Genomic DNA, 288,358 nt, shown 5'->3' on the forward strand with positions numbered 1-288,358 from the left:
GCCGCAAATGGCCCGCGGGCCGCGAGTTTGAGACCCCTGGTTTAGATTTTGGTTCATGGCTTAAGCACCTTTACAATAGGCATATACCCAAAGTATGTGCTGTGATCCCCTTTAGGGGTAGAATTGCAATACCAAATAGAAGGAGCTGCTTTTTTTTATTCTCAGTTCCGTAGCAAGTTGCTTCTAGCCCTCGGGCTCTGAATCCTAAAGACAAAAGAAAAAAAAATAATTATAAACAGTGTGGCTATAGCTTAGCGAAAATGGAGCAGCCTACTGCTTACAGACAGCTTATTTAAAGCAATGGAACCCTCAGGAGAAGGAAATCTGTAAGTTAAATTACCCTGGGGACTCCAGCAAGTTTAGAGATAAAACTTACTGACATCATTAAGTTGATGAGATATTTTATCCAAATGCTACAGACCAAGAACACAACTCAATAGTCCGAAGTAATGAAGCAGTCTAAATCCCAGCAAGCAAAAGTAAAACATTCCAACAATGAATCAAGGTGTTCAAACACTGCAAAAGCGTAGCTTAAAAACATTTGTAGAAATTGCTATGAAGCCGGGAGACCACCCCTAAAACAGTGAATAATACGGATGCAGGCTAATGTGAACATACCTGATTACAAACTAACTTTTATTACATTGCTCTAAATGATCATGAGTAAAATCACACATCATACAAACATATTTTCACCCTGCTAACCTGCTTCCATCTTTTATTTTAGGCATATGGGGCACATCCATTTTTTGTCCCATTTTAGTTCTTTAAGATACGCGCTGGAAAACTTGCAGTCACCTACAGCAGGGATTGGCCCAGTCTGGTGGTCAATTACTGGATAAAGGCAGGATTTGTTTATGAATACCCTATCTCTGTTATCTCTGTATGCATGGTTGTGCATGAAGGGCAGATTTATAAAAAAAAAATTAGGTGTTTTGTTTTTGTCAATTTGAGAAAAATGCAGCAACATTTATGGACACAAAAAAAATAAATGTATTATCTGAAACCTTGAATAGTCAGCATTTATTACAGAAAAAAAAACATAAAATGTCACCAGAAAAAATTTGGCATGTAACAGCTGGAAAGGGTATATAGACATTAATGGGGATATTCTCTAACAATTAATTTCTTTATTTTGCCAGGTTGCTAAAGCATTTGAGTATTTCAGTCTCATTGAAAGTGAATGAAACAATGTGATGCTCACAAAGTTTTTCCCATGAAAAAAATGCTAACTTGAGTATTTGGTTGGAATGTTTTCTTAAATAAGATAAAAAGTTCTCAAACTCAAAATATGATAAATCAGCCTCTTGTTATATTTGTACTGTAAGATTACAAGTATTCACAAGTGGTAGCACTAACAAATGGTGGCATATCTACTAAACCTACAGATGAAGCGCTGGGTATCCCAAAACTTAACTAGTTACAAACAGGATAGCCTGCGTTATCTTGTGTTATCTCGTGCCATCTCTCTGCTGTGTCAGGGGAAAAAAGGCCTTCTTAGGCTGTTATTCTGTTTTCAGACAGCAGGTGGTGCCCGTGAACGTGCACAGTAGGGGGTCCACTTTGACACTAGGCTTCTCCTGCCTTATCTTTATGTTCTTTTTTCTGGAATGTGGGAAGTGCTAAGTGATTAAGATGACCCGCTGGTAAAAGCAAATAGAGCACTAGTCTCTGCTGTGGGTAATTACACACTGGGCTGTTTCTGGGCACTGCATCAACCTAGGTGCAGACAATCACAGCTTTCATGTGCCTGTAGCTACACAGAGCGAAGATTAGGCTGAAAACGCAAAAGCAGGCATTTTCGGGCTGATCTCCACTTCCGCTGTGCTCCATGTACCTGACTTCTGCCAGCATTGCCCCTCTGCGTTCTTTGACAAATCCCTCCTCTCTTCACACATTATGCAATTTTGTTTTCCTCAATAGTTTAACTATTAGAGCTCCCAGATCCCTGCAAAGAATGGGCCCAGACAATAAATAAGTTCAAGTAAATCTTAGTACAGTCAGCAATTATATAAATAATAGGAACTAGACTTAACAGCAGATGATAGTTTCCTAACATCCCAGGCACTAATAATTAATCTGTTAGTAATGTCACTCTTGAGACTCTATAGCAGCTATACATGTTCTCTGCTTACCCCTATACATACCTATTGGCCTGTCTGTGTATTGAAAATCAGATATCAGTGCTGCACATGGCAACAAAAGGCCCTCTGCCAAAACCAGCCTACCCACAAAGAAAAACAGTATAAAGTACAGGTACTGTTTTATTATTACAGAGAAAAGGGAATCATTTAACCATCAAATAAAGCCAATAGGGCTGTTCTGCCCCAATAAGGGGTAATTATATCTTAGTTGGGATCAAGTACAGGTACTGTTTTATCATTACAGAGAAAAGGGAATCATTTAACCATCAAATAAAGCCAATAGGGCTGTTCTGCCCCAATAAGGGGTAATTATATCTTAGTTGGGATCAAGTACAGGTACTGTTTTATTATTACAGAGAAAAGGGAAATTATTTAAACATGAAATAAACCCAATAGGATTGTTCTGCCCCCAATAAGGGGTAATTATTTCTTAGTTGGGATCAAGTACAGGTACTGTTTTATTATTACAAAGAAAAGGGTAATTATCTTTACAAATTTGAATTATTTGATTAAAACAGAGTCTATGGGAGATGGTCTCTGGATAACTGATTTCCAGATATGAGATGCCACATATATAGAGAATTAGACACAGATATACATAGATATACAACACACTGGCTAGGTAAATAAGTCCCATAGGTCTGGTAGAACAGACTATGACATGGAGTCAAATTACAGTGCGGGTGTTGGGAAGGAACTGTAGTTTGCTGGTCTTTCTGTTACACCCTTCAATTTTAAATTTGCTTATCACTCCTGTTTCCCAAACTGTTTCACCAAAATGGTGAAAAATTAAGGAAACAATAGCATAAAAATTAAAAACAAAGTTGTTTGGAACATGGGAAACCATTTTACTAGGGCATAAGGCTCAGGGTAAGCAGAATGGCATTGTGGTTGTTGTCTTAAACAGCAGCAACCCCTGTAGAATCCTTGACAATATAGTATACTAAGTAGGGTTGCCACCTTTTCTGGAAAAAATACCAACCTTTGTATAGTTTCTTCCCTATTAATCACATGGGGAGCAAGCATCATTTTTACCAGCCACATGGTATGTATGTATGTATGTATAACTTTATTTATAAAGCGCCACAAGGGTACGCAGCTTTGTGCAATGTTACAATATACATAATTACACAAGTGTTATAATAAATACAATAAATAAACATAAATACACAGGGAGTAAGTGCTATGTGGTATGAGACACAGTAGGAAGGAGGTCCCTGCCCATGGAGCTCAAAATAGCATTTATTAAGGTGCAAGGAGCTGTAGTGTCAGTTTACTCCTGCACAGCAAATAATATATATATATACAGATCTAGCAGTAATAAACAATATTGTGATCTAAGAAATAAAACAATTATAAGGGTTTGAACTTGCAACCTCTCTACTTATTATAACATAACTTATTATAACTATACCCCTGTTTGTGTTCACACCTTGTAAAGCTCTGCATACAATGTTGGTACTATATAAACAACTAAATAAATTCATACACCCCATTGTACCTCTTCACTTACTCACTGAGCTACAAGAGCACATGTATACTGATATTTATATATGCACAACATGAGGAACCAGTGAACAAATATTGGTGTTTCTCCTATAGCTTTTAACTATCACCATACGAATAGATCATTACATGGAGACCTGCAGACTGTGCCATGAATGGAGCACTGCCTGTGTTAGGTAGTGCTCAATTTAAGAAGGGTGGGAGGGAGGTACATACATATGTAGACATCCTCCACTCCCTCCCCTAACTTGCATGTCATTCTGAGGCGCAAGGTAGGAGCAGGACACAGCTCTATGCTCTGAGAGCCAATTTTTTCAGTTGGTTCTTAGAGCCATGGCATTCAAGATGGCTTCAGAAGAGATCACTAAGAGGTGCCCTCTTGTGCCCCTTTGTACTCTTACACTTGTGCCCCCATAGGCCCCTTTCTTTCTTGATATATGTTCCTTAATATTGTTAAGTGGAAACCAAGGTCAAACTGCTGATTCCCTCTGGATTGCCCAGTTTGATCCTTCATAAATCAGTCCCCGAATGCATGAGATATCACATTAATACATTAGTATTACAGCAAAAAGAAGCAACACCTTCCTATTTTGCTTGCATGCATATTTCACATGTAGATGTATAAATTGCATACATGATATACCAACAGGCTTGTTTGAAAAGTTTCTCAGCAAAAGTTTCTCCATTTGAAAAAAAAGGAGATATGCAGAAAAAACCATAACTACGAATATATATTTCATTTTTTATGCTTTAATGCAATGCAAGAACACAAAGGTATGCACAGCAAAGCTGGAATTACAAAATTTAGTATGGTGGATTTGGAGGAAGATATAAAGGATTTTCAGCACAGCAAAAGTAACTTAATAAATAGCATAGCATCACTATTTGGATGGCGTTATGGGCAGGCAGTTTGTTGAAATGCAAAAAGTAAGAATCATTTTTATCTGTTTCACACACACATTAATAGATTGCCATGCAAAATGTTTCCCCAATACTTTTAAACAAGGATTTATTTTTTTATTAAAACATCAATTGACCATCCAACTTTTCTTCTGTCAAGCAGAAAACTAAAATGTCAAATTACTAAACATTTATTTTGGTTTTTGTCAGACGGCATTCTGCTTGTGTCATCAGAAATGTAAAAGGTAGATTGATTATACAGGTACTGGACTTTTACATTTTATATTGCAACTCGGCTTAGAGAAATCTTTTAGAAATGTTAGAATGGTAAAAGCTAGAGAAGTTCCATGACATGGATAGTAACAAGAGGTTACAAGGAAACAATAGGTAGAACATTAAATTGTTCAAAGGAGAAAAATGACAGGCCTTGGTTTTAAAGGAGAAAGCACATTAAAGGACATGTCAACCCCCCTACCAAAAATTTTAGCACTGAAAAGCCTCACAACACTCTTTAAATACCTGCCACTCCAGTCCCTCAAAAGCAACCAGTGAAGCTGCAGCGATCCCTTGGAGTTTCTCCCTCTGCGCGGCTCTGTAACTCCCTCTCCCCCCTCCCTTCAGAATCTGCTTGTCTGCCTGGCGTGGTGCACATGCGCAGTTCCAAGCCATTTTTAATGAGCATGCGCACATGTGTATTTTGCGCGTTTTAATAAAGCTTATCCACAAGCTTCAAGAGGTCAGGCAGCAGGGGCTATGAGTGCTTGCGCTATTGAAACATATACCTGCGCCCGATGACGTCACGCCGGCAAAATGGCCGACGGGAGACATGCGAACCGAAGAAGAGAAGAATGCGGCGGTGCAGGCTATAGTAGAAGATTGAGGGAGCGGAACATGTGCGGTTAAGGTTGGGGTAAGGTGCCCTATTCATTAGTACTAAAACTAAAATTAGTGCTGACATCTCCTTTAATGTTAACAATGTACCTTTAATAGCAAATGTGACCAATAATGTGCAGTAATCATAGGGCTTACCAGATACATTCCAAAAATCAATAGTGATCCAACTGTATATCTATTAGATGCCTTTGATTTATTGCAGGTCCAGATGCTTCTTCATTAGAATGTTCTACTGTAGTCCACAGAGAAAAGTACTGTGTGCATAATTAATATTTAAAACATATGTGCAAATGTAAAAATTTTATATTCCATTGAAATTGGACCTGGCGACCTGCCTACAAAACCTCAGTTATGTTAGCGTTTTAGTAATTGTGCCCCTAAGGACATGGGATCTTCTATCTAGAATGTTTGGCACCTTGGCCTTTTTGGATAAGGACAGCACTGTACTATAAAAGAAGAGCACTGTACCACTATCAAAAATCCTTACATTGCTCAATTTTGCTTTTGGGATATGTATAGGGCATCAGCAAATATAAAAAATTCAGAAACTTTGCAGAATGAGTCACTGGGTGATAAAGATTATACCAACGAGTAATACTGATGGTGTCTCTCCAAAACTTATTCCAAGAGAAACGAGCTCTCAGATGGTATTCAAATTCTTTACATTTACAGTATTTGCCTGTAAAAATCTCAATTCGTTGGTTTGAAATAAAGAGTGTCCTTGTGTTGTGTCCTCCACTAGGCATTAGGGACAGACTGTGTGCCCTGATTGGTGTAGTTCTACTGCACTCCTTCAGTCAGTGCACAAGTATTGTTTGTCAGGGTGGTGGAAGAACTGAAGCTATACCAGACCCTCTTTATAGCAATCTAGTCCCTCTTATTGAGAGAACCAATATTCCTCAAGTCAGTTCTACAAAGTGTGAGAGACGCAATGGGAAAGAGCGTTATTTGGTGTATTTCCACCAGTGTTTAAGGTGGGATACAAATGGCCCAAGGTAAAATACCTGGTTTTACAGCAGGTAATGCTGTTTTGGAGTAAATCTCCCTTTTAAGGTTTGATTTGGCCAGCTGTAGGGAGCTGCCTGATTAGGCTGCAGGTGAGCAGCCAATAAAAGGGCTGTATGATTTACACAGAGGGGGTTGGAGTTGGAATTGAACGCTGACTGAGTGAAGGTCACAGAGCAGGAGGGCTGCCTGTGTTAGGAACTCCCAGAGGAGCTGGGGGTGCCACCTGCCACTGCAGGAAGCAGAGGGAGTGCTGACCAAATGGATGAGTGCTGAGAGGGCTCAGCAAGGCTTAGTGTGAAGCCTGAGTGTTCCAGAGCGTGGAAATAACCCTGGAAGGTGAGAACCCTGAAGAAGGGACATCTCAAAACCCTGAACTGTTTACTGAACTGTCTTTATGTTTCTGTTGGGAAGAATTGGCCCTAAATAAACCTTAGTTTTGCCTGAAGACTTGGTGTCCCTGTCTCTATGCTCCAGATCCTCTGCATGCCTGCCTGCCTACCATTGCTAATTCCCCCAAAATTGCATGTACAGGTATTCAGCATGTCACAACAGTCACATATTACTTGGCTCCACAAGTGTTTAGTTAGCTGACAGACTGAATAAAATGAGTTGCTGAATGGCACCACATTAATTTCACTAGCTTTATAACGCAGTACTTGGACCTGTGCAGTAACCCATGGCAACCAGTTAGCTAGTTAACCATCAGTTAGTTTCCACACCTTCTTAATATACAAAGGCAAAGTGAAGATCTTCAACAGAATCCAGATATGATATAAGTGACATTAGTACACTATGGGGCACATTTACTAATCCACGAACGTCCAAAAAGCGTCCAAATGCGTTTTTTTCGTAATGATCAGTATTTTGCGATTTTTTCGCAAATTGTTGCGACTTTTTCATAGCCATTACGATTTGCGCGAATTGTCGCGACTTTTTCGTAGCCGTCGCGCCGAGTGCGAAAGTTTCAGATTTATTCAAGCTTCAGTATCGTGACTTTCCTTGGGCCAGGTTGGAGCTGCAGAGTGCCATTAAGCCCTATGGGAGGCTTTCCTTGGGCCAGGTTTGAGCTGCAGAGTGCCATTGAGCCCTATGGGAGACTTTCCTTGGGCCGGGTTGGAGCTGCAGAGTGCCATTGAGCCCTATGGGAGACTTTCCTTGGGCCGGGTTGGAGCTGCAGAGTGCCATTGAGCCCTATGGGAGACTTTCCTTGGGCCGGGTTGGAGCTGCAGAGTGCCATTGAGCCCTATGGGAGACTTTCCTTGGGCCAAGTTGGAGCTGCAGAGTGCCATTGAGTCCTATGGAAGACTTTCCTTGGGCCAGGTTGGAGCTGCAGAGTGCCATTGAGCCCTATGGGAGACTTTCCTTGGGCCAGGTTGGAGCTGCAGAGTGCCATTGAGCCCTATGGGAGACTTTCCTTGGGCCGGGTTGGAGCTGCAGAGTGCCATTGAGTCCTATGGGAGACTTTCCTTGGGCCAGGTTGGAGCTGCAGAGTACCATTGAGCCCTATGGGAGACTTTTCTTGGGCCGGGTTGGAGCTGCAGAGTGCCATTGAGCCCTATGGGAGACTTTCCTTGGGCCGGGTTGGAGCTGCAGAGTGCCATTGAGCCCTATGGGAGACTTTCCTTGGGCCAGGTTGGAGCTGCAGAGTGCCATTGAGCCCTATGGGAGACTTTCCTTGGGCCGGGTTGGAGCTGCAGAGTGCCATTGAGCCCTATGGGAGACTTTCCTTGGGCCAGGTTGGAGCTGCAGAGTGCCATTGAGTCCCCCATGGGTAAGTCCAGAGGGTAAGCAGTTGTTGAACAGAAGAATTTAAGAGCAAAAGGTAAAAGGGAAGTCATCTCAATATGTAGGCCACTGAGAAAGCAGTCTCAGACATCCTGGAAAAAAACTGTACACTATGCCTACCTTAAGTGATAATAACTATAGGGCATATTCTCTTTATAGACACCCACTATTGTCCCAACTGAATCAGGCACAACTAAAGGGGGTTTCATTGTATGCCCATGTCCTGCCAACGTGCAACATGGGCCAACTGTATGCAAACATAACTAGTGGAAAACATAGCTTTATAACGCAGTACTTGGACCTGTGCAGTAACCCATGGCAACCAGTTAGCTAGTTAACCATCAGTTCGTTTCCACACCTTCTTAATATACAAAGGCAAAGTGAAGATCTTCAACAGAATCCAGATATGATATAAGTGACATTAGTAAACTATGGGGCACATTTACTAATCCACGAACGTCCGAAAAGCGTCCGAATGCGTTTTTTTCGTAATGATCGGTATTTTGCGATTTTTTCGCAAATTGTTGCGACTTTTTCATAGCCATTACGATTTGCGCGAATTGTCGCCACTTTTTCGTAGCCGTCGCGCCGAGTGCGAAAGTTTCAGATTTATTCAAGCTTCAGTATCGTGACTTTCCTTGGGCCAGGTTTGAGCTGCAGAGTGCCATTGAGCCCTATGGGAGACTTTCCTTGGGCCGGGTTGGAGCTGCAGAGTGCCATTGAGCCCTATGGGAGACTTTCCTTGGGCCGGGTTGGAGCTGCAGAGTGCCATTGAGCCCTATGGGAGGCTTTCCTTGGGCCAGGTTTGAGCTGCAGAGTGCCATTGAGCCCTATGGGAGACTTTCCTTGGGCCAGGTTGGAGCTGCAGAGTGCCATTGAGCCCTATGGGAGACTTTCCTTGGGCCGGGTTGGAGCTGCAGAGTGCCATTGAGCCCTATGGGAGGCTTTCCTTGGGCCAGGTTTGAGCTGCAGAGTGCCATTGAGCCCTATGGGAGACTTTCCTTGGGCCGGGTTGGAGCTGCAGAGTGCCATTGAGACCTATGGGAGACTTTCCTTGGGCCAGGTTGGAGCTGCAGAGTGCCATTGAGTCCCCCATGGGTAAGTCCAGAGGGTAAGCAGTTGTTGAACAGAAGAATTTAAGAGCAAAAGGTAAAAGGGAAGTCATCTCAATATGTAGGCCACTGAGAAAGCAGTCTCAGACATCCTGGAAAAAAACTGTACACTATGCCTACCTTAAGTGATAATAACTATAGGGCATATTCTCTTTATAGACACCCACTATTGTCCCAACTGAATCAGGCACAACTAAAGGGGGTTTCATTGTATGCCCATGTCCTGCCAACGTGCAACATGGGCCAACTGTATGCAAACATAACTAGTGGAAAACATAGCAAACAGTATTATAAGATGGTCTCTTTAGAAGTTATAGGGGTCATTACTTATGTAAGTGAAGTGTGCCAGTGAATTTGTGCAAATCTAACATAATTGCACTAAGTGGGGATAGTGCTACTGCTGGAATTTGGTTTGAAAATTATGTCTGCATCCAATTCTTGGATCTACCACCACCTTCAAGTATTGCACATATAGAGAAGTTGTTTTGCTTTATTATTGATTTATACTGAAAAAATGGTATTGCCTACAAATGTGCATTACTTTCCTTTTTATAACTTAATTCCTACATAAGAAAATATATGTGTCACCCTTTAATTTACTTGTTGAATAGATTTATGTTGCTGAAACTCTTTGATACCAACCTCAAGAGGCAAGGGAACCCAACAATTTTAATTTCAATGATGACTATTATTTTTAAAGCTTTAAGCAGCGTGTAAAATCTTTATAATTATGAATAATTATGTATCTGTAATTAACATATTTAGGAAGAAAAGCAATACCCAGTTTACACAATTGTGATAAAATGAACGTATTAACAAAATAAATATTAGGGTCAATTTTTCCTCTTTGTACACTTAACCGAATATGCAGAAATAGTTGCTTTAATGAAAAAAACGAGAGGCCGCCACTTAATAATCATTTTCTCTTTTAATAAAGGTTTGTACTAATTAGAAAAAGGGTTTTTTTTAACAATTCAGACATCTAACATTGTTGAGTTCTTAGTGAAAAACAACACACTCAACAAGATGTTACAAAAATAGAAAGTCAGGATGTACAGACTGCCATGTAATAGACTAATTGAATACCAGAGGGCTGATTCACTAAAGTGCGTTAAAACGTGTGCTATTTATAGCGTGCGGTAAAAATTTTACCGCGTCTAAATTTTTGCGACTTAGCGCACGATTCACTATCAGCATACTTGCGCTAATTTATGCCCAATATTACATGCGCTATTTATCTCACGAAGACTATAGGGCATATTTATCTGACGAAGGCAGCTGCGTCACTCTAGGGCCAACACATACTTGAATAAATAACACTGCAAAGTCCAAATTGTGTTGCCAAAAGCTCATGAACTGTACTTTTCTATAATTTATTGCCTGCCTCAAGTAGGTGTTAATTTTCGCATAGCCTAATGCGCTATTTAGTGCGCCTAAGTGTTTGTGAATCATGCGTTAGTATTCTTTTCAGCGCGCTAATTAACGCATGCGGTTGCACAAAAATTAACGCATGCGATATGCGACTTAACGCACGCGGTGCGTGTAGTCTATTTTAACACAAAAAAAGTGCGATAAAATTTATCGCACTTTAGTGAATCAACCCTAAGATGTTTCTTTTGCACAAATGAATCCGCGACTGAAGATGCACAAACCAATTTTTGTCACAACTTTAGCAGATTCCTTTCCTTGCTCTAGTACAGCAGAGAGATAATTATAGTCATTTCTAGGTCTGCATTGTTTTTTTGGGTAACGGCTTTTTGTAACAAGATGTATGACACTAATTTTAAGAAACAGCTTAAGCATTGATTTAAAATTTAATAAAGTTATAAGTTTCCTCTTATATACATTCATTCATTTTTAATAAAGTGCAAACAATTTAACAAAGATGGGTTGGGGGGGGGGGGTTGTAAGAACCAGTGAATAAATGGCATGCTATTAGAGGACAATGTTTATCTTATGAGACCCACCAATACAAATATCTAATTGCATATTGTAGCATATATTCCACCAAGCATCAAATAACCCGATTTTTATCATCAACGCTTGTCCTCAAAATTTTTACAGACAAAATTGTACGGGTGTTAATCACTTCCTTATCATAAGATAAATACTCTAATTTGGTATAATTTTCATCAACAACACCTGCAGGAAATTACCTATGGCTTTCAATGAGCACCTTTTACATGCTAATATAGTGCACCTGTTCATGTAATGACAAAATAACAATATACTTTTTAACCACATCCAATGAAGCATATAAAATGCATGTGTGTGTTTGAATAGAATGTAAGAAGCTTAAAGCACAAAGGTATGTTCAGCACTTTGTTTGACTGATGGTGAATGCTGTCGGTACGGTAAATAAGAATAAAATAATAATAACATGGCTTAAAACAACATTTGCTTCCCATTATGTTACAAATTGATTAAAGAGCAAGGAAAGGCTACTACTGTATCCCTTAATATAGTGTAGAGCTCCCTTGCCCAAAGTAAATCGCCAAATTTGTTTTTTATAATAATGCTCACATCTCCCAAAAATTTGCTTGTAACTTAAGTGTATTTGCAGCCTGTCACGTCCGCCATCTTGGATTCCTGGATTCCCCCGCTTGCCTGCTCCTTGCCTGCTTCGCTGTGTCTGTGTGTCACAGAGGGGAGGGGAGCGCAAAAAAGGTGGGAAAAGTATTATTAATATGGGTGCCAATGTAGTATTTACATTATGTCCTACATTATTGTCATTCAAATGCAGGAATTAACATGCAGTTGCATCTGCATCTTGGGGAGTTGAGGGATGATATAAGGGCACAAAAATGTTTTTACTGTTGCAGAAAGCAAGTCACACTTATCACTGGGGCTCATTTATAAACACTGGGCAAATTTGGTCCTGGGCAGTAAAGGTCCCCATACACAGGCCGACTATAGCTGCCGATATCGGTCCCTTGGACTGATTCGGCAGCTAATCGGCCCGTGTATGGGCAGAACAGAGCAGCCTGGCTGACCGATATCTGGCCTGAAATTGGCCAGATCTCGATCGGCCAGGTTAGAAAATCCAGTCGGATCGGGGACCGCATCGGCTCGTTGATGCGGTCCCCGAACCGACTGCCCCATAACCCAGGGCCAAACGATCGGATTATTTTTTTTTTAAGTTACTTGCTACCCGATATCGCCCACCCGTAGGTGGGGATATTGGGTGAAGATCCGCTCGCTTGGCGACATCGCCAAGCGAGCAGATCTTATAGTGTATGGGCACCTTTACCCGTAACAACGGGATTATTTTTTTTTTAAGTTACTTGCTACCCGATATCGCCCACCCGTATGTGGATCTTATAGTGTATGGGCACCTTTACCCGTAACAACCAATCAGTGGATAGATTTTTGCAGCAAGCTGCAGGATAAACACTAAACACATTAATCAGATTGGTTGCCATGAGCTACAGCCCGGTAAAAATTTGCTCAGTGTTTATAAATGACCCCCCACTGGGTTCCAGAACTTACTTTTGTTAAAACATGCTCACTGGGGGAAAAAAGCCCTTGTTTCTTTTAAAATCCTGCTGGCAGCAAGTTGAATTATCAGGAATTATTTTTCCCTCAAGTACTACCTTATTTAAGGTAAAAAAAACAGATTATTAGTGGGAAAAAACTGTACACAAGTGAGAATCACATTGTTCTATTCATGTTCAATGAGGCTAAAAATCTTGAAATTTTTCTTAAATGATCCCCCTCTATGTTTTTTATTTGGTAGATTCATTTTATGCAACATTTTCTCTTACCTTTCACTGCCAGCCAATTTGATCACCACAGAACTTTTATTGCCAGACAGTTTGTGAACTTTTTGCACTCTTTCACTTTAGGGGCCTTTCCTCGGGGGGACTTTTAGTTTCCCCAGGAAAACAAAATATAATTTTTTACAGGACAACCTAAGCTTATCAAAATTTGCAAAATTTTTGAAAAATTGGTTCAAAGCTTACAGTCTAAAGCATCTTATCTCCCACGTATCATTAGGTACCAAGATAAAACACCCTTAATTTAAATGCCAGGGGTCCGCTGAACAGTTTGAAACCCAATATGTATAGGTTTACTTAAGTATGTGGCATTTAGGGGCCCCAAGGTGAACACACTCCATACATCATTTTATGTGGGGTCAAGCTACAAAAAGTATGCTCATCCCAGAAAACTATATATTTTTTAAAAGTACACAGTTCCCCAAATCCAAAATGGGTACCCATGTCTTTCTACTTCGAAGTAGCAAACTGCAAAGCTTTCCTAAACTTGGTGATTTTGATGACATTTACAAAAATCCCCTCAAAGCTTCCACTTTGCAGCATCTTATCTCCCACATAGCATTAGGTACCAAGGTTAAACACCCTAAATATGAAAACCAGGGATCCACTGAATAGTGATGAGAGAATATTTTCAAATATTTCTTTCTACCTTAAACTACCAAACGGCAAAGCGTTCCTAAAGTTAGTTGTTTTGACAGCATCTCTGAAAATCGCCTAAAAATGTTGCAATCCGCCTCCTTTATCTTGCACAGTTTTTTAAACACAAAGGCCCAAATATGAACACCATTTGATGAACAGTTTGATGCCCAATATGCATAGATATTCCAAAGTATGTGATATGTACGGACCCCAAATGAAATGCAGTTCCTACAAAAATAGCCCCATGACAGTGTATTATGTGTCGTAAGATGCCCTAACTGTACAGAAACACCCAGAAAACCTGTACGTGCTTGGCAGTGAAAGGGTTAAAGGGGTTTTTACCTTTGTACAACATTCACAAATCTTAAATTTTTACATTAATAGAATAAACTTTGCCATATACATCAAAAAATACATAAAAAAAACATGCAGCTGAAGAGATATTCACCTCAGAATCATCCCTCTTCTGCACGGACCCTATGCTGGGGGGGGGGGTCAGTGACCCCTATAAACATTGCAGTTGCTTTTTTACTTCCTTATATGATGTCAAGCATATTACTGGCAGCAGATTTAACTACTATTGGCTGTGTCTCCTGTCAGTCAGACATTGCTTCCTGTGCCTGTGCCAGACTGCTGCAAATCTAACATAACAGTATGTTAGATTTGTGATATGCCTTGCCTATGCCATTGCAAGGGAGAAATTAACCAATTCCCCTGCCCAGTTTAGATGAAGATATAACAAAAAAACATAGTAATGGCCTATTGTTTTTATAACAAAAAACATATTTTTTGTTAATAAAACAAAAGTCAAAAAGTATGTTTAACCTAAGCCCTATTCATTAAACTCACATATAACAAGTGGAATAGTATTCCTTTAAATAAGCATGCGTAGATATCCAGTATATGGCAGTACCCACACTAAAACGCCAATTAGTGGTTTAATTTGGCAATTCTAAGGCAGTGTGTGTTTGAATAGAATGCAGTAAATCTGGAATTGTATATTGAAAGAGATTTGTACATATGTATTAATTTGAGTAATGTTTTTTATATGCTTGTTATACATGTTAATTCCTACAAAGCATGTACGTATTAACAACAAACAAAAGTTAAAATAAATATTAACTTCAGACAAATGCAATTCTGATTGAAGCCATAAAAGTTTGTTAGATTTGCAGTTTGTTTGCAAGAATCTCTAACTGATATTTTCACTACAAGAGCTGAGGACCGGTACACTTTTGGGTGATGGGTGAGAATTTGTAGAGGATGCACAGGTAATCAATTTCACCATTCTTTCCTATAATTACCTAACATTCTTTCAAGGAACTGACAGTTGCAAATTAGTCAACCAAGACAGAAAAATCAGAGCCTTGGCTGAAAACTATACTGGGTGAAAAGGAAAAGAAAAGCAAACTTCATGTATAAAATGTAAAGTGATGGATGAATATGTTGATCTGTTGATAAAGCAGGTTTTTAAATTGTTACCATTGTGTGGAAAAAAATAATAATGCCTTTTTTTCTGTTTCAATCCAAAAACTATCTCTGATGCCTTCCAAATATATCATTCTAAAACACTGAATACAAAGAAGATGAAAATAGGCAAAAGGAAGGTGAATTAAACAACAGGACCAGATGCTATACACCCCTAATCGACCTAAAAGTGTACAAACTGGTGTGGTACTGTATGTCAGTGTCAGTATAAGGTAAGCGATTACAGGTATATGACCCATTATCCATAATGCTCGGGACCAAGGGTATTCTGGATAAGTGGTTTTTCCATAACTTGGATCTCCATACCTTAAGTCTACTAAAAAATCAATAAAACATTAACTAAACCCAATAGGACTGATTTGCATCCAATACGGATTAATTATATCTTAGTTGGGATAAAATACAATGTTCTGTTTTATTATTACAAAGAAAAAGGAAATGGATTCTAAAAATCTGAATTATTTGATTAAAATGGAGTCTATGGGAGACAGGCTTTCTGCAATTCGGAGCTTTCAGGATAACGGGTTTCCAGATAACGGATCCCATACCCGTACAATCATTTTGGATTTTCTCGCCTGCCAACAGAGCCCCCTGAAAGCAAAGTGTCATTTATTTCTATGGGAGGTATTATATGCTTTAAGACCCCGTGGGGCCGATTCACTAAAGGTCGATATTTCGAGTGCTATTTTTTGGAACTTAAGGCACGATTCACTATAAGATACTTGCGTTAATTTAGACGCAATGTGGTTTGCGTTATTTAACTCACGATGAGCGGTTTAGTCGCGATAATTTCATATTTGCGATCCAAAAATCACTAAATGTTCGTATTTAACGATCGTAAATGGCTGGATCCTGGATTCTGACTTTGATCCTACTGTACATGATTTTAGATGCCTCCCATAGAAATAAATGACACTTTGCAGCTCCAACCTGGCCAAAGGAAAGTCACGATGCTGAAGCTTGATTGAATCCAAATCTTTCGTAGTCGGCGCAACAATACGATTTTTTTGCGATAATTTTGTCACAAAGTACGAACAAGAGAAGAGAAGGACAAGAGAAGTAAAGCAAAGGAAGAACTGACATTTGATTAGTGTAAGGTGATTATGGTTAGAGAAATTAGATAAAAAAAAAGGGCCGAAGAACATGGGCTATAGATAGTTTAATGAATTGAATATTGGGATTGAACTCCGATTTATGGATTATTTGGATGATTACATCTCACAATCATCTAAATATAAAAAAAAAACAAAAAACTATGCTTATTTACATTATTTTTAACATTTTTATTACCTTTATGAGAGAAAAAAATAATGTATGCAGTGAAGTAAAGAATACTGAGAAATACCACTTTTTTCTTTAAATGGTATTGAAAAAGCATCTGCTAACATAGGAATAAAATTACATTTTGATATTTACATGGGTTTTTACAAGAAAACACATTTTTTCAGCAAATAATTACAGTTTTCCTGTTCCTTGTTATTCACAGAAACAAAGATTTATTAAAAATCACTAGGATCTAAGCCATGGAGGCATAGTTCAAGTTCAGTGAATATTGGTCTCTTACTAGAACTGCTGGCAAAGGTAAATGGCACATTTACCCATCTCTTGTATTCAGTGGAATAAAAATTTTAACCATTGTGTGAAGCAGAGCCCTTATCAGTCAACTTACTATTTCTACTCCAACTCTGATGTGCATAATAATATTCCCATCCACTTCCCAAGAGATTTATCTGGCTGTTGAAGTAGAAAATGAATATTTTACAGTTCACTTGTCTGATCAATTACCGACAAGCTGCTGCAGTATTTTATAGCCAGTAGGAGAGTTGTGTAGGTGATGATAGAGAAATCTGCTGGGAATTTGTTGGACAACTACAAGAAAAGAAACTGTGAATGAGCCATCAGAAACAATCCTTTGTGCAAACATATCCACCTAGGAACCACGCTGCAACCAATTAAGCTGCTTAATGTTAATCAACAGAATCTGAATTCCAGAAGTGACTGGTTGATTTCAGATATAATAAGGTGCAGAAGGTCTATAAAAATATATTAATAGCACTCATTTTTCTTAGTGGTTAATATGATCTCTCATAATGCAAAATCATTTTCCCAAAACTGAATGTTAGCGAACTTCGAACGGTTATACGTCTCTTTTTTATACAGTACATGACATTTAAGAAAGGTGCATATTGGATCGGTTCATCAGAATTAAACATGCTGTGAACTAGGAATGTTAATGACCTCTGAATGAAAATGCATGTTAGAATATTTAAGATTGGCAACTTGCAGTTCCTTTGAGTTGAGAAATAATTTTATAATTACTGCGAAAGCGGCAAATGTGTTAGAACAAAATGAATTCTAAAAAAGGGAAAAAGCTAAAATATGTACTTTGCGTACATATTCATTGCCATTCTTAATTGTGTTACTATTTTTTGCAGCAATAACAGCTTTACACCTTTTAAGGTAAATATGTGCAGATTTTTCACATTGTTAATGGTGTTAGTCAGGCAGATTTGCCCCTGGTCTGTTACCTAATTGAGGCTGACTGTGCACCCCTTTTTGTGCTTTACTGGGCCATTGCAGGCAATTGTCTTTGAGGCCTTCCATTGCTTCTTTGGCCTTGTGTTTGGAACCTTGGTCCTACTGAACTTTAACTGAAACAGGATATTTTTTTCAGAATTTACATTTATTTTCCACAATCAGTTCTTCATTATATTTTAAGAAAATCCCCCAATATGTCTCACAAACGTCTCCCCAAGGACTTATGTGCTGTAAATATATCCCTGTACTACACATGTGCCTTAAATGACCACAGGTTTAATAAATAGTGATGACCACATTTTTTCCCCTGGATTCGCAGCGAATTTATACATTTTGCCATTGGCGAATAGTTTCACAAAACTTTCACAAAAATTTGGCATGCATCGAAAAAAAATTGCTGTTGTGCCAAAATAGGTGCAGTCTCTTCAAAATGGGCACAGCCGCGTAAAAAAGGTTGTGCGACAAATGTATTTCACTGATTTTTAGCTGTTTCGCAAATTTTTCAGCAAAGCAAAACGGTACAGATTCACTCGTCACTATTAATAAACAATGTATCAACTACAAAGATCAGCACACAGTGAGCAGAGTCCTGTAATATCTGCCTCTGTAAAAACAATGAAGTTACAAGAAAATAAAAGGTATTAAAATATATATCTTGTACAAAGTTGATTTAAGGGCCAGTTACCATATTGGAAACACCTTTCTTTCACTCTCTTTGTATCATCATACACACATAGCCCTGCCTTAAAGGAGAAGGAAAGGCAAAGTCACTTGGGGGTACCAAATTGTTAGGCACCCCCAAGTGACTTTAATCCCCTACCTTTTACCCCGGGCTGGTGCCCCTGTTCGGAGAGAACAGCATCAGCCCGGGGTACCTGCAGCGATTCCTCCTTCCTGCTTCGCTCGTGCACGCATGCGCAGTAGAGTGAAAAGCCGAACTTTAACAGAGAAGTCGCCTTTTCACTCTAATGCGCATGCACTTGTCCCGGGAAAACGAAGCAGGAAGGAGGAAGCGCTCACTACAGGTAGTTTTATGCGTTAAAAAGTGTTTGATAATTAAGTACCGATTCATCAAAGGCATTTCGCATGTGTTACTGTGTGATTATCGAATAGAAATAATACTAACGCATAATTCACAAACATATTTAAAGTGTTAAAAGCATAAAATGTGGCGATAATTACTGTGAAAATGAATGCCTCCCAGGAGTAGGCGTTACTGAACAAAACTGAAGCTGGTGATTGTCTGTGGTAACAAGATTTTTTTCGAGTATGTGATCGTCCTAGAGTGATGCAGCCTCCAGTTTTCAGGGAAATGGTCATTTTCAGAATGGAAGTTTTCAGAAAGTAACTGCTACCTGCGTAATAGCGTGTGCTAAGATCGCACACAGTGAAATAACGCATAAATATATTGCATGGTTTAAAATATCGCATAAAAATATGTAATTGCCAGATAAATGACGACAATAACATCGCTTCTTAATTCAGACAAGTGTCCTTTTAGTGAATCGATTGTTAACTCGCAAAATATAAGGGGCCTGATTCACTAAAGGGCGATAAAACGTGTGCTATTTTTATTGTGCGCTAAAATTTTTACCGCGTCTCAATTTTGCCGATTTTTCGCACGATTCACTATAAGCATACTCGCGCTTTTTTACGCGCGATATTGCATGTGTTATTTAACTCGCGAAAAGACTATTTCAATGCGGTATTTGCCGGTACATGCGCTAAATTACGTGAATAATCGTCGCATATGAGTGGTAGCATAGAAATAGTGTATAAAAATTGTTGCCGCATATAAATGATGTATATAAATATTAGCCACATATAAATGGTAGCATATAAATGGTATCATATAAATAGTAGATGCTTATAAATAGTAGCCACTAGTGATGAGCAAATGTGTTCTGGTTTCTTTAGTGAAAAATTAGCAAATCTTTCGAAAGATCCACGAAACGGCAAAAATGTTGTGCGGGCAAAAAAATTGTTGCTGTGACTATTATTTTTTGACACTTGTATCAATTTTTGGATGTGCGGTGAATTTTTTCATGCATTTTGCCATTGGCGGAATGTTTTGAGAAACGCATGAAAAAATCCGACACGAAAAAAATTCAACGCACGTCCAAAAATTCGCTGCGAATCCATGCCTGGCGAAACATTTCATTACTTGTAGCCAAATAGAAATAGTCGCGCAAATGAACGCACGCCATGTTAGCCATACACGCCAATACTTGCAGAAAATTACTGTATTAAAAATGAACATTTCACTGCAAACTGGCGGCTGCGTCACTCTAGGGGAAACACATACTTGAATAAATAACACTGTAATCCATATTTTATTGCAAAAAATCATTTACTGTACTTTTGTATAATTTTTCGCCTGCCTGTAGTAGGTGTTAATTTTCGCATAGCCGAATGCGATATTTAGCGCGCAAAAGTTATAGTGAATCATGCGATCGTATTCTTTTCAGCGCGAAAATTAACGCAAAACGGTAAAACTAGTGCGAGAAATAACCCATGCGAAAATGGCGATTTTTCGCACGCGATAATACTATGGTGAATCGCGCGCGCGTTTTTTAACGCGAAAAAGCGTACGATAATTTTTATTGCCCTTTAGTGAATCAGGCTCAAGAAGTGATAATATTTGTAACGCATGCTATAAATAGCACTCGTTTTTACTGCCCCTTTGACTTTCACTTATGGAATTATAGGCAGAGACATGCAAATGACTCCTAGGGGCCCATTTACTTACTCACGATTTCGTAATGATCGGTATTTGGCGATTTTTTTGAAAATTGTCACGACTTTTTCGTTACCAATACGATTTGCGCGAAAAAATGCGAGTTTTTCGTAGCCGTTACGATGCGCTCGTATTTTGTCGCGACTTTTTCGTAGCCTTCGTGCCGAGTACGAAAGATTCGGATTCATTCAAGCTTCAGTATGGTGACTTTACTTGGGCCAGGTTGGAGCTGCAGGGTGCCATTGAGCCCTATGGGAGACTTTCCTTGGGCCGGGTTGGAGCTGCAGAGTGCCATTGAGCCCTATGGGAGACTTTCCTTGGGCCGGGTTGGAGCTGCAGAGTGCCATTGAGCCCTATGGGAGACTTTCCTTGGGCCAGGTTGGAGCTGCAGAGTGCCATTGAGCCCTATGGGAGACTTTACTTGGGCCAGGTTGGAGCTGCAGGGTGCCATTGAGTCCTATGGGAGGCTTCCAAAATCATCAAAAAGTCTGAAAGTTTCGCCCGCCGCTTACGAGCGCTCAATACGAAAAAGTCGTGACAAGATACGAGCGCATCGTAATGGCTACGAAAAACTTGCGTTTTTTCGTGCAAATCGTATTGGTAACGAAAAAGTCGCGACAATTTCCGAAAAGTCGTAAAGGCGCCGAAAAAATCGCAAAAAATACGAAAAAGTCGCAAAATGTTCGTTTTCCAATCGGATTTTTCCAATTCGGATTCGAATTCGTGTCATAGTAAATGTGCCCCCTAATATCTCTGTTTAATAGCAAAGATACAGCCTAATAGTTCAGAGCCATATATACAAATTTGCAGACAACCTGTTTTGATCTTTTTGGATGGTTCCTTTGCTTTACTCTTTTGAGTGAGGAACTGAAACATGGGGGGCTGACTGTGAGATTGAAGGTAGGAACCTTTACAAAATTGTCATTAAAGTGCTCCTGCATTCTCTTTTTCTTTTTAAATATATTTATATATATATTATACAACTTTCAAAGACATAATGATAAGAATTATAATTAGCATATTTAACAGAAGTGCTTTCATTTTGTATCAAAGTTGGTTTTACCCTGTTGACATGGGGCTGGTAGATATGTGAGATTTTAACAGGGACCCTTTACACAATACCCCTGTGTCCACTTTTATTAATTAATAATATTTTAAAAACAAATAATTTATATCACATTCAAGGACACAAAGATGCCATGTCACTTTCATGTTTAAAATAAATGAGGTTATGTTGTATCAAAGATGGCTTTCCCCATTGACAACGTTTATTCTACTCAAAAGCATTTTCATGCCTTAATGTTTTTGCTTAAATGGAGATATTGCTATACATGCTGTCATATCTCATTCATGAATGGTGAAATCATGGTCTCTGGTGGCCAGCTTTCATGAAAAATGGTTTTATACTACAGTAGTATGCTAGTGAAAACAAATATTCATTGTGAGACCATGCTCTACAGATGTCCATAGCTACCATCCCTGCTTAAAGCGGACCTGTCACCCTAAGAAATAAGTCCAAATTATTTTCTATATTGTTAGTTGAGCAAAATAAACTTTACATACTCTATATAAATAATATAAATCTTGTTTCCTTCCATCTTGGAATTACTCAATCAAAGCAAGCAGGCAGGCACTATTTTGTGGGCACTGTTATTAAGACAAGCTTTGTATCATGCCAAAATCTTATTTATGTGCCACAATGGGGGACCAGATGCCCTTGCCCGTGCACTGGATACACAATTAGATGAGGAGGAGGGGAAAAGTGAGATGTGCAGTGACATCTAGGAAGTGCTGAATGGAAAGCTAAAGTTATTGTCTGCCCCGCCTCTATACCTAAGGAATAGAGGTGGGGCAGGCAATATATGAGTGACAGCTGTGATTTTTAAATGCCTTTATAAAGGGTTTGGATGTGTTAATATAAAAATGAATTCGGGTTTCATGTTTAATTTGAACAGGACTTTTATTATACAGATTTTCATGTCTGGGTGACAGGTCCACTTTAATATGGTTTGTGTTCTGATTTTCTTCCAAGTTTGAAGAGAAAATGTCTGAGTCACATTGTAATTTACAGCCAATTAATGTGATATCTGACTTCTTCAGTGCTGAAATCTGGGCATCACTTAATTGCTGTGTGTACATCTTAGAATGAGTTTTAAGCTTGAACTCTTCTAAGCTTGTGGACTGTTTTTGGATAGAAATGTATCTTATTTTGCCTTGTAGGTTATTATAACTTTTAATTCTTTGTAGAATGCAACTGCTGTACTTACAACTGTTGAGTCATCTTGATAACCACCTGCAAGCTCCATGCACATCTGCCTTCGAACAGATATTGTTCTCCATACACCATAATCCCTAGAGAAAGAGAGAATGCTGTATTCAAGTATTATCAACGTCTTTAAAAGGTTGTTATTTTAAGTATGAAATACATTTGAATAATAACTGGTTGTCCCTATTTAACCTTAAATCTAATACCAGAGGAAAAAAAAACAATAAAGCAATATACTAAGTAAAAAACAAAGAACTTATTAATTTGCAGAGGTTGTTTGCCTTTTGATCTCAGATCACAAATAATCAGCTGATATTTGACATGAACTACAGTTTTCAAATACCTCAAAGCTCCAGAGGGCTGTTAGTGTTGGCTAAATGTCACTATAATAAAATGCTCTCAAACAGTACAGAAAATATTTTAAAATGACTTCTCTAAGGAACAACAAACAGAATTCAGCATAACGTCCTTTATGGACTATAAGCGTTTCTATCAAACATTCGAGCTATGATTAATCTATTTAGTGTAGTCATGGCAGCTTCTTTTAAAGGAAAACTAAATCCTAAAAACGAATATGGTTGGAAATGCCATATTTTATATACTGAACTTATTGCTTCGGTCTCAAGTCTCAGCATCTTCATGCTAAGTCAAATTCTAGTTTGTTTTTTTTACAAGTTATTTCTACAAAAACAGGAACTGTTTGATTTTTGAGGCCATTGAGCTTTTTCTGTGAATAAACATGATCACAATTCAACTTTATTCATAAATCTTTTATTCATAATCTAACTTTTTTAACCTTAATTTAGTAAACCGGCCTAAGTGGATATTGTTTTAAACCAGTGGTTCTCAACCTCCCTAATGCCGCGACCCTTTAATGCAGTTCCTCATGTTGTGGTGACCCCCAACCATAAAATTATTTTTGTTGCTACTTCATAACTTACCTCCAATACTGCTGCTTTCAACACAGTAGCTGCTCTCTACACATGTGTGACTGGTTCGCATAAGTACAGTATGGCACCAACCCTGTCACATACACCTGTATTTGTACGGGGTGTATGTGATGGGTTTTTGGCGCAACGATGTCATCATCATCGTATCGTATGTGGGCATATTTGTATGTGGGCGGACCTGCCTGGAGATGGATAGAGGAGCGGTGTCTTGGTTCCTAAGACCATCAAAAATATGTGTTTTCTGATGGTCTTAGGCAACCCCTGTGAAAGGGTCATTCGACCCCCAAAGGGGTCCCGACCCACAGGTTGAGAACCACTGTTTTAAAGTATAGGTAATTAAGCTATGCAGAAACAATTATGCCATGGTGAATTCTGATTTGGTTTGCCATGTCCTTAATTAATTCAGGCATAACCGATAAATAGTGCCCAACTGAACTAACCTGCAAAATGTTAGTAGCAGGGAAGGTTAAAAAATGACAGATGTCTGTCAAGTTTAGACTTTAGTCCAAGTTAATACTGCCTAGCTTTCTTTCTAAAAGTAAAAAGGTCAATCAAACCAGTCTCTGGATTTACTTAATGTTAATTTCAAAATGTCCCACTATTGTATTCCCAATACACAAGTAAATGTAGTCTCACCTTGATTTTAGGTATTTAACATGATTAGTGATGGGCAAAATAATTTGCCAGGCCTGGATTCACCATTGGCGAAACGGGCAACAAAATTCGATGCACGTCAAAAAATTGTCGCCCGTGGCAAAAAAAAATGCAGATTGGCTCAACACTAAACATGATCCTGTGGCAGTTTTTAGTTATTATTTTTTGGGGGGAGGGAAGGGACAAAATAAATTATAATATAAATAATGACACATTTTATAATAATTCTGTACATTATTTTCTTATTCTAATCCAAGAGCATTAAACTTCTTGTGCTGCACAGACATCCCTTTCTTTAGAAAATATTTTTTTATAAAGTCTTAAAATGTATTTACACCAGAAAAATAGTGTAAAGAGTGGTGCAAAATAAATGGCAAATGTACAAAGCTGCAATTTTCCTTGTATGCCTCCACAACAATGTAAATTAGGTGGTTATTTTACACTGTTATAACTGTATAACACCTGCTGCTTTTTACACCAGAATTTTCCACAGAAAACTTTGAAGCTCAAAAAGTATTTATAGCTATTTTTTATGCAGTTTGATAAATAAGCCCAAAGAGAAAAATACTTTTAATTTTGCAGTGTTTTTATTTTGTCTACATAGCACTAATTATTATTATTTATACAGCACTCAGTATTTATATAGACTTTTTGACCTTCCCACTTCTAGAAGACCCAGATTAGTATAAAGTTCTGAAATGTACTCAAATTGTCTTTTAGCCTTCTGCATAAATCATATTCTAGATATATCCTGCAAATATTATTATATAAATATTATTATTATACAAGTGAATAATTACCACGACACAAGAAAGAGTCATAAAATAGAAGCACCAGCTCAAAGTATTCTTTACTGCTGTCAGTCAGTGTTTTCATGGCGCAAACAAGTACAGTAGAATTCCATCGGCAGTCATTGTCTAGTTATCTCTTAAACCAGAATACGCAAGTCCTTCCTTTTGAATATGAATATCAAAATATATTTTAGTGTGCTTTAAAAAAATGTGTTTATATGAGAATAAAAGGTTAAACCTGGTAAGCAGAGTCTCAGCATTTTCTTTTGTTGATTGAAAATGTATCTGTAGAGCAAGGAAAACTCATCTTTGAATTGAATAGATGCTATCTTCTTGTGCTGAACAATGAGAAACATATAAATCACTTCCCAGAACTGCATGTGAGGGATAATGTCAATATGAGTTATGTCTTCCTATAACTTCAAATGAAGTCTGCTGCTGACTGTCATAAGATGAACAATTTCCATTACTCCATCAGCGTTCCAAAGCTTGTTCACTTAAAAAACTGCTATATGTTTCTTCTTTTCTGTCACTAACACAGATAAGTCACAAAATGTCACAGAAACGCATCAGAAAATCTCATGCCTCCTTGTATAAATAGGAAAAAGAATTAAAAAAGAAATATATATATTTATACTGCAGGAGGTAATCCATAGTATGGTTAAGACCTAATCTATACTTCCAATAGAAAGGTGCATATTAAAGGACAAATAATATTGGATCTGTAAAGTGATATTAAATCCATTAATGAATTCTCAGATTAAATATGGATTTTTTTGTGAACAGTCTAGGCTTAAAAACATCTGCACTTTATTTCTCTGGAACTTTTACTTCTTGACCTCATGGCTGGTGTTGCTGCACTTTTACTGGGAAACTGTCAATCACTAAGGGCGTATTTATTATGCTGTATAAAACAAATTTGCAGAGGGGCGTGGCCAGGACGCTGATGAGACCAGACGTGTAAGAAGAGCTCCGTTCCTTAACCATTAAAAAGAAGCGGCTACAACCCGACTTGAACAGTGGAACTCGTGCGGTCCTCTCCTACTCTGTTCAGAGATGCCAGGAAGAGGAAACAAAAGACAATCGCAGCCCGACTTAACTCCGTTTCTGGCAAAACCGAAACAGTCAGTGGCGAAAATCCAAGATGGCGCCGCACCACTTGAACAAACTACGCCGGATAGTAACTCCGAAACGGAGGAAATGGAGATGGTCAACTCAACCCCGGTAACCGTGAGTGTTATGAAACAGTTACTTGGTGACTTTAAAAACTCCTTGAACGCGGACATAAATGAAGCTATACAGCTTCTACGTTCCGACGTGTTAAATATTGGGCAACGGGTAAATAGCCTAGAACAAACTACTGAGGAGATTCGGGCTACACAAAATCAATACTCTGACTGTTTGGAATCTTTTAATAAGCAACTTCTGACCATAAAAGATAAAATGGCTGATATAGAGGACCGCACTAGGCGAAACAATATTCGTATAAGAGGCATTCCGGAACAAGTTACACAAGAGGAACTGCCTTTATATTTCCGCACCTTACTTGCCACAATCATGCCCCAACTAACAGGCACCGATCTAATGACTGACCGAATTCATAGAATTCCAAAACCGAAAAATCTGCCAGTGGAGACCCCAAGGGACATTATTGCTAGAGTGCATTTTTACACCACTAAAGAGCTCCTTCTCAACCACTTCAGAAATAAGACACAGCTACCTCCTCAATACCAAAATTTACAAGTATATGCTGACTTATCTGCACACACTTTGATTCGCAGGAAGGAATTCATGGTAGCTACTAATATATTAAGGAATCAAGGAATACCTTACAAATGGGGCTTCCCGGTGAGACTAATCATTCTTAGAAACGGCTCCCAACACTCTTTCTTTAGACCTAAAGAAGCTATAGCCACTCTGTCAGAATGGGGCCTATCAGACCTACAGATGGATACTTCCACACCTAAAATTCCAAAAAAACGACCGCTGGACTGGTCTACAGTTTCCCCACGTAAAGACAAGCAGCAACAACGACCAGCTCATGTGTGAAATACTTTATTTATCCTGTATGCCTAAAAGTTAAAGTATTTAACAGTTTTAGTATTTAGGATAACTATAGTACTAAAATGGTTTAAGGAACACTTGTTGATTTACGGTACTACTTTTTCTTATCTGCTTTGTCTCTATACTGTATTAGAGTAACATAAAGATATTACTTGGTCAATCCTCCCACGGCTGGACTGTGCAGCTATATCACCAGCCAGATTTGGTTGTTATTTAGCCCTAGCAAGCCCTTAGTGCTGCAATTGGGCAGTTTTATTGCTTTGTTATAGTTTAGATATACATAGTTCTATTTGTCTTTTTCTCTTTCCCTCTTTTCTTTTTCTTTTTTTTTTCTTACTTGAGAAGTTTCATTTAAGAAACCAGGACTTCTCATTCAATTTTGAAACCTGTCTTATATATTTATTTTCTGTATAAACCATATATTTGCTTTCATTTGATATTTTCATTGTGACTATATACCTTGGAGGTAAATTATGCATCTACACATAGCCTCGGTGAATGTTAAAGGTCTTAATAGCCCTCAGAAAAGGAAAAACGTACTTAATTGGGCAAGAAACGCTAAAGTTGATATTTTGTGCCTTCAAGAGACTCATTTTAAAGTGAACTCATTCACTAAGATTAATTCCCCGTTTTACCCAGAAGTATTTTATGCTAACGCCCCGGTTAAAAAAAATGGGGTCGCTATCTTAATTAAAAAATCCTTACCGATCACTATTAAGGAAATCCAACAGGACCCTCATGGCAGATTCTTACTATAAAATTTTGAAATATGCTCACTTAAATATACTATCCTTAATATTTATGCTCCTAATGCTCACCAAGTCAAATTTATAACCAAAGCATTGAAAATTCTGCCAGAATCTCCTCTAGATCGTAAGCAGCTGATAGTAGTAGGCAACTTTAATGTTGCCCCAGATCCCTATTTAGACAAACTCCCAATCCCTAAAGGCCAAGCGCTGCGTACCCCTATGAATTTGGCTAAAGGTTTGAAATTACAAATTAAGAAATATGGATTATATGATGCTTGGAGAGCCGATCACCCTAATGGTAAAGATTTCACCTACTTTTCACATGTTCACTTATCTCATTCAAGGATAGACTTAATTTTCTTGGATCCCTTTCTGTTGCAATCCATGGAAAAGGCATACATAGGCATAGCCACCTGGACGGACCATGCTCCAGTAGGTATCCACCTCAACTTATCCGCAATCCCAAACCCAAGTGCCTTATGGAAATTAAACAACTCAATTTTGTCCACTCCCGAAAATATAGACCATTTGGTTAAACTTACAGAAGACTTTAAATCCTTTAATCCACAAAATGACTATAGTCCAGACTTGCTGTGGTGCTCCTACAAAGCCTTTATAAGAGGCCACATAATTGCATTGACTTCTAAATTAAAAACAAACAAACAAAAGACTCTAGCTGAACTGCATGAGCAACTGACTAACGAATTAGCTAACCTAAAGAAAAATCCTACTAAAGCTATTTCCCAAAAGGTGGCTATGCTAAAACAAAAAATTAATGACTTAAATGCTGAAAAAATCGCCTACCAGCTACTAATGCTAAAACAAAAGTACTATTCAGAGGACAATAAAATGGGAAAACTGCTGTCCAACAAACTTAAGGAAGCAAGAGCTAAATCTAGAATAGAAAGTATTAAAACTGCGGATGGCAAAATGCTTACAAACCCAAACCAAATTGCCCAAGAGTTTGCAAATTATTATGCTACACTTTATAATTTACGTAATGCTCCTAACACCCCACAACCTACGCAAACTAATATTAAAAACTTTCTAGCCTCCCTAACTCTACCAACTTTATCTCAGCGACAAATAGAAAATTTAAATCAACCAATTTCCCCAGAGGAAATCTTACAGGCGACAAAAATACTAAAGAATAATAAAGCCCCAGGCCCTGATGGTTTTACTAACAACTTTTATAAAAAATTATTACCTGCCATTTCTCCACTTTTATCTCAATTATTTAATAACTTAAGTAGCAATCCCTCCCCTCGATCTGAATTGTTTCAAGCTACTATTACTACTATTCCAAAACCAGGGAAAGACCCAAATTTAGTAACCAATTATAGACCAATTTCTTTATTAAATTCAGACATTAAAATTTATGCGAAAATTCTAGCCACTAGGTTGAATCCACTATTGAAAACCCTTATAGTTAATGACCAAGTGGGATTTGTTCCTACTAGACAGGCCCCAGACAATACCAGGAAATTAATTAATGTTGCTCTCCACGCTAACTCACACAAAACTTCATGTTTGATCCTTTCTTTAGATGCTGAAAAAGCATTTGATAGAGTTGCGTGGCCCTTTATTAAAGCAGTATTAATTAAGTTCGGTTTTTCTGATTTTTTTTTGAATAGTATCTTAGCGCTATACATTAACCCATCAGCTAAAGTATACACAAATGGTTTCAGCTCAGCCCCATTCTTACTGACTAATGGCACTAGACAAGGCTGCCCTCTATCTCCGTTAATATTTGCCCTGATAATGGAACCTTTAGCAGAAACTATCCGGAACTCTGAGAAAATTCAAGGTTATACAATTGGCTCCCACACTTGCAAGATCTCATTATTCGCTGATGATGTGATTATTACTCTTACCGATCCGGTTAACTCATTACCTGCATTATTCCACACTCTTCAGCAGTTCTCTGTAGTTTCATACTATAAAACAAACACATCTAAAACTGAAGCATTGCCTATTTGGATACCAAACCATATATTACAAGATTTAAAAGCTTCCTATAAGTTTGAATGGCAGCGGTCTTCCATCAAATATCTAGGCATTCATTTAAGTTTTTCTGTTAGGAACTTATTTAAAGATAACTTTACTCCCATGTTAACAACATTTACAAAAACAACACAGGACTGGATGTATAAGAATATTTCCTGGTTTGGCCGTCTAGCAGCAATTAAATGTAATTTACTTCCGAAAATTCTATACTTATTCAGAACCATTCCAATATGCATTCCAGCTAAATTTTTCTCTTCCCTGCAAGGATTATTATCCAAATTTATTTGGCAAAAAAAGAGACCCAGAACTGCTTTCACCACAATGACAAAGTTAAAAAACAAAGGAGGCCTTGCTTTGCCTAACTTCAGAAAATACTATCAAGCGTGTCACCTCAATTTTTTGCAGCGATTTTATGATTTAAACAACCCACCTCAATGGACACTACAAGAAAAGTCAATCTCACCATTACTCGAGCTCCCCATTACCTCCACTATATGGATTCCTCCTAGACTCCGACCAGGAAAAGAACTATTTTTACCAACAACTATAGCGACACTTAAAATTTGGGATTCATTAATGCATACGGCTAACCTAAAAGACGGGCTATACCCACTATTTCCACTATCTGGACTTCAAAAATTGATAGACAATTTAACTTTAACCTTGTGGACAGAAGCAAATATACTTACCTTTGCTGATTTATTCCATAACTCGATATTCCAACCGTTTAATTACTTAAGAAAGAAATTTAAGGTCCCAAACACAACTTTTTTAACATACCTGCAAATTAGGAGCTATCTAAAAATGCACTCTCTACAGTCTCTGAAGGAAGCATCACCAGAGCAAAAGCGCCTTACTACGCAAATACAACTGCCATCAAAAATTTCTCATTATTACAGGACTTTATTGGATATAAATTTACCAGAACAAGACTCTTTTATCACAAAATGGGCAACTGATATGAACACAACAATTGACTCTATAGACTGGAATATAGCACTTTCTGTCCTTTTTTCATCCATACGTTCAGTTCGCTTTCTTGAATCCAGCGTGAAACTAATGTACAGATGGTATTTCACCCCGGCAAAACTATACAGAATCTATCCAGCCACAGCCTCAAATAAATGTTGGAGAAATTGCAATCAGGTGGGAACCTTTATGCATATATGGTGGGACTGCCACAAGCTCAAAGAATTTTGGCCCATGGTATTTTCACTCCTAACAGAAATACTTGAAATGACTATCACCTTTTCTCCCAGAATTGCTCTCCTAAATTTAGACATGGATCACATTCCGTGGAACAAAAAATGTCTGATAACACATATTTTAGCAGTTTCTCGACTCCTACTAGCAAGAAATTGGAAATCAACATCAATTCCTGCCCTAGAGGAAATCTCAGCCCTAATCAACAATACCAACATTATGGAATATTATAATGCTAGGAACAACCACCTTTTGCATAAATATCATGCTAAATGGAATCCTTGGAACTCTACTAAATACTCAGATAAACGCAATCCAGCCTGTTTCTATTAATTACCCTCAAGCTTCTTTATCTACAAACCCCCGATCCACTAGAGAAATTCATCCAGACCTAGTAGCGCTTTTTATTTATTTATTTTTTCTCTTGGTTTATTACATATTTGCCTTCTTATCCGTAGCATAACAATGCTTATACTTCTCTTTTCTTTCTATCCTTTTCCCCTTCTATCAGTTCCCACTATTACCATTATTGGTTGGGTTTTCTCTTTTCTTTTTTCTCTTTTCTTTCTCTTTTTTCTTTTGTGTTATTTCTTTTGTGTTACTTCTTATTTTAGGCATAATTATGGTGAAGCCATAACCAAGTTAAGCCTTTTGTCAATGAAGACGTATTCTGTATCTTCACTGTTATATTACTTTATTGAATTCACATTGTCCAAATGTAACAAATGTTATGGATAACATGCTTCATCAAAAAATAAAAAATAATAAAAAAAAAAAAAAACAAATTTGCAGAAAAAACAAAGTAAAAAGCTGTGTAAAATAAATGGAAAAGATCGCCGCCTGAACGCCGGATATTACGCTGGATATTACGCCGTTATCTTCCATAAGTTCTGGTGAAAGAAAAAACGTGTAAAAAAAATTACGCCAATTTTACGCCGTTTTTACATGGCGAAGCCTGGCGATGTGTGGCAAATTTTCTCGCCGTTTTTTACACAGCATAATAAATATGCCCCTTACTGTAAATGGCAGGGAAATAGCCAAGGTTCGTGGTCAATAACTACACATAGGCAAGGAAACTTTGTAAGTGCCTTTTGTCCTATAGAGATTTATACAATTGTTTGATGTATCCAAGTTTTTAAGCTACAGTACCAGATAAAGTTATGTTTCAATCCCGGCAAGTCAGGATACTGAGAAAACAAGACCCTGACTTGCACGCCCTTCCCTACCCACCCAACCCCTCCTTTCCACCCCTTTTTCCCCCCCTCAAAAAATGACACGTAAAATCTAAATATGATCAACAATTGTACAATTTATTGACGCATTCATATACAACTGGAAATACTATTGAATATGTCATGTAATTTGTTATCTTCAATAAAAAAAAAGTCAAAGAATATCTACTTTCCTTGGAACAGCTGTTATAATGAGAGTTGTAACCATGAGTTATTCTGGGTGCAGAGAAACAATTGCATAATCATGTTCCTTAGCACTGAATTTGTTAGGAATGTGCAAAGAAACGCAATAAAAAAGGTGATAAAGTAAAAAAAAAAAAAAAAGTTATGTTTCAATATAGAGACCCTACACCACCCATGTCTCATGATAAGTGCATCAAGTTACTCCTCCACCTGAAAATAGGAAACAGGGCAAAATGACAAATTATCCTCCATCTGAAGAACAAATAGGGCAAGTTTTCCCTGCACCTGAAAAAACAAAAAAAAAATGGGTTATAGATTAGAAAAACAAAAGGGTTCCACAAAAAAGGGCAACTTGGTTAGTGGCAAAAAACAAGGGCATTCAGGCACTCGAGGTGGAGAGGAAACATGTCAAAATATTTCAGCCAGCACAGCACATCAAGACCGGACTGTGTGGAGAGTGCCGACTCTCTAGGCTGTGCACCAAGTAATAATTCTCTGGAGGAGGTAAGGGTGTGCTGGTGTAAATATTTTTCCTATTGGAGAGGAAACATGTCCACTAACCATGTTGAAGAAAATAAAGGAGGGCACTAAAGAACCAAAATGTAAACACTCACTGTGTCAAAGTGGTGATGGAAGTGCACTAACCCGAGACTCTCAGTGTGGGGTGTATCGAACCAAAAGCAGCAAAATATATGGGCATTTTGGCACTCAATGATTTCCACAGGGGCCACAAAGTAAAAAGAGTATTTATTCAAAGCTGCATTAAAGATGCATACAATTATCATCTCCATAAATCCTATGCACATTGTGCCCCAGGGGCACACACTTAAGGTTTATGGAGATCTTAACTGTTTTAATGCAGATTTGAATAAAGACTTTTTTTTTACTTTGTGACCCCTGTGGAGATCAATGAGTGCCTAAATGTCCACATATTTTGCTACATTTTGGTCCTTTACTGCCTTCTTTATTTTCTACAATTTGTTAGTGGGCTTGCTTCCTCTCCACTTGAAAACAGCATCAGGAACTATAGGAAAAACATTGCGTTGCGGGTTAAAAAAACATGGCAATTGCTTCTGAAATTGCATGTTACACAGAGCATTGTGATGCGTAACTTATAATGATGATTGGAAACCTTATATATACCACACTATTATATACATATATATATATTTCCACCAAAAATATTAAAAAGGTATGATCCCCAGTAGACTGAAATGCATAGATGTATTGGTAGTTTAAATAAAATTACTTATTTATATTTTTATCCATAGGTACATTTGGTGGAAATATTTATTATAAATGTGATTTGCACCTGGATTATGCCTTGAGGTGTGATGAAAATATGAGTGATCATCCCAATATTATACAGAAAGCAATAATAATTTGACTATCACTCTCTATTTTATAATGAATATCATTGTATGATAGCAAAATAATATAACTTTATACAGAAGAATTTGTGTTGGGTTAGCTCTTTTAGTTGTTGGGCAAATAACAGTGTTTATATTTTAAACTACTAGTTAAAATTACAAAAAGAAGGAATATTCCACTTAGTTTCAATACTCATTAACCTCCTACATGATTTGGCTATTCAGAAGAAGCTAAAGTCTTGATGTTTTATTATGGCAATTATATCTTCTTGCAGAGTGAAACTGTCAGCTTTTATTGTATCTCAAAATTTGAAAAGCAGAAATGGAGATGATAACTTTCCATGGGCAGATTCAGCCTTGCACCTCAAGTTTAGGTTAAATATATAAGGCCAGCTACTCAGACTTCTGGGTGATGACCATACAGTGCTGCAATCACCCTCAAACTCTACTACAATAAAAATACCACCTGTAAACTTATCCATAAAGTGACTACTGCTTCATTACTAAAAAAAATAAGCTCGAAAATTTTGTGCCCCTGATGAAGTTCTTTTTGGACGAAACGCATTGGGCTAAATACTGTATTGCTTGATGATCACGTGTAATACACTGCAAAAAGTGCAATATTATATCATTGTTAAACTTTTTTTAAAAACTTGCTTCACCAGAGAGAGTGCTCTTCCTTTTTGTGTGTATATTGTATTTCTACTCCTATCTTTCTTTATCTTTATCTCACTCTCCTTTCTATCTCTTTACCCTGGGACTGACAGAAACTACCATACTCTTGTCTCATAAATTCTCACTTATTTTCTATACTTTTGACAATCTCCCATCACTGTACTTATTTTTACTATACAATACTCCAGCTGCCTCAAAACATCTATGCAGTTCTTCAAAAAATATAATGTAAAAATATATTGCTTCATAATTCATAAACTGACCATCATTCACTGTATAAATTCATTGAGTAAGCTTAACCCTAAAATATAATATTATCAGTAAACATATACATAAAACATTTAAAAAAATACATCTTATTTTACACTTTATATTTTACTGTCTTTTCTGATTCTGTCCTTATACTCAGTGCCAGGAAATCCTGTATTTGCTATTCTATTTATTGTATTGTAAATGCTGAGCTCTAATTTCCCATCGGAGATATTTTTATTTGACCTGATTTTATCCCACAACTTGGTGGCCTGGTTAAAAAGTTGATGTTCATTTTCTCTTGATACAAAGGGCCCCCTTTATGTTACTTTGGTCTGCCTAGTAAAGTTCAGACTTTAGATCTGGTAAAGATCTAAACATGGCACTTCATCTCCTGGAAGAAGTACGCTGATATAGATCAAGTGCATTTTCTAGGCTTGTGGGATTCTTGGAGTTATACCGTATAAAGAGTTATTACATAGAAAATGATTGAACAACACAGTAATGCACCTGATTCGGTCAAAAGCGTTAAGATTCCCCAGTTGAACATCCAATATAGAGATTATAAAAGACAAATGATTAGCTGAAACAGTTTGCACATTCTAACCCAATAAATCACAGGTTAATTGGGACTGCAATTTAAGCAGCTTAAATGCATATCTCAGAATCAAATGTTAGAAAAATAATAATATATTAGTACAATTCAGCCAAGAACATAAGAATGTATTTTATATAATATACATGTGCCTCCTAACTAGCTAAAGACAGAAAGAACATACACTTGATGAAAGTGTGTATTATATTAGTAATTCAGTTACTTCTGTATTAAGGTTGCTTGACCTTGCTAGACCTTGAGAAAGCAGCCTTTGTATGGGATCCATGGGTCTTTCTTCTGGGAGGAGTGAGTTGAGTTGAAAGTCACTGCACTGCCTTCAAATTTAATATGGTAACGTATTGCAGAAGAAAGCATTTTTAGTTGTCAATGCCAAACCTTTTTCAAGTGGAATGAATGTGCTATTATCCTGTTCTTTCCTTGCCCTCTTGCCAGTAAGGGAATGGATCAGAGATTGGCACTTCACACCTACAAAGGTTGACACTCCATAGTTCCTACCTCCATACCTATTGGTAAGGTCTTGGACAAGAACTATTTCTTGGTGCCTCATACTGTATGTCCTTGGGGTGTTTGTGTATGTTAGCTTCTCAGACAGATTTTTGTTAATGACAGCTTTATGAGTTGACAGTTAGAAAACAGCTCTTAAAGGTAAGGTCAGTTTCTAAAAAAAAATCCAGTTAAAACTAATACTTTCCTAGTTCTACAATGGAATTTTCTTTACCATGCAACACAACCTGAGTGATCAGGGAAAGGTTTCTTTACTAGCAAGTGCAGAAATAAGAAATATCAGAGACACATGGAAGTCACAGGTGTAATCCCTCCTGCATCTATGATTCATATAGTAATATACACAATTAGCGATTAATCCTTTGTGCTTGAAAAGTGTCAGCAGTGGTACTTGTCAGGGACTTTTCAGCTGTTAATCCAAGATGGAAGAAGACAATTTACGGAGGTATGGTGGCACACTGAAAAATGTTCTTTGGGCTATAGGCTTAATACAACAAAAGTTTATGCAGTATTCAGATACTTCTTTACATGACTTGTATGAGGTATTTATATGTAAGATACTTTGCTTATTACTTTTTGTAACTCAGTAGTTTTCTATCCATTTAAATCTCAGTCCCAAAAAACTAATTGAGCTAAATATATAAAAACATAATTACTGGGAGAGGGATCTGCAGTATATAAATGTAGTCCTCACTCATCACCTTCTCTCACTCTCGCATTCAGGAACGGTCTCTTAAAACTCACCTTTTCACTCAAGCCTATAACCTAAACCCTCAGAAATGTGATTACCCACTGAGCACCCCTAATCTTCCCTCAAACATTCACTAACCACTGGTTGTCACCTCTCACTTCACACTAAGGGGCACATTTACTAATCCACGAATCCGAATCACGAATGGGAAAAAATCGTATTGGAAACAAAAATTTCGGAAGATCGCAAATATCATGAAAATGCTTACGAATAAATCGTATTAGTCACGATAATATCGTATTGGTGATCCGAAAGTCACTTAATTTTCGTACCGAACAATTGTAAACAGCGGTAAAACCTTTCCGATTTTTTCGTGCAAACGTCCGAAAAAGTCGTGCGCCGTCCGAAAAAGTCGCGCGGACGCCCGAAAAAATCGGCAAAAATGCGCTCAAGCGTTCGTGCTTTTGTAAATGTGCCCCTTACTGTCACTTTACACACCTACATGAACTCTGAACGCCATGCTTGTTACCCTGATCTTATGTCTCAGCCCTCCCTTTTAGAATGTAAGCTCTTGCGAGCAGGGCCCTCCACCTAGTGTCTCTGATCCTTATCCAATGTAACTGCAAACCATTTTTGTGAATTGTTTATATGTACATGTTAACTCTTATGTCTTTTGTATCCCTCTATTCTGTAAAGCACTGCGTAAATTGATGGCGCTATACAAATAATAATAAATGTAGAATTTAGTCAAAAGACAACAAAGTGGTGTTTTGTTATTTTTCAACTCCAGTTTTGTCTGCCACAGCATGTCCAAATGTATTTAATTATCAATTGCAATTCTGTTTTTTGCAGTAAAATATACCACGTGTACATTCTATTAATAAAACATGTCATGACAGCTTGGCCACTAAGAAAAAACATTTGTTTTACTTAAAACGAAGGTGTTATACAAAATGCTGAGTTAAAAATGTTATTTACAATGTTTGAAAATGATAAATTTATGTTTTCCCTCAGGCTGGCAAAACGTCCTGAAGCAGTTTTGTTTTCTTGAGCTGAAAGACGCACTATTCTAACTCTGTGCTTCCCTGCACAGAAATGAAATACATTAACATTGCTTAACAGAAGTAATATTATTAAAGTTTATGTTCTCACAGTTATCTCTATATTCTTTACATTTAGTGTTTTTCATGCAAAAAAATAATAAAGTTTGGACTATACTGATTTGTTAACTGATATTGAGTTGTCTTTACCTTGTATACTGATGGCAACAATTGAACGTGCTATAAATATTTTGTGTATTTAAGTGAACTGCATGTATCTATTAATGAAACAGCTAAGAATCAGGTGCTGATTAATTAATCATCAATATATTTGTACGAGAGGCACCAGGGGGTCACCGTGGGTGGTAAGTCCTTAAGGCAAGGACCAGTCAGAAACAGTATGGCAGGAGCAGGAGAGAGTTGGTAGAAAGACATGAATAGACAAGGGTGGGACAGAGTGGGCATATGGACAAGATTAGGCAGATTAGACTAAGAATCAGGACTAGAGCAGCAACAGGTATAAGAGAAAGGGGACCAACAACTAGGGACAAGCTACAGGGTTCAAGCTATCAGAGGCCAATGTTCCGCAAGGAAGGGTTTAAACAGGGCTTGGGTAGCTCTGATTGGCTGACCATTAACACTGCTGAGTTGAGATGGGAGGACAAGGTAAAAACCTGATTAAAAAAAAATCATGACAGTAAATCAAAGATGGGAGAACTCACCAGCTACTCTTCTGGCCTGTTGTTTAAGGAGAGCAGCCAAATACCTGTAGGTTCCTGGCTCGAATCCCAAGCAATCCCAATACGCATAACACAGAATTTCGGATGGGTGTTGCTGAAGCACTGAAGCACTGAGCACTTTCATTTCCCAGAATATGGAAAAGGGCGTTCAGCTACTCAAAGGAGTCCAACACATTTTGGGGCATTGAAATTAGGGTAGAAAAATGTGTAAACTTGTTAAAACTAAAGCTAAATTATAATAATATATAATGTAAGATAACTTCATTTGAAAGTACATAATAACTTGGCAGTGGTTCTAGATGCTTACATCCTACCAGGTTGGGGCTCCATAAAAATATGCTGCTAAGAGGGCTACTAAGAGTATAGAAAACTTTCTTGATTATTTCTGTACTGCACATGCTCCCTGCTTCAATAGGTGAAAGTAATGCCAGGGAACAGAATGGTGGCTGTGATAAGTTTAATAATCCCTGGGTTGTACTTAACAAATTAGCACCCCAGTAATTTTCTCCCAGGCACCCAGAAATGACTCTATTGCAGGGGTGGGCAAACTTTTTGGCTCAGGGGCCACATTGACTTACATTCTCCAGCTCCACTCCCCAGCACCATGCAGCTCCCCACCCCAGCATCCTCCCAAACATCCTCCAGCTCCACTCCCCAGCTTTCTGCAGCTCCCCCCAGCATCCTCCACCCAGCGTCCTTTCCAGCATCCCCCCCCCCCAGCGTCAAAATAATAGCTCCAGGGTTCCTCTGCATCAACAGCCTCAACAGCACCTGGTTTTATAACAGGAGGCAGAAGAAATGGACTGGTACCAAACACAACTTTATGGAAGTGCACTGCTAAGTAAATGACCCTGCATGCTTTTTTCTGTTTTAAATTGTAGCAATGTATTCATGATAAGCTTCAGTAGGTAAAGCTACATCTCCCTCTTCTACTAATGAAGTTAATCAGAGGTTACTAATTTGACAGAGAAGGATTCAATAACTGCCATGGATATGAAACATTTGATTGGACATCTGTGCTTTGTAAACATGCTCCTAATTTACTGCTGGGATATTATTAACTCAGCAGCATTTTAACTAACCACTAAATCTTCCTTATTCTTTTTGCATTTGTCTAATGGAAATATTAAATGGTGAATCTCTAACTATGATGCTTTAATTTTTTTCTTTTTGTTTTTATGAAAATGTGACGGGGGCATTTATTAACATTTGTTTTTTGTGATTTTACAGTTTTTTTGAATATTTGACTAAATTCATTTCCACGAACGTCAGTCATTTATTAAAAGACCAGGGTTGAAAAAGCATGAATGAAAAAAAAAGTCACGTAAAAAACATAAAAACTGTCTTTTTCGTATTGTTGCACAAAAACTGCAACTTTTTAGTACTGTCTTACAAACGTCGGCATGAAAAAGACCCGACAACCTCCCACTGATATCTGCCATTGACCTCTACATGATCTCGGCAGGTTTTAGATGGAATATTTTTGCATTCAGATTTGTTGTGGTTTTGTCACTAATAAATTGCACTGTACAGAGCGCTGGTAAGGTCCCACCTAGAATATGTGTGCAGTGTTGGTCTCCAGTGCTAAACGGGACATTATTGAATTAGAGAGATTCCAAAGAAGAAGCTGGTTAAGGGTATGGAAAGTCTCAATTATGAAGAAAGACTAGTCAAGTTGGAGTTATTTACACTAAGGGGCCCATTTACTTACTCACGAACGGACCGAATGCGTCCGATTGCGTTTTTTTCGTAATGATCGGTATTTTGCGATTTTTTCGGAAAATTATCGCAACTTTTTCGTTACCGATACGATTTTTGCGGAAAAACGCGAGTTTTTCGTAGCCATTCCGAAAGTTGCGATTTTTTCGTAGCGTTAAAACTTGCGCAAAAAGTTGCGATTTTTTCGTAGTGTTAAAACTTGCGCAAAACGTCGCGCCTTTTAAGTTTTAACGCTACGAAAAAAGCGTAACTTTTCGCGCAAGTTTTAACGCTACGAAAAAATCGCAACTTTCGGAATGGCTACGAAAAGCTCGCGTTTTTTCGCGCAAATCGTATTGGTAACGAAAAGTCGCGATAATTTCCGAAAAGTCGTAAAGGCGCCGAAAAAATCGCAAAAAATACGAAAAAGTCGCAAAATGTTCGTTTTACAATCGGAATTCTTCCAATTCGGTCGGAATTCGTGTCTTAGTAAATCAGCCCCTTAGAATAGGTGCTTAAGGGTGGGGGGAATGAGAAGTATGTATGAGGGGACTACAGGTCCAGCAGACACGAGGGAATCTATTACGATTAGAAGAAAGAAGGCTCCATCGAATATTTGAAAAGTGATTTTTACACTGAGAGCTGTAAAGTTGTGGAATTCTCAATGAATCAGTCGTTGTGGCAAATACATTAAATAGCTACAAAAAGAGGTTTAATGGATTTTTTGAAAGTGAGGAGATTTGCTAAAGAGTCAGGATGCATTTTTTCTCTTTTCTGAGGCAAATTAGAGAGACCTCAGAAAGATTCTTTTTGTATTCCTCTGGGTCAGCTAGAAGATAGGCAGATTTTCCTGACAAACTGTTTTAAATGACTTTTGCTTCATATTTTCTGAATATCCAGTAATTTCCCCAGCTTCAGATTTCCTTTCAATATTGCCCTTCATACATGTTTAGAAAACCATCAACTTTTAATAAAATATTTAAGAAAATCCTTTCACTTAAGGGCTATTTAAATCCTCTGTTTCAGCTTGTAAAAAAAAAAATCACTTTTTTATTCCTGTAATCTTTTAGGGGCTGATTTATTCGAATTTCGGAAGAGTGCATTTAAGAAAAATTCGTATCAAACACCAAAAAGTTCGGTATGATCCGAAAGTTCCGAAATTTTCATATCCCAACTATAATAAAAGGCGCAAAAAACTTTCTGACTTTGAACCTTCTGTGCATGTTTTTTGGAAGCCTCCCACAGGACTCAATGGCACTCTGCAGCCCCAACCTGGCCCAAGGAAAGTCTCCCATAGGGCTCAATGGCACTCTGCAGCTCCAACCCGGCCCAAGGAAAGTCTCCCATAGGGCTCAATGGCACTCTGCAGCTCCAACCCGGCCCAGGAAAGTCTCCCATAGGGCTCAATGGCACTCTGCAGCTCCAACCCGGCCCAAGGAAAGTCTCCCATAGGGCTCAATGGCACTCTGCAGCTCCAACCCGGCCCAAGGAAAGTCTCCCATAGGGCTCAATGGCACTCTGCAGCTCCAACCCGGCCCAAGGAAAGTCTCCCATAGGGCTCAATGGCACTCTGCAGCTCCAACCTGGCCCAAGGAAAGTCTCCCATAGGGCTCAATGGCACTCTGCAGTTCCAACCTGGCCCAAGGAAAATCTCCCATAGGGCTCAATGGCACTCTGCAGCTCCAACCTGGCCCAAGGAAAGTCTCCCATAGGGCTCAATGGCACTCTGCAGCTCCAACCTGGCCCAAGGAAAGTCTCCCATAGGGCTCAATGGCACTCTGCAGCTCCAACCCGGCCCAAGGAAAGTCTCCCATAGGGCTCAATGGCACTCTGCAGCTCCAACCTGGCCCAAGGAAAGTCTCCCATAGGGCTCAATGGCACTCTGCAGCTCCAACCCGGCCAAGGAAAGTCTCCCATAGGGGCTCAATGGCACTCTGCAGCTCCAACCCGGCCCAAGGAAAGTCTCCCATAGGGCTCAATGGCACTCTGCAGCTCCAACCCGGCCCAAGGAAAGTCTCCCATAGGGCTCATGGCACTCTGCAGCTCCAACCCGGCCCAAGGAAAGTCTCCCATAGGGCTCAATGGCACTCTGCAGCTCCAACCTGGCCCAAGGAAAGTCTCCCATAGGGCTCAATGGCACTCTGCAGCTCCAACCTGGCCCAAGGAAAGTCTCCCATAGGGCTCAATGGCACTCTGCAGCTCCAACCCGGCCCAAGGAAAGCCTCCCATAGGGCTCAATGGCACTCTGCAGCTCCAACCCGGCCCAAGGGAAAGTCTCCCATAGGGCCATAATGGCACTCTGCAGCTTCCAACCTGGCCCCAAGGAAGTCTCCCCATAGGGCTCAGTGGCACTCTGCAGGTCCAACCTTGGCCCAAGGAAGTCTCCCTAGGGGCTCAATGGCCACTCTGCAGCTCAACCCGGCCCAAGGAAAGTCTCCCATCAGGGCTCCGAATGGCCACTCTGCAGCCTCCAACCCGGCCCAAGGAAAGTCTCCCATAGGGCTCAATGGCACTCTGCAGTTCCAACCTGGCCCAAGGAAAGTCACGATACCGAAGCTGGAATGAATACTCGTTGCGACAAATACGATTTTGTCGCACAAATTGTTGTAAAGTATGAAAAAGTTGAGGAAATTAATGAAAATTTGGTAGAAAATACGCACAGTTCTAAAAGTCAGAAAAAATAATTTTTTTTCCATTCGGACTAAATCCTACTTTAATGAATAGGCCCATTAGTGGGATTCCCATCTAGTTTCATGTAATGGCCATTTTAAGAAAGCTGTTTCATGGCTTCAAACATATTGTTCTTTATCCCATATCACAGTAGCACACATTTGTAAGCTTAATTATTACTAATCTATATGGAACATCCAATACCTTGTTATTCTGATAAGAAGGGTTATTAAACCATAATTTTATCTTTAGTTGTCTCATAAATTTAAACATGCCCAGCTAAAAACTATATATATATATATATATATATATATATATAAAAAGAAAAAACAGACAGGAAATATTAATAGTCCATTAATAATATTAATTAACCAAGCAATTATAATGATGTTATAGACCAAGGTATTAACATTTATGGGCTTATTTATCAATTTTTGAGTTTGTGAATTCGAGTTTGTTATTCTAAATCAAATAAACTCGCATATCGAATGGTCACTTTTTTAGTAATAAGGAAAACTTGTTCAATAAAAGAGTTTACATGGAGTTCTTTGTCAACATTCAGATTTTTCCAATGATTCAAGTTTTTTGTTAACAAATATGATTTTGAAAAAGGCATCTGAAAGCTTGTGAAGTCATGTAGAAGTCAATAGGAGCTGGTCTAGGCAAAATTTTAAAGGTATAGTAACACAAATATCTCACTTGAAATATATCCCTTCTAAATACTTTTTTTAATTATGATATGTATCAGTAATATCATAGGATCCTCCTTTAGGAATTTACTTTGGCTGTTGGCTACTAAGCATGTTAAGTTCTTCTTAACTCAGGTTACCAAACACACCCTCCAGTCTAGAAGCCAATGACGAGATGGCATCACTGGATTCCATATAAACTCTTTACTAGCTGTGCTATCTGCTGGAGGAACATACTTAAGTGTCAGTAGGAAAATGGCTGACGAGTGAAAGCTGCTATATGTTTGAAAAAAATGTGCGAACAAAGGGGATCTATGCAGAACAAATGGTGTGGTTTGGGTGGGGGAGATATGCCCAACCTTTATACATGGTAGGAAAATGTAGGGTTTGCATGAGTGTTTGAGACCTTCTGGTGAACAGTCTTACAATAGTGGAAAGTAAAGGCCTAACAAAACAAAGAAAATTTTGAATAAAATTTCTTTATGTTGTAAATTAATCTGCTAAAATATTGCAAACTGTAGGTACAAGTAATAATAGAAGAATAATTTCCAAAGAAAAAAAATAGATCCTGTGATATGAATTTGGAGCAATCAGACTCACATTGTGCACACATAATAAAACACACTTATGTCTACAAGCTTAAATATAAATACAGTGAATTAATCTACACAAGAGTTTCTGATAAAATGCTAGATACATTTTCTTGTAGCCAAAGCTTTTGATCTATATATGAATATAACCAAGCATGTCTAATAACAGGCAATTATCTGTTTCCATGGGTTTCGGAGTAAAAGTGCTTAAAAAAAATAGGTTGTGGCGTTAGCGCTGAAATATTTAACAAGGATTTTAACGATTTAAGAGGAAATTGTTTCGTACAAAATGTTCAGCAATTTATGATTTTGTGTGAATAACAATTTAAAATCGGCGTTAATTGATGTGTCTATAATATGTGCCTATATAATTCAGGAGAATTACAAATGTGTCCTTCCGTATTCTTTCCGCGCTCTTTTGTTAGCCTGCTGCCAGAATAGGTTTTGCGTAGGTTTAGTGCTTTTTTACAGTAAATGTTATTTCAGTAGCCTTAAATGTTTAGCAAATAAGACATTATTTTGTAAGAGACCCATAACTTTATATTCAACAGTCTGGAAAAGCATTTCTAAGAACGTGACTTGTTATAGAGCATAGTTGACAATCCTATTTATCCAAGATGGTTTCCATTTCTGTTACTGGTAGAGCTCTATTGGGCAGAACTGCAGTTATTTTAGAGACACCAAAGGTCATTTTCTTATGTCCTGGATGCAGGAGAACTAAAGCCCATAGTTCTCATTCACCAAGCACTTGAAACATATTAAAACATTCTATGTAGAATTTTTTTTATCATTAATATGTTTATAAGGAACAATCTGAGGGTGGCACTTTAAAAGGGTTTACACCTACAACACCTGTTGCTAAAATGAACGCATTAAAGAGGTGTAGAATATGTAATCTAACTCTTCTATTAAATCCGTATTTTCCTATTTTTTGTGCAATTATAAATCACTTTCCCCCACTCTCACCTTATAAACAATTTGCTTGGAATTCTTTATTGTTGGAAACCAAACCCCTACCTTTCCAAAGCTGCAGGCTTTAAAGGAGATCTAAAGCCTAAAAATAAATATAACTAGAAAAGTTATATTTTGTATACTGAACAAACCAGCAGAGAGGTTCAGCAACCCTATAGCTGTTATGATTCCGGCTTTCAAAGTTGTCCAAAGGAACTCAAAATCTTGTTAGGAAAATGAAGATGAAGTGTTACGCACTGGATTCTTTGCTCTCATTTAAGGAATCTGAATTAATTCCCAATTAGCCTTATATTGTGACTTTTTTTTATTAGGCAGGAGGCAAAAGACAGGAATTCCAGGGGGAATCTTTAGAAACACAGATCTTTACTGCTAAAGGGATGTGGTTGCCTTGTGCTAGAAAAGAAGGCAAAATTATAATGTGTAGCTTTAGTTATCCTTTTGGCAGCACATTATCAGAGGGCTTGCCATTGGACCAGTAATTAGTTTTATCAGCTTTTCCTCTGCTTGGCAGAAACAGGAAGCTAAAGGAAGTGCTAAATTGAAACTAGTTTGACGTTCACGTTACATAGTCAAAAAGTATGCAAGCAAATGCCTTATTCATCTTGCTTATGTTGATAAAGGGCATTTAGTATACTGCCTCTTTAATATTGCATGAGCAAAATTAGGATTAAACAAGGGCAAAATTAAAGTGGTTTCAGTGCATGTATCAATAAAATCTTTTGGCACCTTAAGGTGAAGCCTCCTTTCCCCCATATAAATCCAATCTCCCTTTTTTGGGCACCTTTTAAAAAAGGTATTCATTTTAATAATTTGACATATTAATACAAAATATTTAGCATTTATATGATAACTATGACTTTCAAGATCAATTAAGAGAAGCAATACATAAATATTTGAATTCTATTTTTCTGTACTGTAAATGAAATACTGCACACCTGTAAAACCTAACAATGGAAAACTGTTCTGTTCAAACAAATACATTTAAAAGGTGCATTTAAACAATGTGTCATGTTTCTTGACACAATATTACATTGAGAAATGTAATTTCCATTCTTATCTGAAAAGCTGTGGAAAGTGCCGGACATGCAATTTACTTCAGAAACCCATGCTGATAATGAAGGAGAGAAAAAAGCATAACCTACTGGAAACTAATTGGTCTAAAAATTTTCCATAATTATACTCCTTTGAAGATTATTAGGGCACAAAGGTATCCAAACAAATAAGGACAAAATATAATTGCACTACCATGTATTAACTAGTTCAATTAAAAAGGGACCTTATTCTGGCAATAAAGATAAATTCATTTTTACATTGATGTTGAAGACATAGATCAGTATTGCTTTGTTAGAAACCTAAAAATATAGATTTTCCATGAAAGTGGCATTCATGTATTTTTTCTATAAAAATGATATAATATACAGGCCTTTTTACATTTTGTATATTACTGATTATGTATATATTCTTATTTATAAATTATCATATATTAAGACACAGGAATGCCTACAACAGGAGAACTCAAGGTAAAAACTAAGTAAGCTTCATCAGAAAGGTCCATGTAAATACAGCCATAAGCACTCACAGAAAAGCTGCAGAGTCCTCTATCAAATCGCATGATTTCTTGTCTCCTTTTTTGTTAACATGTTCTTCGGTATCAGACTTCCTCTGCTTTAGGGCGCCTTCAGGTTTGGGGTACAAGTCTGTGCAGCTTTTCCCTTCTCCTGCTCCTCCCCTCACATAAGAATTCATAAGAACTCACTCCCCCTTCCCTTAGGAATATGTAATCTGAGCTACCAACGGCTAGAACTGCAGCAGGAAGCTACGAAGACCAAGCTAAAATGGCAGCTGATATCTTAAACGAACGGAGGAAGGTTCTAGGGCTCTTTACTCAGGCATTGTTAAGCTTTCTGCAGAATAAATATAGTGTTATAGTTGGCACTAATGTGGCTAATCTATTGGCAGTAAAATGCCAAAATGCCTTTCCTTCTCCTTTAAGTACAGGGCTGTTTTGCCCCTGACAGCACTGAGCACTGGCTTTTTAATCTGGCACAAAGTGTGTTGTACTATTTATTTATAAGCAAGTGGTCTGTACTTGGTATTTGTTTATATTTGAGACAAACATCACCAGCGATGTTGCCCATAGAAACCAATCAGCAATTAGATTTAAACCGTCACCTACAAGTTAGAAAACAATAGCAAAGATAACGTTGGTTGCTATGGGTAACATCACCGATGATGTTTGCACCCATTATTAATAACTACACCCTTATCTGTCTAGCACGGACATGTCACATTCAAATACCAAATCTTTAATAAAAAATTTTAATAATTGAGTAAAAAATGTGAACAAAATGCATTGCAGTCATTTGTTCAAAGCATTAAAGTCATATGACATAAGCATTTTGATTTGGTTTATCTAAAATGATGATAATCCGTTGAATACTATGACAAATCCTTGATTAGGTGCATCCTTAAAGGAGAAGGAAAAGCATTTTGGCATTTTACTGCCAATAGATTAGCCACATTAGTGCCACCTAGAATGCTATATTTATTCTGCAGAAAGCTTTATCATACCTGAGTAAACAGCCCTAGAAGATCCTCTGTTTAAGATAGCAGCTGCCATTTTAGATTGGTTTCAGTAGCTTCCATGCTGCATCTCTAGCTGCTGGTAGCTCAGATCACACATTCTAAAGGGAGAGGGAGTCAATTCTTATGGGAGGGGGGAGCAGGATAAGGGAGAGAGATGCTCAGATTTCGGCCAGGGAATTAAGGCTTTTTCTGAGAGAGGAAGTCTGATACCATCTGATATGTTTACACAATAGACACAGGATTTCCTGTCTTCTTTTGTGTACATGTTCTTTGGATTCAGACTTCCTGCTCTCAGAAAAATCAATCAGGGCAAGGGCACGAACATGCTCAGTTTGCTCCTTTCTCCGTCTCCCTTCTCCTGCTCCCCCTTCCATCAGAATTTGCCCCCCCCCATAAGAATTTGCTCTCCCTCCCAACTGTGCTGTGTAATCTTAGCTACCAGCAACTGCAGCAGGGAATCTACTGAGAACAAGCTTAAGATATCAACTGCTATCTTAAGCAAACAGAGTAAGCTTCTAGGGCTGTTTACTCATATATGGTAAAGCTCTTTGCAGAATAAATATAGTGTTCTAGCTTGCACTATTGTGAATAATCTATTGGCAGTAAAATGGCAAAAATGCCTTTACTTCTCCTTAATGAAGTTTATTTATAATTGCTTTTTGAATAAAATACATTCTCATTGTATAGAACAAAACACAAATTAAATACAACAATAATGTTGTAGCTGATACAACTGTATCCCAATATTATACTAAAAACCATTACTACTCAGAATGTATGGAGTACCTGTAGGGACCCAGAGGGTTAATATGCCACTATGGCTTTAAACCCTACTTCCCTAATACCTTAATTCCTTGTTACTGGTCAAAGACCCATGTATCTATTTTGCTTTAAGGTTGTTCTATATTATTGGTTCACAGGTAGATCACTCCCTTTCACACTCTAATATAGTGTTAGCAAAGGGGTGGATCTTCCTCTTTGGCCTGCATCTATTGACTCAGGTGGATGTTCCATTGAGTCTGGGATCCACAAGGCCCCAGTAAAGCAATATTACCCTAGAGGGATCTTTTCTAGTTATGGGCAAAATTATTAGCCAGGCATGGTTTTGCGGCAAATTTCTGCGCGATTGGTGGAAGGTTTTGAAAATTAAAAAAATATTTACAACTGTCTTTCTACTCTTAAATATCAAACAGCAATACTTTTCTGAACTTAGAAGTTTCCATAAATATTTATGAAAATTCTAAAAAATCTTAAAGCTTCCACTTTCAAGAATCTCATCTCTCATGTAAAATGTACCAAAAAAAATCCTAAATGTGAAAGCCAAGATTCAACTGAACAGTTTGATGCCCATTGTGTATAGGAGTATCAAAGTGTCTGGCATTTAGAGACCCCAAAAGGAAGTTAGTACATACTAATTGCCCCGGGGATCACTTCAGCTACTGAAAATTCTGCCATCAGTTCATGCAGAACTTTACAGAGTAAAGGGTTACACATACAAGACCGAACAGTAAATATATACAGACAAACATTTCCCCAAAAATGATTCACAGTTACATTTGGATATTGTTAGGAAACTATAGGGTGGGGGCTGCTTCCATTCTAAAAGGGAATGCGATTGAGACATAACATGAAGGTAACCAGTGTGGCAGGAGAATTCCTGTTGTTTGTAAAGTGATGGTAAGTGCAGAGTAAGAGGTGAATACCAGTGGTTAGTGAGCGTGTGAGCAAAGAGTAGGGGGGTTTAATGGATAATCAAGTCTTGGCTTGAATGAAAAGGTGAGTTTAATGTGACCAGAGACTCTGAGTATCTAATGGGATGGGGCAGAGCATTCCAGAGAATGGGTGCAGCATGTCAGAAGTCCTGGATACAAGAGTGAAAAGAAGTAATGAGTAATGAGGAGAGAAGGAGGTCATGTGCAGACCAAAGGTTATGTCTGGGGGTGTACTTGGTGATTAGGGTGGTTATATATGGTGGTGTGTCACCAGTGAGTCCTTTGCAGATAAGAATAAGAAGATAAAGAACCTTAAATCCTGTATATGATACTTAGCCAGTGCATAGACTGGTGGAGAGGGGCACCGGGAGGACAGGTGTATGGGTCTGGTGGACTGTTCATAATGGATTGGAGTGGGGACAGTTTAGACAAGGGATGTCCACACAGCAGTGAGTTACAGTAGTAGAGGAGAATTTTGGCAGTCTCATGTGTGAGGAAGGGTCAAATGCAAAAGATGTTTTTGAGGTGAGCGACAGGATTTAGAGTGTTTGAATGTGCAGAATGAATGAGAGGACAGAGTCAAATGTGACTCCTAGACAGCAATCGTGCAGAACTGGGGTTATATTATTATTTTCCACACTAACAGTGATGTCAGGCAGGGAAATAGATTTGGTGGAAGGTGGGAAGATGACCAGTTCAGTTTTGTTGATTTTTAGGCAACGAGAGGACATGAATGCTGAAATTGCTGTGAGATAGTCGGTCACACAAATTAAAACCCATGTGAACTGATTAGCTGACCTAAACCAGTGGTGTAGATTGAAAATAGGAGGGGTCCAAGAACAGAGCCTAGAGGTACCCCAACTGAACTGGGCATGGAGAGGAGGTGGAGGCTGTATGGGAGACACTGAATGATCAATTAGCAACAAAGGAGGAGATCAAAGATAGAGCAGTTCCTTGAATCCCTAGTGAGGATAGAATATGGAGCAAGAGAGAATGATCAATAGTGTCAAAAGCTGCAGAAAGGTCAAGCAGGATTAATAGAGAATAGTGGCCCTTTGATTTAGTAGTAGAAGGCATTTGCTACTTTAGTGAAGGATGTTTCTGTAAAGTGGTGGGGGTAGAAGACAGACTGAAATGGGTCGAGTAGGGAGTTAAATATTATATAGTGTGAGAGTTCATTGTGTACGTGATATTCTAGTAGTTTTCAGGAGAAATGGAGTAGAGAGATTGGCCGATAGATATAGGGGAGTATAAGATCCAAACATAGTTTTTTTAAGTATAGGCTTGATGACTGTGTGAATATGCCAGTTGAGGAAGAGAGTTTAAAGAGAGAAGCGAGAGTTGGAGTAATTGTAGGTGAAAGAGGAGGAATGAGATGAGCATAAAACATCCTAAATATGAATGTCACTGGCCTACTGAACAGTTTGATGCCCAGTATGCATAAATTTAGCAAACAGAGTCACCCAAATGAAAATATTGCACATGAATTTTCATGTCTGACACTCTGGCTGCTGCAATATAAGCACCCGGTATGTGTATTATGTGCCATAAGACCCCCCTAACAGTATGAAGACCCTAGAAAACCTGGGCTGGCTGGAAATCTGGGGGAGGATGCAGAAGGGACATAGGAACCAGAGGAGGCTTTCTTTTCTCTTGATCTGGTGCACTGGGGGGTGCTCCAGGAGGCAGGCAACAGTAGGTATGTAGTTGCCACTTGAATGTTGTTACCTTGGGGCCCGTGGGTGATCACGCAAGGGCCTGCTTGATTCCCTCCTCTGCTTGATGCCTACAGACTGGGACATAATCAGGGAGTGAAGGAGTGGCTTTAAAAGCCGCTGCTCTGCTCCCAGACCCAGAAGTGCAGCAGAAAATAGATTCTACTTTCTGTGGCACTTAAAGGGTTAAACAAGCCAAAGATCTGGGCAGGCAGAAGACTTGCAGAGTCAGGTACACAGGCCAAGGTTAAAAACCGGGAAGACAGATCAGAGGGAACAAGGAACACCACAGGACAGCATTCTCAGGGTCAAGACAGGAACTTGAGGAACAGGAACTCAGGAACACAATGCTTAGACAATGCAAAATGGCCAATGATCCAGCAACAGGGTATTGCAGGAGGCAGGCTTAAATAGCCCCTAAATTGGGCTATTGCCTGCAATTGGTTTAGGGGTGTGGACAAAGGAATACTGACTGGGGAACAGTTCATTATGATACTATGGCAGGAAATAACCAGGGTGCTTCCTGTGGCTCAGCTGGGAGGAGCACCAGCCAGAATGCCTCAGGTCCCTGGTTCTAGATTAGGGAGTTCCTGACAAACATAAACAAAAACAGGGGAGCAAACAGAGAAAAAGAGTGTTGAAAAAGCACAGGCCAAACCCAGGATTGCACAGAAAACTACTAGAAAGCCAGAAAATCAGGCTGACAGACAAACAAAGCTAACTAATAACACATTAGACAGGGCAAGGAGCAAGCAGCTTTATGGCTAAGAACCAAATTCAAAGCAAATCACGACTAGGACAGGAACTTCTCACAACCAGAATTCATGGCAACTGTATAAGTATCCAGAACAAAAGGACAGGTAGAGATGGATAAAAACACACATCTTTAAATACACAACCAGATATTTTTTTATTTCTGTTATCTTGAAGCATGGTGTGCAATCATACATAAGGATATAAGGATAAATAAACAGATTATAAATGCACCATTTATATTAAACTGATTTTTACACAAATTTTCAGACAAACACCATTTTTTACAACTTGAAGTAAAGGTCCCTAATTGTAGTAGCCAACGCATAATCCAGGCAAACTCATCTACCTGTATAACGAGAACAATATTTTCGTTAATATACATAAAAAAGCAGAATAAGCAATATTCTTCCAAAATGTTTGTCAGTCTTAGTGAGCAGTCTATTTGATTTATACCTTGCGCTGTCAGATCCAGCTGTTAGTTGCACAACATTCTTCTTATAGAATCAGACAAGCAAGCAGACAGCAGAATGTCACTGCATTTTGACAGGTTATAGAAAACCTGCAGAAATCAATGTCTTCTTTATAAAGAGAAATGCTTGAGTAGTGAAAGCGTGAAAAAAATGTCCAAAAAAAAAAAAATATTAAATAGACGTATCGATTTCCAAGAAAACTATCCTAATTCTCCATGCATGTAACAGAACACTAAAATGCCAGAAACAACAATTTCTGAATGTATTCTCCATATTAAAATCTGTAAAAGAAAATGAAGCTGCGAGAAAAATAAACCATTTTTGTTTGTGTACTTGGGTATTGTTACAAAAAATAACTCTGTTACCCTGCAAAATGATCCTTTAGGTTTCTGAATTCCTCAAATTTGTAATTCTAGAAATTTTTCATCTTAAACTGTGAGGATTAGTTTTTCACAAAAGTAAAGAAAGAAGTACATTGTCAGCTATCAGATGCAAATCAGCATGTTTCCTCCAATCAATACCACCATAATTGTATGCATATGCTGAATTAAAGGAGAAGGAAAGTCATTTTGGCATTTTACTGCCAATAGATTTGCCACATTAGTGCCACCTAGAACACTATATTTATTCTGCTGAAAGCATTACCATACCTGGAAAAAGAACAATAGGATCTCCCTCGGTTTGTTTAAGATTGCAGCTGCCATTTTAGCTTGGTCTTTGTAGTTTCCTGTTGTAGCTCTAGCAGTTGGTAGCTCAGATTACACATTCCTAAGGGAGGGGGGAGTGAGATTTATAAATTCTTATTGGAGGGGGGTGCAAAGGGAGAGGGGTGAGAACTGTGCAGACTCTGGTCCCAGGAATGAAGGATTTTTTTGAGAGAGGAAGTCAGATACCGAAGAACATGTTTACAAAAAAGTAGACAAGAAATCAGTGCAGCATTTCTGTGAGTGCTTATGGCTGTATTTACATAGACCTTTCTGATAAAGCTTACTTAGTTTACCTTTCCTTCTCCTGTAAGGCCACTGCAGGTTGCATGCAATGCACTGATAGATGCACCTGGTGCAGTGGCAGTTGCTGCAAGTTGCAATGGAGCATGTATAGGCACACGTTTGTCTCAGACATTTGTTTGATTAGTATCAATGTACCCTACATTTTGTGTCCATTGCATCACATTGCACTTGTGATTATACTGTACATGAGCTTTACATTTATAACAAGGAGCATGACGTGGGTTAAAAAATTAAAATTAAGTAACATAAGCTTGGGCATTAAACAAAGCAGAAACTTCTAAATCAAAACAGCTGCTGTGATATTTCAGTGCAACACAATGGACCTTTTACAGAAGTCAGTCTTAATCAGTTAACTCATCCTTTTTTGTGCTGGGCAACACAATAAAATTTGTATTTTTTCTAAGTTTTCAAACTGCGCATATTTTTGTGTGCATACTTTGCGACAATTTGTGTGACAAAATCGTATTTGTCGCAACGAGTACAAATGTTTCAGATTTATTAAAGCTTTATTATTGTGACTTTCCTTGGGCCAGGTTGGAGCTGCAGAGTGCCATTGAGCCCTATGGGAGACTTTCCTTGGGCCAGGTTGGAGCTACAGGGTGCCATTGAGCCCTATGGGAGACTTTCCTTGGGCTGGGTTGGAGCTGCAGAGTGCCATTGAGCCCTATGGGAGACTTTCCTTGGGCCGGGTTGGAGCTGCAGAGTGCCATTGAGCCCTATGGGAGACTTTCCTTGGGCCGGGTTGGAGCTGCAGAGTGCCATTGAGCCCTATGGGAGACTTTCCTTGGGCCAGGTTGGAGCTGCAGAGTGCCATTGAGCCCTATGGGAGGCTTTCCTTGGGCCGGGTTGGAGCTGCAGAGTGCCATTGAGCCCTATGGGAGACTTTCCTTGGGCCAGGTTGGAGCTGCAGAGTGCCATTGAGCCCTATGGGAGACTTTCCTTGGGCCAGGTTGGAGCTGCAGAGTGCCATTGAGTCCTATGGGAGGCTTTTCTTGGGCCAGGTTGGAACTGCAGAGTGCCATTGAGCCCTATGGGAGACTTTCCTTGGGCCAGGTTGGAGCTGCAGAGTGCCATTGAGCCCTATGGGAGACTTTCCTTGGGCCAGGTTGGAGCTGCAGAGTGCCATTGAGCCCTATGGGAGGCTTTCCTTGGGCCAGGTTGGAGCTGCAGAGTGCCATTGAGCCCTATGGGAGACTTTCCTTGGGCCAGGTTGGAGCTGCAGAGTGCCATTGAGCCCTATGGGAGACTTTCCTTGGGCCGGGTTGGAGCTGCAGAGTGCCATTGAGCCCTATGGGAGACTTTCCTTGGGCCGGGTTGGAGCTGCAGAGTGCCATTGAGCCCTATGGGAGACTTTCCTTGGGCCAGGTTGGAGCTGCAGAGTGCCATTGAGTCCTATGGGAGGCTTTTCTTGGGCCAGGTTGGAACTGCAGAGTGCCATTGAGCCCTATGGGAGACTTTCCTTGGGCCAGGTTGGAGCTGCAGAGTGCCATTGAGCCCTATGGGAGACTTTCCTTGGGCCAGGTTGGAGCTGCAGAGTGCCATTGAGCCCTATGGGAGACTTTCCTTGGGCCAGGTTGGAGCTGCAGAGTGCCATTGAGCCCTATGGGAGGCTTTCCTTGGGCCAGGTTGGAGCTGCAGAGTGCCATTGAGCCCTATGGGAGACTTTCCTTGGGCCAGGTTGGAGCTGCAGAGTGCCATTGAGCCCTATGGGAGACTTTCCTTGGGCCGGGTTGGAGCTGCAGAGTGCCATTGAGCCCTATGGGAGACTTTCCTTGGGCCGGGTTGGAGCTGCAGAGTGCCATTGAGCCCTATGGGAGACTTTCCTTGGGCCAGGTTGGAGCTGCAGAGTGCCATTGAGCCCTATGGGAGACTTTCCTTGGGCCAGGTTAGAGCTGCAGAGTGCCATTGAGTCCTATGGGAGACTTTCCTTGGGCCGGGTTGGAGCTGCAGAGTGCCATTGAGCCCTATGGGAGACTTTCCTTGGGCCAGGTTGGAGCTGCAGAGTGCCATTGAGCCCTATGGGAGACTTTCCTTGGGCCGGGTTGGAGCTGCAGAGTGCCATTGAGCCCTATGGGAGACTTTCCTTGGGCCGGGTTGGAGCTGCAGAGTGCCATTGAGCCCTATGGGAGACTTTCCTTGGGCCAGGTTGGAGCTGCAGAGTGCCATTGAGCCCTATGGGAGGCTTCCAAAAATATGCACAAAAGGATCAAAGTCAGAAAGGTTTTCCCGCTGTTTACGATCGTTCGGATATGAAAATTTTGTGACTTTTGGAATGCCATTACAATATTATCGTGACTATTATGATTTTTTGTAAGCATTTTCGTGACATTTACGATCATCAGAAATTATCGTATTTAATCCAAATTTTACCCATTTCGGCATTCAAACTGGTACTTTGATGAATGTGCCCCATAGTGTTGAGAAGAAAGACTAGTGATATGATAGTGTAAGGCAATTGCTTAACTTAATGCATTAGGATACACACTTTTTTATTGTTGCTTCTGCAGAGAGATGGCAGAAAAAAAATATACTATACAACTAAGGGATCTGCTATCCAGAAACATGTTATCCAAAAAGTTCAGAATTACAGAAAGCCCATCTCCCATAAACTCTTTTATAAGCAGATAATTCTATTATATAAATTTTTTAAATTATTTCCTTTTTTTGTACTTGATCCCAACTAAGATATAATAAATCCTTTTGGAAGGCAAGCAATCCTATTGGGTTCAATTAATGTTTAAATTAATTTTTAGTAGACTTAGGGGCCCATTCATCAATGTACGATTGAGTCCGAATACTAAAAATTTGTATTTTTTCTAAGTTTTAGAACTGTGCGTATTTTCTGCAATATATTCATTAATTTCCGTGACTTTTTCGTACTTTGCGTCAAAATCGGATGGTTGCAACGAGTACGAAATTTTTGTGATTCATTCAAGCTTCGGTATCATGACGACCGCGATGCGATCCGAAATTTCGTATGTAATATGATTTTTTCCCACTCGTACTTTTTGAAGTCCAAAATTCGGACTTTGATAAATCAGCCCCTTAAAGTATGAGATCCAAATTACAGAAAGACCTGGATAACAGGTCCCATACCTGTGTATTGCATAATTTTAAAATTTCTGCTTGATATTTCCTAGGTTAATTAATTGTCTAAATTGAGAGGGGAAAATGCACTTGTGTAAAAAACACACAAGACCTTTCTTACCCAACTCCATTTTTTTATTCTTGAGGCCTAGCTTTTTGGACAAAATAGTCATGGTTGTGCTTTTTTTACAGAAGAAAAGTTGCACACAAGTGAAAATTACATTACATTACATTAACATTTATTTATAAAGCGCCAACATATTCCGCAGCGCTGTACAATAAGTGGGTTACATACATTGGACATACAGAGTAACATATAAAGCAATCAGTAACCGATACAAGAGGTGAAGAGGGCCCAGCCCAAAAGAGCTTACAATCTACAAGGAGAAAGGGTTGAGAAACAAGGTGTGGGAATGGGCATGACCAGAGTTGTGAGAGGTGTGGCACAGGGTATTGCTAAGCTAGATTAGGGTAAGCCTCTCTAAATAAATGTGTTTTTAGAGATCTCTTGAAGGCAGAGAGATTGGGAGAAAGTCTGACAGTTTGTGGGAGCGAATTCCAGAGAAGGGGGGCGTCACATTATTTCATTCATATTCAATGGGGCATTTTTTAGTGTGATTTTTTGATAAATTGTGATTACTTGAAAGAATATTCTTGCTCGCTTTTTTTTTTTTTTTTTACAAACCTTTCCATCCTGTATAACAATTATTTAGATACCTGCCCATATCTAAAATAATAATATCTAAGTTATAGAACTTATACATTAATACAGACTGCATATCACTGAAATGGATGCAAAATTGGGTGCACATGACCTACTTCTTACTATACTATTCTAACCTACTCCTTATCATGGGGCAAATGCTCCAAACAACCCTGTTCTGATGAACTGCATGCAATTGCAAGCATAGACCCAAGAAAATCCTGGAATTACTAGCAGCTTAGTCATTACAGCATTCTATCAATGGGTTGCATCTATAGACGCAACTTTTCCCAAGTTAATGAGAAACTGATGCAATCACTGACACTATATTCGGTCATTTGTACACAAATGCAACTAAAAAATACAACTACAACTTGCATGTTAATGGCATTACAACAATTGTGAATTTATGGTAAACACCAGAGAGAATGATATCTGAATGTTGCACTTTGCACATCAAACTGCACTGGTAAATGTGCCCTATGGTTTCATTTTTTTGCCAGTTAAATAAGCTTTCCAAAGTTATAAAGCAAGCGATCCAAAATTACTGGCAATTCATCACAGCAGGTTTTGGAAATGGCAAGTACCCAAGATACGGTCTTCATTGTAGGACAAGAGCTTCCCAATCACTGGACTCAATTAGGGTAGGCTCATTTTAAATAATGCAAATGATGTACAATGTCTTTGTTTGAAACAAACAGCTTTGAATTAAAGTCTTTAATGTGCTTCTGTGGGCAGCCATTGCAGGTCTCTTGTGTTGAATTTCAAAGGCTTTCAGGAGTGATAGATTAATAGTAGAGATAATGTTGAACACATTCTCAGAGTCTCAGCTGAAAAGGAATAATCAGGTCACTTCATTTGTTTTTGACACATTTTGCAAATCAGAGTTAGAAAAAGCAAAACCACGTTTGCTATATGTTTTATGAAATGCTTATATTTATATCATATTTGAATCATACACAAATTTATAATGATAATATAATAATGATTATATCATAAGAGCTACTGAGTCCAGTATTATTTCACAATTAGCCTGTTGATTAAGACCCTCTCCACAATAGTATATTCCAAAAGGTTATACCAGAAATTTAAAAAAAACGCAGATTTTGCAATTATAACAGAGGCACTTGTTCAACACTGACATTCCTCCAGTATCTGCTAATTTTCTTCTCAGTTAGACTTTAAATGAGATTGATACCACCACCCTGAGTTTTAATTGTTCCTGCCCCCCCTCTCCTAGTGGGCCCCCTGCTTCCCATGGCAGCTCTGTAAATGTAGAGTTGTGCTGTAGGATTAGTGGTAGACATCGTAAAGCCACTTTATGTACTGTTTTGCAATTCCTGGCTGGTACTGGTAATCACTGTTCAGGAGCCAAAAGCTGGATTTGATGTGGCGGCAGAAGCCAAGACCAGAATAACTTCCACAACACATGCTCCTAGCTCGTCATCTCTTTCCATCATCCCCACATTGTGTCTTTGTGTGTTGCACCTTATTGCTACTATTATAATTTGGTGGGGTGATGATCCCCCTTCTGCATCAGATTGAAGTTGTTTTGGAGCCTGGGTATGCGATTGCATTTCTGCACTTCATCATTCATGAAATCCAGATCTGATGTGGCCTCCTAAAACTCACTGTGTAGGCACAGGGTAGTGATAAGCTGAAAACTTAAGGGGTTCATACTCTTAGGGGTATATTTATCATGCTGTGTAAAGAGTGAAGTAAAGCATTACCAGTGATGTTGCCCAGGGCAACCAATCAGCAATTAGATGTCAACAGTTAGAAAACCAAAGCAAAGCATCTGATTGGCTGCTATAAGCAACATCACTGGTAATGTTTCACTCCACTTTTTACACAGCATGATAAATATAAGTCTTAATAACGGGGAGATAACCTTAATTTATGCTTTTTTAAATATAATACTGTAAATACATTGGAAACCCAAAGCAGGCTGAAAAACCATACTGGTTAATATGTACTTATTAATATTAAGACGAAAAATAGTTTATAACAGCACCATTTGTATTTCTTATTTAAAATGCCTTTATTGCATACATCTTAGGGCAATCCAGCAACGTTTCAGGCCAGGTGTGGCCTTTTATCAAGCTTGAAAAGTCAGCATTTTTAACCAGCAGTTGATTGACCATTGAATGGTGAATTTCCATTGAGTTGATGGGAAGTGATTCTAGACATTTTGCTACTTTTCAGTGGCCCTAATAAATGCCCAAGCAAAGAAATGTTTGGAGTCGTGTTTTATTGCTACACAAAGACCCCTTATCTAGAAAACACCTTAGGTCTAATTTATTTGCAGCTGTCAACTTGCACTTTCTCCTGCACATAAAACCACTTTCTTTAAAGGTTCTTGTGTTAAATGCACTCCTTGCACTTTACTTTATGCCCACCATGATACTGGAATTCAAAATTGAGCTTGGCTCACTTGCACTTGCAGACATAAATGAGCCCTTAAGTTTTATTCATTGCCAACTCCATACATGTATATATACAACCTAGCCAAAAACTTGTAATATGTGATTATCAATAATAAAGTACCCTAAAGGATGTTATCCTTTTGTAGCTGAATAAATATTTTGAATGAGCCCAGTGAAAATGATGACTTTTTAGGTATGTATATTTTACAGGAATATTGCCATCATAAATGTTATAAAATGAGCCAATTACATTTTGCAACTTTGATAGACAGAATGATTATCTGTCTGTAAAAATGTGTAAATTATAGCACCCATGATGGTAAGTCTGTGTCTATTCTATTATTAAACTTCTCCCTGAGTACTGAATTCTATAAAAGTTATGTCTGCTTTTTTATTAAACATCTATACCTCCTCAATGTCAGCGGTTTTTAATTTCTAAACATATTAATTTTCATTCTGACATTTACTTTATGAGCATTTCATTATCGAGGACGGGAAAACAGCTTAACAATAAGAAGAGAAATGCAAATTTAAAGGTTATTCAGATTATTACTAATGAAGTGGTAGGGTTTCCTAAAAACGTGAAAAATCTCCAAAGATTTTTATGTCCACTTGCTATGCTTTTCTATCAGAATACTTTTAGGTTATGTATTCTACTTAAGATAATTGGAGATTCCACTTGATAGTTAAAAATGCTGAAAGTTTTATTTACAGTTCCTAAAAAATGATGTATAATATGTAGATATTTTAGACCCAATAATGAGAAAAAGGAGCAGATAATGTATGTTGTGAAGATAATGGCCATTTTAACATTCTTAACATTACAGGTCAGAAGGTGGTGGTAGCTCCATAACATTACCTTAACATTACAGGTCAGAAGGTGGCGGTAGCTCCATAACATTACCTTAACATTACAGGTCAGAAGGTGGCGGTAGCTCCATAACATTACCTTAACATTACAGGTCAGAAGGTGGCGGTAGCTCCATAACATTACCTTAACATTACAGGTCAGAAGGTAGTGGTAGCTCCATAACATTACTTTAATATTACAGGTCAGAAGGTGGCGGTAGCTCCATAACATTACCTTAACATTACAGGTCAGAAGGTGGCGGTAGCTCCATAACATTACCTTAACATTACAGGCAAGGTGGCAGTAGCTCCATAACATTACCTTAACATTACAGGCAAGGTGGCGGTAGCTCCATAACATTACTTTAATATTACAGGTCAGAAGGTGGCGGTAGCTCCATAACATTACCTTAACATTACAGGTCAGAAGGTGGCGGTAGCTCCATAACATTACCTTAACATTACAGGCAAGGTGGCAGTAGCTCCATAACATTACCTTAACATTACAGGCAAGGTGGCGGTAGCTCCATAACATTACCTTAACATTACAGGTCAGAAGGTGGCGGTAGCTCCATAAAATTACCTTAACATTACAGGCAAGGTGGCGGTAGCTCCATAATATTACCTTAACATTATAGGTAAGGTGGCGGTATCTCCATAACATTACAGGTCAGAAGGTGGCGGTAGCTCCATAACATTACCTTAACATTACAGGCAAGGTGGCGGTAGCTCCATAACGTTACCTTAACATTACAGGTCAGAAGGTGGCGGTATCTCCATAACATTACTTTAACATTACAGGCAAGGTGGCAGTAGCTCCATAACATTACTTTAACATTACAGGCAAGGTGGCGGTAGCTCCATAACATTACCTTAACATTACAGGTCAGAAGGTGGTGGTAGCTCTATAACATTACTTTACATTACAGGTCAGAAGGTGGCGGTAGCTCCATAACATTACTTTAACATTACAGGCAAGGTGGCAGTAGCTCCATAACATTACCTTAACATTACAGGCCAAAAGGTGGCGGTAGCTCCATAACATTTCCTTAATATTACAGGTCAGAAGGTGGCGGTAGCTCCATAACATTACCTTAATATTACAGGTCAGAAGGTGACGGTAGCTCCATAACATTACCTTAACATTACAAGCCAAAAGGTGGCGGTAGCTCCATAACATTACCTTAATATTACAGGTCAGAAGGTGGCGGTAGCTCCATAACATTACCTTAATATTACAGGTCAGAAGGTGACGGTAGCTCCATAACATTACCTTAATATTACAGGTCAGAAGGTGGCGGTAGCTCCAAACCTAATTACAGGTCAGGTGGGTACCCAATTACCTAACATTACAGGCCAAAAGGTGGCGGTAGCTCCATAACATTACCTTAATATTACAGGTCAGAAGGTGACGGTAGCTCCATAACATTACCTTAATATTACAGGTCAGAAGGTGGCGGTAGCTCCATAACATTCCCTTAATATTACAGGTCAGAAGGTGGTGGTAGCTCCATAACATTACCTTAATATTACAGGTCAGAAGGTGGTGGTAGCTCCATAACATTCCCTTAATATTACAGGTCAGAAGGTGACGGTAGCTCCATAACATTCCCTTAATATTACAGGTCAGAAGGTGACGGTAGCTCCATAACATTACCTTAATATTACAGGTCAGAAGGTGGTGGTAGCTCCATAACATTCCCTTTATATTACAAGTCAGAAGGTGGTGGAAACCCCATAACATTACTTTTAGTGATGAGTAAATCTGCCCAATTTTGATTCACCGTAAAATGTGCGAAATGACAAGAAAACGGAGAAATGGCAAAAAGTAGCTTTTCTAGCGTCTCTCTATGGTACAGGTATGGAATCTTTTATCCAAGTAAAAAAAAATAAAAAATACAATTATTTTATTAAAATGCAGTCTATGGGAGATGGCCTTCCCTTAATTCAGAACTTTCTGGTAAACGAGTTTCCAGAGAACAGATCCCATACCTGTCATGAGGTATGGTTAATTATCACATGTTATTTCACAATGTGCTATATAAAGGTGACCAGCTACTTGCTGAAATAGCCATGCAGCTTATCCTACAAAGGGCACAAAACTAGAACAAGTAAACGTAATCCCAATGAGAAGTGGAGTTCTAGATGGATATTTAATGCCTTCAAATCATAGTCTTGTAAGCTGACATTTTCAAAAGGTACATAATGCTTCTCAGCAAAAATGTCAGGTTGCTAAATGGATATATATATAAAGAAAGGTTTAGGCTTGTGTCAGCTTGGATGATGGGTAAGTAAAAAAAATATAACCACTTTACTGTTACTTCCAGTCTCTGTATGGGACTGTATGGGACATTTCAAAATACATTAAACAGAATCTAAATATTCCTATCAAAATACAGGTATCGGACCCCTTATCCGGAAACCCATTATCCAGAAAGTTCCGAATTATGGAAAGGCCATCTCCCATAGACTCCATTTTAATCAAATAATTCACATTTTTAAAAATGACTTCCTTTTTCTCTGTAATAATAAAACAGTACCTTGTACTTGATCCCAACTAAGATATAATGAATCCTTATTGGAGCCAAAACAACCCTATTTGGTTTAATTACTGTTTAAGTTATTTTTTTGGCAGACTTAAGGTAGGAGATCCGAATTACAGAAAGATCCCTTATCTGGAAAACCCCAGGTCCCAAGCATTCTGGATAATGGGTCCTATACCTGTACTCCATTTTAAAGGGTGCCAAGACCATAGGCCTACAACTAAATTAGGTATAAATCCCAAGTATAAAAGCTACCTGACAATTTATTTAAGCACCTGGCAGAAAATTTTTGAATTGTGTTTAGGGACCATATAAATATCTCTAATGGCGCAATATCTATTGCCACGGTTTCAGTTTACTTCAGCCTTCCACAAAGTTTTGCACTAAGGCAGACAACTAATAGCTCGTCACATTTGGTGTCACTGTCTTACCCTAAAGATTAATGAGGTACATATACTGCATTTTTTTTTGACTATGTAGACAATTATGAGATCATAATTTATGTTTATGTACATTAATATTCTGATTTGTGATTGACGCTTACCTTTAAATAATTGGCTAAGCAGAAGAAAGTGAAAGCAAAATTAGAATGAGAAAATGATGCTTGATATAAATAACCTTTTCAGAAATTTCCATGGCAAACAACTCATCACATTTTGCTAATGGCAGGACAGTCCTAAAGGTCCTAAAAAAGTAGTTCTGCTATAAAATGATCTATGGTGTGTTATAATTGTAAGAATTGATGGGCATCCCTCTAGCAAGTGACAGTCTGCAAATAGATTAAAATATGTAAATGCCTGCTTCTAAGGACATTTTTTTTGCCAACTTATAATTAAAAATGATAAAACTTTCATCTGGAGCTTTTAGAAAATATGATGTATGCTTAAATGTCTTATTTGAGATGCTTGTACTTTGAAAGATACCGTAAATTAAGTTTCAGTCCAATTTGAACAGATTTCCTTTGGCTATACTGTATATGCAAAACGTGTAAATATGTAATAATTGGGCAGATTTGGTTTAGCGAGAAATAGTTATCTCATAGTTTATCACGTGAAAACTCATGGACAAGATTCAATTCGGGGGGAAAAAAAACTTTTCTCCTTATTCAATGCCAGTTTTTTCCCATAGACATTAAAATAGTTTTCACGTGATAAACAGTGAAATAAGTTTTTCTGAATTGAATTGCATCTCAAATTGAATCTATTTAGATGCAACCGGATCAGTAGTGAAGAAAATACAGGATGTGCCACAAAAAATTCTGTACTACGTCATTTGCCTTTTTATAGGGGAACAAAATCCCTATTAACAGTTACACAGAGAAAAAACGCTGTTACTTTTCCGAGATTTACTATGCGTTTAAATGGCTAAAAATCTGAATTCGACAATTCGTAAAATTTAACTTGCTGAGTTCATGTAGAATTCAATGGCAAAGGTCCCTTCCCTTGAAGCTCTTTATTTTGTCTCAAAACTTTAGAGATTTTGCTGGGTTGTGTCTGGAAACTCAACTTTTTTGAATTGTCACAGCAGCAATTCAATAAATTCGGGATTTTTGTGGCAACAATTCAACAAAGTTTTTTTGCGACTTTTCCTTGCAACTTTTTTTAGTAAGTATTAGACATTCCGGAAAACAAGTTCAGTCGAATTTGAAATGATAAAAAAAAATTAGAATTTATAGAGTTTTATTAAATCTGCTCCCAAGTGTTAGGAAATGGTACTGAAGATTTTTATATATGGCAGTCACAGAAGCAAATAAAAAGGTTCTTTTTATAAGAACAAATGTACCCTTTTTGACAATTTCCAATTTTACTCTACTGAGCATGCATAAAGCCCAGACCAGCTGCAAGAGATCCTTGGGAGAAGTGGCACAACATTAACTAAAATAGTAACCTGCCATACATTTATGGTAGCTCCTCTCATCATATAGTATGAAAAACCCAAGGAAGTTATTGTCCCTGATATGTAATTGGCATTAATAGTCCAGTTACTTTGATCACAGCCAAAAAACAGTATGCCACGCCACCTGGTTGTGTGCTTCTGTAGTGCTCAAATGATAGCAACAGCTGGAATGAAGTGAATTATTCATAAATAGAACACCACACCCTACATCATTTGTGGTTGGCTGACATAAATTGTGGAGTTACAAAGGCATTGCAGTGGTCCCTAGTTGGAAGCAGAAGCCTGGTAGGCACACTCATCCAACAATTCTTACAGTATGTTAGAATCTAATGTGGTCTATTTATTTTTGTATAAATGATTACATTGTATATGAATTATAGCGATGACTACTTTGTTCCAAATTACAGATACTAATAACAAATGAACAAAAGTCTAAAACTAAGCCCCATTACATTTCCATCCATATTTACTAAAATGTATTGCATAATAAAGAGTTCTACAGACTATGGTAATATCTCAGCCTCTGGAAGGTAACAGACTAGTCTATAAGACTATTCCTCACCTGTCTAGGACCTTTCTGATATTACCGAAATGAAAGGGGAACTCCAGCTTCTAAACCAAAATTTGTTAAAGTGCCCTGAACAACACAGAAACCCCTAATATTCAGATCACTGTAATCTGTTCCTTCAAAAAGTATGAATAAATACCATTTTATTTGCTGAAATCCAGCTGCAAAACAGTTCTTCTCTTTCTGTATCATTTGAAATCCTGGCATGGGAGAAGGGACTAAAACACTGATGTTATAAATTGCCCAAAACCATATTATTGAAATCATGAAAAGGCTGCATATTTTGTAATTGATGTATATTGCGAAATTGCTTGAAAGTCCTTCTGAGATGCAGTCAATGCTTTTTTCACAAATATGCCAAGCACTAAATTTTGTCAATTAAGATTTATTAACAAAGGAGAAAAAATTTACAACAATCTGAAATAAATTAAGCAAAAAAAGCTCCTAACATATCCCACTGGCACAGAACTAGCAACATGGATTTAATTCTGCACAAGTGTTGTTTCTGAGTAAAATGATATAAAAACCTGACTAAATAAAATCTGATCACAAGTCCATAACAAAGTTCTTTATATGAAAGGCACAGTTTCATGAAAGATGATTTGCTAAGTCATTGTTCTGCCGTCTGTGCAAGCAGACATGGAAAGCACAGAGATAAAACCAGATGAAAGAGGCTGTTTCTGTGGAGTTATTCTGAGGGCTCTTTTAATTCATTTAATTTATGTGTTTTTAACACAGAATGATCTAATTGCTTCAGCAGAAGACTGTCTTTCTTTGAAATAATAAAACAGACTTATGTCAGACTTTTTTTTTTTTAATGTTTGTTCTAAAAGAAACCTACTAGTGTTGAAGGGCTTCTTTTAAACAGGCAAAGCTACCTTTGCATATGGGTTAGAACTTAGATGAAATGAGGAATGGCTGCCACCAAGCAGAAAATTTGCACACTTTATGTGTGCCAGTTAATTACGACACTTCAGAGGCGCTTCTGAAAGGATAAGGCAGCTGCATAAATTTAGCTGTAATCCAGGCAAGCAAAACTAATTTGCAGGGGATGGCCTTATCTAGCCACTGCAGCTTTCTCAGAAAATTAACCTTGGATATTTGGGCCCAATTCAGAAAGTGTTTGATTTTTATTCTGTGCTCATCATAAGAGAATTTCGAAATTCAGTACAATACCTGACTTTTAAGAGGCACCATGAATTCTTAAGGCAGTTTATAGTTATTTCTGACAAGCAAAAATATACACTCATACATATGATTGTCCTTCATGCCCATTATGTATCCTACTTACACATGGATCTGAAGTTTTTATCACTTTATGTATAGGGGATTCTAGGGATTAGGAGAGGATGCAACTCATTTTAATGTTCATGAGGGGAAAATCAAAGTTCATTGCAAAATAAATCATGCATACTGGCTTTGTCCATTTAAGTGGAATGAACAAATCCTCATAAAAAAAGGAAACGTTTAATGACATCCTCAAACAAAGCCTTGGCTCTCGACGCAATTAACACGTATTTCAATGTATCCAAGATATAACTGTATTAATTGGTCCTTGTCAGCACATTTAAATCATCTCTCTCTCCTGAAAGTAGCTGGCAGACAGAAAGTAACAATTATTAGGTATGATACTGTTTCTAAAAAGCATTTTAGAAGAGAAATATTAAAATATACACTACTCCAATGTTTTATCTAATGGTAAGAAATCAGTCTGCGGCAGGGCCATAAATACAGGTAGGCATACTAGGAATGTGTGGTGGTGGGGTGCTGGGCACATACCTTTTCTGCCTTCCTTCCCCTAGTTTCATGCCAGACCTGCTGAAGGATTCTAGACTATTCATTTACTTTCACATACCTTTGCCCCACACAAATATGTAACTATAATCCAATTTCTTTTAAAGGAGAAGAAAAGGTAAAAACTAAGTAAGCTTTATCAGAAAGGTCTATGTAAATACAGCCATAAGCACTCACAGTCTACCAAAAGAAACACAAGATTTCTTGTCTCCTTTTTTCCTGTGCCAGAGTCTGCACATCTCTCTCCTCTCTCCTGTTCCCCCTCCCATAAGAATGCTAAGAACTAACTCCCCCCTTAGGAAGCCTTAGGCTTCCTCATAGTCTTACAAACTGCCAAGTACAGGGGTCTTGGTTTGGTGCAGGAGTGAGACATTATGGGAATTTTTTCCTATGAGGCTTCTGATCATCTGAACAGGAGAAATATGGGGAGACTTAAGGGCACTATTAAGAGAACTGAAGGTATGCCTGTAGTTTGAGATTAACACTTTATTAGCCTTTCCTTCTCCTTTAAAAAGAAATGAACAAGAACTGAGTTTTTGACCGACTATTTACAAAATGTTCCTTTGGGACAATATGCCCTATTTGTTTCACAACAGATAAATTACTGAAATAAGCTTGTGCGCAGCAGCCCTTATTATGTTAAATAGCAATTGCGGTACTAGTGTACACAGAATTGCTTTCACCTCAACGTATTTTATATTGTGTATTTTAAAGTATAAAAGCAATGACCACATTTAAAGGAGAAGTAAGGAAGGTCATTTTGGCATTTTACTGCCAATAGATTTTCCACATTAGTGCCACCTAGAACACAATATTTATTCTGCAGAAAGCATTACCATACCGGAGTAAAGAGCCCCTAGAAGCTTCCTCTGTTTATTTAAGATAGCAGCTGCCATTTTAGCTTGGTCTTCATAGCTTCCTACTTGCAGCTCTAGCCATTATAGCTTAGATCACACATTTTGAGGGGAAAGTGAGTTTTATGAATTCTTATGGGAGGGGGAGCAGAACTTGGATGAGAGGAGAGAACTGCACAGGCTCTGGTCCCGGGAATGAAGGATTTTTTATGAGAGAGGAAGTCAGATACACTAAGAACATGTTTACAAAAAAGGGACAAGAAATCCTGTGTTGCTTTTGATAGAGGACTCAGTGCAGCTTTCTGTTAGTGCTTATGGCTGTATTTACATAGACCTTTCTGATAAAGCTTACTTAGTTTTTACCTTTCCTTCTCCTTTAAAGTACTGTTATGGCATTTGAATTACATTAAAACAATTAGCAATGGGTAGGAACATTTATGGACTTATTTATTAATTTTCAAGTTTGTGAATTTGAGTTTGTTTAAAATAATATGCAGCTGCTTTATATATACATATACCATATATAATATGCAGCTGCTTTCATTTTTCATTGTTTTATGATGGGTTTCTACTTCCTGGCTCACAAGAGCACAAATAAAACAAAACATCAGTACATTGAGAAGTTCTGTGTACAAACACAATGCCCCACTTCCCCCAGCTGCAGCCTGTTAAGTTCAAACTGTGATTCAAGTGCTAAAACTCACAAAACCAATTTAAGGTTTCAGATTAAATATTTATTAAGCAAAAAAACTCGCCTAGAATTACTGACTTGAGTTTTATGTTGATTTTAAAATTCCCGTAAACTGTATAAATTATAATTCATTCAAATCAGAATCAGCATTTCAAAAAAAAAGACCTGAAAAATATACCCCCAAACAATGTAGGTTTCTAGAAAAATATATTGCATAAACCAGCTCATATGTAAAACCCTGCTTCATCTAAATAAACCATTTTCATAAAAATATACTTTTTTAGTAGTCTATGCTATTGGGTACTCTTAAATAGAAAATTGCCATTTTTAAAATTAAGAGCCGCCTCCTGGGATCATATGATTCACAGTGCACACAAACAAGCCAAGGCACACATACATGCTAGGCCTCATCAGCCAATTAATGGGCAGATTTCCGAGGGAGCACACAGTCCATCACTAAATGGCGGCTCAAGGGAAAGGATGTAAAAGGGCAATATTTACTGTTATATATATATTCCAGTTTGGCAAGATTCTTCATAGGTCACTTAACATCATATAAACTATCTGTTGGTTAGGGATTCATTCTGGGGGAATAGTTTTCCTTCAATGCTGGTGATTAAAGAATAAAAAGAAAAAAGCAGAGGAGAAATGTGCAATATGGAACACAAGAGTATATAAATAACAGGTATACTGGGTTTATGGTGCAGCAGATGGAAATAGCCAATACACATGGCCAACATGGGGGAGAAAACTAACAACATAAAAATTGAGGAGAGGTGACAAACAAGATAAAGCATAGCTGAGATAAGCAGAATAAAGAAATGGGTTATGTGAGTCGTATAAAGAACATAGCATATTGAAAACATTTTTTTTTCTTAAATTGTCATTTAGACTTTAGATTTCTATGACTAGTTAAAAATATTCTTTGTAAAAATGCAAGTTTAAATTGTGAGATATCAAAGCATATACAATGTGAAAAAAATGTAGGAAGGAATGCATTTCCTTTTCTTTTTTTTTAAATTCAGTCTGTGTATTTAAGATCATTATCTATAAAATTTATGAAACCTTTTTTTAGGTGTCAACACATAAAAACTCATGCTTTTTTTTTGGAGGTGTATTAATGTAAATTAAATAGAATGACTTTTCCCTGCTATAATTGGCCTGAAATGAGGTGGAAGGAACAGAAAGACAATTAACTTTACCTTTTTTTTTTTAATCTCCTGCAGTTCGGAGTGTGTTTTAGTGCATGTTGGTTGTAGGCTGTCAGTGCTGCCAGGCAAAATTATTCAGAGACATCTAAGGGGCATTTTTATCTCATTTTTCAATTAACCTCTGTGTTTTAACTTCATCATAATGCCAATGCCAGTTCTCACCAAAGAATAAATAAAAAAGACAATGTTTGCTGTCATTATTTCTTTGATTCATAACTCTTTTATGTTAAGAGGATAGGAAGAGGATGTACATTTCAGATTACAAGGCTTGGCATAAAAGCATTCTCTTTGCAGCAGATGAAAGTAGAATAAAAAAATATGCAAAATGTCTGTGAGAGAAAGAGAGTGAGAGAGAGTTTACTAAGGTATCTTTTTATTCAAAACAGCTGTAATGGTGCCACCAGGTTAAATACCCCAGTTTAATAACCCTTCACCTTTCAACACCTGCACCTACAGTATATGCAGTGTTCACAGCTTTTACAAATGCAGACAATTGTAAGATACTGCACCACCTCCATTTTGCTTTAACAAAAACAAACAAACAAAAAAAACAAAAAGAGAAGGGGAGATTTAATAACTGTGTCTAAATATTACACATATCTGTGACAGTAATAACAAAAGCAAGAACTGGACCATAAACTGGGCCTGCACATAAGGCATGCATGCTTTGTGGAGATATTTTATGTTTATAATAGAGTTGCCTTTGTTCTTTAGAGATGGTAAATATACTCTTTTACAACTACATGAGTATGATATAAATAGCTCATTCACGATCACAATGCTTTTTGACACTTTCACGTGCATGGAGGCAGATTTAACAACATTCGGATTTTCGCGGCTTTAGGGGTTTCAGAATCCACTTAATCATTTATTAAAAGATCCAAATTGAAAAATAGGAACGAATTAAAATTCAGAACAAAAATTAAAAGAAACCACAAATTTTTCATTAAAGAATTTTCTTGGACTTTCCAATGAACCCATCTGAAACGAAGAAATAAAGATTGTTACAATTTGCCTACGGCAGCACCTATTGACTTCTACATGACCATTACAGCTTTTAGATCGCACATTTTAAAATAGCTTTTTTTGTGTTTTTGATGCATAATAAATGGAGAAAACTAAACAAGTTTTACCCCCCCAAAAAATATAAATTATGGAAAAAAAATATGAATGTTAGTAAATGGCCCCCTTAGCATGTGTCTTGTGTCTTTGTGCTCCAGAACAGAGAGCAAAATTTGGTCCTGCCTCTCCCCTATCCTACCGTCTGTAATCCAGTGCAAGGGGAAAAGCACAGGAATGATACTGATGCAAGTGCTGTGTAAATTAGCACTAAGGGGGTATAATTTAGCGCTCTTGCTCTTTTATCCAGGGCATTAGTAAATGAGCCCTTAGGGTGACCAAATGGCTATAGTCAAGGTTTTTGTTAAGTCTGGCAGCACTAATCTGGACCTAGAGAGGAAAATTTAGTCACTGGGGCACATTTATCAAAGTACGACAGGTACGAAATACAAAAAAATTGTATTTGGTTGTATTTTCTGCAACTTTTTTGTACATTTGCGCAACTTTTTCGTGCTTTGCATCAAAATTTGTGCGGCAAAATCGTATTGTCGCGCCGAGTACGAAAGTTTCAGATTCATTCATGCCTATGGGAGGCTTCCAAAATCATGCACAGAAGGATCAAAGTCAGAAAGGTTTTCGATACGAAAATTTTGTGACTTTCAGATCGCCATTACAATATTATCATGACTATTCCGATTTTTTCATAAGCATTTTCGTGATATTGGCGATCATCAGAAATTAATGTATCTAGTCCGAATTTTTCCCATTTTGGGATTCGAACTCGTACTTTGATGAATGTGCCCCACTGTGTGGTGTTATTCCAAACCAGCCAATTAATTGGTTCATTTTTGCAATCAAGCCACCATATGGTAAATACAGTCAATCACTGTTAATTAGATGATGTTCTTATCTGTAATAATAAAAATTATACTTTTAAGACAATTATTTTCTTATTATCATTGTAATTATTACTGTATATTTATTATACACAATATTTCTAAAATTAATTTACTGGCTGGAATTGAATATATATATATATAAATAAAATAATTTAAACACAGGAAGCCCCCTCTGTAAAGGAATGAACTGCTCTTAGTTTATCAAAAGCCCCCAAATATCAACCTTTTCATTACGACAGCTGGCATGTATCCATGTGGGCAGTGCAAATGAGGGACACATATTGGCTAAAGAAAACCTTGGATTCAATATTCAACATTAGCTACTTTTGCAGTTATCAAAAAATACATTATAGGGTTATTTATTATGCTGTGTTAAAAACAGCAACAAAATTTGCCACATATCACCAGGCTTCACTGCGAAAAAAACAGCATCATTTTTTTACGTGTTTTTCTTCCGCCAGATCTTATGTAACATAATGCTGGAAAATCCGGCTTTTGGGAGGCTCAATTCACCATTTATTTTACACAGCTTTTTACTCCATTTTTTCACCGAACACAGCATAATAAATAGGCCCCTAGGGTTAAAAGAATACCCATGACCTGCTGTATATATACTGTATATGGGACCTGTTTTCCAGAATGTTCAAGACCTGGGGGTTTCCGGAAAAGGTTTTTTTTTTTCGTAATTATGATCAACAGACTTTAAAGCTTCTAAAAAATAATTTAAGCATCAAATAAACCCAATAGGATTGTTTTGCCTCCTGTAGGGAATAATAAGTTGGGATATGTTTTATTACTAAAGAGAAAATGGTACTGTTTTATTATTGCAGAAGAAATTAAAATAATTTAAATTAATAATTTTTTGCTTAAATTGGATGCTATGGGAGATGGTGCAGATGGCCCTTCTGTAATTCTGAGCTTTCTGTACATATTTCCAGATAGCAGATCCTATACCAGTACTAATAGTTTTACTCCAGTAATATCTAGTACAGGTATAGGACCCATTATAAAAAATGCTCGGGACCAAGGGTATTCTGGATAAGGGGTCTTTCTGTAATTTGGATCTCCATACCTTAAGTCTACTAAAAAAATCAATAAAACATTAATTAAACCCAATAGGATTGTTTTGTATCCAATAAGGGATTATTATATCTTAGTTGGGATCAATTACAAGGTACTGTTTTATTACTACAGAGAGAAAGGAAATCAGTTTTAAAATTCTGAATTATTTGATTAAAATGGAGTCTATGGGAGACGGGCATTCTGTAATTCGGAGCTTTCTGGATAACAGATAAGGGATCCCATACCTGTATATGTGTTACTTTTTCTGCTAATTTTCAACAAGGTGCTGTTCTCTGTTATCATTGTCCTTAAATTACCACTCAGTCTCTACTCTACATTTGGAATACTGAGCCTTTATTCATGCACATAGATATAGATAGCCAGAGCGCATACGTGAAAAACAAAAACATATAATAGTGCAAAACTGTTTCAAAAAGAAAAATCAATTAAAACTTTTACCCAATATATATCATGGTGCTCAGCTAATGTATAATAATCACTACGTGCAGTAATACAAACTGCTTACCAAATGACAGTGTTTAACCAGCCAAAACAGATGAGAGGTATCCAAGTCTAAACTGCAGCCTTCTCCTCAATAAGGCACAAAAAAGAGAATCGGCAGATAGTGCAATATTATTTATTAAGAGAAACTGCTAAAAGCAATAAAACTTACGAAGTAATACAAGTTCTTAGAAAATCCCAACGCGTTTCGTGTACTTTCGGTACACTTCCTCAGGAGCTCGAGTAATGATAAAACAAATGTTCGCATAACCCCAACAGATATCCTTAAATAGCCTTACAACGTAGGATAAGTGCCTTTCCCCACGTGTAAGCGTTTGTCTGACATATCCAACGTCACTTAATATGTGTCTACGGGCGCACTGCTGTTGCTTAGAAAGGGGGGAGTGTCTCATGCACATACTGTATGTAGTTATTCATGAACATACTGCACATTTCTGTCTTCACTTATCCTTATATTAATGGTTTTCGAATATTACTGAACAAAAATCCATACACCTTATATACTATTTCAGATGTACTTGTCCTATTATTATTGCTGTCTGACCCTAGTTGTATGAATGGCCACTAACTATAAAAAAGTTTCACGTTGAGCATCCCCACTAAAGCATGTTGCTCTTTTTGGGCACAATCTATATTACCTTTTCTGTACCTGCATTTTAAATCAAATCCATAATTCTTTATTTCAGAAGTCAACCCGTTTCCACTGAAATCAATGGCAACAAGTATGAGAGAGGAAATACATTAGTAGCCCCATTTGCTACTGGAAAAATACACATCCATAGAACGAAGTGCAAGGTATCTGCAATACCATATTTACTTTCCAGTGCTTAAAGTCATTTTCAGATAATTAATTTAAGTGTCCAAAATGCAACTTGTAGAAAGTAACTCATGAAAGTGATGTTTAAAAGTAATGGCCTTGGATATTTTGCTGCAGCAAAAATAGCAAGGTGAACTTTATTTTAGTGATCAACATTAGAGGTCAGTGTTATTTTACTAGAGCATTTCCTTTTTTTCCCCTATTTGACTTAATGTTACAATACTTCAGTGCACTTTAAATAGCCCTAAATAGATATTGCACTTTAAATACATATTGCAGATAAAAAGAGTGTGTCCTTGGTTTTACGAGCAGATTGGTATTAGGCCTTAATCTTAACCACGCTTTTTAGATGAATGAGTTTTATAACTTTACAGGAGCCACTGTGGTAACCTTGATAGTAAGAACATTGCAGTAATGCGGTATGTGTCAAAGCTCAGATAAATAGCGAAAATGTTTTGTGTCTGATATTTGCAGTTTGCACTTTGAGAAAAAATTCTATATGTTTGTTTATGCATTACAAAGCAAAAAAGTAATAGAGCAGCATCAAACATCATCACATTAAAATGTCATTAGCTCTGTGAAGGATGCCCAATAAAGATCACAGCATGCATGAATTATTGGTATGTAAAATGATGGATGTTTGTAGCTCACCAATTTTTTTTTTTCGTTCACCTAGAAATATTTTTCACTAACTACACTAAAGGCATTTTACAGGAGTCAGTAGATACTATTGGAGGGGAGGGATGGACGTTTATACAGGTATCTGGAAACCCTTTATCTGGAAACCCATTACCCATCTCCATTTGAATAAAATATTTCAATTATTATTTCAATGTACTTAATCCCATCTAAAATAGAATTAATTCTGATAAGAGGCAAAACAATCCTATTGGGTTTATTTAATGGTTAAATGATCTTTTAGTAGACAAAATATGGAGATCCAAATTGCAGAAAGATCCCTTATCTGAAGAAAAAAAAAATCAGATTTCGAGCATTCTGGATAACAGGTACAGTACCTGTAGTACATTTTCAATTGCTAATATAATATGAACTAAACATGATAATATTTTGGAAGTGCCAGGTCTATCATGCCACATAAGCAAGCCTTGGCATGGGAATATGTTCAGTAGCTAAAGGAACATGCAACTGATTTGGTGTTTAGCTGTAGGGATTTATTGACATTTATCAATCTTTAAGTGTGTTGCTGTATATTTAAAACTTAGCTTTCAACAATGGGAAGTGGTTTGTTGTTCCACTGTACAGGCACTGAACCTTGATTACAACTTAGAGGGTATTTAATAAATTGAAACCATTTATGAAGTGGAATTAAATATATATGACTTAAACACCAGGGTTTAACAGACCTATGTTTCCCTCAGAGCATCAGTATCTGCTCTGGAAACTTTGAACAACAAAGAGGCAACTGTACTGTGGTGCTGGGATGATGTTGCTCCTATTCAGCATTTATTTATTATCAGAGTATATATACATGTAGTTCTTGCGGCTATAATGGAGCCAAGCCACAGTTATTGTTATCAAATAACTTCAGAATAGTAATCTCTCAGATTAGTAAATAGTAGTCTCCATTTAAGGTAGTGGATCACTTATGCACATCGCTCATACATTCACCAAACAGTAATGTCCCTGCTGTGCTTAGGAACCCAACTTGGGCACCTCACACTACCTGTTCTGGTAAGAACAGACAGCCAATTGGGAAATACCAGAAATTCAAATATGCTCACATTGTGACATTTTTCTCTGGCCACGGCTAATCCTCTAGCTCTGACCACGATCATGCCTCTCCAATCAATTAACATTATGAGGTTTCCCTCTGGTCATACTTACTCCTCACTATATGGCCTACTACCCTAAATGCGATCACATCAACGTAACAAGTTTTATTCACAAGGAGAATTCACCCTATCATTTAACATCAACCTCTGGCAGTGCTATACAAATGCCTGAATTGGTATAATGAGCTGTATTCATTTAAGGCAGTTTATATAATATTCATTATTCACATTCAAGGTTAAACTTACACAAATATGTTTATCCACCGTTGTAATATAATATCATAAAATGCATCATTCGCCATTTTACTAGTCTTTATAAAGAGGGAAAATATATTACTAAATTCTTTTGACATATTACTGTTTTTGCTTTTAAACGGGTGACCAGAAAATGCTTCCCGCTTATTGGTTGCTATAAGCAACTAAATCTTTTACAAACTTTGCATGTTTTGGTGCATAAACCCCCAGATATCTTATGGAGAACCTAAATATCTTATTTTTCACAAACTTGTTTTTGATAGGAAACACTGTACTGTTATTTGTCATACAAGTAAATTATATTCTAAGTAAAATTGTACACACAAATCCAGGTTATATTCATAGTAGCCTCTATGCCATTTCTCAAGATTTTTACAGGATATAAACTGCTTTCCTTGGAAAGCTATTTTACAAGATTGGCATTGGTAAATACGTAGGGTGTAAGGAAGTGGATCAAAGAAGAAAAACAGTCAAAACCAATGCAGGCACTCACTGTCTCAATTACTGCCTGTGTATAATGGATGGAACAACAATTACAGATTATCCATCCCACTAAGTCTACTAACCTGCATCCACTGTTTCAAAAGTAAAACTATTGTTTTACCTTCTAATAACTTCATCAATATATAAACAAGTCTTTTGTTCAATGTAATATTCAACAATTTTAGCTTGGGCCGTGATGGTTATTAATGTAAAAAAAAAAACCCCAAGTGACTTTAATCGCTGACCTTGTACCCCGGGCTGGTGCCCCTGTTAAGAGAAAACAGCACCAGCCCGGGGTACCTGTAGTGAGTGCTTCCTCCTTCCTGCTTAATTTTGCCAGGACTCTAGAATGGACATCTGGAATGACATGAAGTCCACATTCATAGGTCTTATAATGAAACAGCAAATATTATTAAAGTGAAGACTGAGATGATAGTAACTGATAGATTTTATGGTGCCATTTATGCCAGTTGACACGTTATCTACACCAATAATACTGTTTTTGTCGTGTAACGATGCAGGGCACCCTGATTAATGACTTTGTGACTGTTTACAATAGAAAGCAGTTAGGGGTGATTTATTTTTATGGAAAGGTGAATGTCACATTCAATTCTATCTATCCAGAAACTTGAAAGGAGCCCCAGGTTTAAAAAATACCTAAATCAAATAAGCTGGCCCAATAGAATACCACCCAAGGAAACCTTAGAATGTCATAATATATTCTCTGTACTATAACTGGTTGTCAGTAAAACTAATGGAACCCTTTCAAACAAAAATATCCAAAATGTACATAGTTCTTTACATTGCTGCCTTGCAACCCTGTCATTTGGGTTTAATTCCAGTCAGGACAATCACAAAGGAATTAAAATATTTTCTCTCTACATGTGTGGGTTTCCTTCAAGTATTCTAGGTTCCTTTAACAGTTCAAAGTCATACAGGGGAATTGACTGGCTCTTATAAAACTGTCCATACTGTGCTCTTTTTGCCTTGAGGGGAATAACAAATGATCATATTGTATATGCAAACAAAATGTCTAGAAACATAATCAGTTTCTTTGAAGCTTAGCAAGCTAAACCGAAATGTATTTTACTACTGCTACAAAATCAAATTAAAGCTCAGAATTTAATGTATATACAGTTGATATTTTGCATTGGCAGTGTTTAGAGAAGGTATTTCTATTTTTTGCCTCTATTTCACAGCCTTTGCAAATATTCCGAATTTAAACCCATGTGCATACATATGCAGGGAATTGTTAGTATACTAAGGGGCACATTTACAAATGCACTGCGTGACTTTTTTGTACGCTTGCGTGACTTTTCCGTACGCTTGTGCAAAAAAATCGGAAAGGTTTTCCCGCTGTTTACAATCATTCGGTATGAAAATGTTGTGACTTTCGGATCGCCAATACGATATTATCGTGACTAATACGATTTTTTCATAAGCATTTTCGTGATATTTGCGATCTTCAGAAATTTTCGTATCCAATCCGAATTTTTCCCATTCGTGATTCAAACTCGTGATTTGATAAATTTGATTTTGTAGCAGTAGTAAAATACATTTCGGTTTAGCTTGCTAAGCTTCATAGAAACTGATTATGTTTCTAGACATTTTGTTTGTTTGCATATACAATATGACCATTTGTTATTCCCCTCAAGGCAAAAAGAGCACAGTATGGACTTGGTGCGATGGGCTGCTTAGTAAACATAATAATCAACATCATACAATGGAAAATTAAATTTTCTGCCAAACTGCAGAGAATTATTTCTTATCATGTTATAGTTAATGAACCTTATACAATTCTCAAACCAATGGAGAAACACATTCTTTAAGATTGCTTGATAATATCACTTTTGTTAATTCTGAATTCAATACATTAACATAACTTAATACAGGTATGGAATCCCTTATCCGGAAACCTATTATTCAGAACGCTCCGAATTACGGAAAGCCTGTCTCCCATAGACGCCATTTAAATCAAATAATTCAGAATTTTCAAACTGATTTCCTTTTTTTCTGTAATAATAAAACAGTACCTTGTAATTGATCCCAACTAAGATATAATTAATCCTTATTGGATGCAAAACAATCCTATTGGGTTTAATTAATGGTATTTGATTTTAGTAGACTTAAGGTATGGAGATCCAAATTACAGAAAGACCCCTTATCCGGAATACCCTTGGTCCCGAGCATTCTGGATAACGGGTGTTATACCTGTAATACCACTTTGCTCTTACATATACCAACCCCTGAAAACTTTTTTTTTTAAAATTTTGTACACTGTATCAATATAAGTAACTTATGTCAGCTAAATAGTAGACCAATTAATATAATTTATCTCTTTGTCTTCAGAATTTATAGTTATGCTTATGACAGCCTCACACAGAGAAATAGAGCTGACCCAATGGGAAACCACTGTATATGTTTTCTGCACTCATGTTCTGTATTAATTGTAGATTAATAGCTTAACTGAGTGAACTGGGCATGTTCAGGGTTCATATTCTTTTAGATTATTCTTTCCAGGAACTACATTAGGTAACCTCTATTTCTGTGAAGAGGTCCTCATTAGTATCCAATAAAATATAGAAAGTGGATAATCTGATTTATTGTATGAGCAATTAGTTCTTGTATTTACAGTGGTACACCCCAGAGCACCAGGCTGCCATGATTACTTGTTTAATTGATGCCCTAACGCTCACATCTCCTGCTGTAACTGCTTATAAATAAACCTTCACTTCTGGTCTGCCTCTGAATAAGAGTGCACATCTTCCTCTTGATCCCAACTTCAGCACAAAATTAAAGTTACAAGTAGCCAGCTAGTACAAGGAACCATTGAGTACAGGGAAAGTGTAACAGTCGAGAGCTTGGATAAGTTTTACGCAGAAATGTAGACAAAAAACCTTTCACCAGTTGAGTCTTAACACAGATTCTTTCTTCAGGGCTATCAAACATCTAGGTGAGCATTTACTAATACTCAATTTTTTCGGTTCAGGTTTTTTAACACCAAAGCACAATTTTGATGCCGAAAAAAAATATTTATTTTTTAACAAAAACACAACAAATCTGAATGCAAAAATACACATTCTAAAATCTGTCTCAATGAACTCAATTGCAGATGACCCTTTTACACCTTGACGATTTTTTTTTGCTTTTTGGTTTGAGAGATTTTGGGGTTTTCTTGACACTAGCTTTTGCATGACAATACAAAAAAAAGCTGTTTTTCAGCAACTTTTTCGTTGGTCCTTTTTAATTCAGATCTTTTGATAAATTACTGATAACAAAGAAAATCCTAATTTTAATAAATGCCCCCCATAGTGGATGTTACACTTTTTATCAAAAGGGTATGTTCAACCTCATACTTACTGTCAAAAAAGCAGCAGACAAGCCTACAAGTGTCTCGCATGCTGGAGGCTTACCTGCAGGAACAGCTGGGAAGCTGAAAACAAAATATAAGGGGTAACATTTTACTGCTGAGCTGCAATTTAGATGATATCACCCCCCTCCCAGCAGCCGATCAGCAGAATAATGGGAACGTAGCAAGATAGCAGCTCCCAGTAGATATCAGAATACTACTCAGTGGTATCCAAGTCCGGCTTGCAACTTCTCCAGTTACACGGGAGTAGGAGAAACAATAGGTTACCTGAAAGCAGTTCTATTGTGTAGCACTGGCTCCTTCTAAAAGCTCAGACTCAGGTACAATGCACTGAGATGGTTGCCTACACACCAATAATACAAAAAATACATTTGTTGGTTCAAGAATAAAACTGGAAATGGTAGAGTAAATTATTTGTAAACAGTGTAATTTAGAAATAAAAACTACACCATAAAAATCACGACAGTATCGCTTTAAGCTGAATATAAAAATTATGCCACTCTGGACGCAGAAATTCCTCAGAAAAATATTTAAAAAATGTTTTTTACATTGCAGGCAACACACATAGAAAGTCCCTGCAATATATTGTGTGTTATAGAAAGGGCTGTACTAAAATGAAAGGTTTGAGTGGGACCCTAGTTTCTAGTTTTTTTGTAAAGACATAGACTATGGGGCACTAATATACTAAGCCACGAACGGGCCGAATGTGTCCGATTGCGGTTTTTTCGTAATGATCGGTATTTTGCGATTTTTTCGGAAAAATGTTGCGACTTTTTCGTTACTAATACGATTTGTGCGAAAAAACGCAAGTTTTTCGTAGCCATTCCGAAAGTTGCACAAAATCTGGCGATTTTTCGTAGCGTTAAAACTTGCACAAAAAGTTGTGCTTTTTTCGTAGCGTTAAAACTTGCGCGAAACGTCGCACCTTTTAAGTTTTAACGCTACGAAAAAGGCGCAACTTTTCGCGCAAGTTTTAACGCTACGAAAAAACTCACGTTTTTTCGCGCAAATCGTATTGGTAACGAAAAAGTCGCGACAATTTCCGAAAAGTCGTAAAGACGCCAAAAAATTGCAAAAAATACGAAAAAGTCGCAAAATGTTCGTTTTCAAGTCGGAATTTTTCCAATTCGGTTCAGATTCGTGTCTTAGTAAATGTGCCCCTATGTCTGTTTGGTAAGAGTTACTGAAGCATATCCATTTCTGAATTACATAGATCAAGTACAAATTTATGGAGACAGAATTAATTCCTTCCTCATGCCAACAAGGCAATCTTATTTTATTATAGTCACCAGACAATCTCCAGCTGCTAAAATGCTAGGAAACCATCAGATATATTAAAATTAACATTAGCATTAATGTTAATTATACCCATCAAAATTAACTAAAGATTACAATATTAAGCTAATAAATCTATTAAAATAAAGCTGTATTTACTGTGACCAGACTTAATTCTTTTTTTTTTTTTGCAGAACTTTTAATAATCTTTTGGGTATATAATCAAGGTCCTGATATAACTCCCAACAGTAGTGATGAGTGAATTTTTTTGCCAGGCATAGATTCGCTGCAAAATTCTGCATTTCCCCATAGGAAAATTTTATTTGCGGCAAAAAAGTTGCGCACATCAAAAAAGTAATGTGTTAGCCGTGTTTTGCAATTTTTCACCGTTTCGCTAATTTAAAGCAGTTTCACTAATTTTTTGGCAAAACAAAAATAGTGATGAGCGAATCTGTCCCTTTTCGCTTCGCCATAAAATTAGTGAAACTCCTTTTCTGATGCAACCTCATCCAATTTGACGCTTGACAAAATTTTATTATGACAAATTTTTCTGCGGCGGATTTTCACAGAAGTTTTGCGAAACAATTCGCCAATGGCAAAATGTATAAATATGCTGCAAATCCATGCCTGGTGAAAAAATTTGCTCATCACTGCTACCCAACAGCAATATCATGTTATTTGGAGGTCCTGTCGGCAAGCAAAGGAATTAACTCATCACGCTAATATAATTTGAGATACACATGTTTAGATTTTGTTGTAACTATGGAACACCAAACTGAAAAACATGGAACAGTATATTAAGATACCAGTCTAGACAAATTCAAGTCAGGGGTTCTGGCAATCTAGAACAGCACAATGGAAGGGTATGGCCATACACATTTTCTAGCCATGGGTTTTACTAATAATTGTTTTTTTGCAAGTGCAAACATTTTCAAAATCGAGGTTTTTATTTACAACTTGCTTATAATCATAAAATTTCTGAAGTTGACATACAATGTCAAGGTAAGCCCCATTAACTGGTACTATTTAGCTCTTGATATATTTTTGATAGGTAACTCGGTTCCTAATTTCTTCTCCCATGCATGGCTCCTTCTTCAATAAACTGACATGCTTAAACAAAGGGTGATGCACCATTTTTGGAAAGAGACACAATATTTAAATACTCAATCAATTACAAAATCCAGACGCCACTCAGGTTTATTTACAAAGGCAACCTTACAGCATAAATCATGTTATGGCACCAATTAATACTTGCAGCAAATACTCAAATTATAATCAATATTGAGACCTTTTGGCTCAACAGATTTTAAAACCAAGTTTAAAACTTATACCCCCAATATAAGAAGACTCTGGGATTCATATGATGAGAATCTGAGAATGATTAAGGGGCCAATTTATCAAAATTTCAATCTGAAAAAGAATACTGTGAAAAAAGCAAATGCAACAATACTCAAGAATATTTTTAAGAACCACAACCAGTCTGTATATATTTAAGAAAAAATAGAAAAGTTGCCAGAAAATGAGAAGAATGAGAATTTTCTCAAACAACTTTATTTCCCCAGTTTTGTAAAACAACTGAATTTTTTAGCCTCATTGAAAATGAAGGTAACAATGCAATCCTCACCAAAGTGCAACTTTTTTGGAGACAAAATGTGAGGGGGGGAATAATCTGTTGTGTTTTTTTCTCTTTCTTAAATAAGCTAGCATTAGAGAAGAAAAGTCACACAAGTTTTGTTGTGGTTATTCTTTCACATCCATATTGTTTTTCTCCATGAACTCGACTTTTAATAAATCTGCCCCTAAATGTCTGGAAACACCACAGGACTTATTTACCAACACAGGGCACATTTGCACTTGGGAAGGAACCCATAGCAAGGCATCATTAAATAGCTTTTGGAACTCCTCTGCAGGTAGAAAAACTGAAACAAAAATCTGACTAGTTGCCATAGGTACCGCCTTGATGTAATTTTCAAAGTGTTAAGAAATGAGCCCCATGTGCCCCCAAAACTTTATACAACAGGCTTAATAACACAGTTGGAGGGGTTATTTTTCCCCTTATGTGCTTCCCTTTTTGGAGCAGGAATAACTAAATTAGGGACACATCTAATAAATGTTGAGCTGTAAGCCGATTTCACTTAAATTTCACTTCTAGCTGAATTTCTAGAAGTATCCTGGATGTTTCACATGATCTTGAAACTCTACAATAAACTCCAGATTCTCTCAGGCCTGGAGCTCAGTGTTAATATGGTTGACTTTCTTGTTTGTACAGTGTGTTATCAAAGATTTTCTTTCCCACAGGCTATAAATGCTTAAAGTGTACAGTTTGACAGGCTGAAACAAAATGTTTTATTGTGACCTAAAATAAATCTATAACTTGTTCTGGGAATAAATACAAGAAAGTAGCCCAATAAAGCTTGCAATTACAGTTAATTAGGAAGTGAAATAAAATGGACAGGTCCAAAACGGCTCCTTCTGCTTAAACCTCTATGTACATGGGAATATGAATTAAATGTAATATGTACAAGATTCATTTACATTTATATGAATAAAGATGAATTTATCTAAAGCGGAGAATTGCGTGAACTGCATTTTGCACATCGACTCCTATATTTAAAGGATTGACAAAGGTCTCTGTTAGGGAGAAGAGATACTTGCAGCATGCTAATACCTCTGGTTTTAGAATAAGATATAGAACAGACAGATGTCTGAACACTTTTGACATTATCGTGTAGGATAAACCTAATCATTTATCAAATAGATTAATGGTAGTTTATTACATTTATTATTATAATGATATATAACAATGCAGCATTTTGTATTAGTAAGTTCTGTGGGCATCAATGGGGTGCATTTATAAACACTGGGCAAATTAGCACCTGGGCAGCAACCCTATGTAGTTTATGAAGATACTTCATGTTTTAATGTAGCTTTAAAAAAAGTTTTTTTTACTTTTTTTGTGACCTCTGTGGAAATCCTTGAGTGCCTGTTTGCCCATAGTGGTTGCTGCCTTTGTTTTATGCACTCCATGCTGAGGGTCTGGGGCTGGCGCACCTGGACCACCACCTATAGCACGGTGTCTTTCTTTGTGTTGCTTTCAAGTCTTGGCAATTAATATTTTATTTATCTGTAATATGTTGGAATGCCCCCCCACCCCTTCTATACTGATCATGTAATGTAAACAATGTACAGCTATGTGTCTACACACAGCGCCGTAGAAATAAACTATACATACATGCAATCTTATTTTATGGTGCTAGTAGATAATTCTTGAAGCAACATGCACTGTAATAATAACTGATTAAAGCTGCTTATTCTTAATCCCTATTCTATGCTTTTGGCAGTGCAATATTAATGCAAGTAAATATAGCTAAATATCTAGTGAGATTTAATCTGATTCACAGCATTAAAAGCTGTGAGTAACAAAAAATATTATAGAGAGGACCCACAGCTGTCGTATTGTTCAGTTTTGTCATTCTAAGAGCCTTTAAACTACAAATGGAACATACAGTTATTTGCTAGCTTTCTGCTTTTACAAGGCTATGCAGGCAAAATTACTGCTGGTGCAAATCACCTTTAGTCCCTGTGTAATATATCTGCAACTAATGTTTTCAGCATCTAAGTGCTCATTATGCATTTGTTTTCCAGTGGAAATACTATTATGGTAACATGACCATTAAAGTCTTCTGCAGTTAATCTCAAAGGCTCTTTCTAGGATATATTTTAACTAGTATAGCCGCTGTTTATTGTATGTATAAAAACTAGCAATACTAATTGTGATTTGCAACTAATAGCAAAGAAAAACTTTCAACAATATCTACCGGCTACACCTACTCATTGACTGCATTTCACAAATTTACTACTCACTAGAGTAATCCAAATAGATCCCCTGAGTCAGGTTGTATGGCACAGAATATTGTATACAGCAAACACAAAGAAACAATACGGCTGATTTACAGATACAGATGCTAAATTGTTCAAATGTAGTTCCCAACTGCAATAAATCAAGTCCTTAAACCTTGTAGTAGATGGTCCTAAATGAACATCTGATTGGTTGGTATTGGCCACTGGACTTATGTTTGTTGATTATGCCTTTAAAGGTATTTGTTATTGAAAAACATATAGTTGTGCTCTTTACTGAACAAATTTTAAATTATTAGAAGTATTTCAATGAAGGTGTGAACACGTGATTTTGTGTGTGCAATATAACAGCTAATGTTATTCTATAATGAGTCCAATAAGTTCATATATATTCATATAAAGAGTCCAACTTACTAATGTGCTAATAATTCAGTCAGTTCATTGGGGGTCAGTGGAGTTTGCCCTAAGTTTAAACAAGTTTCACCTACCTGCTCCTGCTCTGTGCAGTCATTGCTTGACATGGAAGTAACGTATGTTTTTGCATAAGTTTAGGGGCCCACTGATCTTGCTGTGGGGCCCAATAACTACTAATAGTAGTTCATAAAATTAGTAAAAATAATTAACGTGCTAATAAGTCAGTATTTTAATTGCGGGGTCAGTGGAGATTATACATAAGTGACTTTCTTTGAAAGTAACGTAAGTTTTGCTTAGGTTGCATAAATTGCGTAAGCGTAGGAGCCCAATGATGTTGTTGTGGGGCCCAATAACCAGTCATTACCCTGTTAGAATTTTTATATAGAAGATATGATTCAATAAATGGTTCCCAATATAAACAGCTGATGTTACTTTATAATAAGCAGTTCATATAAATAGTTAATTAATGTGCTAATAAGTCTGTCAGTTCATTGGAGGCAGTGGAATTTACCTTAAGTTCTTTAATTCATTGGGGGTCAGTGGAGTTTGTCCCTGCAAAGCTTCTCTGCATTGTCCTTTGCTTGATTAAGAAGTTACCGTATATACTCGAGTATAAGCCGAGATTTTCAGCACTAACAATGTGCTGAAAAAGTAAACCTCAGCTTATACTCGCATATATACGGTATATGGATTCGCTCTAGAAATGCGACCGTTGCGCGCGCACATCCCCCCCATGGACGAGCTAACGTGCGTGCGGCCGCGCATGTGTGCATCGTTGAACAATTAAGGTGACGCGCATCGGCAGCATCGGCTTCTCAACAAAGGTACGAGTATAGGCAGGGCGCGCATCGGCGGCATTATACACGGCGCCTCTATATTACCGGTGCTATTGCTCGGGGCAGGGGATAAATGACAATGCTTTTGAGTAAAAGAACATTCTCCTATTACTGGGAACTTGACAAAAATGTTTAAAATAAAGTATCTGTAATTTAGCCAGTGCATTCTCATTTAAAAAACAATATTTTGAATATTGACATATTATAAATATAGACATCAGTGGCAAGCCAAGCTGGCCAGACGCCCCTAAGCAACCTGACAATCTTGTCCCCCATCTGACTACTCCACACATGCGCAAAAGAAACTGCTAACGCACATATTCAGGCGCATATTGATGACAGCAGGGGGGAGAGCTGTGTATAAAGGCGCGATCTTGTGTGTGTCCCGTCCCCCCCTTCTCTATACACACAGCATGAGCCTCTAAATAATGTGCCATTGCAGGTGAGAAACTATTATTATGCTCGTCTGGGGGAAGAAAAAAAAAAAAAAGGACAGAGGTGAGACTATCTTAATTAATTTGAAATGTTGAAGGAAAAGATTAGTGAGGTTTTTATACACAACATATCAAGTAAATTTTAAAGCTTTTTTTGAGCTTTCAGCCAGCGATACACATTAGAACTGCTTTCAGCTAACCTATTGTTTCTCTTACTCCCATGTAACTGGAGGAGTCCCAAGCCGGACTTGGATTTCTTACTATTAAGTGCTATTCTGATACCTACTGGGAGCTGCTATCTTGATGCTTTCACATTGTTCTGCTAATTGGCTGCTGGGAGGGGGGTAATATCACTTCAACTTGCAGTAGCTGCTGCATTTCCCTCGGCTTATACTCGAGTCAATAAGTTTTTCCAGTTTTCTTAGGTAAAATTAGGTATCTCGGCTTATATTCGGATCGACTTATACTCGAGTATATACGGTACTTAAGTTTCTAGGCAAGTTATGTCATTTTCTAGGCAGTTTTTGCAGAAGTTACGTAAATTAACTTTGCATAACTTTCCAACGTGACCAGGCCCTCTTACCGAAGAAGATTTAAGGGGGCCCAGCACAACTGTACCCCACCGATAACAGCCTTGTGGTCAACTATGGTACAGTCATCCCTAGTCTGGCCAATTCTATACTTACTTTCATCTGATTCATTAGGAATTCTAGAATTACTTACAGAGACCAAAGGGGCCATTTACTAACATTCGGATTTTTTCTACAGTTCATAATTTTTTGCGGTAAAACTCGAATTCTTTGAAAAAAAAGCACCTTTTCTGAGATTTATTATGGGATAAAACTGCGACAATTCAGAATGCAAAACTATTCCATATAAAACCTTATAAAACCTTTCTAGATCATATAGAAGTCAATGGCAAATGTCCCTTTTACTGGAAGTGGGACAATACAAAAAAAGATGAGGTTATCATGTGACAAGTCGAAAAGGTTGCAGCTTCCGCGACTTTTTCAAGACTTTTTTTTTTATTCATACTTTGTCAGTTTTCCAAGACTTTTTTCATTTGTACTTTTTCAGTTCAGATCTTATGATAATGACAGCCATTCATGGAAATGAGTTTTTCTTGGTCAAAAACAATAAGGATTAGAAAAGTTTTTATAAATCTGTGCCACAGTGAAGATTTATCGACATTCAGATTTTTGTGGATTTTGAGTTTTTTCAAACCATGATTAAACTAATTTCCATAAAAACCATGAATGTCTAGTCATTTATTGAGAAAGCACGAATGAAAAAAAAACACAAAAACCAAGACTTTTTACTGACATACAAATGACAGCATCAGGAAAACCTAACAATCTCTAAAATTACAAAGCAAGGAAAGATCTTCCAGTTGTAAAAAGGATATATGCCATTGATTTTGACATGATCAACAGCTTTTAGATTATTTATTTATTCTTTAGGATTTGGCACGGTTTTGACACAAAATAAATGGTGAAAAATGTAATCAAGGCTAAAACTCTCAAACAATTGTCCTTTTTTATTGGACATCATAAGGGTCACCTTATAGAAGCTGGAATGATTTGGACTACAAAATGGACCTGGCCAGTACTCCTGCATATACTATAGCAAAAAGAAAGCAAGGGATCTGGCAGTTTGAACCTCCTGCTCAGTTCCCAGTATGGATACTAACAATGTGGTTCAGGCTGCACGGAACCCCCAAAAACTTACAGGCCTAGGCCAAAGCCTTTGTTGCTGGCTCACAAATCTGGACCTGCCTGCCCTGTTGATGCATTGAAAATTTGTTTGTTTTCACAAAACAAGAGCAGTTCTTGTGTTTCAAAAAACATGAGGCAATTTCTTATAAAATCAAGGTTTACAAAGTCTATTTTTCAAAGCTGCATAGCAATGGTACACTTCTGGCCTTTGCCTGGCATAACAGATGTGTAGTGTCACTCAAGCAAGAGGTGATTTGGTTTAGCAACCTACTGAAAGAAACAGAACCTATGTCAGAACCTAATAACAACAATCAAATATTAGAATAGATCTTCCTAGATTGAATTTTTTTTTTAGTTTATAGATTGTCCAGTTTTTCACTCTATTTTATAAGTATTAAAAAGTTTTACAATTCCTGGGTTGCTTGCTCTGTTAGATATGGGATCTCTCATCCGCAACATAATATTGATCAGCCTGGCACACCCTGCTCACCTTCAAATGAAGCCCAGTGCTCAGCTTGGGGTGATGGCACTCCCTGCTAGCAACTTCAAAATATGTAAGTAAGCACAAAAAACAACAACCCGTGTTTATTCAGTCAAATATACAACGTTCTTGGGGCAGACCATATTGTCAGGTATACCCACCGATTTTTTTTCTTCTATTGTCTTTAAATGTATTGATATAAGATGCAATTTACATTGTTGTTTCATTGCATTTTTAGATATTTCTTGCAAAGGGTAGTTGCTATGCACCAGGGATTGGTGTATATTATATATATTGTGTACAAAAAAGGCATTGAGTATTCAGAGGTTTAGCTGACTACATCATAGGCATATATACTGTACATTATTTTTCTTCAGTTTTGGTGATTTGGCAAAAAAGTATCAAGAATAACAGCACATTACCTAAAGGAGGATAAGCTGCACAGCATAAAGCACTATATTTGACAAAATACACCTTGCCCCCCCCCCCCATATTCTCTTTTGTGCCTGTTTTTAGAGACAGAAAGATTGCTCTGGATGTGCTATCAAAGGCACAAAGTACACTAAGGCACAAAGTAGCTATGCATTGGGACCAGGCACAAGTGCTATGTGCATTGCCCTTCAAGGGGTTCAATCAAGAACCAATAAGTGTGCATGGTACTTACTTCCCTGTATTGGTAAATGAGCCTTGTGGTGTTTTATGTTTGAAGCTACATGGCTGGTTATCATTACAGTTACTAACCGATTACTGTCGATACAAGAGGTTGGAGCTGTTGCTCTTGAGATAAAGTAGTCTTTATAATATGAAAGTACAGGTATGAGGCCTTTTATCCAGAAAGCTCAGGACCTGGGGTTTTCCGGATAAGAGGTCTTTCTGTAATTTAGATCTCCATACCTTAAGTCTAATATAAAATCATTTAAACATTATTAAATCCAATAGGATTGTTTTTCCTCGAGTAAGGATTAATTATATTTTAGTTGGGATCAAATACTAGGTATTGTTTTAATATTACAGAGAAAAAAGAAATTTTAAAAATTTTGAATAATTTGCTTATAATGAAGCCTATAGAAGAGATTGCTTTCCCGTAATTTCTGAACTTTTTGGATAACGGTTTCCAGATAAAGGATCCCAAACATGTATTCTTATTAATGGAGTATTCTAGAGCAAGATTATTTAATGTAGGAACAAATTCATATGGTTAGTATTGTAGTTATTATTTACATATGGCTGAAGAAACAAACAACCAAAAATAAGTAATTTGCCCTATGCCCCTCAGTAACTGCACCGTAGACCGCCCTTAACCTATCAATATTAACAGTGAATATTTATTCTAAAGGGCAGTGAGTATGATAGTGCTTCTATTTTTTAAATGTCATAAAATCTGCAGGAACCTGAAGGTCACCTATATATGATTTATTGTATAGATCAATGCTTACCTTGGTTGGCACAAAAACCCACTCCCAGTGTGCAGCAGTTTTCCTGAAATAGTTGAAATATACATGGGGAAATATGCTGTTACGACATACAAGCATTTGAAAGAACAAGGTTGATAATTTTTCATTTCTATTTTTTTCCTTCAGAGTTCATTTGAAGTGACTGCCTTATCATAGGAAAATCACTGCTTCGTTTTCTAGTACAGTAATCAGTGCCAACCCATTTAAAAAGAGCCTCCAAGTCAACATACACAGCTGCAAAAAAAAAAAAAATATTTTTAAATACCTATAATGCTTTGTAAGAATGTTAATATTTATAAATACAATTATCTAATACCTGTACTATATTTATTGTTTTAAATATATTTGATTTTGATTTTTTTTTTTTAGAAAATGTTAACATTGTTCATCACTAATCTGCTGTTACAAATTATAATTATAAATGATAGACTTTGCAGTCCTTTTTAAAGAATATAGTTTGCTTGGCCACATTTTTTCCCATGCAGAGCTTTCTATACTGCATTTGTATGATGTTCAGCTATATTGATTCTAATCCAGTTTATTTCAATTTTAATCTAAAATTGTTACAGGAGAAAACAAATTAATACTGAAGTAAAGTTTAATCTCATTCTGTGTCACAACACACAAATTCATTTAATTTATATTGAACTTATTTTGAAAAGTAACATTTACTTAGCCAAGCACTGTGCTATTTTTATAATGTCATGCATCTCACAATAATTCTTTCTTATTAACTGCTTGGGTACAATTTATTTTCCTCTGAGGCAATGAAGGCAAGTGCAAGTGTGGCAGACTCTGGTAGGAGCTGATAAGCCATCCCATAGAAGCAACACTGCTGGCATGATGAGATTTCTAAAAAAGACAATATCCCATTGGCTCAGAGAAGCCCAGTTGTATGTCAAACCTATCAACAACAGTATCTACAAAACAAAAGCCTTTTTATGTCTGCCTTTTCACAGAAAATTCTCTTCTTATTCTTTTGTAAACACAGCTTGAATCCCTGTCTTTTCATATATTATATTACAAAACTACTTTTCATATAATCAAACTTGAACTGTCTCCTGTAAAAGGAAATAATAACATGATCATACAGATAAACCCCCCTCAAAACAGACACTGCCAAAGCAAGAGCATTTCCTATGTTGTATTTGATTAAAAAGAAAAGACAGATGTTATGTTAAAAAGGTTCATTAAGTCATTTTTTTCAGACTTAGGGAAAAATATTTTATGGAGTAAAGAACCAACATTTATTTTAGCTAGAATAAAAAAAATGCATAAAATGTATATGTATATTGTTACTATGTACAGTCCTCTAAGCCTCTTTCTGGGAGGAAGTGGAAGCACAGAAAATAGTTCTAAAGAAAGAAACACAGAGGAAAGGATTAAGATGGACCGACATGGTTCAACCCGTACGACTACTGGGCCCACAAGTCAAGAGGACAAATATGGTATGAGAGGCTATGCACACTACCAGGAAGTGGAGTTACAGGTCTTACCAAGATTGGCATGTATGGCCTCTGACTTCAGTTTCACCCAGCTTCAAGCAGAAGTTTGTCCCCTCATTGTTTTCAGTTTCACCCAGCTTTAAGGGGAAGTTAATCCCCCCCTCAACGGTTTCAGTTTCAAGGTGAAATTAATCCCCTTATTGTTTTCAGTTTCACCCAGTTTCAAGGGGACATTTATCCCCTTACTGTTTTCAGTTTTACCCAGCTTCAAGGGGAAGTCAATTGTTTTCTATTTCACTCGGTTTCAAGTGAAACTAAAACATATTATTGTTTTCCAAGAATGAGTGCTAATGCTCCTAAAATGGTAAAAATAAAGAGGATTCATGGAAAAGAACGTCAGTTTAAACTCAATTTTTTCAAGTTTTAACAATACTTTCATCAAATTCATGATTTCTGGATGTAAACTCGAAATTTTCGTACGAACGATTCAAGCATTATCGTGACATTTTATAAATACAGCAATGCTGAGTTTAATTTGAATTGATACCATGTCGAGTTTATATGACTTTCAGGGCCAAAAGAAAAAAGAATTTTAGTAAATGTGCCCCTAATTGTAGATATTTCTTAAAATATTTTTAAAATTTTTAACGATAATATCGGAAGTAAATACTGCAGTCTAAAAAATAGATATTGGCAGTTAGGTACTGTACATCTGAAAATGTGTAAAATCTGACATCTCAGTAGCCTAAACTATAAACATTTTCACTAGGAAGAAAGCTAATTTACAAATGCAAGTGCAAAGGCAAACTGCTAGTTTGGCTACAGAAGTGAAAGCGCCTTGATGCTGTTAACAAAAAGGTACTTGCAGCTATTTGGGAGTGGCTATGCAACCATTCTCACATATATTTAGCAAAATGGCACACACAAACTGTAACAGGAAAAAAGCACTTTGGTAGTCCAAAAACAGTCCATTCCAATAGTTAAAAAGGAAAAAACTTTATTATATACTCATCTCAAAAAAGCCTGACGCATTTTGTGTCCATATAACACTTAATCATAGGCTTAAATGTGCATACAACATCAGTATTTAAAGGGCTAAACACCAATAAAAAAACAAGATAATGAGATAATAGGAGAAAAAAGGAGCAGACTATACACCTTTAAGATGTTTAAAGGAACAACACCCATATAAGAGCAACCTTTCAGCCTGCGTTTATAATTGGCTCACAAGTGCACAACTAGATCTTAGGGTATCCTGGAACTACAGCTAATCCTTGACTTGTATCTAATTCCAAGGTGCCCCTGTCTAGTGGATAAAATCGATGGAAGCAACCCAAAGTAACAAGTAACTTTGTTCTTTATGATAAATTGCTCACAAGTTGTGGCACATGCAGTGATGCTGGAATTCTGGGTAAAATGCTGTTTTGTGGGTAAAAAAATATGGTTATTTGTAATAAAAAATGACATATTTCACTCACTTTCTAAATAAGCCCTATTAATGTTTTTTTTTTTAACCTAGTAGCTATTTATAGTGTATTAAACATGGACAATGATGAGACCTTGGTGCACCAGCCAAAAAAGATGCAAAGGAGAGCTGCAAAGGAGAGCTAAAAAGTAGGAGGAGTTGTCTGAGAAGTTTTGAGCGGTCTCATAATAGGATAACTGTGACTGACAATATAACTTAATTAATAAGTATTCATGTATTATTATTATTAATAACATGCATTTATAAAGCGCCAACATATTCCGCAGCACTGTACAATAAGTGGGTTTATACATTGGACATACATACTGTAATTATATACAAAACTTAACCTGATGAAGGCTGAAGAGGGCCCTGTCCAGAAGAGTTTACAATCTATAAGGATAGGGGGTTGAGACATTTTTTTATAGTCATTTCTAACTCCCTTCCAATTAAGCTAGCTGAATTGTGGTGAGGTACTGTTGTTTTGAGGGGTTTTTAGGGAACAAAGCTGTGCAAATATTTGTGATATTGTGGGATTTCTTTTGTTAAGGCCATTTACAGTGTATAAAAAAATGCACTTGGGATATTTAGATAGCTGCACAGAAAGTTGTATACACTATTGTTCTTATTCCACAATACTTTAGATAATCATATGCATATAAATATGCCTATATTGAGATGGCTTGTGGCACTCCCATTTGTGATGTTCTGTATTTCTCTAAAAGCATGTAAGAGATAAAATGCTGTAAATTGAAAATATGTAAAGAAAAAAAAAAATCCAAACTACTGTAGCTTTAACCAAATATTGAAAAGTCAGTAGTTGTTGTAATTGTTGGTCATCACCAGCAGCCAGGGTTCAGTTTAAACCAATTTTTTTTTTTTTGCTCCACATTATGTTTGTGGTTGCATATGCCCCACTTTTGGGATTCTACTCCCATCCATACACGTCAATTTCTATAAATATTTTATATGCTAAAGTATGTGAGTGTATAGATATGTCAGGATAGGTTTACGGTATGTGTGTTGGGGTTCACCTGGAAGGACTGATGATGAACTTTGGTCTTTTTTCAACCCAACTTAACTATGTAACTTTATGTAATTCCATGACCATTTAAATGCAATGGCCTTAGTGCTGCCATGAAAGCAATCTTGAATAAACAAAACAAATGGAGCACTCATGGAAAAAATAATGGTTTATTTAGTTGATGTTTTGGTCCCTTGTTGGAACCTTCCTTTGGTGCATGGGTAAAGAATAAAGAAACAGAAAAGAGAGAGAGACAGAGAGAGAACTAGCAGTACTAGCATAGTAAAAGAAGGAATGAGTGATAGAATTAGAGGAGATGTCCAAAGAATAAAGTCAAAGGTGTTTTGTTTTTGCAATCCAGAGCTACTGAACATCTGCAAAGTCTCTGGCCAATGTTTTAATGTAATGTTTTATTAGATTATATAAAGACTGCAAGATCTGGAGACAACTACAGTATGGAACATGATTTAAAGCCTAATCAATAAATGGTTTTTAGTCTAGCTTTAAAATAACTTCTACCTTTTGTATTTACACAATATACTTTACATGGAAACCAATAATCACCTAGAGGGGAACTTTTCAACTTGTTTTCTTTAGTATTCTACAAATAAAGTACAAAGGGTGCACTTTTTGTTTTTGATCTAATAAAAATTGTTACATTCACTGAAATTCATTGAAGGGAAAAAATATGAGGTGCATTTCTGAATTCAATAAAATATGATGCCTCGTACCAATTTTATGAGTTGCTTCCTCTTTATTGTTTGGCAAGACAAATAAAATTACACACTCAGAGTGACTTTGAACAGAGCTTTACTATCAATCATCTGCCTGCCTATGCACAAATTCTGTAGGGCATTCAGGACATTTTACTGTCTATGAATATTTTAGACAAGCAGGATCCATGAATGCTTCCTGATGGATTAACAGAGGAAAGTGGACTTTTTTTGTTTTATAGTTGTTTGCAAAAACCATTTATGTAATACTTATGGCTTATTGGCATACCTCCATGTCTCCTTCTGAACAAATGTGTGTTTCCTTCAATATAAGGTATGATAGACACCTACAGAATAGTAAATTCTATTTAGCTAAAATTACTTTCAATAGCATGTATATTAATGTCTGAATATTTCATGAAGCAAGGACAGAATTATTGATATCCGTATTCTTAATATTGTACTAAGTAAAATAAATGACACCTTTTAAGCATTTCAAGGACTAAAATACCAGGATATTAAGTGGAAAGCATTTATGATGAAGAATAGATTCTGCCATCTTGATAAAAGGAATTAATTTGCTCAAATTATTTATATGTAAAGCTTCCATAAACCAATATGTTTAACAGCCTTACTTGCTGCAAAATATGCCCAGAAGAAACCAGCAAACTGGACATACTTAACACTAACAGTGGAATTTATATTTTTATATTTTGTGCAGAGGTAGGGGTAGACTTTTATTTAGAATATTTACATTTTCTTTTAACTTACAATCTAATCACTTGGCTAAAGAGGTGGGCAAGAAATACAGATAAAACCACAAAAGTATTGTATTTAACAAATGAATCTCAATACTCAGAGCCATGGTACTGAAGCAATTAAATCAGCATTACAATATTTTGAATAGGTATAAGTAGAATGTGTTCAACTAAAGAAAAGTGTCATTATTGGATACTAGAGGGGGCATTTACTAATGTGGATTTTTTTTTTCGGTTTGGGTCTTTGTTTCTGTGATTTTTATGTAAATGTAAAAAATGTACATAAAAGTTGTGATAATTAATATTATACTTAACTGTAATTGTTTCAATAGGTAGTGCAATGCAAATAATTATGCCTGATGGAAAATGTTGCATGTGGTGCAGAGCACCTGCTACCCTGTGCCTACTGGTGCTGCCTTATTAGCATGTTTAAATAACATGCAAGTTGTGGGGGGGGGGTTGCCTAGGTGCCTTCTCAAGTCTCCTACTCTGCATAGTGAAATGCAGGCAGTGTTGTATACAACATACATACAAGGAAACACACAAGGAAAGTGCAGGCCTGGTCTGAAGTGCAAAGACTGTGAACGCTGATGGCAGAGCAGGGGTGTATGAAAAAAACATGGCAACTTGTACCTGTCTTTTTTCATTGCACCCTACCCTACTGAATATACACAAGCCCTATGGTCCTGAAAATATGAAAAAACTCATAACACATCTTTGGTGACATTCAAACTTACGACTTGTTGCTGGCTGTTCTTCTCAAGCTTTTACGAATTTACCTAGGTACAGCTTGTTTTGGTAGTTAGGATCCTTTATACAGTTTGTCAGGATAGGTTGGTCAATGGACCTCATTAACTATAATGTCCAAAGTACAAATAAAAAATGTTTCTAAAAAATGATTCTAATGCTTGCATCCACAATAGCAAATGAACTGGGGGGTCTGGGTGTGCTTCCTCTTCAGTTTTTCTCTGACAGAAATGTAACCTATTTTTTTTTTATCTTTCCTGAATGCTACTTGTGCTTGAGGTATTACTTTGCATTTTTATACTCACAAGTCAGTTACATATAAATATTTGCATTGCACCCTCTACGGTGTCCAAGCTGAGTAAATACTCTTTAAAATGCTGGAACTAGATATTCCTTGCTCTAATCAGGCACCATAAGAGACAACAGACAATGTTAATGCAGTACAAACTTAGACATGCTCTCTAAATAAAACCAATCCAAAAAAGACAAAACAGTTATAGTACATTGCATCTAGACAATCCTTATTTTTAAAAATAAAATACCCTTTACAATCTTTATTAACAGTCAGTGAATTTCCATAAATATAAAAACATCACACTATCACCATAAAACATGCAAAAATAAACACAATTAGTGCCGTCACTTGCAGTGAGATTAAGTACTACTTAAAAAAAAAAAAGTAAAAATGTTTTGGGTTTTTTTTTCATAAATTAAGGTGTCACATTTGTGCGTCTTGTATATAAAACACTTTTTTATGGTGATGGTTGGTGATGAGCACATTTTTTCACCAGACATGGATTTGCAGCAAAATTCCACATTTCGGCATCTGCAATTTTTTTTGTGAAACTGCATGCATAAAAGAACTTGAGTATGTGTAGAAACTGTCACCTGGTAGCCAAAATAAACACATTTTGCAAATTTTTCAGCAAAGCTAAATGGGACAGATTTGCTTATCACCGACGGTGGTCATCAGTGATGGCATGGTGTTGTTTATTCTCCATTGGTTTGGGTTTTATTTATTGTTAACCCAGTAAGACCCTTATTTGTCTATGGCTAGTTATGGCCACCCCTATAAGGAGTATGCGACTATGGCCATTGAAAAAATTTTAGAAGTGCAACACTATTATATTTTTTCCTACAAGCTCTCTAAATGCTTGTATGTGTATGCTCAGTGACCACTGTACCCAATTAATTTATATTTTTTTTTTAGGCAGCAGTCTTAGCCTTCAGTTACAGAGAGCCTTGTGAATAATAACTGGTTAGATACATTGCTCTCTTGCTCTACAATGTGCATCTACATAAGACACAACCAGCCAATTTGTGCACAGTGTTGGTAAAGATGAGCGCAGTTGGGTGCCATGCTGTGCCCATTTTAGTTCCTACAACTGAGCCTAGCAATTATAAATGAGCCCTATAATCTTTGCTCTATATAAAAATACACGAGTCTCTAAATTTTGTGTAGGTGAGAATGTATCACCTTCATTTATGTATCTTGAAAATATTTGTAAATAATAACGTTCAGGAAATGAGTTGATAGAATGTACATTTGTTTTATAATCTACATTCAAGACTATCTGTTATTGTATTTTGCAAACGACAGCATTTATAATAATCCGCTAAAACATTGGGGGAATTAAAGAGGAAAAATGATTATTTTGTATTTAAAAATATGTTATGTCCTTTTTTTTTGGAAAAAAAACTCATTAACAAAATAAAGCTTGGAGCTACATGTCAACCTCCGGGAATAAAAAAAGTAATTACTGTATACTGTTCTAATACTGCAGAATACCCAGAGGCATCAAAAATCACCACAGGCATGATTGTAATAGTGTATAGATTATTACTATAAACACATGACTGTAGCTATGTAGCTACCATAGAATGCCATTAAATTATTGCATTCTTCAGACTATATATTTGAAATTACCTTTTTGCTTAGTTGGGAATTTAGTGGGCTCTTGAGAGTTTGGTTGTCACTTCTGATAAGCAGTTTGTAGTCTTGATCATGTTCGTTTTCTTTTTGAAACATGACAAAATTTCTGACACTGTCCAACAATTTACTAAATGTTAGGTATTACATTTTTGTAATGTAATTTAATTCTTTATTTACAATTTCATAGATTTAACTTCCAATGAGGTAATGATAAAAAAATGTTTATAACTTTTTAACCCTTTAGAACTAGTTTCTAGAATTTTCTAGTATTTTCATTACACATCTACAGTAGCAGAGAATTCCTAGAGCCATTTTCAACATTACTTTAATGAATAGGGCTTGTGTTGTACATACTTTTTGCCTATTATTTTAACTAGGAAATATGTAGGTTGTTGTTATTTCATCATATTTTGCATTGTTTAGTGTAAGAAACAACAAAAAAGTATCCTTATTACAAAAAGACAAAAAGTGTGTTCAGCCCAAGCTCTATTATCCCTTTCCCTGCCAACGACGTAGCTCCTACATGCTGGCATTAAAAGTCGTTAGGCGCCAAGCACGTAGGAGCTACATTTGCTTTATCTTGCACTCATTATCTGCACTTGCCACTTAATCTAAGTGCAGAGAATGAGCGCAAGATAAACAACCCCCTGGAGAACGAGCACAGGTGGGGAATGAGTGGCCCTGGGGCACAATCACCCAGGGGACCCATAGGAAAAGCCAGACACGTAGGTACTACGTGCCTGTTTTTTCCTGCTCTCCCCCCTCCCTTCCCAGAGGGGGAAGACTGCAGCTGTTGTCCCTGCATCCCTCCAGCTTCTTGTCCCCAGGTTAGTGCCACATACACACACAAACACACACTTATTCCACTAATACACACTTATACTTACACACACACATACATTTGGGGGGGTGGGGGGGTTTCAGACATTCACAGCACTTAAAGCACTCACACTTACTTGCACACACAACACACATTTTGCCTAGTGTACACACACACTTACACACTTATTAAATTTTGTCAATTTTTGTTTTTTTTAATCGCACCATTTTCTTTCTTGCCCGAAAAAAATTTACTATTCCCATTGTGGACAGCATATTCACTAAACACACCGCAGAATACCTTTTATGTATTAATTTGGTGTTTTTATTACATTTGTGATTGTGGTGCATTTTTAGTCATTTTATTGCATTTTTAGTTATGCATAGTTGTTGTTCGTTTGACTTTGACTGTAAAACTAATTTGCCCAAGCCAAAATAGATTTTGGGGAATGTGCACTTTCCAAAAATATATGACTTTCTAGGGTGAGTGTACTTTATACTAGCTTTATCCCACATATAATGATGTAAATGTGTTGATTTTGCAGAAGCTGAAATGAAAGAAATGATAGATCATATGGGGGTATATTAACATTGGGACCCCTACATGCCACATACTTAGGTAAACCTATACATATTGGGCATCAAACTGTTCAGTGGACCCCTGGCGTTAAAATTCAGGGTGTTTTACCTTGGAACCTAATGATATGTGGGAGATAAGAAGCTGCAAAGTGGAAGCTGTTTGGAAATGTTATCAAGGCAAGCTTTGCGGCTTGGTACTTTGGAGTAGAAAGACATGGGTACCCATTTTAGATTTGGGGGAATGTGTACTTTCCAAAAATATATGACTTTCTGTTCAGTGGATCCATTTATATTTACAGTGTTTTACCTGGTTACTTTATGACCTGTAGGAGATAAGATATTATAGACTGAAAGCTTTGCAGCAATTTTTTTAAAAATTTCACAAATTTTGATTAAAAACAATAACTTTAGGAAAGCTTGCAACTTGGTACAGGTATGGGATCCCTTATCTGGAAACCCGTTATCCAGAAAGCGCCGAATTACGGAAAGTCCGTCTCCCATAGAATAATTTAGAATTTTAAAACTGATTTCCTTTTTCTCTGTAATGATAAAACAGTACCTTTTAATTGATCCCAACTAAGATATAAATAAACTTTATTGGATGCAAAACAATCCTATTGGGTTTAATTAATTTTTTAGTAGACTTAAGGTATGGAGATCCAAATTACGGAAAGGCCCCTTATCCGGAATACCCTTGGTCCCGAGCATTCTGGATAATGGGTCTTATACCTGTAGTTTGGAGTAGACAGACAGTTCTACCTATTCTGGATTCCCCAGAACCTGTTCTTTCTAAAAAAAAAAAAAACTTTTGTTAGTGGAATTTTTGGCCTTGAAATCTAAAGTATGCAGCTTTCTGGAGCAGTGCTTTAGAAATTTGGTAGTGTACTGCTGGGAGTTTTTGACCTATACAAGTGAGAAATCTCCATAAAACTATATACTGTATATTTGGTATTGGCACGTTCAGGAGACATGGGACTTTCCAAATCACTTGTATTTTCATGCATAAAATATTTTTTCTTTCTAGTGTATGTGTTTATATTATGGAAAATATTTTTTTTTTTTCATTTTTTAAACATTTAGAAGCCTATATCTTGTTACAGAATTGGAATTACACAAAAATTCTACCATATTTTGAAAACTTAGGTTGTCCTGGAAAAAAGGATATATTTTTTTCCTGGGTAAACTAAAAGTACCCCCCGAGGAAAGGCCCCTAACCTACTGCTAACATTGTTCATTCTGAGAGTCATTCTCATAATGTTATCTGGAATCACCAGGTTGCACCTAGCAAAAGTAAGTCGCATGGAATGGAAGAAGTCACAGGAAAAAAACACCCATTGACTTCAATGCGGTTCACAAATTTCCGTTGTTTTGCAAAATTTTCAGCGTAGTGAAACAGGACAGATTCACTGATAATCTGCAAAGGACATTAAGGACATTGGTGGCCATTCACAGGCAGGTTGTGCCTGCAAACTAAGTTACTCTGGACAAAGCTGGCAATTTAATGACCAGTACAAGGGGCCAGCATTATTGCTTGCTTGATGGATATCTAGGCTTAGTCAGATATTGGGCAGGCAGAGTGGAAAAATCTAGTTACTGTAGCTAAGTACTGTACATGTAATATGATTGTTGCCCAACTTGGGTCACCTTATAAATGGGAAAACTGGGCAAAGATCCACTCTGTGGGTGAGCTTAGAAAACATCCCCACTGGAAAGAAACACCAAATTTCTTTCCTTCTATTCTGTACACATGATCTTCTGTGTCAGACTTCTTTCTTTCAACCAACTCCTTCAGGGCATGGCGCAAGCCTGCTCAGTTTGTTCCTCTCTCCGCCTCCCTTCTGCTTCTCCCCCCTTTCCTCTTTGAAGTCAGACCAAGCTAAAATTGCAGCTGCTATCTTAAACAGAGAGAGCTGCTAAATATAGTGTTCTAGCTGGCACAACCAGCTTTTCTTCGCCTTTAGGGTGAAGACAGACAGGGCTAATCACTAATCCCCGTACAAAATATACAAGATCCATGACCGCGCAGCTGAAGATGCCACTACATTTACCAGTGGCGATATAGTTGCCATGCATGGATTTTAAATGAGAACTAAATGCTAAAAATTACATATTTTATATTATAAACTGACTGTGCTGGCTTAAAGTTTCAGCATCTCTATAGTAGTAATGATATAGGCCGTTACATTGTCACAGGATCTCCCCATTTTGGCTTCTGGATACTAATCTCCCCTTCTGTCTTTGACTTAAAGGATTTATACAGCATACTTTAAAGGAATTTGTGAATGACAACTATGTTAAAGTTGATGCATCCTCTACAGTTTAGGTGCATGTGTATAACAATGACAGCTCGGTTTTAATAATAATTTATGAAATCTGTGAATATATATAAACCAGATGGCAGAGTATATATCATATGTTGTGAATGAAGGCTGTAATAAGTATCAAAATTCCATTATCTACTATGTACCACTGGCACAAATAACACCAAAAAAGTAAACAGATTTTTCATGCAGCTAAAATATAATGTGCTGTTACCCTTCACTGGTAAAGAAAAAAAAAAGTTTGTTTCAAAAACATCACTATAGTTAATATAAATCAGCTGCTGTGTAGGACATTTGATACCAAGAAATCTAAATGTAAGTGATTGCTCAACAGATTTTTTACTTTTTAACATTACTAGTCCTTTGGGGTTAGGTGGTTTAGTATTTATCCAGTGTCTAAAAATGAGAATGTTTGCTCTAGTAATAGCTGCAGTGATAGATTTTCTGTATAATTATTAAATATAAGTGCATTATAGTGGAGAAAAATAGTAATGAGTTTGCAGTATATCATCCAATTGTGGTATTTCATATTTAACTAGTTGTGTTCTGATAAGTTACAAGTTATATGCACCCAAGTGCTATGTTGTTTTTTTATTTAATTGTTTTTGTGATATTTATTAGCAATAATTTTCATGATTTTTTCATTGTTAAGGAGTTTTTTGCTTCAATTTGTTTTTGCTGCCAAAACATGTAAGAATAAAGGTCTCATATGGTCTTCTAGTTAAGCGCCAGTGTGTTCATCTTAATCTTTATGTAGTAATTTGCTTTGTTAATTCCTGTTTATTAATCTGCTGGTCAATCTGCCACTTAGTCAGTAACAGGCAGTGAGCTCTCCAATCTAATTTTCTATTTTATTGTGTTGCTTCAGTCTTTATTAATCATGTGCAATCTCTGTCACTGTTTTTTTACATTTAAAGTTATCAAATGTTCTCTTGTAGTCCAATTTTATAAAATAAATAAATAAAAAACAATCCTCCAAAAGGCCAGTAAAGTATTGTGTCATAGAGCTGTTAAATAGTCATTTATTTGTATATGCTGTATCTTATTGACCAGGTCAACTGTGGTAGATGATGATGGTTCGAAGAAACTAAGGTATTTTAAGAAGAATACACTATACACTATACATTTTAACGTTGCTTAGTCTTGTTAACCAGAAAAAACAGACTGTTCAAAGTGGATATCTTTTCTCTGTAATAGAAATGTGAAGCTTAGTTCATTTATATGTGTTGGGTAAAATAGAATATACTAGCCTAAGCAGTTTATTGAATTGTTTTGCCATGACTATTGAAATGTGGGGTGGTCATTCTTAGCATTGCCTCTGATTTGTCAAAATTAATTTTAAAGGAAAAGGAAAGTTTAAAACTAAGTAAGTTTTGCTCTGCATGTACTTTACAAGTATTATTATTAATTTTGATAGTAAAATTGAAGCACTGATGTCATTTTAAATAGATAGATAGACAGATACAAAGCATTTATATATATATGGTATGTAATGTATCACCTATAAGCCCTGTGATGTGCAGATCTCCATTACATACCGAATACCTTATTTTCTGGACTGCACCCAGGCCATCAGAAAGAGGAACTAAACGTCTAAACTAAACGATTTTTTATGAACATATACAGTAGCTTCAATAGCTTCCCACTGTTTTCTGTTGCAAAAGCAGTGCCAACATTAGTAAATAGGATCAACAGACAGTATCTCAAGTAAGTGAAAATTTCTGGATACATAACCTTCAAAACCTGGAACCACAAAGTAGGAATAGAGAGTATTGTCTATAAAATACTTTCATAGTGTTGTCAGTGTATAATGTGTAACAGCTGAAGTTTTTGGCTTGTACTAATTAAATACTTTTGTTTTAATAATTAAAAATGTATTTGTGTATAATTACAGTACTAAATTGACATCACTCTGAGATGAAGGTGATGTGATTAACATATATCTATTGAAATCCATTATATAAGACTTTCTTAGTTGTGTGAGATATATATATATATATCTATATATATATATTATATATATATATATATATATATATATATATAAAATCTGCCATTGACCATTAAAGTACTTTTCTATTTGTTGCATCATACAATTGAACTTCTATTACTGTGGTTTCTCTCAGACATTTAACTACCCTAGACCGAACAGAGCGATGGATAAAAGCAAATATAAAGCACAAAGTAAAAAAAAAAAAAAAAAGTTCAAGACACTGGAAAAAGGCAAGCGAAATATGCCCTAACCCTTTGTATAACAAAAGCATTGAAGCCAGTTGGAAATCAGGTTTACCTGGTGATTTTTGTCTCATTATCACATAAAGCAAGGCCTGGTACTTGTACAGGTTTAAAGAAGGTTTTATTTCGATGTTCAAATATTTCATATAATAACAAGGCACACAAAGCATTTTCTATTCTCACTGGATGCACTTTAAGGTACAGACATGGCCCCTGTATTGTGCCTGCTATATTATGTAAAACCTATACAAACGGAGATGTGTCCCATAGTAATACAACATAACTTAAGGTGTCATTTTCAGAACATATAGTAAAAGATTTAAACGGTGGCAAGAATGATTTGAAACAAAAAAATCTGTTGGGGACAAAGGGAAACCTGAATGCATGCCAGTAGCTGCTGCTTCATCATTAAGCCAATTTAATTTATAGGTATGGGACCTGTTATCCAGAATACTGGGGACCTGGGGTTTTTGAGATAAGGGATCGTTCTGTAATTTAAATAACCTTACCTCGTCCACTAAAACATAATTTAAACATTAAATAAACCCAACAGGATTGTTTTGCCTCCAATAAAGATTAATATCTTAGTAGGGATCAAGTACAAGGTACTGTTTTATTACTACAGGGAAAAAGAAAACCGTTTTAAACCTTTGAATTACTTGCTTATAATGCAGTCTATGGGAGATGGCCTTCCAGTAATTCCGAACTTTCTGGATAACAAGTTTCTGGATAACAGATCCTATACCTGTACCAAGTATACAGCATTTTAATTGATCTTCATATGTAATGGTACAGTTTGCACTATAATTTTAGATGCAAGTAAACAATAGATTAAAATGACTTTGATCATTACTTACAATATGTCCGGATCTATTGAGATCCACGCATTATGCATTGTGCAAAATGCACACTGTATACAATATCTTTTGCTTTATTTAACTGATAAAAATTTAGTGAAGTGGTAAGAGCACCCTTCATAGATAACCTAGCAACCACTTTCCCACATATATATATATTTGACATTATTTATTAGTAGTGCAGTCAATCCATTCCATAAAACAGAGAAAAGTATTTGCAAGTAAAAAGAAAGAAATCTGATATTTGGCACACTAAAGATAACAACAGCTAAGGCTAAGTGTTTTGATTACTGCTTGAGGTATGGGTGGAAGTGTGCCCTAGATTCATGATTAACATCATAAAACAAAAAGACAGGGCACCTGCACTTATAATTATCCATTCTGAATAGCATTTTGGAGAGTAGATGGGAGAAAAGTAAGCAATTGGTAAGCGCACAAAAGGTAAACCTCTGCAAGCACAGCACTGTGGTGTAGAACAGAGCACAGATGCCAGGCCAGATTCTAAAATGGGCACATGTACTTGCTCTATTTATTAAAGGTACTTGTGCCCAAATATGTTCCTTGCACTTCAGTGTAGCTTTGTTAAACACCTCACATCCAGTCAGTCCTGATGAATCATGCATTTACAGAATTACATGGTATCGCCACACAGCAGAAGTAATGAGCAGTCTGAAAATGCTTGGCCCAACAGGTCCCACCATGCAGCCACAAAAATGTTGGAATTCTGCCAAAAATGCTGGATTGCGGGGAAAAAAAAGGGCATTTTAATTGCATGTTGCCGTGTTCATATGTTACCCTTAATATATTTTGCCTTTCTTTGATTTTTATAAAAATTAATTTATCCTCTGCTATATTAATAACTACACAGTATCGTGTAGCAAGACCTGCTAGGTTATTTAAGTCACGATGAGCATTTTTCTTGTGTTATTTTCTGTCTAGCTTAAGAAATATATATAGGGTATAGAGTGTTTTAGACAGTGGTGGCCTAGGAAAGGTACTAGAAAGGGATTAGACATGGTGGAGTTGGCAAAGATCAGGAGAGACTGGAAAAGGCAAAGAACAGGAACAACTGGCCTGGCAAGTGCGGGACAGGTAGGAGCAAGTTGGAACAGGCATAAAACAGGACAGACAAAAGCAGGACGGAACATTTAGATAATCCCCTACTCAGCATTATAGCATTTACATTGCTAATACCAGGAATATATTGAATTCTGAATTTATATATATATATATATATATATATAACTTTATATAAATGCCCATGCCTCAGCTTGTAACAACCATAATGACTTATATGGATCTTAAATAACATAGGCAGGGCAAACATTGGGCCTGTACTCCAGTATGACATGTTCGTATAACTAATGAGATGCAATGATTGTGGGACCAATCTGTAGATCAATATTTTTAGCTATTTAAGGCTAATCTGCTCATTTGCAACACAGACCAGGACCAGAAAGGATAGGAGGGGAATGAGTTATATAGCTTTATGGCAAAACCTCAATTAGTCAAGTGAGTATAGATCACATGCAGACCATTACTATTTTTATATAAAGGGCTAACCACTATTACAGTAGGAACAAAGGAATTAAATGCTGTTTACTGAGCAGTACAAGCATACACTGTGACTTTTCTCAATGGCAATTGTGTATTTTTGTACTGAAACGCAGATTATGTACCTGCCATTTTCCACTCCTTCCTGTTTCTATTCCAAATGATTTTTTTTTTATTGAAATTGGCTACTGATATCCCTCCATGAATTTATGATTATAACTTGAAACTATGGGAAAAAAAACATACTCTCTGCCTCTTCCAGCTTCCCAGAACCGCCATCCTGCTACCTGTGCACTCTTCTCCTGTGCGCCTTTCTGATCTGCTTGGTGCCTCAGTCGCGCCAGTGACATCACGCGCCCCCTTCAGTTACTCGTGGCCTGATCTTACAAGGTCTAAGATGAGGCCACGAGTAACTGAAGGGGGCGCGCGACGTCACTGGCGCGACAGCGGCACCAAGCAGATCAGAAAGGCGCACAGGAGAAGAGAGCGCACAGTTGAAGAGAGCGCACAGTTAGGATGGCGGTTCTGGGAAGCTGGAATAGGGACAGCGCAGGCGCAGGTACGCGGGCACATTGGGCACATCCATACCATATACTCGAGTATAAGCCGAGGGTAAGTTTTTGAGCACATTTTTAGTGCTCAAAAACTCGGCTTATATTCGAGTATATACGGTAATTAAAAAAAATCCCACTGCAAAGTCCATGTTGTGTTGCCAAAAGCTCACCAACCACAATTTTCTTTAAGTACTGCCTGCCCCAAGTAGGTGTTAATATTCGCACAGACTAATGCGATATTTAGTGCGTTTAACGCTTCATTTGTGTTTGTGAATCATGCACATTATTTCTACGCGAAAAATTAATTAACGCATTGCAGTAGCGCCGCGCGCCATTTAACGCATGCAAAATTACTGACGCAACCCACAGGTTACCTTGTGTCAATGGGCACACCTGCACATGATTTTTGAAATCACAGGTGCTCAGTGAAACTATAAGAAAGTACAAGGATTTTTTTTCTAGCCAAAAGGTATACCATGCAAAATATAACATAAAAAATAAACAATTCCATCACAGACTGTTTGCCCAAAAAGATGGCTGATCAGGAAATAACTTCCAGAGCATGTTTACCTTTCTTTTTCACACTTGTGCAAAGCGCCAACCATAGCGTGATGTGTTACTGCAGCGGGTGTGTGCTTGAGTCTGCACTGCTGTGTTTCCATTCTTTTGGTATTGTACATAGAAGGAAAAGGAAAAGCAGGACACTCCCTACCTTAGAGAAGAACTAAAGCTTAACTAAAGAAGTAGGGCAGAAATGTTGTAAATTATCTTTTGAGGTTTTGTACCAGCCCAAGGAAACCACAGCCCTTTAGCATACCTTTTAACTGTCCTGATTTTCGCAGGACAGTCCCTCTTTTGAAAACTCAACCCGCAGTCCCGGATTCTTACTGAAAAGTCCCTCATTTCCCTTTGATCTCCTGCACTGAAGCTAAAAAAGATTATTATTAATTAAAAGTAGCTTTTGGCAGAGAGCCCAGAAATCTTAAGGGGCATTACCTGCACTTAGAAACATTGTTTTCACTTTTAATTAAATAAGTGGGCTTTTGGCAGAAAGCACAGAATGTTAAAAAGCCACACCTGCACTGAGATACAATTGTAACTAATAAGCTAAACAGGTCTCTTGGGTGAACTGAGACTTAAAGCTTAAGGCTGATGCCACACGAGGTGTAGGGCTGAAATTTTCGGCAAGCGGAAAAACGCTTGGCGAAAATTCAGCCCTACGCCTGCTACTTGTGCCTGCACCCGAAAGAATGGAATACGCTAGGGTGCAGGCACATGTAGCCGATATACGCATGAAAACGCGAGAGAATGCAAAGTCTCGCTAGATGTGCCTGCACCCGAGCACATATCGGCTACATGTGCCTGCACCCGAGCGTATTCCAAGTACTTAAAAAGAATGCCTTTAGGCTTACTTTTAATTTATATTAACCTTTCCTTGTCCTTTAAGGCACATATATGTTACTAACAAAAGGCATAGCCAAAGAACCCAACATTTTCTCAGTGGGTTGAAAGAAACTGATGCACTCTCTTCCACTATGTCGGCATGAAAACAGTTATCTCATCTAATGCAGTTTTTTTTTTTTACTTTTGTACACTTGGGGGCTTTACTAATGTTTAATTTTTTTAGTTTGTAGAAAAAAACAAACATTTTGTCATGATTTATTATGCAACAACATCGCGACAAATGAGAATGAAAAAATATGCCGTCTAAAACCTGTCAAGATCATGTAGAAGTCTGAGGCAGATGTGTCTTTTACAACTGAAAGATTTTTCTTTGCTTCATGGTTTTAGAGGTTTTCAGTTTTTTTTTATGCTGGCTTTTGTACAATATGAAAAGGTTGCAATTTTGCAACAAATCCAAAAAGTTGTGTTTTTTTTCTGTTCACACTTTTTCAGATCTCTTGATTAATGACTAACATTCGTGAAAATAAGTTTTGTTGTGGTTTCAAAAAACTATAAAACCATGAAAATACAAATGTTAATAAAGGAGCCTCTTGGTATTATTTGCATTCAATAAATTGGATACTTTTGGTAAAGAATTATGTACTTGGCAGGAATTAGCTTGCTTGGAAAAATATATCGATCTCAAAATGATAAAATGAGGGCTTTGTATAAAGAAATATCCCACTTCCTTGAGTGAGGATAAGACGTTCATGCAAAATTGGAACCAAGCGTTGACAGACTGATCTTTGAAATTCATGCAACTAATTGTAGACAAAAAGCGCAGTACTTATGAATCTCTACAGACAAAAATTGATAGACTTAGAAATTAAATCTGTGAGCATGAAGAGCAGAATACACTGGTTTCAATGATCTATTAGTCAAGAATCTGGAAAAGATGGAAACAGGTTATGGAGAAAAATAACTAATTAAGTTTATTAGACTTAGAAACCAAAGTTATTATGATAAGAAGAAAGTCTACATTTGGTCTAGGTTTATTAAAGGGGTTGTTCACTTTTAAACTAATGATGTAGACTGATATTTTGAGACAATTTGTAATTGGTTTTAATTTTTGTGATTTTTCAGTTATTTTGTTTTTTGCTCAGCAGATCTCCAGCTTGGAATTCCAGAATCTGGTTACTAGGGTCTTGTTTGCCTTAGTAACCAGGCAGTGGTTTAAAAGAGAGACTGGAATATGAGTAGAGGGACTGTATTGAAAGATAAGTTATAAAAAGTAATTGTTATAAAATTGTAAGCTGACAGAGCTTTTTTTTTTATTTTGCTGCCGGAATCACTCCCCCATTTGAAAGCTGGAAAGATATAGAAGAGAAAAGCAAATAATTCAAAAACTATACAAATAATAAAGACCAATTGCAAAGTTGCTAGGATTAGGGCATTCTGTAACATACTCAAAGTTAATTTAAAGGTGAACCACACCGTGAAACAACCTTTAAATGTACACAGAAATTCTAATACCAGTACTTCGAAATGATTACTTATAAAGAATATATCTAAGTGAGTTTCTCAAGCGGGAAATTTTCTTCTTTCTCTTTGCAGATTTCTAGGAAAACAAGTGCACTTGAGGTTTTCTATAAGAATTCAGCATATAACAAAATGTCAAAAAACCTGAGGGTCACTCAATTGAAACCATATTGGACGCAGCATCAAAGAAAAAGACAAGAGGAAGAGGAAAAGGACAGTCCCATCCAAGCAGACTTTCAAGCAGACTTTTTCACTGATAAGGAATTTAACCTTTTGGACAAGGGTCTTTCCTTTAGCCTATGGACATTGATCTGTTTGAGACCATTGTGGACATTAACAGGTTTATTAGAAAACTTTTTTCAAAAGGGCAATTTTGGTCAGAACAGGTTTCCAATTCAACTAAAGCCCTTACAACGTGGGTTGTTTAATACTGAAAGTATTGAGGTTAACACAGATTTGGTTGATTTTTGCTGATAAATATGTACTAGAACAGATCCTAGAGTAAGCAAAATTAGAAAATGCCCAATAACTCACCACTGGGAAAAAGAGGCTCAGGTGGGTCCTGGGCCTTCAGCTAGGGAAGCGGGTATCACTGTTTGTTTGAAAAACAGGCTGTTAGGATGGGTGGGGGTTTGATCCCAGGACCTCCTGGTTGTTGGCTGCTCTCCCTAACCATTGAGCCAGGAGAGCAGCCGGCAAGAGGTGATTGCCTTGTGTTTCCTTTCACCTGTGTCCTGTGTTGACCTGTTTCACCTGTGTATTGGCTAGGTGGGGTCAGCCAATCAGGGCCCTCTTCACACACGCTGCCTGAACATTGGTTAACATTAAGCACTGTGGCCTATCCCTAGTTTGTGTTTCCTGTTCTGGCTTCCTTGCTCCTTAGTCTTGTTACCTTGCTTCCTTGCTCCTTTGTCTTGCTCCTGTTCTCGCTCCTCACTCCTGATCTTTGCCTTTGCTCCTCGCTTATCCTGTACTGTCTAGTCTATGCCTGCTCTGTCCCATCTAGTCTATGCCTGCTCCGTACTGTCCCGTCTAGTCTACGCCCGCTCTGCCCCGTCTAGTCTACACTCGCTCTGTCTAGTCTACGCTCGCTCTGTCTAGTCTACGCCCGCTCTGTCCAGTCTACGCCTGTTCCGTCCCGTCCTGTCTAGTCTATGCCCGCTCCGTCCCGTCCTGTCTAGTCTACGCACGCTCTGTCCCGTCCTGTCTAATCTACGCCCCCTTTATCCCGTTCTGTCTAGTCTACGCCCGCTCCGTCCCGTCTACACCCACTCTGTCCCATACTGTCTAGTCTACGCCCCCTCTGTCCCGTCCTGTCTAGTCTACGTCCGCTCTGTCTTGTCCTGTCTAGGTTACGCCCACTCCGTCCCGTCCTGTCTAGTCTACACCCGCTCTGTCCCGTTCTGTCCTGTCTAGTCTACGCCCGCTCCGTCCTGTCTTGTCTACATCCGCTCCATCCTGTAACAGCCCCCGCCTCAAGGACTCACCTTCCCATCTCCCACTCATAACACAGGCATTCACTGAACAAATCTTCAGGCAGAATTCTTGATTAAAAAGTAATTTTATTGGAGTACCGCTTTATGTGTTTTGTTTTCACAGAATACGTTAGCATATTAATAACATATAATTTAAATCAGTAACTAATGTTTGTTCTATGGTTCAAGGTATTGAGAGGATTACCTTGGGTAGTAGAGGAGGTTACATAGTTACATAGAGTTGAAAAAAGACCAGAGTCCATCAAGTTCAACCAAGTAAACCCACTCTCCAGCACTCTCTCCAGCTCATTAATATCCTTCTTAAGGACTGGAGCCCAAAACTGCACTGCATACTCAAGGTGAAGCCTTACAAGGGACCTATGAAGAGGTAAAATTATGTTTTCATCCCTTGAGTCAATGCCATTTTTTATACAAGACAGCACTTTATTTGCTTTAGTAGCCACAGAATGACATTGCCAGGAATTAGACAACTACAAACCCCCCCCAGATCCTTCTCCATCAAGGATACCAGCAAACTACCATTTAGTAAATAGCTTGTGTTTATTATTTCAACCAAAGTGCATAACTTTGCACTTGTCCACATTGAACCTCATTTTCCAGTTTGCTGCCCAGTTTTGTCAAATCGCTCTGTAAAGCGGCAGCATCCTGCATGGAACTTATAGTTTTGCACAATTTAGTGTAGTCAGCAAAAATAGAAACAGTACTTTCTATGCCCACCTCCGAGTCATTAATAAACAAGTTATTATTAGTGATTTAACTGAGAAACTATTATTACACAAGAAAAAATAGATTTTTACTCTCGCTACTAGACCCATTTGGCATAAATAGCGAGTATGGTGTTTCTTGTTATTTTGGATATTTGCCCTTATCATAATTATTCCAGTTAGGATTGTCTGTAGATAGTTTAATTTGTACACAACAAAAGTCTTTTGAAAATGAGCCCCCTTGTTTTTAAGATTTTGTACTAATGTTTTGTATTAATAAAGTTTTTTGCAATCTGTTTTAACTTTATATGAGAGCACCAGGAGATACACCCAATCCACCATACTTTACAAAGCATAAAAACAAGCACACCTAGGGGCTGATTTACTAAGACACGAATTCCGACCGAATTGGAAGAATTCCGATTGGAAAACGAACATTTTGCGACTTTTTCGTATTTTTTCGATTTTTTTCGGAAATTATCGCGACTTTTTCGTTACCAATACGATTTGCGCGAAAAAACGCGAGTTTTTCGTAGCCATTCCGAAAGTTGCGATTTTTTCGTAGCGTTAAAACTTGCGCGAAAAATTGCGCTTTTTTCGTAGCGTTACAACTTAAAAGGCGCGACGTTTCGCGCAAGTTTTAACACTACGAAAAAATCGCAACTTTTTGCACAAGTTTTAACGCTACGAAAAAATCGCAACTTTCGGAATGGCTACGAAAAATCGTATTGGTAACGAAAAAGTCGCGATAATTTTCTGAAAAAATCGCAAAATACCGATCATTACGAAAAAAACGCAATCGGACGCATTCGCCCCGTTCGTGAGTAAGTAAATGGGCCCCTTAATCTTGGTGGATTAGGTGTGTTTGTTTTAAGCTTTGTAAAGTTCTCTATGCTTTGAATAGGCTACAATCATGTACCAATGCATCTCAAACTGAAGCTCCTTTTTGATTCGTGAAACAATTAACGTGTGTGATTTGTTTGGTGAGACCACCTTTAACTATGTTGTGATTACTGTTACATCTTTGCCTATGATCTGTGAACATTAAATGCGTAAGGTGGTACTCCAATAAAGTTATTTTTTAATCAAAAATTCTGCCTGACGATTTGCTCAGTGAGTGCCTGCTCCTCAAACAAACGGTGAGATCATAGAGAATCTCCAAATAAAACATTCAAGAGACATTGATCCACCTGTTGTACACAATAAATTTTAGGAAAAAATAACATTTTTACCAAGTTCACCTTAGAAATTCCAATATCAATATGTTCCAAGCTCAGATAGAAAGGGGACTTGTGAGGTTACATTCCTACAAAAAAAAATCCAAAGATAATTTGTCATTTAAAGGAGAAGCAAAGGTAAAAACTAAGTAAGCTTTATCAGCAAGGTCTATGTAAATACAGCCATAAGCACTCACAGAAAAGAAACACCGGATTTCTTGTCTTTTTTTAAAAACATGTTCTTATGTATCTGACTTCCTCTCTAAAAAAAATCCTTCATTCCCGGGCCAGAGTCTGCACATTTCTCACCTCTCTCTTGCACCCCCCACCCTTAGGAATGTGTGATCAGACCTACCAGCTAACACGGAGCTAACACGGAGACCAAGTTAAAGTGGCAGCTGCTATCTTAACCAAATGGAGTAAGTGTCTAGGGCTGTTTACTTAGGTATAGTGACGAGAGAATCTGTCCTATTTTGTTTTACCCAAAAATTTGCAAAACGGCCAAAAATAATTTGCCAATGGTGAAATGCGGAAATCCGCTGTGAATTAACTTTATTGTCATAAAGTCTGCTCTTAGCAAAACTGATTATTTTTCAAGCCAAGTGACAACTAAAGGTGGCCTTATATGTAGCAATTCTAACCTTTTGTTGCGCAAAAAGATTGTTCCCACCCTCCACTGACATTCAGGGCTGAATCATCAGATATGGAGGTAAAAACAAAAGAAATTCTACCTCCACCTGCTGATTCAGCTCTGAACGTAGATTTCGCTCGGGTGCCATCAAAATTTTTTAGCCTGGCCGACCGGTCGCCTCTTTGAGTCGCCCATACACTCACTGAATATCGGTGCGTGTATGGCCAGCTTAAGCGATGTGAATGCTCATGAAAGTTTATCTTCGAATATAGCCAAAACTATCTATATTCAGCACTTGGCGCTACTAACATACTGTTGTCAGATTATCACTTTTTTACCACCTCCCTAAAGTTAACAAAGCAGTGTAGGGACCCACAGGGTTAAACTGCCCCTATGGCTTTAAACCCCTACCACTTCCTTATTTCTACTATTACTGGGCAAAGACCCATGTATCTAGTTTACCCTTTACCTAATAATACCTTATTAGTTAGTTGGGTTGACCAAACCTCTGGCACTCCTATATAGTTTTTAGCAGGAGGGTGTGTCTTCCTCTTTGGCTGCCTCTGTGTCTCAGGTGAAGGTCCACTGAGCCTGGGATCAACAGGGCCCCAGTAAAGCCAAGTCATTGGCCAAGTTAACATCCACTCTGGTGAAGTCGAGGACAGGGACCCCGTGAATGAGAACTATCTAGAATAGCAGAATACAATAATAGCACTCTCTAGGAGGGTGAGATAGATAGAACTAGATAGTAAGAACAGTTATGGCTCCAACCAGGTTAACGGGAAATACCCTTCCATACAGGCACTGTTTCCTTAGCATAAGGCCACGGTTAAGATGCAGTATACAAATCAGTGTAAATCCTTGATCCATAGTCGGCTGTAGGACCCTTTCAAGCTAAAGGTATTTAACCTGAGGATTGATGTATCTATCCAGACTATCCCCATAGTGGTGCTGGGTTGACAGGTGCTTTACTCTGCCCAGTCTCCAAAAGGGGTGGGATAAACCAATGGCATCCTCTTACTATGCTCAGTGGGCTTCTATGTCTGCCTTTTGTGAGTATTCATCAATCCCTGCATCTTTATTTGTCTCTGACAATAAATCAGTTCTATTGTTCAACTGCAAGAACCTTCTGGTGTCCATCTTTGCTAATGTGCACTGCACACAGCTGCAGTGAATTATAGTTGCACTACACCCATTGTTCCGCTGGTTACTTCCATTTAGCGAAGGCCCATTCTGAAGGATTGAGTCACATGTACCCCATGCGCTAAACCTATACTAGCTGTGGTTTGACTGTTTTACAGCCAAATAGGGGGCCATTAACTGGCACAGGGCCTCTGGGCAAACTCAGTTCTAAATGAATAAATTGTAATCTCTATAAGCACAACTCCTTATTAGCTACATAAACAATTATGGCCACATACGTCATCTATACAATAAAAAAGCCTAAAATTAGAACCAGGTGAAATAAAGCATATAGGATTATATTTGGTGAATTTCACCCATTGTCTACACCTAAATTAACACTTATTCTTCCCCTTGTTTGCATAAAAATACCGGGACCCTTAAACTACAAAAATAAACCACGAAAAAAATTAATAGCGCCCTAGTTTATTCAAAATCGCTTTCTTTTTTTGTTGCATTAGGAAACAACGCTGAAGGCGGACAAGAAAAACATTGGTAGCAGAGTTTTTTATTTTGTTCTCTAGCAAAAGTGCGAGCAAAGAAGCACAAGCAGTAAGCGGGCAGACAATGCACAACACTCCGCTTCCGAACGTGTAACCCTGAGTTACACCGTCACTGCTCGCCCCTCCCACAAGGGGATTACGTGCTTGCGTCATTGCGCTTTACGTGCAGTCGTGCCGCCAATCTCGCGTGATGAGGCTGTGGTGTGGGGATTTTGTGTACAACAGGGGAAGCTTGCAGTTGATGGCTTTGTGGGAGGTGTAAGTAGCGGTCCTGGACTGGGGACTGTGTTAGGAAACGAGGGGCTGTTGGGCAGTGTGCGTCTGCTTAAATAAGAGGGTGAAATCCGAGCTCCCCCCCCAAGCCTATCCAATCCCCGTACGGCTCTACGAAGACGAGAACTGTGACAACACGAGCAGTACATACAGCTCTGTAGGGGAATAAAGACAGACAAGCTATTTACCTCCATTCCGAACTCTGAAGCTCACTGACAGCAGGGAGACGAGTAACACAAGTAAGTGCAGCACAGTCGCTCCCCGACAAGAAAAGCAGCCCAATGGGATTGGGGCGACTGCCCCCCACCCGGAGGCGACCCTAAATTGTCTTCTGAGTGTGGGAGTCAATGATAAAATGTATTTTGTTCCTGCATTGTTCTCAAAGACTGCAGAGGCCTACCTCCCATCTGTGAGGTCCTTGAATGATGCAGTAACTATAGCAACAAAGTATCATTTTGCTGCTTGGTGTATTTGCATCCTACTCTTCCAAGACAAAGGGTGTTTGAGTGAAAGTTTGTTCCATCTCCTCCTTTTGTCTTTTCTTTATGAGAACCCTGGACCAAACTATAATTTCGCCTCTCCGCCCTCAAACTCTTTATTATCCTAGTCTCTTTCTCTACATAATGTATTATTAACATTTATTTATAAAGCGCCAACATATTCCGCAGCGCTGTACAATAAGTGGGTTTCATATATTGGACATACAGAGTAACATATAAAGCAACCAATAACCGATACAAGAGGTGAAGAGGGCCCTGCCCAAAAGAGCTTACAATCTACAAGGAGAAAGGGTTGAGACACAAGGTGTGTGTACTCCATCTTTCAAGCTTCCTTGTTCCCATAAAGAAATAGAGGGAATGTCCACGATATAGCCCAAATAGTTAGAAGCAAGAGGTCCCACTGGTACCTGAGCCCACCTGGAGTTTTCTTGGTATCCTCATGGGCCAGTCTGACACTGATTCAGAGACTGTATATATAAATGGTCATATGATCAAATGCAGGCCCATGTGACTGCTAATTCTATTTTAGAATAGTTTGCACTTTACAATTTTTATAACACACAAGTCTCAGTGAGTTATGTGAAAAGATCACAATTTTGGTGCCATAATGGTGGGGGCAAATTTTCAACAGATCTGTTGCATCAACTAGAACAGTGCTGTCCAACTTCTATTGTACCGAGGGCCGGAATTTTTCCGACCTACGTGGTGGAGGGCCGATAATGGAAGCCAGTTTTGACCACTCCCCTTTTTGAAACTGCACCCACTTGAAACCACACCCATGTTATCACATGACCATACCCATGTTAATGGATGTAGTACAGCAAAAACCTGCCATACTCTGCCTGCCCTACCCTGCCTGTGTGTGCCATAATCTGCCTTCCCTACCCTGCCTGTGTGTGCCAGACTATGCCTTCCCTACCCTGCCTGTGTGTGCCAGACTCTGCCTGCCCTACCCTGCCTGTGTGTGCCAGACTCTGCCTGCCCTACCCTGCCTGTGTGTGCCATACTCTGCACACACTCTGGCACACACAGGCAGCATACAGTGACACAATGCTGGCACTGCTCCTACAGTCTGCACAATAACTATATATTAAAAAACTTTTTAATTGCAGTACCACCTCAGTATATGTTCTTTTTGTAGTGTGCAGGGATTATTTGTGGGTTTCTACTGCTCCTGAGGTGTGAACAGGGGAACAATATGGGTGATTACAGCCTGAGCCTGAGGTGTGAACACTGCAGGGGGTGAACAATGCAGAAACTAAAAGGTGTGAACAACACAGGGAATTACATATTTAAACAATACAGCCTGATTACAGCCTGAATCTGAGGTGAGAACCATGCAGGGGGGGCAGTTAATCACAGTACTGATACCATTTAAAGCTTACACAAGAGTAAGCCATCAAAGCAGCCAGACAGGTGGGGGGCCACACAGAAGGGGCCGCCAGTTGGACAGCACTGAACTAGAATATTATGTCAATCACTATACTGTTGCAAAGGGGGTTGCTTTGTAGGTTGTTTGTGTGTTGTACGTATGTAAGTAAAGGGTATGGGTATTTGACTTAATTAAGTTGTTGTCAGTCATTGGCACAGGAGTGCTGTTAACATGTAAATCCATTCTATGTTGCCCATTTTTATGTTTTGTATACAAAAACTGCACAGCAGAATTAGAATGTCTATGACAATATCAACATACCATTCACTGTAATTCAGTAGATGCCGTTATGCTTACTATAAAGTTAACTTTTAATATAATGCACACAGTTATATTCTGGGACAATTTGCAAATGTCCTTCATTTCTTTTTTTGTGTGTGTTTTCAATTATTTTTGTTAAAGGAGAATGCAAGTCAATTTAAAAAGCATACTGCCCAATAGTCCTCCTATTGTTTAGTAAAAACGCCACACTTTTGGCTCACCTAATCAAATATTTACTCAGTCACACTTACTTCACATTTTCTCCCTTCCTTTCTTCATACTGCACATGTGTTTCATTCCCTCCCTCCCCTCTGCCAGATCCACTTCTGATTGGCTGGTGGGCATGTGTAGCTCAGAACAGGAGACAGGAACAAGTTACACACATGCTCAGAGAATAAGAAGGCTGCCGCTGGCAGCCTACAGGAAGGACAGAGAGATTTCAGTGATGTCACTGTAGTCTTCACACTTCTGTAGGCTGCCAGCACCATATCTCAGAGAAGCAAGCAGGGATCTGGGGATTTAGATATGCAGTAAGTACTTAAAAAGAATGCCTTTAGACTTACTTTTAATTTATATTAGCCTTTCATTGTCCTTTAACTAGCTCTCGGGTTTGGAATTTTAGCAACTGTCTGGTTGTTAGGGACCAGTTTACCATAGTAACAATCCAACCATTTGAATGTGAGACTGCAAAATAAATAGGAGAGGGCCTGAATACAGATAACTAATATGAAGTAAGAATAACAACAAATGTAGCCCCCCCCAACAAACAACCAATTTTAAATTTCAAGCTAGAAAGACATAGAAGAGAAAGTCAAATAATTCCAAAAACTTTAAACTGAAAAATAGCAGAGAAAAGGATATTGCAATAACATTCTAAAAGTTTACCTTTTGTTTTAGTGTGCTGCTTTCACTGTAGCTTTATGTAAATTATGTTGAACCCCTTGGAGGTTCTTATTGTCATCCCATAGGCCCTGGTTGGCTTTGTTTTTCTCAGCCTGCGTTTTGTAGGCAGTTGGAGAGAAGCAGAGCCACTCTCTTCCCCCAGTTCCTTATATCTGCACTGAGAGGCATAGCTATATGGAGCCATGGAAGAGAGTGGATCTGTCTCTCTCCCTGCCTACAAAACACAGGCTGAGAGAAGCAACGCCAACACTGTGCGACCAGGGCCTTAACCTCTTGTGTATTAATTCATCCCCAGAATAGGCTCGGTTTGGGCATCCAGCATGCACTTAAGGCTAATGCCCACGGAGAGATTAGTCGCTCAGGCGACAAAGTGAATTGCCAGTGGAAAGGCATACACGGAACTTTGTTTTTCCAAAGTCATGCAAAGTTTTCTCTTGCAGGCAACTTTGCATGACTTTGAGAAAACGAGAGTGACGTGTATGCATTTCCACCAGCAATAAACTGAATCAGAGATGGAAAGGCATACGAGTCACCCCGTTTTTCGCATTTCGGAGAGATTAGTTACCCACAATAGCAGAGATTTATCACAGGCGACTAATCTCTCTTTGGAGCATTAGCCTAAACTGCTGGTTAAAAGAAAAAGGAAGGCTTCTCTATCGGATTATTCTCTAAATTAAAGGTGGATAAGGGTGAAGACACACAGGGTGATTAATCACCACAACTTTTTAAAAAGCCAGTTATGGCTTCTAATGCCAACGGACTCCTGCTGCACAAATATGGCAGATCCCCTATAGAGGAATGTGTGAAATCAAATAGCATATACTTGGGCAAAATTATAATTGACTTGCAGAGACAATGTTATGATAGGTTTAAAAAAGGTTTTAGGTGTCAGTATCTCTTTAAAAGAGAAGGAAAGTCAGATTTATTGAGGAGATCCAATTTGTAAATGTAAAATCTCTAAAATACATTGGCCTAGGTACTTTATGTGCTGCCAGCTTTCTATATTTGCTCAGGGATCCATTTCTGTATGTAGGCATGGAATAGAAAGATTGCTATACTACCAAAGTGTCCACCCAGGGCGGTGTAAGGAAACACAGGGAAAATAATGCAAAAGAGATTGACATGCACTCTGATAGAAGGTACCCCAGTCTGGTAAGTTTACAGAGGAAAGAAATGCCAGCCTGTTTTAGTGATGGGGTTCCTAATACATTGAAACCCCTCCCCCAGTGAATTTAAGCTTCTTTTAATTTTGCCCAATAACTTGCACACTTCTGTTGAATCTTGACTGGACGTGTTCTCATTACTGTTACATTGTTTGATACAAATAGTGTAAGGGCAGTGGCAGACGGGGGGATTAGTCGAGGGTGTTAGGTGCCCTTTAAACAGCTCTGTAAGGGCAGGGGTACACGAGGAAATCAAATCTCCGTTGTCATGGGTGACTAATCTCCCGCATTGCTATCCCATCGGCTAGAATGTAAATCGCTGGTGGGATGGCATATGCGTCGCTGCGATGTCCCGCAGTCACCCGAAGTTGTCTTCAGAGGAAACTTCAGGTGACTGCGGGACATTGCAGCGATGCGTATGCCATCCGACTAGCGATTTACATTCAAGCCAGTGGGATGGCACTGTGGGGAGATTAGTCGCCCGTGACAACGTTGATTTGACGCAGCTAATTTCCTCGTGTACCCCTGCCCTTACATAGCTGCTTAAAGGGCACCTAACACCCCTGTATTGTTTCCTCCACCAGAGGTGCGGTCTAATAGAGCACGCTCTCTAGTTGGGGTAAAATGTTGTTTGTTTGTTTGTTTTTTTTAACTACCCCCGCCATCACTGGCAACCCACACTGGGTGGCTAGGTTGGTTGGCACGCATAATGATCGGATCTCCCCCGCTCGCTTACTATGCGTATGTGACATAGGAGCATAGGTTGATGTCACTCGACCAACTATGTCACACAGCTGTGAATAATGAATGAGCTGCGGCACTCGCTGATCATGTGCATGTGTGTGTCCCAACATGGCTGCCCATACCGGAGGCTCCCTCCTAGTGCTGTAGCCCAGCAATGGCAGGGTCAGTTTTTTAAAACAAACTTTTGTTTTTTATTTGGTGTGCAGGCTCTCTATTAGCCCACACCTCTGGCGGGGGAAACAATATAGGGGTGATAGGTGCCCTTTAAGCAGCTCTGTACAGGCAGGGGTACACAGGGAGATTATTCACACTGCAATCTGTGCCATATATAAATAAAAATGTCCTGCAAATTATATCCTTGAAAACAGTGCTTAGTAATGTAACTTGTGTCACCAGACTCCCTGAAACGTTTTCAGATGCGTAACCTGTAAAATAAATTCTTATAAATAATGCTTAGTGATGTCATTCATTATTGATTATTGGTGATGTATTTTAGTCACAACTTATACAACTAGTGTAGAAAGAAAACAAAATGCAATTTGTTGTAAAAAAAAAAATACAATTTTTAGGAGATACATTATTTAGCTATTACTGTCTTTGGGTTTAATTTTTTTTTTTTTTTTTATAGCTCTTAGGCAAGGAGTTGTATCACCTTGTAGACTGACCGGTAACCATTTTTCTGTATGTCAGTGGGAGGATAGTTCAGCTGAATTTAAAACAGCTTAAAGATATGGTCCCCAAAATGTATTCTTTAAGTTTAAAAAAGAAGCGTTAGTTATGCAACCCTACATGTGCATGTGAATAATAAAATGCATAGTTTTTAGATTCTCTTTCTCTTCTTCCCCAATTTGTGTTTGGGTGAATAGTATCATAAAAAATGAGATTTTTATGGAGAGTTATCATCAGCGTAAGACCTCTGCATTACTTTATTGTTTTATTATAATCATCATTACATAATTTATAAATCACCAACATATTCCACAGCCCTGTACAATAATTGGGTTATTGGCAAAATCCTTTACCCTCTGCTTATGTTCAGTGAAGCCAGCAACTCGTACATGGTTCTTTATTGAGAAGACTGGGGCCTGTTCTGTAAATCAGCAGAAAATGGTCTAAACTCCACAGGAGCTTTTATCTGATGGTGTCAGATCAACAAAGTGCATCCTACAAGTTGGATGTAGTTACATCAAATTATAATGGGACTGAGAGAAAAAAACTGATGAAAGCCACATGAAAGATTTGCTGACATGACGAACTTGTTGGAAGGGAATGCTGCATCTGTATTTGGCAAGATAAAATCTGATGGTGACCGACAAACTTTTTTTCCTTTTGAAATGCATTGACTGTCGAATGTAGATGCTGGAACTAAACCCACCATCCAATTTTATCTGATCCGACTTTACATTACAGCCTATATTTTGTAGGATCAAAATCTTTTGCTGTTGTGTGGTGTTGCATGACAAGATCAGATAACATCTGACCCACAGAATCTTCCATGGAGTTCAGCCCAATAATATTGGTGAAGGCATAGATCTTCATTGCTAAATATTGCCCCGGGATGTCAGTAAATTCTAAAACATAAACATTTTATCTCCTAATTCTCAGTTGAGCTTTAGGTGCTCTTATTTTTCAGTAACAGTAACAAAAAATGCTTTAATAAACTTTAGGGTAATTTTCTATAGTTCTCAAATAGTGGTGTGTTCATTGGGGATGACAAATCTACGGGTAAGGTAAGTTGTAACCCTGGTAACCCTGTAACATTTTATTAACTGCCTGTGTTTTGTCGTACATTAAAAGGAATTTATTACCAAACATGTAATGTTTGTAATGTATCATACTGGACATTTTTTCTTCAAAAAACAGGACTTCAAGAAGAAGTTTGCATTTGGATCTCTGAATAAATTTCTCACCTCCCTCTGTTGCTGTCTGTTTACTTTCTGCAAGAGTTATTTTTCATTGTGGTAATATTTTCCTTTTAACGTGTTGATCACCAAGGTGATAGCCCTAAAAATTTAGTGTCAGCATATGCCGAAACTATTTATTGCTTTACAGTAATTTGAATATGGTGGTGTCCTTTCTTTAATTAGATATGTTATTGGCAAAACTGATTTAACAAATATTTGGATGCCACATTTAAAAAGAAAAACAAAAAACCTTTCTTTTCAGTGGACCGGAGTTCGAAAAGACGACAAGTGAAGCCTTTGGCAACTTCCCTTCTTGAAGCATTGGATTATGATAGCTCAGATGACAGTGATTTTAAAGTTGGAGATGCTTCAGGTATTTTACAGAATTTTTTTTTTTAAACTTTCTGCTTTAAATCATAAATTGGAGATGTTTGGTAGCTTTCTGATTTTTTCTGTTTTATTTTTTTTTTTCACCAAAAAATGCCACACTTGGTGTGGTTCTTAATATATTTTAATTGTCTATTATGTTTAAATCCTGAAAATGCTGGCACTCTAAGCCAGGGCTATCATAGGTGCCATTGTGGCTTTGTCTGATTTCTGTATGTGTAATAATGTGCTCATCCAGTTTGTGGACTGTAATCAATTATCTGCAAAAATTACCCCTTTTTTTGTAAGTTTTCAGAAAACGAAGTGTAGCATGTGAATTCACTTTATTGCTGGTGGAAGAGATTTGTTGCTCGTGATAGCCAAGATTTATCTGCACGTGACAATTCTGTCAATTTGCTTGTGTTGATAGCAAGTAAAACTATCACCATTCCAGAATCACCATTGCTTACTATAGGAATAACAATGTCCGTTTTGGTTATTATCATGGTATTCTTACCTGATGACAGTGGTTATTTGATAGCTGGTGTTTCTTACAGTTTCAACCAGTAGTTAAGTTGGGTTGAAAAAAGACCAAAGTCCATCAAGTTCAACCCTTTCAAGCAAACCCCAATATGCACAGAGACTCATACTGACCTATCTATACACTCACATACATAAACTATATATACGCTGCTTCATATGAAAGATCTAAAGGGGTGGCCTCTGGTGTGCTGATCATTTTTATGGGACAAAATAACACCCCCTTTCTGTCTATAATCCCCTATAATTTGTTTGTACAGATTAATCATGTCCCCTCGCAAGTGCCTTTTTTTTCAGAGAAAGCAACCCCAAACTTGACAGTCTAACCTCCCATAGTTTAAATCTTCCATCCCCTTTACCAGTTTAATTACACCTCTCTGCACTCTCTTCAGCTCATTAATATCCTTCTTAAGGGCTGGAGCCCAAAACTGCACTGCATACTCAAGGTGAGGTCTCACCAAGGACTTACAAAGAGGCAAAATTATGTTTTCATCCTTTGAGTTAATGCCCTTTTCCAAGACAGTAGTTTTATTTGCTTTAGTAGCCATGGAATGACACTTCCTGGAAGTAGACTTGTTATCTATAAAAATCCCCAGATCCTTCTCAATTAAGGATACCCCCAACACACTACCATTAAAGGAGAAGGAAAGGTAAAAACTAAGTAAGCTTTATCAGAAAGGTCTACGTAAATACAGCCATAAGCACCCACAGATAAGCTGCACTGAGTCCTCTATCAAGAGAAACACCGGATTTCTTATCTCCTTTTTTGTAAACATGTTCTTCGATATCCGACTTCCTCTCTCAGAAAAATACTTAATTCCTGCGGCCAGAGTCTGTGCAGCTCTCTCCTGCTCTCCCCTCCCATAAGAATTAATAAAACTCACCCCCCCCCCTTAGGAATGTATAATCTGAGACCAAGTTAAATGGCAGCTGCTATCTTAAACAAAGGGATGGAGCATCTAGGGCTATTTACTCAGGTATAGTAAAGCTTTCTTCAGAATAAATATAGCATTCTAGGTGACACTAATGTGGCAAATCTATTGGCATTAAAATGCCAAAATTACTTTTCCTTTAAAGGAGAATTATACCCCCGGGCTATAAAAGCCCCCTTAACTAGCACTGCCTTTAACAACTGTCCCTATGTGCAAACGGGGTTCTTATCCGCGGAGAGACCCGAAGTGTGTTAAGTTGCAAAGAAGATGTCAGCCAGGTACGCAGCTGTGCTACTCTGCTGTTTTAATTTGGGGTTAGCGATAGGGACAGTTGTTAAACTTAGAAACTATGCGATAAGGGAGAGGTGAGAGGGGTCAAGGCAGTGCTAGTTAAGGGGGCTTTTATAGTCCAGGGGGTATAGTTCTCTTTAAGTGTGTAACTCACATTTATATTATTTCTACCAAAGTGCATACCTTTGCACTTGTCAACATTGGACCTCATTTTCCATTATCCTGCATGGAACTTATAGTTTTGTACAATTAAGTACCATCCGCAAAAATAGAAACATCACTTTTAATGCCCTCCTCCAGGTCATTAATAAACAAGTGAAAAAAAGGAACATAGAGAGACCCCCGCAGTACTCCACTGGTCCAATAAGAGAATGTTCCATTTACTACCACTCTCTGTAAGCTATCCTTCAGCCAGTTCTCTATCCAAGTACAAATATGCTTCAGGCCAATATCCTTCAATTTTATCATTGGCTATTTTTGTGATACTGTATCAAATGCTTTAGCAAACTCCAAGTAGATTGCATCCGCTGCCATGGAGTCAAGGTTCCTGCTCACCTCCTCATAAAAGGCAATTAAATGAGTCTGGCAAGATCTTTTACCCATAAAACCATGCTGGCACACAAACAGGTTTAGAACGGGATCCCTTTTTAAATAACGGCACCACATTTAGCAATTTGCCAGTGTCTCCGCACCATGCCAGACCTCAATGAATCCTGAAAAATTAAATGAAGAGGTTTGGCAGTCACAGAGCTAAGCATGTTTAGTACCCTGGGATGAATACCATCCAGTCCTGGCCCTTTGTTTACCTTTACATGTACAAGTCTTTTTTTAATTTCCTCCTGAGTGACCCATGCATCGGTAGTGATATTACTAGAATTGGGGCTATTAAAAGGGAAGCCTTGATTAGCTGGCTCCTCAGTTGTATAGACAGATGAAAAATAAGAGTTCAGAATTTCTGTTTTTGCATGTTCTTATCAACCAACTGACGCTGCTGTTTTAATAAGGGTCCCACCCCTTCTTGCTGCATTTTTTTTTTTTTTTACTACCTAAATATTTCAAAAATAATTTTGGATTGATTTTACTCCTAGCTGCAATACCCCTTTCCATCTCTATTTTAGCTTGCCTGATTTTTGTATGCTTTATTGGCTTCCTTGTACTTCATGAAAGTTTTAGCTATCTCGGCTAACTTGAATGCTTTAAAAACATGTTTTTTCTTACCAACCTCGACACTAACACCTTTAGTAAAGTGTACCTATATGGTTGGTAGAAAGTAATACCAGTGTTCTCCAGAAATGCAGCTTTCCAATTGGTCTAAATTAGAAAAATAAACCCAATCATGTTGAACAATAAAGATATGGGACCTGTTATCCAGAATGCTCAGGACCTGGGGTTTTCCATAGAGGAATCCTTCTGTAATATGGATATCCATAACTTCACCATAACATCTGCTAAAAAAATTTAAATATTGAATAACCCCAATAGGATTGTTTTACCTTCAATAAGGATTAATTATATCTTAGTTGGGATCAAGTGCAAGATACTGTTTTATTATTACAAAAAAAGATTTTTTTTTTAAATTAGAATTATTTGCTTATAATGGAGTCTATGGGAAATGGCCTTTCTGTAATTCGGAACTTTCTGGGTAACTGGTTTCCAGATAATGGAATTCCATACCTGTACCTTGTCAACAGTCACATCACAAGGGTTGCCTTTTGGCATGCCTCCTTGTCCACCAGAGTGGCCAAATGCTGCACTTGATTGACTTTCTCCAGATTATATAAATCAGTTTGGTCTATAGTAAAATACAGTGGTGCTTGAAAGTTTGTGAACCCTTTAAAATTTTCTATATTTTTATATGAATGTGACTTAAAACATCATCAGATTTTCAAACAATTCCTAAAAGTAGATAAAGAAAAAAAATAAAAATGTTTATATTTGGTCATGTATTTATTGAAAGAAAGATCCAATATCTTTATCTGTGTGTGGCTAAAGTAAGTGAATCGTGCTATCAGTATTTGATGTAACCCCCTTATGTAGCAACTAAATGTTTCCGGTAACTGTTGGTCAGTCCTGCACATCATTCTGTGGAATTTTAGCCCATTCCTCCATACAGAACAGCTTCAGGTCTTGGATGTTGTTAGGTCTCCTCACATGAACCACTCCCTTTAGGGCTTTATTCTTCTTTAACCATTCTTCGGTAGAACGACTTGTTTGTTTAGGATTGTTGTCTTGTTGCATGATCCACTGTCTTTTGAGATTCAATTTGAGGACAGATGTCTTGATGTTTTCCTTAAGTATTCTCTAGTATAGTTGAGAATTCATTGTTCATTCAATGATGGCAAGCCATCTAGGCCAAGAGGCAGCAAAACAGGCCCAAACCAGAACACTTCCTCCACCATGTTTCACAGATGGAATAAGGCTCTTATGCTGGAATGTAGTGTTTTTCTTTCTCCAAACATGACGCTCCTTATTTAAGCCAAAAAGTTCTATTTTGGCTTTATCCATCCTAAAACCAGTGGCTTTCTCTTCATTTTCTGCCATACACACCATTGCTGTCCAGTGTTCCCCTGATAGTGGACTCATGAACATCAACATTTGCCAATGTGAGACAGGCCTTTAGTTGCTTAGAAGTTACCCTGGGTTCCTTTGTAACTTCTCAGACTGTTAGACATCTCACAGTTAAAGTTATCTTTGATGGTCGACCACTTCCTAATTGGGTAGGGTAACAACGGTCATGAATTTCCTCTATTTGTACACAATCTGTCTGTTGATTAGTGGAGTCCAGACTCTATATAGATAATCTTTGCAACCTTTTCCAGCTTTATGGGCATCAAAAACTCTTTTTCTAAGGTCCTCAGAAACTGGTTGCTACTACAGTTCCCAGTCTTTTATTCGACCAGCTTAGTTAACTTATCTTTATTTTGCCATTTACTCTGTTATAGTCTGTGTACACCTTGGTGTTGATTTTAACACTTGGTTTTTAACCTTTTTTTATGATTAAGAGTTAAGTTTTGTATTTATTGACATTGGCATCCGTCTTGACTGTTGGAGTCATGGTGCAATTGAGTTCTGTTTTGGAACTCTTGCTCTCTGATTGTTTGTATTTTGATTTAACTCCAGGTGCACATCTCTTCCTTCAGGTTAGTTCTATCAGATTGTGGTGGAGTGTGGAGTTTTTCTGATATTCACAAATGTGAGAGAGGCCTTCAGTTGCTTAGAAGTTACCCTGGGTTCCTTTGTAACTTCTCAGACTAATGACGCCTTGTAGTTGAAGTTATCTTTCATGGTTGACCACTTCTGGGTAGTGTAACAACAATCTTGAATTATTCCATTTGTACACATTCTGTCTTACTGTTCATTGTTGGCGTCCAATCTCTTTAGAGATAGTCTTGTAACCTTTTCCAGCTTTATGGGTACCAAGAACTCTTTTTCTGAGGTCGTCAGACACCTCCTTTGTTCAAGCCATGATACACATCCACAAATGTTTTGTATGTGTAATCTGGTTTTACTGGATTCCCCTTATTTATATAAAACAGGGTCTTTCACTCACAACTGATTATCATCTTATTGACTGAAAACACCAGACAGATTTCACCTTCAAATTATATGATAATCCTAAGGCTTCAGTTACTATCGATTTTTCTAAAAAATATGTGACCAAATATAATCAATTTAGTTTATTATATTTTATATTTAAATGTATTATTGTAATCCTCAACATCTTCTGATATCCATAATGTTTGGGGATATATTATATAATTACAAATGAAGTTTCTACATCTCTCACTTTCTCTCTCATAACTTGAACTAATGGAGACATATAGTGCAAGTGTTACAGCCAAATACTTAACAGAATTCAAAACTATATCTGACTGAATCCAGTAAAAATATTATATCCAGAATGAATCGTTAAAAAAAATTATGTTTGTAGACAGCAATGTATTTGTTTATAAATGCAAAAAATTTGTTTATAAAGTATAGGAATTTGTTTCTAATATAGGGAGTTTGTAATATTTACAAATATTTAATATATGCTTGTTTTGGAGACTTATGTATATACAGTTAATATTTTAACAGTCCAAGATGGGATACCAAAATAACTTTAGAGAATAATAGGGTGGTACAGCACGGTACATTTTGATACATCCTTAGAACACCTCTATCCAAAAACATTTGGACTTTAAAACTTTATATTTATAATTATTAAAACCCTAATATATTTGCATAGGGGTTGTGGTGTTCTAATGGTGTACCAAAATGTACCATGCTGTATCACGCTGTCCTGCTCTGAAGTTATTTTTGTAAATCCAAATAAATTTTGGCTTTTAATAGTTATGTGAAATATACTGTCCTGCATCTAAGTGCCATGTATATTTTAGGGGATATGTATTATATGATTAATCACTTGTTACATAATGTTGTCAAAGCTCGCAGTTTATTTGGCCTTTGAAAATGTATTTAGTAATAATCACTATAATGGCATTGACATCCCAATCTGCATTATATATGTATAGTTGTAATTAATTTCTTACAGATTCTGATGGAAGCTTGAACGGGAGTGACGATATGTCAAGGGATAGTGCTGATGGCTCTGGAAGTGAGTCAGAAGAAAATATAATGGAGAGAATACCAGCTGCTGCAGTGGAAACAGAAGAAAAAAGACCTGAAGAAGCGTTGACATGCTCAGCTGGAAATGAACAGGGAATTATAGATCTGAGTAAAGAAGAACAAAAAAAAGATGAAAATGAAAAATCTCGAAAAAGAAAGGAGAGGATATCTGATGTTGACATTAGCAACGATGATCAAACAAATGAACCAAAGAAATGGAATCTACGCAGAAACAGACCCATGTTAGATTTTATCTCTATGGAAGAATTAAATGCAATGGATGATTATGACAGTGAAGATGACAATGACTGGAGGCCTTCTGCTGGCAAGCGAAAAGGGAAAACGACATCCCTAGGTGATGCAAGTGACTGTGAGGATGATGAGGAAGAGGATGGAAGTGATGAGGGATCTAACTATCAGGCTGGTCATGATAACTGCAGTAGTTCTAGTGATGAAGAAGGGAAGAAGAAGAAGAAAATAAAGTTTCCTAGTAGGAATAGTGCTGATGATGAAGAGCTGACGAATGACAGCCTGACACTGTCTCAAAGCAAGAGTAATGAGGTAATTTATTGTTTCTTGACAGGTTTATAAAATTGTGCAAAAATGTCAGTACTTTATTTTTTTTCCCTTTAATATTTAACCTAGTTTATATAATGGTTGTTCTTGTAAAACATTCATGTATGTGATTAAATAGGCCTCAAATAACAAATAGTACACCACAAATAATAATAGTGCAGCCATTATATTGGTTAAAGATGTAGTTTATCTTTGCAAATTTATTTGGATTCAAATAGTAATAGTAAGTAATAACTTCTTTAAATCTTAGCTTGTCCATAGTAATGTGTGGATCGACAAAGAGTCAAACTGCACCTGACTGTAATCCACCTACTCCCAACTTGTTCCCTAATTTCAATCCAAGATGGGGAGCTAGTGTGACAACCTATGTCATTACAACTAAAGAGATGCTGAGACTTTAAAGGAACAGTTAAGTGTAAAAGTGAAACTGGGTAAAATGGATAGACTGCGCAAAATAAAAAATATTTGTAAAATAGTAAGTTAGTTAGCTAAAATGCAGCCTTTGGGCCATTTATTATCAGAGGGCTTCTCTGTAGACTGGTAATTAGCATTAACAGCTAAAACAGGTTTAACTTTCTTGTTTAGTGCCAGAAATACCAAAAACCATACATATCTCTTGAACCAACAAGAAAAAAAATTAAGTTCAGCACAAGCCCTATTTATTGGACCCATGTTGAAAAAGGCTGTATACTTTCTCTTTAATATAATTTATACAGAATATTGCTAAATTCATGTATGCACCAAATTCACAATTTTTTATTACCGTATATACTCGAGTATAAGCCGATCCGAGTATAAGCCGAGGTACCTAATTTTACCTAAGAATACTGGAAAAACTTATTGACTCAAGTATAAGCCTAGGGTGGGAAATGCAGCCGCTACTGCTAAGTTTCAATAATCAAATTATTTAATAAAAGGACACTCACAAGTGCTTACATGACTACCATATTAATAAACACAAGGTATGGGCTGGAAAATGAGGCGCGTCCAAGATAACCATATGCAAGGTTGTACAGGTTAATTTCTCATTTAATTTTACATACATATTGAAATTTTGATGTGTAAATTTGTTCTTTAATTCTTATATAGTTCTGTATACTTTTTGTGGTGAGTGATGTAGAATCACAAGTTTAAGTGTATCTAGAAACTCCGGCTCCATAACTGCAGCCTGAAAGGGAAACCAAATGTAATGAATGATGTATAATGTCTGTAGAGCACGGGGGGGAATATGGCAGTGCTATATAAATTATTAATATTTGCTCCCCAGCAGCACTTGTATAGGAAAATCTTGTCACAGTTCAACCAGTCAAGTTATCATGTTTCTATGGGATATAGATATATTGATTATGTATTGGCTTTCTGAGGGATTCTACCAAGTTATCATCCATAAAGAAAACCTTTTTCCAACCCTGCTTTGAATCAAACCAGTAGGAAGAATATAGTTTTGCTCCAAACACAGAACTGAAGCCTAACATAAGGGCTAATTAACATTTAATACAAATAATGAAAGCACCAGTAAAGGTGGCAATACTAACTAAATGGAAGTCCTGGACATTGCTTGTCTAAGGCGCTTCCAGCGCGATGCTTGACAGCCAGCTCCTCCACTTCCGGCTCCCTGACACGCAGGACTCCATGTGCGCCGTAAGTTTAAGCGTCGCGTAACCATGGATACCTTCCTATCTAGTGTGTTACACTGCTGAAAGCGCTCCGGGCGCTTAGACAAAAGAGTTTAGACAAAATGCCCAAGGGGCAGGGGGGGGGATGTTGTGCGCCTGAACGAACGTCCACGTCCGTGCGAGCGGACGTCCAGGAGGCCAGAATGTAAACTACCGTATATACTCGAGTATAAGTCGAGGGGCCCTTTTTCAGCACATTATTGGTACTGAAAATCTCGGCTTATACTCGAGTATATACGGTAAGTCAAATACCTAATTCGCACAAAACATTTTGTTGAAATTGTATTAATGTTACCAAATTTTCTTCTGATTTGTGCCAGTATTAGGTATGGTGGAATATATGTTGATTGGATGTTTGTTTCACTAGGAGTAGAGTGCTGATGACTAAAGACAGGGTTGTTTTTTTGATAAATACATTAAGGGGCAGATTTATTTATGCAACAACAAACTGCGCCACACCTAACCAGGCTTTGCAAAGAGTAACTTCCTTGGAAGTCTGGACAGCATAAAATATAACACACCTTGATATATTTGGCATTTATTTTATACAGCTGCAATTTTTTTTTACACAGCATAATAAATAGGCCCCTTATAGTCTGCTCATTAATTTGAATTCATGGTCTGAGTCAGGTGTGCTCAATACTTTCTGCAAAAGGAAATGTGTCCAAAATCCAAGTGATGTACCCCTCCAGTAAATAGGAGTCTGAAACAAACAACTATAAACAACAACAAATAAACAACCTCGGAAATTAATTTCACTTGCCTAAATTGTTTAGTAGGCATGTAGCTGCATTTCTTTTTCAGTTTCATATATGTGTGATATTTTATCGCCATGAATAATTTAAGAACAATTAACTCTTATCGTCTAAACAAATACTTTTTTATAGAGCACATTTATCTTAGTTCTTGAAAACTGTTTCTATTTTTTAGGACTCACTCATTTTAGAGAAAAGTGAAAAATGGAGCTCCCAGAAAGTGGATCATATCTTAATATGCTGTGTTTGCCTTGGGGATAACAGTGAGGATGCAGATGAAATAATCCAGTGTGACAATTGTGGTATAACTGTACATGAAGGTAACCCATTTTTTTCTCTCTTCATATTCACTTTTATTTGACATATTCCAATGTTTTATCCTATTAAAACCCTTCACTATTAAATAATAATTTTTACTTCGGAATTGTAATGTCTTGTAATTTGAGGGCATAAAAGTGAAAGGATTTCCTTGGCTGAGAGCAAAAGTAAAATATATTAGAATACAGAAGAAGTCAAATGGTCGAAGCATCAGTATTGGTGGAATAAAGAATGCGAAAAGAGAATAGGGAAGCTGGAATGGAGTGACCAAATCTAAGATGATAGTGCTAGTTTGTTATTATAAACTCAAATGTACAATATTTTCTTGTGACACTTTCACAAAAGACAAATGCTTCACCTTGACAGTAATGCTCTTAATCCTGTCTGCCACATCATTGCATTTAATGTGTATTCTTATTAACTCCTACTTATTTATTAGAGCTGTAGTCCTCGATCATTTTTTTTTTCTGGAGGAATGTCACATTTTTACCATAATAATGTTTGCAGATGCATAACCCTAATTTTAGTTTTGGTTAACGTGTCAAATAGGTGAGGGTTTGGTCAGTACTCTCTGAACAGTCACAGTTAAAATTGCAATTCATGGAAAGCAGCCATCTGAAGTTTCAGCCTCTCACATTGACATCAAGTTTTATAAAAAACTGAATATGAATTGCCAAGCATCAGCCAAAGGAACTACTTCTCTAAATATCTATGTAGAAAAAAATATACAAATGCTGGTATAAGGGCCGAGGGCTGAGGCCTAGGAAAGCCACAGCTTCTATCAAGAACAAAACCCAAAAATTCACCCAAGTCTGCAGAACTAAAAGCTGACTTCAATTCAGAAAGACAAGACAATGGACTTGGAAGATTTTTCCTAATTCAGTAATTTGTGCATTAGTGGCATTCCAGAGACACAGCGAGGATAGATCAGCCTCTGTACGTTCCTCTGTGCGCCTGCCATAAAGGCTATGGTAACTGTTTGAGTGTGGGCTCTCTGTGCCACACTCGGGCAGTTACCATAGCATTTAATACACAGAGGAGTGTATGGAAGCAGATCTGCTTCTCTCAGCCTAGCAGAAAAGCGCAGGGCTGAGAGAAATGGATATATGCTTCGTCTGTCCTCACCCTTAGACCTGACAACTAAAAAAGATTCCTGACTTTGTCGCTTGCTATTTTACTTTATGCTATATCCCAACACTTACTGTTTGATTGCATCCATAGCACAGTTAAAGAAAGGGACTGAAGGTGGCACTCTCTCTAATCAAACAAGACCTATGTAACATACTGGAAATTGAATGAACGGCTAAATATCTCCTCCATTATTGGCAGAGAAAAACTGGTATCCCTACCCAAGTTTTTCTATGTTTTCTACATGGGCCCACCCTACCCAATTTCACAGTTTACTTTTTAGCTAGTCAGCTTGTATATGCCCACTGGTGGATGACCCCCAAGATGGATAATCAGGCTACAGTGTTGGAGGGAGTAATTGGCTCCCTGGAGGCACTGGATAACTCCCCTATAGAGGATTATCCTGCCACTACACCACAACTGTCTAAATGAAAATGGCTGTGGAAATTTTTCAAAAAGCTCTCAAAATGGCCCATGGCAGCACCCAGAATGATCAAAATGGACCCCACTGTGCGGTAATTAAATGTTTGCCTCACGTTGCGCTGGTTCCAGGGATTAGCACTTGGGCTAATCTGTGGCTGGCTGACTGGCTGGCATTACTCTAAATGGTCAGTGCAAGCAATTCAACACCCTTAGGCAAGAGTTTCAACTGCCCTCACTGCTGTTTTCAATTAAGACATGCTTTTTGGTCCCAATTTCCCCACAGCCCACTTTCCATGACAGATACAACGTAAGAACTATACATCCGTAAACCAGACCTATCCAAGGCATTGTCATATTTATACACTACTCTGATGACTCTGCAACCCAGTACTCCTGACTTGAGTCTACGTGACCCCACAGAAACTGTCCAAAATATATCAGGTGGCCTCTGGCCAATGTCCTAAAGGCTGAAATGATGTTGGCACCTTTTTCCACGTGTTTTCGGAGTGTCCAGTTATATGTACCTTTTGGCATGAAAATAGCTAGAAATGCCATATTTTTATATACTGAACTTACTCCAGCCTAAGGGTTCAGCATCTCTATAGCAGCAATGTCAGAATCTGAATAAATTACTTACCTTGTATAGGGAAATTTCTATTCTATATATACAGTATATTGGTATATTGTGCGTAGGTCCCTAAGATCAGTAACGGACATTAGCTCAGGGCATGTGGAGTAAAACAGCAGAAAAGATGGGGAGCTACTGGGGGCATCTTTTAGAGGCACAGTTCTTCCCTTTTAAAGGGCTGGGGTTGCCTTGGGTTGGTACTGAAACCTAATACATAATGTACAACATTTCTAGCAGCTTCAGCAGCTATCCGATTGCTAGGTCCCAAATTACCTTGGCAACCAGGGAGTTGTTTGAATGAGAGACAGGAATATAAATAGGGGAGGACCTGTGCAGAAAAATAAGTAATAAAAAGTAACAAAACTGTAACTTTACAGAGCAATAGTTTTATGGCTGCTGGGGTCAGTTATCCCCATTTGAAAGCTGCAAGGAATAATAAATAATAATAAAAAAAAACCTATAAATTAAAAAATTATGAAGCCCAATTGAAAATATGCATAGAATTAATATAAAATTAACTCTAACTTGTAAAATCTTTACACCTCCCTTAACCAGTAAAATTGTCGTTTGGAACCATTACCAAGTACAGGTATGGGATCCCTTATCCGGAAACTCGTTATCCAGAAAGTTCTGAATTACGGAATGGCCGCCTCCCATAGACTCCGTTATAAGTGAATAATTATTTTTGAAAATGATTTCCTTTTTCTCTATATTGGTAAAACAGGACCTTGTACTTGATCCCAACTAAGATATAATTAATCCTTACTAGAGGCAAAACAATCCTACTGGGTTTAATTAATATTTAAATGATTTTTTAGTAGTCTTATGGTATAGAGATCCAAATTACGTAAAGATCCCTTATCTGTAAAACCCCAGGTCTCGAGCATTCTGGATAACAGGTCCCATACCTGTATGTCTATACCCCTATCACCAGGAACCTTTCTGTTAACACCCAGCCCCTTTGGTGACAAAATCCACAGTAATTTTCTGACACTCTATAATAACCAAGATCAAAGACCTATTTTTCCATTAGGCCACTGACATGGGGCAATAAGAGGCTGTTTGCTGCCAAGTCAGACATCAGCTAATCAGCATTTTCTGTAGCCAGTGCTTTGATTGTGCCTCAATTTAGTTCTATACAGGCATGATTTGTTGTTCATTCATCTGCAAGTGCACTGCGCTGGTCTAGGTTTTGCTGGATATCACATAAGCAGCATAATGCTCAGAATCTGCCCCTGTGGTAGTGCCCTTAACTGCATTCCTGGCATAGATCATAAATCTTCAGTGCCAGCTCTGAAGGATCTTAATGAATGGTCTGTGGAACATATTGCGTTATCCACAAGAACTGGCTTCCTTTCAGTCCCTTAAAGGCCCTCTGTCTTCAATAACCTCTGCAGTCCTCTGTCATACTGGATTACAAATATGAAATGTTAGGGGAGCACCACTGGAATTACAAACCAGAAATCCTAGAAGGTGTGCATGGTCACAAGTATATGAAGCTATTTCTTTGCAAGTAGAAAATATGACCATAAAGATTTGCACCTCCCTTCTTATATATCTAAGACAAAGTTCCCTCAATAAACTATAACTTTTATTCTGCATATTGTAAGCGAGATCAGACATACAGACAGTCCTTTAGGTGAATACAGTCCATTTTATTGTGTAAAATGACTGACTCTGGTATCCAGCAGAAGCATAAGTAAAACAAAAGTAAACAAAACCCTTGCCACACTTGGGCTCTAACTAATACACAGGGTGCTTCCCTCTCTATTACCGGTCCCCTACTGGGATTACCGGCTAAACCAAAAACACAACTCCCCAGAGTCACAGTACCTTGTGAGAGTCCTTCTCTTTGGGAGAAAATGCTCCAAGCTGCTTTAGGCAGGCACAGACCCTCACACAACAAGTTCAGTTCACAGTCTCAACTCCAGCCCCCCACTCTCTCTGACTGCAGGCCTATCTAGCCTGCTAATTATTCCCCAGGTGTGATTCCTTTGGGGAATTAACCCACTCAGCACCACTATACATGAGGGAGTAGGAGATGAACCTAGGGGAAATATATCTCCCTTCCACCTGTTTACCTGTTACCGGTTCACAATATATAAAATTAAAAGGCTATATACATGGGTTAAAACTGAAAGAAAAATAATAAAATGTGCTAAAAATATCAGTCGGCACAGGGCTACCTGGTTAAAGGACAAGGAAAGGCAAAGTCACTTGGTGTTGCCAAAATGTTAGGCACCCCCAAGTGACTTTAATCGCTTACCTTGTACCCCGGGCTGGTGCCCCTGTTAGGAGAAAACAGCACCAGCCCGAGGTACCTGTAGTGAGTGCTTCCTCCTTCCTACTCGCGCTGCTGCTGTTTGTCCGGGACAGTAGAGTGAAAAGGCGACTTCTCTGTTAAAGTTCGGCTTTTCACTCTACTGCGCATGCGCGTGCAGCGCTACAGGAAGGAGGAAGCGATCGCTGCTACCCCGGGCTGGTGCTGTTCTCTCTGAACTGGGGCACCAGCCCGGGGTAAAAGGTAGGCTATTGAAGTCACTTGGGGGTGCCTAACATTTTGGCACCCCCAAGTGACTTTGACTTTCCTTCTCCTTTAAGAGGAATTAACCCCTTGAGAAGTAAAACTTCCCTGGAACTGGCAAATGGGTGCCCTACTGGGCCAAAAGATACAAATGATTTGTTGGGTCATGTATTTAACCAACTATACACAGAGTATCACTATCTTAAAAATAGGTGGCTATAATAGTAATATATTATTATAATACTATGTCAGTCTATTTAATCATATGAGTCCAAATATCCCACATGACTTGTGCATTGACCCAGCTAATAACTGACTATTCTGATAAATTGCCAAAAACCATTACCACGCTCACCAGTAGTGGGTCTCTGTGGTGGAAAACAAAGATCAAATCTCCCCACCATGCAAAATCTCCCAAATGTGACATTATATTTGGACTATTTGATTGAATAGACTGACTGCACTGTTACTATTATAGCCACCTATTTTTAGATAGTGATACTATGTGGTATAGTTGGTTAAATAGTTTGATACATAACCCAACAATTTATGTGTTTCTCTTGGCCCAGCAGGGCACCCATTTGCCAGCGCCAGGAAAGTTTTCCTCCTCAAGGGGTTAATTCCTCTTAACCAGGTAGCATTGTGCTGACTGATATTTTTAGCACATTTTATTATTTTTCTTTGTTATAACACATGTACTGTATATTGTCTTTTAATTTTATATGTGCAGAATAAAAGTTACATTCTATTGGGAAACTTTGTCTTAGATATGTAAGAAGGGGAGGTACAATTCTTTATGGTCATACTTTCTACTTGCAAAAAAATAGCTCTGCCATACTGGCACTGTCTATCATCAGTATATATACATCATCTATATTCTAATTCCATTAGTACACCTTTTTCTCAACATCGGTAACAGTTGGAAAAAACTTGCAATGATTTCCTCAGCTTTCCGTCTATAGACGGTTAACCTCTGTTCAATCAAAAACTCTACATTGAATAATCAGTGTTGCACTGAATGCAAAAACACAGACTCTCAATAAGAAATTCACTCTACATCAGTGGACTAAAGCTTTTTCCTCAACTCTAGTTATTCTACATGTTTTAACCACTTAGATTGTATTTAACTCTAGAAAAACTTTGTAAGCGCTACCCCATTTTAGTGAATTGCAAGTGCAATTTCTATGTTTTTTCCCCCATAATTTAGCGCCCCACCCCCCTAAATTCTGGCATTATTGCGGACGCAGCACAACAGGCAATCCTCTTAATGGTGGATACATGCATTAAAACTGATAAGTACCCAGCCTTGCAGCATGGGGATTTTTTAGTTAGTGTCTAAATAGTCTATTTAAATGGACACAACAAAATATTTTGATATTGACCAATATCTGCTTTACAGCTTATCTTAATTATCTTTGAGTTTCTGTTTTGTAGTTGACAAACTCCTTTTGTGATAAAACATTCTCCCTTGGCCTCTCAACTGTCAGTCATGATAAATGTGTTTGTGACAAAATCATGTAGCTAGTCTGTAATGCCACAGAACCCCAGCAGTGATGTCAGTGTTGTTGACATTTTGATACTGATGTATCAGAATAAAATGTGTTCTTGTATCTATTACAGCATAAGGACTTTTTTCTGAATTGACATAATCGTACAAGCTTTTGTGTTCAAAATATCTTATTCACATATTTGTAATAGTTTTGCTGATATAGTTATTACCACACTTTATACTTGTGCTGGTTTTATGTTTCAATTAGTATATGTAGTAATGCAATTCAGAAAAGCAACTGTTTTCATTCAGAATTCATTTTAATTATGATTACAGAATGTCAGTTTCTATAACAATTAAACAATTAAGGAAAAAAAAAAAGAAAGTATATAAAATATTGATTATATTTAACGAATAAGGCAAATTACCGTATATTCTCGAGTATAAGCCGATCCGAGTATAAGCCGAGGTACCTAATTTTACCTAAGAAAACTGGGAAAACTTATTGACTCGAGTATAAGCCTAGGCATCCATTTCTTTAAACACACCTGTACACTAGCTTGTGTCAGAGTAGCAAGGACAGCGCCGGCCAACCATGTTATCATTTTAATTTGGGTGATTAGAAAGGAAAGGTTTGCATGTAGTACAGTGATATCCCGGCTCCTGCAATGTCATCCAGCTGTCTGTACCACAAGAACACCCTGATCAAAGGTACCTGTTGTGTTATTCTGCTCGCAAACCCCCCCCCCCCCGTGCAGCCCGTACGAAAGAGAGCCTGTGTTATCCCAAGTATTTTTGCTTTCATTATACATCACTAAAATAGAAGTAATGTGCCTTTGAAGTTGCCTTTTGTTCTACTTTAATAAAAATTTCCTTACAAGCATAGCAAGCACCGGCCAGCCACCCATTTCCTGCTGGCTTTTCCCAGGCTATCCAGGAGAGGTGGAGCTCTGAATTTTGTAGTATAGGATGCCAGCCAATCAGCAGCCAGGTAGACATGACCGAACTGCAATGCATGTTGTTTGCCTATTGTAACACAAAACCAAACAGGATCTATGGGGAACTGTAATGTTAAAAATCAGTTATCCTTTTTTTTATTAAATTCTATATGCCATTTTAATACTGCTGTTTGCAAGTACAAAAGTATAAATGCAGCACGTGCAGCACCAAAGTGAGTCTCTGTTATCTCGCTCGCACCCCCCCCCCCCGGGCAGCCCGTACGAAAGCGACCCCCCTGCAAAGGCAGCGCGACATACCTTGTCTCAGCCACCGGCGCATACTGGTATTCGACACGCTCACACATGTCGTGCAGGGGGGTGATCGCAGAGTCAGTGCGCACATGAACACGGGTCGGGCGGGGGCGGGGTGGTCGTGCACGCTTGTCCGGCCACGGGGGGTGGTTGCGGGTGCGTAGGCCAGCGTTACAGCAGCATCTACCGTATATACACGAATATAAGCCGAGGGTTACTTTTTGAGCTCTTTTTTTGGGCTGAAATCTCTGCTTATACTCGAGTATATACGGTAACAATGTTTTATGTAATGTGTGTAGTATACATTACCTGTTTACTCAAACGTTGATATCAAGTTGCAGCAAGATTTTATCTCTTAGACCTAGCACTAAAAACTAATTTTACTCCCAAGGATATGTCACTACTTACAGTAGTGATATGGGATCCATTTAAAAATGATTTACTTTTTCCTCTGTAATAATAAATCAATACCTTGTACTTGATCCCTTCTAAGATATAATTACTCCTTATAGGAGTCAAAACAATCCTATTGGATTTAATTAATGTGTAAATGATTTTTTTAGCAAACTTAAGGTATGGAGATCCAAATTACGGAGAGACCCCTTTTTGGGAAAACTCCAGGTCCTGAGCATTCTGGATAACAGGTCCCATACCTATATATGCTTTTATTCTTGCTGTTCTCTCTCTTACTGTGGGGTACCAAAATGTTAGGCACCCACCAGTGAAATAGATTGCTAGGTTTTTTCCCCAGGCTGGTACTCCTTTTAGGAGATAACCGCACCAGCCTGTGGAAAAAACTGAGCACCTTGCAGGCATCTCCTTAGATTTGTTTCTTATTGCTTGGCATTCTGTGCATGTGCAAACAGGAATTTGTGCAGGGGATATCTGGGACTCTGGTAGAAATGTAAGTAAAATGGCAACGCGGTGCTTAGTTTTTTTTCTACATAATCTATCCAGTCACATCCAGCATGTACCATTATGATTTCTGTAAGAAACAACATTGACTCAGATTACTTCCACTTTAGGTTGCTATGGTGTGGATGGAGAAAGTGATTCCATTATGAGCTCCGCTTCTGAAAATTCCACAGAACCATGGTTCTGTGATGCTTGCAAATGTGGGGTCTCTCCAAGCTGTGAACTATGCCCCAACCAAGATGGAATTTTTAAAGAGACTGACGCAGGAAGGTAATTATAATTATAGCTGCACAGTAAATGTTGTTGTAATAAAAATAAATAAATAAAATAAGGGTATGCAACACTGGATTTTTAATCGGGGTGCCCAGAGCTTCCCCCCCCCCCCCCGCTCTCAGGATTGCGTGCATGCCCATCCATTTAGCTCACATACAGATCACTTGGGACAGAATGTGCTGAAGTTTAGGTGCTGCTGGGTGCCACCATAGGCTTTGGCCTTTGTGACCTCACCACAAATCCAGGCCTGGTGGTATGTCTTTTGAGATCTTGTTGGAGAATAAGAAAACATAAAAAAATTACACTATTATGGAGCTATGATACTATCCACAGGGAATTATTATACCCTCCCCATGTCTGTGTTGGTTTCATCCCACATTTCAAAACATACAGACAGTTTAATGGCTCCTGATGAAATTGACCATAGGTAGTGATGTTAATGATGTATAATCTCTGTAAAGTGATGAATACGTTGGTGCTATATAAATAAATCATAATAACATACTCAGGTCATATAAAGCAAAAACCGTAGTCTGGGCTGGTTGGTTGGTTGCTTATTTTCATTTATTGCACATTGCTAATTGCTGACAATATAAATATAAGAAAGATTTAAGTATTTTTTTTTTTTTTAAATTAGTATTGGAAAAATTAAATTTATCTTAGTTTTTAAACATTTATAGCCATTTTTCCGCTTTCATTTTTTTAAATATTTTTATCGAAAGGTCCTATGCTGACCTGAGCTGTGCAGTAGTTTGATGGTACAGCGCTGGCCTGATATAATCGGTCACAAGCTACACTGATGCCAGCAACTGGAAACTGGTCCCTATCAGAAAATTCTGATGTAGGAGAATACTTTGTTGCCTATAGTTCTACTTGTAGAAAAAGAGGAGTCAGCACAACAATTTGGACTTCCACTTGCCACTGAAACTCAATATAAAATCAATTTTGAACAGCTCCGCAATTCTTCATATATTAAAATACTTTTATTGCACACTTTAGGGCATTGCAGCAAGATTTCTACCCCAATTAGGCCCTTATCAAGCTATAGTTCTATTTGTATACAAAGTGCTGTACATTTTTAAAAAATGCCTCTGTAGTCGCAGGCCCTCGGGTGTCTATATGTAAATATGGCCCTGCTGACCAGTTCTCTAAATTTATTGATTTTTTTTTTCCTCATTCTTCTAGTGCTGAGCACTAAAACTCAACTTTAATTTTTGTATATCAATCTCTGGTTGCTAGGGTAGCATTGTACCTGATACTTTTGTGTCATGCAGCACCTGCAGAGCCATAGTATGTGATTTATCAATGCATTCTTCTTATTGTCTTATGGTAGCACCAAAAAATTTATGATAAATAATAATTTGTCCACCTTTAGTATAATTACCTAAATCATAGGCAATAAAACAAGCTTATATGGTTGTTGAACAAAAAGCTAAAGCAGTTACATTTATGGCAATAAAATAATAAAATATATTTTATTAGCATCATCCTTTTAATTTTCATCTTAGATATTCTGTATTTTCTGGGTGGGTAAGGCATATTCTTGTGTTTGAAAACAGCAGCTTTAAATTTGTAGTATGGGCATGACATGTACAAAACCATTTTAAGAAGGTCAGTATGAAGCAAGCAGCCAGCTGTTCGGTTTATCGTAGATAAACTCCTACAGAGTTCAGCAGCATTTAATACACCAGTGGAGCATGAAAAAAATGTGCAAATTAAATTGAGAAGCAGCTGCTTGTTGAAGATGTATATCTTTATATTGAACTCTGCAGGATGTGTTCCGGAGGTTGTATTAACCTCATATCGCACATCTCAAAAGCAAAATCCTTGCCTCTCTTTTATTATTTTTTATGGGACATTACACTTAATGTTTGAACTAATTCTACATCTTCTAGGTTTTTCTTGTAGGTATTTGTGGCTCCATATGATGCATTTAAACCAATTGTCTAGAACAGGAGAAGAAAATTACTTTTTCTATTAAAACATTTTTATCTGGATGAGCAGAACATCTTGTTTGGGATCACAGACTCAAGAACATTTACACATTCAGCGTTATTAATATAAGTGGAATTGATAAATTATTTGAGCATACATAGAAAAATGCGGATGATCAAAATGTAATAGATTTTTTTAGGTGTGAGTCATTTGGGAGTTAGCACCTGCCACCACCCTGAATTGGCTGAAATTGTCTTACTATACCTGATGCAGAGACTTGCTGGCAGAAGGCAGAGCTGGCTGGTCTTTCTGCTCATTAGAACTAAAAAAGGATATTTTAAGCTGTCTGCAAATGGCCTTTTGCTCACTGTGCTAGCATAGGATTTGATTACCTAAATTGGTATGGGCTGTGGGAGGTAGGTAGCGAATATGGTTGCCACCATTTCTACAAAAAATTCCAGCCTTTTTCATTTTTTAACTACATTAATAACATTGGCGTCAGGAGTCATGTTTACCAGTTAAGTAGGTAAAATACTAGCCATAAAGCGACCGTACCTAGTCATTTTAGCATTATTAAAAATGCACCTCTGCTTGAATATCTAGAAATGTTTGAATATTAATTCCAGCAGTTCGACAACAAAACCTTAATATCAAAATGTTTTGCCATTCCCTGAAGAAAGTGTTCAGGCTCAAACCAAACAAGCCTATTGGTTGTCCTAAGTGTATCGAAAATTTGGGGGTATCTTTCCAATACCGGACACTGAAATAACCTAAGTTGTAAAACAAATGAGCAAAGGAATTGGTTCCTTTTGATACCTGCAGCTTCGGGTCATACATTCAGGCAATTTTAAATGTGGCATATTGTGAATATTTATGCTCATACTCTGCGTCTGAAAACATGCACAAACAACCATTTGCAAAAAAAAAAAATGCTTTGCACGAACTTTAGAAATGATACCTGTGTTTTTTTGTTTTGTTTAGTTTTGTTAGTAAACCAAAGCTGTCATAGAAGTGTCTGTATCACAAAACTTTGTCTTAGAAAAAGTCTTTTAAATTTCTTTCATGCTCTCCTATTTTTGCAGATGGGTCCATATTGTCTGTGCCCTTTATGTCCCAGGTGTAGCTTTTGGAGATATTGACAAATTACGTCCAGTAACGCTAACAGAAATGAATTACTCAAAATACGGAGCTAAGGTAAGAAAATAAAATATATATGCTTCCTGTACTTCACATTTTTTATTACTCTTTATAAATTAGGATATGTGATACAGAGTGAGGGAGAAAAAATAGGGAACACTTTGCTTTTCATTTATGGCATCTTTAAGTACTGGAAAACAATATTTTATTTTAATGTTCAGACAATTTTTAAATCTTTGCCACTATGCAGTGGCTGTTTACTGTGTTAGTGGCTGTTACTATGCATCCTTTAAATATATTTACTGCCCCTATTATTACAGCATTTGTTTTACAATTTTGCAGTTGTACAGTCGCATTGTGATGGTCTATTACGCAACAATCATGGACTCCTGTTGGATCCTCAGTGAGGATCTTCTCTGCCCCTTAAGCTTAGCTACCTAATATTTCTTTTTATCTCTTTTTATTTCATAGAGCAAAAGGTAGAATTCTTAGGGGGGTTGTTGTTAGGCACCCCCCCTCCCCCCCCCACCAATGATCTAGTCTCTTACTTTCTACCCTGGGCTGGCACTTCTCTTATTATAAAGCAAAATGCACCGGCATAGAGTACTTTTTTTCTGCTGTGCAGCGATCATTTTTTTTGGTATCTGAGAAATCTTCTGGGTTTATGCACACCAAAGAAATCCTATACAGAGAATGGAATATGGTGGTGGGAATAGCTGGGACACTGCATTCACTACATACAGCATTCTTATAAGCACCTGCCCATGAGGAACTTACAGTCCCCAGGACTGTAGACATTCTCACACACACACATACTGTGTCAGTTTATCAGAAGCCAATTCACTTACCTTTGTAGTTAACAATTTTTAAGATATTGTATCTGCATTGATTTAACATGTTTTATTTTGCCTTTCAATTTCTGTTTTTTTTTTTTTCTTTTTCTTCTCAGGAATGTAGCTTTTGTGAAGATCCTCGGTTTGCCAGGACAGGAGTTTGTATCAGTTGTGATGCAGGGATGTGCAGATCATACTTTCATGTGACTTGTGCCCAGAAGGAAGGTTTGCTTTCGGAAGCTGCTGCTGAAGAGGTAATTTCATACGCATAAATCTATATATATGTATATAATCAAACTCAACAGTAGAAAGCACTCACAGCTGTGAGTGCTTTCTACTGTTGAGTTTGATGTATTATTTTTGTCAGCACCCAGCCTGTGCCCGATACTGGTGAGTGCCGATTCTTTGCAAGACTATATATATATATATATATATATATATATATATATATATATATATATATATATATATATATATATATATATATATATATGTGTGTGTATATATATATATATATATTTTTTCAATCAAATAAAAATGGTTGGCATTTGCTATAAGAATGTGGGAAATGCACTATTCTCTAGATATGAATTATTTTTCTTGAAAGTGCATACTTCTGCGTTCTTTTCAGTATTTCTTACAAGTATATATTAGCTGAGAAGAAACTGATTTGAAATTTCTTGAAGCTCTAAATATAATTTCCTTTACAGCAGCGCTTTGGTTGCATTCATGCTTTGCTACTGCTAGGCTAATGTGTCTCAGCTTTTTAATTCCTCTTTCTAGATAGAAATAGTAGTCTGCTATAACTCTACTGGAAGCATCACCCTTATTGAATTTTAAATATAGGCATTGCATTAAAAACTCCATTGCCACCTCCCTATCGTAGTGGTTGCATAGTTAATTTGGGTTTAAAAGGTAAAATCCGAATGACACTAGTGTCTGTCTGTTTCATATATAAAACTAAGTCAAAGTATCCACTTATCTGGCTACTTTATAAGGAAATGAGTCTGTTATGTCCAAGAAGAGAAAAAATGTTTTGACAGATCTTATACAGTCTACTAAAAAATAATTTAAACTTTGAATAAACCAAATAGGATTGTTTTGCATCCAATACGGATTAATTCTATCTTAGTTGGAATCAACAACCACTGTGATGACCTGACTGTAGTTGGGAATGATGGGCTCACCACTAAATTTAGAACCTTTAGGCAGTGGTGCAATGAAGTTGTGACCACAAAATTCATATAGACAAAGAATGTTTATATAGTAGTGACCATATGACTATGAACGAAATTGTTTGTTTGAGGTAGACACATTATTCAGAGTCTGATGGAATCTACTAGTATGTAAAAAGGCAGAAAAAAAGATTTAGGACTTGTTGCTACTTGACTTTTACTGTATATTTGCCATGTTCTCTGGAAAAACTGATTGTATTTAGCTGCACACATGTTAATGCATCCTGTTATTTATTTGTGTACATATAAAATTTGTAAAATTGTGCTTTTTTTTTTCTTTGTTCATTTAATAGGATATTGCAGATCCTTTTTTTGCTTATTGTAAACAGCATGCTGACCGATTTGACAGGAAATGGAAAAGGAAAAACTATCTAGCCTTGCAGTCATATTGTAAAATGTCCTTAAAGGAGAGAGAAAAACAGTTAGCGCCTGAAGCACAGGTAATTATTCTTCTCAATGATGTTTCCATAATAAATATGTGTGTGCCTTACCATTGAAATATAAATAGACTTTTGTGTTTAAGTTTTTAGTATGATGGCAAATGATTGTGAGCCTGTTTACGCTACATCTTAAGTCAACTGCCTGGGAACTCAACAGGTCTTAAACTGAAGTAGCTCTAGTTATTAAAAAAAAAAAAAAGTGTTTTTACTTTATTTATCTGTAAAAGAAAACAATTGTTTTGACTGTAGTTGACTTTCCTTGAAATATAAAGATGGGTTCATTTTTAACATTATATTCTGTATTTTACCATTGAAAATTATCTTCAAAGGCCAAATCCAAAAAAAATTGTGAATTGTGTTTTTTATTTTTGTTTATATGTTTTATTTTAAGGCCCGCATCAGCACTAGGTTGCAACAGTATCGTGTGAAGTCTGAACTGGCTCGCAGTACAAGACCTCAGGCGTGGGTTCCAAGAGAAAAGCTTCCTCGGCCTCTTACAAGCAGCGCATCTGCTATACGTAAACTAATGCGCAAAGCTGAGCTTATGGGAATAAGCACGGATATTTTTCCTGTTGATAATTCAGACACAAGTTCTAGTGTGGATGGCAGAAGAAAGCATAAACAACCGGCTTTGTCTGCTGATTTTGTCAACTATTATCTTGGTAAAGAAATACATTTGCCAGCAGCCTATTTTAATATCTATCTGATTTTGTTTTCTCTACCTACACATATCCAGGTACCAGCCATGTAGAACAAAATTTTCCAAGGTGCTTCCATTTGGTTGAACAATAGTTTCATTGTTGCACCATTAAGCCTATAAGTAGAATATTTTATCGTCATGTGTGTCCTGTTTAGTTTGCATTGCATATACTCTGAAATAGCACATGGGAGATCATATAAGACAGAAAGCACTTCATCTTCAGCCCTGGCAATTAATTGCTTGAGGCTTAATGTTGGTGTATGTGTGAGGAACTTGACAGCTTGAAAGTGGCAGCTGTCTGCTTCCTCTGCCGCATGCTGAATGTTTGAATTGCTCTAGAGTCTGCACAGGCTGCATTAATAGCTCTGTCTGACCTGTTACACCATCATCTGTGACCCAAAGGGCTTTTAATAAGATCCCACTGCCCAAAGCCATTGCTAAAAACAAATATGTGCATATCTGAAACATTTTTAAAATTGTACCAGCGAGGCAGTGAATAGAAAGAATATTTACGCTTTGTATTTGGCTCTGTGAGTTAATTACCTGGCTGGCAATACGCAAAGGCAATTATAGAGACTCAAAAATAGCATGATAATGTTATGGATAAGGTTGAAAGAAAGAAACACTCTTTAACTTATTTGTGCTTTCATATTATTGAAATATTAATATAATACATAGGGGCTGCTGCAGATACAAACCTGCATTAAAAAGTTTTAAAGGGTGGGTGGTGTAAAAGTGCAATTTATGTATGTGACGCTTTAATAGTGTAGTTGAGTTATGCACTCAAAAAAATGTTTTTTATTTTCCTTAAGAGAGGAACATGCGGATGATGCAACTTCAAGAAAATATGACAGAGCAGAAGAACATTAAAGACAAACTAGAAAATGAGCAAGAAAAACTTCACATTGAATATAACAAGGTAAGAGCTACAATGTTATTTGTCTTTTGAAAATAGTTTTGTGTTTTTTATTTCTTCATGTATTTCTGATGTTTTAGGATATCTTTAAAAACAGTTATTGGCCGTGGCAGAAGGGGGAGATTAGTCGCCCGCAACAAATCTCCCTTGTGGGGCGACTAATCTCCTCGATATGCCATCCCACCAGCTTGAATGTAAATCACCAATGGGATGGCATACGCGGCACCGCGATTTCCCGAAATCGTGGAAGTTGCCTTGAGAGCGCGTATGCCATCCTGTGGGTGACTAATCTCCCCGTCTGCAACAGCCCTATAGGTTTATTAAAGCACTGCTGATGTGACAAAAAAAAATTTTAACCTCATATCTATTTTAGCCTTACACGTCAAGTTTGGAAAGTGTGTACTCTTCAGTTATTAATGGGCACACAGCTTAATGGGGCACTTTTGATTTGTGATCATCTGTAGCTTGGTTGAGGTGAACATCCACACACCTTTAGGAAATGTTGTTACCACCCAAGCAATGATATGTTCAAAGATGTTCAGTTTCATTTACATAGGACCAGGGGTTTTTATAGACATGACAACAAAAAGGCTTAACATGGGGTTTAGCTACAGACCAGGATGGCAGCTTAGTAGGTTTACTCTGACAAATTCAGATACCTTGAAGCAAATAGTAGCAAGTAGTTGTCCTGAACTTGCTTGCGGTTCAGATTGTGATTCCACCTAGATAACACCAGGGAGACCAAAATTACAATGGACTGTGAGTTCTACAAAGCTATGCCTTTTGAAAGAGATTTAATATTTATTAAGCTTTGGTTGTCCTTTAAGAACATAAAATAAAGAAATTATTTGCCTATAGAATAGAAACAATTGAATATAAACTATTAAAGCTGAGGCCATACACTATAGCAAAGTCAACAGAAACAATTTCCCCTTAGTTCAAATCAAAAGAAACCAACAATTTTGCATACCCTTAACCAAAACTATAGGGTTAACAACCCTTGCTTTGGGGAGCAAGCAAGCATGAAAAAAGGCGAAACCGGTCTGTAGTAATCTGATCAGCTATTATCCTGGCTTCAGCTTCAAACCCAGTGGGTGAGCTGTAGCCTATAGGATAAACCCATGTAAATGGGATTTTTTTAAGAGTTTGGAATTCATTCCCAGAATTCCCAGAATTGGCATTACCAATAAGGGCTGTGATTGGTTATTTGGTAGCCCAATGTGGACTGGCAGCCTACAAGAGATTGTTTGGCAGTACACATGGTTTTTAAACCTGTAAAACTTGCCTCGAAGTTAGAAATACAAAAATGTGCGCCTGCTTTTAGCCACTGGGAGCAACATCAAAGGGGTTGGTGAGCAACATATTACTTTCGAGCCACTGGTTGGTGACCACAGGTCTATGGAAAGATCTGGGGCTCCCAATATCAGCAAACACCACAGTAAATCAACACATAACCGTTAGCAGCCATCCTAAAATAACAAATGTAAATTGCAGGTAATTTGATAAACATTTTTATCTATTTTTTAAATAAGAGGAGCCTTCAAACAAATCATTAACAATAAGGCTTCAGCCTGGTGTTTTTTCACATATTACTATTTTACTGGAAGGGTTTACTAATTCAGCCACCAAGTCTTCTTTCCTAGAAGAATTGTTACTATCCCTTATAGCAGTGATCCCCAACCAGTGGCTCGTGAGCAACATTTTGCTCCCCAACCCCTTGGATGTTGCTCCCAGTGGCCTTAAAGCAGGTGCTTATTTTTGAATTTTCGGTTTAGAGGCAAGTTTTGGTTGCTTAAAAATCAGGTGTACTGCCTAAAAGAACCTTCTGTAGGCTATCAGTCCATATAGGGAATACCAATTAACCAGTAACAGCCTTTATTTGGCACCCCAGGAACTTTTTTTTATGTTTTTTTTTACATTTGGGTGTGACTCAAGGTTGGGGATCCCTGCCTTATAGTAACTATTTCAAAACCAGTAAAGGATGCATCACTGTGTCACAATTATTGGCCATATCATTAAAATCTATGCAGAAAATGTTGGCCTCCTGTCTACAAATTATTTTGCCTAGAATTATAAAGGTTGATTAGCCAAACTGTATTTGAAAAAGAGAAGAAACAGATGCTAAACACAGATGTATAGATTTAATACTGTTTACAGAGCACATGTTTGATAGAGTACATTGTGGTTTCATGGTGACAGTTTTGTCTAGGTTTTTGTGAAGCACAACTTGGCTTTGTATGCTAATCCTACTGCTTTTCCATTTGTGCTTTGCTTTGTCATAGGGGCTAAAAATATTGTGTTTGATTTATTGAACTGTTCCTTTTTGTTTTTAAAGCTTTGTGAAACATTAGATGATCTTCAAAATATGAATAGCAGCTTAAGAAATGAAGGACAGACACTATGGATAATGATGAGTAAAATTGCTGGACAAGTATGTTTTTTGTTTTTTTTTACTCTCTTCCTTGCTGTTATTGTGGTGTTGTGAAATATTTGTTGACTGTAAACACTCCAATCAGAGGTGGTAAAAAGGTAGTTTGCAAAGGTGGTTCAAAAACAGTGGATGTGTGTGAGAAGAAACCAAAGTTCTTGGATAAAACTCACAAACTCAGATCATTTCCTCAAGAATTTTATGCTATAAAGTTTTAGATTTCCTTCAATATCTTGCAACTTTTGTCATTATCCTTCTGCTTGTCACAAAACATGCAGGGTACTGTGGGAATTAGCCAGAAGGGACTGATTACTGCATGGATATTTTAAATGGTACATAAAGTAAGAACCCGCAGTGCAGAGACTACTTTAGACAGCAATTACATTTATAAATAATAATACAAATCTAATATATATATAGAAATGTGGCTTAGTATTACATTTGCTTTCAATATACAACATTTTATGGGTTTATATCACATGTAAAGGAGCAGTGCACCTTTAATAATTGTTTTATGTAGACAACAGTATTCTATAACAATCTGACATTTTTTTTATGGAGCCTGAAATATTCACATTTTTATGATCAGCAGTTCCCAGGCTTGAGGAAGCAGTTGCAATGTCAAAATTGAAGATCAGAGAGTGGCTGAAAAGAAAGATAAGCAGCTACAAATTAGAATAGAAATACAACTAAAACCTTTGTCTCTTGGTCAGTGACCCTTTTAATTGGATAGACTTTTTTGTTGACTGTTAACAGGAAGAATAGGGAAGACTCATGATTCAAAAACTTAACAAAACAAATAGTACAGACCATTGAAAACTTGCTGGGAATAAGTACATTTATTACTTACTCACGGTTAATGTTAAAGAGATAATATACTCCCCTTTTTGATATGTGCTCATCCAGACTTATGTAAAAAGGGTACACAAACACCTGAATCCACTATAGGGAAAAGCTCATGTGAGTATTTTTACAAAAATCCTTATGCTGAGAGTAAAATGCAACTCCTCCCTCAATTTATTCAGTTATAAAGCGATGACTTCTGGGACTTGAAATCCCTCTGCTTAGCACAGAGCGAGTGGTGTACAGATTGTCTGGAAAGGAGAGGGACTTCAAGTCTCAGAATACACTATGTCACAGTACAGCACAGTTATTACAGTGAGACTCGTGGGTGGGGGACTGGAAAACACACTGACAGATACACACAAATGCAATATCATGGTTACCTTTAAGTCTGTCGAATCAGGTTTTTTCTGTGTAAAAATAAAATACATTGATATTTATTTTTGGAAGTTCAAATAGTGTATAATGCACCTTTTCTACATAAGCCCAAGTGAATAAGCTCAGGTCAAAAAGGGGGCTATATTTTTTCTATAATTGTGGGATACCCTTAAAGTTTTCTTACTTATTTGCAACTTCTAAACTAGGTTTACTTAGATACATCCTATCTGTGTTTTTTCCCCTTTGCAGGGAACACATTATGGGGGAGATTTATCAATGTTTGATTTAGATTTTTTTTCACGATATAAGTTTTTTTGTGCTAAAAAAAAAAACTTGAATTCAAGTTATGGTTCAAAAACTCAAAAAATGTCTGGTATTAAGTGCAAAAAACCTGAAAACTCAAATGTATTTACTTCAATTCAAGGTATTCCAGTTTTTTTTTTAATTGCACAAGTTTACCACATTAATAACTAAGCGAACATAGTTTATTTGATTTAGATAAACAAACTTAGTCACAAACTTGAAAATTGATAAATGAGCAGTACAAGATGCATACATAGTAACTGAGTAGTTTACTATTACAGAAAGCTTTCCTTTACTTGGTTTTTTAAAAGTTTTTAGATGAAGGCAGGCTGGCATTTACTTTTGCAGCATTTCCTTTGATTTAATCAGCCAGCGTCAAATTCCAGTGTCTAAGCCAAATTGGCCAAATCATTCTTTGCCATGTATTTTTTTGTAGAGAGGCTTTTCTGAGTCAGCACCATAAAAAATTATATATATGCCAAACAGTAATGCACTAAAGTAAACTGAATTCTCTCTTCAAAACCTTACAATTTGTATTCTCATACAGAAACTTACACATAAGATACATGCGTTATTATAGTTACAAACATACTTTGAAATGCACACAATATGCACACACAGATCTCACTTACACAGATCTCACTTGCACAGCTTGCATGACACTTTATTTTTCCAGTTGGATGAACAGATGCAGGCCCAAAGGGCCCGCGAGAAATGACTTTGATAGATGGCTGCTGTCTGAGAAGCTAGCATACAACAGATTAGTGGAAACCCAAAGAGAATCTCGCCTGCTTTGTGGAGAGTTTGGTCCAATAAGATAATTTTTCTAATTAACCTATGGAGCACTGATGTAGCTAGGATGCAGACGAAAATATTCAAATACACATTTCTTTTGTGAGGAATATTAAAGCATTTACTATTCTTTTATACCTAGCCAGCTAAACCAACTGGTATTTCCTTCTCAGACATATAAATGAAAATTAGATTTTAAGAATTACTTCTGTTGTGCTTACTTAGTCACATACTATAATGCGGAATAATGATAAGCAAATTCATACTAAGTTTCTTTTTACCGTATTAGTTAATATCTTCCAAACATTTTTTAGCTTCTTCACAAGTTTAAAGGAACTATTCCAAGTTATGGTTTTTGAGCATTTGGCAACACAGTATATCTCTAACCACACAGTGTGTGTTCATTCAGGTGCTTTTATTCTGTAGTTGTGATGACAGACGGAGAATAGAATATTATCTGCCACTTGTTTCTGCATGAGGGCAGCAGCAGACAAAATAGGTCCTGCAATATTGGCCTTAGGCTAATGGCACATTGAAAGTTTTGACTTCTGCTGGCAACTGAATAAATAAGTGAAAGTTAAAACCCCCCATCTGCCTGTCATCATTCAGAATGTTGTTGAATAGAAAGTGCCCTGTCTGATGCAAATTGAGCTGTGGCACCAAAGTTACCTGAATATCCTTAGGGCAGTTGTTTCCACACTGTGGAGCACATTCAGTTAGGTTATGGTGCAAAAGAACCCTAAACTAAAATTCATTGAGCAGTTGCAAACATGCTTTTGGGTATGGGCTCTATTATCTGGAAATCCATTATACAGAAACCTCCACAATACAAGAGGTACTGAGTCATTTATAAGCAAACAGTTATTTATTTATTTATCAGTACCTTTTACTTTATAGTAATTAAGCTTCCAAAGGCTAATATGGTTCTTGGAGTTCACTCTTTTGTTGTGTTGGCAGATTCTTGATAAGTATCTGGTCTAGAAACATTTAGATGACATTGTCATACAAGGGTACAAAGTATAAATACGTGATTACATTTCCAAGTACGGTATTTGCATAGTGGCATTTATTGCTGTGCTGTTTTGATATTAACAATTATATATTTTTTTTATTTTATTTTATTTTTTTAAATTCAAGCTTTTCATTTAAAAAATTGAAAGTTATTTGTGGTGTTTACATTATTTAATATAAATTGTAGAAAACAAACATACCAGCAATTCTGCGTTCTCCAAAAGAAAGAAAACCAAGTAAAAGGGAAGGAGGAACCCAAAAGACTTCACCATTGCCAGCAGTTTTGTATAGGTAATTGTTTTTACATTTGTAGCATAGTCTTCTACTAGCATTTGAATTTTGTTTTTCCTTTAGTTTTAAGATCATTTTCATATCATCAGTCATATCTGTTTTGGAAACATGCAGCTTTTTTTGTTTCTACTTTAAGACTAATTGTACCTGCTGATATTTTTCCACTTATTCCCTCTAGTTGTGGTATATGCAAGAGGAGCAATGATCAGCACTTACTTCTTTTGTGTGATACTTGCAAACTGCATTATCATCTTGGGTGCCTGGATCCCCCTCTAACTAGGATGCCTAAAAAGACAAAAAATAGTTACTGGTAAGTGCTTTTGCCATTTGAAAGATAAAATGCTACAGCAGTTATGTAGGATGTAGACACAACATAGAGCTGTTTTATTATTTCTTCCTGACATCCTGAAGAGGATGTCTAAAATAAAATAAGAATTGTGATGTCCATGTGCCCTTGCTTTTTCTCTTTCTCCTCTCCCTTCATTTCCTTTTTATCACTATCTATCATTGTAGCTGATTTGAACTAAAGATTTCTGTCTCTCTTCTGCTGATGACCAGTGTTGTTTTTTAGCTATGTGTAAAGATGGCCATACACATTCAAATTTTACTTTTTATCTACAACTAACATTCAGACTGAAATTGTAGGATAAAGCCTTAAAAACAAATGAGCATGTTCTGAACATGAAATAGTTTGCACCAATCGTATGAAAGTGAGTTCTTAGAAGTGCGTTTTAGGTCCCCCAAGGATATCATCAGATACACAATACATGCACAGTTATCTGACCAAAATTTTATAACCTGTCCAATTGACTAAATGAATGATCACCATGGCTGGAAAATTATTGGGACTATAATTCAGAGCCCACACACGGCCAGAAAATTGCATAACAAAATGTTTTGTTCGATTATATTCGTGCATGTATGGCCAGCTTTAGCCATGTTTGAGAGGAAACACTGAAAACTTTGGAAAATGTGTTGACCTAAACACCCCGCCTCTATGTTGTTTTCATGCTCCTTGTAAAGTCACAAAGTTTTCCAAAAGTTGCTTAAAAATCATTGGACTTGCCAGTATTCATTAGTGTAAAGTAAATACTTTATTACTAGTGAAATCAATTGATAGGATTTTGGTAAAATTAAGTAAATATTTTATTACCAGTGTAAAGTAAATACTTTATTTTTTTTTAAAGGTTTTTATTTTGCATTTTTAAACAAACAAAAAGAAAACAAAAGAAAAACTGACAAAATAAAGTAACTTGGCACTTACATCATCATCATCATCATCACTTACATTATACACTTGGTGACAGAACTCCATGTGGTATCAATTTGTCAGGTACACCAGGGGTTATGTGTGTATTAATCGTCCGATAGAGATATACTGGGGTTGGCATCTAGCCAGGGTTCCCATATTTTCTCAAATTTTCCAGGTGCACCCCGGGCATTGTGTGTCAGTCTGATCAGCGGAAGTGTCCCATTTATTAGTTCTATCCATTGTTGAATTGTGGGAGGAATGGGGCTCATCCACTTCATTATTACTACCTTCTTTGCGTAGAACACAAGGGAGCGTAGTAATGTTCTCGATTTTTGAAGAGGTATTAATTCATCAATTATTCCTAACAAGCATACTTTGGGGGACCTGATGCCAGGAAGGGACAGGTGTTCCTCTATATAGTGAGTGACTTCTGTCCAATATGTTAGTACTTTGGGGCAGTCCCAAATCAAGTGGAGGAAACCTGCCTCTGCCATATTACATTTCACGCATTTAGATCTTTCTAATTTCCCCATGGCCTTGAGTTTCAGGGGGATAATGTATATTTGGTGAATCATCTTAAATTGGATCATTCTATCTCTGAGTGATATTAGGAAGTCGTATAAGTTATCAGTTGTTTCGTCCCATTGATCCTCGTCTAGGGATGGAACATTTGCCAGCCATTTACGTTTGGCCTTATCAAATGGAGCTGGGTGTGAGGTCTGGATTATGCTATACAGTTGAGAGACTAATTTGGTGGGGTCTAAAGCCCAGAGTCTAGCTTCCCACAACAGTAATGTGGGTGAGAGTTGGTAGGTCCCAAACTGGAAATGAAAGGCATGTCCAAGTTGAAGATAACGAAAAAACTGAATATTTGGCCCATTGAGTTTGACTTTCAGTTGTTCTAATGATGCAAAACAGTTTTCCACCAGTAGATCATCTAGGTGTTTGATTCCTAATTGTGGCCAATATTGGAAGTCGACTAAGCGTCTCATGTGGTAGGTTTGAGTTTCTCCATAGTGGCGCTTTGCCTGATAATTGAGAAAGAGGGGTACGGACCTTAGTTTGTAGCTTTACCCAGACTTTCCTAGGAGTGGTAAGTACCTCGGGCAAAGGGGGAAGGTCAGCCTGTCGTCTATATGGCAAGTTGCGTATGGCCTCTAAGGAGCCCATAATTGCCGCATGCAGTGCAGTCAATGAGTTGTTGCTGTCGGGGTTAAACCAGTTATGTATATAGGATAGTTGGGCTGCAAAGTAGTAATTTTGTAAGTGGGGTAGAGCAAGCCCCCTTTTAAAGTAAATACTTTATTACTAGTGAAATCAGTTGATTGGATTTTGGTAAAATGATATCCATAATGTTTTATAAATGGTGTAATGTGGAACTTGAATTGATAAATGTATGTGAAATCTGCAAAGCAAATTGATGTTTGATTTTTTTCTGTAGGGGTTAAGCCATAAAAAAGTAACTTTACACCAGAAAGACATATATTTTTGAAAAGTACATTCTTCCAAACCCACAAGTTTAGCCTAGAAAGCGCTGCGTAAATTGATGGCACTATATAAATAATAAGCCATGTGTGGTTAAAGCTGCATTTGAGTGTGTTTGGTATAGTTATGTGTGCGTTACAGTGTTAGACATGTGCCAGAACAAAAAACAGGCAGGTAGATCACAATGGCAGGGTGCTGGTGGGCCAGTTGGAGGCAACAGGAGGAGGGCTCCAAGAAGTAGAGGACATATCAAGGAGGAAAGAAGTTGCACACACAGGCTGTTTTCAAATGGGCAACAGCAGGAATGTAACTTATATGACATCATAAGTTGCCTGCTGCTCCTCATTGGCTCCTGGGAAGATCAGGTCACTGGCGTACAAATTTAGACATCTTCGCTAATTGCCTAATTGCTTTGCTACATCAGTACCTGGAAGAGCCATAGTAAGTCTTAACATCTATAGCATATACATGGTTAATCTTGAAAGATAATCTGTTTGTGTCAGTTTGACATAGCATTCTACCTTAAAAATAACTGAGCGGAAAATCTGTGATTTTGTTCTACCTTTTAACTAAATTGAAAGGCCTATTAAGTGTCATCCGTCCAGGGATAAAAAAAGAGTATTTCTCTGTTGGAGTCCAAAAAAGGTAGGTCAAGTAGAAGCTAGGTTTTTTTTCTATTTTTAAGATATCAACAATTTCTTTTCTTTCCTGGACTATACTTGTATATTTTACTTTTTGAATGTTTTTTGTTTTTTTAATTGAAGCCATCTGTGTCAATTGCATTTTTGCGGTATTCTTTTAACACGCAATCACATCTTACATTATAACGTGAAGGAAAAATAATTATTTTTTTATGCTTTAGCGCATTTTTATATCCATTCTCCATTTTGTCTTTATTGATATTAGTGGGTTTTCACAAGGAGCATTTAATGTTATTGATCCTCGGTTTTTTTTTTCATTTATTATTTCATGAATTATTTTTAATTTCCGTTATTTTAAACAACCTTAAAATTCCCTCTTTTATTCCTTTGGTCCCAGATATTTTGATTTAGGTTGGATTATGTAGAATCATGGTCAGCTATAAGGGGATGTAAGGTAGATTCTTATTTGCTTGATGAGATATACTAGGACCTGCAGTCGATTCATGACATATAATATTGTTATAATCTTCTGAGGAAGGAGCACTGACCAAATGATGCCCCATTCCCACAAGGGGAGCATGAGTCACTTTCTTTTGTATCAAGGAAGGAGTTCTCTGTTCCCTGTTCTTCTATTAATCATCACCAACTGTCATTTCTCTTCTGGTGTGTCTAAGGTAGCCATGTATTACCCAATATTGGATGCCCAATTAGCTAGTCTTCACTCAATTGGCTACTTGAGGGGACAAAACAATGACTTCTTAGACCAATATTTAACCATGCCTTATCAGATAGAATCATAGAATTTGATTTCTCCAGGAATTTTAATTTATCTTCAACTCCTGTACTTTTATGACTCCTAGCTACTTGGTCCAACACCAGTAAAATCAGAGGAACGTTATCCCTAATTACTGATGGCAATTGAATGGGGTTATAAAGTAGCAGAATCTGCAAAGTGGACCTTAATGGACCATGGTTCCCCCAATGTCTTTAAGGGAAATTAGATGACTAGAAATAAGAAATCACCAAGCTACACTATCATTATATATATCTTTATACTTATAGCTCCTTTTAACTACAAATTACATTTTTTATGCTCATTCTAAAATACTATGAATAATGACAAACCATAATATATTAATGTTTACCATGATTAGTAATACCTGAGGTCCACTCACAAACCTATCAGAGGTCTACACAAATATATAAATGTCTCTTGCAGACTTTTATGCAGGGCTGTGGAGTCGGTAGATAAATTCTCCCACTCCTCAGTTTCTGATGCTTCCGACTCCGACTCCTCTGTTTTAATATGCTAATGTATTTTATACATCCAGGAAGGGGAAGGGGCACTTAAAACACAACTGCGCTAATAATAAACTGATAGACAATTGTATCTATACTCCTACTCCTAATGATTTCCCTAGAATCCCATAGTCATGTTTAAAGTTTAAGCTAACATTACAGCTGAATTACAGCAGTTTTTCAAATGTTTTAAAGCTTCAGTCTTAAAGGAACAGTAACACCAAAAAATAAAAGAGCTTTAAAGTAATACAAATATAATGCACTGTTGCCCTGCACTGGTAAAACTGGTTTAATGGCTACATAGCAGCTTACTTATATAAACTATAGTAGGGTTTCTGTAGCAAACACCCCAGCTGTACCAGTGCAGGAATGGCTGCCCCCGGGGCTACACAGCAGGGTATTTATATAAACTATAGTAGGGTTTCTGTAGCAAACACCCCAGCTTGTGCCAGTGCAGGAATGGCTGCCCCCATACTATACAGCAGCTTATTTATATAAATTATAGTAGATTTTCTGAAGTAAACACACAGTGCAGGGCAGCAGCACATTATATTTTAGTTACTTTTATACACTTTCATTTTTTGGTGTTACTGTTCCTTTAAACTATTGACCATCCATTCCCTTCACATATACAAGTATTTCTAGTCCTGCAAATTTTTTTTACTTAGTTATCAGTGAGAGTTAGGCTAGGTTCGCAGTGGAGCTGCCACACCTTAACTGTGCGTTACATCCCATTTAGTGAAGCATACAGTCAATGAAAAGCTTCATGGTCGCTCAACATGTTCGTTTATGCACTGCATGCATTGGGCTTTATTCTTATACCAGAGAAGTAATTAATTATGACTGTTTGTGAATTGGGACATTTAAACTTGCTTTATTTTATTTTTTTTATTCCCATTTAAATTTAGTAGGAGTCGGAGTCGGTTCATTTTTTTCTGACTCCAGGTACCCAAAATTGCCTCCAACTCCTCGACTCCGACTCCACAGCCCTGCTTTTATGTCTAGTCTTTTGGCCATGACAAATATTCTTGGTATTAAAACAACGTGTCTATAATATGCTGGTTGGCTATACATTATGGTTACTATAATATTGTACTGTAAATGCCAAACTGGTTGTTTCACTGGCTACAGTAATTGCTATGTTGTAAGAATTATATTTTCGCAATTCTTCTACATTTTTTTGTTCATGTTTTTGCTTATATAGGACTTGTTATCCAGAATGTTCAGGGCCTGAGGTTTTCTGGATAAGGGTTTTTCCGTAATTTGGATCTCCATACCCTAAGTCTAATAAAATTATTTAAACATTAAATAAACCTAGTAGGATTGTTTTGCTTTCAATAAGGATTAATTGTTACTATAGAGAAAAATGAAATCATATTTAAAACATTAAAAATATTTGATTAAAATGGAGTCTATGGAAGATGACCTTTCCGAAATTCAGAATTTTCTGGATACCAGGTTTCCGGATGACCGATCCCATACCTGTTCTTTCTATTTTCTACAATATAAAATATGAATGTTATGTAAAAACCTTTCTATTTTAAATAGGCAATGCTCTGAGTGTGACCAAGCAGGAAGCAGTGATATAGAAGCAGATTTTGCAATGGAAACTTTACCAGATGGCACCAAGAGGTCAAGGAGGCAGATCAAAGAACCTATAAAATTTGTCTCTCAGGATATGCCACAAGATACAAAGAAGACTCCACTAAGAAGCACAGTAAGTTGTTTTTCCTTGAGTTTTAACATTTAACCAGATATTTCTAATGTCTTTTTGTGCCTTTTTTTTTTGTCTTATAATAATTTTCCTGTTTGGCACATTCTGCACTATTACAATGCTTAGGGTAATGTCACATGAGTTATTTGGATTACTACCATCTACACAGAAATTTCGTGAATTTGGAACTTGAACTTGGAAGTAACATTCCATGTTATATTCCTTGTGCTTTAATTCTCCCCAAAATTCCATGTGTTTTGATTGCTGAATTGTCCAATTATGTCACCTAACTAAAATCTATATATCTAAATATAGAGCTGGGTGCAATAAAACAATTCTCCCCCACAGGGGGCTTTGTTTTTAAGAAACCCTCTGGTCATTTTCTTGTCGGCGTATAAAACTTGTAAACTGCATTGCAATTGTCTAAACCATCCAAATTAAATTTAAATGTAACTTATCCTTGTTTATTAATAACTATTGCTGGTTATTCCCTTGTTTTATTGTAACATCCTAAAGGATCCCCTCTGTTTGAGTGCTAATTATGAATCGTCATGGCACATTCTGGGCTGGTGTGATGCCCAAAACATTGCCTCGTTTCTGGCACAATTAAACTATTTTTTCTTTACTAATTGAGAGTGCTGCTTGAGTAAACTTTTTATGTAGTGTTGGCTTGTTTTTTATTTTTTTATTGTGCATATACATTTTTTGTTGTTGTTGCAGCTTTGCAATTAAAAATAGTACTAGTGCTGTTTCTGCCAAGATAAGTGGAGGGCAGCCCCTGGTCTCTTTTTAGTGTATCCCCAGTCAGGGATTTGTGAGCAACATGTTGCTCCCCACCCCCTTTGATGTTGCTCCCAGTAGGTGCCCATTTTTAAATTTTTTTAATGTTAAATGCAATTTCATATATATTTACTAATGTTTGTTTCTTCTTCTGTTCCTCTCCCTCATCTTTAAATAGCTTAAATAGTTTAAATAGCCCTGCATAAGTGACTTGTGTAAGTCAGTAGAGCAGTGGCCCCCAACAGTTTATACCCAGAGTCACAGAAATTAAGAGATAAAAAAGTTAGTTCCTGGTGTTACCAGCAAGGGCTATAACCCATGGTGGCTGTCAACCTTTAATTTATTTTCTGTATTCTAATGAAATATTATCAAAATATCAGGAACATATTTCTCCAACACTGTTAATTAATTACATAAAATGAATTTAAAGAATCCAGTTCTACAAAGGTTTGAGAAAATGTGTTTTCAAATTAGAGCAACATATGATGCTCTGTTAATTTATATGTTTATTATTATGTTATCTAGTGTTTTACAATGATATATGTTTTCTTGTAAAAGTGTTGTATTGTCGTGTGTTAAATGGTGATGTTTAGAAAACAGGAATTTCTGAAATCCTTTTCGTAACCTTTAATTTTGTCCTATGTTCACGCCACCTGAAATACCAATAATTTAGAAGCTATGCATGTTGCCAATATTCAACTGTTATCTAGCAGCACTCTCAGGTCTTTAAGTGCAGATTGTAACTTGTGATGCATGTTGACTCAATTCTCAGCCTCATTGATTTGATCTTTAACTTTTTTCCTTTCGTGTGAGATAAACTTTGAAGAGCATCTTGTAAAGAGGACACAGTGTCTTTAATAGGTTTTGTTATAATGAATTTTATCCAGGATGGTCAGTTATCAGTAAGCTTTACATTGTTTCATTTGTAGAAAGGCATGAAAGGTCAGTTGGATGGGTTTACACATTTTGTGTTACAGGGTCAAATTACTATTTTAACTATTATTATTTCCCTTAGAAGGCCTAATGGCACAAAAATGTATGTGTAATTTTAAAAATTATTAAATTGTGCTGTTAAATATAAAGTATTATTTCTAGAAAGTATGGCATCCTAGGTGAAAAATACAGTGGCTTGCAAAAGTATTCGGCCCCCTTGAACTTTTCCACATTTTGTCACATTACAGCCACAAACATGAATCAATTTAATTGGAATTCCACGTGAAAGACCAATACAAAGTGGTGTACACGTGAGAAGTGGAACGAAAATCATACATGATTCCAAACATTTTTTACAAATAAATAACTGCAAAGTGGGGTGTGTGTAATTATTCAGCCCCCTTTGGTCTGAGTGCAGTCAGTTGCCCATAGACATTGCCTGATGAGTGCTAATGACTAAATAGAGTGCACCTGTGTGTAATCTAATGTCAGTACAAATACAGCTGCTCTGTGACGGCCTCAGAGGTTGTCCAAGAGAATATTGGGAGCAATAACACCATGAAGTCCAAAGAACACACCAGACAGGTCAGGGATAAAGTTATTGAGAAATTTAAAGCAGGCTTAGGCTACAAAAAGATTTCCAAAGCCTTGAACATCCCACGGAGCACTGTTCAAGCGATAATTCAGAAATGGAAGGAGTATGGCACAACTGTAAACCTACCAAGACAAGGCCGTCCACCTAAACTCACAGGCCGAACAAGGAGAGTGCTGATCAGAAATGCAGCCGAGAGGCCCATGGTGACTCTGGGGGAGCTGCAGAGATCTACAGCTCAGGTGGGGGAATCTGTCCATGGGACAACTATTAGTCGTGCACTGCACAAAGTTGGCCTTTATGGAAGAGTGGCAAGAAGAAAGTCATTGTTAACAGAAAACCATAAGAAGTCCCGTTTGCAGTTTGCCACAAGCCATGTGGGGGACACAGCAAACATGTGGAAGAAGGTGCTCTGGTCAGATGAGACCAAAATGGAACTTTTTGGCCAAAATGCAAAACGCTATGTGTGGCGGAAAACTAACACTGCACATCACTCTGAACACACCATCCCCACTGTCGCATATGGTGGTGGCAGCATCATGCTCTGGGGGTGCTTCTCTTCAGCAGGGACAGGGAAGCTGGTCAGAGTTGATGGGAAGATGGATGGAGCCAAATACAGGGCAATCTTGGGAGAAAACCTCTTGGAGTCTGCAAAAGACTTGAGACTGGGGCGGAGGTTCACCTTCCAGCAGGACAACGACCCTAAACATAAAGCCAGGGCAACAATTGAATGGTTTAAAACAAAACATATACATGTGTTAGAATGGCCCAGTCAAAGTCCAGATCTAAATCCAATCGAGAATCTGTGGCAAGATCTGAAAACTGCTGTTCACAAACGCTGTCCATCTAATCTGACTGAGCTGGAGCTGTTTTGCAAAGAAGAATGGGCAAGGATTTCAGTCTCTAGATGTGCAAAGCTGGTAGAGACATACCCTAAAAGACTGGCAGCTGTAATTGCAGCAAAAGGTGCTTCTACAAAGTATTGACTCGGGGGGCTGAATAATTACGCACACCCCACTTTGCAGTTATTTATTTGTAAAAAATGTTTGGAATCATGTATGATTTTTGTTCCATTTCTCACGTGTACACCACTTTGTATTGGTCTTTCACGTGGAATTCCAATAAAATTGATTCATGTTTGTGGCTGTAATGTGACGAAATGTGGAAAAGTTCAAGGGGGCCGAATACTTTTGCAAGCCACTGTACATGTACTTTTGATTTGAATGGCTTTTTTTTTTTATTTGCTGTTATATCTGTTATCACAATAATAGCAATAACTTTTAAAAAACAAAGTGCATTAGACTGGGCATCTACAGATAGATATAAATAACTAGTATTTAATGTCAAAGGGAAGTTTTGCTGTTTTGCTACTACGGTTCCTCCAATATGCTTTAGTGAATATTGTGTGTATATATTTTAAGGTTTTATCCTATTTTTAGCAGAAACACTGCTATAGAGGAAGAAGGAAGAGCTCGCATTTTGTCACTTCTGATGACCTCACGAGTGAGAAGCAATCTTTGGATTCTTCTAGGCAATCAGAGTTACAGCATGAGCACACACAGCGGGGTGATGTTTTGTCGGTAATGTGACAAATTTGCACATTTACTAAACTAATCCTGCTTTTTAATTCTGTGTCCCCTCCCATTCTAAGTCTCCATTACTAGTTACTAGATATAAAAAATTCTTTTTCCTTGCTTATGGTTCCAATAACAAAAAAAAAAAACACCCTTTATTCCCTTGATCTCCTATGCTTGTAGTATAGATTTGATACTTTATGTTATGAAATTAAGTGGCTGATTTATCAAAAATGAATGTCGAACATGACCACAACTTTATGAAAAGTCTCAATTTTCGTTTATTTTCACTCAAGTTTTTGCCCAATTTAACAATGTTTTTCGAAAAATGATTTCAACTAAAGATGAAAGAATAAAAAAATTTCCCTCAATTTTGGGACAGTCATGGTTTATCAACTTTCTTAAAGTTGCATAAGAAAATGTGAACCCTTACTTTTTTTTCTCAACTATATGCAATTGTGATTAACTTATTTATAATTTTTCGTCAATTTTTTACAAGATCACAGGAGAAAAAATAATCAATCTTTGTTTTCCAAGAAAATGTGTGCAAATTCTAATTAATGTGCCCTTTAGACCTTGCCCAGTATTGTTTCTTTTTAGGAGTTGAGACACGCAAATATTTATACTTTTTCGTTGTATCATTAAATAAATGTTGGCATTTGGCGCTGTCCCTTGACAATTTTCTGTGAATGTGCTGGTCCATTTCCAGACAGTTATTTGAAAGTCTTTCTACTTAGCAGTTCTTTTCCAATATTCCTAGGTTCCCTCCAAAGTTAATCAAAGTATCATACTATTAGCAACATTTTAATACTATCCTTATTGCATTAGTAGCATTTTAAACTTCTGCATGTAATGATTAAATAAAATACTTGTTCTGACTTATCCAAATAAACATACCTACTTAAAGGACATGTAAAGCCTACATTTGCCTACAGTGTTTATCAGTTGGGCACGTCTCCCCCACCCAAATGGCATAATTTGTACTGCATATATCCGCTTGCCAGCACCATCACATTTTCCTAAAGCAAATAGCAACTTTTACCTGGTGGCCATTTTTCCTCTGATACATAATCAGTTACATTTAAATCTGCAAACAGTCTACACACACAGATCCTTATTCAGCATTATTTAAAAGAATGCAGGCTCACACAGGCAGAACTGTCTTTGATAAAAGAGCTCAGGAGAGAAAGTTATGAGAAAAAAAATTGAAGCAGACAGCTAAAGCTGAGTTTCTATGGGAACCAGCAGTGCCATCTCTTCACTGGCTGCTAGTTTTGGGGTGTGTTTAGTAATCTGAGCTTAGAACAACTGAGCATGCCCACAAGCCAGAAGTCAAAGCAAATTCCTGAGGGGGGGCCCAAGTGGGTTACAGGAGGAGAAGGAAATCTAATTGATTAAGGGGACACTGCAGCCTTACTGTTAACCTCTGAACAACCAGTGTGGCAGGTATTGAAAGATTTTAATTATTCCTCAGTGAATTTGTGGATAGTTAAGAAAAGTTGTAATACAGCTGGAATAACAGCTACTGCATCTTTATGTGCAGCTCAGCTCTATTTTCATAGCCCCTGAAAATGTAAAGTATAAACTATAAAGACTTCCAATCATCCAGCAGTAAATTACAATGAATGGGTAGTTTCAAGAGCGTTTCTCCTCTGTATAAAGTGAGGAATGAGGAATTAATGCAAGATAGGTAGTAAATATAGGTGTGGGATCATTCGTCCTGAAACCTATTACCCACATTGCTACAAAAACTCCACAGTGCTATTGCTTTACTGTATGGCTTAAAGGAGAATGAAAGGCTAATAAAGAGTTAATCTCAAGCTGCAGGCATACCTTCAGTTCTCTCAATAGTGCCCTTAAGTCTCCCCACATTTCTCCCGTTCAGATGATCAAAAGCCTCATAGGAAAAAAAAAACACTGAGCAAAGAAAGTTCCCATAATGCCTTGCTCCTGCACCAAGACTGGTATACATGCTCAGTTTGTAAGACTATGAGGAAGCTTCCTGCTGATTGGCTCAGATCACACATTCCTAAAGGGGGGGGGAGAGCAGGAGAGAGCTGCGTGTCTCTGGCAGAGGAAAACAGACACACAAGAAATCCTGTTTCTTTTGAAAGAGAACTCAGTGCAGCGTTTCTGTGAGTGCTTATAGCTGTATTTACATTGACCTTTCTGATAAAGCTTACTTAGTGTTTACCTTTCCTTCTCCTTTAAATAAACTTTTTCATTCATTCCCTGTTGCTATTTCACTATAATTATAAAACTGTTACTTATAATTCATAATAACTGTAAAAATTTGTAGGTGCTCAGAATTATACAAGAGCCTCAGGTCCCAAGCACTCCAAATAATTGCTTTTTAACCTGTACAATGACCAGACATGACAAGAGAATACATCTTAAATCATCTGTTTAGCTTTTACTATGCTTATCCTCACATTTTATGTAAGCATGGACTCTGATAGCCATGAATAAAACAAAAAATGAATATTTCCCTTTTAATTTTTGCAATTGTTTTTGGTCCTTGCTGTTAATATATCATATACTGCATGCATGGTTCACACCTTATTAGAGAAAGAAGAAATACTCCATCCATGTTCCATTTATAGGATAGCAACATGCTATGCTGTGAAACTTTTACTTCTCATAGAGATGGAGAAACAAATCTACATTTGGATAACTGTTAACTTGTGCATTGAGAATTGACGGTGTTTTTTGTAAATATATCCCCTGTGTATGTTAAATATGAATACGTTTGAAACTTACAATATTTTACTGAAATCGGTTTCTTTGATATTTACAAATAAAATTGGTTTGATTTGTTTGCTTGACTAAGTTAATTTTTTTAGTAGGACTCTAGATCAGTATCTTCGATTATCCTTAAGACTTTATGCAGGTTCACGTCGGATGAATATTAACTATCTTTAATTAAATTTAAAATGTATTTTCTTCAATGTCATTTTTGAATTACTGGGGTGAATGCTCATTTTGCTGCAATAAAATGTAAACTCATATAAGAAATGTATTTGTATATATTAGCATTTGAATTTAAACAGCTTATATTATATGGTATAAAACAAATCTAAATTCTTAGCAAATTGCAATTTTTAGTTGAAACTTAACAATCCTGCTTACATGGGATTTCCTTATATTCACGTGACTACTTTGCTGATTCTGCACTTTTTCGTTAAAAAAAAAAAAAAGTACCTTGCATGTTGTAGACAGAAATATAGGAAAAATAGATGGTCTCCCTGCTGGTGGACATACAAATTTTGTAGTACAGGTAAGGGACCTGTTATCCAGAATGCTCAGGACCTGGAGTTTTCCGGATACTGTATCTTTTCATAATTTTGATCTCCATACCTTACATCTGCTAAAAATCATTTAAATATTAAATAAACCCAATAAGATTGTTTTGCATCCAATAAGGATTAACTATATCTTAGTTGGGATCAAGTACAAGGTACTGTTTTATTATTACAGAGAAAAAGGTCATTTTCAGAAGTTAGAATTATTTGCTTATAATGGAGTCTATTGGAGATGGCCTTTCCCTAATTCGGAACTTTCTGGATAACGGGTTTCAGGATAAGGGAATCCCATACCTGTATCAGTATTATGGCAGATGAAACAGAACTGCTACTGCAGTTTGCCCTAATAGTGGTAGATTTTGTTCATATATCTGGAGCCCCCTTGACACCAGCACAGAGCACACAGTAAATCTTTAAAGGAGAATGCAAGTCAAAATTTAAAAAGCATACTGCCCAATAGTCCTCCTATTGTTTAGTAAAAAAACCACACTTTTGGCTCACCTAATCAAATATTTACTCAGTCACACTTACTTCACATCTCTAAAAAGGTATTCTCCCTTCCTTTCCCTCCTTGCTTCATACTGCCCATGTGTTTCATTCCCTCCCCCCCTCCCCTCTGCCAGATCCGCTTCTGATTGGCTGGTGGGCATGTGTAGCTCAGAACAGCAGACAGGATCAAGTTACACAAATGCTCAGAGAATAGGAAGGGGAGAGAGATTTCAGTGATGTCACTGTAGGCTTCACACTGCTGTAGGCTGCCTGCACCATATCTCAGAGAAGCAAGCAGGGATCTGGGAATTTAGATATGCAGTATGTACTTAAAAAGAATGCCTTTAGACTAACTTTTAATTTATATTAACCTTTCATTGTCCTTTAAGCTCAATTATAATGTGAAGTGAAAAAGAGAGAGGAATGATTAAGCACTAAGACAAACATAGGATATGAATAAAATTGCTTCCCATAATGGGCATTGCATGGAGCACCACAGAAGCTATGAACGCAAAGACCATAAGGCCATGCTTTCTTGAAAGAAAAGTGTTTACGCCAATCCAACAGATGAAATTAACAAAAGTGTCTTGACTGATAAATTTTAAATATCAAACTATAAAGAAGAATGAGCTTCCACAACCATACTGACCCTTCAACATGCAAATGACACAAAGCTGCAAATTTGAAATAAATATTGTTTTTATATTTACTTAAAACAGTATTCACAGCTGTGCCAGGCACAGTAAGAGGGTGTCAGAGTATGGTGTCGGTATCTCTTTAAAGGAGACATATTGGATACATGGAAAAAACCCTAATTTTGTAGGCAGTTATGAATAATATATGGTGTTGGTTTCACATTGGTCTAAAATGTAATATTGTCTGTAAAAATGGCCCCTTTATTGGAGCTCCCTATATATCCTATCTCTGTCCATTTTTCAAATGAAGGGTGGGCCTGTCCTAACAATCCCTGCCAGAACCACAGCAGGAGGGGGATAGCCAATCACAGCCCTGCACTCACACAAGCAAAGACAGGCTTCAGTTCCCTATCAGGTCAGCCTAGCTGCTGATTGGTGCAGTGTGCTGAGTGCCGCTGGCTCCCCTGCACATTCAGAGAATTTAGCCAGTGGAACAAATGGACGGGACTAGTGGGGTTTTGGTGAAATTTCTCAATAAATCAGTCTGAAACCCAACTCTTTTTATAAGCACAATCCTTCTGTATTTAGAGGAGTATAGTTCACTGGTATATTCTTAATTTTTATTTGATATGTCTCCTTTAACTGTGGTCAAACCAGACATCTTGTGCAGTTTCTTGACATTTTATTACACACACAGTTTTTATGTAAAATCCACTGTTTAGAAATATTTTGTGTGGTACTCGCAGTGTCTGGGATTTTTTGTTGCGCCTTTGCAGTTTTTTGAGAGAGGTTGAACTTCATAATCAGCTCTTATTATGTTGCACTTGTTCCATTTTATATACTTAGTATAAATAGTTTTTGCTTAAATGCAAGTGTTACTTGATAATTTCTCATTCAGTTCTGATCTGTACTTAAATAGCTGCATTGCTTACCAAGCAGCTGTCTTCATCTGCTGTTGTCTTAAAGCCATGACAAATTTATTAAAATTTGTATTTGTGTAATTCTTGTGGTGTCTTCTACCGCTACTAAATTCATTTATTAAAAAAAAATGATTGTAATAAGCACAAATGAAAACAATCATGAAATAAAGACTTCAAAATGTTTTGTTTACGTAAGAATAACAAGTGTAGTGTTCTGCAAATGTGCAGGCCCTCGAAGATCAAGGTAGTCATGGGCAGCGTTTTTATTGGTGGGCAGTGGCGAACTCATTAATCTCTTGTCCCCACTAATTCTAATCTCCTTCTTTTGGTCTACATTTAATTTGACTTGCCCTTCTCTGTGATTAATAGCAACTATTTGCATCTTTGAACCTTGTCTCATATTTGTTATGAGAAGATGTGAGTTTTGAGGAAGCAAATGTGGTCAACTGTAACTTTATGGACAGATGGCATGTTTCCATCCCATGTACCTCCATCATAATGCAGAAGGACATGCAGTGAGTTTTTGTCTACAAATGATAAAATTACTTTATCTAAAGTATTGATTGTGCTCCAGTAAAATAAGTTGATTTCTTCCCGTTGATTCAGCTTAATGGATATTGCTTGTAATATGCATAAGGCCACTGCTATTATGCAAAAATCAGGTTTTATGGTATTAATAGTCTCTCTCAAAGTTTAGTGGATCAGATATATACCCTGTTTCCCCGAAAATAGGACATCCTCCGAAAGTAAGGCACCCCCCTGATTTTTCACCCCCCTCGGAAAATAAGGCACCCCCGAAAATAAGACACCCACCTAGGGCTGGGCGATAAATCTGTACTGTATTCTTCTTCATGGAAAAATAAGACATCCCCTGAAAATAAGACCTAGTGCATATTTTGGAGCTTAAAAAAATATAAGACAGTGTCTTATTTTCGGGGAAACGGTATATATAATATTTTTTGTTATTATTTGTTCTTCATGACTATTCCTCTAGAGAAGATTTATTTCCAAAGCAGACCTATAAATCTCCTTTTAGAGTGATGTAAGTTAAGCTCCTTTTGTTGTGAAACTATGCATCTACTTATACCTGGGAATGGTGTAGCAAAGTAAGGTATGTTGACAATATGTAATAAAAAGGCATCCATTTAAGTTGTGCTGTTTTTTTATTTCAAGTGCACATATAAATATGTGCTATTTTTCATAATCAGAGGGTGGGAAATATAAAGTTCCCTGACAATTTTCTTTGCCATTAGGAAGACAGCCCTGCCACCACCAAACGTAAACTGACCACAATATCACATACTAAGCATCTGAAAGTATTCTGTGCTTTGTTTATATGTACAAATAAGCCGACAGCTAGGGCTTACCAGTACTTGTCATTCGTGGAAAGAGACTTACCTGCCAAAGACTTACACTCTCCAAACAGTTATGAGAACATATTTAATATTAAACCTGATAGCTAATTTGGTTTCTCTGGGACTGCAATTCAAATTTTGAACTTATGCATTTAAAAGTAGTGAACAGTAAATTCATCTTGGGTTTCATTAGGCCAAGCAAGCCACCTTGTGTCTCTTGTATTTGGTTGAATAAATGTTACCTCCAATATTACTAAACCTAACATGGCAATGAAAAAACTCCTTACATTTGTATTGTATATGTTAGGCTGCTTTAGGATTTTGTTCCAGTGGTAAGGGGCATACTTTCATCTCTCAAACTCCCTCAACAATGCATACACGCAGCAATTTAGTGCTTTCAGGGTCAATGAGAAATTTGGCATGTTGTAAGCTGCCTCTTTCAAAGCCCCATCTGCCTTACAACCATAATTTTGTAGCTATTAGTTGATGTTTAGAAGGATAACTGCAATAACATAAACACTATACTCCTTAAAGCAGTAAAATAGAATTAAAACATTTGTAGCACATTAATAGAATCAAATGACTTGTCCATTTATATACAAATTTAAGCATGTGGCATAGCTTTTTGGTGCAAAAATAAAAATTTTGCTTAACACAGGAGAATAAATAAATGTAGCATTTCCTTCTTGTGTTGTCCCATTAGCTCCCTTTTCTGTCCCTTAATGTGTGGTGGTCTTTTGCCCCTTTTGGCTTTTATCATGACTTTTTCTCCAAAAAAATATCAGTTCTTTAATAACACCTTAGGCACCTGATTGAACAGATACTTTGTACCTGCAATAGAAACAATGATGTGCTTACAAGTCGTGCGCTGCAGAGCTCTTGAAAATGTGCTTGAGAAAGGTCCACCACCCCAGTCTAGATCCTGCAGAAGTAAATTTTCCCCAAGGGCATTGTTGGCATTTAGAAGCTCAGACAAATGAAGAGTTCCATGGAAGAAGAACAAGAAGAATAACTATTACATGTTCTACATTTAAGGAGCAGGAAGTCATGTTTACTAGCATACTCAGTTCTTTTTTATACACACTTGAGCAAGACCGCTTCTGTTTTCTGGAATCCAGCCTAGTAAAGAGCACCAAAATCTGTTTTAATCCTTTAAGTTAAGTGATGTAAACGTGGCTTCCTATGAACAGGCGGCTATTTCACAGGACCACCAAATGGTTTTTCAAATCTGTCTCTAATGGGTCCCACACAGAGCCATTGCCTTTTTATATTGATTTTTCTATGGTGGCTTTGCTTCTGCATTCTTTGTGTGGACCTTTCTGGCCAAATGAAACTATATGCTATCACACAAATTTATTAATGAACATATTTAAAGAATATTATTCACACAATAATCTTTGTTCTCATAATTTGCTTTTAAGATTTCATTTATAAGTTTCAAGGAAATAACATGGACCATAAACCATACATTAAATATTGTTTGTTTTCTGTTCAGTTAAATAATGGCTTGTTTTTTCTCATACCTTGATATCGGTCAACAATATTCCTTATTTTGTGAAGTGTAAATTACTGTGTTTTGTTATTTGTGTGTTGTAAGGAAATTCTTTGCATGTTGTGTGACTACAGTGTAAGGCTAATCTTTCACCGCTTCTTTCCGACTGCAGTGGTTCGGCTTAGGAAGAAAAAGAATAATAGATAACATTACTAAAGCTTTCCTAAAAAACAATGATAAGGAGCCTTGTTCAGTATATCATTTCAGCATTTTAATCTTATCGGGGTTGGGTTAATGTCTTGCTTCCAGCAGAACGGAGCTGATACTATCGATTAAATAGAGACAATATGAGATTGCTCATGTTGTGAATTTCCATCACTTGGTTGGTCCATTTATTTTCATAAAAACATTTTTTTCTGCTTGTAGAATTATCATTGATTATATCAAGTGAGGCAATAAATCATATTCTTATTAGTTGTTAGTCAGGAGGCTGGCCTTCTAATAAATTGTTTCCCCAAACTTCCTAAAAACAGCAAAGCATTGCAAATATTGGGTTCAGTCTAATTTATTTTGTCTTGTACAAAAGCCCAGTGTATGTTTTTTTTTCTGGACTGTGGGTATTTCATGCTTTTTAACACAGAATGTGTTCACAAAACATATGGAACATTATTTTTTTTATATAAAATTAATATATAATAACTAAATGCAAAAAAAGTATCTATAATGTGTGCATAAAACTATTTAATTCCAAAATGCTTATGTACCTTCAAAAACTTTGAAGGCACCACTATACTCAAGTGGCACCACAGTGCTCCGCAGAATGTATCTTCATACTAAAAATTGTATAATGAACTGAAGGCAGGCAGAAAATCGCCAGTTTCTGCCACTTATTCTAAGCAACATCTTGCTGTGTCTGATGCAGCTACTGTGGTCAGCCTGTACTTGTTGACTTGGTATATAGCTTTGATAAGTATACTGGAGCTTTAATAATAGAAGTAGATATAGGCAATTGTTGTAGATTACTGCACTCTGCAGTGTTAGAAAATGAGCACCAGTGTATAAATTGAAAGTTGAATTATTGAGGCCAAAATTGGTTTAGCAATTTAAAGGAGAAAGTAACTTTCATTATGATATAGATAAGTAGTCTAAGAACTTTTCAGTAGTTTAAATGTTTAGATATTTTTATTATGCTTTTTGTTCTTTTTTCTTTCTGATTTATAATCTGCACTCAGTGGCCAATGCTCAGAACAACTGCTGTAACTTAAACACTGTTTATCAATAAAGATGGTGATTAGCAGCCACAGAAATGGAAACTCACTTTGCATGTATAAGTGCACAATACAAAGGATGCTCTAAAAGTCAGAACTTCCTAAGGCTGATGCTAAGTTCAGGGTTTCTTTGCATCCCTACCCCCTTTAGTTTTTACCTTGGGCTGGATGAGTTCTAGGTGCAAGTTCAATGGCGTGTACTCAGAATTTCCTTTAGCCCCTTTTACACATTTAAATATATATGAAATGATGCTCATGTTATAACCCTTTGCAAATAAAAATAGAAAAATACATATGAAGTAACTTTTGATGATATTAAATGAATCTCTTTTTAACTTATTCCTGCTTTTCTTTCTGGTATATCGACTATGGTGAGTAACCATAGTAAGGCATGGAAGCAAATCTCATTTTCAGTCCAATCATGTATCTGATTTATAATCTGTCCCCAAGAATGGGAGTTGTAATTAAGCCAAGTGTAGAGAAGGGTTTTCTGTATTTTTCTTTGTCTTCTTTAGCATCCATTTATTTCTTTCACTTCAGTTGCTTTAGCAGAATATACTACATTTCATTTATATACTTAGTTACTGTGTATTTAATGCTTGTTTTGAATGCTTAGTGTTTCATTGGAAATTGTTGTATTTCCAAAAAGTAAACAAACAACATTATTTTATGTTATCTTTACGTTACTTTGTGTTTTAATTACTGTGCAGAACAACATGCCAGACTTAATTATTTATCTGTTTCAGAGAACCAGAGGCCAGAAACGTAGAAGAAGTTTCATGCTTGAAGAAGAGAAACTTGAGGTTAGAATAATTAAAATTTAATACAGGTATGGGATCTGTTATCTGGTAACCAGTTCTCTAGAAAGCTCTGACTAGAAAGGCCATCTACCTTAAGGTAGCCATCCACGTTCAGATTTTAGTTTTCTTCCTACGAACTTTCGGGTATCGGTCGTACGTTAAATGCATCTGAAACTAACATTCAGACTGATGTTGTAGGATAAAGGCCTTAAAATAAAAATCAAAGGATGCTCTGAACATGAAATAGTTTGCAGACACTAATCGTACGAAAGTGACTTCCATTGTAGGTCCCCCAAAGATATTGTCAGATACACAATGCATGTGCAGATTTTTTTTCATTAGCCGACCTAAATCTTCTAACCTGGCCGATCCAATAGTAAGAAAATTATATGGACGGTAATTCGAAATCCACACACAGTCAGAAAATCACACAAAACTAGGTACCTGCTATAGTTTCCATTTTAAGCAATAATTATGATTTTTAAAAATGATTTCCTTTTTCTCTGTAATAATAAAACAGTGGTGATGGTAACTAAGCTGATTTGATGGCAGATTCTGTTAATGCCTTTAAGAGGGGCTTGGATGAGTTCTTGAACAAGTACAATATCCAAGGCTATTGTGATACTAATATCTACAGTTAGTATTGATGTTGATATATATGGTTTTATGTATGTGAGTGTATAGTATAGGTCACTATAGGTTTGTGTGTGCTGGGTTTACTTGGAAGAGTTGAACTTGATGGAGTCTGGTCTTTTTTCAACCCTATGTAACTATATAAGCTGCATAAATCCATACTGGTGGCAAACCAGTCCTTGCAAGTTTATTTAATGTTGTTTTTTTTAATAGACTTAAGGTATGGAGATCAAAAATACAGAAAGATCCCTTATTCTGGTCCGAAGCTGGATAATACATCCTATACCTGTAGTGTGATCATGAAAATATAAATAGATATTTTAATAAATATCTAATCATAAATACTTTAAAAAAACCTTAGTTTCTTTTACTGCATGCAGGAACGTACTCCTAGAGAAAGAAGGAGAAGGCAACCAATGGCATTGCATAAAAAGCCTAAATCTGATGACTTAAGAACAGAATGTGCAGTATGTAAAGGAACTGGAGATAACGAAAACCTTGTAAGGTAAGCCTAGGCTTTAAATTGAATCCTTTTCTAACCTGCATTTAACATAATAGGGTATATAAAGTTATAAAGTTCACAGTTGCTCTAACTGATGTAGAGTTCCTTAGTAGTAGACAAGCACTCTCCTGTACTATTTATTCACTGTTTTGAGAGCATTAAAGGAGAATGCAAGTCAAAATTTAAAAAGCATACTGCCCAATAGTCCTCCTATTGTTTAGTAAAAACGCCACACTTTTGGTTAACCTAATCAAATATTTACTCAGCCACACTTCACATTTTCTAAAACAGGCAGCCATCTCTAAAAAGGTATTCTCCCTTCCTTTCCCTCCTTGATTCATACTGCACATGTGTTTCATTCCCTCCCCCCCCCCCCCCCTCTGCCAGATCCGCTCCTGATTGGCTGGTGGGCATATGTAGCTCAGAACAGGAGACAGGATCAAGTTACACACATGCTCAGAGAATAGGAAGGACAGAGAGATTTCAGTGATGTCACTGTAGGCTTCACACTGCTGTAGGCTGCCAGCACCATATCTCAGAGAAGCAAGCAGGGATTTGGGGGATTTAGATATGCAGTAAGTACTTAAAAAGAATGCCTTTAGACTTACTTTTAATTTATATTAACCTTATATTGTCCTTTAATGTCATAAGGGTGTATTTGGTGTTTTTACCTCCGCAATACTCCCTAGGCACAATGCAACAGTAAAACCACCACTTATGTCATTAGCTTTATAGCTGATACGTAAGGGTTAATTTACAAGTAACAAATTCCAGGAACTGTCCAATAGTTAATTCAGGCTTGTCAGGTTTGAAACATAGGGTTTCCCAGTGCTTTAAACCTTCCAACAAAACACATAGCAATACAGAAAATTGTGAAGAAAACTGCAGTTCAAAAGCTTACAACTCCCACTGCCTCCTGTTGGCTGGGTTCTCATAAATATTGCTTTGTGAATTATTATTATTTTTTTAATGGTGCTGTATGTTTTTTTTACTCATTATAAAAATTAGTTATTAGTATTATTATTGGCACATTTGCTCAACAAGTTTAATCAGATGAATGATATGTTTATACATACGCTTGTTGATCTACTGTTGTAATTGCAATTTAGTACTTAATGCCTTTTCATGTGTTATTTCAGTTTTTTTCATTATAACTTAAACTATGAAAAGGTATTATTCCTGCCCAGATATGGTGCTGAATTGTTTGTGCATCATTATATATGATGATAATAAAAGATGTCTTTTCTAAAGCCATTTTTTGTTAGTCAATGCAGAACATATTTTTATATTTGTTCTTTTCTGCTTACTTTGTGGTGTTTCCCCTGGTCACATATACATTTGTGCCCTGTGAAATGTCACTGTTTTTGACAGTTGTCATATTGTCCCAAAACAACTGTTAAGGCAGGGTTATGAGTTATTTTATTTCCTAGCCGTGGGGAACATAAGCATTTCTCTTTGACTTCTCAGCTTGTAAACTTAGAATAAAGGAAATGTGCAATGAAATATTAACTGTAAGCAGCTATTTTTTAAGTTATTTTATGGGGCAAACATAAATAATATACACCAAGCTGCATCCCAATTACAATGACGGGATGAGACACATTCAGTGTTCACTGTTAGTTTTGCTAAGAGATTCATCCCCAATATGAAAGAAATAAGCTCACGAATATCAAAAAAGATTCAAGTATGTACATGTTTTGCCTTTTTTAGCTCATGTATTAACACATCTATTAACCATTGTACCTTGCCTCATACTTTTGTAAAATTAGTAATAATTAAAGACATTGTAGTTTTCTAAAATTAATTATATTAAAAATGCAATGGGAATGCTAAATGAACACCAATGCTTCCTCTTAAGTGACATTTTCAAAAAGGATTAGGGTGTATATATATATATATATATATATATATAGCGAACCCAGGGTGGCACTCTGCTTCAGCTCTTAGCTCGGGTGCAAGGTAAATGACTTAAATATCCAAAAAAGACCAGCAACACGAGTTATGTTCCAAAAACAATCAATTGTGTATTAAAAACGCATGAACAGCCAACGTTACGTTTCGGTCCCCATCGGGACCTTTCTCAAGGCCTTGAGAAAGGTCCCGATGGGGACCGAAACGTAACGTTGGCTGTTCATGCGTTTTTAATACACAATTGATTGTTTTTGGAACATAACTCGGTGTTGCTGGTCTTTTTTGGATATATATATATATATATATATATATATATATATATATAATCATAATAATATATATAATTTTTATAATGAATACATAGTTAATGTATTCAAATGCAGGTATCTATGTACAGAAATCTATTATCTGAATTGCTCAGGTTTTGCAAATGAGCAATCTTTCTGTAATTTGGATCACCATGCCTTAAGTCTTCAAAAAATTATTTAAACATTAACTAAACCCAATAGGATTGTTTTGCCACGTATATGGATTCATGCAGCTTACTTACCATCAATTAAAATATGTGCCATATTTTGATTAATTTGGATCTTTCTGGATAATGGGTCCCAGATAAGGGATCCCATACGTGTACAGCCATCTTTAGTTCCATCAGCTGTTTCTTTCCTCTATACCAGCATACTTCACTTTCAGTTTTTTCATGTGTTTGCACTTCCAGCAAACTATTTGGTTTCTGTTTTGTGTGTGTTACAAAATGTGTGTGTTACAAAGAGCACTAAAGTTTCCTTGAATAGGAATTTCCACCCTTTCCAATGTCTAAGCTGTACTACTGTAGTTGAAACTTAGTTATACATATCTGGACAGTGATAAGTGGTATATATACACTGAATTGTATTACATAAAAAAAGAAATAGTTATATGGAAGCATCATTTGATTTCAGTTGTTTTTTTCTCTAGTAACTGTGGTTTATATTTTTAAAATTGGCACTACCTTTTCTCATTGTCTATAGCAACCAATAAGCCAGTAGCATTTTCTGGCCATTGGTTTAATTGTAAACATCTTATTGGCTGCCACAGGTTACTGCACCTCTGCAAATTTAGTGCCTGATGGATTGTGTTTAAGATTATGTCATACAAATTATATGGAGCCTTTTGGGCAGGTAAGGGCCACAATAAATTCATTGAATGTCTGCATGCCCCAAGACTTCCAGTTGGACTGCCCATGTCTAGCTAAAATGCCACCACAAAAGCATTAGGGGCAGGTGTGAGTAAAAATGTAGCTGCACATATTAATGACTCTTATTACTGGACAAGCTGAAGAGCTAATAGAGCCCACCCTTCCATTAAGGTAAACAATAGTTTTGTTTTCCCCAACTGGAGTGTGGGCTCTATTATCCCCCACTTCTGGTGGGGGAAACAATTTCAGGTTGACAGGTGCCTTTTAAGGTTTATTTAATTTTATGGGCAGATTAACCAATGGTCAAGAAATCTCCTGAACCATATGGGTTTTTAATATGTTATTGCACTGCAGTTTTCTTAAAAAAAAAAAACGTTATGTGCACATATAGGTTCTGAGCTCCATCAGAATGTGTTTGGATTAAAATGTTTCTGTCACTCCACTTCTCAAGAAATAAAGAGAATTCTGAAATAGCACCTCTGTATAAATCTGTAGGAACCTCCTGCAATGCAGGTTTGTCAGGCAAGAAACAGTCAGAATCTCACTGTTGCGATACAGTGATAAAAACCATGAATGTGTCCTGTTCTATGATACGCCTAAATGGCTGCATAATGGTTTACACTGGTTATATCAGCCAAACTCCTTGCATAATAATGTATAAATGTTTGTGAAAAGAGAAAAATCCTTTAAAAATATTCTGGATAAAGTATGATTTTTTTTTTCTACAAACACAATATTATTCTGAATCAGAGAACAGTTTTCGCCCTGAGACCCACTAAAATTACTGCTCTGTGGATTCCTAAAATGCCATAATCCTTCAGTTGCAACATTAAGTTGAGAGGGAAGCAGTCAGAAGTGCTTGTGTACTTATGTACAGAGAGAGAGATGCCTTTAACCAATTGAAAAGATGTGCTGTAAGAACCGTAACCTTTCCCATGATGTGCGCATTTCCCATTTCAATTTTGACATGAAGTGCTGTGAAATGATTTAATGGTGGCATTTTGTTTTGCTGAGTTGCTTTTTTTCTCATTACACTGGAAACAAAAGTTGAGTCGAAATACTAAGTAACAGTGCTCGGTACCTGCAAATTCGAACATAAATAATAGTCTGTATTGTGCTTTAAAAAGAATCACAATGCAAAATGAGGCACACGTATAACTGTTCCTTTTAAGTTTTAATTTATGCTGCTCCTCTGCTATAATTGCATACAAGGGAAAATATAAATCAGTAAAGCATTGTTTCTAATTAAAAGTTACAGACACTGTAGTCATCAGTTATATGGCTCAGCCCTTGTCGTTTCTGATGTGTATTACTAGAAATGATTGTAAAAGAGAGCTATGTACGAGTAGGCTTAGCACCCTGAAAGGTCACTGGTTGGCTGTCGCTGAAGGATGAATTGTTATGGAGAACAAACACATAAAGCCTGCGCACATTAATATAGTGAGGTGGCAAGTCTGCATCTGAAGTAATGAAATTTTGAATGGTAGTCTGGTGAAATTGCTTAACAAAATGTGCTGCTTGTATTTTCTGTTTTGGAGACAAGCTGTAAGAAAAATACATTCTGCTATTTTAACAAGATGCCTCCTGCTGATAAACGGGACATCACAACATCTTGCTACCTACCACCAACTCCAACGGAACAATTTATCAGTGTTAAATTTGAACCAGATATATTGTTTTATTTCATCAAAATGCTTTGTCTTGGTCTCACCTGAGCAGCTTTTTGGTGGCCTTTTTGTAACCTTTCAGTTGGTTTACTATTATGATTCACTGTCCTGTACTTGTTGTTTTTTGAGTAGTTGCTACAGGCTATTTGATTAACATGTATTCCTTCTTAATTATAGTGTAAGATTTGATATAGTGCTGCTACTACTACTAATTGCTTACCCCTTTTACTAGAGTCACAGTTCTTTTGAGAAAAAACACAAATTATCCAGACCACCCCCAACTCCTGTCCAGTGCTCACTTTTTATACAGGTATTCCCCACCTTCCCCACAGCAAATATCCTAACCCATCAGATGGGGGAAGATAAACTCACTCAACAAGGTGTGTTTTTTATGTTCAGTGATGAGATTTACATAGACATATAAATGTGTACAAATAGATAAAAAGAAGGGCTTAACCAAGACAAACAATTGATAAACATACACAGTTTTTCAGTTTTCTGAAGTAGCCCAAAGTTTACTCATAAGGAAACTTCAAGCAACTTTGCGAAGTGTACGCACATCAGTGATATACATATTAGCCAGCCATGTCGCCCACAGTAGCAAAAATGTTTACCGCAAGCAACAAAATGTTTTGTGTGCCATTACCCTCATAAGTCTTGAACATTTGAAAAAATTTATTGTAAGAAATTGTTTGTCTCGGTTAAGCCCTTCTTTTAATCTATTTGTATACATTAATATGTCTATGTAAATCTCATCACTGAATATGAGAAACTCACTCAACAAGGTGTGGTTTTTTTCATGTAAAAAAAAAGAAGAGAAATAGTTTCAAGACAGTTACCAGATTTATGTTCCACTGCTCTCGATCCAGCACTTTATTAGAAGGCACACTGAACCGCAGATTGACAGGCGTCACAGCCAATAGGAGATATCTTATTGCAATCATTGCACATGCGCCTTTTATCTGGAAGCCGTTACTGCCAGTACAATGCATGACTACATATAAGTAAGTAAAGTAGCGACTGTAGTGTTTATGGGGGTTGGCGACCCCCCTCATACACAGGTTCCATGCAGGAGTAAAGAAGCATGAGAGGGATGCTTCTGAGGTGATTATCTTTTGAACTGCTCATTTTTTCTTAACCGTTTATATAGCAAAGATTGTTGTTTTAATGTAAACTATTAGATTAGTAAATGTGTTACAAAGGTGAACAACCCCTTTAATGGGTATGGACGTGTTAATAAAAAAAGGAATTTGGATTTCATGTTAAGTTGAAAAGGAATTTTATGTCTGCGTGACAGGCCTGATTTTAGAAGAAAAAAAAAGAATTGAGTAAAATGTAGGCTGGTGTTATCATAGTTAAATTAAAAAGGTAAAATCAAAAGTCATTACTAAAAATGTTATTTTCTAGTCTTACTAAAGATCTTCCATTTGTAACATCTGCCATTAACTTCTACATGACCGTGAAAGGTTTTAGATGACTTATTTTTGCTTTCGGATTTGTCAAGATTTTGACGCGTAATAAATCACAAAAAAAATCCCACAAAATTTTGTTATTTTGACGTGAAAAAAAAATCAGGGAAAAAAATTGAGCATTAGTAAATGACCCCCTTAGAAAATTCCTCTTATTTATGTTGGTCTGGAGCATTGCAGATAATGTTGAGATATGCCATTTAGTAAAGTAAGTAAAATTTTTATTTTATTGTGCTGATATCAACTTTTAAAGCTGTAAACTGCCTTGTGCTTAGTTTTTTCTCTGGCCAGAATAGTTTAATATTTTAAAGCCACTGGCATCTTTGTGTTTGGACACATGCTGATCTAAAATGGCCTGAAGATACCCTGTCAAATGTATGCCGAACATGATGTGCTCTAGCGCTCTGTGAACTCATGATTGCGGTGCTTTTACTACTAGATAAGTGCCCTCCCTTAAGGCCTTCAAATTCTTTACATTCCAAACACCATCAAAAACTATAATTGGCGAATATGTGCTGTTCCTTTCAGATACAGACTGTCTTTCAAAATGAGATGTCAGAAACATAAAATAGATGAAGGCAGTATCTTGTTTTTCTTTGGTTACCAAATTAAAAAAAAAAATTATTTGCATAGAAACAGTATGTACTCATTTGGAACACACAGAAACAGCTTGTAATATTTCTTGCTGAGAAATAGAGATAAGTAAGTCAACATGAATCTAAAACACCAGTGGCAATTCTAGGTCTTTGCATAAAAGAAACAATACATGAACCTAAAGGCTGCCAATTTGCATTCTCTAATGCTGTACATATAGTTATTTTGGGGAATACAGTCAGTTTTCAGTTGCACATAACAGATCAGGCTGTGTTTCATCTTCAACGCCCTTTGTATAGGAAAGTTATATTTATGAACTACTTTCTCGTTAGACACAACATGATAGCAGGTGTTTTTGTGCTTCAGTTAGAAGTCTAAAGGTGGCAACACACGTGGCGATTTGCGATCTTTCATGCGACCATCGGTCACACGAAAGATCGTCAAATCCGCCACTAACCTTCAGGGATAAAACAGCAGACAAGGAGGTAGAAACAATAGGATTTCTACCTCCTTCTGCCGATTCAGCCCTGAAGACAGATTTTGCTCAGGCGCCTTCTATGGCACCCAATCAAAATCTTTTAACCTGGCCGATCGGCGAGTCGACCGATATCAGCAGCCTCCTGCGATATCGGACAACTCGCCGACTTGCCATACACGCACCGAATATTGTACGAAATGGGGTTTCTTATGATATTATCGGTGCGTGTATGGCCAGCTTTAGGCTGATGCCACACTGAGCTTATGGCGTATATTTTCGGCAAGGCGAAAATACCGCCGTACGCTCCTACCTGTGCCTGCACCCGAATGAATGAAATACACTCGGGTCCAGGCACATGTAGCCAATATCCACCGAAGATATGAAGTCTCATGTTTTTTTGACGGATATCGGCGACATGTGCCTGTGCCCGAGCGTATTTCATTCATTCGGGAACAGGCATAAAGTAGGGCAGATGTACAGTAGTGGGGCATTTGCGGGCCAACCTCCGTTCCGCTTCATGTGCCTGCACTCAGGCAGATACTGTAGTTTTCACTGCAGGCACAGAGAGCAGTGTAGAGAATCGGATCTGCTTGTCTGAGACAGAAGGAAGAAGGCAAGCTGATAGAAACGGAGCATACATTCTGTGTGCCCAGACCCTTAGAGATTGGGAGCAATGTTTACCTTTATTTACATTACCCTTACCACCAACAACAGTGAGTTGAATTACTTGAATTTATTGACATACTTCCCTTTATACAAACAGGCATGGGTATCCTTTTTGTTTATTGTTTCCATCAAAGCACTTGAAGTTAAAGGACTTTTGTGACTCCCACACATTTGACTAGATCTAAGGTCACCCCGTGATTAATTATTGCCAGTAGGGAGGCATTCAGAGGACATAAGTGTGGTTTCCTGTGGAGATTTCTAATATTCGTGTTTGGACAAAATACTATTTACTTCAGCTTGCATGCAACAATTCAGATCCTTAAATGTGGTGACATTGTATATGTCTCCAAAGGGGTAGTTTACCTTTAACGTTTAGTGTGATGTAGACAGGGATATTCTGGTTGTTACATTAATATATACAGTAGTTTTAGAAAACTAATTTGAGTTAAAACTGAAATGTGTGATGTACAGCAATCTTTTAAAAATATATAGGGGCACAATATTTATGTAAATTCTAACTTATCTTGTGTTATTTGATTTTTATGTTTTCAGCCATTTTTTTTTTTTTTTAAATGCACAGGGAATGGTACTTGCTGACCCCCAGAGAGTTAACATAAGCTATAGAACACAATTAAAGTTAATAGCATACACGTATGCCTTGTGGATGTGTTTGTATGTTTTTTTAAATTTTTTTATGTTTTTGAACATTATAAAGCATTCTGTAGTAACCTATACTAGCGTATGGAATACATGTAGACAATGTTCAAGTTAGCAGAATCCTGTTAAACATAGCTGGTGCAAATCAATTTATAAGTCCATTTTATCTTATTGATTTTATCGCACAGCTACTCTAGGAGGCTTAATTATGTCTCTGTTCTAGTGATAAAGCGGTGTTCTTATCTTTGTAACTTTAAAGGGGATTATTATTGATGATTGAAATGAAAGATAAGACTAACCTATTGGGAGGAAGTTTTTTGTTTTCAGATTAATTATTTTAAGAATGCCAAAAGAATGTGTTGCAGCCTTACTCCAACATTTTGTTTTCTGCCATTATTTTAATGATTCGGAATGCTAAAAGTAGTCAGTGTACTATGTCTGCAGATCAGATCGCGTATCTGTAGCATTCGTGAGTACTGTTATGGATGGCTGTCATCTACTAAAAGTGAAATTTTTATACAGGTATGGGACATGTTATCTAGAATGCTCGTGACTTGGGGGTTTACAGATAAAGGGTCTTTCCATAATTTGTATCTCCACAACTTAAGTCTTCTAATAAATAATTTAAAATTAAATTAAACCCAGTAGGATTGTTTTTCTTCCAATAAGAATTAATTTTACCTTAGTTGGGATCAAATACAATGTACTGGTTTATTATTACAGAGAAAAAGGAAATATTTTTTACAAATTTGAGTCATTTTACTAAAATGGAGTCTATGAAAGATGGCCTTCCCGTAATTTGGAACTGGATAACAGGTTTATGGATGATAAATCCCATATAGTTCTTTTCTTTCATTGGACAGCAAGCAAGGCAGCCAGTATAGGTGCACTAAGTGTGCTGGGACAATAGGAGATAAAGTGACTTGTCCAGGGTCACAATAAGTTGCCACACAGAGTTGAAGCAGGGTCTTTAGCATGAGATCCTACACCAGAGGCTGCAGATGTACATATTTTAAAACCATTTTATTTCCATTTCTAATCCTATTTTATCTGTATCCAATTTAAATTTAGATTCATTTCTTAAAAATGATTTAACGTTGTCTATTGACATCACAAGTGAAAATGTCAGAAAATGAATACAGGAATTGGACCCGTTATCCAGAATGCTCGGGACCAAGGGTATTCCGTATAAGGGGTCTTTCCGTAATTTGGATCTCCATTCCTTGTCTACTAAAAAATCAATAAAACATTAATTAAACCCAATAGGATTGTTTTGCATCCAATAAGGATTATTTATATCTTAGTTGGGATCAATTACAAGGTATTGTTTTATTATTACAGAGAAAAAGGAAATCAGTTTTAATATTATGAATTATTTGATTATAATGGAGTCTTTAGGAGACGGGCTTTCTATAATTCGGAGCTTTCTGGATAATGGATCCCATACCTGTATGCATTATTTTTATATAGGTGGTCTCTACATGCATATTGGTAATCCTATGCATATTGGGAATCCTATGCATATTGGGAATCCTATGCATATTGGGAATAAAACTGTTCAAATCTTATTTGGAATGTTGTATGTTTGTTCCGAAAGACACTTTTCAGAAATTTTATCAAAACTGCTAACTTTAGCAAAGCTTTGCATTTGGGTAATTTGTTGTAAAAAGACATACTTACCTAATTGTACATTTTCAGAATGTTTTACTTTTCTAAATAGATATGGTTTTCTGGAGTCAGCTTACTGTTAAGGGCTTTTACCACACAAATAGTAGTAAGTGTGCTGTTTTTACAGTAGTTGACTTGGTAAAAAAAAATATCACAGCAGTAAAGAAAAATATTGCATTGGTTTTTATTATAGTCACCCTAGGCAATAAAACACTTTTTAAGGAAAAAAAAGTAAATGTAAGAATAAGAAAATGTGTTTTTACGATTTACGTTTATGCATGCAGGCAGGAGGGCCACAGGTACTGTAGAACAGTGTTTTTCAACCTTTCTTGGGCAAAGGCACACTTGTTTCATGAAAAAAATCACGAGGCACACCACCATTAGAAAATGTTAAAAAATTTAACTCTGTGCCCAGCAGCAGTGCCCCCCTAGTACACTGGTGCCCAGCAGCAGTGCCCCCCTAGTACATTGGTGCCAAGAGCAGTGCCCCCCTAGTACATTGGTGCCCAGCAGCAGTGCCCCCCTAGTACATTGGTGCCAAGAGCAGTGCCCCCCTAGTACACTGGTGCCCAGCAGCAGTGCCCCCCTAGTACATTGGTGCCAAGAGCAGTGCCCCCCTAGTACATTGGTGCCCAGCAGCAGTGCCCCCCTAGTACATTGGTGCCAAGAGCAGTGCCCCCCTAGTACATTGGTGCCCAGCAGCAGTGCCCCCCAGTACATTGGTGCCAAGAGCCAGCCCCCCTAGTACATTGGTGCCCAGCAGCAGTGCCCCCATAAGTCAGTGTGCCCCGTGGCCCCCCCTAATACATTGGTGCCCAGCAGCATTTTACTCTTCGGCAGCTTCAGCAGCATCTTCCCCTCACGTGCGCCGCCTCTGCACTTCTGCCTACACACAACCGCACACAGACCCTTTTATAACATTGCGCCCCATGCGTACTGACGTCACCCGTACACACGGGGCGCAACCAATGACAGGGCCCGGATTTTTTTTTTAAAGTAAAAGTATTGCGGCCCTGCCTACGGCACACCAGGCAACATCTCGCGGCACAGTGGTTGAAAAACGCTGCTGTAGAAGATACCAGGGGTGGGTGGGAAAATGAAGGACATTTAGCTTCCATGTTTCTGGTGTTTATCATGACTCCTTTTTTCGTGCATCATTTGGCCTGGGTTCCCCTTAGCACATAACAAAGTTTAAAGTAATCCTATTAAATTATTAATTCAGCCATAGTTCCAAGAAAATCTAGGATATCAAACCAGACAAATATCACCCCAAATCACCTTCAGGCTAGAAGTGTTTAGAGGTTTTTGATAAATTCATGACTCTCCTCCTCATTGGGACCCCTGGTCAGTGCTCTTGCCACCCCCCCCCCCAAACCCCCCAGCAACTGATAAATCACTTACCAAGGTTTAAGGCAAACTGCATTCTCTGAAATTTCCATCCCTATAACAATTCTTTCCTCTGATATGATTCCAAATGAAAACCACTAGTAGAATATATGCAGAAAGCTATATGCTGATGCAGAAAAAAAAAAATCACAAGTTTCAGACTGACTTAATTGTGGGTGGTGAAACCTACATCTTTTTTTTTTCCAATTATTTGACATAAATGGCAGCTTATAAACAAAATAGCAGCACCCCACCCCTCTGGATTTCTGCTAGTTTATCTGAACACACCAGTTATTTTATTTCTTTGTGGTATGAATGTAATTGATTGGTGTGCTATTTATAATGACAAAGCTGTTCATTTTCCCTGTTCATTTTTCCACACTCATCAAGAACACTTGATATGTGCATTGTTAGAAAATACCGGATAAATGTCTTGTCAGAGTTGTCCTAATAAGTAATGTCTCTTTCCCCTGAGCTTCTCTGGCAATTGATGACTTTCAGTACTTGAATTCACTGAGAAGTGACAGAAGCCTATGGGAGTCAAATGCAATGTGTTCCTTTGTTATCACTGAACAGAAATAGCACTTCTTTTTACCATTTGTGCTCTGGGTTTCCTGCAGATGTTTTAATGGTGGCCCCATATTAAATACAATATTCAAAATCAGATTTAATCAGAATCAGATTTAAGAGTAAAGGGTGGGTTAGAAATCACAAGGGTGGTCTTAATCCTTCACAATATGTACATATTAAGTTTGTGATATTAACAGGAAAAAGGAAATCGTATCTACACAGTATTGTACATTATTAATGTATCAGTAAAAACACAGTATGTCAATATATAAAAGGTACAAAAATTACATTTCAGGGTATTTTCAATATCACTAATTAAGCATTTATAATCCTTAAAGTGCATCCAGCATTGCAAATTTGCCCCAAAAACCACCCTGTATTACATTAACATGTGAAATACTAAAATCCTCTTTAAATTATTAAGTATATTTGCTTTAATATTTTAGAAGGCTTTAGTTCCCAATTAACCCATTTAACTGCATAGTATTTTGTGTACTTTATATTTGCTTTCATACCATCTATATACTGTTGTGAATGTGGGATCCATTATTCGGAAATTATCCAGAAACCTGTTATCCAGAAGCCTCCTAATTACAGAAAGGCAATCTTCCATAGAGTTCATTATAAGCAAATAATTCTAATTTTAAAAAATGATGTAATAATAAAACTACCTTGTAACTAAGCTGCACAAATTCATATTGAAAGCAAAACCGTCCTTTTGGGTTTATTTAATGTGTATGGGGATCCAAATTATGGAAAAATCCCTTATGTGGAAAACCTCAGATCCCAAACATTCTGGATCCTACATCTGTAAATGGTAATTATACACCTAATTCAATAATTTACAGAATTTTCAATGTTACAGCGTGTTAACAGTCAAACTTTCCACTCAAGAGAAAAAAAATGAATTTTCGTGGTCGGTTTTTATGATACCAAGTATGAATTCTTAATAGAGACATTTCTGCACAGATCTTAGACTTTCTAGATAAATCTGAGCTCAGAGAGTGTGAGCTTTAACATCAGTGGAGCAGTGAGACATGAGTTCAATAGCAATACATTTTATTTAAACATTAAAAAAAAGTCAGTTGACTTTTAATTATATCCGAATTAAAGAGCAATATATGTGTTCACATTTTTAATGGAAAAAAAGAGGTTAAGATGAGGGTAGAAGTATAAGGGTTCTCAAGGAAATAGATGAAGCAACTTCTACATCATCTACAGAACCAACTTTCCCAAAGAAACTTGGGATCTTTGAAATGTGATTTTTGGAAGTATGGCCCTTTTTTTTGTAATACTGGTGTGTAGGCAGCCATCTGCATTGTGCCTGAGTCTGAGCTCTCAAAAAGCCAGCGCTACACATTAGAACTGCTTTCAGATAACCTACTGTTTCTCCTTTTCCCATGTAGGAGTATATCTCTGCTTGTACTGCTTGTATACACAATATTTTCATTAGTCCTTAAAGGCAGTGGCACTGTTGGAGTTCTGGTGAATGCATTAGTCTTCTGACCTTGTACTTATTTATGAACGTCCGTTTCTGATATTAACATTCTAGAAGATATTGTAGTTTTTATAGCTGTGGATGATAATACAATGGAACAAGCACCTATATGTCTTGAATGTCAGCAATGCAATTTTGAGGCTTGTTTCATGACCCATTGCTTGTTACCTCTACTTGCAAGGAGCCAATCATTGGGCAGATGTGCCTTTAGGATTTCTTTGTTGGCTTTCCATGTTGCCTTAGGGTAATTTGTAGCTTGGTTTGATTCAGTATTACTCAGATTTCATTCTGATGTCAACATAAATAATGGTACTCAAGTATTAAAACATTCATCAATGGAAACCTTTGAAAAAGAAAAATAATTTTGGTATTTGGTAATAAACCTTTTCTTGGAGTCTAAGGCAAAACCAGTAGAATAGGTTCTTGAAGATTTCTTTAACATTTTATCCCTTGATTAATGGAGATGGTATCGGCTGGAAAGCGGGTAAGCAAATCAAATTAGCAGTTATGTGACTGCTGTTCTGAATACCAATACTGTTAACTTTTAAGGTCATAAAATTAACCCTGTCACTACTAGTCTTGCATGAGGATTGTTAACAGCACACATAGCTATGTTCTGGCTGTTCCTTAGGAATGAATGACATGGTGGTATCCACAACCCCCACATATTTACTGAACAGTAGGAGCATAGAGGCATTCTCAAGGCAATGACACATGGTGTTTTTGTGTCCCATGTTTTTTTTGCTGTGACAAAACACCAGAACATTTTTTGCCATATTGTGTACTTAGAATTGCTGCAGGGAAAACCCTTGTGTAATCATGTGAAATTATTATTTATTTATTTCCTGTTATTTATATAGCGCTACACATTTCTGCAGCACTTTACAGAGACTGTGCATCATTCACATCAGTCCATGCCCCAGAAAAGCTTACAGTCTAAGGCAGGGGCGCTCAGACTTTGTCCCCCTGAGATCCACTTTTTCTCCTCCCCCAAGATGCAGCGTACATACACGACGCAGCATATGTACGCATTCCCATTAAACGCACCGCATTTCCGCATCCCCCGGCTTAGACGCAGTCTACTAAAAATTCTGGTGGACCGCGATCGACGTATTGGCCACCCCTGGTCTAAGGTCTTCGCGGACGAAGAAAGTCTGCCCACCCCTGGTATACAGTATACATCATCTTTCAGAGTTCGTAACAATGCGATAATAAGTACAGAGTGAATGACTGTACGTGTAAAGTCAAAAGTAGATAGAATGAATTTGGTTACAAATGTATATAGTTCTAAACTTTTTCTTTTAAAAATTGTTGCTAGAATGATTTTGCCGCAGCACATTTCTGTGTACTCTGCTGTATATAAGCCTTTTTCAGTGTTTGGTTTTGTGTATTGCCACTTGTGCTATATTTGGCCTTCTGCAAGTTTACTGATAAGGTGTTCTCTACTCTAATGAAATTGATTGAGTTGACCAGGCATTGTAAATAGAATTAGATTGACCTCCTACTTGTCTTATTCATTATCTTGTTTATCTCATTTACATTGTATGATCAGAATCTGCTCTATTGATTATGTTCAACCCAAGTAAAACACTGAATTACATCAACTTCTGTTTAAACATTAATAATTTAATGTTATACTCGGAACCATTATAACTAATATCATTCTTTAGTCCAATTACACTAAATACTGAATGTAGTACTTTTATTTTCAAGCAGGTATTGATTTAATGAAAGGGGAAAAAAGTGATTTAATTTTATTGTGTTAAACAACTGATCTTAGATTGTATGTCCATTAAGGATAGAAAACAGATTTGAAAGTTAATTCCTTATAGGTTAGACCAGTGCTGTCCAACTGCTGTGGTACCGAGGGGCTGGAATTTTTCTGTCATACGTGGTGGCGGGCCGATAATGGAAGCCAGTTTTGACCATTCCCCTTTTTAAACCACACCTACTTCAAACCACACCCATGTTATCACAAGAGCTTTTAAGACCATACCGACATTAAAGGTGGTAGCACACCAAAAAAAAAAACAAATATGTGTGCTCACTACAGGGATTTCCCCCTTCACTAGATAGAAGTTTATTAAGTCATATTAAGACATACCCATAATTCCATATGGCCTCCTTCCTTGTGGATAGCACTGCAACCCCAATACATAAAAATACCCCTTAGGGACCCCCTAACAACTTACCAAATGTTAATGAACTCCCAGAACCTCCAGGCTCATTTCCCACAGGCAGCATAGGACAGGCAGAGTGTGGCACGCACAGGTAGGCAGAATATGGCACACATAAGCAGCATAGGGCAGGCAGAGTATGGCACACACAGGCAGTATAGGGCAGGCAACATATTGCATGTACAGGCAGCGTAGGGCAAGCACCGTGTGTAACACACAGGCAGCATAGGGCAGGGAAAGTATGGCATACACAGGCAGAGTATGGCACACACAGGCAGGGTATGCAGAGTATTGCATACACAGGCAGCATAGGGCAGGCAGAGTATGACACACACAGCCAGCATAAGGCACGCAGAGTATGGCACACATAGGCAGTATAGATGGCAGGCAGAGTATGGCACACACAGGCAGCATATGGCAGGCTGAGTATGGTACACAGGCAGGGTAGGCAGAGTATGGCACACACACAGGCAGCTTAGGGCAGGCAGCATAGAGCAGGGCAGGCAGTGTAGGAAAGGAGACAGGGAAATCTATCATGTTTATGTAAGTAACTGATCAAGACCACACCAACATGAATAGTTTGTACTGCAGTTCATACAGTGACACAATACCAGTACTGCTCCTACAGTCTGTCTAAGGTGTAAACAATGTGGGAGCCTACAGTCTTAAGGTATGAACAATACAGGGTATTGCAGCCTGAGTCTCAGGTGTGAACAATGCAGGGGCGGTGGGGCAGTTAAGTACTGATACCATTTTAAGATATGCAGTCGCAGCAGCCAGAGAGGTGGGGGGCGGAGTGCCACCAGTTGGACAGCACTGGGTTAGAGTATTTCCTCTGTATATCTAGTTGAACATCTACAAGTTGGTTTTAGTTATACCCTGTACTTAAAGGAACAGTAACACCAAAAAATGAAAGTGTATAAAAGTAACTAAAATATAATGTGCTGCTGCCCTGCACTGGTAAAAGTTGTGTGTTTACTTCAGAAAGTCTATTATAATTTGTATAAATAAGCTGCTATGTAGCCATGGAGGCAGCCATTCAAAGGAGAAAAGACACAGGCACATAGCAGATAACAGATAAAACACTATTGTATTCTACAGAACTTATCTGTTATCTGCTATGTAACCTGTGCCTTTTCTCCTTTTTTCCAGCTTGAATGGCTGCCCCCATGGCTACACAGCAGCTTATTATATAAATTATAGTAGTGTTACTGTAGCAAACACACCAGTTTTACCAGTGCAGGGCAACAGTGCATTATATTTTTATTACTTTAAAGCTTTTTATTTTTTGTTGTTACTGTTCCTTTAAGGGTCAGCCTTACCAGGGGTTGATGCAAAAAAAAAAAAGAATAGTGTTGGTATCCCCTGAATTTTCTGAGCTATTTCTAATGAATACTAACATTTTATTAGTCTTAGCTACCATATCTGCCCAGAAGTGCTGCAGTCAAGCCTTCCATTGACTACGACTTATATATGAGTTATAGCTTAGGGCGAAGACACGCGGGGCAATTAATTGCTGCCGCTTTTAAAAAAAAAAAAAAAAAGTTGGTTGTTGCAACTAATTGCTCCCATTTGCTCTTATTCTTAATGATACCTAGATCCGTCATCACCAACCTACAAGCATTGTTCTGACACAATCACAGCTGGCATTTAGTGGCATATTTATATGAAAGGTTTAAAAATCTGCTAAAAATTACAATTTTCAAACTGTTTGTTAAAACACACCATCTTTATACACTATTGTAATCGTGGTAAGAATACAAGTAAATATTTCCCTTTGAAGCCACATTTGAAGCTCTGCTGGGAATTTAGAAGGGATAGCTGATGAATTGTGGAACTTATCCCCTAGCTTTTCTGCTTAATGTAACTAATCCGAGAACACTTATTGGTTACTGACTACCAATTATAGCATTCACCTTCCTGTATTAACCCCCTGCTGTTTTCTGTTCTTTACCCAAGCTTGGCTTTGATACAAGTCCTTCTTAAAGAAGAAGGAAAGGCAAAGTCACTTGGGGGTGCCAAATTGTTAGGCACCCCCAAGTGACTTTAATCGCTTACCTTCTACCCCGGGCTGGTGCCCCTGTTTGGAGAAAACAACACCAGCCCGGGGTACCTGTAACTGAGGGCTTCCTCCTTCCGGCTTCCTTTTCCTAAAATGCCAGCGACTTTTCTGTTAAAGTTCGGCTTTTCACTCTACTGCGCATGGGCACGCACAAGGAAGAAGGAAGCGCTACAGCTACCCCGGGCTGGTGCTGTTCTCTCCGAACAGGGGCACCAGCCCGGGGTAAAAGGTAGGCGTTTTAAGTCACTTGGGGGTGCCTAACATTTTGGCACCCCCAAGTGACTTTGCCTTTCTTTCTCCTTTAAGCCTTGTATCCTGTTTAACTCTCCTGTTCATTGACCTATGTCTTGACTATGTTTTTTTTCTGTTTGACTGGATGTCTGCCTGGAATACTAGCTACTCTGATTGGTCCCGACTTTGGCCTTCCTGACTTGTCCTTGTCCACTCAAACAGTTTTACAGTAGGCCAATGTTAAATGACTAGACTGCCTGTTGATCCACTGTGTTTTTTAATATGCTTTACACAACTGTAGTGCAGTAAACTAAAAGTATTTTGGAGTTAATTATGCAACCAAATACATAAGTAAAATACATGTAAAGGTTTTCAATGTGCCTTTGGGTTGCTTGGTCACATATCATGAGACTGTGTGCCAAAAGAACTCTCTGGGATGTCCCCAGAAATCATCAGTGATACCTTGTAATCCATCTGTAGTAAGGGTGATTATCTGCTATTAAATGTTTATTGTTGTTTTTGCCAGGCACCTAAAGCAGTATGCATGTGAAGCTTTCTTCCCCTTCTAATTGCTCATGTATCATCTGTTTGATGCAAGCCAAGTTGAGAAACACCTGATTAGAAATGTAATATTTCATATCTAAGATATCAACTTTTTTCCTTCATTACAATCTGTTTCTTCACTTGTGTCTCAAATTACCCTGCTTTGACTATACCAGCTGTGCCTAACTTTTGGCAGGAGCTTTGATCTCAGCATTATTTCCTTCATTAGTAGCTTACAGCTTTTAACAAGCCAACAAAATAATGAAGATAAAATGCATTTTGAGTGAATAAAACAGTGAACCTAATCCACATTCGATAATGTGGTAATTTAACAATGTCAGCATCCCAGTAAGCAGTTCTTATTTACTGCCAGTGGCATACACTATGGGGCACATTTACTAAGCAATTTTGAGAAAAAAATTATATAAAGTGTTTTCACCAGTACTCTATTTTTCTTGAAAAATTGGCGTTTTCAAAAATAACGACCAGCATTTGTGATTTATTTAAAGTTAAAAGTTAGTTAACTTTTTTTTTGCAAAAAAAATTTGTCAGGCTTGATCTGTCGAGTACCCAAGTACCATTGAGTCCTGTGGAGGCTTACAATAGAATAGTCTTTAACACATTTTCAAGGGGAAGTTAATCCCATCATTGTTTTCTATTTCACACACTTTCAAGAAGAAATGAATCCCATCATTGTTTCATACTTCACACATTGTCAAGGGAAAGTTAATCCCACCATTGTTTTTTATTTAACACATTTTCAAGTGGAAATTAATCCCATCATTGTTTTCTACTTCAACCAGTTTTAAGTTAAATTTAAACACATTATTGTTTTCCAAGAAAGAGCACCGTGCTACTAAAATGGCTGCTGGAGCAGTTAAACAAATTATTCACATTTTGAAAATTATTTCCTTTTTCTCCGTAATTTTCAAACAGTACCTTGTACTTGATCCCAACTAAGATATAATTAATATTTATTTGGTGCAAAACAATCCTATTGGGTTTATTTAATGTTTAAATGATTTTTTAGTAAACTTAAAGTGGACCTGTCACCCAGACATAAAAAGCTGTATAATAAAAGCCCTTTTCAAATTAAATATGAAATCAAAAGCCATTTTTTAATTAACACATGCCCATTATAAAAGCATTTAAAATTCCCAGCTGTCAATCATATATTGCTTACCCCACCTCTATGCCTTAGGCATAGAGGCGGGGCAGACATTTACTTTCACTTTCATTTCAGAACTTATTAGATGTTGCTGTTCCCCTCACATTCCCCCTCCCCCCTCACCATCTAATTTCCTAACCAGTGCATGGACATGGGTATCAGGTCCCCCATACTGGCATAGAATTTTGGAAGGATTTAAAGCTTGCCTTAATAAAAGTGTCCACAAAATGGTGTCTGCCTACTTGCTGCAATTGTGAATTCCTAGGCTGAAGAAAATTAGATTAAAATAATTTCTACAGTGTAGGTGAGGTTTATTTTGCTTGACAAACACAATAGAAAACAATTAGGAATTGTTTCTTGGGGTGACAGGTCCCCTTTAAAGGAACACTAACACCAAAAAATGAAAGTGTATAAAAGTAACTAAAATGTAATGTGCTGCTGCCCTGCACTGGTAAAAGTTGTGTGTTTACTTCAGAAAGTCTACTATAATTTATATAAATAAGCTGCTATGTAGTCATGGAGGCAGCCATTTAAAGGAGAAAAGGCACGAATCATAGCAGATAACAGATAAAACACTATTGTATTCTACAGAACTTATCTGTTATCTGCTATGAAACCTGTGCCTTTTCTCCTTTTTGCCAGCTTGAATGGCTGCCCCTGTGGCTACACAGCAGCTTATTATATAAATTATAGTAGTGTTACTGTAGCAAACACACCAGTTTTACCAGTGCAGGGCAACAGTGCATTATATTTTTATTACTTTAAAGCTCTTTCATTTTTTGGAGTTACTGTTCCTTTAAAGCATAGAGATCCAAACTAAGCATAGAGATCCAAAGATCCCTTTTCCGGAAGACCCCAGCCCCCGAGCATTCTGGATAACAGTTCCCATACCTGTACCATGTTGGGTTGATACGACTTTGAAGGCCAGAATTTTTTTTTTTTATTAAATCAGCCCCTAAGTGTTTGTGTACTTGTATAGATAAAGAATGTTGCACATTGTGATCATGATTGGCATATTGTGCCATGATGTACCATTTTAAAAAAAAAAAAAAAACATTTTTTTTTTTTTTTTTTGCATTGTAAATCTATATATTTTTAACATTTAGGTTCATACTCAAGTGGAAAGAGTGGTCAAGGATGCAGACATTTTAGGTAGTCTTCGAAAGAATATCCCATTTTTCTTATGTCTTGGAGTCTCTGTGCTGCTTTCTGTGACCAGCCCTGTACCACTCAAGCTAACCTAGCTTAGCTAACATTCTCTGCTTTTCTCCAAGTTTCAGTGTTATAATATATTCAATTGCCTACCAACATAAGGGTGCAACTGTGTGTTTAAATTGCCCTATTCCATGGCTTGGCTTATTATGCATATGCTGTACAAGGGGTTTGGAACCAGAAAGCCCTCTCAGAGGATTGGTGGAAGGTCTTTAATGTATGTGAAATAGTATTGCTGAAGTTTGCATGAGAGGTGGCACATTTTTGTGGCATTTACTGGCCATTTAATGTACTTCAATTCATAGTCTTGGTAAGATACCCTTTCTTTTGTCTTATTGCAATTCAAGTGCAACTGTGCCCTAATGCATTTTAAGATTTGCTTTCTAGCAAAAGCAATAGCTAGATATACGGTACAGCAGGAAGATCACCAAGTATTGTTATTTAATCCTGCTGCAACATTACAAAGTACCTCTAGGGGGCAGCACGTCACTTTCTATATGGTAATTGTCCACTGTGGCATTAAACAAAGAACTAGTTTCCATAGTCACACACACATACTAATGGCCTCCTCTGAAGAATATTAAGAATGTTTCCATTTCACCTCTGAATTATTGATTCATTTTCAACTTCCATGGTTAATGAGCATTAAAAATTGCTAGGATATAGAAGAGGTTGTACAAACACAGTTCTGGTGATATATTCTGCTTTAACATTGAGTACGGTGGGATATATAATTAAAGTAAAAACTTCCAGATGTTTGCTCCAGCGACCAGTCACATGGCCTGTAGGCTTCTGTTACCCAGGAGCAGAGAGCTCATCTTGACAGATGTGATGTAGATCACTGAAGAGTAATACATTGTGGTTTCACCTAGCAGATTTGACTCTTGTTTTTCTTTAAGATTTTGAATATTCTATTAAACTTATTACATTTAAATATTTCTGTTAAACCAGTATCATGATTTAAAGCAAATGCCATTAAAATATATTATAGATTATTACATTGCATGGGAAACAACTAGCATTTTAGAAGCATTTCAGTGGTAAAAGATAGTTGTTGGGTTTTTTTTTCAAGGTGTGATGAATGCACACTGTGCTACCATTTTGGCTGTCTGGACCCTCCTTTGAAAAAGTCCCCTAAACAGACAGGTTATGGGTGGATTTGCCAAGAATGTGACTCTACATCATCCAAAGTAAGTGGCAACATTTATTAGAATATTTAAATGTAGTTTGATTGATTGATTTCTTTTCAGCACATATGAAATAATAACACCCTGAAAGTAAGGAATCTCAGTATTTTTAATGAAATTAACAATTTTAGCCAAATCGATTTTTCTGGTATTATTAAACCAACCTACTTTTGCCCCATAACTTTTACTAATAACTATGATAAACCAGATCGGTAAAAGTTCTTAAATGCTAATATTTTTTTTCTCGTCGGTGTTTGTCAGTTTTTCGTTCTTCAGAGCTAACTAATGCCTAAAACAAATTGGCCTCATATTTCTGTTTTAGTCTAAAGTCTTGTCAAAAAAACACCCACATGTATTAAATTACATTCTACTGCTATTTTATGAGGTTGAATGGATTTACACATTTATCATATTGTGGCTAAAAGGTCTCTTTTTGTTAATTATACTGATTATTTCACACTAATGAAATAAATCTCCCAGAAGAGGATTGCAAAATTGCTGCATCATAGGGGAAAACGCTTATTAAAAACTACATATCATTTCAGCTATAGGTTCACTAGGCTTTTAAAGATGAGATAGTTTAGTGGAGTGTTCTGACAATGTTAAAGAAGAAGGAAAGGTAAAAACTAAGTAAGCTTTATCAGAAAGGTCTATGTAAATACAGCAATAAGCACGTATTGCCGTCATCTATCCAAAAACACAGGATCTGAGCTATAATGGCTAGACTGCAGGCAGGAAGCTAAAATGGCAAAACGCTTCTAAAGCTGTTTACTCAGGCATGGTAATAGTTTCTGCAGAATAAATATAGTGTTCTAGGTGGCACTAATGTGGCAAATCTATTGGCAGTGAAATGCTAAAATGACTTTCCTTCTCCTTTAATTAGTCCTGTCAATCCATTTCAGTGAAACCATATTTTGCTAGTTTGTCCCTCACTGGCATACAAAGGTGTGTTCTGGACACATTTTTTTACCAAACATGTACTCTTCTTAAGTCATTTTTGTATCACTTTGTATTGACTCTAATATTGTAATTTAAATATCTTTCACCAGAACCTTAATAATCTTTGTGTTTGTTCTGTAAAAATGTTCAGGGTATTTTTGCTATAGGACTAGATATCTGGGAAAATGAATAGTTTATCTCGAGCATTAATGTATTTCTCATTATTCACTATTCTTCTTTTCTTTTAATCAACACAATTGTCCCTCACAGTCAACTATGTGAGGTAGACTTGGGAAATAGCCTGTCCACCTTTGTTTAAAATCATTAATGTCTCCTCAATACAACGTAAATACATTGGTCTGTCTTTGAGTGAATAAAAATTGGTATTGAATTCCTGTCAGCTGTTTAAAATGGAAGAGTTGCATCCTTAGTTAAAAGGCATGTTAGTGTCTTTAACCTGCTATCTAAAATCGTTTATTGGAAGTAAACAGACTGGAACATTTGATGAACAGTGTTTAATTCAATACATTTCTGTTTAAGATTAACAGGTTTGAGTTTTCTAAAGCTCTAAAATCTTATTTATGGCTTTTGAAAAAAAAAATACTAGAACTAGCAAAAATATAAACAAAATGTTAGTATGAAACATAAGTAAGGCCTGTATGGTTTTGTATTGCTTTTGCTAAACTCATCTTTAGGGAACCTCTTGAATATTCTGTCTTCTTCCTCTTGGTTTCCTTACATTTCCTGTCCCCTTTCTAACTTACTCTGTCTCATTTTTAGACTCTTCTTACACTTTCATTTTAAATGTGTTTCCCTCCCTCTTTTAACTACTTTCTGCTGGAGGGTCTGCATTGAATATTCTGTGAAGGAAGTCTATCAAAATGCTGCAGGGTCATCTGAGTCTGCAGCCACAAGGTATAGTAGCAGCAGGGCTGGCTAATGTGTTGTAATTTCAACTGTTAGTTTCCAAAGAGATTAAGAGGTATTAATGTCAACAGAGGTAGAACCTATAAAGATCTTTTTGTTGTTTTGCTGTTGTTTTTTTTTATTTGCTTGCCACATTAAAAAAGAATTGCCAAACATATTCATGTTGTTTGTCCTTTCATTTTCTCACCACCCATCCCATCATCCTGTCCATAACAGACATGGTTTAAGTCTATAACAGATGGCATGATTTTTTGTTTTTTAGCTTCAGATGTTTAAAGTAGCAAAAGGGTCATGGACCTATAAGAGAGTAGCATTTGTATTAAAAGTGTCTGATTATAATGTTTGGCCTTCCACTTGGATCCTAAGTTGGATGAAAAAGTGTGCTTCTCAACCTTATCATTTTTAACAGTAATGTTCAACATTGTTGTGTGCATAAATATTTATATTATGTTCTTCGGTATTTGTTCAAGTGTTCGAAATAGTAAATTTCGTTTTTAAAAATGACGATGATTCAAAGGAAGGCAAATAAAGACATCATAAGCTGTCAGCAGGACCACTTGAGAGACAAGCCTCCTTTCTCCTATTCTTGTAAGATCTGGATATTAGGCAATGAAAAGTTTATTACATGGCCTTTTTATATATTCATACATATTTGTGATTATGTTCTACTTTTGGCCTATTGTGTAACTTGATCAGCTTTAGTTCATAACATGTCATTCAGATGCTTTCTATTATGCTTTTAAATATTAGCGATCAAAACTGCACTTTATATTCTAAATGGTACTTTACCAATGCTTTGTCAAGGCATCCAACTGCGTTCACTTCACTTATGAATGTATACCCCTTTTGTTACAGGACAAAATCTTATATTTTGCTACATCTAAGTTTCTTTTCCACAAGCACTATTAGGTCCTTCTTCATCAAGGATTTTTGCAATGTAGTTATGTTAAGAATATAAGTAGGCTACATACAGGTATGGGACCTGTTATCCACAATGCTCGGGACCAGGGGTTTTCTGGTTAAGCAACCTTTCTGTAATTTGGATCTCCATACCTAAAGTCTACTAAAAAATAATTCAAACATTAATTAAACCTAGTAGGATTGTTTTGCTTCCAATAAGGATTAATTATATCTTAGTAGGGATTAAGTGCTGTTTTATTACAGAGAAAAATAAATTTTTACAAATTTGAATTATTTGCTAATAATAAAGTCTATGGATAATAGCATCTTTTAATTCAGAACTTTATGGATAATGGGTTTCCAGATAACTGATCTCATACCTGTTTTTTAAACACCAGATGTGTTACCTTAAGTTTATCAATATTCGGTTTTGTCTGTGCATAGCTCAAAAATTTGTTTGTCAAGATTCCCATGCAAGGATGATCAGTCTTTGATATATTGCTTTTTTTCTGGATAACTTTGTCACTTGCAAGCACAGACACATTGCTTTCATTACTCTACTCCAAGTTATTAATGAACCGATTAAAGGAGAATCAGTTTATAATCCTATGGCATACCACTTAGATCTCTTTTAGCCAATTAAAGAATGAATCATTGATGACCACTCTCTCTATACATGATCATTCAGGCAGTTTAACTAGGCACAAATAGCACCAACAGACGTTCGTATAGAAAGTAAATTTACTACAACACTATTCAACTTCCTAATTACTGCTTCATTAAAAGCAATTACATTTGTTTGGCTTTATGTATCCTTCATAAAACACATGGTGACAAATTCTTATAGTGCCATTCTCTAGGGCATAATCGTGAATGTGATCTCTTAACAAACCTTCAAAGTACCTAATACAGATGTGAAGTTTGTAGGCATATAATTGCAAAGCTGAAACTATAAACTCTTATTAAATTTAAAATGTTATAATTTTTCTCTACTACTTTTGTTGCATCAACAGAAGGAGAAAACAAAAAAAAATTGTCCTGGGTAAAACTAAATTCAGTTGTCTACTACATGCTTTATCCCACCATGCTCTGGGGCCTTGTTATGTTAGATATTCAAAAACCTTTAAGTATATATATAATATATATATTTTTTTTTTTTAAAGAGAGGAGTGTGACAGAGAAACAGAGTCAGTCTTGCAGTGGTAAAAATAAATCATCAAGCACTATTACTTAATGAACCTTCCCTCTCACCCTTATATCTAAGTTAAGCCACATAGGTTGGTGCCAAATCTGTTATATTTCTTCCCTAAAGGAACAAAGTAAGGAGAATAGTAACAGTTTATATAAATGTTAATGATTCATAGGTCTAACTAATTATATTGCAGTGGTTATATTTGCCTGCCTTAGGTTTAGAATTGACACAGTGAATGTTTGATATTTGCAACATAAATTACAGGAAACACATGATGCCTATTATTACCCTGGTTTTCAACTGTAAATATATATATTTTTTTCTGGTTGGGTCCAAACTGTAATGTAAAATTACGATAGAACGGATTTAAATATTTCCATATTTTGGCTCTACCGCTACTCTATTAAAAAAAAACCCATACAATTAACTTTAATGTTCTTAAATCTTGGCAAGTTAAACCCATACAGATATCCTTTCCAATAAAACTCCTTTCTTTTATCCTGGGTTTAAATCATGGTTTAAATCTCCTAATTTTCTATTTTTGTTCTTTTGAAACATGGTATGGCCTTCAATTTTTAATGCCCACTCATTCAGCCATGCTTTAGCAATACCCATTTACTAAAGTTAGCCTACTTTACCAGTGAAGCTTCTTCATAACTGAACATACATTTAAATCTGCTACCTGATTGTATACTGTTTTCATGTATCAATTTTGTATCCTTAGGCTCTCCTCTTTATTGTGTAAAATAATCCCTTCCATCTCTCTGCACCTAATCTCCCCTGCAGTGCCTTATTCATAACAGTTTATTCTTTGCAATGTTATTATTAACATTTTTAAACCCTTATTGCATGCAATGTGACAAGACACACATTCTTTAAATTAAAGAGACTGTTATTTAAACAAAGGTCCTTTAAACTATCCTTACAGACAATGTGTTCAATTATTTGCACCCAAAATCTGTGGTATTTTTGGTTTTCTATCTTATACAAAAATCTTTACAACACTGGAAATACGTCACAATACTGTTTTCTCTGCACCATATACAGGTGCACCCATGTAACATGTCTCAAACAGAACAGAAATAGTTGCTTCAAGGAATGAAGTTTCCTTTTACGACAGTGGTAATTTAACGTATCACTTTTGAGCATAGGTGTTAATTTGAAGGTTTGACAGAGTTCTTATAAGCATGGCAAATATTTCCAGTGTAATGTGCAGACAATAGCATCAGTATAAAAATACCTTTATCCAATTATTTAAATTGTTGCAGTGGTGTAATAACTGTTAGTGCAAGTAACAGTGAATTGTGTACATATTTGTGTCATAAATTAGACTCCTGAGGGAACAACTGGCAGTGCTGATAAGACCTCTCCGGGGCTAAAAGGTCATACCTGCGGCATTTTTATGCTATACACCCAAATATGCTGTTTATCTTTTCATTATTCTAACTTGGTCTATCAGGAATTCCTTGGTATTTTATTAGAACATAATATTCATAAAACTGGTTCCCCAGAGCTTGAGTATTACCACATCAATAAGGAACTTCTAGTTTAAATTGAACAATTAGATTGCTATTGAGATACAAATTATACCTTTGGAATTTATGGGCTTTGGGTTCTCAAAAAGATCTTAGAATAGTTGCGTTTTTCATATGATTTTATGAATACAACATATTTATTTGAAAGCATTTTATTTTAGTGCACACTTTTGTGCTTTACCAACCATAAATCATAGCTGTGATAACTCAAATATAATGCATGTGATTTTCTATTTCTTCCTTATTTTTTAATATTTTTTCTGTCTTTTTTTTATACTTCATGTCAGAGAGTAGTTTGGTAAAACTGTATGTTTTGTTTTCTGCAATATTATTCCATTTATATAAACATTGAAGATCTATTTTTGTTCAGATGAATCTGTTATTGTTTCCCATATGCTAATGTAACAATGAACCCAATAGTGAGAAAAACTATCCCAAGAAATATATTGCTGATCTCTTCAGCCTCTTTTTTACCCAAGATTCTTAAATTTGCATGTGTCTGTAATCTTCCTGACATGACATTTCTAACTGGTGGTTGCATATTTTCTGTGTGATTTCCATCTGTTTATGTGAAAGAGAGATACAACTACAGTCATTCACTATACAAAAAATAGTGGAGATTTTCTTTACAATACTTTCTTGGGTTTGTATGTGTTGCTTTTGTTGAAGTGGACAATAAACAGTAGCTAGGGTACATTAACCCAATTGTAACTTACTTTTTAAGTTAAAAATGTGTTTTTAGAGGCAGGTTGCTATAGCATTATTGTCTTAAATTGCTATTTAAGATCAACTGGGTAATAAAATACTATTTGTTATACTCTGTGATAATGCTTACAAATAAGTATAAATACATTCACTTTTAATTTTAAAATACAGGACATTAGAGCTGTTTTGTAGCCCAAGGCACTGGCCATTATTTCTATAAGACAACCTTTTGTTTAAAATAAGTCAATTATTATATTTTAGCTCAGAGTGAATGTTGCTGACCAGTGGTTGAGAAAAGGGTAACAAACACAGTACATATTTTTTATTTATCGAGTAAAGTAATATGTTTCTGCTGAGTCGAATTCTATTTTAAGTTATGGGTAACCTGTAAAGTGAATTCTGAGAAAAGCCTTATAGACACAGGAGTCTCTTGCATTTAATCTTTTCTTGCCATGACAGTATGATGACTGCTCTGATTTGTGCATTGTCAGCCACTGTATCTACTAAAGAAAAGAAAGGGTCTATTTCCTATTTTCCTGTAGTATTCTACAATCTATTTTTGTTAACCCTCTCCAATAAAGACAGTATTTTGTTTGTTGTCAGTGGATCTGAATTGCATACTCCTGCCTTGAAATTAAAATGGTAAAAGCTTTTAGGATGTTGCAATGAAAGTATAATATAACATTCAGTCAATAAATCATTATGCATGATTTGTAGGGTTTTTTTAATTGCAGAAATATTATACTGTCAGCAAGCCTAAGTAAATCTGTTCTCATTTAGGTATGATATATCTGAAATCCATTCACTTCAGTCCCTATGTGTAAGTACATAAAGGGCTAAAAATCACATTTGTTCCCTGCTAATAAAAGTTTGTGAAAATGTTTACATTTTTCAGAATTAGATTAGTAACTATGATTACAGAGCACCATATGCAGCCCTACAATACCCTTATATAGTATAGTGCAGTCCTTGATTGATTAATACTTTGTGGTGGTGAAAAAGTATGGTGGTTACACAATAAAAACATGGTTTGTTGCTACTAAAGGACAAATCACTAGAAGTGAAACAATAAAAGGTCAACCACATTTTTCTTCATAAAAATACTGACTTTACCATGACTTGAATAATTAAAACCTTTGTTCTCACAATGTTTTACAGTACCTCCTTATTTTTTTCCGTTTGTTGGCTTTAGTGCAACTGCTTTAATCAATACATCTAAATATATATATTATTTGGACTTTACTGCTGGCTCTCCAATATATTCTGCAAATCACACCTAAATCTTCTATTCTTTAAAACTAGTTATAAATTAGCACCCAACTGTATTTTGGCTCACAGCAGTAGCATCCAGTAGGTCAAAATTACCTCAGAAATTATGTGCACTGCTAGTTCTTGATGGGAGAATAGTTGGAAAAACTGTTGTTCGATAGGGCTAAGAGTTGAAGAGCAGTAGCTGTCCTTCATCAAGCAAAGGATTTTGCATAATGAGCTCATATGACTGTAATCACACCATTAAAACTCACTATAACTTTTAGCCTTAGACATATGTGTTACTTTTACCATGTCAAAACATCACATATCATCTGTTATGACCTTACATGCTGTTGCAATCACATAAAAATACACCAGCTTGGGTAATTTTCTCGTTTTAATTTGTTTGGGAGGCAATCGGAGGTGTATTGTGTGTGAGATGGTCAAAATGACACGTTCCATCATCCCTGTGTATCCTTTACATAACAGGCATATCTATGATAATATTTAGTATGATGTGACACATGTCTGTGCAAATTACCTTCATTTCAATGTTGCTGCAGGGTAAGACAGTCTTTATTTTGGGTCAGATGCTCTGCCTCCAGTTTTCAAAGTTTAACATATTAATAAGTGACATGATTGTTCTTTAATGGGAATTAAAAAAAAATACCATTATATTCTCCCAGATAGTTAATTGGAAATGAAAGTTGTCAAGTAAAATATAATTTTATCAAAATGTAATTTTCTACAAAGTCATCTTTATCTTATATATTGCATATGCACCCAGGTTTCCTTATTAAGTAAAATAATTGCCAGCTTCATATTGCCTCCTTCCTAATGAAAGCATTATTTTCCCTTATTAAAATAGTTTGGCCAGTTTGTAATAACATTCTAATAAGGCAGCATACTGGGAAAATTTCTCTACTGCTTTCTGTTTCCTTTTTGTATGACTGAACATGCAGCAGGCCTTTGTAACAGGATTAACAGCTCCCCCTTCCAGTACTCCCAGAATGTTATTGTCTGCCCCCCAAAACTAGATCACCTGTCAATGTCTCTAGAATAGCACCTGCCAATCATGTTTTAATAGATATTTTTTCCAGCTGTAATGTGTTGTTACAGAATGCAGCCCCATTCATTACCAAACTGGTAATCAAAATGCTGGTTATTTTGACATGATCTGTCTTCTGTTAATTATTTATTATCTGTTATTTATATAGTGCAACACATATTCTTCAACGCTGTACAGAGCGTAAACACCATTTACATCAGTTCCTGCTTCAGTGGAGCTTACAATCCAAGATTTCTATCACATCTAGACACTGGTAGATAACCTGCTTGTGTGTTTATGGATTGTGGGGAGAAAACCCACACGGACACACATAACAATGCAAGGCAGAAGTGCAGTATTGTTAGTACCTAATTCGTTCCAAAAAATCCAACTAATAATTAGTTAATTGTTGTTAACAATTAAGTAGTTTTTAACATGATTATAAAGGGCAGTAACAATCTTTTTTAATATATGTTTTTTTTAATTATTAATTGGACTTATTTGAAATTAATTCTTATCCCCAAATGGACCATAGTGGATTGGTGGTCTCTGACTCAAACTTATATACTTATAATACACAAGAGCCATAAATATTATTTTAAACAGTGCTTAGTCATGTCACTAGTTATAATGTGCTTAGTAATGTAATTTCTGTCACATGACTCACTGAAACTTGTCTACTATTATAAATAAATTGTCCACTGTTGAACAATTTGAGGCCTTTGGCCTCGTGCTTTTATATGGCCATGGAACTCCTCGTTAACTTATAATATCTTGGTATTTTCTAACAGAGCACTTAAAGAAAAAGGAAAGGTAAAATCACTGGGGGTGCCAAAATTTTAAGCACCCCCAGTTATTTTAATCTCTCCTGTTAGGAGAAAACTGCACCAGCCCAGGGTAGTGGCGAACAAGCGATCCTCTTATCTTCTTTCTTCGCAATCCTCCTGTCTTCTTTCTTCACGGTCCTGTGGCCGACACATGAGCAGTAGAGTGAAAAGGCTGGCTATTTTTGGTTAAAGCTCTGCTTTTTACTTTACTGAGTGTGGGCAAGCGCCAGAAAGAATCTAGTACAGTGTCATATTTCATACTATGTTTGGGCTGTTGCCAAACCCCAGCTACACCCTGTACTAAGATAAATAAGCTTGAACGTTTTAGTAGTATTTGTCAGATTCACTAGAAAAGTATTTTTACGAAATTGCTGAGCCACTATTTACTTGCTTTGCATTATTTCTAATGTAACAATTTCCTTGGATTGAATGATTTGGTACTACTGGTACCCCCCTTAATTCACAATGGATATTGACTGCTCAAAGCAGTACAATGCTTTGTTATTCATTAAAGTGTTCATAACTGCAGACAAATAATGATCTGGGAATCACTTTTAAATTCCCCTGTTTGTAATTTAGTAAATCTGCCCCCAAGTTTTATTTAGAATTATTATATGCGTTTTAGCACACTGCTAAATTAAACTATAATACATTTATCTAGAAAATGCTGTATTACTACTTTATGCAGGTCTTCATTTTTATTGATTCATTTACGACAATATGTTGGCAGTATAAAAACTTCAGTATGTTATCTTTTTTTTTTTTTTTTTTTTTTTTTTTTTTTACATAGTGAAATCTTTTGTTATGCACCTCCCATAACTGACATCAAAACAATAAATTAAGTTACTCTTTACTGCTTTCTGTTTCCTTTTTGTATGACTGAACATGCAGCAGGCCTTTGTAACAGGATTAACAGCTCCCCCTTCCAGTACTCCCAGAATGTTATTGTCTGCCCCCCAAACTAGATCACCTGTCAATGTCTCTAGAATAGCACCTGCCAATCATGTTTTAATAGATATTTTTTCCAGCTGTAATGTGTTGTTACAGAATGCAGCCCCATTCATTACCAAACTGGTAATCAAAATGCTGGTTATTTTGACATGATCTGTCTTCTGTTAATTATTTATTATCTGTTATTTATATAGTGCCAACACACATTCTTCAACGCTGTACAGAGCGTAAACACCATTTACATCAGTTCCTGCTTCAGTGGAGCTTACAATCCAAGATTTCTATCACATCTAGACACTGGTAGATAACCTGCTTGTGTGTTTATGGATTGTGGGGAGAAAACCCACACGGACACACATAACAATGCAAGGCAGAAGTGCAGTATTGTTAGTACCTAATTCGTTCCAAAAAATCCAACTAATAATTAGTTAATTGTTGTTAACAATTAAGTAGTTTTTAACATGATTATAAAGGGCAGTAACAATCTTTTTTAATATATGTTTTTTTTAATTATTAATTGGACTTATTTGAAATGAATTCTTATCCCCAAATGGACCATAGTGGATTGGTGGTCTCTGACTCAAACTTATATACTTATAATACACAAGAGCCATAAATATTATTTTAAACAGTGCTTAGTCATGTCACTAGTTATAATGTGCTTAGTAATGTAATTTCTGTCACATGACTCACTGAAACTTGTCTACTATTATAAATAAATTGTCCACTGTTGAACAATTTGAGGCCTTTGGCCTCGTGCTTTTATATGGCCATGGAACTCCTCGTTAACTTATAATATCTTGGTATTTTCTAACAGAGCACTTAAAGAAAAAGGAAAGGTAAAATCACTGGGGGTGCCAAAATTTTAAGCACCCCCCAGTTATTTTAATCTCTCCTGTTAGGAGAAAACTGCACCAGCCCAGGGTAGTGGCGAACAAGCGATCCTCTTATCTTCTTTCTTCGCAATCCTCCTGTCTTCTTTCTTCACGGTCCTGTGGCCGACACATGAGCAGTAGAGTGAAAAGGCTGGCTATTTTTGGTTAAAGCTCTGCTTTTTACTTTACTGAGTGTGGGCAAGCGCCAGAAAGAATCTAGTACAGTGTCATATTTCATACCTATGTTTGGGCTGTTGCCAAACCCCAGCTACACCCTGTACTAAGATAAATAAGCTTGAACGTTTTAGTAGTATTTGTCAGATTCACTAGAAAAGTATTTTTACGAAATTGCTGAGCCACTATTTACTTGCTTTGCATTATTTCTAATGTAACAATTTCCTTGGATTGAATGATTTGGTACTACTGGTACCCCCTTATTCACAATGGATATTGACTGCTCAAAGCAGTACAATGCTTTGTTATTCATTAAAGTGTTCATAACTGCAGACAAATAATGATCTGGGAATCACTTTTAAATTCCCCTGTTTGTAATTTAGTAAATCTGCCCCCAAGTTTTATTTAGAATTATTATATGCGTTTTAGCACACTGCTAAATTAAACTATAATACATTTATCTAGAAAATGCTGTATTACTACTTTATGCAGGTCTTCATTTTTATTGATTCATTTACGACAATATGTTGGCAGTATAAAAACTTCAGTATGTTATCTTTTTTTTTTTTTTTTTTTTTTAGATTTCTTACATAGTGAAATCTTTTGTTATGCACCTCCCATAACTGACATCAAAACAATAAATTAAGTTACTCTTTAATAATGCTGTCATGTTACTAATTACACTTTTCTTATGTGATATTTCTTTATACTTTACTCATCCCTTCTATTAATTTTGGTTTTGATGTCTACAGCATGAGATGTTATCTTTGTGTAGGGGTTAATCTATTTTCTTTTCAGCTTCACTTGTACCAGATTGATTGGAGCAATAAAATGACATCCCTGACAGCTGTTTAATTTGAAAACCAGTTCACGCCTGAGTCAAAGCTTGTTTAGGGGGAATTTATGGATTGTGTGATTTTCATCAGATCCAATACATAGGATGATAAATGAGAGAGAACAGAGGGTTAAGATATTATGTATGTCTGTCATTCTGAAAGTGTGTGTGTGTATTATAAATAAAAAGGTTTTTTTTAAAAATGCAGTCTGATTCCTAGTTAAAAACCAAAAAAATATTTGCAGTAGTTTAAATTTCATAGATACAATTCTAAAGATTTTCGCTCTATTTTGTGATGGCACTGAGAATTTGAATCCTTTGGTTTGGCTTGTCTATGGGATATAGCTTTTAAATTCCATTGTTGATAACAAAAGATTTTAACTTGGGAAATGTAGTGTGTGCTTCCTAAAATATTGGGTCAGGTATGAATAATTGTTTTTTTTTTTTATTTCCCCCAAAAATATCAAGGAGTCAAATGGTTTGGCCTTGAACGCTTCTTTAAATGTATATCTTTACTCTGTAAAGCTCCTCCCCTCAACATAACACAAATTACTGCCCTCAGTAGAGGATATATAGCTACCTGTACACACAATGAACATTTATATGATCATAAATCTTTGAGATTTCTTTTGTTGAAAACATACTCCCTTAATTTAGTTTGAAAAAAATCTAAGCTAGTGACTTCTTATTGCGGAAGAAAATGAATCCATTTTTATGAATATAAAAGTTAAATAGTGTTTCCTGTGTTTACAGTTTCTGAATTTTAAATCACATTTTTACAGTTTTTGCATATGAAATCACATACTTTATAATAATTATTAAAGGAATACTGTCATGGGAAAACATGTTTTTTTTCAAAACACATCAGTTAATAGAGCTTTTACAGCAGAATCCTGATTGGAAATCTGTTTTTCAAAAACAGAGTTTCTTTATATTTAATTTTAAAATTTGACATGGGGCTAGCCATATTCTTCATTTACCAGGGTGCCACAGCCATGTGACCTGTGCTCTGATAAACATCAGTCTCTCTTTACTGCTGTGCTGAAAGTTGGAGTGAAATCCCCCCCCCCCCCCCCCCCCCCCCCCCCCCAGCAGCCAATCTGCAGAACAATGGGAAGGTAGCAAGATAGCAGTTTCCAGTAGATATCAGAATAGCACTCAATAGTAAGAAATCTAAGTCCGGCTTGAGACTCCTCCAGTTACATTGGAGTAGGAGAGACAATAGGTTACCTGAAGTGTAGTGCCAGCTCCTTCTGAAAGCTAAGACTCGGGCACAATGCATTGGCGCCTACACAGCAATATTACAACTAAAATAAAATACATTCACAAATGTATTAGAAAATACATACATTTACAAATGGTAAAATGGTAGAGTGAATTATTTGCTATGTAAACAGTGTAATTAAGAAATTAAAAGTACACCATAAAAATCTTGACAGAATCCCTCTAATATATTCTCTGATTGCTTATTTATACTGGGCTTTTCCGCCCCACTAATGATTCTTTGCCATGAACAGTGAATGCTACATGTATTATATCACAGGCTGGTGCTTGTGGGCTCGGAATGTTGTCCACTTCATCTATATCTTGACTATCCAGGTTACGGTACTTTTGGGATTTTGCGTCAGTACAGACAGAGTTATAATATAATACCAGTATAGAATCTGTTATCCGGAAACCCGTTATTTAGAAAGCACTGAATTATGGGAAGACCATCTCCATAGACTCCATTATAAGTAAATAATTTAAATTTTTAATGATTATTTTGTTTTTTTTCTGTAGTAATAAACAGTACCTTGTACTTGATCTCAATTAAGATATAATAATCCTTATTGGAGGCAAAACATCCTGTTGGGTTTATTCCATGTTAAAATGATTTTTAGTTGACTTAAAGTATCAAGATCTAAATTACAGAAAGACCCCTTATCCGTAAACCCCAGGTCTGAGCATTCAGGGTAACAGGTCCCATATACGTACTGTATAACTAAATAAGTTCCTACTGCAAAAACATATTGAAGTTTGGGTAGTTCATGCCAGTAGGTAAAATAAATATTGTTTTAGCCTCAGTTGTAGCATTTTTCTTTTTTCTTTCCACAGTAAAAAAAAGTAGATTGTGCAACTCAACCTGTTAGTATAGAAGCAAAAGTTGGATGGTAATAAGCAAGTAAATTAATTAATATTGTGCTATGATTGTTCATTCAAGAAGGGCATCTGTTCTTATTTCCAGTAGTTTTTCTTTTTGTGTAATTGAATCTTTACTTATTGTATATGCCATCCAATATGTTCTCTGAAGCAGTGCAGACGGTTGTGAAAATAGTTGCCTGATAAGGTGTGTGAGTGGTTTAGCCTTTAGTTAATAGAAGTGTGACCTGGGAGTAAATTCTCTTTTTCAGATCTGGAGGTGGGGTGGTAGAAACTGCTGCTGCTGCGGGGGCAGGTAAAATCCCATAAGAACTGTCAGTGCAAGAGAAAATTATATTTGTTTTGTATTTTGTTTTTCTGTAGTATTGGGGCCTACTTTTTTGAGGGGTAAAATTTTGCTGTTTAAAATTTTGGTATTAAAGCCATTGGATATGGATATAAAAAGTTTTTGTGTTGGACAACCATTAAGACAATATTTAAGTGAAAATGTAGCTTTGTACATGTTATCTACATCTTGTGCTGTTAGTTCTTTGTTTGTGGCTTCTGTCATTTTTGTTCTCTTTTGTTGACAAAGAAAGGGAGCAGCAGTCATCACCTATCAAATTTACATGCAAGTGAAGACAACAATAAGCTCTGAATATATTTCTATTTAGTTTTTTTTTTTTGTTGGACACACTTATCATTGGTTTCAACCTAGAGAAAACAACTTTAAGAAAAAAAAATCTGTGATTACTTGTTCTGAATTTAAAAGTGCCTTTGTGGCAGGGCTGTGAGAGTCATAATATAGTTGGTTAAAAATAGCTGTTGCTTTACTGCTGACATCTGTTAAGACTGATTTATAATTATTACCATATATATTTGATTATAAACTGATCCGAATATAAGCCTAATTTTACCTAAGAAAACGGGAAAAACTTATTGACTTGAGTATAAGCCTAGGTTGGAAAATGCAGCAGCTACTGATAAGTTTCAATAATCAAAATTAATACCAATAAAATTACATTAATTGAGGTATCAGTGGGGTATATGTTTTTAAATATTTCAAACAAATACAGTGTCTAGCTCTGTAAGTGGAGAAGAGGGTCAACAAAAACAATATGGTATCAACAATGATACCTTAAGAGTACTACCCCCTTAGCTCAATAAAAAAAAAAAACAAGAGTTAAAATCCTTCAAAACTATGTATAGTTTATATAGAATGTAAAGTGCAATGTCTAGTGCAGAATGTGACAGGTGAGGATGGTAAATGAAGCAACTGAAGGTGAAAAAGTTGCAGCCAGAGTCTATAGAAGGATGCCTGTGGGTAGAGCATAGAACAGAAGGGGACAATTCAGGCATAATGATTAAAAAAAATGTGAGACAGCAAACTAAAGGGGCAAACAGACTTTTCAGGTTTAAAAATAAAATCAAATTAAAGAAGCTGCCTGAAGGTAGCGGGCGAGTTTGAACTCTTCCTTCTGCCTACCCTGGTATGAATTACTGTGCCCCATTTTCACCTCCTACAGCCTGTATTTTTAGACACACATCTGCTTCATGCTGCATCAGAGATGGCTGATACATGCTGGTGACTCACGAATCAGGTTGGGCATTGGCTGGGAGCAGGCGGGGTAGGGTCAGGTGCAGGTAGCACATCACTATTACCTATAACAAATTTTAAAACCAAAATTGCTTCCATGTAAAAGAAAAACTGCGCATGTGTGAATTTTTGTGTCCTGCATCAATACACAGCAACAATTCTACATAACAACATGGTGTGTCAATATCTGGTGATAATTCTATGGCACAACGTAGGTGCTTAAACAGTAATAAAAAGAACATCCTATGCAAATAAGTAAAAGGAGAAGGAAAGGCTAATAAAGAGTTAATCTCAAGCTGCAGGCATACCTTCAGTTGTCTCAATAGTGTCCTTAAGTCTCCCCATATTTCTCCTGTTCAGATGATCAGAAGCCGAACAGGAAGAAAAAAAATGCTGAGCTGTGGAAAGTAAGTTCCCATAATGCCTCGCTCTTGCACCAAGAGCAAGACCGGTGTACATGCTCAGTTTGTAAGACTATGAGGAAGCTTCCTGCTGATTGGCTCAGATCCACATTCCTAAGGGGGGGGGGGTGAGTTCTTAGCATTCTTGATGGACGGGGGGGGCAGGAGAGCGGAGAGAGCTGCATGTCTCTAGCACAGGAAAACAGACACAAGAAATCATAAGGAGCCAAACAGTTGTTAAAAACAAAAATGTTTCCTGTTGTCTTCAATTCATAGAACGATCCCCACCCTTCAGATAAGCGGGTATCTGCTTTAATCCTTTAAGGGCTAGACCACTGGGATCACCACTGTACTGTTGAAATGTCGAGGAAAGCTATAGTATTCCTTACATAGAGTTTCTTGCATGGGCAGATGAGGAGGTACACAACATCAATGGAGTGGCAATTTATGAAAGAATTGGCCATGGGTAAATCTACTGTATGATGTTGTCTATTTAATACAAATTTGCATCTGCTGCATTTTTTGTTTGAGCACTTGTAGGACACCAGGTTTCTTCAGTGCCTTATGGGTCTTTTTTTGTATATTTTGCAGACTGATATGTCATCACTTACAACACTGTGTGATGTAGAATTGTCATGTATTAATGCATTACATTGTGCCATAGAATTGTCACCACATATTGGCATACCATGTTGTGATGTAAAATTGTTGCCGCGTAGTTAGGCAAGATGTCTCACACTATAAAAGATGATGATGTTTGGTGTAATCTGGTGTTATTTCCGATGTGTTTGCTGTGCAAGTGAATGTCTGAGCATGATTCTATAGGTGCAAGTGTGTTGTGCCTACTGTCACTGGGCATCAGCAGTACTCAAATTGTAACAGAAGGCAGAAAGGAATGCACACTCCAAGCAGACTATACAGAAGTGCAAGGAGCGTATTTTGCCTTGTAATAAAAGTGGTTTTACATGCAACTGACTACGGGACATACATAAGCCCTCAATAGTATAAGTACTTTTTTCTCTGTCTATACTTCCATCTCCTTTATTAAGACAATGACACTGGTATAATGAACTTGCTATAAAATTAATTTGAAATGTTAATGTTTTTTCTATACTTTTTTATATTAAAAGCTTTTGTAGGAGTTTAGCAACATAATAAACTGTATTTTGATATATTGGTAGCTTCTTTTGTGTTTTAAAAAGTATTACAGACTATTCTAAAGCACTCAAAATAAAGATCTTGAGAGAGATTAAAGAAGGCTCTCATTAATCTATTTCAGAGCTATTAAGCATTCAGTTCACAGCATGACTGTGCAAGGTGCAGACTTTTCCCATCAGTAATTCACAGTTGTAGCACAGCACTCTGTTTTATGGGTAAAGATGTGCCATGTTTTTAACTCGACTGCCATTAGTCATAAGTACTCTACAAGCAGCTTAAAAGGATTATGGACATTGGCAAGTTCCTTGTGAGGCATTAAATTCATTCCATTAGAGCTCCAGAGGCAAGAAGATATATTTTACCAAACCTACAGTGTTATACAAGATGATTCTTCAGTATAAAACTAAGAATACTTTATAAAAACCACATTTTTTTATTTTCTGGTAATTGCAAATAAATAACCCATAATTGCATTAGAAGATTTTAGAACCATTTATACCTGGCTGTTACAAACTGGGTAACTTAACTACAAAAGTTGCATTATTTAACAACTGCAATGTAAATAACTTTGGCGTTGCATCATTGTTCAGTATCAACAGAGATTTTCATATTGTTGAGTTAAGAACAGCAAACTTTATAAGAAGCAAGAGAGGTCCTAATTTCTTGAATGTTGTTTTGGTGTCCCTTGTTAATTTTATGGCTTGATTGTGAAAAAGTTTTTGCAGGAGAGCTCTTTTGGGTAGACTCAGCAGTATTAAACTAAATGTGCTGGATAGCTGCACAACATGGCAGATCATTTGCTGCTATAGCTGCTCTTACATGTTGCGGTTTTTCCACCTGTGTGCTCATAGAGCTAATTTCTAAAAAATCCACTCCATACCTTCACTGATAGGTGAATTACAGTCCTGCCAGTGCAGAAACATGGGGAGGGGTGAAAGTTAAAGTCTTCTACACAATTTTGTAACAATAGCCTTTGGGTGAAGTAGTTTTTAATTGTTTTGACCATTAAAGGTCCTCATATGGTCAAGCGTCAATGAGACAGATGTGGGGATCAACATTCATATGTTGATATATTTGTCTTGCATGGTGCACTATGTCCTTCTGTTTGATAGATCATTACAAAACCCTTTTTTCCATACAAATGATTACTGTTATGGAAGACTGTGTAATGTCAGAGCAAAATTTCCGCCATCTGTATGCATGCATTTTCTAAATTTATTTTTTACATTGCTAAATATTTACTTAATGGTTATTTATTCTTTGTTGGTATGTTATGGACTGGGCTATGCTTTGTAATTTTCATTTGATCTCAGTTTTGTTTGCCTGAACACATTAAATAATGCTAGAGCCATAAAAAATAGCAATTGAAGACCAGCTAGCATAATAATCAAGAAAAGTCCTGACTTGCTTATTATGCACATGCGTGGGATATTACACACATGAGCATAACAGTCGAGAGGTGTGACACTGTGCTTAGTGTCCCAACATGGCGCTGCTTCGGTACCTCGCACCGGTGCAAGTGCTCAGGGCTGGATTTTTATTTATTTATTTTTAACTGTTGCTTCCTCCAACTGAAGTGCTGGCTCTTTGAGTCCCCCATCTGTATCTTATAACAGAGCTACAATTATATATGTTAGTGTGCTCATAACATCACTGTAGTTCCAAGAATATAACAAAATTGTCTTTCATCCTAAGGAGCAAATTTACTAAAATTGCAGCAAAAAACATGATCTTAAATATTTTTCAATTAGTGTTTTCAGACATAAATTTTAAGATTTATCAAACTAAAAACCCATTAACCATTTGTTGATGAAAAAGATACAAATACACTTGTGTTTCCAGTCATACCTGTAATACACGTTTGCTGTATTCATTGTTCAGTGGTGAATCATTTTTATAATACAGCAGAGTTTCCTTTTCTGTGTATGTGAAATATTTTGTTTCCCTCATTTTTTCTATCCTAGTAGATAAAGATAAAGTAGGCTTGAGGTGTCAAATGTAATTCATTGGCTCCACAGAAAGGCCTTATACTGATACTGTGCAGAAAAGAAATCTAAATCATTTTGGTGGCAAGCTTATAAACAAGATAACATCAGCATTTTCCTTCTTGAAAATATACCTTCTGTAAATTAAAGGAAGTTGTATTCTATGGAAATATGTCTGACAAAATTTAGCTCTCTGTCACAGTGTCAGATTTTCAAATCAGTTTTTTTTTTATAGTGGAAATATATGGAAATGATCACAGAGCTGCAGAAAGCTTGGCTTCTAGCTGTAAAACTCAACAACGCTGTAATTATTCCAGGGTTTGATAAAGTTTTAGTGAGTGTACATTTGCAATTTGGTGTCAAGCTTGAAGCTATCTTTTTTCTTGGATGAATTTAAACTGGGTCATTTTGTGATCTTTGTGATGTGTTTGAACTGTTACTTAACGACACCCACAAAAAGTTAATAGTTATCATAAATTGGTGTTTGTAAGGATTTTAAATCTATATGTGTATCTATATGTGTATGTGCTTCTTGAAAAGATCTGTTATATGCCTTATAAAGAATATTTTAAATGCACCTCATTTTGCCAATGTCTTTTGGTTTAAAGTCTACATGTGTTGTTTTTTTATGTGTATGCTGTATCTATGGAAGTATTTGCCACCTTGGAAGTTTTCAAGTTTTATTGTCATGGAACATTAACTCATAGTGAATTGAATTTTGTTTTTTGACACTCAGGGGCCCATTCATTAAACAACCTTTTTTTGTTTTTTGGGGGTTTTTTGAGAAAAAAATCATATTTTTTCTAATTTATAGAACTTTTCGTAATGTCCACGATAATTTCGTTAAAACACAACTTTTTTGTGGTTTTCGTTAACTTCCACGAAAAAGTTCTATTTTTGCCAAGACTGCGACCATTCCTGAATTCATTCAAGCTTTGGTATAGTGACTATCTTTTGGCCAGGTTGGATCTGTCGAGTGCCATTGAGTCCTATGGAAAGCTTCCAAAACCATACATGGAAGGTTTCAAAGCCATAAAGGTTTTCACGCCGTTTACAAACGTTCAGACCAGAAAAATTTGTGACTTTCAGAATGTAACCATGATATTTTGGTAGGGCCGATAAAAGAATTTTCGTGACATTTTCAAACATCAGATATTATAGTGGTTACTGGGAATTTTTTCCAATCGTGATTTTAACCACCAAAAATTGCATATGTATACACGTCCTTTTGATATGAAACACCTTAATCACAGGTACAGTCTATTCTCTTCCTAAGTCACATAATTAGTTGAATGGGGATTAACTTTGTAATCACCAGAGGATTCCAGTGACTGTAGTATAAATGCCCCTGTATTTGGAAGGCCCAACTTCTGGTGAGTCAGTAACGTGGCATAACTTGCACTGTAAAGGAACACATTAAGCTACTCTATGCAGCGGTCATTGAAAAGCAATAGTCAGGGGAAGGATATAAGAAAATTTCCAAATCACTGAATATCCCTTGTGTATTTCTCAAAAATAAAATGTCTGGCAGCCAAAAGGCGTTAAAATCAGCTTCAGTCACATCATTGGGTTACATGGAGAAGATGGAGATTTTGCCACTTATACTTATAATGCCTGTATGAAGTTGAGTAAATGTGGTGGTCAAGGAGCTTTAGGGGGGGTCACTGTCTTATTCAGACTTTCAAGGAAGAGCCCATAGGTGTTGGAACACAGCTCTTTTACCTGCAGTAGCAGCTCTGCTCTCAGCTGCCAGCTATTCACCTGGCTGGGAAGGAAAATGTACCCTCCCTTTGCAGTTCATACAAAGCACCTTAAAGGCACAATTTACACTGTACATATTTAGGCTTTTCTGGGGATTTTATTATTATTGAACAGCACTTACATTGTTACTGTTTTGTATTTTCCTTCTCCCTTCAGCTTTTACAGGTTTTACACAGTTATATGCTATGGATATATTATGCCAAAGACCAGCCTAGCAGAAACCTGAGGAACCTGAATAGATGTTTGACAAGTGTGACATTGTAGGGAACTGACGGAACTGAAACTGGCAAATGCATCCGTTTCCCCCTGTTCTGAATTTGTTTAGTGGTAGCTGTCTTTTGCGAAGCATTTGTATCAGTTTAATAATAGGCTAAATCTGACACTGAGTTTCAGTGACAAGTACCAATTTCAGTGCACTGAACATGTCTCATAGTGTAAATAATAGGTTGTCTGTGAAGAGTGTCTAACCGCTGTCAGTTTGTGTTTATGCTGTTTTATTGACTTCATTACAAAAGTGTTATTGCCTATTACATAGAAAGTTATTGTTTGAAGTGTTAGGGAAGAGATTAACATGAATATTACTTTGTTTAAAATGAACCAATGTTGTGCTAAATATAAACCCCGTTCTTTGGGTACATAGTTCTGTTAAATCAAATTATTAGTTTTATTAAGTTAGTTATAGTAACACCCAAAGGGAAACCTTTCACTTCATCCAAAATAAGTTAAATAAAGCAAGTACAGTATCAATATAAAGGAGAATGGAAAGGTACAATCACTGAGGGGTCCAAATGTTAGGCACCCCCCCAGTGATGGTAATCACTTACCTAATACCCCGGGACAGTTCTCCTGTTAGCAGAAGGCTGCACCGGCCTAGGGTACCTGCAAGAGGGTGGTCCTCTTCCTACTTTTTCCTTCTTCGCGCTGGGTGCGCATGCACCGGTCTCAGGGTTTTGAAGAAGGGAAAAAGAAGATCATTCCCTCACAGCTACTCTAGGCTGGTACAGGTTTTGCTAACAGGAGTAACAGTCCGGGGTATTAGGCAAGTCGTTACAATCAATGGGGGGTGCCTAATATTTGGCATCCCCCAGTGATTTATACATTTCCTTTTCCTTTAACACCATAAATACTAATACAATGAATGGGCACTTCTTGGATAAAGAAGATTGACATAAAACATACAATTGGACACTTACACTGGATCTGTTATTTATTTAATTAAATTATTTAATTTGCAGTGCAGGTTTATGCATTGCATCCTCTTCATAGTTGTGGGATTTCCTACTGAAGTCATTATGTGTAAAATTGTATTTGTTACACAGCACTTGTACGTGAAGTGCCAGATTGACTAGGTTATATAATACAGAGTATGTCTACAGTTATAGCTTTGTGTCTTGTGGAGCCTCTGGTAAACTTTGCATGGGAGAAAATTGTAGTGCTGAAGTAGGTGTTATGGGATAGCTTTATTGGCTGATTGACTTTTGATAAGGTTTTTGAATCATCAGTGATACAGGTACATCAAGGTAACTGTGATCAAGTTTAGCTTGTCTGCAGTGCAGGACGACAGCTGCATTCTATTGCCTGTAATTTCAAAAATAGCAGGGGCTTGAACATCCTTGGTGCTAATACAACATTGCTGAAACAAGTTTCTTTTTATAGAGAATGTTATTTGTTGTATTGAAACAGAGGGCAGTGGTAAGCAACTGGAGTGTATAACTGTTGAGTCCATTCTGTGACCTTGATTTAACAATGGTCAGCTGTTGTGTGTCCATGCACCTGCTTTCTCATTGCTAATTTTACATGATGCCAAACACCAGTATATGTGACTGCTACTTTTATTAGTTCCACACATACATCAGAGAGAATGTTGTCTGAAAATTGTTTGACCCTAAGGCTGCATTCACAAGGATGCTTCCAGGCATTTCCGAACTTCAATGCATTTTTCAGATGGGCTGCTTTTATTTTATGCCATTTCTAACCTTATAAAAATAACAAAAAAGGTTGTGCTCAACCACTAAATTTTAAATCATTAGGTGGGGGTGCAATGATGTTGTGACCACAAAATACATATAGACAACAAGAGATCCTCTGCACTCACCCATTATCAATATACATAGGACATTAAGTCATTCTGTGACCTGTAGCATCAGTCTCTATGACAGGCCAGCCTCATTTTCTGCTTGATAATTTGCAACAACCCCTAAGTTTAGCTTCTCAACAGCTGCTCAGAGCCCACTGAGCATATACACTGCCCCAGACAGTTCTATCAGAATCCAAAATGTGGAGTTCCTGTTACAGCTGTAAAGACCTATATCATTACTATTATAGAGATGCTAAAACTTTTGGCTAGTGCAGTCAGTTTAGTATATAAAATATGGCTTTTCAAGCCAGTAGCTTTGTAAATACGAACATAACTGAAAGGTGTAAAGGAGTGTACCACCCACAGCCTTACAACGGAGAACTTTAGGAGAAAAAAAACCTTGTTTAGTTTATGCCATGCCTATAAAGTTCTATATACAGCTACAGTTACTCCCTGAAACGTACTAAATAAAGGGGTTTTCAGTATTTTGCTCTACCGAGAATTACCTCTTGTTATCTTCCCATTGAGGACTGCCCCCCAGTGGAGATTCTGCAGCTGTTGCTTTAATTACCTTTTTATATTGTCTAGAGAGCAAACCTTTTGCGCAGGGGATCTGCAAGACAGTTTGATAGAGAGGGCTACCCTCATTCCCATATTACCTTATAGGTCAGCCACAGAAAGCCACTTACTTTGTTCTTAAAGTTCATAAAATGTAAAGGAATACATTTTATCTTTGCAGGGGAATTTCCTTTTTTTTTTTTTTTCAATCAGAGTGGGTTCTGGGTAGGGAAGGTTTGGAACTGCAACACTTTCTGCCCCTGCCTGCAGTTTCTCTTTGTTAATTTTACAATTAGATTGAATGATCTGGGACACATGAGAGGAGGTAGGGCTTGACATGAGTGCCTACCAGGGTTTATACTCCTGACAATAGTTTATATAGTTCTTGTACAAAGGCACTTGGTGCAGTGCCACATCAGTTTCACACAAAAAAAATCTATAAATTATATGAATGCCCTTGATATCTTATCAACCCCTTTAATGAAGAAATTAGGGGACAGTTACCGGATTGTGCAGCAAAGAAGAACCTTTCCTAATCATTGTTCTTTTGGTATATCAGCATGCAATGGAATGTCCATTTTATTCGCTGTATCTGTCTTTTAGCGGTTGTTTTGCCATGTGTCGTACAATGAATGATTTTAAAGGGACATGGACTGGTCCCTTCTTCATAGTAAAGTAGCATGAGCCAGGATTCATCAGACCAGGCCATTTTTGTAGTCTGTCAGTATTTGTGTTCATTAACTTGCTGCAAAGACACCCTGTTTTTCTGCTTCCAAAAATGGAATGGACAGGAAACACTGATGTCTACATTGTGATGTTCCTTCATCAGCATTAATATTTCATTTACTATAAATCTACCAACTGGGTAGTCTGTTATATGGGAAAGGCAGGTGTACCTTGTAAGTGTAGGCAAATGCCAATCCGACTCATACATGCATAGATATTCCTACATATTTTTCTGTAGACAGATTATTAATAGATTGGAAGAAATTGTGAAACACCTTTTCATTATTATTGTAGATAACATACACATTTTGTTAGATGCTTTTTTAATCACTTGTAAATTATTATGCAGTACAGCCTTGCAAATACTCTTAAAATTAATATTAATTGCAAAAGTTACAGTTGATGTGGAATTTTTATGGTGAATCTGTATATTACTTTACTGATTTAATTCATCTCTATCTTACATTGCAAAAGATGTTGTTCTTTCCTTGCAAGATTAATTTATTGGTGAATAAGTTTAGTAAATTAGTTCACTTGCATACCTGCATGAAAATTGCATTTTAAAATATGAATTTCATATCCTTTCCATCTTTGGAGTATCTGATTATAATGATTGTGGTGATATCAGCAAATTTAAAATTGAGGATCAAGATGCTTTTAGTGAACTGTATTAAAATAGCATTAGTTTAATGCAACATAATAAATCTAACATTATGTTTCTCTTAAAGCAGGACATCAAGGGGCACATTCATTAAAGTACAACAGATCCAATTACAAAAAAATTGTATTTTTTCTAAAGTTTACAACTTTTGCATATTTTATGCAATATTTTCGTTAATTTGTGCAACTTTTGCGTACTTTGCGACAATGTGCGAGACAAAATCGTATTTGTCTCAATGAGTACGAAAGTTTCTGATTCATTCAAGCTTCGGTATCATGACTTTCCTTGGGCCAGGTTGGAGCTGCAGAGTGCCATTGAGCCCTATGGGAGACTTTCCTTGGGCCAGGTTGGAGCTGCAGAGTGCCATTGAGCCCTATGGGAGACTTTCCTTGGGCCAGGTTGGAGCTGCAGAGTGCCATTGAGCCCTATGGGAGACTTTCCTTGGGCCAGGTTGGAGCTGCAGAGTGCCATTGAGCCCTATGGGAGACTTTCCTTGGGCCAGGTTGGAGCTGCAGAGTGCCATTGAGCCCTATGGGAGACTTTCCTTGGACCAGGTTGGAGCTGCAGAGTGCCATTGAGCCCTATGGGAGACTTTCCTTGGGCCAGGTTGGAGCTGCAGAGTGCCATTGAGTCCTATGGGAGACTTTCCTTGGGCCAGGTTGGAGCTGCAGAGTGCCATTGAGCCCTATGGGAGACTTTCCTTGGGCCAGGTTGGAGCTGCAGAGTGCCATTGAGCCCTATGAGAGGCTTTCCTTGGGCCAGGTTGGAGCTGCAGAGTGCCATTGAGCCCTATGGGAGACTTTCCTTGGGCCGGGTTGGAGCTGCAGAGTGCCATTGAGCCCTATGGGAGACTTTCCTTGGGCCAGGTTGGAGCTGCAGAGTGCCATCAGATCGGCATTTGCAAACAATATGAAAATTTCGGAACTTTCGGATCGGAAGTACGAAATCTTTGTATTCAAACTGAATTTTCGTGACTTTTGCAATCATCAGAAATTATCGGATTTCATGATTCAGATTCATACTTTAATGAATGTGCCCCTTTTGTGTGCTCCAAAATAATTTTTGCTAACATTTACTTTTTTTTAGTAGTAGTATAGTAGGTACCAAATGAAATTGATAAGTGAGGTAAAAATAAATTTAAATATTTTGATGAACAATAAATAAAAAATGACCATAAATAAGATTTTCAGCATAACCTTAAATAAATAGGCATTTTTGTTTGAAGATCAATTTACCTAACACACACTAGGGGTCAGTTTTATCAGGAGCCAAATAACCTGCCTACTAGGTGCATGGGAGGAAATAAGAGAACCTGGAGAACCTCACATAAACCTGCTGGTGTTCGTGCCCAGGTTGCAACAAACTCAGGATCAATGTGCTGCAAGGCAAAATTCTCAGCCAGATTAAGGTATTTCTCTGCAAGCCCAGATATGGCCTGTATGCCAGAAGCTTTACACATGAAGATCAAGATTTAAATTTCATTAATGGCTCTCTCTAAAATTAGAACATAAAACTTTTTCTCATATAAAACAGGATATTTGTTGCCAAAAAGTAGTTTACTTATAGGTGTCTCACCTGAATACAAGACTAAGGCTATTGGCACACAGTTACTTTATTGGCCTATTTGAGCCAGAGGAGAAATGCCTGAAACTACCTGTGAAGCTTCTAACTGATGTAACAGAATACTGCCTGAAACAGCTAGGACAGAGGGTTATTGTTATTATAGTACCAACATATTCTACAGTGATTTGCAGAGAGAAACCATTAATTCCTGCCCCAGTGAAACTGTCTAAGGTCACATTCATACATGCTATGCTTTACTTTAACATTAACCATTTAACCTGCCTGTATGTTATGGTCTTGCAAATGCTGTAATGTGCGTAATTGGGCCGAGAACCATTGGTACCAGCAGTGAAGTATTATCCATTAACCTAACGTGTACACAATATTTAGCTTCTGAAAAATAAGTCAAAAGCAGTTCTTCATTTTATTAATAACAGAACAAGAGAAGCTTCAAACAATACTGAAATAATTTAATTTAAATATTGGATTTTGGGTCAGAAATATGTTGAATTTTCCTACTGGGAAAATTGCATGCAGAGTATTAGGCATGTCCATGAATGTGTTTTGCAATAGCAATATGATAACATATCCAGTGACAACAAAAAGAAAACTTTAAAGCTTGAACTGAAGAAGCTGCTCAGATGATTACTTAACAAGTCCAGTTGCTTTAAATGTATTTATACTAGATATACCATGACCTGGATGAATGAAAATCTTCATAGACAAATCTTTAAAGTGCTTGTAGATGGAGTGTTTTAATTAAATTTATCTTAAATGGTTTTAAAAATGTACTGTAACAGGCTGACTCAATCCTTAGTCATTAAATTGTATGCATAAAACACAAGATGTTGGTAATATTTTGAGACACAAGTTCATCAACCAACTGGCAGCATTTACCTAGAGTGTCCCACAGATAGTCCATGTGTAGCCAAGCCACAGGCTGTATACTGCATTCCTTAATATTGTTCTTCCAGGTTATACAAATCCAGGGGGTTGAAGATTCATAAAAAGTCTGGAGGGCATTAACAGGAGAAATGTTGGTCCCTTAAGTAGCAAAATATGATCCATTTTCTTAAAGGAACAGTAACACCAAAAATTGAAAGAGCTTTAAAGTAATTAAAATATAAGGTACTGTTGCCCTGCACTGGTAAAACCGGTGTGTTTTCTACAGTAACACTACTATAGTTTATATAATAAGCTGCTGTGTAGCCATGGGGGCAGCCATTCAAGCTTGAAAAAAGGAGAAAAGGCACAGGTTACATAGCAGATAATAGATAAGCTCTGTAGAATATAATAGTGTTCTATCTGTTATCTGCTATGTGCCTGTGCCTTTTCTCCATTGAATGGCTGCCCCCATGGCTACACAGCAGAGTATTTATATAAATTATAGTAGCCTTCTGAAGCAAATACACAACTTTTACCAGTGCAGAGCAACAGTACATGATATTTTAATTACTTTTATACACTTTCATTTTATGGTGTTACTGTTCCTTTAAGGTATTTTGAAACTGGTTTCAGGATCCATTGTCCCAGTTGCCTTCCATTCCTTGGTCTGCTCACACTTGCCTCTCTTAGAACATGCTTCCTACTACATCCATTGTCTTTCCTCATCTCTGTTCCCAAAAAGAGCATGCTAGTCATCCAATTGTCTTGTAGCCATTATGGCCTGTAGGTGTGAATAAGGTAAATAGGAGCCCATGTTCAAGATTTGTTACCATCTGGAAATTTAGCCTTTATTCTTACATACATAATTAAAGACTTTCCTTCTTTGAGAACCTTATATGATATATTTAATTTTGTATTGTGCAGAATGTATACTTTCTATCGGAAACGGGACTGCAAAATATGATTGTAAAATGTCCATTTTTCTTCATATTATCCACAATCATTTCTTGGTAAAAGCTCAGTTATTCTCAATGAAATATTAGAATGAAAATGTTTTCTACATGGTAAAAGTCATATATTTTTTCCTTTTTTTGGTTGATCATTTCCCTGTCTGTTTTTAAATAATGCCATTGTTATTAGTTCTCATAAAGTCCAATAACACTTTAAATAATTGGAAATGCTACTTCTGCAAAGGCATTCTCCGTGGTAGCTTCTTACTGTAGGTTTAATTAAGCATTTCCTGTAAGGTCAGCTTCAAATCTATCATGGACCACTTAAATTAGAAAGATGTTGTGGAATGCTAGATTAATTGCCCTTTGTATTAAATGAAATAAAAATCCCAAATATGCAGAATCAAGAAATGTAATTGCTTTTTCTCAATTGCCTATTCACTGCATTGGAAAAGTGAAACAAGAAATAGTGAAGTAAAGTAGCAGAGGTTGTTAAATGTAGCACATAACATGGATTTTGAACTTTATTTAATGAACCAAATGTTTAAAATTATAAAATAAATGCTCCATTTAAAAGAATTATGATGGACCTGCGCAGCAATAAGTCTAATTAATTTGAGTAGAACTATGGAATGCACTCATTTGCGTAGATTATTCCATTAAGGTCAATATTTTTTACATTATTAAGACTCTTGGTAAGATATTTGGCCAAACACATAGATAACTTTTACATTTACTGGGTCCCAGATCCCTCCTAAATTTAAGTGGAAATCAGTCGCATTTATAGTAAAGGTTATCTTTGGAAGAAAAGGTTATTTTTATTATAATAAGAGTACGATACCTTATTTAATTTATATAACATGTACGATACTTAACAGTGTTCACAAAAGTTTTGATTTCTGAGGACTACTACTTTTGTTAATAGTGAGAATATTCTTTTTGTACATTTTGCCCCAGATTAAGATCAGTTTGCTAATTTAACTGCCTTTTATAATGTTATCAGTTTGTATATTCACATTTTTGTATTGTCTGAGCACATTACCTATTCTCCACTTTTATGGGCCCATTTATGAACCCCCAAGCTTTCGTGCTCAGGCAATCAAAAAGAAAACCCTGCGTGAGTTTACTTATCAAGAAAAATAAAGTAAAACTGTGTCAGCTTTTCGGAGCACGAGTGCTCGGGTAATCCTACTAGAAATCACCTGTTTACCATGATTCCCTTTGTGCTGCTAATAAGAAATAGAAAGTATTTTTTGCCTAGCTTTACTTAAAAGGCTACTAAATATGTTCCTGCTATTGTGTGTATAATAAATAGTGGAATAGATTAGCTGCCAACATATGGTATGGATAGACTACTCAGCTTTATTAGTGTTTTAACCAGAGGAGGGCTATACCAGATAAATGCAATTGTTTACATCACTTAGGGGCTGATTTACTAAGACACGAATTCGAATCCGAATTGTAAAAATTCCGATTGGAAAATGAACATTTTGCGTCTTTTTCGTATTTTTTGCCTTTACGACTTTTCGGAAATTGTCGCGACTTTTTCGTTACCAATACGATTTTCGCGAAAAAAACGCGAGTTTTTCGTAGCCATTACGATTTGCTCGTATCTTGTTGCGACTTTTTCGTATTGAGCGCTCGTAAGCGGCAGCCGAAACTTTCAGACTTAGCATGATTTTGGAAGCCTCCCATAGGCCTCAATGGCAACTTTCGGAATGGCTACGAAAAAGGCGCGACTTTTCGTGCAAGTTTTAACGATTTTACGCAACATTCGGATGGCAACGAAAAAGTCGCGATAATTTTCCGAAAAAATCGCCAAATACCGATCATTACGAATAAAACGCCATCGGATGCATTCGGCCGGTTCGTGAGTAAGTAAATGGGCCCCTTAGTATATTTAACAGGGTTTGTGTTCTGTTCTGTATTGGTTTTTAGCCTGCAGTTGCAATTCTATCTGGATGTCAGGGTCACTGACCCCAGCAACAAAAAAAAAAAACCCACATACAATGAGGGTTTTTTTAGGCTCTTTAAAAGTCATCTTCTATTTAAAATTCAAATCTCTTTCCTGGTTGATATGGTAATTAACCCCCTAGTAACCACATTACAGTTTGATTTCCTAGACTCTAGAAAAAAAAACATACTAAGGATCCCATTAAGAATATCTTTTGTCAGAGACAAAAAGAAACTTCATGAAACATCAAAAGCATCGGTTGGCATAATTTTAATAAACATGCAGTCTCTTTCTCTCCTGAATTTATTTGCTGTGAAATTAAAACTGCCAGTTTTAGTAAGTTAAACACCTACTTACTGGGTAAATGTTTGTTGCTAATTTATTTTTCTATTAGCTTCTTGGCTTTCTAAATAGTCATTGCATTTCTCTGCATATACATCCAAGGTTTTGTTATGTAAATTCACTTTATGAGTATAAATATTATGGTACCAATTAGGATGCGCTAAGTAAATACTGTTGAAAGTAAATATTTAGTGCACTAGAGTGATAGATTTCTAGACAGAATATGTTGAGGGGAATGATTTATTTTGGTTTAGAAGTTTGCTTCTACCCCTGATCTCTACCAGCTGCACTGGCATAGCAACGTGTAACACTGATAACAAAAACTGAACTCAATAGAAATCTGAAAAGTTTAATTCAGATGCTTTGAAATAAGTAAGTAACATCTCATTAAATCTTTGTAAGCAGAATATATATATATATATATATATATATATATATATATATATATACATGCACATAGGTCTTTCACTGCCACCTACAGAAACAAATCAGTGTAGCTTGCATAATGCAAGAATGTATTAGAACACTGAATGTGTCATTTTTCCATCATTTTTTTCAATAAATAAAAGGCAACCCCTACCTAATGCAATGGTGTAATACCAGTGGACTGGTTGGGTTTATTCTCTTGGTGGCTGGGCGAGAACTTGTCATGAAGCAAATGTCAGATTTTCTAAGACAGTGACAAGGCAAATTATTTGTCTTGCTGTGACAGAAAAACTCCATTATTCTATTATTCTTCATAAAGTATAACCTCCTATATATATATATATATATATATATATATATATATATATATATATAATATAGGTTACTGTATTTGTAGGGCTGTGAAGCAGAATAGCAAGGATGTTTTTTTTTTGGTTTAATCATTTCAGATTGGACACATTTAACTATAGCAACCAATCACAGATTATTTATGTTAAGCCAGCTATGAGAACAATAGTAAAAGGGGCCCACCCTTACAGTATGACTAGTTGTGCTATTTGTCAGAGGGGGTAGACGTGAGAGGTATCCCCCACTATGATGTGTTGCACCTGAAATGTTTGTCAACAAAAAAATGTATCTCTGCCTCGCAGCCTTACAAATACAGGAGACATAAAAGTTATACAACAAATACTACATTACATGAAAAGAAACAAATCCAGTGGTCACATGTCCAGATTCACCCTAAGGTATTTGATGTAGCGCAGTATTCTAAATGCAGATTTTACAGAGCACAAAACCAGGTCATCTTGGTAAATTAAGAAAGTAGCAAGAGCATTGAATATGTTGCTCTTCCAGAAGAAGCTGACGACCTACACTGCTTTTTTAACCTGTTAAATATAATAAAAGTTTTTTTGCACACGTTGTCAGAGTTTGTAGATTCAGAACTTTTATGCACAGAAAAATTGTGATTATGTCTTGCACGCCTGTTTACTCACACAACTTCAGACAATAATATGTCTCATCAACATGAAAATTAAGTATACTACCACTTTATTCTACCTGAAAAACTTTGATCTACACATCATTCAACATTTTAAGGAGTGGTAGTAGTAGTGTGAAGCTTTGTAGTGAAATTGCTATATTTGTCAATATTTAACCTTTCCCAGTCTGATTCCATTTTGCATTGTCAGCTTGTTAGATTGCCATGTGAAATACTCACATATTCACTGGCATATTTATTATACTGTGTAAAAACACGGCGAGAACATTTGCCACACATCAGCAGGCTTTGCTGTGTACAAACCGGCGTAAATTTTTTACGCATTTTTTCTTCCACCGGAACCTATGTAAAATAACAGTGTAAAATCTGGTGTTCGGATCAATCTTCTCTGTGTATTCTACACAGCTTTTTACGGCATTTTTTTTTTTTTTTTTTGGCGAATACGTTTTACACAGCATAATAAATATGCCCCCTAAATGTCCACCTCTGCATTTAGACCATGAACAGTTAAGACCAGTGTGGATTTAAATAGATGAAGGGCTTTGGATAGCAGATGTCCATGTAATTGGGTCTTGACATAATTGCTATTGTGATGTCTGGGAGCATGCTAAAGTAAGGCTGTTGTTTAGTAAGTAATTTGTGTGGGTCAAAAGGAAGCTGCCAATTTTTGATGCAAAGAATAATCTTCTAAAAGTAGACTCTGTTCATTGCTAGAAACTTGTTATAGGTGGCTCCAAAGTAAGAGACTTTAAGGAACAGTTCAGTCAAAAAAATAAACAGGGTAAACACACTGTAATCCTTTGCATATCTCTGACCTGATAGTTAGTGAGCGCCTTGAATGGGGGCCACATGAGATATAACTTGTTTGGTTAGTTTGCTTTTAATCCTGAGCGCACAAGTTAGGATAAAGTATACAATGTTAAAAGACCCGTAAACCCTTAATTTCCTACTATGTATATAAGTTGGGCACATATCCCCCACCCGAATGGCATCATTTGTACTGCATATATCCCCTCCATTAGCCAGCACATTTTCCTAAAGCAAATAGCAGCTTTCACCCTGTGGCCATTTTCCCTCCAACATCATCAGTGACAATGACACCTGCAAATGGCACATGTGTGCTGTTAAGTTCATGCAAGAAAAATGCAGGCTTACACTGGCAGAATGTACTTTGATAAAAGGGAAAAAAAAGGAGCAGACAGCAAGAGCAGGGAACCAGCAGTTCCATCTCTTTATTGGTCTCTAGACTGGGGGGGGGGGGGGGGGGTGTTTAGTAGCCTGAGTTGAGAAGAACTCCCCAAGGGAGGGGTCTGAGTACTTTTTTGTGGGGGGTTTGTGTCCTTTAAAGGGTATTTATCAAAATAAATATAATGTCCTTGGGTGGTTATCAGAGTTTTTCTATATCTACCAATTCAAAATGTTTCAGTTATGAAGGTATTCTTTTCTAATTGGTGCACTTGCCAGCCCCTACCCTTTAGTGTTTATAGGCTGAGGCTGTCTCTGACCAGCTATTGCAGGACTGGCATGGCACTGAACATCATGAGTGTTGGCAACCCTCCTATTCCCCCTCTGTTCAGCACTTATGAGACAAGAAGTCAAAAGGAACATAAAACAAAAATGTATAATTAAAAATTTAGGGTATTCATCATACATTTTTGTAGGTGACACGTCTAAAGCACTGGAATTGTCTATAAGGATTATTTATTCTTTTCTGAAGCTCAGGCACTGGTAAAAGCTGTCTTCAATCAGGCAGAGTTCTCCTTTTCATCCCCATATACCCTCACTTAACCCCTTTCCAACACGCTTGACTACCATGAAAGAAGCCTCACAAGTTGCAATTATTTTCAACAGTCAACTTTAGAGGATGGAGAAGCGTTTTTAGTCTTGGCTTGCGTTAGTGGTTCTGTCATGTTAACAGGAGTAAAAAAACTAAAACTCATCCATTCCCACCATATTAAGGTGTATCCATATAAATGGCCCACCCTGTATATACAGTGGTGTGAAAAACTATTTGCCCCCTTCCTGATTTCTTATTCTTTTGCATGTTTGTCACACTTAAATGTTTCTGCTCATCAAAAACCGTTAACTATTAGTCAAAGATAACATAATTGAACACAAAATGCAGTTTTTAAATGAAGGTTTACGTTATTAAGGGAGAAAAAAAACTCCAAATCTACATGGCCCTGTGTGAAAAAGTGATTGCCCCCCTTGTTAAAAAATAACTTAACTGTGGTTTATCAATTTCAATTTTCAATTTCAATATCAATTTCTGTAGTCACCCCCAGGCCTGATTACTGCCACACCTGTTTCAATCAAGAAAGCACTTAAATAGGAGCTACCTGACACAGAGAAGTAGACCAAAAGCACCTCAAAAGCTAGACATCATGCCAAGATCCAAAGAAATTGAGGAACAAATGAGAACAAAAGTAATTGAGATCTATCAGTCTGGTAAAGGTTATAAAGCCATTTCTAAAGCTTTGGGACTCCAGCGAACCACAGTGAGAGCCATTATCCACAAATGGCAAAAACATGGAACAGTGGTGAACCTTCCCAGGAGTGGCCGGCCGACCAAAATTACCCCAAGAGTGCAGAGACAACTCATCCGAGAGGCCACAAAAGACCCCAGGACAACATCTAAAGAACTGCAGGCCTCACTTGCCTCAATTAAGGTCAGTGTTCACGACTCCACCATAAGAAAGAGACTGGGCAAAAACGGCCTGCATGGCAGATTTCCAAGGCGCAAACCACTTTTAAGCAAAAAGAACATTATGGCTTGTCTCAATTTTGCTAAAAAACATCTCAATGATTGCCAAGACTTTTGAGAAAATACCTTGTGGACCGACGAGACAAAAGTTGAACTTTTTGGAAGGGGTGTGTCCCGTTACATCTGGCGTAAAAGTAACACAGCATTTCAGAAAAAGAACATCATACCAACAGTAAAATATGGTGGTGGTAGTGTGATGGTCTGGGGTTGTTTTGCTGCTTCAGGACCTGGAAGGCTTGCTGTGATAGATGGAACCATGAATTCTACTGTCTACCAAAAAATCCTGAAGGAGAATGTCCGGCCATCTGTTCGTCAACTCAAGCTGAAGCGATCTTGGGTGCTGCAGCAGGACAATGACCCAAAACACACCAGCAAATCCACCTCTGAATGGCTGAAGAAAAACAAAATGAAGACTTTGGAGTGGCTTAGTCAAAGTCCTGACCTGAATCCTATTGAGATGTTGTGGCATGACCTTAAAAAGGCGGTTCATGCTAGAAAACCCTCAAATAAAGCTGAATTACAACAATTCTGCAAAGATGAGTGGGCCAAAATTCCTCCAGAGCGCTGTAAAAGACTCGTTGCAAGTTATCGCAAACGCTTGATTGCAGTTATTGCTGCTAAGGGTGGCCCAACCAGTTATTAGGTTCAGGGGGCAATTACTTTTTCACACAGGGCCATGTAGGTTTGAATTTTTTTTCTCCCTAAATAATAAAAACCCTCATTTTAACACTGTGTTTACTTGTGTTATCTTTGACTAATAGTTAAATGTGTTTGATGATCAGAAACATTTTGTGTGAAAAACATGCAAAAGAATAAGAAATCAGGAAGGGGGCAAATAGTTTTTCACACCACTGTATATATATATATATACACACACACTAATACAAGTAAACTAAAAATTATAAAATTATTTTTAGACACAATCATTTTTTAAGCTTTAGTTTTGGGAAAATGAATTCCCTTCTGCTCTCCAGTTTACTTTTTAAGTACAAAATTCAATTCATTATTTTTTTGTTGTTGTTCCTCTTTCATTTTCTGTAACATCTCCCATAGTGTAAGACACATTTCACATGTGTTTATTTTCATATACATATGTTTATTGTCCTGCTTTTGTTTTTAAATTAACGCCATGCATAATGCACATTACCTTTCAAATGATCTAAAAGCTGTTATGCTCAAAAGTATGCCCTTAAAGAACATGCAGTCATTAATGATTTTTCTTCTAATTGTTCATGAACTGCTGCTATAAATCATTCTCAAGTTACCAGCAAGCAGAATGGAAAGTGTGTCACTAGTGCATCCTTGTGTGCAATGTGATTTATTGATCAGTCAGACCCATATTACAGTCTGTAACACTCAGTGGGTTGACCACTGACATTAACATCATTCCTTGTTTTTCAAAATGTTCCTGCCCAGATTTTGGGCAGTCCTCCTTGTTCATAGATGTTTGTCCAATTAAAGAAATTAATTGTTTGAATTTGAAAGTTAATCTATCCTGATACTTAAATGTTTAAGTTTAATTAGATTATCTGTGTTTTTTATATAATATTTAATATTTGTTTATTAAGATTATCTAGTGCAGTTGCATGTAAAATAAAGAGCCACAACATTTACCTTTTTTTGTTCATCAATATAAAAAGCATTAATGTGTAGCCCCTTATCATTCAGATATAGTGATAGTGATAGTATGGAAAAAGGGCCAGGGGTTGGTTTTCTCTGTAATATAGTAGTTTTGTTTTTGTGAGGAAGTGGTAGTTAGCCTTAATTGGGTTTTTCACCTTTAATTTTACTTAGTAAGTAAATGTGTTAGTTAGTTTGTGTGTTGCAGAGAGTGCAGAGACAGCCATATGGTTGCTAGGGTCCAAATTACCCCAACAACCGGGCAGTGGTTTGAATGAGAAATTGGTATATGAATAGGAGTAGGTCGAAAGATAAAAAGTAACAATGACTATTACACTTTACCCCTATATACCGTCATTATGTTGCCTATATACATTATCATGCTCACCTCCATTATTTGTATTAGTCAGGCTTGGATATCAGAGCTGACTGTATATGGGGCACCTTTATGTCAAAGAACTAGGCTAAGGCAATAATTATCAAGACAATTAAAAATTTACAAAAACTCAGAAATAGCTTATGGGTTACTAATCTTGTTCAGATGTGTTGTCTTATATTTAAAATATTTATCTTATATCTCACAGGTCTTTATTCCTGATTCATGTTTCATGCACAGAGAAATTATTTACTTTCATACGGTACTTTATGGGGTTAAAAATAAATAGTCAAATGTGGAAAAATTTCTGAGTTGTAACTCTCAAATATGAAATAGTTTTCATTTTTGGATGCTGCTCCTTTAAATCAGTTCTTTGCAGTTCTTCTGTCACTTCATTAAATGTAATTTTTATTTTAAAACTGCTGCTGTCTATACAGTATCTCTCTTCATTATATTTCTGTGTTCTCAATTATTATTAATTAAGTCTAATAAGGCCTTCTATCCTGGCCAAACACAAATATTAGCACCTTTGCTAATTATGGACACATTTCTCGAATTAAATATATACTGCAAAATAAGTGTAAAGTTGATAAAGCTAGGTTTTTACAATTTCTTGGATCACCATTACAATTACAGAACTTTTGTATTCCATTCAGAATTTAACTTGTTTCTTATAATATAAAAAAGACATTTGACTTGCTGTTTAGCATCACACTCTTTGGATAGTCCCTCCTACAGCCATAAATGTGCTACATTTTCCTATTGAGAATCTGAACCATTCTTCATTTAATAAACTAAGGATGCCTTTTCCCAACTGCAGAAAAGTCTGGTATTTTATCTTTATGTATTTTGGGGTACTATTATTTGGCTTTGGGTCATTGTCCTGTTGAAAGATCCATGATCTTTGATGGAAACCCAGCTTTCTTGCACTGGGTTCAATATTGTGCTCCAAAATGCACTCTGATTCCATGATGCCATGTATAGATGTAAGGTATTGAGTTACAGGGGCGCACAGCAACCCCACAACATCAGCAAGCCCTCTCCATATTGCCACAGGACACAATTTTGACTTGTTCAACTAGTTTTGTATAACTCTAATACATCTTTCTTATTCTTCTCTGTTATTTTCTGCAAAACTGTATAAAATATTTGCTTATGTGGGTTTCAGATATAATTCTTTAGCACTTGATAGTGCTTAGAAAGATAGGTAGCCATATTCAGCCATAAAGCAGTTAAATACTGCAACCAATCACATGTTTGCTTTCAAGTACCATATTTTCCGGCGTATAAGACGACTTTTTAACCCAGAAAAATCTGGGTTAAAGTCGGGGGTCGTCTTATACGCCGGGTACTTGCTTGCAGGGCCCCCCAGTGTCCTCCACCACCCCTCCCGCTCGCCGGATTCATCCGGCTTTAAAGGGAACGGCTTTATTCACCACCCCTCCCGCTTGCCTACTGCTTCCTCCGTCTGCTTAGGTTGCGCCCCGTGCACGCTGATGTGGCGCGTATGCACAGGGCGCAACCAATAAAATTAACCGCTGACCCCTTTAAAGCGTTACAGGCTCATTGGTGGTCAGCAGTTAATTTTATCGGTTGCGCCCCGTGCATACGCGTCACATCAGCGTGCACGGGGCGCAACCTAAGCAGCCGGAGGAAGCAGCAGGCGAGCGGGAGGGGTGGTGGATGAAGCCATTACGTTTAAAGCCGGATGAAGCAGCCGGAGGAAACAGCCGGACGCAGCAGGGGTGGTGGAGGACACTTGGGGGAGCTGAAGTATGTGGGGGAGGATGTTGGGGGGAGATGAGATGAAGTATGTGGGGGAGGATGTTGGGAGGAGCTAAAGTATGTGGGGGAGGATGTTGGGGGGAGCTGGAGCATGTTGGGGTGGACGCTAGGGGGAGCTGGATGATGTTGGGGAGGATGCTAGAGGAGCTGGATGATGTTGGGGAGGACGCTAGGGGTAGCTGGATGATGTTGGGGAGGACGAGCTTAAGGACGCTGCGGGGGGGAGATTGAGGATATTTTAACTGCAAAAGTTGGGGGTCGTCTTATACGCCCAGTCGTCTTGTACGCCAGAAAATACGGTAAGTGACTAGTTAATGCTACCCGCTGATTGGGTGCTAATGGCCTCAACCAAATACATTTCTTAGTTTATTAAACATTACACTTGAGTGATTATATTTTGCTGAACTTGCTTTGATTGCTGATTTATAATATATATTTTCTCAGCTCTAATATTTAAAACAGGTAATGGGAAAATACCTGTAGCTCTAGGTTTAAAGCACTTAATTGTTGCATGCTTTGTCTGCACTCAGCAAGATTAAACAGTTTAATTTGCTTATTAATTAAACTAGAAATGGTAGATTATGTTAATCAGAAAGCTTAAAATGTTTTATTTTACTCAGAATGTATGTACAGCTTCTATCTTCTATCCACATTACAGTCAGTCATCCCTACACAATCCAGTCTTATGATGTAATGGGGGTTTGCACAGTGTACTCAAAGTCATATTGTAGCGAATTATCTGTCTCTTTTATTTGATGGAGTCTCAGAGTGTAAGAATGCTGCAGCCTGGCTAATGTTTACTATTTTAGACCTGACTGATCTTCACATAACATATGGCTGTACAAGTAATTGGAAAATTGGCAGCACTGTCAAGAAAATATGCGAGATGGGACAAAAATATGATGCTGCAGCACATGAAGTGTCTGTGCAGTTAAATTTACTGTTGTTGCAAATGATAAAGTAAAGGTATCTGGTTGCAAAAATAAGAACCTTGCCATACACTTATTGTGTGATTTATAATTCACAAAGCACCATCCGTATCCAAATGCAGCCACACAAATATAGATATAGATCTGAAGTCTGCATAGCTGTGTGTTTATACAGTATTGCAAACATTGCCATTATATTATTGTTGTCATTGATATCACAGAAAGAGTTTGCATTTCATTGCTGATCCCTCTGCAGGACAAATTTGGAAAATGTGAAACGTCAATGCAAAATGTCTATTTTGGTCATAAGTGGCTTTTAACATGTGCACCTTGGTTTCCTTCACCTTTGGAATTAGGGTGACTAAGAATGACTCTGCTCTGGCATGCCTATTTATTGTTGTATGGTGTTTTGTGGCGGTTCTTTTTGCTCCTATGTTTTGTCAAGTACTTAAACCACTTTGGTTGCAGATGATAGGGTTTAAGAAACTTAAGACATTAATAACTACCAGAAAAGGGCTTCTGAGCATATGGAACCCTGTTTTATAGCTATGGCTGTAAATTCTGATCTTGAGCTTGTGACCAGTACATGACAGCAAGCCAACATTGTTTCCCTACTACTCTTTTTCACCAGTCTTCCTTTTACTTTCCAATCAGATGTTTTAAACAATGGCTGGAGAAACAGACTTTGTTTGTATAATTGCTTCTTTCTTTCAGTATGAGGGCAGTGGCAGACGGGGGGATTAGTCGCCCCGTGACAAATCTTCGTTGTCGCGGGCGACTAATCTCCCCGCAATGCCATCCCACCGGCTAGAATGTAAATCGCCGGTGGGATGGCATGCGCGTCGCTGCAATGTCCCAAAGTCGCCCGAAGTATCCTTTCAAGGTAACAAAAATATGAAAAATATATGAACTCGGTAGTAATGTATTTCTGTTTTTGCCCCCGTTAGCAGATTTACAGATTTTAGGGTTGGGGGTTTTATGAAGAGTTCATGTTCCATATAAGAACACGTTTTCCCAGTTTGGCCCATAGCTAATGCACCTGTGTTGAACCTATTGTCATTATAACTGTGTTGGCATATTGTATGCTTGATCTGTAATCATAATTAAAAGAGGTTACAGCAGGAAATCAATTTATTTATGGGGTATATTGCTTAATAGCCACAAAGTAAGCGGTGCTGTGTTACTAAGTAAAAGTATACATTTTTATTGTTTATATCAGGTCATAAAATAATTACAGGACATAGTGTGTGTGTGTGTATATTTATATATTGGGGGATATTTTCCTTTTTTTTGTAATTATCTTAGTCATTTATTATTAATTTAATTACATTTCATCTCAAAAAAACATTTGCTTCATTTATAAGTTAATTTTTAAAACTATTAAAGGTTTATTTCAATCAATACATGAACAAATCCCTATTTATTCTATTAAATATACAATGCTATTGAATCTCTTGTAAATATTGCTTCACCTTCTTCTCTTCACTATCCTTTCCTAATGATAATCGTATTTTTCCCCCCCCCCGATAGGAAGACGAAAGTGAACAGACCGAGGCAAAGTCACCACAGCCGCTCATCTCAGAAGTGGAATAATCTTGAAAGACATGTTGTGGAAGGGTGAAAGTTCTTAGGAATTCTTGGAAAATGGGCTTTGAACATGAAGCATCATCATTTTCTCAGTATATACAAAGACATCAGCTGTTCTTCAAAATGCTGTAAATATTTTTTTCTGCTTGTTCTACATCAAAATGTTGTCTTTGTTTTTTGTTAGCGGAATCGATTTTTTTTTAGAGTTTACAGTTAACAGGTTTATTACTTGAACCTTAAAGAGCCCAGTAAACGACTGGAAATTGGACGATAGAACTGGCTACATTAAAAGCTGTTGGAACCACTAGATCTTTATTTCTGTGTTTTTGTTTTCATAGGTAACTTTAGCTTTCAGTGGAGATATCCAATGTGCTAGGTGGCACTAAATAAAACCCGTTGAAGTTATTTCATATATATTTTTCAACACTACGTGGTTGTCATTAAAAAAAAAAAAAATGTGCATGAAAACATTGTCCAGAGTTCAGTAAATTCATTTATTATTTTTGCATTTTCTAGAAGACATATAGACTATCTGCTTTCTAACAGCAGTGTTATTTTATTTATAGCTGTACAAACAAGGAATGTCTGTAAAAGGAGACAGTGGGGGGGCAATATGATGAAAGTGCCACTTGCTAGGCTGCAGAGTTGTAAAACAATAGCAACCGTGTATCCAGTGACCACCAGTTTTTGTTATACACAGTCCTTTAAATGGACTGCAGAGTTCTGTGTGTGATACAAAGGTGTTTTAATTGCATCATACTGCACTGAAAGTGAGGAGTCGTTTGTTAACTGTACTTCTTACCTTGGCATGCTCATGGGGCATTGGAGAAGAACATCTGTACAGCCTGCACGTTTATTGTATTCTAACAGATCTGAACATATTGCAGGTAATACTGTATTTGCTTTGTTCCTTACTCATGTTTAATTAAAATAATAGAACCTAGCCTACAATGTTCTACTCCCCTATACAGAGAATAAAGGAGTAAAAAAAACAGTACAGGTATCGGACCCTTTATCTGGAAACCCATTATCCAGAAAGCTCTGAATTACGGAAAGGCTACGGAAATAATTCACATTTTTAAAAATGGGGTCCTTTTTCACTGTAATAACAAAACAGTACATTGTACTTGATCCCAACTAAGATATAATTAATCCTTATTGGAGACAAAACAATCTTAGTGGGTTTAATTACAGTTTAAATAATTTTTTAACAAACTTAAGGTAGGAGATCTGAATTACGGAAATACCACTTATCCGGAAAACCCCAGGTCCTGAGCATTGTGGATAATGGGTCCCATACCTGTTGAGGGTTTTAGCAGCCCTGTAATTGGTTATTTGTTTATTTGTTTCATCAAGCACATAATTGTGGGTGTTTATTTCTAACTCATGTGCTGTACATATTGAACTCTACATGTAAACCATGCCAATAAAAAAAATATATTTCTTTGTTTATCTGTTGGTCTTTTGTTCTTTAGCAGGAGATGCTGGATATGGCATGCTAAGTAAGAGGAGGTGAACCCATTTATCTAGTAACTATTAGCACATGGTTTAGCAGCGATAACCTCCACCCAACATTTTTTATAGCTATTGATCAAACATGTTCAAATAGACCATAGGAGTTATTTGCAATGCCATTATGTCATGCTGCAGCTGCCTAGTAGGGTTGAGGTCTGGTCTCTATTTAGACAATCTGGAACATGAATTTTCATCTGTGTCAGCAATTCTGTTATTAATTTACCCTGGTGCTTAGGGATTTTGTGCAATTCTATTAAGCTTAGGGTGAAGGAGCACTATCATGGCTTTCTCTAGTCTTTATTGTGAGGTCTCTTGACAGCAGTATATACATGTGTAAAGAGGGTACACACTCCATACTGGGTAAAAGCTTCTTGAATTTTTCAAGTTTACAAGCTCTAAAATCTCAAAAAAAATTGGAGTTTGAGAATATGGCTTGACTTTGCCTGTGACAACAACCATTGACTTCTATAGAAATGTTTAGATGGCAAATTTTTACATTCACGTTTTTGTTTTTTTGCACCTAGTGAATACCAGACATTCGAGTTTTCTAACCATAACTCATATTTCAGTTTCTTAAGCACAAAAAAACTCGAAACAAAAGTTGACGCAAAAAAAACTTAATTTGGGGTAAAAATTAAACTACGAACATTAATAAATGCCCCTACGATTAATGCAAAGCAAAAGGCTGATCAAAATGCCACCTAAAGAAGATTGATTATTCAAAAAGAGAAAGCAAATCTAATTGTATGTGGGTCCCTATTTGTGATCCCTTTTCAGTTGCAGAATTTTATTTTTGCACTGTAGCATAACTGCCTGCTCCCTGCTGTCCAGAGGTCTCAGGCTGGAAAAAGATCTTCATTAGCCCAGCAGTAATTGTCTTAGAACCTAAACATTTCAAACTTAAAGGGCACCTATCACCCCTATATTGTGATCTAACAGAACACGCACTCCAGTTGGGGGAAACAATAGTTTGTTTGTTTGTTTTTTTTGTTTTTTTAAAAAAACCTCCCCCCGTCAGCACTTGGCTACCCACGCTGGGAGGGAGCTCCCGGTTGGGGGTGGCCATGTTGGTTGGCGAGCATGCACATAATAAGCGATCCCCCCGCTTGCTTACTATTGCACAAGGGTGAATATAAATCACCCTGCTACGCCACATGCGTGCATAATGAGCAAGTTGTGGTTTTCAATATTAATATTTGAATTAGAAAAACAGTCTTGAAATTTCAAACTCTGAATAACTAAATAAGCCCATAGGTGGAGGAAATAGACATTAAGGGGAAGAGAGAAATACATTTCAGATGATAGGGTTCATTTATGATGAGCAGGGGAGCAAGTGCTTGAGCACTATCAAGGTAAATTTGAATTCCTTTGGGCCATATACTTGCCTCCTACTCGCCTTCCTTGCAAGCATTACAGGAAATAGACACATGCTACCCATTCTATAAACAGCACTGCAGTGCCCATTTCTTACCCTTTCAACTAGCCCCATCCCTTGTTAACAAAGCTGTGTATCTTTTGCTAAAAATATCAATTATTTATATGTTATGTTAATATTAACCCCCCCAGATAAATTCAGAAATTCAGATGGTATGCTCATATATGATTGACAGACCCTGGTTAGAAGGCAGTTTACAACTTTGGGCACCTGCTTTCCAAAATGGATGATGTGGAGCTCCCAACATTTCATAACATATGTAAAATTTAAAGGAGAAGGAAAGTCATTTTGGCATTTTACTGCCAATAGATTTGCCACATTAGTGCCACCTAGAACACTATATTCTGCAGTGCCCTAAGTGCCCTAGAAGCTTTCTGTGATTGCAGCTGTCATTTTAAGTAGCTTCCCGCTGCAGTTCTAGCTGTTGTAGCTCAGATCACACATTCCTAAGGGAGTGGGAAGTGAGTTTTATGAATTCTTATGGGAGGGTGGAGCAGGAGAGGGGAGAGCTGCACAGACTCTGGCCCCAGGAATTAAGGACTTTTCTGAGAGAGGAAGTCAGATACCCTAACAACATGTTTACAAAAAATGAGACAAGAAATCCTGTGTTTCTTTTGATAGAGGACTCAGTGCAGCGTGCAGAAAAAGGTGAGTGCTTATGGCTGTATGGCCAATCTTCTCATTGTTGGCAGGCAGTTTCCATAAAATTGGGTGCTGTGTAAATGAGAAGGGTATACAGGCTACATCTGCACGTTTATTACTGATCCTTCATGCCATGTTTGTGGCAAAACAATCCAGTTGGTTTGTTTTAACTTTTTTTGTTTTTAGCAGATTTAGGATATGGTGATCCAAATTGCAAAAGTACTTTTAATCCAAAAAAACAAGTTCCAAGCGTTCCAGAACATAGATCCTATACCTGTATTTGCTTTTTTATCGCCTCATGTTAATCTATTTGGACAATGAATGATACTTTTCCCAACATACTCTGTTCCTGATGGATTTGGATCTACTCAGTACTAAATCCTTCATTACTTCATTTTTACATCTGTCCATTTTGAAAATATTCAGCTTAATAGTTATTTTCCTTTTTTATGCTTTTTGAATACCAAACAATCCTCTCTAAGTCAATCCCTCAAAACAGATCCATAATTATATAAAGAGAGTTTGGTCTCCTAAAAGTGAACATTTTTTCTTAAGGTCCCTTAAGATCATTGTGGCCCAGTGCCTTATTTAACCTTATCCAACCATTTCATTACATCTCACACAGCTAGCTGAGAATTTTTTTAGGTAGCTGGAATTATTTATAAATTACAAACTGTCAGTCATTCCTGCTTAGTGATACCAGTGGAAAGTATTTATTCACCTTGTCACCTTATCTGGCTCAACCTACAGACTTTAATCATGTTCCACCATGTCACTCCATTTAAATAGACAACTGACTTTATTATTCACTGAAGTAAATGCTGTAAGATGTTGTGTCATGGTGTGCCTTGTAAGCCACGTGATGTGAAAACACAGTTTGCTCTTTTGACAGGAAGGGACCGCCCTTGAACTTCTGGGTACCAGTGATCCCAATGCCTAAAAACAGAAATGTGTTACAATAGATAAATAAGGTCAAAACCATGATACAAACACGTGAACCTGTGTGTTGTAAAATCAAGTAAAAATGTCTGGTTTGGTTGCTGGACAATGCCAGCTATTCCAAAAATTCCAAATGATGACACCCTATATCATAAGATGTGTTTGGCAGACTGATTGCATGCAATGACATAACATAGAAAGTAAAACCTCCACAGACCAGTAGACACTGCTGCTTCTATAGCGGTTTTTTGCTTTAAAAGGCTTCAAATGAACACTATATTCATATTGCAAACCTGAGATGGGTATCCACCATGGTCATGAGTATAATAAATGATACCAAATATGGGAGAAATCAAGATTCAGTCCTTCTATTTAGTTTTTAAGAAAATGCACTAAATTTGCCCAGGAGCAGTGACCCTTCGAAGCAAATCAGCAGGAGGCATATGCTGGCCATCTGTGTAAATGCAAACATGCTATTGGTTGCTATGGGTTACTGCAAACTTAGTGGAGTTATTTATAAAGTTTGGGCAGCGCATATTTTTTTTTTTTTTTTTGCAAATGGTTGATTGCACATGTTTTCCCCTAAACCCGTGAGTTTTACACTGCTGTGCTCATCTTTTTTTTTTTGTGTATTGCAGTGAAACAAAAAATAATGTGACCCTCTCATATGTCATTCTGGCAAATTGGATCACATTATTATGAGGGCAAAGTATGTCATGATTTAGGGCAGAAAGAAGATGTAATAGAAAATGTAAATTTCCAAATCTGTGTATGTCTCCTTATATGTGATTCGACAATTATAGTTGAGTTGTAATTGCTGAAATCATCTATTCCACAGAAGTGTGTATTGTATGACATTCTTTTATACAGGTATGGGATCCCTAATCCGGAAACCCAATATCCAGAAAGTTCCGAATTACAGAAAGGCCATCTCCCATAGACTCCATTATAAGCAATAAATTCTAATTTTTAAAAATGATTTCCTTTTTCTCTGTAATTAGTACCTTGTACTGATCCCAACTTAGATATAATTAATCTATATTGGAAGCAAAACCATTCTATTGGGTTTATTCAATATTTAAATGATTTTTAGCAGACTTAATATACAGAGATCCAAATTACGGAAAGATCCCTTATCCGGAAAACCCTAGGTCCTGAGCATTTTCGATAAGAGGTTCCATACCTGTACCTCCTTGCATGCACCATTACACTCAATGGGAACAATTCAGGTGGAGAGTAAATTTCGTCACCGTCGCGTTTTTTTCATATTTTGCACGTTTTTTTCATCGCCGTCACTACTTTATCGTATTTTGCGCGACTTTTACGTCGCCGTTTTTTCGTATTGAGCAATTGTACACGGCGGAAAAACCAATCCGATTTTTTTGCGACGGCTATGAAAAAGTTTCGGAAAATATACGATAAAGTCATAACGGCGACGAAAAAATCGTGGGACATACGAAAAAGTCGCAAAAATACCGATCATTACGAAAAAAGGCGTTTGGACGCTTTCGGTCCGTTCGTGGATTAGTAAATCTGCCCCTAAGTGTTGCCACCCATCTTTAACGATGACATCCCTATCATGGACCCAGTGATTGAGGCTTGTTTATAACAACAATGAATTGGAACTTCGTCAACAACAATTGTATGAAGTGAAGGAGCATTCTATGTTCTGAAGAGCAAGAAGATTCCAATCAGTTGTCGGAACAGTTTAATGAACGCTCGGCAATGACCCTGGGCAGTGCTTTAGTTCCAATTAAAGATAACAGACCATGACAGGTGTTTGTGTCAATTTAATCTTCATACAGTGAGGAAGCTGAACACGCTTGTTTCAAAATATAGAAACTCCCCCTCAAGCCGAGGCTCACATGACCTCCATTTCTGTGATGGAAGGACCTTTAAAGAAGAAGACTTCCATTTCGCAAAACAAGAAGTTGTGTGGTTGCCGCATTTCGTGAATTTTCCCCATTTAGCAGATTTGTTTTGTGAATTTTTTAGGGAAGCAAAACGGGACAGATTCGCTCACCACTAATTATTGCAACTACAGTCTTGTCATGAGGGGAGGTGGGTTCTGCTCCTTGGTTTTAATGGTACATGTAGTCAACACCAGCAGTGCGGGGAATAGTAAAAGACAAACAGATTCTGCTTAAAATCGCAATGACCTTATCTTTAACATCATTCAACATTTTTGAACAATAAATATTGTTGCTTAGGATTAAATTTGCTTTCTTTATGCAGCATAATATTACTAGAAAATAGATCTTTTTTTACAGGTATGGTATCTGTTATACAGAAACCCGTTATCCAAAAAGCTCCGAATTACAGGAAGGCTATCTCTCATAAGGGTTGATTCACTAAGGTGCGCTAAAACGACCGCTATTTATAGCAAAAATTTTATTGCGACTTAAAAGGATACTTGCGTTAATTTAGATGCGATGCTGTTTGCGTTATTTAAGTCGCGAAGAGCATTTTCGTGCGGTATTTGACGCAGCACACGCTACTTGACGCGCGCACTAATTAACTCACGTGCGCTACTTGTCGCGTGTGCGCTAATTTACACAGCGTGCACAAATTGTTGCCACGTGCGAAAAGACGCACGCCATATTAGCCATACACGCCATTACTTTCAGAAAACTACTGTTCTGAAATTTCCCTGCAAACTGGCGGCTGCATCACTCTAGGGCCAACACAGACTTGAATAAATCCCACTGCAAACTCCATATTGTGTTGCCAAAAGCTCATGAACTGTACTTTTCTATAATTACCGCCTGCCCCAAGTAGGTGTTAATTTTCGTACAGACTAATGCGATATTTAGCGCATTTAACGCTTCATATGTATTTGTGAATCATGCGTTAATACCATTTCTATTCTCTAATTAACTCTCTAATTGCCTCTTTTTTAACCAAATAATTCTTTCTAAGCAAAGAAAGATCTTCCAGTTGTAAAAAGAGGGACATCTGCTATTGACTGCTACATGATCTAAACATGTTTTGGATGGTGTAGATTTGTATCCAGATTTGTTGCGGTTTTGTCACATAATAAATCAGACAAATTGCAGTTTTTTTCCACCTCAAAAACATTTTGCTGTCACAAAACCTGAATAAAAAATGCCTTCCCCTTAAGGTACAGAGACCCAAATTTCTAAGCATTCTTAATAATAGGTCTGATTATATTTTAGTTGGGATCAAAAACTTGGTACTGTTTTATTATTACAGAGAAAAAGAAAAGCAATTTTAAAAATCTGAATTATTTGATTAAAATGGAGTCTATGGGAGACAGGCTTTCTGTAATTCGGAGCTTTCTGGATAACGGGATTCCGGATAACAGATCCCATACCTGTACTACAAAGTAAGAACAAACTGTTACAGAGGTAGCTAGAATTGAGGATTTCACATTATACAGTAATGGAGTTTTATTATGGTCAAAGTGGTTATTTTCTCTGTATTATTCCCCCGTATACACTTTTAATTAAAAGTTCCCTTGCTTAATGCACACTAAACCTAGAAATATGTAATTACTTGATTATTAAGCTTTTATAATTGCTAGAATGTATTGATGCATGTTAGATGTTTCTCTATTCTATTCATTGTACAAAGCATTTGTTCCTCTTTGTATTAAAAGAAATTCCTGGATTATCCCCCACATCAAACCACTTTGCATTTGGAAACAACCCTCTTTCCTGTATAGTCTATGTACAGTTCCTAGGGGTTTTTTCAACTGCAATTTGGAAGGTGTCATTATTTATTAGCATGTGCGTTAAACCTCTGAAATTTGAAGTTACATTTAGCTTTAAAATTGTGTTGCTTTTGTTTAATGCTGCAAATTTATTTCCCTTCCACTGTTCACAAGTTGAAAAAAAAAAAGAACTCTATTGATGCAAAGGCTCATTGCTCCCATGCATCTAATGTGAGATTGAAAGAAAGCCAAATGATTTTTGTTTACCCTTCACTAAAGCTATATGCTCAAGTAGATAAGAGAAATCCCAATTAATTGTTGGTGCTTTTTTTCCCTATATTTGGCTGCTAGAATCTCCAGAGAGCTTTACCAGCTCGGTCGTTCATTCTACATCTGCCTGGAAAAAAACTAATTCTCACTGACATTAGGCTGAATAGGTTTCACTCTGTGAAAAGTGAAGGTTGATTAGAAACTGACTCAATTGCACATGACCTAAAGAAAACAATTTTTACATAGCAATGAATGCAAGATCCACCACCTATCAAATGCTTTTGCAATCATAGCAGGTAATAAACGTTTCCCATGGTGAGCACAATGAAGACTCAACGGCTATGTTATCTAGAGAGCAAGTTAAATGCTGAAGGCAACGGTATGAAAATGCAAGCAACAATGGTGTAATTCCGAAGTGTTTTAAAAGAGCTATTAATTTCCTTGTTACAAATCCAAGTTAGAGCAACCCTTTAAACCCACTGAACCATAAAAGCCATTTCCTTGAGGGTTTTAAATTTTGGAATAGTCTTGGGAAATTTATAGCTTTGATGAGATATTCTTTGCCTGAAGTCAAACTGAGAGCCAGATCATTGGCTTCCCAGCGTGACACCTATGTATTCTTGTGTGCACTTGATATCATTAGGCTTATAATAACGCCGCCATCAACACATTAACATCTGAAAGGTTTGCTTTTTGACTTCTGATTTCTTCTGCTATTTATATACCTACATTACATTAAAATCTGGGGGGGGGAAGCCACATTTCTGTCTGTAAATATGTACCATTAACCCATTCATAGTATCAATTTATATTACCACTCATGAATGAACACATTTTGTGCTTTTTACATTAAATGCCCACTTGTAAAGAACAACCATACACGCTGCATATTTTTAACATCACCCAAGGCCCATATTTGGTATTTGACGTTCATAAATGTATTTAAAGTACAAATATATAAAAATGGCAAGAGAAAAGGCCACGGAGAACATTTTGTACAACAAAATTGCTCCCCCTATTGGTTTTAATTACACTACTTGTTGGCATGTTGTGAAAGTCAATGAAGCAAATTATATAAGTGTTGGTATCAATGATGTTTAAAATGCAAACATATAAACAAGGTGATGAAGGTATATATTTTCTTGTAAGTGTTCTGTTCACTTCCTAATTGCTTAATTCTATGGATTTCAAAGCCTTGCCTTGCCAGTAAAGAAATACACAAATGTACAATTTTAACTATTTTAAACTTTCATTTATATGGAAGAATTTGACTTTGCTGGTCTAATTGATTTTATAGATACATCTCACAGACCCTTGTGAAACTGTGAATGTCCTCTTAGAAGTCACCAAGGAGTTCCACAGCCTTATAAAGTGACTTCTATACTAGAGGATCCATTATTATTTATAATAAACAAGTTTCAGTGAGTCACATGATATCACCAAGCACCTATTATAATGAGTGACATCATTAAGTACCATTTATAAGATTTTCATTACTGGATATCCATGGCTCTTGTGTAATTTTAGTGTGTATCTCCCACACTCTTTCATAGATATTGTTTGTATTTTTGTATCTTTAGCAAATTTTTCTTCACATAGGCAGTGAGTGTAGTCTTTTCTCATTGCTCCTTTACTGGTTGTTTTGTACCTTCCCCTTTAAAAAAAATATAAACCACCCCTAGGAAAGATCATACCCGACTTTTGTGCAACAAAACCGTATTTGTCACAACGACTAAAATTTCGGAATTAATTCAAGCTTCGGTATCATGACTTTCTTTTGGCCAGGTTGGAGCTGCAGAGTGCCATTGAGTCCTATGGGAGACTTTCCTTGGGCCGGGTTGGAGCTGCAGAGTGCCATTGAGCCCTATGGGAGACTTTCCTTGGGCCAGGTTGGAGCTGCAGAGTGCCATTGAGCCCTATGGGAGACTTTCCTTGGGCCGGGTTGGAGCTGCAGAGTGCCATTGAGTCCTATGGGAGACTTTCCTTGGGCCAGGTTGGAGCTGCAGAGTGCCATTGAGCCCTATGGGAGACTTTCCTTGGGCCGGGTTGGAGCTGCAGAGTGCCATTGAGTCCTATGGGAGGCTTTCCTTGGGCCAGGTTGGAGCTGCAGAGTGCCATTGAGTCTTATGGGAGGCTTCCAAAATCATGCATTGAAGTTAGAAAGGTTTTCACGCCATTTACGATTGTTCGGATATGAAAATTTCTTAACTTTAGTATTACACCACAATATTTTCGTACAACCACGATACGAATTTTCGCACAATCATTAACGCATATCAGAAATTTTCGTATTTACTCCAAATTTTTTTTTTGCCAATCGTACTTTTAAACATCCGAAATTCGAGCGATTAATCTGCCCCCTAGTTTGTGGCTGAGCAAGGTTACTGGATCTGGGAAACCACAATTGTACCAACACAGCAGTGTAAACTTTTTAACTTTTGTTTGGCAATACCTACACAATGTGCAGATTCAGTTGACTATTACTTTAAAGAATGAAATCCGCAGTGTGTGTTTTATCTGTTGCAGTATTTCAGAATACAATAGATAACTCTCCTATATGCTCAGTCACTCAGGAACACTGAGCCAGTAAAGTTATCAATGCGTGCCAGTGAAGTTATCTGTCCTCATGCAATTACATCTCTACTGTTCCCTATCATCCTTGGAATGGTAGGTTGGGTGAACAAAAATTCAACCACTCATTGGTCGATACAAGAATGAGTTTTGATTACTGCTCAGAAAAACATAGCACTAAGACGACTGTCAATGTTGTTTCAATTATTCTTGCGGTGAAAATCTCAGGAAGGTAATGTTATATTTTTTCATATAAATTTCTCAGTTTGGAGAAGTGGCCTTCTGCATATAAATACTGACTAGCTTGTTCCCCTGTTAAACTGTCTACACAAATGAATGCAAAGGAACAAGGTGACTTTCAAGTTTTTCCCTCACATAAAGTGTTAAATTATTCGTAACGTTTAAATGTGCCAAAGTATCCATCAATTGCTATGACAGTAAGGGATAAAAACCGATCAATCATTGCTCTTTAACTTTGAACATGTTCATTAGTAGTGATGAGCAAATATGTCCCGTTTGGGTTTGCCGAAAATTTGCAAAGCTTCTAAAAAATTTGCGAACTGCAGCATTTTCTGACATGACCGCGACTTTTCCGCAGCCAAATTGTGCGCCCATTTTTAAACAAAATATGACGATGCCGAAATGCGGAATTTTGCTGCAAATCCATGCCTGCTGGAAAAATTTGCTTATCGATAGTCATTCGAAAAATGCAATGCCAATACAATGATGCCATAATGTCTCTGCATGCCCAGATTGAACATATATATTCCTCCTTTCCTAGGAGGATGCAATGAAACCATGCAATATTCTATGTTCTCTGTAAATGATATGGCAATTGATAGGATCATTGAAGAAGGTCTAAAGAGCTATGGAGTCACAAAATAAGAAGACTAAACTATTGTCCATTTTATCACAAACAATAAAAAAATGGCAGCATGTTTGTAGGTATTTTATTATTTCTTTTAAATGTTGCCAAAAATTGATTCAATCAAAACAGAAGCATTATTTTTGAGAACTGACCGGTTACATTAGTGATACTCTAAATGGCGTCATTTGTAAAACATACAATTGTAGAACAGAATGTCATTTCCATAGAATAAGTAATATATCATAAGAAGCACCTCAAATAACAAAAGTGAGATAATACTGCCTTATGTCACCCCAAATTAATTTGCTTCCAGTAAACACTTTGGGGCTGTTGGGTTGCAAGTGGAAAACATAATGGGCCCGATTCACTAAAGTCCGAAATAAGGAGTGCTATTTATAGCATGCGTTAAAAATCTTATCACTTCTTATTTTTCGCTCGATTCACTAAAAGGACACTTGTCATAATTAAGAAGCGATGTTCTTGGCGTTATTTATCTTGCGACGACATATTTTCAAGCAATATATTACGCAGCGCACAACATATTACGCAGCACGCGATATTTTACGCAGAGCGCAAAATTTTCAGAACGGTAGTCTTCAGAAAGTAATGGTTACGTGGGTAATATATTGCGCTCTGCGTAAAATATCGCACTCTGCGTAATATGTTGTGCGCTGCGTAATATATTGCTTGAAAATATGTCGTCGCAAGATAAATAACGCCAAGAACATCGCTTCTTAATTATGACAAGTGTCCTTTTAGTGAATCGAGCGAAAAATAAGAAGTGATAAGATTTTTAACGCATGCTATAAATAGCACTCCTTATTTCGGACTTTAGTGAATCGGGCCCAATGTGCCTTAAATAAACGAAAACTTCCCTGTAATTTTTCACTTTACATCAGCCTCAGACAACCTCCTAAAATGTATAATTGATAAAGTGCAAAATCAGTGTCCCTGAATCAGTTGTTGGGTGCAAATCCTCGTCTGCATGTTATACTGTATAGTCTGTGGTTTTTCCCTGCAGATCCACCATAGGCTTTTGGGTCTGACGATTGCTAAAAATGGACCATATCCTTCCTCCACTGTCCTCAGTTTCCACCTTCAGATCATTAAGTCAAGGTGCCAACAATCTTGTTATCAAGGGCCTATTTAAACCAGTGTCTTTCTGCCTCCTATTCCTGGATCATTACCTTACATTACATTAAGATTTATTTATAAAGCGCCAACATATTCCGCAGCGCTGTACAATAAGTGGGTTTCATACATTGGACATACAGAGTAACATATAAAGCAATCAATAACCGATACAAGAGGTGAAGAGGGCCCTGCCCAAAAGAGCTTACAATCTACAAGAAAGAGCTTACAATCTACAAGATCATTGGGTCATTTCTGTGTTCTAGTCTCTTGTTCCTGAGTTTCTGTTTAACTTTAGTTCCTGTACCTGCATTCTTAATCTCCTTGTTTGACCTCTGGCCTTATTATTTGAACTTGTATTCCTGGTTGCTCACCATGTAACCCCTTCTTGGCTGTAACCAAGCCAACAGCACAGCTAGTATAGGTTTAGAGCATGGGGTACATGCGACTCAATCCATCAGGATGGGCCTTTGCTAGGTTGAAGTGACCAAACGGAGCTATGGTGTAGTGCAACTGCAACCCACTGTAATTGTGTGCAGTGCAAATTAACAAATGGGCACCAGAAGGTTCTTGCAGTTGAACAATAGAATCGGTTTATTGACAGAGACAATCAAATATAATCGCATACAGCAATTTAGAATAGCAATACTCGGAGGACAGCACAGAGAGGATGCACACCTGTTCCTCCCAACCCCTTTTTGGCAGGGTCAGTGCCACCTGGTCAGTTTGTCCACCCTTTGGAACAGTCAGGTAGGATACCACACTCCTCAGGTTGAATACCTCTAGCCTTCAGGGTCCCACAGCCGACTGTGGATCAGGGTTCAGATACTGCCTGCCTCCTATGTCTAAACCATGGCCCTACGATAAGGCAACAGTGCCTGTCTGGAAGAGTACTTCCAACTACTTTCCTTAGTGGAGCCAAAACTGCTCTTGCTTCCTTCCCTTTCTATCTCACTTTCCTAGAAAGTGCTTGACACGACTTACTATCCCCAGCTTCTCTAGAGTGAAAGGCTTTACTGGGGCCCTGTTGATCCCAGGCTCAGTGGAACTTCCATCTGGGTCAGCAGATGCAGCCAAAGAGGAAGACCCACCCCTTTGCCAACCACTATATTGGAGTGCAAAGGGTGGAGTCAACCTATAAACCAATAAGGTATCTCTGAACTGATACATGGCTCTTTGCCCAGTAACAGCAAGTCTAAGGAAGTTGTACGGTTTGAAGCCATAGGGGCAAGTTAACCCTATGGATCCCTACAACCACATTACCGAGCACATAAGCTCCCATCTGCCAGTTTCACACCTATGCTTACACCTGACAATCACAATAAAATGCAGAGATCATCAGAGTTGCTAGTATATGCACCGGAAGCACATCCAGCATTTCCTGGTTTTAGCAAGTCAGCTAGAAACTCAGTTCCCTAAGGGATTGTCAAATTATTGCTACAGCTTTAATTGTTGGAACAGGTAAGTACCAAGATGATTAGCTAGGGCTGGGAGTGTGCTGTGGGTGTGGTTGTCTCTATCATTCCATGTACAAGAGGGCTATATTTCAGGAACATGATTGGGAAAATATTATGGGTATTCTAACAATTTTTAGAAAAACAGCAATAGCTAGCATTACCACAGAGCATCACAATTTATTGAAATTCAAAAGGATATTAAATCGCACATTGTATACTATCAACATCACCAAATCAGCTACAAGAAAAACACAAAGAGGAAATTGTTGCAAACCATATCAATAAAGATATACATAAAGATCATAATCCCTATTCAGACTGTTGGTAGTATATCTATTTTACTTCACTGCTCGTTACTAATGACTTTCTATGACTCTCTATCCCTAAGGGTGAAGGCACACAGAGCTACCTGCCATATACAATACTGAGAATTTTTTGTAGCCACGACAAGTAGCTGCTACTAAGAGCACCGTGTGTCTTCACCCTAAGCCTAAATTCTGTTGCATCAAATCCTTTATCCAAAACTGCATGGAAACTTATCAGTTACCATCTTTCCTGATTGTTAAACAATTCTGTGTTTTACCCTGCCAAGTGGTCTTACCTACATAGAGAAGACCAAACAAGCCACCTCAGGTTTTAGCAGCAGTATAGATTCCATTATACTGTTTTTTAGTTCATGGGTTCAGTGAATAATAGTATTTGTTCTTTCTGTACTGCTTTTTCATTATATGTCTGACTGTGATCCCAACAGAGATTCAAATGCTCGACTAAAAAATATCTGCTAGGGAACAAGAACTTATGGTTTGCTCATCTGATATAGATGTGATGATATGAATTAAAGAGACATTCTGCTATGGCAACAAGGAAGCTATTGATGCAGTCGGTCCATTAATGTTCTGTTCCAGTGGATAATGATAGATCAAGAACCAGATTGTAACTTGTGTACATAGGAGGATTTGACTATGTAGATTGTAAGCCTAGCACCTTTGTTACATATTTCTTAGAACCAACAATCAAAGCTGTTTAGAGGCCAAAAGAGTGTCTGCTCCCTCCAGATTTTTCAGAATTTCAGAAATTTTGGTGAAAAAGTGTTTCTGAATAGCTATATTATTAACTTATAAAGTACATTTGTCCCACCCTAACCCTACTGTACTTTTTTAAGTAGGTTTCCACAGACAAGTGGAGTGTTCATAGTCCCATGAGTTTATAAAAGGGTTATTGGTATCTTCCTGCTAACCTGCTAATGATTGTATGGTCCAAGATGAAAATCTGACACAGCTTAAAGCTGTTTTTGTCTTCCAGTTTATTTCCCTGTTGTTTTGTGGCCCTTATTGCAGCCATCAGGTTGGGTATGACTTAGAACTTAAAGTATCCCAAAGCCAGCACAAAGAATCAGAATTATGGACTGTATGCTCTAGGTAAACCAAACACCTAGGGCTGGTAATAAAATAAGAAATAGCTTTTAAAGACTGTAAGGAACATGGACCATTTATATCAACTTTTCATATAATTGATTGCAAGACACTCGCATGTAATTTAAAACATATGATTGGAACAATTAAACTAAGAGAAATGGTGGGGTTGTTTTCTCTGAAGAAAAGGCGCTTGCGAGGGGTCATGATTGTCTTTACAAGTACTGTTTATTAGAGGGGATTATAGGCAGATAGTGGGGGATCTTTTTTTCCATAGTAAAGATCAATGCACCAAAGGCCCCCCTGATGAGGGCAGTGAGGCTGGGGAATGCCCTTCCTAGTGATGCTGTAATGGCAGATTCTGTTAATGCCATTAAGTGGCGCTTGGAGGATTTCTTAAACAAGGCTATTGTGATCTCAAGCTCTACAGTTTTATTTGTCTATTTGCACTAGGGTCATACTATCATCCTCCTAAAATATATTTAGTCATGAATTTAGTCTGTTTAGTTAATGAGATTTGTAATAAATCTTTAAATTATGTTTACATGTGATTCTTTGGATGTGAGTCTGCTGTGCCTATCAACCCATGTTCAAGTTTAGGGCGGCAGCAGCTCCAGGGTCCAGGGTGAGCACAACTTTCCCCTTTTTTGCTATAGTTTATACAGGAGCAGTGGCCAGCTCCATGTTGTTGCTCCCATCATCCCCAACTACAGTCAGGTGATCCCAATGGGCCAATGAATAGGCAGCCATTTGGGGGTTTTAACCTTGAAAGCAAGTAAGTTGCAGGTAAAACTGAGTCCTTTTGTTAAATGTATATTTGAGCTGTAGAATTCTTAATAAAGCAGATAAAAGTGAGTGTAGGACTGGCCAGAAGGGATGACCTTGATGTAGTTGGTCAGCTTGAATATATTGCAATATATGGGCAAACAATCCCTGTTTTGCTTAAAGGGGAGGGCATTTCTTGGTAGCTTAATGCACAGAATGTCTTGATGGGCTTGGGGTTGCATAGATAGCATCCATGTCAATGGCCCAAATAAGGCCCCATGCACACCCCACAATGTAGGTACTGGGACCTTCTCGCAGATTGACTGTAGTAAAGTAAAGATGGCTGTGCATTTCACTGTAGAATGCTTGTCTGTCTTTGAATTTTTTCACTTTTCAGCCAGGCAGAGATGTGTGGTTTTTGGCTTTTGTGGGGTAATTTTTTTTTTTTTACATTTGTGCAGGCTGGGGTTATTGGAGTGTTCATTGGCCATTTTAACATTGATCTTACTGGCAAGTCTCTGGTAATCCTGTGGTCATTGGCCATTTCTGCAGAGATCTTACTGGCAAGTCTTGGGTTAACAGAGTGTTCATTGGCCATTTTAGCATTGATCTTACTGGCAAGTCTCTGGTAATCCTGTGGTGATTGGCCATTTCTGCAGAGATCTTACTGATAAGTCTTGGGTTAACAGAGTGTTCATTGGCCATTTTAGCATTGATCTTACTGGCAAGTCTCTGGTAATCCTGTGGTCATTGGCCATTTCTGCAGAGATCTTACTGATAAGTCTGGGGTTATTGGAGTATTCATTGGCCATTTTAGCATTGATCGTACTGGCAAGTCTCTGGTAATCCTGTGGTGATTGGCCATTTCTGCAGAGATCTTACTGATAAGTCTTGGGTTAACAGAGTGTTCATTGGCCATTTTTGCAGTGATCTTACTGGCAAGTTTTGGGTTAATGGAGTTCTTATTGCCCATTTCTGCAGTGATGTTACTGACAAGTCTGGGTTTAATGGAGTGTTCGTTAGTCATTTCTGCAATGTTCTTACGGTCATATGTGGGGTTAATGAAATGCCAATTGGCCATTCCTGCAGTGATGTCACTGACAAGTCTGGGGTTATTGGAGTGCTCACTCACCATTTCTGCAATGATTTTATGGTCATATCTGGGATAAATGGAATGCTCATAGGCCACTTTTGAAGTGATCTTGTCATCATGAAATGCAGGTACCACCATGTGTTGTGGAATGCTTAGGGCCACAATATGTCATGGGCAAATTTTTTTTTACCATTCTACGCCTAGCAGGCCATTATTTCGACATTTCTTTTTTTTAATGTGTTGGCAGATATAACTCTGCCAGCCAGAGTGTACTTTATTAGTCCTATAAGTCATGGGGCCTCCTATGTTTGTCTGCAGGGCCCCCCCCCCAACCTCTAGTTACGCCACGCACTAGAACTGAAAAAAAGATGGTCTAGACGTTAAAGACATTTTTAAAACTTCTTTCATTGTACAGTTTGTGCAGCAAATATGATCCTTTCTCATTTTCCATAGCATATTCTTCCCTAGAACCTGAGAAACATCTTATTTACTGCACCACAAGTAAGATGTCATTGGATAACTGCCCCTATACTGTATAGGATGAACTAGACACCGAGTCAGGACATACTTTTAATAATATCAGGCCTTAACACTAATACCAGATTTGATCTGTTTATTAGGTTTTAGTAAGGCAAATTCAATTGCTATATAATGCACTTAGGAGCATTTAAGACTCAGCTATGATCTGCAGAGCCCCAGAGAGTATTTAAAGTGGAGACAAATTTCCATTGAATAAATCCATAAGTGGTCTTTAATCAGCACTACTTTGCCACTTTAATTGCTTTTTTGGATTAGGGGTTTATTCAACGACTGCATTATGTACAGTATGTACATGGCGGAATGGCAGGGATTCCATGCATTCTGTACATTTAATAGCATTACCACTGGGCTGCAAATGAGAGCTTTCGGGACAGATCTGTAAGCCTGAGTGCCACATCATACAATTAGAAATGTCACCGCACTTCATGCCTATTAGGCCTCCTCTCTTCACAATCAAACGGTTAATTCACTGTGGAGGTGGAGAAGGATGGCGCTGAATAGTTGCTGGGATACAGAAAGGCACATGTGGCTGCGGAGCTCTGGTTCTTAAATAAAAAACAGACATAAGAGACAGCCACAGCTGCTGATTTATTTTCCTGTTAACCAGGAACCTGCTACTATCACAACTGCACATTCCTTGTTAAACCGGGATGCCTAGGTCTTTATTGAATAAAATACTTGTATTTATCACTTTGGTAAATGCCAAAGCCGAACTTTAGAAACCCATTTTATATGGAGTGTTAGAGTTTAACCTAGCTGTCCATGGCAGGCTCTCGGTCTCCTGACAGCACAGATGCAAACTAATATAAATGCAAACCCGTCTGTTTCCTTATTCCTATCCATCCATTAATTAACATCAACAGCGTTAACCGACAAGATTGCCAGATTTTCTGCAGAATGGTGTTTCCAGTGCTTACGTCCCGTGTGAAAATATATATATATATTTATTTTTAGCAAAATGCACCTTTTATACTTTAACCTTTTTTTAGTTATTTTAATATATACCAGGGATCCCCAACCTTTTATACGCATGAGCCACATTCAAATGGGAAAAGTGTTAAGGAGCACTGTAAGCATGAAATGGCTTCGGGGGTGTCAAATAAGAGCTATGATTGGCTATTTGGTAGCCCCTTATGCAACCAAAACTTGCCTCCAATCCTGGAATTCAAAAATAAGCACCTGCTTTGAGGCCTCCTGTGAGCAGCATGTTCGTGAACCACTGATTGGGGACTGCTGATATATACTCATTTAGTTCCCTTACTCTATATTTTCTGCCAAACCACTTATCCTAAAATAGTAGTTGGGGGACAGGGTATTATGGGCCTGGAAGAGGTTCTGACCTAGAATTATGCCGAGTCAGACTGGGGTACTTGGGGTCCACCAGGTACCTAACTCAAGGCCTCACCACCCAGCCACCTTTGCTTAAAGATGGGCATGTGTTCCACTGTGGAACAGCAAAGTAAGTAGCACAGTGGACCAGTGAGTGGGGGTGGTGGGGGCAGCTGGTTTGCGGGCAAGGTTCCCTCTGGATTTTTTCCAGTGTCCAGGTGGGCTAGTCCGACCGTGGACCTGTATGTGTGAGAGATTTTGGTTAAATGATTTTGCCATGTCTTCTAGCTAAGCCACTTAGTACCAGTCATACTAAAAAATGATTCATGCCTTTACTGTATTTGGATTCTTTCTTGTACTTTCCTGATAGTGCATACCTTTGAACATTTGAATATTAAAAAACACAGGGACATTTTGGGGGGCCCATACACTCTAAAACCCATTTTATGGTAGGGGGTCCATAATGAAAACTATCATACAAAAATGATGACCAGTGAAAGGTATGTTAATGCCTTGATGTGCTTCCTAAGAGGATTGTGTCCCAGTTCTCTTTGGAAGCAGTCTAGCCCTTGGATAATGCACTTTTTTATTGCTTTTGATATTTGTATGCCAGGGCTGCAGCTAGGGGAAGAGGTTGTTGCAGGCAGTGGGTGAGAGTGGGAGTTAGTGGGCCAGTTATCAATGCCTAGGGCTGCTGTGCATGTTGGTGCCAGGTGCAAAGTGGGAAATGAACAGCAGCAGCAGCAGTAGCAGCATACATTTTATTTGTTTGGAATAGAAAGTAGAAGATCCAGAGTTTCAGTAAAGTTAATTTAGGAGCTTTAAACATATTTAACGGTGCCATGTGTTTTTTTTTATTCTGTAGCCTAGACTCTAGACAGGTATGAGACCTGTTATCCAGAATGTTTGGAACCTGGGGTTTTCCAGATAAGGGGTCTTTTCATAATTTGGATCTCCATACCTTAAGGGGGTAATTTATCAATGTACCAATGAATTTATTTCACGATTTTAGTGACGCAACATTTCAATTATGGTTCAAAAACTTGAAAACTGAACGTAAAACTTCGGCATCTAAAAGCTTGCGATTAATGGGAGTTGCCCTAGGCAAAGTCAAGTTATGTTTTCAATTTGAGATTTTCAAGTTTTTCTAAGATTTTTTTCTAGTTTGTAAACTCGCAATTTTTTTTCCGAAATATGGAAATATTACTAAATAGCAAGCATTCACATTTTTTTTAAAATTTGAGTTTATTCGAATTAGAGAAAACTCTTGAATTCAGAAACACAAAAATTGATAATTAAATCCATAAGTCTAAAAAGAACGTAAATATTAATTAAAGCCAATAGGATTGATTTGGCTCCAATAAGGATTAATTATATCTGATTTGGGATCAAGTACAAGGTACTGTTTTATTATTACAGAGAAAAAGGAAATCAGTTTTAAAGATCTTAATTATTTGAATAAAATGGAGTCTGTGGGAGATGGCGATGCAGGGGAAGCATCCACTATGCGGAGATTGATTGATCGATCCTAGCCCGACTCCTATCTATACAGAAGGAAGGCTAGGATTGATCAATCGATCGCCGCATAGTGGATGCTTTCCCTGCATCGTTGTATCACCTTTTTTCAAATGACAGGAAGCCAAGTTTTAACAGGTATTTTCTAATAAAGCAATCAAATTAATAAATGGTTTGCAGGATTGGGCAATTATTGGGGCAGGCTAGAATAGATTTTTTACTTGAAAATTTTTAGTGTTACTTTTCCTTTAAATAAAGCTTCTCCATGGGTAACCTAATTTCAGTGGGCAACTAACCAATCTCCTCATTAAGAAGAAATGCTCAAAGAATTATGCCTGTAGGGAAATGCTAAATTCCAGCAACATCAAAGAATTCCAGATTATTCTCAAGAAAGAAATAAGCAAAAATATTGTGTGGATTAACCCGACTATGTGCATTCTGGCTGTTGTCTTTGGACACCACTGTCAGGGCAGGTCATGCTTCTTGTCTGTTCAGAGCTCTGTGCCCAGCCAGGCAATAGAGGTCCAGAAAATAAAGCTCCAGTAATTTGTCATGTTCCTGGGTTTCACTGGGCTCTATCGGGGCTCCTTTGCACATGCAATTACCACTTTTTTGCTATAGATCCTGCAATATTTATGAAACTGTGGATAGTTGTACTGAGTTTGTGTTGAAAAAGGGTTATATTAATTCTTTCAAGTCAATTATTTTTCAAAGGTAAATGAATTTGTGTTAATTGAAGGAAATACCTCATTGCCTTTTAGTTTTACTATGGACAATGCAATAATTACAAATCTATCTTTTTATTATTGCATAATTGAATCTGTTCAAGAATTGAGCTTTGTGGATTTTTATAACTCATATTAAGTACCCACAGGGGTTTTTTCTTATAAAGGGAATACGTCCTTTGGAGCCTCTGTGTAGCCCATAGTAACTAATTGCCATCATAGGAGTTTATGAACACGACGGTTATGGTGGGGATGTAACTAAAGGGAGTAGAGGAGCACCTGCTTCCTCTCATGATGGACAGTTATTGAAGATAATGATGTGAATGTGTTATATAGAACAGCAAAAAGTCAGAGAGCTTTTGACCTTGTTTTATCTCCCAGCATATATGCCTAGATTCACAGTAACGTCTATCCTTTTGATATCATGAATCGTTCCATCACATTTAAAAATAGGCATTAAACATGGTCTCCTAAAACTCATTTTTAAAATGTAACAATGGTATGATTTATTTTCCCTATTCATGTTAATTAGATTTTGGGAAACAGCAAAGCTGCCAACATTTTCTCCACAGGAGTAACAGCGTCCCTTTGTTCTTCTTTATTAATTCTTACAAAAAGCGTGTGATAGTGAGGCTGATCTGATCGGTGGAAAAGGTGCTAATTGACATTCATATTAATTCCTAAACAAATCTTTGATTCCAGTGCATTAATTACATATTTCTCTGCTGATAAAGAAATAGCAAGGTTCTTAATTAAAAGGAACATTTACATCATCATTAAGGTTTTTAATATTCTCCTTGGCTATAAATGAAAAAGAAGGTGAAATACAGGACAGTTCCGAGCTGAGAAAAGGTGAATTTACTGCGGTTGTAGCTATAAGAGCATAAAGGCAGAGTAAGATCCATCAATTAAATAATGGACATATATTTTTTATTGTAACAGGCAAGATAACATACTCCGCTGCCCCCAATTTTGTATCTATAGTGAGATGGGAAATTTCTGTTGTGTAGTACAAACTATTCCTACAGCTTCGAACCTTAACTGATGGAAGAAATAATTGCAATGGCAAAGATGAATTTTATGGCAACTGTCCATATAGGGAATCATTTCAAGTTAAAGTAATATTTGTGGCCTTCAGTGCCAAAGTGGTGTGTGAGTGCACTACTGGCTGTCACCGGCTATAATTCATATAAAGTTAATATACAATATACTGTTAAAACTCAATAATATTATTGTGAAAGAAGGTGTCAAGGGATATATTTATCTCCGTTATTGTAAATAATAAGCATATTAGAAATCACCATGGAGTTTCATGATCGTATAAACTTTTAAAAAGGTCATGAATCTCCAAAGGGGACATCTAATATCCTAATATTTAGAAAGTATATTTCTTTAGTATATACATTTCCTGTGACACTAGGCACTGATTATTACTGATAACATCACTAAACACCACTTATAAGGATATATGTTGTAGGATATTCATTGCTTTTGTTAATCTATTTATGTCGAAATATTTATATTAAAGTTCAATTCAAAAAGTAGCTCAAAACATAGCAACTTCCGGATGGTTTCTTTCTATCAGCTATTTATATTTTTGTCTGAAATCTGTGATTAATATCTGAGATATTCTGCAATGTATAAAACAGAGACATTTTTATGTATAGGCAGTATAGTGGAAAAAAAAAGTAATTTAGAAGTTTGTTAAAGGGATATAGTCATGATATTTATGGGGTACTTTTTATTTCTGAAAATACACTGTTTACACAGCAAATAATTCACTCTACCATTTAAAATTTTATTCTTGAACCAACAAATGTATTTTTTTTAGTTGTTATATTGGTGTGTAGGCGCCATCTCAGTGCATTGTGCCTGAGTCTGAGCTTTCAGAAGGAGCCAGCGCTACACATTAGAACTGCTTTCGGGTGACCTATTGTTTCTCCTACTCCCATGTAACTGGAGGAGTCTTAAGCCGAACTTGGATTTCTGACTATTGAGTGCTATTCTAATACCTACTGGGAGCTGCTGTCTTCCCTGACCATCTCACTCCAGTAATAGCACTCCAACTTGCAGCGCAGCAGTAAAGTGTGAATGAACTGAAGTTTATTAGAGAACAAGTCACATGGCTGTAACACTCTGGGAAATAAAGAATATGGCTAGCCCCATGTGAAATTTGGATTTCAATGCAGGATTCTGCTGGAAAAGCTCTATTAACTGATGCGTTTAGAAGAAAACATGTTTCCCATGGCAATATTCCTCTAAGAGTAATGGTGAGCAAATGTGTCCCATTTTGCTTTGCCAAAAAATTCACGAAACCCAGGGTAAATTTGCCAACCTTTCAAAATTTGCAAAATGCATTGAAGTCAATGGGCTACTTTCTTGTGGCCACATTTTTCAAGGCTACATTTTTCCATGCAAAATACATGAGAGTCTTGTAACTTTTTCTGTGCAGAATATTGGTATCTGATTGTTTTTTTTATCGTGCCGACCTTTTTGCTGAGAAAAAGTTTCATCGAAAATTTTTGGGAGAGTTTCACGAAAATATTTACTGATAGCGGAATATGGAATTTTGCTCTGATTAAATACTAAAAAATACCAAAATATTTTGCTTATCACTAATTTAGAGGAATGTATAGGGAAAAGTGCTCAATCCCATAACTGCAGTAGCGTAGAAAGTAGAAATTTTAGTACAGGTTTGGGATCCCTTATCTGGAAACCCATTATCCAGAAAGCTCCGAATTACAGAAAGCCTGTCTCCCATAGACTCCATTTTAATCAAATAATTCAGAATTTTAAAACTGATTTCCTTTTTCTCTGTAATAATAAAACAGTACCTTGTAATTGATCCCAATATCCCAAGATATAAATAATCCTTATTGGGTGCAAAACAATCCTATTGGTTTAATTAATGGTCTATTGATTTTTTTAGGAGACTTAAGGTATGGAGATCCAAATTACGGAAAGACCCTTTATCCGGAATACCCTTGGTCCCAAGCATTCTGGATAACGGGTCCTATACCTGTATGATGTAGACCAGTGCTGTCCAACTGGCGGCCCGCCCCCCCTCTGTGTGGCCCCCCACCTGTCTGGCTGCTTTGATGGCTTACCTTTGTGTAAGATTTAAATGGTATCAGTACTGAGATTAACTGCCCCCCCTGCATGGTTCTCACCTCAGATTCAGGCTGTAAACCTCCTGTATTGTTTAAACATGTAATCCCCTGTGTTTTTCACACCTTTTAGTTTCTGCATTGTTCTGGGAGTTTGTTATCAGTTGGAAATAGCCATTAAATGGTCCCTAAGGTGTGTAATTATGTGCTGGGGGTTGCTGTGCTATCCACAGGGGAGGAGGAGGCATATGGATTTAAGGGTGTGTCTTAATATGACATAATATAATTCTTTCATATATGAATAACTGTTGATATCCCCGCAGTGAGGACCAAGCATTTGGGTTTTTGCTGCACTACCACCATTGTGATAAAATGGGTGTGGTTTGAACTGGGTGTGGTTCAAAAAAGGGGAGTGGTCAAACTGGCTTCCAATAGCGGCCCTCCACCATGTACACTAGAGAAATTCTGGCCCTCAGCACCAAGAAGTTGGACAGCACTGATGTAGACAGTCATATTCTGAAACACCTTGCAACTGGTCTTCAGTTTTGCTATTTTGTAGTTTGGAATTGTTTAGTTTTTTATTCAGCAGCTCACCAGTTTGGATTTTCAGCAGATATCTTGTTCCAAGGTTCCAGTTTGTATAGTCAGTGAGAAATGATCAGCCAGAATAGCCTCTAGCCGCATCAGGGACATCTTTATTCTCTTATTCTCAACATAGCAAGACTCATCTTGTATACGAATTATTTATTAAGAACAATCTATTTCTAATTCAAATAGTCTGTGTGTAGTAGAAACTGAAAGGAAAAGGAAAGGTTAAAACTAAGTAAGCTTTACCAAAAAGATCTATGTAAATACAACAATAAAGGCTTACATTAATCCATACCTTCCAACTGTCCTGATTTTCGTGGGACAGTCCCTCTTTTAACAGCTCAACCCGCAGTCCCGGATTCTTACTGAAAAGTCCCTCATTTCCCTTTGATCTCCTGCACTGAAGCTAAAAAAGTTACAAACTTAATTAAATATGTAGGCTTTTGGCAGAGAGCCCAGAACGTTAACACGCTACACCTGCACTTAGATACATTGTTTCTCAGACTTAATTAAATAAGAAGGCTTTTGGCAAAGAGCCCAGAACGTTAACAAGCTACACCTGCACTTAGATACATTGTTTCTCAGATTAATTAAATAAGAAGGCTTTTGGCAGAGAGCCCAGAAACTCAACAATCTACACTTGCACTTACTGTAGTTATAATTGTCACTAATAAGCTAAACAGGTCTCTTTGGGGAACTGAGACTTACATCTTAAAGGGCAATTTCAGCCTTTTTAGCAAAACTGTAATAACACATAAAACAAGACCCCAAAACCCCCCAGAAATGTGTTCAAACTTTAAATACCCTGCAGCATTTCTTTTTTTCCCTCTTTCCATTTTCCAAATGTTGGGAGGTATGGTAATGCTGCTCTGACTCCTCTATCAAAAGAAAAAACACATTTTGTTCCTTCGTTGTGTACACATAGGCTTCTGTATCAGAGTTACTTCTCTCAGCTCAAATCTCCAGGTCATGGTATGAGCATGCTCAGCTTGCTCCTCTCTCCCTCTCCCCCTCCCTTTTCCCTCTCCCCCTCCCTTCTCCCTCTCCCTCTTCCCTCCCTTCTACCTCTCCCCTCCCTTCTCCCTCCCCCATCCCTGCTGTAATCTGAGACCAGAGCTATGATCCAGCCAGAGACTCAAAGCAGGAGGAAAGGGAAGTTACATCACACAAAGCTAACATGGCAGCCGCTATCTTAGAATAGAAAGAGCTGTTTACTCAGGTATGGTGAAGCATTCTACAGAATAAATCTAGCTTTATAGCTTGCACTATTGTATCTATTGGGAATAATCTGCCCCAGTAGCTTTCCTTCTTTAATGTACTAGCAGCGAGTGTTCTTAATGATTGGGAGATGGAAGGGATTAGAAAACAGGAGCAGATGAAAAATGAGTTTTAATATTTGTCATGTCATGACCTTCACGTTAACCTTTTGCAACCTGTATGAATCTCAAGGTAGATTTTTAATTGGAATAGTTTAATTAATGATTACGATTTATGACATTAGTGTGAAGAAAGGGCCATTTTATATCGAGCAAGGTTAGAGATGTTGTGTTCAGGAGAAATGTCCTATTAACTTCACCATAATAAAGAATTACATTAAGTTTAATTTAATATGATATAAGAAGAGTCCGCAGAAAGCATATCAAAAGCAGCTAGTTACCTGCCCATTTGGGATATGCATTTGTAGTTGGTGTATAATGTGGCTGCATTTCGTTTTCCAGCAATTTTCTGAAACCCCTAACAGTAATCAATACTGCAGATATCTGGTAACATCATTGTAACTCTGTGCCAAATATCAATATATTAAGAATTGATCCAAAGTAAAAATATTAAAATTGTCTTTATTATTGTAGAAATAAACAAAAACTTGTTACGGTTCCAGAATTTCATTCAAGGGAAACTCTGTTTTATTATATATATCTACTACAGGTATGACATCCGTTATCTGCAAACCCATTATCCAGAAAGGTCCAATTACGGAAAGCCGATCTCCCATAGACTCCATTTTAATCAAATAATTCAAATTTTTAAAAATGATTTCCTTTTTCTCTGTAATAATGAAACAGAACCTTGTACTTGATGCCAACTAAGATATAATTAATCCTTATTGGAGCCAAAACAATTCTATTGGTTTTAATTCATGTTTATTTTTTATTTATTTTTGCAGACTTAAGGTATGGAGATCCAAATTATGGAAAGATCTCTTATCCAGAAAACTCCAGGTCCCGAGCATTCTGAATAACAGGTCCCTTACCTGTATATACTGCCACTTTGTACAGTTACTTTCATTTAGTTACAACCTTGAATTTTTCTGTTTCATATGCATAACATTCTTAATACTTTGAAGGTACAAAATACAATTAAATAATTATATACGACTGTATAAGAATATTAATTTAACAAAAAACAGACATTCATTGGTTACATAAGTATTCTCCCCCTGAGTCTATACATGGAACAGCTCACTCCGGCTGTAATTACATCCACAAGGCTTTTGGCATATGTCTCTAATGCCTTTGCAAATCTAAATCTTTCAGTTCTTCCCTCTTCCTATTTGCTCAAGCTGTGACAAGAGTGATAGGGACTGTTGGTGAACATCACTTTTCTTGTCTTGCTATAGATTCTCAATCAGATTGATGTCATGGCTTTTGCCAGTTCCTACAGGTTAAAGTCATCCCTAGTACATGATGGCACTATCCCTGTGCTTCACTGTGAGGATGGAGTTCTCAGAGTGATAAGCAATGTTGACTTTCCATCATAGCATTCTGCATTAAGGCCTATTTACACGTTTGCTGTGTCATTTTTTATTGTGTTTTTTTTTGTTATTGTTTTCTTCTCACCACTCTTCAATAACACCAGTCTTTGTGGAGTGTCTGGATTATAGTTGTCCCATAGACAGTTTCTCCAATCTCAGCTTTTGGTTGCTTAACCAACCAATAAATACCTTCTATATACCATCACTGGGTTTTCTTGGACAGCCTTCTCTATGCGGTTATGTGACATTCTTTTCCTCATTTAAAAATCAATTTAATGTTCCTCCGAATGAAGTTCACGTGAAGGCAATTGGTTAACACTTTTCAGTACATGATTTTAAAAACTAATGTTGATTTGTTTTCCACTTCAACATTATTTGCTATAACATGTGACATAAAATATCATTTAAATCCATTTTATTCCAGGTAACATGTCAAACAAAATCTAATAGGTTGAATACCCACTGTATAGTGTGATAATTTGACACCTATTTACGTAGGTTTTTTTTTAATGTAGAATTTTGCATTGCAGGGATCATTTATCAATGTTAGGGGTGCAAGTGCTATATATTTAGTTATAGTACCCTTTCATACTGTATGAAATCTATTATCTGGAATGGGACCTGTGTTTTTTTAGATAAGAGGTCTTTCCTTAATTTCCCCCATACCTTGACTCTACCAACAAACATTTCAACATTAAAAAATTGCTTTGCCTCCAGTGTGGATTGATGCAGCTTAGTTACCATCAAGAATTCTTTGCTTAAAATGGGCATTGCTGTATTTTGGAGTTTTCTAGATAATAATAATCTGGATAATAAATTCAGATGCTTATGTATAGGATACCTGTACACAGTTCCCTGCAATTTGATAAATAAAATAGGCTTCAAATGTTGCTGATAATGTACTTTGTATCTGCCTGTTTGGTGGGTCTCTTCTTATTGGAGAGCTAGTTGTATCATTGTTATTATTATTGTTGCTATTATTTGTATTACAATTATTATTATATTTATGGAATATTCAAATCATGCCCCACTTTTGGAAATATGCAAGCTTTATTGATGATAGATAGAAAAAGAGACATGTTTATATCTGAGTTTATAGCTGTTCTCCCGCCTATTTCTGCTTTTTTACTCCTTCCTATTTTTATTTTGCCATTTATTTTAATATATACACTGGTTGTAGGTCTAAATTAGCTTAATTTTTCAATTTTCCTAACATTTCATTCTGGTCTTCAGATCTGGTAATTTTAAACTATCCCCAACATTTCCTATATGAAAGTGATGTATTGCTGAATATATGTGTCTCATTTCAGAGCACTTTTCTTGTCAACAAACAAATGAGGCTATATCAAAAATATGACATTTCTATTAATATGATCTTGTATTTTTTGAAATAAACATATAAGTGCAATTTCTTTCACCCTACATGATCAACACCAGCTCATTGTTTAAAGTGTGGTATAGAAGTGACCTTACAAGGCAGATAGTAAAGTTTCTTTAAATTACAGTACATTAGTTAATGTCAGCGAGGCAAAGGGGAATAAGACAAGTATAACTGGATGCATTGAAGAGCCCTGTCAGGTTCTAATGGTTTGTTTCACCTCTAAACAGGCCAGCACCTGTGTGTGTGAAAAACAGAAAAGTATTTTTGTAAATAGCAGGTAAAATAGCAATAATATTCCCGCTAGTGGACAAATTACATATTTACTTGAATGTATACATGATAACTATTTCAATGTAAGCTAATGGGCTTCTTGGTGACCTTTCTGGTTACACGGGCAAAGTGTTTTCCAATAACCAAAAGCAGATAGCACATATTTGCCTTGAACAAATCAAATTAATTAATGCAAACATCCGTTTTGGTTGCTTTGGAGTGTTTTGTAGAAAGCTAATGTTTCTATACACTATGGGGCCGATTTACTAATCCACAAACGGATCGAAAGCATCCGAATGCGTTTTCTTCATAATGATCGGTATTTTGCGAATTTTTCGTCGCTGTCGCGACTTTTTCCGTAAATTGTTGCGACTTTTTTGTAGCCGTTACGACTTGCGCGAATTGTCGCGACTTTTTCATAGCTGCAAGTCGTAACGGCTACGAAAAAGTTGCGACAATTCGTGCAAGTTGTAATGGCTACGAAAAAAGTTGCGACAATTCGCGCAAGTTGTAACGGCTACGAAAAAATCATGTTGACGACAAAAAAATCGCAAAAAATACGAACAAGTCACAAAATGTCCGTTTCCAATCCGATTTTTTCCCATTCGGGACTCGGATTCGTGGATTAGTAAATCAGCCCCTATATGTAATTAGTGATGTGGAAAAATGTGTGAAAATACAGGTACCGCGTGGCCTGTGCCTTTTTTGGCTCAACCGCAAATTTTTCATGAAACTATTCACCACTAGCGAAATGCAGAGTTTCGCTGTGAATCCATGCCTGCCAAACATATTTGCTCATTACTACATGTAATAACATTTAGTGCATTGCTTATTTCTAGTCATTAAAAACTCTTTAAAAACATCTATTTCTCAGGGTTATTTTCCAGTCTATGACTAGCTACAGGCATAATAAATATCATAATGTTTCACACTGGTTGATCAATATTTATGTTTGTTCGCATCTGGATTGTTAAAGACTCTAGCAATATGTTGCCTTTGTACAAGCAGTGCCTGTGCCAAAATGCAAATCGCTGGAGCTTTTCTTGTTTAGCTGATACTGTATATCTCAACTCAAGTCAAGGTCAGAAGGACTGAAACAAGAAAATCTCACTCTGTAGCCGAGTGACAATATAAACAGCTCTGAGAAAACCTAAAAGAAACGTACAAAGACTGGGTGACAGGAGAGAAAATTGTAGAAAAGAGAAAAGCAGACAAGAGTGCAAGAGGCAAGATAGATGAGATGTAGTATAGTGGAAAACCAGACAAAAAAAGAATGAAATAAAATGAAATGTAGAAGTGGAAAAGAAATTGAATGTGAATAGGACTTTGCCTGAAAAAAATCTATTGTCTCTGCGCCTGGACATAAAGCAGTATAAATAAAGGGAAGTCTTTCATTGTCACTTTTTCCATTCTTTTTCTAAATCATCAAGTTGAATTTGGGAAATAATGGGCACCTTTATTATTCAGACTGTAAATAATGTGCTGACCAGCTCCTGCACCTGCTGCCTCCCATTTTAAGAGGTTCATGGCTACTCACAGTGGAAAGTAAAACTCATTTCTAATCTCGCCTGTCCTGTGTCAGACACTGAGAATGAACCAATTTATTCTTCCCCGTTACGTAGCCAGGTAAGTAAGTGGGTTCTTGGCAGAGTGTAGTTGATTAAAATTTTCCATCCCATCTGGAGAAGTTGGAAATTTCATTATCACGGATCGTTCCTCATTCTCTCGAGAGCACCGAGTTATAAACAAGAAAAGCCCACGAAACGTCCGCCGAGAAGTTCTGTTGAAGAGCGTTTGTGTTTTAAATATTGTAAATACAAATACATTGCTATTATAAGACACAGCAGAGTTTTAGCCCATAACAAGAGAACAAATATAGTTGATGGTTCTGAATATGGTGCATAAAGCATTAGGAGCACATTTACAAAGGCACGAATGCTCCGAGTGTATTTTCATCGATTTTTTCAGGCGTCCACATGATTTTGTTGTACGCCGCGCGACTTTTCGTACGCCGCACGACTTTTTTGTACGCGTGCACGGAAAAATCGGAAAGGTTTCACCGCTGTTTACAATTGTACGGTACGAAAATTTTGTGACTTTCGGATCGCCAATACGATATTATCGTAACTAAAAAAAATTTTCGTAAGCATTTTCGTGATATTCGCGATCTTCAGAAATTTTCATTTCCAATCCGAATTTTTCCCATTCAAGATTCGAACTTGTGATTTGATAAATCTGCCCCTAAGTGTCTGTAAATAGGAATACATTTTGTAAATATACTAAAATACTCTTTTTGGATAGTGCTCCTTTATAGTGGTGGCTTGTAGTGATGAACGAATCTGTCCCACTTCACTTTGCTGAAAATTTGCAAAACAACAGTAAAATTCGCGATACAGTGAAGAATCCGCAAAACACATTTGAAATGCAACTTTTTTGTTGCGTGCGTCTTTTTTTGACGCAGCATCTTTTTTTTGTTGCAAGTGTTTTTTGCCGCGACCGCACCCATTTTGATGTAACTGCAACTTTTTTTGATGCACAACAAATTTTTCTGTGGTGAATTTTTGTGGAAGTTTCGCGAAAACTATTCGCCAATGGCGAAATGCAGACATTCACTGCGAATATATGCCTGGCAAAACAATTTGTTTCTGTCAAGTCAATAAAATAATGATGTGAATTTGTGTGTGCAAAATACTTGTTATGTGGGAGTTTGTTAAGCTCACAATGTAGAACACAAGACTAATCAATTATATTTAATGCATATTTAACTTGGGGCAGATTTATCGTAGTGAGGGATTAGACAACAGTACACAAAACTCACCCACTATCTTTTCATTCCTATGGGATTTTTAGAAACGTATATATTAAATGGTGAACTCTAACTTTCACCCATTTATAAATATGATTCTAAAAATCCCATAGGAATGAATACAAAGTGGGTGAGTTTTTCTGTGGTGACAATAATCTCACATTTTGATAAATCTTTCCCTAAATATTGAAATGTCTTTTAATGTCTTGCTTACACAAGGCTAAAATACATCAAATAAATGAATAGGTATTGGTCATTCCCTTGATCCTTTTACTTTGTGCCTTAGAAGGTGGTTACAAGGCTATTCAAGTGGGATTTTTCCAGGCTTTGTTTTAATCGAGAGCCTATGTATGGTGGGGATGGGATGTAATCAACAATATAAGTTGTATGTTTTCATAAAGACCCCACACCTTGGGGCAGATTTATCAAAATGTGAGTTTGGAGCTTAATAAACCAGTTTAATAAAAACTCACCCATGTTCTACTCATTCCTATGGGATTTTTAGAAGCGTGTTTATCAAATAGTGAGTTCTAACTTTCCCATTGATAAATACACTTCTAAAAGTCGAACTGGGGTGTGAAGGGCCCACCGGGGCTCCTGTCCCAGGGGCCCTGCAGGTGCACTCAGCCAGGTGCGTCCTCTAACCCCCCCCATAGGGGCCCCCCTAAACCCCCTCGCAGGGCCCCCACCTGACTTCCTCCCGCGAGCGCATAAATTTGACGCGTCAGGGAAGGAGCATTCCTGGATTTTTCGCGGTGTCCCGGCGGCCCAGTCCGACCCTGGTGAGTTTTTATGTATTAAGCTCTAAACTCACATTTTGATAAATCTGCCCCCTTGTCTTTGTGCGGAGGATAGTGGCCATGGAAGAAAGTCATGTAGTGCAGTGTTTTTCAACCTTTTTTGGGCAAAGGCACACTTGTTTCATGAAAAAAATCACGAGGCACACCACCATTAGAAAATGTTAAAAAATTTAACTCTGTGCCCAGCAGCAGTGCCCCCCTAGTACATTGGTGCCCAGCAGCAGTGCCCCCCTAGTACATTGGTGCCAAGAGCAGTGCCCCCCTAGTACATTGGTGCCCTGCCTACGGCACACCAGGCAACATCTCGCGGCACACTAGTGTGCCGCGGAACAGTGGTTGAAAAACGCTGATGTAGTGTCTTACCCTCCTCCTACCACATGGTTGGGAGATGAATGTAGTTCTCCCAGAATCTTAGCACCAGATTAGCGTTAGTGATGAGCACATTTTTCGGCAAGCATGGATTCATCATGAAATTCCACATTTCACCATTTCCAAATTTTTTCAAGAAACTGCTGTGAAAATTTGGCACACCAAAAATTTGCTGAGGGTGAAAACGTTGCGGTCTTGTTAAAAAAGTTGTGGTTGCATCAAAAACAGTTGTGGTTGCATTTAAAAAAGTCACACGGTAGCCACATTTTGCTAATTCTTCACCATTCCATTAATTTTTTGGCATTTTTGCAATCTTTTCGGTGAGACAAAATGGGACAGATTCGCTCAACACTAGTTAGTGTCCGTAGCCTGAAGGTTATGCATTCCCTTTGACCACCCAATTGCGGGTATAGAAATAAATATGGACATTAAATCTACCTATAACTCCACCATCATCGGATCTAATTAATTATACCCCCCTGTCTGTATTAATGAATTCTACTGTACAGCGCTGCGTACATAAGTAGCGCTTTATAAATAAAGATATACATACATATACATTCCATTGGCTTCTTAAGAGGAAACATCCTCTTTTTATCGTTAGAGTGATTGACCCCAATAAACACATAGGTCATAACAGTTTAAAGGCATTTTCAGGATTCCAGATATAACACCCAAGATTCCTCCCAGGGGTAGATAAGAGAATAGCCCCCACGCAGGAGATATAGGAGCACAGCTCACAACAAACAAGAGAAATATTGATTAGGTGCCTGAAAGGACTTGCATTGTGCAGCGCACAGGTTTATTATATTTACTGTATATACATATAGAACTGAGATGGCTGCCTCCACATCAATATGAAAATAAACTTTTCAGATGGTAAAATGAATTATCCGGCGTGCATATAGTGTAATGTAGTATTGAAAACAATGCCATTAAAATCATAACGGAATCCCTTTAATGTGAATCTAAAAACACATTTGATGCCTCCCAGCTATGGTTGCCCAGTGATCTGTTATTCTGAGATGTTTTTAGGAGCTTAGTAAATGTATTGCAAAATAGACTGAACCACGGAAACGGTTTTATGGTTACAGCCATAAGCACTCACAGCAATGCTGCACTGATTCCCTGTCAAAACAGGATATTGTTGTCTCTTTGTTTTCCTGTTCCAGAGACACACAGCTCTCTCCTCTCTCCCCTCTCCTGCTCCCCCCTCCCTCAAGAATGCTAAGAACTCAACCCCCCCCCCTTAGGAATGTGTGATCTGAGCGAATCAGCAGGAAGCTTCCTCAGTCTTACAAACTGAGCATGTACACTGGTCTAGGTCTTGTTGCAGGAGTGAGGCATTATGGGAACTTTCTTTACACAGCTCAGTGTTCTTTTTTTCCTTCTGATCATCTGAACAGGTGAAATATGGGGAGACTTAAGGGCACTATTGAGACAACTGAAGGTATGCCTGCAGCTTGAGATTAACTCTTTATTAGCCTTTCCTTCTCCTTGTAGGAAAGGCTAATAAAGAGCTAATAAAAAGCTAAAAACTATTTTAAAGTAAAGGGAAAAACATATAGAAAATAACTGGGCAGCATAAACTGTATCCCAATATGGAAAAAATAAAAATACCAATATGGAAAAAAAAACTACTGTTATATTCCTGCCAGTAACCTGAAACAGTTGCCATAGCAAAACAAGTATCTGATTAGTTACTAAGGGTTCATAGATAAACCATAGAACTACATTACCAATATTGCACTGTAATTGTCTCTTGTTTGATTTGTGAAAATAGGATCCTGTAAATGACACATCTGTATGTCTATTTGCTGGTGCCTAACGCAGGGCCTATCATTGGCAGGGCTTTGTGACTCTACTAAGACTGAACCAATAATAGGTTATACTTTAGTATAACCTATTATTGATTCAGTGTTAGTAGAGTCACAAAGCCCTGCCAATGATAGGCCCTGCGTTTGCCTTCAGTTTCACTTGGACAAGAAATAATATATATTTACTGTTTATCCAGCTTTATCTTAGTTAAGCTTTAATCCTTAGTTACACTTAGGGACATATGTATTATAGTGTGTAAGTCAACATCACCGGTGATGTTGCCCATAGCAACCAATCAGACCTTTGCTTTTGTTTTCTAATTTATAGATGACTGTTAAATTCTAATTGCTGATCGGTTGCTATGGGCAACATCACTGGTTGACTTATACACTATAATAAATATACCCCTCACTGTAGATCTGCACCCCATGGGGGATTCTTGCTTCATACATCTTGGGGCAGATTCTGAGCTTGCATAATTACCCGGTGTTATGTTTGCCTGTTAGCCTGTGTATGCCTTTATATAAGTGACAATATTATCCTGAGGGCAGTGATCATTGCTGGAGCAGCAAAACTGTTTCCCTTTCCTGTAACCAGCTTTTCCATGTGTTTTTTTATTTTTATCTGTATACGGTATGCTAGGCATGTATATACTGTATGTATTCAACTTATCCATAGCAATTGTGAATCTCAGTGAATCCTATAATCTTTACCATATAAACGACAGTATTAGCAGACATATTGGAATTCAGTGGCTATTTTAGCGTGTTGCTGAATTATCTCTCCTAGCGAGGGCTATGTCTCCTCTTTATCTTTGTTCAAATCATTTGCAACTTGCACTTTCCTGAATTCTAATGAGCCAAAATCAGAGGGATTACTTTTTTGTTGGGGAAACATTAAAAAAAGAGTAAATAATTACTTTCAACAGCTTTCCAATATAACTTCAACAGCTTGAAAACTGCTGATAAACACACTGTGAAGGAACATCCAAGTCCACAGGTTCATCGAGGCCTGCTTGTCCAGATAGACTTGGATGACTGCCAGCAGGAGAATCAGATGTCAATTGGACTTGAGTTGTAGGAGACAATCTGTTCCAGCAGCAGCGGGGCCTGAAAAGACTTCCATCAATATAAAATCATTTCTTATACAGTATGTGCTGATTTTTAAAAAATATATTTTCAAACAAAAATGTGTATTTTTAGAATTTCTTTTTGTGAATATCCTGAGTCCATTTTTAATATGGACTTCCTTCTGCAAATTTAAACAATATATGTGTTTTCCACAAATAAAAAAAGAAATGTCATTAGATCCAACCTTTACTGCTAAAATGCTCACTGGGCTCACTGGGATTGTTTTGCATCCAATAAGGATTAATTATATCTTAGTTGGGATCAAGTACAAGTCACTGTTTTATTATTACAGAGAAAAAGGAAATCATTTTTAAAAATGTGAATTATTTGATTAAAATGGAATCTATGGGAGATGGCCTTTCCATAATTTGGAGCTTTCAGGAAAACAGGTTTCCAGATAAGGGATCCCATACCTGTATTTCAGACAGTTAGTGAACATCACCCTGATACCATGGCTCGTTCCTTCTAGGACTACATGCACTGTATATTTCATAATACAAACAGCTTTGGGTAACAGGGAATGTAATTGTTCTACGAAACTGAAGTCTTTTTTTTTTCTAAAGCTGCACTATCTCTATTTTGTAGGTGAAAGTAAACACTTTACTCTGGCAACATCTATATATCAACTGATATCTCTTTAAGATAAAAAAAAGTCTAAAAAGACACATGAGGATCTTACCTTGTTGCTATTTTTCTATATATAAAGGTACATATGATATATAAATATGTATCAAAGAAATACAGACTATTAGCAGCTTTTTTATTAGTATACTGACTATCAGGCCAAACAAATCTAGAGCTCTGTTTTAGACAATATAATAGTTATACAAAACATATATCTCACCCCTAGTCCTACAAAAGGAGGACATGAACACGTATGATTACACACAAATACTGCTTTAAGACAAAGCATGTGACTACCCTGAGCATTTTGGACACCGTGTAGCTATCTTAATTGAAATCTTCTAGCAGAAAATAGAAATGGGGAAAGGACATTCTTTAATCATGGCAAAATTGTGTCCACCTAATATGGCAGATAGTTGTCTTTGCTTCTGGTAATTAGGCATTGCCCCAAAAGGCTTAAAATATTTTGTTTATGGAACTACCATAGCTAAAATATTATTGTTAAAAATGTAAACAGATTAACAAATATTTATTTGCCCCCTGAAATACTTTGCACTTGAGGTAAATGGGGATTTAGTATTTACTGATGTAATTTCTTTTGACAAATGTATGCCTTAGTTGCAACACATATTAGCTACTTGTATGCACAAGTAGCATCCTCTCAACGTGTCATTTTCTCTTTTTTGTTTATTTTTTTTTTAAAAAATACACCATAGGGGCCCCTAAGCGAGACATGATTTTAATATGCTGTAACTGATGTTTAGTTATAAGCGAATCTGCGCGTAACGCATTTGTCGCGCAAATTTTCTTGTCGTTCTTGCCTGTGCTTTTTTTACGCAACCGTCCCGTTTTGACGCGACACCACCCAATTTGCCGTGCAACAAATAAAATTCCGCACAAAAAGTTTCGTGAAACAATTTGCCAATGGCGAAATGCGGAAATTTGCTGCAAATCCATGCCTGCTGAAGAAATTTGCTCATCACTACTGATGTTTGGTTGTATTGGCACGTGTGGCTGCACAGAACAACATAGGGATGGAGGTAATGGACATGCAGCCTGGACTAGGGATAGGTTAAATATGTCTATGAAGATTCTTATTCATCCAGGTCATGATATACAGTATCTAGTAGAATTAAGTCTAAAACAACTGGACTTTTCTGAGTTTTTCTTGAAAACGTTTCACCACTCATCCAAGTGGCTTCTTCAGTTCAAATGACTGGTAGGGAATTCCCCGGTATTTAAACTCTTGATGGTAGTATGAAGTAGTATGAGTGGTTGAATTCACAGAGCGGGCGCAACTTGCACAAAATGCCAGGGGCAAGGAGAGGCAAATTCCCAGTTTATTATCACGTACCAACAACACCCAGCGAACAGACAGATCAACAGGGAGGAAGGAAGATGAAAACAAGACATGCCAGAACATCATGCATCTGTGGGTAAAGAATTTATCAGACAGGGAACTCACAGAACCAGAGAAGGATGTCTTAGCCAAGGGACTGAACTTTGCAGTGGCCCCACAGTATATCCCAGTGGTAGACTTCATCACAGCCACAGAATCATCAATTCACAACAATAAGATACCAGTGGATGAGGCTGAAAACATCCGGTTAAAAGTATCAGCAGCCCTAGCTAATGCTAAAGCTCCCCCTTCCAACCTAAGTCTGCAAGAGAGGAGGGCTCTGACATCACTTGCCAAGGACTCAAGTGTCACTATCCTGCCAGCAGATAAAGGAAGGTGTACAGTGGTACTGAATACATCAGACTACCATGCCAAAGTGTCAACAATTCAGACACATATGAACAACTCAAGAGAGATCCAACAAGCAACTACAAGAAGAAGGTTATAGACTGCTTGCAGCACCTTGAGAGGGAAAAGGTCATCAGTCCAGCTTTGTACCGTCGCCTTTACCCAGGTGAAGCCACTCCATGCCTATATGGACTCCCAAAAAATACACAAAGAAGGAGCCCCTTTGAGGCCAATTGTCAGCAGCATTAACTCTGTGACTTATAACATTGCTAAATACGTGGCCAACATCTTAGCCCCCTTAGTTGGAAACACAGTACACCACATTCAGAACTCCATGGACTTTGTCAAAAAAGTGAAGGAGTTAAAGCTGGAGATCGCCCCGCCCCCACTTCCTGTTAAAAAAAAACCCTGTGCATGCACAGACTGGCTTGGGCAGAAAGCTCTCCACTTCGACTACAGTAGTCGAAGTGATGAGAGAACTGAACAGGAAGTGGGGGCAGGGCTTCACTCTGCAAATTACAGACAGAAGCCTTGTCTGGAAAACCCAGGTTTCTAAGCATTCTAGATGATAGGTCCTATACCTTTATATTGATATTGATATATGCTCCATTTATATTGGTAAACCTTAATGAGAGGACCAAGTTTTATTATTTCTATTTTTTTTTTTATTAACATTTTATGATACATTTTTTTAAAAATTCAGGTGGTAGCAGAATTGGTCAGATTTGGCATTTGGTTGTGCTGAATGTTTGAATACATTTTTCCGTTTGTCCTAATTTAATTTAATTTCCATTTTTTTCCCCATTTGCCATCGAGTATATTTTTCCAACTAAGAGTTCTGGCTCTGAATGCAAAGACAAAAAGAGAAGATGAAATCATTCAGACTGGAAAATGCGTGAGGTTGTTTCTTTTACAGGCTCAGACCTCAGCTAACTGAAAAATGGCAGATATAAAATGAGAATGACAAAACGTACACTATCCCAGGGGCATAAAGCATATCTCCAGAAACTCTTTCTTTCTTTAAAGTTTCATATCACTTATGTAGCCACACTACTGTGAAATTGTGTAAGTACTGCCCTTCATCAAGAACTGGCAGACCAACAAAAATGCACTGCTTGATTGCACTGACCTACGAATTGCTAACCATAAAATTCCTGCATAAAATGTAACTGGTAAGATCATCCCTGCTGAGCCATAATGTGCTTATTTTTTTACATGTCAGGCAAAGTGCTATCATGTGAACATTCTAACATTAGCAAAATTAATTCATAAGCCAATTGTGTCTGTCAGAGTGTTCCAGCTAAATGCATGCGCAGCGTGCAAGGAAGAAAATTGCCGACCGAAAAAATAATGAAAGAAGGCAAAAATGACATTTCCTTTATATTGTTGTGTTTGTACATAAGGCAGATATTATTCAAAACATTAAAATGGCACTTATTGCCCTAAACACTTTAAATAATCATTAACAAAGTCTTACTATGACACAGAAATAACCGGCATGCTTGTTTGCCCAAAAACGGAACAACATTTAACGGCTTCCCAACAGCAGTAAAGAGATTATTTAATCAAACCACCTTCAGGTGACTTCTGTTTCTCTGTGTGTGCTTGTGGCTCTCAACAGATTAATGTAACCAGTTTTGCTGAGATTACATACCTCCAATGGATGCCTTTTACCTATTATTCTGCTTAGTTCTTGCCTTGGCTCTAGTCTCCTTTCAATGTTTTACCATTTACTGTACATCATTTTTAAAGGTTCCCAAAAAAAGACAGGTCTATGGTTGGTAGGTTACCTGTTACCTCTTGATCTGCTGGATCCATAATGCCCCAGTCCATCATGTCTCAAAATATATCATATACACTCCTTTACAGAGTATGTCAACCTGTATGTACCCTACTGGGCCTTTTGGAACATTGCAGGTTCCTCTTGCCTTTGTGTATATGGATTGTGTGGTCACACAGTCTCATTGCACCCCAATGGTTTAAAATTTAGTGGTGACCACTGCTTTCCCTTTTTAACTATATATACCAGGGATCCCCAACCTTTTTTACCCCTGAGCCACACTCAAATGTAAAAAGAGTTGGGGAGCAACTTCCAAACACCCTACCCAGGAATTCAAATAAAAGCACCTGCTTTAAGGGTTGGGGAGCAACATGTTGCTCACGAACAACTGGTTGGGGATCACGGATAAATACTAATATCCATGTGTTTGAATCCCGAATGGGATAAATTCGGATTAGATACGAAAATTTCTGAAGATCGCAAATATCACAAAAATGCTTACGAAAAAATCGTATTAGTCCTGATAATATCGTATTGGCGATCCGAAAGTCACAAATTTTCGTACCAAACGATTGTAAACAGGGGGAAAACCTCTCCGATTTTTTCGTGCAAGTGTACGAAAAAGTTGCGCAGGCGTACGAAAAATTTGCGCAGGAGTCAACAAAGTTGTGCAAGCGGCGCAAATACTCTTGGAGCGTTCGAATGAACACTCTGAGCGTTCGTGCATTTGTAAACGTGCCCCTAAGGGACATATTTATTATGCTGTGTAAAAAACGGCGAGAAAATTCGCCACACATCGCCAGGCTTCGCCGTGTAAAAATGGCGTAAAAACGGCGTAATTGTTTTACGCGTTTTTTCTTCCACCGGAACTTATGGGAAATAATGGCGTAATCTGGCAATCTTTTCCATTTATTTTACACAGCTTTTTACTCCGTTTTTTCGGCGAATTAGTTTTACACAGCATAATAAATACACCCCTAAGTGTAGATATTAAGATCACAGCCTCAAGAAAACATCCAATACACTCTTAAAGGCATTAATAGAATCTACCATTATGGCATCACCCTGCAGGGCATTAAACAACCTCACTTCCCTCACCTACAAAGATGTTAGGCCATAAGAATACCTTGAGGACTAAATCATTTATTCTTGCATGTTATTTAACAAGTATATGAACTTGTTTGTAATAAGATCAACAATTTATTTAAAAAGGTACCTGAATTCTAAATGTTATTGCCACTACAGGGTTTTTTTCTTAATAGTCAAAATCCACCATGGTCTTGTGTGCTAAATGTACATTGATATGCTTGATTTCTAGTGTGTGTAATAGACAACATGGCAGGCATGTACTGTAGATTGTAGAGAAGATTGGTAATTTACCACATGCAAGGCAGGGTGATAAGTGCAAAAAACAGTGCAATCTACCAATTCTTTCATAGAGACCTGCCTCCATGGATGCTGACTGCATTAAGGAAGACCCCCTACATTATAGGAGACAGCCTTAATATAAAAGCCAGGTTAGCACCTTGGAACCCAAGATGGAGGAGCCTGAGACTGTGGAGCTGGATGTGTATATTTGTAGAAATAAGTTTCACATTGCCTGAAATGTAGACCAGATATTTACAAATAACATTTCATAAGAACTTAATGAACATCCATATTTAAGAGTAATGTAAAAGGACTACCGCCACTATGGAGGCTTCTTTTTTGTAATTATTGTATGTAGCTTTCCTGGTAAATAAAAAAGCAGGGACCTTATTATTTTTATGCATAACCTAATATCTTCCCAACACTGGTAATGACAAGACTGTAAAATAAAAGTCTAAAGTGCTTGTGGCACTATGATTAATGTCTACAATTAGTTATGATCTCTAATAATGATAGGAGTATTCTGTAACCTTCAGTTTATTTTCCTCTGAGTAGAATACAAAGGAATCGTAACACAGTTGAATGTGTTCTTTTTTTGTATTAAAGAGAGATGAATAATAACTTGTAAACAACATGAGTATAAACGTCTGATTCAGCCTCACAGCAGAAACCATTTACAAAACGGCTGGTGGCAGAGACCATCTCTTCATGCCCTGTCTCTCCTGGTAGGAGAAATCATTTCCCATGGTGATGTGTATTGTTTTGTTGCCTTAAGCCCATCCAAGAGACAGACATTGTGAAAACAGATTCACGATTACACATTTAGCTAATAGCAATTATATACTGAAGTTCTGAAAGTCTATAAACATATAAAACTTTATTATTAATAAATGAAGGTTGTCGGATCATGTGAAAGAATCCAGGACTGATGGCTAACTCATTCATGAGGGAAGGGGCAGTAATTGATGGAGTAGATGGAATATTCACATGATACACCTTTAAATTGCAACAGCTCACCGCACTGCACCCTCTTAGGTTACTGGAGGAAGGTTCTCCAAGTTGAAAGCACTGGGGTCCTGAGTTCAATCCCAGCCAGGACACTATCTGCAAGGAGTTATTATGTTCTCCCCGTGTCTGCATGGGTTTTCTCCCATACTCAAAAAACATACAGGCAGGTTAATTGGCTTCTGACTGAAACAGGGACTGATATGAATAATCAACATATTCTGTCAACGTATTTATTCACAAAGAGACTTGGGTGTCAGTGGTTTTTAAAGGAAAATAAAACCCTTCTGACAACCCAGATCAGGGGGAAGATTTACTAAAACTAAAATTTTTCTGGCTTTGAAACTTGTATAAACTTAACTAGGTATTTTTTTCAAACAATTCTTGCATTTATTAGATGTCACAATAATGTTGGCTGGATTGAATGAAAATATTGAGTTTATTGTCCAAAAATGATGATATTTTTGAGCTGAAAAAGGTTTGTGAAATTTAAATGGCCGTTCATTTCCATGAATCCTCTTTATTGTTCCCAGACAGGAAGTTCTCCAGCAGCCATTTTAGGAGCATTGCACTCATTGGGCCCGAAATAAGGAGTGCTATTTATAGCATGCGTTAAAAATCTTATCACTTCTTATTTTTCGCTCGATTCACTAAAAGGACACTTGTCATAATTAAGAAGCGATGTTCTTGGCGTTATTTATCTTACGATTACATATTTTAATGAAAAAAACTATGCGATAAGCATTATAGGGGCCGATTCACTAAAGGTCAATAACGCTTATCACATAGTCTTTTTCATTAAAAAGCATGCGATAATTAAGTACCGATTCATCAAAGTCATTTCGCATGTGTTAATCCGCATATCGCATGCACAAAAAAACGCATTGCGTTAATTAGCGAATAGAAATAGTACTAACGCATGATTCACAAACACATATGAAGCATTAAACGTGCAAAATATTGTGTTAATCTGTGTGAATATTAACCCTACTTGGGGCAGGCGGTACTTAAAGAAAATTGCGGTTCGTGAGCTATTGGCAACACAACATGGAGTTTTCAGTCGTATTTTTTCAAGTATATGTTGGCCCTAGAGTGATGCAGCCTCCAGTTTTCAGGGAAATGGTGGTTTTCAGAAAGTAATGGTTACGTGCGTAATATATTGCGCTCTGCATAAAATATCGCGCGCTGCGTAATATCTTGTGCGCTGCATAATATATTGCTTGAAAATATGTCATCGCAAGATAAATAACGCCAAGAACATCGCTTCTTTATTATGACAAGTGTCCTTTTAGTGAATCGAGCGAAAAATAAGAAGTGATAAGATTTTTAACGCATGCTATAAATAGCACTCCTTATTTCGGACTTTAGTGAATCGGGCCCATTGTGTTTAAGTTTCACTTGAAACTGGGTGAAATTGAAAACAATGATGTGATTAACTTCCCCTTGCAAATGTGGGAAATAGAAAACAATGATGAGATTAAAGCTGCAGACTGTGAAGGGGTCCACAGCTTTATTATTTGATATTTGCACATCAATTATCGAAGGGCATAATATCACATCACACACCAAGTTCACAATAAATATTACAAACTACAATAGTTTTCTGCTGCCAGTGTACCAGTTTCTTAAATGGGCCCTCCGAGGTAGTACATGGGGAGATTGATTTACTAGTAGTTTACTAGTTGATTTACCAAGCAAACATGAATTGCATTCTTTACCTAATTCACAGAGTCCCTTATCCCCAACTTCACTTGGAATACCTTATAATCAATAACCCTGAGCCTATGGGAACGCTTCTGCCCCCAAGGCATAGGCACACTTTCTTACAGCCGTCATATTAACGACACAGGTGTTTGCAATCCAATGAAGCTGAATTATATAGAAATATTTATGTTGAGTATTATTTGGTCAAAGAGTAGAAGCAGTGTGAATCAAAAAAGGGTGCAGTTGCGTCAAAAAAGGGCGCAATTACATGAAAAAAGTTGCACGCATCAAAAACGAGGCCCATGTTTTTGAAATCTTTCGACGTTTTGTGAATTTTTCCATAGTTTCGCGTATTTTGTGGTGAAGCAAAACAGATTCAGTTGGTTCAGTTGGAGACTGATGTAACTATAAAACGATTATCAACTTGGTGGGATTGAATTTGATTCAATATTCAAATTGGCGTTCAGATTAGATTAATTGTCCACATATTTTTTTCCATTTATATTTTGCCTTATTTACAAAGGTTCACACCAGAAACAATGAATAAAGGTAAAGAAGAATCTAGGGGAAAAGAATAGATCAAGAGAGAGAGAATTGCTCTTGAGACTTTGGGTATTTGCCCATCTTTTGTGAAGGATTCCAAATCCAAAAATTTGTCTGAGAACCTTCCTTTGATTTTACAGAAGTATTTCAGGATTAGGTGCAATAATAAATAATATATTTTTTGTGTAATTTCTGCTTGTTTCTATATTTTTTCTTTTTGAAATATTGATTTTATGCAGTTATAGTGCAGGTTCATCAAAAAACCACATACTTCTGTCATTCATAGGGACATTAGAAGCTTTCTTTGTACTGTATGAGACTTTTCGGAAACTTTGTTGGAATTTCTATGGCAATATTTCATGATGTGACATCTTGCAAGGGATATGTCACACTGACAGTTACAGCTGCTTCACTTAAGATAAATGTAGTTCTTCAAAAAAATTATAATTAAAAAATGTTCAGTAGCACACAATGTTTCATCCTCTTTTCATATTAAATGACTCAGAACTTTTTTTCACAAAAACAGTTTAGTAATTATAAGTGCTTTTTCTGCAAAAATGTGCATTAGCACCACTACTATAGGCATTTACCCTCTCATGCAGCAGTTTCCTAAATTTATGTAAAAATCCAGACTAATAAGCAAAATTATTTACATTGTTACCGGACAACTATGTAGCAATCATTTAACAAGTTATATACATATATTTCTAAACACTAATCACAGCAGCACTGTCCAATACACACAAATTATTTGCAGTGGTGCCCAGCCTTAATTAGGAGACTAACAATATGTTCCTCCTTTACACAAAAAAATAGATAAAAATAAAATAGACAAAAAGGTAGCTCCCACAATTTCAAAAGGGTATATTTTAGAGAAAAAAATGCATACTTAGTAGATAGGCAGCATTTAAAAATAATTTATAATAGAGATGTAACATAACAGTAGGCTCTTTTAATCATATTTGGTTGCTCTGCCAAGTTCTAAACCCTTTTTGGTCAATGATGTGCTCATATGTTTTTAACATAACCCAATGTAGCGAATCCCAAATTCTACCATAACCCCAGTACGGATTTGTTCCTTAAAGGAAAAGGAAAGGCTAATAAAGAGTCAAGCTGCAGGCATACCTTTAGTTGTCTCAATAGTGCCCTTAAGTCTCCCCATATTTCTCCCGTTCGGATGATCAGAAGCCAAACAGGAAGAAAAAATGCTGAGCTGTGGAAAGAAGATTCCCATAATGCCTCACTCCTGCACCAAGACTGGGACTGGTGAACATGCTCAGTTAGTAAGACTGTGAGGAAGCTTCCTGCTGATTGGCTCAGATCCACATTCCTAAGGGGGGGAGGGCGTTCTTAGCATTCTTGAAGGAGGGGGGAGCAGGAGAGAGCAGAGAGCAGAGAGCTGTGTGTCTCTGGCACAGGAAAACAGACACAACTAATCTTTTGACAGGGAACTCAGTGCAGCGTTCCTGTAAGTGCTTATGGCTGTATTTACATAGACCTTTCTGATAAAGCTTACTTAGTTTTTACCTTTCCTTCTCCTTTAATGACAATGTACAACTACATCTCCTGCAGGCAGCAAACACTTCAAAGGAGAACTCACCCCTCCAAAAAAAATCCCAGCCCCCCTTAACTGGCCTTCACCACTCTTTTGAAAGAAAAAAATTGCCCTAGGTAAAGGTAAAATGGTGAATTCGCACAGTGGACATCATTTTTTACTGCAAATTGTGCCCTACTAATGTTACAGTAAAAATTTGTGAAACTACCGAAAAATTCCCAAAATGGTGAAAAGTTTGCAAAACGCGGTCATTGCTGA

The 288,358-nt window shown here is 37.2% G+C and overlaps 1 protein-coding gene across 11 annotated transcripts; it reads left to right on the forward strand.

Moving 5' to 3' along the window:
• Positions 1-116,503: 116,503 nt before the first annotated feature.
• phf14 (PHD finger protein 14) lies at positions 116,504-242,325 on the forward strand. 11 transcript variants are annotated; one of them, XM_012964391.3, is made up of 20 exons: positions 116,504-116,899; positions 123,830-123,940; positions 130,231-130,865; positions 133,487-133,631; positions 142,097-142,256; positions 145,277-145,388; positions 146,281-146,418; positions 147,693-147,839; positions 148,231-148,501; positions 149,352-149,458; positions 151,791-151,886; positions 155,398-155,501; positions 155,680-155,811; positions 161,727-161,895; positions 165,640-165,777; positions 175,979-176,035; positions 177,046-177,170; positions 199,374-199,491; positions 201,296-201,342; positions 240,817-242,325. In XM_012964391.3, coding segments are annotated over exons 1-20 (2,904 nt in total). In that variant the 5' UTR covers positions 116,504-116,898; the 3' UTR covers positions 240,908-242,325.
• The last annotated feature ends 46,033 nt before the right edge of the window (positions 242,326-288,358 follow it).

Source organism: Xenopus tropicalis, chromosome 6, assembly GCF_000004195.4.
Source record: "Xenopus tropicalis strain Nigerian chromosome 6, UCB_Xtro_10.0, whole genome shotgun sequence".
In the NCBI taxonomy this organism is placed as follows: Eukaryota; Metazoa; Chordata; class Amphibia; order Anura; family Pipidae; genus Xenopus; species Xenopus tropicalis.

Excerpts from the sequence above, each read along its gene's own strand:
- phf14 (XM_012964390.3), top strand. Across the intron at positions 147,840-148,230 it reads AGTTAGCGCCTGAAGCACAG|GCCCGCATCAGCACTAGGTT; the intron begins GTAATTATTCTT and ends TTTTATTTTAAG. Across the intron at positions 151,887-155,397 it reads TGAGTAAAATTGCTGGACAA|AAAACAAACATACCAGCAAT; the intron begins GTATGTTTTTTG and ends TATAAATTGTAG.